Here is a 256,113-nt window from a genome sequence, read left to right as displayed (position 1 = left end):
CTTATTGAGAGGTATAGATCTCAGCCAACATCCCTCTGAGAGTAGGAGAATATGCAGGTCTGCTGTATCCATGGGTTATCCCACATTGCTGTGAAAGTCTTTAAGAGTCTTAATTTCTTCTATGACAAAACCTGATTTTAAAAAACCAAAACCAAAACCAAAACCAAAAACAAAACAACCCAAAAACAAACACAACAAAAAAAGCAAAACCCAACCAACCAACCAACCAAACCCACCAAGAAACAAACAAAAAAATTACAGAATATGCATTCTCCAATCTCCACCAAGTGTGAGTTTCACTGAAGTAATATTTTACTGCAGCCCCTTTCCATCTGAGCAGCAGTTAGCTTAGTGTTTCATCGAGGCTGAATTTACATCATCCATAACTCTAAAATGCAAGCAATGCTGGAAGCTAGCAACTGTTTAAATGAGTGGCGAGTTTATGAAGCAAAAGCATATACCACAGTTTAATTTGAAGTGCTGAACTACTTCACTAGTTCCCATACATGAAGAAAAATGTTGGAATGGTAGCTGGTCATGTGGCACACAGGGAATAAAGAAAAAAAAAAGCTACTAAAAGCTAATTGAACCTCTCAATTTTTAACCCCAGCTAATGTTTTATTTTGAAATTGTCCACAGATAACTGACTTCATAAAGATCCCTGCAGATTTCTCATGTCTGTTTTCATACATGTGGTCACACAGGAAGCCATCAGGCATCTGACAACTCATCCTCATACAGCACTGCTAGGGTTCGTTGCCTGTGTCTCAGTCCCTGCCCACAAAACAGGCAAACACACACACCCATTTTGCAGGTGTGCAATATTGAAATGTATGGGGCAGTGTCGGTACTGTGTTCCAGCAGACACACATTGCCACTCACAAAGCCTTGATTTGTCAAAAGAAAATTGCCTTGTGCACACAGAGCTGTCAGCTTTTCTACCAGCACTCCCAAAGATGCTCCAGGTAAGAGGCTAAGGGAGCAGCAATACAAGAGGCTGACAACAGAGATGGGAAGTGTTCCTAGATTGTTACAACATGTGGTGGAGCCAAGGTGAGATGAATGATCCTCGTCATGTCTTCGTAGGCATGGTTCAGAAGTAAAAAGATTTGGCCCTGGATCCTGATCCTGTGTATTTTCCTCTACTTGAGATGTGTACTGAGATCCACAATCATATGTCAATGAGTGAAAAAAATTTTAAAAAGCTAGAATTTTTTTTTTTTTATGTGAAGATATAGTCATAAAGATCTGTGTTGCTTTTCTGCTGATTTGGAAGACGATGACATTCTTTTAATAAGCTGTTTACCTAGTGATTGCTGTCTCAGCTACGGGGGTGGTCCCTTTCATTGGCTGCTCTCTTAATGGATTCTGTAGCTCCCATGAAAAAAGGTTTCATGAATCACAATGCTTTGAATCACCTGGTCAGAAATTCAGTTCTCATTTGCAAATGTCTGTAGCTCTCCCTACAGCTTTTCAAGTGGGCTCTATCTCCAGCTTCAAAGAAAAGCTATTTCACCCCCAGTTGTGCTCAGCTGGAACTAGAACATTTGCAATTTACTATCATTTGACGTGTAGAGGTTGAAAGCAAAGGAAATATTTGGAAATAGCAAAAATATACATAGAAAGTAGGCAGAAGTACACTTTTCTTCTCTCTCGGTGAATGTCTCAGTGCGTACTGCCCTGCCTGGTGTTTTGGAGTGATTCATTCATCACCCCTGGCTGTACCCACGGCACAGGCCAGGCCGCAGTTTCATGTGTGTATTGCTGGAGCAGAGCGACCCAGCATGGTGGGGAGCTGTGACTCCTGACAGGCTGCCCTACCCTGCCTAAGGAATTACCTTCAAACCTTACCTTTGAGTGTTCCACAATGTTCTATGTATTTTATATACATATGTATAACATTATTTTTAGAAGTTCTTTACTGACAGCAGTAAAATTCTTTTTATAAAACATACCTGGTAACTCTGTTTTCTGCCTGGCTCATCAAAGTACTTAAAAAAAAAAGTGTTAGTCTTTAAATAATTGGAACTATTCTGGGCTTCAAGTTTAAAAGACCCTTAAATTCTTGCTGAGCTAAGGAACAAATGGGGAAATCTTTTAGTACTCCCCTATGTCTTCTTCCTTCTCCACTTTTCTGCTGGCTGTAGCACTCTCCTCCGAAGTTTTCTCAAACTTCTTTGTCAAAGTTTTCTCCTCAGAGTTTTCTCAAAAGCTTTATGCAAATCTCTTCTGTTTCTCTTCTCCTAATGCCATTTCTTCCTCAGCCCAGTTATCTGTCCAGTCCTTAAACTCCTTTGTTTCTCCTTAAGTTCCCCAGCTGTTGGGAGCAGCCACTCAGGATGTTCATCAGCTCCAGACCTTACAGAAGCCTATTGCTCCAGCATCAGACCAGCTTTGAAGGGACACAAGGAAGATCACACCAGCTGCCTGGATTTGTGGACACTCATCTTTGGGCAGATTCTCACCCCAGCCCAAATTCTGCTCTTCATTCTCACACCAAATGAATCCCGCCTCCTCTGCAATGCCTCAGATCCTGTGGCTATGGCCGGGGTTGGGAGGTGACCTGCGTTCCACTCAGCCCTGCCGCCATCTCGCTGCATGGTGCTGCTGAGTTTGACATTAAATGCCTCGCATACTGTGCGTGCCATGGCTGTAATGACTGCCGGCACAAGCCATTATCATTTTCTCTGATTTCTGAACACTGGTTGCTGCAAAAACTGCCTGAAGCACAGAGGGAGGCGTCTTCATTACTGCATTATAGTTCATGTCTTAAAGCCAGATTTCCTCCTGCATTTTCAGCCAGACGAGGTTTCACTAAAAGAACTGGGCCTCTAATTTATCAGGTTGTAATATTGGTATTTTTTCTCTACTTTGTCCTTCTCTAGTCATTCTTTATAATAATACAAGTGATTTCACCAGCTTTTCTGTTGAATGCATTATCCAAACCAGCCTCCCAAGGCTGCTGGCTTTTCATTATCACGGTCCAAATGCAGCCACTAAAGTGCCAGTCAGCTGCATTATTTTATTTTCTCATTCAGCAGCTTCATAGTAGAGGAAATGTATTTCATCCATACATGCAGTAATGTGAGAGGAAACCACTTCCCACATACACAAATTCCTGACTCATTCCTTTCAAATGTGGCTGAAACAACTGCTGAATCCAAACATAAAAAGCTATAATACCCATTCAATAGGCTTTTCCAGGCTTCCCAGTATGAGGAGGAGGATCACAGGGAGATGTCTTGTAACTAGAGCACTGATTGGAAATTTGAACCTCTGGGGTGTATTTTCAGTTCAATTACTCCTTTTACTAGTCTTGGGCATCTGGTCTCTCAGCCCAGGTTCACCCATATGAAACAGTTATAATAATACATCCCTACTCATTTTGTGGGTCTGCCTCCGTGTGTTTAGAGGGAGTGGCTCACACCTCTATAACGTTATGTTGAGATCCACATATCAGAAAGTGTTACACAGTGGTAGAACAATAACTCTGTTGCACTGGTCTCACCTCCTTGATTTTTGGCAACATATTTGTCCATAGCATTCAAAACTGAGCCTTTCTGGGAGAGATTGGATGTTTGCAGCCAACAAGGGCATTTTGTTAACTCCTTCATAGAAAAGCAATACCACATATATAATTGTTGATGTGTTAGGTAGAAGAATGAATGTAGGGCTTATTATGTGTGCCTTCATAGCAAGTCTCACTTGTACACAGGCAGAACTAATCTCAGCAAATTGAGAGGTCACTAACTGAGGCTAAATTTGAACAGTAGTAATTAGAAGGATGAATGAACTGTATTTTTCTCAAAGCAGATGTGATTTAACAAAATCTGCCACAGTTGCAGTGCAGCAAAAAAAAAGAGAAGGTGCTTTGCTGAACTGTAGTAGATTGACTGGGTAACTGAGACCTGAATTTAGATGATCTACCACATGTTTTCTAGGAAAGCTTCAGCTCTCTGGGGAGTTCTGTAACAAATCTCTGACTGATTTAACAAGCCACTAAAAGGCCCTGCTGCATCCAGGGAGTCACCTACAGAATATGCATAAAAGGGTTTTACAGTATTGCTGAAACAATGTGGCATCTACTTGCTCAGCTACTGAATGAAATAAAACTAAGTAAAACTTAAAGGGGTTCTTAGTTTGTTTATTCCTTGAGCATCCTTCAGTAAAGACACATTTTAAAGTTGTGTTGCCCACTTAACTACTTGAATAGTCCACAGGTACACTATAAAGTGTATAGGGAAAGGTAAGAAGAAAAAAGTAAGAAAAGTGACTTTTAAAGATATCTGATTGCATCTCTCTTCTTCTGTCAGCAGGAATACACCTCCATTTAGGCAAAGCTATGACCATCTTGCTGCTGTGAGATGTGATTTTAAGCTGAATAGATGTACCCAAGCCAGATGTAATGATTAGCAGTGAAGATTCAATAGTGCAGGTGCCAGCTGTCAGAGCAATTCAGTGTGATCTCTAGCTGGCTTGGACAGCCCATGCCGAAGCCCAAGCTGTTATATGCTTGCTGCTCTCATTAATTATCAGGCTCTGCTGAAGCTAACTAAGGTATTCACTCATGCTGCAGTCAGAACTCCTAAATAAGTATAAAAAGACTACATCTGTAGTTCATCCGCAGGATTTGAAAAAGCATTTTGCAGCCAGATCATTTTGTAGTCCATGTTGCCATGAAGCTACAAATTGCTCATACCAGCACAGCACCAAGAACAAGTGCTCACTAAGGGGTGTGTGGCACAGCAGCTGCTTGTGCCAGCACCGCCACTTGAAAAATTCACTCATCAAAGCTTGCCTTGATGCACCAGCATTCACCTCAGCTTGGAGCCAGCCCACTGTAAATCCAGCTCTTTGGAGTGCTCTGAGGGGGCAAACAGTTAAAGGCCATACAAAGACTGAAATTGCTCCAAAACCTTGTCATAGCTGGTGCATAAATAGCTTACAGCTCAATGGCTTCTTGGGCTCTCACACAAAGATGCCAAATGGCAGATGAACAAAAACCAGAGGACAGGAAATTTACCCTCTTTCCAGTATTCACAGATGGTAAAGCCTTCCTGACAGTTATTGTTCTGTGTTTTCAGAAGGGATGAGGAATCCACTGCTACCCAGCACTGCAGCATGGAGCAGCCCAAAATCACAGCTCTCTTGCCAAGAAATTTGCCGTACTAATGCTGCTGCTCTAAGCAGCTCAGTCTTTAATATGATTTCTTTGTTTCTTATTTCAGTCAAGCTGCTGTAACAGCAATGTTCAGTAAAGGCTGCTAAGCCTCTTGGCACGTCTGTAAAACTCAGGCGTGTTAGCAATTCTCTTGCTCTTCCTAGTTGGCCAGCATCCTGCCCACTTGCATTTAAGGAGGGCTTTAATGTGTTTGTACTGCTCTGATATTGCACAGATCAGGGTGTAGTTACTGTTTTATTTCCCTAGCTGAGCTAAGTAAATATTGATAAAGATTTATGTGGCCTACTTTCACAAGGAAAGTAAATAATTGTAAGTAAAAATTCAAAGTGAAGCTATAACTTGCTGGTTTTGGAGCCATGTGTTCACTGTGTATTTAATCATATTTCTGTTGTTATTGGATTTACTGGATGCATTTTATAAAGTGCATTAGGAGATCCACAGGGATGTCTACTCAGAGGATGTGACCCAGCAGGATTTTTGGCCAATGATGGAAATAGAAGCAGGATAAAACCAAGCCTGTTAAACATTAGTATTTTAAAAAGCCTTCTCTGAGACTGAGAGATAAATAGTAATCAAAAATCAATAAAAAGAAGTGTAATTGTAATTTATATCTAGTTTTGATTTAAACTGCAATTCTTACACAGAAAGAGGATCAAGAAAACATTTTGTATGCCCAAAAAATTATCCATCTGCTGAAAGTCACCATCATTCCACTGAAAAATATGGGTGGATAAATTGTAAAGTAACTGGCTATTAGCATCAACATAAACCCCACTGCTGAACCGTCCATAAAAATAATCTGCTCAATTTAAACCGTAATAGTTTTTTGACGGATGTCAAATCTACACCAAATTCCACGTCAGTAAATCAGTTCAGACAAAACTGGAGTCAGAGAACACTGGAAATATAGCTGCCTGGGGACAGCCCACAGTCTGACTGCAGAAGTGCTGGTCACTGGGTTAATGACACACTGAAACCCTTTTGTGGTAGGGGAAAAAATCCATTAGAAAAACCTACAGAGACATCTAGCTCTATGACCTGACTGCTGCAGTTGTCTGCCATACAGTGGATTATTATGGAGATAAGCAAGCATGACAAAAATGTTACAATAACCTTTAAAAATGGGAGACTGGAAATACATTGCTGTTTTACTTGCAAAGTGTTTCTCATGCAAGTGTCCCTGGGAGATGTTTCATAATAAAGTTTGAATGAAATACAATAAAAATCAAATCAAAGCCCGTTCACTACCAAACAGAACAGCTCAGGTTTCAGCTTCGGTTTTAAAGCCAGGAAGATAATTTACTTGATGAATTTCTGCTGCTGCTCAGAATTCCAGAAGAAAGAAAAAGACAGTTGCTCAAAATTTAGTTTACAAAGAGTTTGGATTTAAAAGCTGATGTTGTCAAGAGATCAAAATTGAAAGAAACACAGAATTATTCAGCAAGAGCTTCAAATATCCATAAAATAAACAGAAATCAGTTCTATTTCCAGGATCAAAAGCAGAATTTTACATGTACAGCATTTTCTTTTCAAGTATGCACATGATAATTACTGCATGCAGAAATGTCAGTGTATTACATGTTTAATTTGCATGAAAAAGCTATGCAGCTACAGGCTCAGCCTCGCTCTGTGCGCACCCCACCAGTAGAGCTTTGTGTGCAAGAGGGGAATGTAACTCCACAGCCCTGTGTGCATGAGGTTATTCAAATTAAATATCCAAACACTAATTTGAAAAACAACAGCTGGAAGTCCAACGTTCACATTCCTATTTGACTACAGTCAGAACTTTCCTGGACTAGAGGGAGCCAGTGTCAGGTAAGATTTGCTGACTTGAAAACCTAACAGCCTCCTCTGTTGGTATGCTTCCATTCCCAAATACAGGTCCAATGTGTTGCAACATGAAATGTATTTTTGCTAATGCTTCATAAAATTCTAGATGAAATTAGGACTCTGCCAAAAGCTGTCTCTGCAAAGGTGTAAAGGCTCCCAGGTTAAAAGCGGTGATTTCCAGACCTGGCCAGTCTCCACATGGGGAATGTTACAATCAAGCTGACAGTGATTTTTATGTAAATTAGTCCATTATCAGAGCTATATGTATCTGGTTACTAGTCTATAGGCCCTTGAGGGAAATTGGCATCAGTATTCAAAAGACAAGCACTGTATTCCTTAATGTTCCAAACACTGTTGTTTGTTGATGTTTTAAACAGCGGTTCCAGGTCAATAGTTTGATGACTTAAAAAACAGATCATATAAGTAAAAGTTAGTTCTTAATCCCTAGAAATATGAAAACATTTGGTTTAGTTAGCTCTATTATAATTTTTTAAAGAATCTAGTTAGATAAGCCACAGAAAAACAAGTAGGGCATGAAAAATAACCAGTCAGGGCAGGGGCAGGGGGGAGAGTCTAACACAAATAAAACCCCATGCTGAAAACTTCTGAAACCTTAAAGAAGCTGGAAGAGAACACAGGGGAAACAACAACAAGAAGAGCTGGAGGCCATGGTGCAGCAGCAAAGCTATGATGTAGTTGCCATCACAGAAACGTTGTGAGATGACTCACAGTGCTGGAGCGCTGCACTGGATGGCTACGAGCTCTTCAGAAGAGAGAGGAAAGGGAGAAGAGCTGGAGGGGTGGCCCTTTATATTAGGGAAGCTTTTGACATCAGAGGTATTTAAACTAATGATGATGAAGTTGGATGCCTATGGGTAAGAATTAAGGGGAAGGACAAGGCTGACACCCTACTGGGAGTTTGTTATTGTCCACCCAGCCAGGAAGAAGAGGTGGACAACTTATTCTATAAGCAGCTGGGGAGTGTTTCAGGATCATCAGCCCTTGTTCTTGTAGGCAACTTCAACCTGCCAGACATCTGCTGGGAACTTAATACAGCAGAAAAAAGGCAGTCCAGGAAGTTTTAAGAGAGTGTGGAGGATGACTTTTTGTTGCAGCTGGTGGGTGAGCCCACCAGGGGAGGGACTATATTAGATCTGTTGTTTGCAAATAGAGATGGGCTGGTGGGAGATGTGGTGGTTGGAGGCCGCTTGGGGCACAGAGATCATGAAATTATAGAGTTCTCAATATTTGGTGAAATCAGGAGGAATATCAATAAGACTTTTACACTGGACTTCCAGAGGGCAGACTTCGGCTTATTTAGGAGACTTATTCAGAGAGTTCCTTGGGAAGTAGCCCTTAAAGGAGTTCAGGAAAGGTAGGTGTGCTTCAAAACAGACCGTCCATATTGCATGAACTGGTGGTGGCAAGTTTCTGACCTTGTTGGCTGATCTGCATAATTTTACCATAATTTGTCATAATTTTTCCCCTTCATGGCATAGTTTAGCAAACAGAAGGTAGCTTTATTACAGAGCTTTTGCTGAATCAATAGTGCTGCTCTCATTGCAAAACTACACATTACCTTTTGTTTCTACTTGAAATATTGAGGTTTCATGTGAAGATGCAGGATGAAACAGTACTCCTATTGCAGTTTTGTTGTTGTTCTTTGACAACATCAGGGTTTAGCCACTGACTCTTTGTGCTACACAAAGTGTGTGTTATATAGAAGGTCTTTTTTATCAGAGCCAGAAATCAGGATCCTCATTATTGAGAAAGCACTGCTGTAATGCTGCCAGCTGGGAGCATGGCTTGTTAAAGGTACAGTGTACAGTATTCTACCTTAATAAGATACCTTATTAAGCATTGCCATAAATACATGGAAGAAAATTATGTTCTAGGAGCACCTGGGTGAACAAATTTGAGAAACAGGGGTGTGAGTCATAAAGGGAGTTTTAGGACTCAAAACATTTCATGCAAAGCAGTAGCAAGATATTTAGCTAACCTCTCATGTCCTGATAATGATACTGGAAATGCTTTTGTGCATTGCAATTTTGGACTTATGTCTGGTGGAGAAGTTAAGCTTACTTCTTTGGATGTATTCTATTTAATCAGTGGTTTGGATATCTCATTTTAGATATTGAAATTGGATTTTTTTTTTTTTCAAATGGGCACAGGTATGAAACAACCAAGTTCAGGGCCCAGCACTTGACAATCATTGAACCTCATGCAATTGGCCTTGGCCCATCAGTCCAACCTGCCCAGATCCCTCTGTAGTGTCTTCTCTGGCAGATCAACATTCCCACCAAACTTGGTGTCATCTGCAACTTCCTGAGGGTGCCCTCCACCCTCTTGACCAGCTGATATCTTTGATGAAGATATTAAACAGAAGTGGCCCCAGTGTGGTGCCTTGGGGAACACCACTTGTAACTGGCACTGCTTGGGGTTCCTCAGGCAAGCTGGGAGATTGTCTCCTGATTACAGACTACAAGGGATATTCTAGCTCTGTGGAGATCAATGGAGTCTGGCTATTGGCTTAAAGGAGCTAGCAGCTGTCTCTTTTAGGTGAGTAGCAAACTATTTGCTTTAGGAATGTTGTCTACTCGGGGTTTCCTGAAGGTCATCCTTATGTCTGTGCTCAGTTGCCATTCAGATCATGGCCTGCCACTTAGTGACCTTGTTTCACACATGCTAGCACCTCTGGAGCCTATCTACCTGCATAAATAAATCTTTAGGGACGTCTAACAAGCACCTGTCAAACAGCCTGAGAGACAGCATGGGGGAGGCAGGCAAAGGGAATGTCAAGTATGTCACAGTTGTGGTTGGTCCCTGGAACACTCTGTCAGAGCACTGGAGATGCAGCTGCTCCATCTGAGCAGAATCTCATGGAGCTTCCCATGTGATGATCTTTTAAGGGGACTGGCAGTATAGCTGTACTCTGCAGAGAGGTCACAGTGATCTCCTGAGGCACCATGTGGGGCCCAGGAATCTGTCTGCAGGAAGCTCCTTGCAGGACTGTGGACTGTCATATTACACTTTACACAAGGACTTCGGGTCCTGAAAGTGGCCCTTGGGCATTGATGTACTATAACAATTAAATGACGACACTAATCAAACTTGCCTACACAGTTGTGTGCATTTCATGCAAGCTGAGAAGGCACCATAAATAAAGCAGTTCTTCCACCTTGTGGTTACACAGACAACTACTGGCAGAGAACTGAATACGCTGCAGCTAAACAGACCCAGCCCGTGCAGGGCTATTGCTGTCCAGCACCTCTCTTGAAGACTGATCATACAAATATGAGCTAGCCTTGCTTTGCAAGGTGAACATCCATGTGTGTGTGTGCACTCACACACGTGTATACAAACAACAGTTTAGTAATGCCCTCTGGCCATCCCAGCCAACAGCTGCTCTGAGACCAGGATCCCAACAGCTGGAAGGACTCCTTCAACCTCCCTGCTAAGGAGAGGCCTTTAGTGCAACAGGCAATCCTTGACACACTGATAAATATACTGGCGTGGAAACAGGGCGTGAGCAAGTCACAGATGTGAATAACGTGATTTCTTCAATGAGAGGTTGTAGCTGGTTTCTGCAAGCAATGACTACAATAAAAAGGAACCATTTAAAGGCAGACACAAATTCATCTGTGCTGGTTTCCCCATTTCTACTCTCTGCTCCCATTTTCTGCTTTTTACTTCTGGCTATTGAAGCAATCATGTAGTCTTTGCTGTTTGCACCAGGGTACAATTCAGCACAATTAGGTCCAGCATCTGTAGTCAGTTGTGACAGAGCAAAGCTTGATTTGAAAAGCAGTAATTAAATGTCAGCTTTGCACTAATGCAATAGAGGCATATTGAGGTATATATAATTTTGCACTAAAGGCTGAAGATTTGCACTGTGTGAAACAGTGGAACACACTGGCTAACAAACTTCAGTACCAGTAAGTGAATACTAATGTTTTTAATGGTCCTAAATTACACTGAAGCAAGATTAGCTTGGTTATATAGGAGAGACTGATCTGGTTTGAAGAAGAATAGCAAAACATGAAAAGAACAAGCTGTTTTAAATCTATGTCTGCTTCTTAGATGATGCTGTTCTCTAAAGAGCAGTTTATTAATTACATGCTATCCTCCTCCTCTTCATCATCATCATTCCAGTTGTACCAGCTGGCACCACTCCACATTGAGTCCTCTTGCAGTAGTAGGTGCTTCCAAAATAGTGTAAAAATCAGCCCTAGTGTATAAAATTCCATTTTTGTCACGTTGTCTGCAATTGGCTGCCAAAAGAGATAATTATTCTCCAGGATAAACTGTCAAGATCTGGGAGTCATACCAGGCCAAAATTTGACTCAGTGTCTCACATGGCTTTACTGTAATAATTCCCCAGGGAGTGTATCTTCAGTTTCTTTTGCTCTTTACTTCTGCAGAGTGACACCTGATTATACAAAGGAGCTGAACTTGTCTCCTCTCTGTGTATTTTTTTTTCCACAGCTGGCAAAACAGTTTCTTTTTTTCACTGTGAGATCCAAGGGAAGCTTGCTTCCAGCAGCCATTTTTCTACCTAGATCTGAACTTCAACAGTAAATTTCACTTGTAGGACTGTACCCTCTTCACCCAAAATGTGAAGGTGTGCAGGCCCAGGATGGACAAAATAGAGGTAGGCAAAATCTAATGAGTTTTCATCCTCCCTGTCTAAGTAGACGATTCTGTGTAGCTATACATTTTTTTACAGTAGAGAACAAAATTTTCTTATTATCTAGATAAGATAATTATCTTTTTTTCTAAAAGTATTTGAAAAAATAAAAACACAAGAAGTCTGACAGGTGAGCTATGCAAATAACAGCTTCTGAAATATTTTTCTCTATTCTTATGGCCCAAAGTTTACTAGCACAAAAAGCATGTACGACTGTGCCAATTCTGGCATCTCATTGCATGCTTCTACCATCAACCCCCTGATCACTGCTGTGCTTCCCTACCCAGACTTCCACAGAATCACTGCTGGTTCTCCCTTTTCCACTTATCACCTCTGATAAACAAGCACAGTGTCCACGTTACTAAGTCAAAACAATCTTATCAAATCAACTCTGTGAGACAGCATGTCAGTTGGAAAGCAGTTGCTTTTATCTCTAATTAAAAATGGGTGGATTAAAACCAGTTTCAATAAACTGGATGTTTTGAAATGAGCAACCCTGGACAAAAACTAAAACATTCTCACACCCATTGGCAGACATCTTCAATAACTCACAGATGAGATGCATGGTTTCAGAAGCCTGGAGAAGGGCAAATATACAGTCCAACAACAAAAAAAAAAATTAAAAGAAAAAAATTTACACGGTAATTACTGCTGGTCTTTTAAATTAACCTCAGAAAAGTCCAGATGAAATAATCAAACAAAGCATACCTAAGTGCTCAGAAATTATCAGGGAGATTTTGTGGAAGCCATTAAGCATTTTATAGAAGTGTATAAATTTAATTGCTGTAATTGCTTAAAATTAGCACCTCTATTTGCTTTAACCTTTCCCTTGACTTCTGTTTACCTTCCCTTTCAGACTGCTGCTAATTCCCCACGTAGAGGCCTGGAAAACACACAGAACATTGAGTGCTTCTCGGAAAAAAACACCTCAATCAGCCACTGTGATCACGTTTCCCTTGCTGGTGCTGCCAGGTGACACAGTAACGTGTGGATGTCCCGTGACTTCCTTGACGTGCGGCCCAAAGCTTCACATTTTCACCAATGTTTTGTATTTTATTAAAGCCCAGCTGGATCTGGTTGTGTTACACGTGGCCTCGGGCAGGCAGGGACTGTGAGACACCGACACCTGGAGCTGTCTGACATCAGACACCTAAAATACAGGTATCTAGGCTGAAGTTGTCACCTTAGTTTCCTGTAAAATAAATACAGATAAATACCTCTGGAGGATGATTCATCTCATCTGAAAACTTGTGTGAGAAAAGCAGATTTCTCCAGAGACGTAAGGTAAGCAGAATATTTCTCCACTTGTATCTCCATTGACCAGAGTCCAGAGAACTACCTACACACATCACTGTAAATGGCCAAAGGCAGCTGAGGCATTCAGACAAAGCCACTCTTTACACCGTCCGACGCACATATTGTGGCGGGTGCAAGGCCTACAGCGCCCCACCGCAAAAACACACAACCAAGAAACGAATTTTATATGTTTATTTATATCTGTTGAAATCTCTTAAACCAGCGCTACGCTTTCTGACTCAGAACAGAAAAAAAAAAAAAAGCGTCTTAGTCGATTGCTGTGTTTACTGTAGATGTTGGAGAGACCCTTGATTTGCATTAAATTGAATATCGCGGTCCAATGTAACTTTTCAGACATAATCGTTTGAAATTAAGAGAATATCTTTTGTGGGCTGGTCTTAAAGCTTTACTAAGTTGCCGCTGAAGTTGCAGCTTTCCATGAAAAGGTGAAAAGGCACCAGGTTCTTCGACACAGCCTGACACAGGAACCAGTCTCACACCGCGTCAAGATGGCGGGAGGCGCAGGCCTACAACTCCCAGCAGGCTGCGCGCTGCTATGGAGCGCCTCCGCGCCATGGAGGTTCTCCTCCTGTCTGACCGCAGAGCACGATGGGAGTTGTAGGCGGGAGGGGCCGTGTGGCCGAGGCCCCGCGCAGGCGCGGCGGCCGCAGCGGCGCGTGGCAGGAAGCGGAAGGGGGCGGCCGCGCTCGGAGCCTGACGTGTCCCTCCTCCGCGGCCGCCGCTCGGTGCTGCTCGGCCGGCGCCGCCATGGGCAGTGAGTACCGGGGACACCCCCGAACAGCGGCTCCCCACGGGCTCCTGCTTCTCCCCTCTGGCCGGGAGAGCGCCCTTCCTGAGGGTGGCAGCTCATCCCGGGGAAGGAACCGGCGCCGTGTGCCCCGGGGCAGGCTGAGGGCGCCGGGCGCGGTGTCGGGGTGGGGGGGCGGTGTGTCGTCTCGGGCATGACCCTGCCAGGGACACTGTCAGGGGGACTGTGTCTGCATCCCGCAGTGATCCCGTGCCGCGAGAAAAAGCTGCTTGGAAAGCGTCTTAGCCGATTGCTGTGTTACTGTAGATGTTGGAGAGACCCTTGATTTGCGTTAAATGGAATATCGCGGTCCAGTGTAACTTTTCAGACATAATCTTTTGAAATTAAGAGAATATCTTTTGTGGGCTGGTCTTAAAGCTTTACTAAGTTGCCGCTGAAGTTGCGGCCTTCCATGAAAAGGTGGAAAGGCACCAGTAATTTCAGTTCTGCACTGTTGTATACTTCTTAGTTCAAATGCAGCCTTAGATTTGTCCTAGCAGATTTAGAATTAACTCTTCTTCAAATTCAGAGCTCTCTGCTAATGGGAGAACTTGTGACTTTGCAAATCCCCTCTTCATTACATGCTTATTTTAAGACAGGCTTCTGGTCTAAGGACGTGTCTTTTTGGTTAGGAGGGGATCCTGGCATGAGATGTTCTGTAGACTAACTTGAATTGATGCTTCTGAATTGCGTGGGTAGGAACTGTGGCCATAAGCTGTATGGCCCAAAAGTGTGTAGGAATTCTTAAACCGTATGGCTCAAAAGTAATATATTTGCAATCCCCAAGGCACCTTTCTTCTCTAATATCAGGCTGGGGAGAGACCACCATGAAGTAAAAGTTCTGGGGTCTTGATAAACTCAGTAAAGCAATGACAGAGGGGTTTTGGTGCTGTCAACCTACTCGGTAAAATGGGAAAATGCTTGACTTTCTTTAAATCTCTTCCCAGTCCGTACTGTACTTAAAATGTGCTAGCTGAATCTCTGTGTAATTAGAACAGATCAGAATTTAGTAATACAAAACACACTCCCTGCCCCAAACTAAACAACAAAAAATTCCCCAGAACTGGGACTTTTATTATGTAAAGTACATGTCCAAATTCAATTCAGCTTGAGATTTTTCCAGTGTTCATTGTATCTGTGTGTTCACTTTGTCTTTTAACTTATTTCTGTACAGTAAAATTTCTTGAAGTGATCAAGCCCTTCTGTGTTATCTTGCCTGAAATTCAAAAGCCAGAACGGAAGGTAGGTTAATAAAATTTTCTTCCTAGGTTTGTATTTGTGTGATATAAGATGTTCGGAGTTTGCATTTGTGGAATTTGGCGTTTCTACCCTCATGGGAGAGTGGCAGTTTTAGGTGCAGTTGTTTTTAGTGGAGTGCACGTGTGGTGCATCTCATGTGAATGTGGTTGTACAAGAATAAATGCAGCTGGGCAGATTTGTTTATGTCACAGCAGTGCATGGTGAGATGTTGAAGGCAGTACAGATTCAAGTGTAAACTAGAGTAAGTTAAAGCAGCAACTTGAAAATCTTTGCTGTATAAGATTGAATCTAAGATTATTTGCTGACATCAGCTGCTCCCTATTGCTGATTTTTTCTCATCATAAGCTCTTACTCATGAAAATATAAGACTCATTTCTGAGGAAGTACTAGAATTACCTTGCATTGACATAAGCTTGTTTATTTGCATTAAATTTTGAATAAAGCTTTGTAGCTTTCATTGGTCTTATGTGGGATGGAAGGGATGAGCAGTACCTTATTTTCTTTAGGGTGTTGTGTACTTTGTCCCTCCACAAAAAAATCAAGTGTGCTACTGTGAAAGTTTGCTTGATGGACTAAGTCTTGTTATCTTGACAGCTTTATCATCTATTGTTGGTTTTTGGTTTTGTGTTTATTCCCTTTAGATTCAGTTTAAGGAAAAGGTACTATGGACAGCTATCACACTCTTCATCTTCTTAGTATGCTGCCAGGTATGTTTGCTTCCCTTTTCAAGGAAGAGCTGAAATGTTTAAAGCATGCTATGAAGTCTCTAATTTAATCTCTTGGTTGGAAACGCAGATTCCCTTGTTTGGCATTATGTCATCAGACTCTGCAGATCCTTTCTACTGGATGAGAGTGATTTTGGCATCAAATAGAGGTATGGCCAGACTTTCAGGACAGCATTTTTTTTAAACTTGAATCAAAATTATTTTGGACTTGCATTCCATTCCATTGTAATGAATACAAAAACTGAAGTGGAGAGAGAAAAATAATTTTTCTATATTATTTAAAGTTATAAACCCGTGTGGCATTTAGAAAGGCAAATCTTTCTGGACAAAATGAGTTTATGGTTGATTGTGTGCAATCTATTTATTGTATGTACAAAAATTGAGGGTTTTTTTTTGAGGGAAGTGATTAGGGAAGAGACAGTTCCTAATTACCTGCATTGCTGCTGTTGTGATCTTCAAGATTTGTGATTTGTGCTCCAAAATCATATTCCTTGAGTGCTGTGGTTTCCTGGGTGACATCTTTGAGTCTCTCACACAGAAGATTGAAATGCATAATAGTTTATATAAATTTCAGTTTCTTGTAGAGGCTTTCTAATGCAGGTGTGAATTAAGAAGGGTGGCAGTTTCCTGAATTCACTTTATCATTCTACATGATTTGAACTATCAGTTTATCTCATACTTTGCTTTATGCAGGGTAAATCTGTTCTTGACAGCGAAAGTCTTTTTCAGTGAACACAGTATTTTTGAGGTACTGAGAAGTACTACATATCAAACTGACTTTTAACAAACTTTTGTTATCGTTGATAACTTTTACGTTTATGGAGATTTGGAGTTTTAGATCTTTTCCATTGTGATGTAAAGATTGATAAAAACTAACTTTGAACTTCACTGTTCTTCCTGTGTCTGGCAGGAACATTGATGGAACTGGGCATTTCACCCATTGTCACTTCAGGGCTCATCATGCAACTCCTGGCAGGTGCCAAGATAATTGAGGTTGGTGACACCCCAAAGGACAGAGCTCTCTTCAATGGAGCCCAGAAATGTGAGTAAAAACTCATGTTTGGCACTGGTGGTTTAGGGTGTCTCACCCTAACAGTGGAAAGTGTGAATTTACCCTGGGCTGAGTGGTTTGTGGGTTTCTATTGTGCTGTGTGTCTTGTTCTGCTGCAGATACCTGTATTTCATTGGTCTTTTACTGATAGCTTTCTGCCTTTTTTGCTGTTAAGCTTCAGAAAGGTGTGAAAAGGAAAAGTGTCAGTGCAATTGACATTGCTGCTGTAATCTCCCCAGATAAGTAAAGCAATGTAGAGACTGTGGAGACTCAACTTTTGAACTGTAATGGTCAGTGTTAATCTGAGTATTTCATAGTGATTAAGATGTTGGTTGTCGCTGTTTATACCTTACAGCTCCAGGCATGGGTCTTTCTCATCAGTAAGGGGTCTCTGTGGTCCGTTGATAATGACTTCCAGAAAAAAATTGTGGGTTTTGTAGCTCTTTGAAGCTGTACACTATTTATTGATATGTGTACTGGAAAACATAAATTGCTACAGTAATATCTTAACACTCTCAGAGTTTTCAGTATCTAAAAAGCCTTTGCTAACCAAACCCACTTGCTTCTAAGTGCATTTGTTTCTGAACTATCTGTGTGCATTTCTGTTTTCAGTGTCAGATTTTGGACTACAAAGTTAACTTGCTCTTGAATTTAAACATCCTGTGACTTACATATTCCTTCCCAAATGTTGTGGTTTAACCCCATCTGGCAACTAAGTATCACATGGGACACTTGATCGTTCTCTCTGCTGTAGGAAGGAGGGGAGAATCAGAAAAAAAAAATAAAACTGGTGGTTTGAGATAAAAACAGTTCAATAACTGATACAAAGTACAATATAATAACAACAGTAACAACAACTGTAACAAAAAGGAGAGAGAGAAATAAAACCTCAGAGAAAGGAGTGATGCACAATAAAATGCTCACCAACAGCTGACCGATGCCCAGCCAGTTCCTGAGCAGTGATCAGCCCCTCCTGGCCAGTCCCCCCAGCTGGTGTGCTGAGCCTGATGTTCCATGGGATGGACTATCCCTCTGGCCACTTAGGATCGGCTGTCCTTGTCATGCTCCCTCCCAGCTTCGTGTGCACCTGCTGGCTGGCAGAGCAGGGGACGCTGAGAAGTCCTTTACTTGGGGTAAGCACGGCTGAGCAGCAGCTAAAACAACAGCATATCAGCCTGTTATCAGCATTATTCTCATGGAAAATCCAAACCACAGCACTCTACCAGCTACTACAAAGAAAATTAACTCTATCTCAACTGAAACCAAGATTCTCTACAAAGAAGTGATTTCTTTTTCTCTAATTGCCCAGTGACATAAATATCCAGGACAAATGCATACTTTTTCTTCTTATTCTGTAGTGTTTGGAATGATCATTACCATTGGACAGTCTATTGTGTATGTAATGACTGGAATGTACGGAGACCCATCTGAGATGGGTGCTGGTATCTGCTTGCTTATCACAATCCAGGTAATTTCTAGTCTTCTCTAATTACTCTTCCCCTGAAAGGGTAAAAAATCAGCCTTATGGACAGGCTGTCCCGTATGCAGAGAAAAAAGGCCCAAGTGTACCTGCTTCCTCACTTTTAGTACCTCACTTTAGTCTAATCTTTTAGTACCCATTATTTTTCTAACAAAATGAGAAAGACATGGAACTAATGCTATATTTCTTTTTCTGCTGTAGCTTTTTGTTGCTGGTTTGATAGTTCTGCTCTTGGATGAGCTGCTTCAGAAAGGATATGGTCTTGGTTCTGGCATCTCTCTCTTCATTGCTACCAATATCTGTGAGACCATTGTGTGGAAAGCATTCAGCCCCACCACAGTGAACACTGGGCGAGGTAATATGGCACAGTCTGTTTTCTTTACCAATAGTTTGTACAAAAAGGCAACATCTTTTTTATTTCCCCACTGTTAATGCAAAATGGTGTTACTACCATCTTGACTCTGTAGTGAATCCTGCTAATGCAGCAGGTGCTGCTGTGCAAAGTGCAAGCACAAAGACATTTTTTCTCAGTTTGTAGTATCTCACAAGGTATTTACTGATCTTGCATTTCTTACAGTGCCTTCATTAAAAGTCAGCAGTAGTAGACTGCCATTGTGTTATGGTTACTGCCCAACTTACTGACCAAATGTTAGTTGTTTTTTTCTGCTCCTTGCCTTTTTTACACTTTGCCCTAAAGACCTTGTTCTCCAAACTCCATTGGAGATGATCCTGTTTGCTGCTGTATAGTAGCAAACTGAAGTGAGGTTGTGGCATTTGCTGTAATCCAAACAATAACTTGTGTCTCACCACAGCTGACACTAGAAAGCCTGATGCTTCCCTGTAAGCTGACTTTTTTTTGATCAGGAAGAGGAAAGAAAGAACGAACTTGGTGCTTGTCAGTGTTTCTAGAGACCAATGAAGTTAGCCCATTCTGGGTTATGATTTAGTTTCTAGGCCACAACAAGGGGATTTTAAAAAAAAATCTTGTAAATAACATAGCTGATAAGAAGGGTGACAGTATAAAAGCCTATGAATATGCTCAAGATGCAAAAGACTCAGAGAAATCCCATTCTGAATCCTGTAGATCAGAAGTATGGGACAAAATACTGATGCTTGGAGATAGTAACAGCTCACCTTTTTCTTTCCAAGGCATGGAATTTGAGGGAGCCATCATTGCTCTGTTCCACCTTCTGGCTACTCGCACAGACAAAGTCCGAGCTCTTCGTGAGGCCTTTTACCGTCAGAATCTTCCCAACCTCATGAATCTGATCGCCACCATCTTTGTCTTTGCAATTGTCATTTACTTCCAGGTCAGTTGGAATAATGAGGGTTGTAAAATTACATGGAAGTAGGTCTGAAATTTGCTTCCTTCTACAAGAAATTATATATTCACAAGGCTTATTTTTGTACCTGCAGCATGTGGATGTTCATTATACACTGCCTTCTCTTAATCAGTTTCCACACTTACTATAGTCACACAGAAGACTTGAAACCTACTTTGTTCTCTGAAAAAAGAAACAAAAAACCAAATAAAAATGCCCTCGATGCATGTGTGCATGTGATATTGTCTAACTCAAATGCTATTGCTTTTCATTCGGAAATACTTTGAAGTTTTTAGGCCTGTGTGTCTCTTACTGTTTGATGCTGAAGAATATAGGAAGTTTTAATGTTTCTTTTCCTTTGTTCAGTCTTCTTGAAACTTTAGATTTCTTCTGATGTCTAAATCTTTCATACCTTCTTGTGTTTGGGTGTGTGTTTAGACAGCCATGCAGGCTTGCAAACCCTTTGCAGAAGGGGTCTCCTCATGGAGAGGGGACCCCTCTGGGCAGAGTGTTTGTACTCACACAAAATGATTGCAGATTTTTTCTGTTGCTGTCAACACCTTTTCAGGGCTTCAGAGTGGATCTTCCCATCAAATCTGCTCGCTACCGTGGCCAGTACAACACCTACCCTATCAAGCTGTTCTATACTTCCAACATTCCCATTATCCTCCAGTCTGCCCTGGTGTCAAACTTGTATGTCATCTCCCAGATGCTTTCTGCCCGCTTCAGTGGCAACTTGCTGGTCAGCCTGCTGGGCACCTGGTCTGTGAGTATTCCTTCTCATCCTGCATACATCTCTACAAGGGCACCATTGGAATGTGGGGTGGAAGAGATGTTCTCTGAATATTAAGACACACTTTGATAGGTAGTCATGCACACTGAAACTCCTGAACTAATAATTTGTTTGAATCAGTCGGTAGCATATGAGGCTTGCTGTGATGAGTGTAAATGTGTGTGCTGGTGCAGTAGTATGTTATGCAAAGTGACACAGAGGTGATACAAACTTCTAAGATTTGGCTTAATGACTAAGAAATAGTGAGAAGATTGGTGACTGACTGCTTGCTTCCTTCTTCCAGGACACATCATCTGGAGGCCCTGCTCGTGCTTACCCAGTTGGTGGACTCTGTTATTACCTGTCACCTCCAGAGTCCTTTTCTTCAGTGTTGGAAGACCCTGTACATGCAGTTGTTTATATTGTATTTATGTTGGGCTCCTGTGCTTTCTTCTCTAAGACATGGATTGAAGTCTCTGGCTCCTCTGCCAAAGATGTGAGTTTAAAATGACAAATTATTTAAGCTTACATGATGAAAACATGGTCTGTTGTAAGAATAAGACTGACTTTCTTCTGACAAAGCTGTTCTGCTGGTAATCTTGGTAATATTCACTGTTTGTGTAAACAGGGACTGTGTCTTTTTTTTAACTGGGAAAGATTAAGACAGAATGGGGGTCATTTTTTCCTGTTTTCTTTACTGCTTTTTCAAAACAACATCAGAACTTAAATTGCTTTCATTGGAATTAGGAAATTTAGAACATAGAAGCATATGTTCAGTGTGAGAGCAGGAAAAGTAACAGGAGAGGTAGAAACTCTTTCAGTGCCAGGTGACGGGTGCGCTGTGTGCAAGGCAGTTGCCATTTAAAAACTTGCAGGTAAAGCTCAGACGGCCATTCCTGACACAGAGAGTTCTGAGCTTCCTTTGTAGGAAAATTTACTAGAGTTTGTTAGTTTTAACTTGAGAGCACTGACAATGGAGAATACAGTGCAGTGCATTAATGTACCTGAGGTTAGCTTCTCAAACATTCCATTTGCTACAGGATATTTAACATTCAGGAACTATATCATCCTGAAATTGGAATTGGAAAACAAAATGGAAAATAACTGTCATTGTGGTATATTTGTGTTGTGTAGTTTTGGGTAGGAGGTGAAGTTTGACAGCCATGTGGAATAGTTTAACCCATTCTTTAACAAATAAGTAGTTGCACAGTTACAGTGTGAGCACTCTCTTGTTTTGGACTTGCATCTTGCTGCTTCTCAGGCATGCAGGTGGGCAGTCACAGCCATGTACAGTCAAATTTTTATTTCAGAGTAAACCAACAGACTTTTTTAACACTTTAATACTTTCCCTGATACTAAATAAAATTATTTTAAGTTCATGCAAAAAAGGTCAGAAATAAAGTTGGGATATCATTACTTAAGTGTTCACTGTGTAGTGGAAAACTGACAGCAAACTCATCTGAAAGTGTGTTTTCTCAGTGCATGGAGTCAGTGATGAGCACCTTCATGTTCCTCTGCTAGAGTTTGTTTCCCAGAGTTGTTAGTAGAGTGTTTGCAGGGCTCTGCTGTAACCCTGTGCAGCAGCAGAAATCCAGTTTAAGAATAATGTTCCAAGAAGGGATTCTAAGTCTGGTTTCTAGTATGGCTCCGCAAATAAATAGTTGACTCAGCTGAATGCAGAAACTGAAATGGAATGGCCACTTCAAGGAATGGTTTTGCAACATCTGCGAAACCCTCATCAGGAGAAGGGTGGATGGCAAAACATGATTGAATTACGTGTATGAGAGCCTACCAGTATCCAAATTTTCCTTTTCTCAGTAGGACTAGAATTATCCAGAAAGCTTTGTATAATTGACAGGTAGAAAAATGCCTGTGACTGTAATTCATCTGAAGTTAAAATTCTGGATATTTTTAACTCAGATGAAAAATGTAAAACACAATCCAAACCCTAAAACAATACAAAAAGTGCCCAACCCCACCACCATTTACTGCAATGTCTTGCTTCTGTTTTCCCACAGGATTTGCACAGCACATTTCATGGCCTTGGTAAATGACACTAAACTTACTTGTTCCATTCCTTGTTTCAATACAGGTTGCCAAGCAATTGAAAGAACAGCAAATGGTAATGCGAGGCCACAGAGAAACTTCAATGGTACATGAACTCAACAGGTGAGCTACCTATTCACTGGCTGTTCATGCAAAGTGTTATGGGCAAACACATGGCAAAGTTTGCTTTGACTCCCATTTTCTAGATCCTGGAACACAGATATTATTTCAGCTTTGATGTTATGTGCATGAGACTTAGAACATTATCTCACTAGTGGAAGACATGACAGTGCGGCTTTTTTTTGCCTTGCATATATAGAATTTGTCTTAAATTCTGGACCTTTTATTTTCCTGTTTTATTTTTTCACATAGATATTCTTCTCACGGTAGCTAATAATGAGCATTTCAGTTTACTACTTCAAGCTGACCCAGAAGTATTTTCTTACTGTAATTTTTCATGTGTTATTCATCTTGAGTACTGTTTTCATACAGTAGCTTAAGTAACAAGTAGTTACTTAAATCTCCTAGGTGCAGAAGTGGGCAGGGGTCAATGTCTTCAGCTTTTCAGATTTCAGGGTAGGACCTGTGTACCCTGTATTATTGTAACTTTGGATTTCAGTCTTCTACAGATGATTTGAAGAGCCAGTGGCTATGAGTTTAATATTTGTGCATAATTGCATGGTGGACTGTAATACCTTCTCCTCTTAGTGTAGCATTTTTTTCTTCTCCAGTCAGGTTGAGCATTTTATTTCCTTACCCAGTATACTGGCATTATTGCATGTGCCTTACCTTTGATTGCAGACCCACAAGAGAAGGGAGTATTCTGCCATTGACTTTTCTGTTACTATCCTGAGCAAACTCTAATGGCCCCTTTTCTATTTTCATTTTTTGTTTTACAGGTACATCCCTACAGCTGCTGCCTTCGGTGGGCTCTGTATCGGTGCCCTCTCTGTGCTGGCAGACTTCCTTGGGGCAATTGGCTCTGGAACTGGAATTCTGCTCGCTGTCACCATCATTTATCAGTACTTTGAAATTTTTGTAAAGGAACAGAGTGAAGTTGGCAGTATGGGAGCTCTTCTTTTCTAAACCTAGCTTCTCATGGACCCAGGAAAGAGAGGAGGGACATTCTCAAAGTGTAGCCAATGAGGGGAAAAGAAGTATCATAAACTTGATAGTGTCATTCTATAGAAACACATATTTTAATAATGTTTCCAAAGCACATTCCCTTATGTTCAAACTTTTCTAGCATACTGTTTGCATTTTATAAATTGATGAGGAAGATGTGCAAAAAATTTTTTTAAGAAAATTGTTTTTTAATTTTGTGTTAGGAGAGTCAGCTTTCTGACTTGGATTTCGTTCAATGACTCCTCAAAATTTTTTGAGCCCCTTTCACATTTAGTAACCTGAAGCCTTTACAGGTTTTAATTAATGTTTGTTAAATGAATATTTGGAAGGGATTTTTTTTTTCCATTTAACTCGTTTTTGCAGCTCCTTTGCAGTAATGGTGAGAAAAACCTCTCCATCTGATGCTCAAGTTCTGTAATTATGGCAGTAAGCACAAACGGTGTTTCTATGTGTTCAGGGTTTTTTTCAATATGGCAGATTTGAAAGGCAGTTGTTTCTTTTTACTAAATGATATCTTTAATTCCAAATGTTTTGTCTTGTAATTACTACACTAGACCTTGTCAGATGTTGAGTATTGGCTTGAGACTGTTTTCATGTTTCTGTGTCCTTTCCCACCACCTCTCCCCCACAAGCAGAAAACTCAGGTAAATCCAGATTCTGCCAGAACCTGTGCCTAAGAGTTGAGACTTTGAAACTTGGTTAAACTGACTTGGGAAAGCCTTCTAATTAGTCTTTATTGCCATTAGTGGCTGTACTTCTACTTCTGATGCTGGCTGAAAGGAAGGAGTGTTACGGCTGCTTAGATGCAAACCTGCTTGTGCTCTTTGCTAGAGTGAAGTTTCTTTCCTTAATAATGAATTCTGGTCTCGTAGCAATCAGGATGTTATCTGATTACTCATATGTAGTGAATTTTGAGTCTCATTACCATGAAAGAGTGGAAAGAATGGATGTTACTTGTCTGTGTCTGTAGATCTAGATACGAGCCCCTTGTCAGATAACTCCACTAAGGGGCTTATGTAGAAGGCTTTTCCATCCTCTAATCTCATGGATTTGAGTGGTGCATAGGAAAACACTCTTTCAGAAGGTATTGGGATTCCTTTTTTGAAGATCACACCCTCAAACTGGAGAGTTTGCAGTTAAAGCTGTAATGGACCAGAATAAAATGTAATTTTCCATTTTAATTTAGGTTGTCAGTACTAATCTGGTGCCTAGGACCAAATGAAATATTTGTATATGAGTCTTGTAAATACACTTTTCCTCAATCAGTGTTGGACAATATGGAAACCAGAACGAGGAGTTGTAATGCTGGAACTTTTTTTTACACTGCATCAACATGCCTTCTGTGTGTTTTTGCATGTTGGGCAGGCAGTATGTGAGTCACTGTTCCTGCTGGAGTGGTGGGACTCTGTTACACACCCAAGGAACACAGATGACATCCAGAAACCCTTGTTAATACCCTGAGCTCAGATACCAAACACGTGGGAAATCTGCAAATGTGGAATGAGATGCACCTATCAATGAAAGTCAAATGCCTGGGGTGAGGATCATGATTGGAAAAGGAATAAAAGAATTGGGATGAAGTATCCATGAAATGATCACTGTCAGCCATTCACCATGATGTCACACTACATTCAGTCATTTTTCTGTTTTTCATAAAGTACTAGTGCACCACAGCACAACTGTGACGTGAAATGGAGACAGTTAAAAAGCAGCATTAAAGGGAGAGGGAAAAGGTTCTAATACAATTCTGCTTTGGGGATGTTGTTGTTGTTGTTTTTCCAGGAAGCCGAATACAAACTTTGTTTTGATATAAAAGACTCCACTTCTGTGCATGCTGCTCTGGCTGGGCTGGAGCTGTACTTGTATTTTTGGTCATATCTGTTTGGACTGGTTGCAGTTTAGACCATTTGCTCTTCAGTGTCTAAGCAGCAGTTGTTCTGTGCATCTGTATTTTTATGGTCTAGTGGTAAATCTTTGTTATCAAACAGCTGTGTCCTCAAAGCAGGACCTGCTGGCCATACAGTGAATGTTCACAAAAAGAAATAATGCCTAAAAAAATCTGCTTTATAATGAAATAAAGTACATCTTTGGAGCTAGTGCTTGGCTTTTGGTGCTTGGATACTGTTATAATTCTAACATTTGTAGAATAAGGTTACACACCTATGAGACTGAGAAAGTTGCTACCCTCAAAACACTTTATCAGAGTATCAGTATGAAATAAAGATAATTTGTATTTGCTCCAGGTCTCTCAGTAGTGGGTTGCCAAAATAACTGAACCTTGACCATTCCTTTGGCCTTTTCTTTTTTTGAGTTGCAATTTTAAAGGCAATGCACAAGTAATGATGCATCACTTTTAACGAAAACCGTTTCTATGAGAGATACAGTGCCAGTCTTTTTGTAGTGTGATAATTGAGACAACAAAACTCAAAGCTGATGATGATCTCAATATTGTTTTGCCCTTTGAGTTTTTAAACTTAGAGTATGGGAAAATTTTGCCTTCTTTCTGACTGGAAATATCCCAGTACTTGAAAGCAAATTTACTTAAAATACTGTTACTGGATGCAGGAAGTTCAGCCACAAATTTGGTTGTGTTTGAAGTCACTCTAAACAGCAGCCTGATTTCTCCCTTGCTGTTTTATATTTCACCAGGAAATTTGCACTGATGACTGTGGTTGTTGTGGGAATATGCCGCCATCACACATGTGATCACAGAAATAACTGAGGTCACTGTAGATGTGATGACTTGTGTGCAAGAGAGCTGGATGAGAACCAACACCAGGGCAACATTTGAGATTTTTCTGCTGGGGGTGTTTTGTGCAAAATTCTTGACATGTCCTTTTCTTCTGCTCTGGAGGTTTCATGTGATAGCTTCTTTAGCTTATACATGCTGGGTATTTGATTTTTGTCCCTTTTGTCATTCATTATTCATGAAGCCTTTAGAATCGTCTGGTTTATTCTAGTTCACTTGTTCCTAGGGCCTAATTATTTCCATGTAATTTTGAGATGGCAAAGGGACTTTTTTTCTTAATTTCTCAAACGTTTTGTTGTTGGGTTTTTATATATAAAAATTAATTTCTTTTGGCTGCAACTATAAAGGTTGTTGCTTTAGTCTAAATGTTTCATGACTGTGCTCCCTTAATTTTTCCTGGGGATAGCCCTGTCCCATACTGTTACCAGACTGATTTGTGGAACAGGCTTCTCAGCCAGCTTTTGGTAAAAGGAGGAAGCCGTGTGGCCCAGTAACTGCTTTTCCTGTCCTCTCTTGCAAAGAATACCAAGATTTAGGTGGCCCTCAGTTTTCCCGGTGCTGTGGGGAGGTTCCTGTGAGCTGTTTGCTCGCGGGTGTGGTGTGACCCTGCCGGGTCCTCAGCCAGTCCCGCTGCCTGGATCCCAGCCCTGCTCCCCAAGTGTTACCGGGTGCTGCCTGCACCCTCCAGCCCTTCTCACAGCCCGGCTGCCTCCCTTCAGGTCCCTGCAGGCTGCTTACGCCGGTGGAGAAGGGGACTCCGGGCAGGCAGGGACCCTGGTGCCGTCTCTGCCGTACCCGGTGTGCGCTTTGCCTGTCCTTCACCTCCCTTTCCCCGCCGCTCCTCTGCCAGGTTTCTACCGTGACCCCCCGGCCTTCGGGGCGGCCTCCTGCCCCTACAGGTGGGCTCGGGCCGCGGCCGGGGCCGTGCAGGTGCGGGGACACGGCCGGCGGCTCCGGGGCTGCGGCTGCTCCGCTCCGCCGAGCCTCGCACAGCTCCGAGCCCGGCCCGGGCGCCTCTGCCCGCCGGGTGGCAATGTTACCCTGCGAGTCAAGCGCGGCCGTCGGGATCAGGGGAAGGCGGATCGAATCTCTTCCAAATGCGTGTCCTTTCTTTTCCTTCGCCACTATGCCGATGGACGTCCTGCAATCTAAAAAGTTCGGAGCAGAATTTGCCGATATTTATTTGTGCTTCCTGGAGCTGCGGCCAGGATTGAGGTTGTTTCAAGATGAAACGCTGAAAATAATCTTTTAGAGCATTTATAACGTTTATAATATTTTCTAATACATTTCAAGCATGCTGGGTGCCAAGGAGCAGTTGTCATCTTCTGCCACTTAAGCCTAGACTGACACAGTCTTTGGGATTGGAAAGAAGACAAAAAAAAGAGAAGCATTTTAAACCAAAATCAATATTCTAAGCTGGGGACATAATTAGTCAGCTAGACTTTAAGCTGCTGGTTTATAATATGCTCCTGGATGGATCTGCTAAAATTGAAACTCTTCTGTGGGCCAGGTTCTAGCAATTCTCTGGCCCTTGGCAGCGTGGTTCCAGCCAAGCTGGCAGCGCTCAGCAGAAAGGAAATACCCTGACAACTGGCACCTCCTTTGGCAGCTGTACCACAGGGGCTGGAGAACGAAGGAGAACAGGCATGACACACTTTGTCATCGCAGAGGGGGCCGTCAAGGTCAGAGATGGCATGCTGGCTCGGAGATATTTCTTGCTGAAGAACAAGACCACTGGGCCAATTTCTCAGAAATAGGAATAACTGTGAGCTTAAAACAGAGGGAACAAACAGAACAGCAAGGCTAAATATTTTTAAGAAGCTGTTTCAGATATTTTTATATTGCTTTGAAGAAAATCGGGATACATGGCACATATATAAAATCCCAGATTCTCCTTCTTAGATATTAAGGCTAAAGTGGATGGTTCCAAAAATGGTGTGAGCACTGCTGGGGAATATTAGCTATCTGAAATCTCAGATGAGTATTATCCACTTTATTCTTCAGTGTGTCTGAAGCTCTCTGATGTTCTTACAGCTCTAATGTGTTTCTTCTTTATACCTGTGGTATGAAGATTTTTGAAAAAAAAAAAAAATGCAGCTCCAGACGTACAGGAACAGGGAACAGTGAGCAGAACATTCTGCCTGATTAACTTCGCTGTGTAAGTGTGATTTTAATTTTTGGATTACAGAGCTCAGCTGCAGAAGGTAACTGGTGGGTGTGTGGTGAGAGGCCATGAAGGAACTGTGGGAAGAAGCAGTGCAGGAGCCAAGGCAGTGAGGGGATGTACCCTCATGAAGCTGGAATGTGGGGGTATGATGTGCCTATACCTAAAATCTGTGTATCTGAAGAGGCTCTTGAGCTCCAGGATTCTGAAGACTGCTGACAACAAATTATGAGTGCCTTGTGTGGCTGTGGATGGTGATTAAAATGCAGAGGGGCAGCTGCCTGCTGGATCTCCCCTGGCAGACAAGCCCAGAATACCTGCGTGCTATAGAAATCAATGATTTGTTTAACCTTGGTATCCCAAACTGACCTCATGTTTCCTTTGCACTGTCCAAAGTTTTCTTTGTGTTCTGCAGATGTAGAAACTTGTAAGATAGGAAAGTGTGTTTGTTAAAATAATTCCTTTTCTAAGCACTTTTATCTTGGGTGTTTGAGGCTAAAGCTTAAACTGTTGATTTTTAAGTTATTAGAAGAGGAGCATTTTTTTAACCTATCCCCCTTGCTTTGAGTCACTCTTGAAAGGAAGAGAGATTTATTGGGGAGGACATATTAATTTCCTCAAGTGGGTAGAAAAGAGCTGCCTCTTATCTCTGTGCTTCCCATTTCTTAAGTAGTGCAGGCTGGCAGAAACAGGCCAGCATTTGGGATAAGGCTTACCTAATTTAGTGATGGAACACAGTAGCACAAGCCAGGGAGTTTGATGCTATTTTCTGGAACTGAGGTGCATTAAAGTAATTTTTATTTAGGTTTAAACACAGGTATCCACCTTTTTGTAGAGGATAGCTGGGAGCTCGCAGGATCCATTAAACTGGAATGGTGACAGGAATGCATGTGAAAAGAGAAGGGTTATTATTTCACCCTTGCAGAGGTTTTTGCTACTCCAGAGAGTGTTTCCTTTATGCATAAAATATCCATTAAATGATGATCAGAGCTTTAAGTGCCTCCAATTCATCAGGTTTAACACTTTACTCTAAGAGAAGACAAAACCATTTCTCTATGGTTTTGGTTGTTAAACATAATAGCTATAAAATTGACTCAAATCTAGATCTTTTAGCTAAGCAGAGGTGGCAGATTGATGCTATTCGGGTTCTAGGAAGTGTTAGTGGAGACATAATGAAGCTTCCTGCAGGCTGTTACATTCCTTCAGCTCAGGGAGCTCTGCATGGGCCTAATGAAGCTACACCCTCTAATCATCAGGAAAAAAGATCTTTATTTAGCCCAGGCTCCAGCCCACACTTGAAAGACCTGAGCAAAATCCTCCATTTTATTTCTTTGCATTCCACAAGTGGATCTGTGCTGGGAGGTTCTTGGACAAAACAGGTATTTCTCATGTCAGAGCTTCAGTCCTTCTGTGGAAGTGACCCTTAGACTGTCCAAACATCAGATTTCCCATAATAATGTGCTGCTGCAAATATAAACACATTGGGGAGCACTCTGTTCCCCTACCTGAGCAGGAGCCCCCTCAGCAGGTACCTCTGTCATCTGAATAGAGGCTGTTTTGTTCCATTACTGTGCAGAGCCATTACTGCAGCAGTAAAGTGCAGCTTTGCCTTTCTCTTGTAAATTCTCTGGCAGGAGCCAAATCCTTTGGCTCTTGCCAAATACCTTTGTCAGGGGTAGGAAGAGTGAAGGGGTTTGAGAAGCAGGATGAATGCTCTGAGGGGTGGACAGCAGAGGTCAGAGACAGCCTTTCTTCCCTGTGCAGCAGAGCTTTGTGCACACACATCTGTCTACTGGAAGGCCCAAGAGCCTTGTACCGTTGGCTGCCAAATCAGATGGGCACAGGAACTTTGTGGCCTTGTCCAACATGACCTTTGAACGGGTGTGAGATGAGCTTCACACAATTTGGTTTTGTCTTACAACATCAAGAGCACTTGACCACGTAAAATTATTTTGTTACATTCCTGTCTAAAAGATTTAGCAATTCTTGGATGTAATTTTTTTACTTTCTCACTTGCTCCTGTGTGTTCCATTGGTCTTTAAATGCCATTTGATGAGTGCTTTCCTGCTGCCCTAGCACTGGTTGAGTGGAGTTGCCTGCTCTGATTCTGGGAAGGTGACTGGTTTTTCTGAAGACAAGTGATGATATGTGTGGATAGTCCTGGCAAGATCCTGCCTTCTGGATTGGACAAAGCAAATTCATCCTCTGAAAAAATCTATCCGGAGGGACAGGACCCTTTAGGAATATATAGTTATCAGTGTCTGTAATCTTAGGTGCCTATCACCTGTATCCAAGTTGTACAATACAGATGTCCAGAGGAGCTGCAGCCATTCAATAAAGCTGCTGCAATAGTTCTTTACATTAATACTGAGTTTGAACGCATCACTCCTGCGGTCACTGCTCTGGAAAACCACATGCAGCTCTCAGACCTGGAGAGCACTGAGGACAATAAAAGAAAAGACAGGCTGAAGCAGGGCTGAGGATCCTGACAGTGCCCATTTGGGACCCAAAAAAGGTGGTGCTGGGGAATTGGTTTTGGCCTCTGTGGTGGTTTTTTTTGACCTCTGTGGCAGCATTTGGCTTGCTAGTTCTCAGTATTTACCTAAATATATTTTGGATTGTTGCAGCTCCTATTGTTTGTGATAAAGGCTTGGACAAAAGGTCTATTGATCAGGCAGTGCTGGCCATCCATCTCTGTCTGCCTCTTGAGACAGCCGGGCTGTGGTGGCAGTGATGCTGCTGAGCCACTGCTCTGCACCAGACTGGCACAGACTTGTGCTCCCTGGGAGGGAAAAGGTGTGATAGCACCGCAGATCCCTTTGCCTTTCTCCCCACATGCACAGAGAACCACTGTGTGAGTCCAGAGCGATGTGTGACAGGCTCTGAGCCAGGTTCGGAGCTCGTGATGATCTTCCTCCCGTGGTCTGGTTTAGTAAGGAGCAGTCTGCCAGGTTTGAATGTTCATGACATTCAAGCCTCACAGAGCAGTGAGATTATCACAGAAAAATGTTCTGAATTTTATAGTTTGGTGTTTTTTTGGTTTGGTTTGGTTTGTTTTTTTTTTTTAATGAAGTCAACTATTGAGTCGAGAAAATTTTGTGACAGGAGGAAAACCCCTGAGTTTCTTAGGAAAAGTGAAATATTTCCTGTAGTTATTGTTTGAGCTAAACTTTTTCTGCTTGTCTAATGATGAAAAATGGTGTGTGATGCAATTAGATAACACAGAAAAAAAAAGTCATATTTCTGGAATACTTGTTATTTCTTTTACTGTGTCATGGTCAAAATACAGGCCACATTAGAAATTAAATTGCATCTCATGAAAAATTCTTGCACTGACAGAGAAATTAAATATTTTTATTCCTAAAATAGGAGAGAATAAGATATTGAAAATAAAAGGCATCAATATTGCTAATGTGTATACAGAAAAGGTTATATCTTGTGGCTCTGAAGTGGAACTTACATCCAGACATAATAATGCAGATACATAAAAACTTCTGCTTTGAAGAACTAGCTGGGGGAAAAACTATGTGAGATTTCAATATAGATTCTTTTTAATGTAATTAGGAGAGTACAATATTAAGGACTGACAGTAAAGTTGACCAACATTAAATGGGAGTTGTAACTGTTTTAACCTGTTACATGTACAGTACCTGTTACATGTACATAACTACCTGTTAAAACAGTTGCACCTGTTTTAACAGGTAGTTACATGTTTTGACTTAAATTGAAGTATTTATTCATTTTATGGGAGGCTTTCTTTTCAAGCAGGGGAGTACAGAAGTAGCATCATCACTTCAAAAATTAATATATTTTTATACATTCTTCTAATTCCTAACCATGTGTTCCTAATTTTTTGTTTTGTTTTTCTCGGTTGAGTCTTCCCCGTTTCTGACATCTCGTGTTCCCGATCCTGCTGTTGGGCCAGGGGGGGGTAGGTGTCATCTGGCTGGAGCCAGGGACAGTGCAGAAGTTCTGGCTGTGCTGGGTCTCGGAAGGTTTTAGAAGCCCGGGTGCGGGTGGTGCCCGTAGAGCACAGGTAGGCAGGGGCTGGAGCGATGGGGGCAGTGCCAAGGCAGAGCGCCGGGATGAGCGGGGACAGGAGCCCCGGTGTCCACGGGATCTCTGCGGGCTTCGGACGTGTCCGCTTGTCGGACTAGCTGATGAGAAGAGCTGAAGTGTGGAAGTCATTAACTTCACCCGGATGGAGAAATTGTCCCGTGCTTCCACTCCGAAGGCAGCCCGCGGTGCTGGCCCTGCCCGCTGCCGCTCACCGACCTGGGGCTGCTTCCTCCTGTCCCCGCGGTGCCCCCTCCGCCGGTCCCTCCTGTCACCCCTCGTTTGCCGCCGCTCACATCAGCGCGGAGCTTTCCCATCACCGATCTGCGCCCCGGGGAAATCAAGGAGCTCTCGGACAATGGGGACATTGTACCCGGGTTCCTGTGCCCTGGCTGGGGGAGCGGGCCTGTCCCGCACAGCGACAGTCCCGTGTCCCCACACCTGGCAGTTCATGAGCCAGATGCCGTGGAACTGATGCCGCAGACGTGCGGAGAGAAGCTTTGGTGGGAGGGAATTGTGGCAGCTCGTGGCTGGTGAGATTATTGAGGGGAGCCGAGTGTTTTGAGCAGTGTGATTAATGTGATAAAAGGCGCCCAGGATTTGAGGTCCGTCATGCACACAAATGTGGAAAGCATGTGGCCGAGAAGGTGTCTCTAATATGAACTGAATATATGATTTGATTCATAACTTGAAGTAAAACCTGGGGTATTGGTGGATTTGCTTCTCTACTCCACATTTCCCCCCACCCACCTATTTGTTTACTGGCATTAGCTTCCTGGGAAGAAGGTTGCCAGAGCACCTGCTGCATTTCCAGGGGGTTCCTCTTTTCTCTTGATTTCTCCATTTCACCTTTCTGCTCTTCCTCTCTCTTTCCCTGCTCTTGTGATCACAACCTTCTTTCAAACATCTCATCTCACATGGGCTTCTCCTCTTGCTTTCTCTGGGATTGCGTCTGCTATGCAGAGGGTTTATTCCTCCCCTCTGGTTGTGCTTTCTCTTGCCTTTCTTAGCATGTTCCTGCCCTTTTCTTTTTCTTTCCTCATAGTCTAGATTTTTTTTCTTCTTCCTCACACTTTCTTCTCCTGTTTCAGGGAATTTTATTTTCCATTCTCTTCTTGTATCTCTCAGGTTTGCCATCCTCCCTTGCAGTGTCTGCTCCTTGTTTATCAGCCCTTTCCTTCAGTCCGTTCTGTCTTCTGCTGGGTGTCTCAACGGGCAATAAACTGAAGTCCCATGGCCAGGCCAGAGGTTCTGTCCAGTGTGATGGGCAAATAGGATCCTAAAAATGAACAGAGGAGTTTATCTGTGTGAAGTCATTGGAAATTACTCTGCCAGCTTCCCCAGCTTCCCCTCTCACTGGTAGAGGAGAGATGGTGTCTGCTGATCAGCCTGACCTTCCAGTTTGGAAAAAGTGATGTTGAGCCCTGCCCATGCTTGGTGAACACAAAGACATGGGATTATTTTGTTAGGCAATGTGCACCTTGTCCCATGATCCAGTCAAACCTCATCCCTCAAGAAATATTGGAATTATTCATCTCAGATGGGAAACTTACCTCAGATGTAGAGATGTTGCAGTGAATGATTTACCTGATCTTCCAGTTGGATATGGATGATAATCCCATATGGCAGAGAGAGTCCTGTGCTGTAAGAGGTACTCTGGGTCAGTTGAGATCCACCCTCACAGCACTCACACCTTCACACTTCAGGGTGTTGCTGGTCATAGGATTGAGCCTGAAGAATTCCCACTCCTGACCATTCAAGCCCAGTCTTCGTGGTTCAGGAATATTCCATGTTTTCTTTTCCAGGCTGTATATTTTCCCAGTCTTTTCCAGAGTGTATGGCACTACCTTGCTCCATCAGTCAGATCTCACCCTAGAGATGGTTGTCTGTTGATGGCAGATGAAGTGGAGTAATTGAAGCACTACTAGGCTGGGCCACTGTAAAATATTCTGTATCAAAAAAGAGCTTTGCAAAGAGGGCTGTAATTCTTTTGACCCCCTCCCTTTTCTTATTTTTTCCCTGTAGGAGTATTTCAGCTATGTAATTAATTTTTTTAAAATATCTCTCTTTCCAGACTTTTTATTCTAGTCCTACTGCCTGTGATTCCTGTGGGGTGTGAGGAGGAGGGCTGAGTGACAGGCTAATAACCTGCTCTGGCTCTCGCTCCAAGCCCAGTGGCAGGTGTCCCAGAGCCCCTATTGAATGCCACCATCCAAAAAAAAATTATCAACAATCTTCCTTCAACAATGATTTATTATTGCCATAATTTGCCTTGGTACAATGAGCTGCAGAGTGTATTTCTGCACCCGACTGACAGGTATTTGATGGCTCCAGGTTCCTATTTTATTTAGTCTTGAGCCTAATATGATTTGGTTACCCTCGCCCCCTCCTTCCCATCCCTCTTCTCCCTCCCCACCCAACCTTTTCTCATTTTGTTTTGTTTTCTATGAGTGTGTTTCGCATAACCCTGGGCTAGCTGACAGCGCTTGTAAAAACCAGAAGTCGATCTTGCAGTGGCTTTTCACCATTAATCAAGCTGCCTGGAATTGGAAAGTAACACTGACAGGCTTTTATCTTGGAGAGAAGGAGGATGGCAGATGTATTTTATGGTGGATGAGCCTTCATGGCTTCTATTAGACTGGGACTTCAGTGGTACAAGGTGGTGGTTTGGGGGAGGAGGGGAGCGAGGGGGAGGAGAAGCCAGGGAGCAGCCTATAGATAAATAGATCCGTCAGTCAGGCGATGTGGAGGTCTCCAGGCGGCCAGCCATTGTAGGTGACAGAAAAGGCAATCAAAGACAAAACAAATCAAAAGGTACATCTTATCAGCAGCAGGCCAGCTGGACTTCCACCGCACTCGGAGGCCCCGCCGAGGGCAGGAGAAATTAATCCTGCTGTCGAGGCCAGAGAAATTGTCGCTGCTGAAGGTCCAAGTTCAGGCGAGCGGAGGTGGCCAACATTAAAGGAGAGGGAGAGCGGGGGGCGGGAGGAGCGGAGCGGGGAAGCGAGAGCCACTGTCCCGCCACCTCTCTCCCTCCCTCCCTCTCTCCCCCGGCCGCCGCGGGCTCCTGACAAGTGCATTCATCCTGCGATGATAGCTCGGCACCTATGATTGGTACCTTTAATAATATAGCCCTCGCTCAGCTGTCACCCTGAAAGAACAATTTTTCCTCCCGCTTTCCTTGATGCAAAGATACATCTGTAATGAGAAGGGTGACAGAAAGTGGGAGCGCGGGGAGCCAAGGAAAGTTTGGAAGAACATTAATCTAAAAGTGAAGTTGGAGGTGATGCTGGCTGCTTGAGGTGGCTGTGCCTCCAGCGGGGAGCCAGCGGCGGATTTGAAGCTTTTGTCTTGTTTCCTGGCCTTCAGTGCTTCGGGGCCCCCTCTGTGAAGGGAGAGGGATCGGATCATTGGCCCAGCCTTGAGCAGGAGCAACTTTGAAAGCCACCATCCTCCTGCATGGCAGAGCTGGCCGTGGTGGCAAGGACTGGCAAGTAGCCCCACGTGTTGGGAGTCCTTGGCATAAACTGGAATGACTCCATTGTGCGTGGATTTATGCTGGGCAGGGGTCCCTCTTCACCTCTGCAGCCTGGAGGAAGAAATGTGTGGTTATAGGTCCTGTGACTTTCCCTGCAGCAGGGCCCTACTCACATCCCACTCTGGTCCATCCTTTGGTTTCAGGCAGACTCAATCCACAGTGCCATCATGAGCAGCACTGTGCAGAAACTGCCTTATTTCCCCAGGGGAGTTCTGCCTTCCAGGGCAGGATGCCCTTGTCTCCAGGCTGCAGCGTGGCTGCCCCTGGCTCACATGCTCTTGGGGTTCCTTGTGCATTAGCCCAAAGCCTCCCTGAAGCCTGATGATCGACCAGGCTGCAGTGTTGTGCTGCCTGGAGCCACTGCCCACATGTTCTGTGCCCAGGGCCATCGCAGGAGGTGCCCAGGGATCCTGCTGCAGGTGCCCAGCACACCCATCAGCCCCTCCAGGCAATCATGTGGGGGGAAGGCAGCTGGGGAAGTTTGTGGGAGTATATTCCACCCCAGATGTAAAAGAGACGCTGTCAGCCCTGTTCTGGGGGGCTGGGGAGAGCAGCAGGTGCCCAAATCTTCAAGAGGCACCAAGGGAGCTCATTTTGTTGTATTTAGGGAACATGTCTATTTTAATCTCAGGGATAAGCCGCAATGTCCTCAAATGCAGTTATCTCCTGTGGTTTTTAGCAGCTTTCCAGGCTGCCCAGCTCTGCTTTGCAGTTGTCAGTCCCTCCCTGGTATGAAGCCCCTGGGCTTGAATTCTTTAAGCATTAGCATTTGGCAGTGGTTCTCTAAATGTGTGCTCTCCTGTCCCTACAAATGATTTGCTAATCTGCATCTGGTTTTGTTTTCATCCTAATAAAAGTGGGGATTAAATGAAGATCTGTATCAAACAGGTTGTCTGTAAAGTAAGGACTGCTGGTCTCTGTGGTTCACAGTCTCAAATCTCACAGGATCAGCAGGAAAGCAGGGAGGTTTAGGCAGCATCTCCAAGAGAAGTAGTTGTTCTATCTGGTCTCCAAAAATTCAGTGGTGTTTACTCCCTGCCTTCTTCATGGAAGCAGATAACTCCTGCAGACAGTAGTTGGTGGGTGTGTGAACCCCATGGCTGGGATAAATATTGGTAATAATGGGTGGTGAAAACAGTCCTTGAGGAATGTTTCCCTCATGCATACAGAAGAGTTGAACCCAGAATGGATAAGCACAGCTCAGCAGGGAAGCAGAGCTCTGGTCTCCATGCAGATCTTACCAAGGGCTCACAGGAGAGGAAACAGGTCCTGCACAGTTGGTTTGGTCTGTCCATGCAGGAGCTTCAGAGGATGCTTAAAAGGATGAACCCTTCATATAGTCTCTGCAGAGATGATTCAGATATGTTTTACTGGTGCTAAAATGAGTAAATAATTCTTTTGTCTGGTAACATTTTCTCCATTCCATGGACTGAAGCTGTAAGAGCAGGGACATCTAACTCAAGTGCCCAAGACGATTTTGAAAACTGAACAACAGACATCCCATTCAGGGTACGTACAAGGTTACTAGATGGTTTAAAAAAACTTTTCTGCTTTGCTTCATCTTTGTTGCAATGCTCTGGGGCTCAGTTCAGTTACCTGAACACGCCTGGGGGTGAGGTGTGTGTCACAGGACCCCACAGCAGCTCTGGGGGTTCGTAGCTCTGACAGGTGGAGCAGCCTCTGCAGGGGCACAGTGGGTGTACATGAGGGCTCTGTGATTGAGTGTTGGGGTTTTATGTGCAGTTGCTGCTGTCCTTGAGCAATGTCTCCACTTCCAGAAGCGAATCCGGAGTGTTTTGTGGTCTGTGTGATCTGGCAGTGCTGGTCCTGCTGTTCTGGACTGCAGCAGTGGTTTCAGATGGGCTCCCTGGAATCCACAGATTTGTCTGAAAGCAAAATCTGTTTTGTCCCTGGCACAAGTACTTGATCCCTGAAGGTAACTACCACTGCTTTTGAGGGGCAATAATGCCCCAGGGCAGAAAACAGCAAGCCAGGCATCAAGGAGATGAATTTTTGACCCAGAACACATCAAGTGTGCTGAGCACCCTGTAAGGCAGAGCTTGTTGCCAGTGGAGTTCAGTGCACTGGAGGGGTGACAATTGCAGGGACAGTGTCCCAGTTCTAGGGGATCAGGCATGTGCTGGGAATCCTGCTTTTGTCCTTGCTGACACTTGCTTGACACATGTCCTGAACAGGCAAATGATTTTTGCTGAGGGGAGCCCAGTGCCACCCCCTCTCCGTGGTGGCATGGCAGCAGCCTCAGCCAGGAGCTCTGCCCAAGCCTGGTGGTCTTGGCACCACTGTGTTCCCAAAGCCCAGGTGCCCAGAGCTGGCCTTGCTGGCTGTCTCCCGTGCTGCTTGAACTCAGTCTGGATGTTTTCATGGCAGTTGCCTTCAGCAACCCGTGTGGATTCCAGCTTCCCCCAGGAGACATGATTTGCCTGAGGCTGTGGGATCAGGGGCCGTGTTGAGCTGGCAGTAAAATCTCAGGCTGTGCCATTTTCCCACTTTTCATTGCAGACTCAGGAATTCGAACTTTCTTTGAGAAAGAAAGCAAGTTTGTTTGAGTTTTGTGGTTAATGGACTGTTCTGTATCCCCGTTTTCTCTGAGTTAATGGGTTTGTCCCAAAAGTTGTTTTTCACCCCCCTGAGCTGTCAGTTGTATCTACCCCAACCCCTTTTTTCTGAATGTTCTAAGTCAGTCTTTCACTGGACCAATCCCTTTCAACACCTGTTCCCGGGATTCCCCTACCACACGATGCTCCACTGGTCCGTGTAACTCGTTTTCTTTCCACCGGTTTCCTATTAGGTCCTAAAGGATGAAACTCTCCCTTGTTCTCCTCCCACACCCTCTCCTTATTGGTCGAAAGTTGCTACCTGCCCTTCGAATTCCCCTCCGTTTATAAGGGGCTGCGCCCCGTATTCGGGGTCTGCCTGTCACTGGCTGTTCAGGAGAAAAAAACCCTTCTGGATCACATACAGAGAACCTCCCTCTCATTCCCTGTCCCCAGCCTGCGCCGATCCAAGACCGCCGTGCCGCGGAGCAAAGCGCTCGGAGCCGCGTCCCGCTCCCGGCGCCGCGCCGCGCTGGCCGAGCTGGATAAAGGGCTCCGGCACAGCGCCGAGCACCCATCAGCTACACATGTGAGCGTGCTCTTTGCTTCTTCGCTGTCCCTGCACCCCTCCCTGTGCCTGGTTTCCAGTCTGAAACGTGCTCAAATCTCTGCTCTTTCCCCTTTCTTGCCTGGTTTTAAAAGCAGAAACCATCAGGAAACCATCACGAGCTCCCCTGGCTACTGGCAGTCATGGGGCCGTCAGCTAGTGGAGATGGGCAGTAGCAGAACTGGGAGGCTGGTGCCAGGTTTGGAGATCGGGGCTGGGAGCCCAGCGGTGCCGTGCAGGCTGCACAGTTACAAGGTCAAGTGAGTGTTATGTCCTCTTCTGTTTGGAAATCTTAATGCATACCCGAAATAAAAACCTATGTGAAGGTAGTTTACAATGTTTTGTAATGAAAAGAAATTTCCTAATTTTGTTGTTAAAGGGGAAAAAGTCTGCTCTTTTCCTGGCCTGCTCACTTTATCAAAATGTTGCCACTAAATAGATTTTGTGGCTGTAACTCCCAGGATATCGGTGCTGTTGCTTTGCTGGTGTCAATGACTCACTTGGACGTGCACAATTAAAAATGTATGTGGATGCAGAGGCTCCAAAGCTATTAATTGGCAGAATAGATACAAATTGTGAACTGAGAGCCCAAAGTGTGTTTATACCCAGCTTCCAGAGCTGGTGCAGAGCATGGCACTTGTTTGTTCCTTTTAAAGATACCAAAATGTAAGGCAGGAAAAGCTCTTGTTTGCTTCAGGGCATTGTCAGGCTGGATGAGAACAGTGGAGTTTAAAATAAACTCCTGCTGGTAATGACTCTTGAATACCAGGGTATCTTCTGTCAAAAGAAGTAAAAAGCATCATCATCTTCACCTCTCTGAAGTGTTTCCCACCCTGAGGAACACTGATGCATCTCACACCCTAACTGCGTGCGCAGGCATCGGTACAGAGGAAGGGTTTGCCAAACGGGTGTTTTACTGGCCCTGCAGGGTGTAAAACAGGTCTCTGGTGTAACACCAGCACGTCTTCTGGCCATCCTGTAGTCTAAGGTAAGCCTGTACCTGTGTCTTGTGCCTGCTGACCCACAGCAAAACTCTTATCATGGTTTTGAGGTGCTGCATTCACCCTGGTGCTGTTTGTGGGTACCCCAGTTTCAAATGGTAAAAGCCAATGCATGAAGGGAATCAAAGTTCTTTCCACTGAGGGTATCTGGACCAATGTTTGATATGGGAAGTTTACAGAATGTGTAGTCTTGAGTTTTCTTGACAGCGGTGGTTTTCTGGCTGGGTCAGCTTTCAGACTTTCTCCCACTTCCCTTATAAATGTTAGTTGTGTTTTAAATGCTTTTGGCTACACCAAAACCAAAGACATGGCAATTTCTGCCCTTGGTGTGTATAAACAGGAGGAATCAACTTTCAGGTACTACCAGACCATGGCATCTGTATAGGAGGCACGTACACTGGATTTATGTGCATCTATTGTCTCAGAGCAGGATCCAAGTGTGGCATCGCTCCACATAGAAAGGAAATCACAGCTTATAATATTCAACTGGTTACTATAACCCCCACCCACCCCAGGTTTAATATTAGAACTATTTTTCACGTTGAAAACTAAATAGTACAAAATATAGGCTTGCTGTAATTGTTGTTAGATTATGTGTCACCCTGATAAGATGTAACAAATATTTTCCTATACAGCAGGACCCGTTTCCCTGCGAGTAATGGATGGAGAAACTTCTCATAGTGTGTAGGCAATCGGTCGTAAAAACTTCGCTGAGAAGATTAATTCATCAAGTGCAACCTTTGTGGAAAACAGAAAGAAAAGAATTAAAATAATAGTTTGTTCTTTCATGTTTAATATTAATAACCAAACTTATTTGGTGGGAATATTCCTTGCTGTCTGTGCCTTCCCCCTTCAAGGGGCAGCTTTGTGTCAGAAGTATTTCTATTTTTTCTGAAGATCTTTCAGCAGAGCCTATTGTATATGGTGCAGTGATTCTTTCAACAGAACTATTTTTAACAGTAATATGAAAGACCTTTTTTCATGGGCAAAGCTTTGACACTACTAAGTCGGCTGGACGTCGCTTAATAGGCTAGATAAACATTGGCTCACCATTTAGAGTGGAAGGATTTTCCCTTTGTACCACAGCTGTACACCTTCCCATGGCACTAAATGGCCATCAGAGAGGTGGCACCCTGGGGCAGGGTCCTACAGGGCAAGGGCTTGTTTGCTGTACAGACATGAAGGTGCAGAAGGGAAAAGTGGGGCCCTTCTAGGAGCAAAACCTGCAGGGAGCAGCAGCCCCTCCTGAGCACACTCTGCACCAAGTTCTGCCCCTTAGAAGGGTCCTTGCTCCTTTGTGGGGATTCTTTGCGACTGGCCACCGCTCTGCCACAGACTTGGCAGATGTAAGGGTGGTCTTACATGATGATATAATGATTTTATTTTTTTTAAATTGCTCGAAGTTTGGGAAAACCCATTTAGTTTGATTGCTGCTGCTTTCCCGCCGTGTGTATTTTGAGATCTTGTTTTCTTCCCAAAGTACACTTGTACCTGCAGTCAGTCTCAAGTGACAGGTATCTTCAGTCATGAAGTCTGCTGTGAAACCAGGGTTGGATGGAGATGCTTATTTGCAGCGTGTGGCACAGTTCACATCTTCCGAGGTCTTTGCTTTGTATCTGAGGTCCAGCAGGCTACCCAGCTTGAGTTTTACAGAGAATCACTTTGTTTTATGGTTGTGAGAACAGTATTTCTCCCCAGTTTTATAGAGCTTGAATTTTTACGAAGAACATTTTGTAAGCAAAGAAACAACTGGCTTGCTAAAGTAGAAACAAGAGTTTCTGCCCCTTCCTGCTGATGGTATGTAGGAACAGAGGTCTTAAGATTTCAGTATTCCAGGAGGTACCACCCTTCACTGCCCCAGTAGGTCTTCTGCTGCCAAGGGAACAGAGACAAATTTATCACTAAAAAGCCAATGCCATCAAACGTTGATTGGGCCTTTGAACTGCTCTGGCATTCAGCATTATTTAGGGCTTATTCAAACTTTCTAAATTGATCAGTTAGATATTTCAGAAAACTCAAAGAAAAATGGTACTTATATTCTTAAATAACTACATTCATCATTGCCAAGAAGGACTTTCAAACTGCAAAAGGAAAAAAAAAGGTTCAATTTTGATCATGCAGCAGCCTAATTCACTGTGTCTCTTTCTATGCTGCCATAACACTAAAACAGAACATGCCATCCAGCCATAGGAAAAAGAGATTTTAGAAGCACTGTGAAAATTATTCTGATGGTGTAACTGCAATCTTTATTCATTTGGAGTTCGTATAAGAGCAGATTTTTAGGTTTGAAAGCAGGAATGCTCCTTGGCCAAAAATATTCACAGATAAACCAAAAATCATTCATTAAATCTGTCTGCCACTATTGTTTATTTGCAGATGTAGAGAAACGAGTAGATAGGTTATTTAAAGTACAAAAGCTAATTAGGACTAGCTGACAAGAGAACTGAATTTTACTTTGAAGAATAGGGCAGGTTTTTACATGACTGAGATGGTAGAATATAATCAAAACATTATTTAATCCAAACCACCCAGCGTCCTTCCAGCTCGATTTTTTTCTCCCCAGCAGTCTCTGCTGTCCAGTCCACAGTTACTGGAGCTGAAAAATCATTAGCAATTTCCACTAACAACACTTCAGTAGAAGGAAGAGACAAGCCCCTAGAGCTTAAAGGGGTGAGGACAGAGATTTTTAGCAGTTGCACTCCTTCCCCAAGGAGACGATGACTGAGCTCCTGCATGTTTTAGAAGGCAGAATTCCCTGATTTAACAAGGGAGCTTTGTTACATTTGATATGTATCAATTAACCTATGTAAATTATTTTATACAAATGTGCATGCTATGGCTTTGTGATAGTTTTAGCTTCTTTAACTACCACAGTCTCAGAAGAAAACCTCTTAGGAAAGCAAAATGAGTAATAGAGGTAGGTTTCCCCTTTAAGAATAGAACAAAACAAAACAACAAAGACCCCTCAAAAAGGCAATTGCCTGGGTCTGCCTAATTTGCCGTTATTGAGATTCTCCCCACACGAAGAACCACTGAGTTCCTGTGAGGGATTCATGGAAGGCCAAGTATGTCTGGTATTTATGAGGCAGTGTCTCATTCAGGAACACAGATTAAAATATTTGATGAGTTGAAAGTATTACTTGAAAACTCATCCTCTTTACTTTTGCAGATGCTAAAAGGGAGGTTTAAAACTGGCCTCCTTGATAAGTTACTTATTCCCACCCTACGCCAAGAAATGCTTATTTGTGTACATAGTTTTAAATCCCTAAAGGTTCTAATAAAGAATGTGAAGTTAGTCACTTGATAAGGCCTCTACATTTTTTCTCCAATACATCCATTTCTCCAATACATCCATTTCTGGTTACAGAGATTTGTATTTCAGTGTTACAAGAATCGAAATTGTTAATCATTTAACCTCGAAGTGCTGTGAAGTAAGCAGGTATCCATGCTTCACAAAACAAGGAAGCACACTGTGAACATGAGACTAAGGTGAAGTTCATCCAAAGTCTGTGCAGAGTGGGATTTCAGTCTAAGTTTGAAAAATTTTCCTGATTCTGAGTGATCAAGAAAGTAAAGAAAGTGCAAAAAATAGCTAATAATGATGGAAAACAATTTTTTCTGCTTTAGGAAAACTCAAAGAAAATTTAATTTACTCTGGGGGGAAGGCTTTAAATTGGGCTATTATGTATTTCTGCATTCTCCAAGGAAGTCTTCAGAAAATAAACCCCAAACTCTACAAATAAAACACTTTTAGGTCCCAATCTATCTTTGCTGCAATCTATTTTTGTGATGCAAATCCATTTCACTCATACTTGGCTTTGTTAATTCCAATTTATTTTGACTGTTTCTTAGGTTGGAGTGAACACACACACACTTCTAATATTCTTGACATGTTTTATTATAAAGCACTTCAGACAAACTTCAATTCAAAACCAAAAAGTTCTCATCTGTAAAAGGAAACTATTTTAAAACAGGATTCATAAAGAAAATAGACTATTCTTAAGCATCAACTTCAGTTGGAGCTCTTCTGTAATGAAATCTAAAGACAAAAGTGATGGGTCAAGAGCTACCACTTTCACATATACTGATAAAAGGGAGACTAAGATGTTACACACACACACCACAGAGCATCTTATTGTTGATAATGAAATAGGAACACTCGACAGTTAATTCTGGCCTGACAAAGCAGTCCAACATTTAAATATTCTTCAGTCCCAAAAGAGACAAACCATTAACATTTCTCATTCAATAATTAAGCCAGCCCTGGCTAAGGGTTAAAGCTACTTCAAAGCATCTAACATGATAAGCTTTTCATTTCATGTACTTTTCCTGTTGATCAGCCAAGATTTTTGCTGAAGATTTAGCATCATAGAAAAGTTCATTTATTTCTTCAATATGCTCTTTCTCAATGCTGTCTTTCCCATTAATCTTGGCAAGCAGGTTAGCTGGGGTCAGCAACTGCACAGCATACCTGTGATCAAAGAGAGGCAGATGAGTAATTACAATTCAGTGCATCCCAGGGAACTGATGATACACGGAGGTGGGACATTTGCTAGGAAACACAGCTCTACCAGCAGTATGAAAAAGTCAGCAAGCACTCCAGCACATACATTCTTTAAAGAAGAAAAGAGGAGCACTATCATTCTATTTTTAATGACTGTTAACAGACCATGTCATTGTAAAGGAGAGGTTTGTCTCGCTTCCAACAGTGAGTTAGCCTACAGCGAGTGGCTTTAGACCCAGTCATGCTGAATAGAGAACTGTGCCGAACTTACCTTAGGGTTGTCTTGGTACCAATTTCCCCTAAGTGGTTTAGAGCTTCTTCACTGATATTAATCCCTTCTGTCTGAGCACGAAGTTTTGTGATCTGTTGGGAAGAGTAAGCAGTGAGGTATGTGCCCAAACAATTAACATGCTTAATTACGTATTTGTAAATTGTCAGCTTAGAAATGAGACATGCTACAAAACAAGATGGTGTGGAGAGCTACCCTGGTGTAACTCATCACTAAACCAGAATTTGTAGAATTCTAAGTCTTTGAACAGGCAAATATAATATTTAAAAAAAACTATTATCACAAAAGGAAGGTGAAGTAACACATCTAGACTGCTAATCCTTCAGGGTAACTCTGCATGGTTAGCAAAGCCTACCACTAATAAAGAGCAGAATATGAGAACTTATACAAGAAAATAGAAAATATGTTAGAAGTTAGTGGCAGCTGAGGGCTTCTGGATAGCCACAGCAGTTACTGAATTCTCAGTTTATCACTGATGCTGTAGAACAGAGCCCTCCAAAAAGCCCTACAGAAAGTTACACCCTTTCCTTAGCGGCTCACAACACACTTTTTATTCAACTGACAAGAAGATAGTAAAATAAATCAAAAAGTTACTTTCTATGATTCACCTATTCCTTCAAGAAGAAAAAAAAAATCACTAGAAGAATCTAATCTTTCGAGAACAGTCTCAGGCTTGTACCAGTTTGAAGATCTTTACAAAGTTGGAGAGGAAGATACCACCAATAAGCCTGAGCATATAAAGCTGTAACAAAATTGGAACAAGTCCCTCAGTAGTCTGTATTACCAGCTGAGTGATAAGGGGCAGACTGGATAATGATGTTGTGTTGTAGTGCAGAGATAACTCCGGAACTGCAAGCCTCATATAATACAGGTATTTTTCACTTTGGCAGCTTTGTAAACAAGATATCAAGAAGCACTCGTTTAAATTAAAGCCATAAAAATGCGCTCAGGGAGCCAGGGTAGGGAGCAGAGTAAGCGAGAGGCTTGAAATGGCAGAAAGTTGGTGCTAAGACATGTGCACCGAATATTAGCAATGCTGCTGACAATTGCAACTTCAGGCTGAAGATGTTTTACCTGCAGACCACCTAGACATCCCCTTCCCTTCATTCAAACACTGCCACTTTGTTCTTCCTCTGCTACAAACAATGTATCGAATGCCACACCTTTAACAATGTTTTTTAAAATAACTTTTTATCTAGCAACTGAGTAGAACCTTACTGAAGGGCTAAGGCTCAAGCCATTAATCCACCACTTGCTTACATATGCATTTGTAATTTCCTACTATGGAACAGGAAAACAAATGTTTATCAGGTGAAATACATTAGGAACAAAACATCTCAGTTATAACCTCTAATATCCAACAGGAGGCACATATGCAAAAAAGTTTGATTACAACAACCCCTGACTAGAAGAAGCATAAAAGTGAAATTTTTCCCTATTCTGGTTGCACTAAGGTTACTGTGTGTCTTGTCTCAGAGCAGCACTTCACAATGGGATTTCTGTTTTATCAACATGCTCATAAAACAAGGCTTTGAACTTGTTATGAACAAACTTTAAATTGATATATGACCAGATTCTGTGCCGATAAAAGAATCAATTGTGAAGGTGAAGAGTCTCACACGAAAACAATCACCAGCAGAAACTTCTTCCTAACATGAAAGACAAATGAGACCAAAAATAGAGAACTAACTTATGTATGCCTTGTTTTTTCCCCATCACAACTGTACTTAGTTAGAAGCCAAAGTGTAGTTGCTCCTCCTCTTTTCCCATGAGAAGTTGCTATTCAAAAGCCTTAAAACTTAAGGGAAGATGAAATTATCTGACTATGGGAACATGATTTAGGGGGCTGAATGTCTGGACTGTTTTTAGCTGTAGGAAGTGCTACTGTGAACACTTCCTTTCCTTCAGCCCTGGGGATGGTGGAAGTCACAGCACTTACCCAGCTCTTCTGAACATCAGCATTCAGAAAGTGTCTTACCTGCATGGTAATACAGCACTAACTACACAGAATTCACTTTACAGGAAAACCCAGTCAGTCTTTAACACCCCCAGGTTGAGTAAAAGTCACACATGAAAATTTGTTTTGTATAGAGGCTAAACCTCATTGTATTATTAAATCATTGGACTGCTTCTACTTCAATCTACAAAGTGTTGAAAAAGTTCAATGCTTCAAAGTGTCAAAAAAAAAAAAGTCATCCTGAGAACAGCTCAGGACAGCATCACTGAAAAGCTCCTCAGACCAAGTGAAATGAAGCTTTGCCTCTATGTTTACATTCGATAAATGTCTCCACATCACCTTGGCACTTATCCAGCAGCAGGAGACCATTATCTGGTGACAATGGTCTCCTTCATTGACACTATCTCTTAAATAATACAAAGAATTGACATGGTAAACCCTAATGTCTTCTGCATTGTGTCACTTCCCAGCATTGAGACGCTAATGAGGAGCGATCTTTGACACAATGCATCATAATGGCACCAAGCATTATAATCAATACACAATACATTGTGATGGCCCCACAGGAAAACTTCCAGGCATTTGGAAGGATCTCTCTACAACACTTCCCGTGCTTACATTTCCAAACTTGACTAGGAGCATGAAAATTCTCCCGGTTTCAGGAGTCAGCCCCAGTAGGCTACAGTACAGGGCATAAAGGCAAAAATGCAGCACATGAGGTTGTATTCTCCAATCCCTCTCATGTCTCATGTGAGGGAAAAGCCTGAGGTCTGGGACTAAAGATCCCATGATGTGACACTTCATCTTACACCAACTGAAAAAGCACTACCTGCTGAAGTCTGCAAACTATGGGAAGCACATCTGTGCAAGATACTGCTTCAGCTAATACTTTATGCCTTCCTGCAAGTGAGATGCCACTTTCAGCTACCCATGTGCTTAGGAACTCCTCAGTGGCTGGGAGTCAGCGAAGTTGTATGCACAGTTTTAACTAGCTCACTGTATTGACTCCTAGAGAAGCAGGCTTCTAAAACAAGCAGGAAGCTTTCTGGCACAAGCCCTGGTAACCACAGAGACAAACAGCTCTACAGTAACAGAACAGGCAGAAGCTGTGCACAACTTTGGGGACTTGTTACAAGTTCCTTAAAATCCTGTGCATACCTGCTTCATTTCTTGGGGTGTATAGAGCATGGTTCGGATAATCATGACTCGATCAAGCAGGTCCAATGGTATTCCATGAGGAGACACGATATCCTCTGTGCCTCTAGAGGAGAAACCAAACAGAAAGAAATCAGACACTACTATGAGTTCAGTACATTGATTTGGTTAAAATCAGTAGGAAGTGACAACACTAGTTACAACTGTTGTGTGTCCACAGAGGCATATATCCCCTGGGTCAGAGACAGGAAACATTCTGCTCTAAGGTTCATTCTAGACAGCCCCAGGGAAACAAACACTATTGCTGGAGCTTTTAAACTTGCCTCTCAAAAACAGTGAGAGGTGCTCTCCTGCATTGTATCTCCCAATACAGCCTTGTCTAATGTCCCAAGGTATCCTCCAGCAAGGGAACAAATCATTCTTACTAAGTTGTTTAGTAGTGTCAGCAGAAATTATATATACTATCATCCATTTGGAGAAGATCCCCTGTTGCTGAGCAAGCCATTCTCTTCCCAGTCCCTCCAGTGAATACTTCAGTGGTTTATATCCCATGCTTGCAATCCAGCAAATGGAGAAGTTTAGGTCTCTGTATGAAGGACAGGGCAGGACCTAGATCCCCAACCATTTCATTTGTTTGACATACAACACCTAACAGCAAAGCCTGCAGACACATGTACTCCAGGTTTCCCAAGACCACTATAATTTGCTGTGAAGTCAAAAGATACCCAGATTTAATTTATGAGAATTACAGACTTCAGTAAAAACAGTGAAGTGCTGCAAAGAACTACACTTTTAAATTCAGTGCTAGTATTTAGGTACTGCAGCTCTGGCCATGGTTCTCCAATACTAGATGCCACTACTGTAAGGAAAAATTCCTTTCTTAAATCACAGCTTTTTCATAACAAGATCTGCAGTGAACCCATCTCTCCTTCCTTTACTTCTACAAGAGCGCCTCTTTATATCTTTGCAAAGAAAAGTGCAGTAATGTCCATCTTAAACATTTTTGAAGGGCTTATTGTTCTCACTTCTAAGCAATGCAAATAGAGAAAGATTAATACCAAATGAGCCAGTATGAGGGAAAGTAGAAGTTAGTTATACAGTTGAATTAAATCAATTCAAAGAGCAGCAATCATTGCTAATGACAGCTTGTTTAGACATAATTAGACCTAGACCACAAACTAGTAGAACTTACAGAAAACTCTGAACAGGAGAGCACATTTACTGAACGTGTAAAGAATGCATTTTGTGGGTCCAAAATACCAAAGTGAAGGCACAAAGCGAAGTGGAGATGAAAAACAAGTTGGTTGGCAAGACTGAAGAATCACAAAAAGCCAGACCAACAGCAGGAAAAGGGAGAGGGCTGAACTGTGACACTTTACCAGTAAGAACAAGAAGCTGAAATCTGATGGAATTGGGATAGCAAACAGCAAAATAAACCAGAAGCAGGAAACAATAATACTAGAGGTTTGTTGCTCTGGTGCTTTTGATGTCCCTAATGTGCAGGCAACAGATGTACTGAGGCATACAATGAGAATGGTAACTGTCATATACCACCCAGGAAGTGAAACAATTCAGAAACGGTTAGAGCAGGAGAGAGATGTGTTAGGGGAAAGGAGGAACTCTTGTCCTATTGTAAAGCTCATGAGCAGTCCCTGAATACCAGTGCAGCTTGCAACTCATGCAGAGGACTATCACAGGTATCAGTGAAAAAAAAGCCTTTGAAGATTGTAACTCTACTGACACAGGTAATTCCAAGGTTTAGGGACCAATGCAAACAGGAAAATTCAAATTTAGACACCATACCTGATAATGCAGTTTCCTCGGTTGGAAGCAAAGATGACAATGGGGGAAATAGAAGATTCCAGTGCTCGGTGCAGGTACGTGAAACACTCAATATCCAGCATGTGAACCTCATCCACAAAGAGCACACCTGGCACTAGCTCTGCAATGCCTTGATCAATGTATTTGTTCACCACCTTATTTATCTCTCCTCGAAGTTTATCTGAGAACAAAAAGAAACTGCTGGTTGTTCTGCTAGTGAACTATAAGTCAGAGAGTAAAGTTTGAAGCAAGGAAAATTCTCCTTGAACTTTTCCATGGTTAGATATCTTACTGTCACAAGGAAAATATCCGACACACTAAAATTTTGTGACATTTCATACAGTGTTGGGGAGATACCTGTGTAACGAAGTATTTCTAACTGAAATACTCACACATGTGAAAAACTGATTGTTGTAGGTTTGTAGGGTTTGGAAGGGGGTGGAGAAGTCAAGCCAAACCTCACTTTAAACATGAAACTTACTGAAGTTTCCAAGCATGGCTGAAAAGAACATCACTGAAAGAATGAAATCTTGCTACTCTATTTCAGCAAAGAAGTTGTGTTTAACCAAAAAAAAAGGGGGGAAAAAAAGGCTATATAAGTTTCTGTGAACCTACTGCTCTCAAAGACATGCCAGATGTTACATCAACATATCTGATATTAGAATAAGCAAAGCAATCCCTGAGACAGACAAAGTACCTCAAAAGATGACCATTCAGTTAGGTATTGAAACAGATTTGGATTTAAATTTAGATAGCAACTTAGTGAAGTATCATTTCTTACAAAACAAAAAGGAGAGTAGATCTGTCTTTAGACACTGCTTTCTCCAAAGACCTGTAGGCAGGAAGAGCAGCAGTGCATGTGAAACATCAGGTCCTTAGACAGCTGTTACAGAGGTGCCGTTTTTCTTCTCCACCACAATTCAGTATGATTGCTACAACAGTTTTTAGAATTTGTGTATTACTGCTGTTCAGTTGGGCTCCTTGTTGAAAGCCTGAACCTCACATTGTGGCAGGAATGTTGTGGGATGGGCACTGGCATTCTGACCTCTCCCCAGGAAGATGGGTGCAGAGCACTGAATACATTTTACCACTACATGCATGAACCAGTAACTTGTTAAGGTCTCCAGCCATTGCAATTCTAGCAACTGTATCACTGCTTTTTGAAATCTGAGTACTTATGAATATGTATTATGTAGGTGTTCATTTAAATATAGTAACTCTATTTTAAATCCTTTTCTAATTAGAAAACACATGGATTATATCATCTCCAAATACCAGACAGGTTTCGCACCGGTAATTTCAGTTTTCTTAGGTTTCATCAACTGTCCCATCATAGAAAGGATGTCTTGTCCTCCCTAGGAAAAGAAAGTGACAGATCAGCTTTGAGGTCATGTAGTAAGCACACACCTTAGGAATTTTATAGATCAGGAATTGGTTAAAGAACTTGTTTCTTACAGTTAACCTGATACTTTATATCAGCAGTCTTTGATAATCTGTCAAAGTTTAGGTCACCTCACCACAGGAGTATTCTGAACATAATCACCAAGCTATCCCTTCATCCTTGCTCATTTGGAGAGCATAAAAAATCAAAATGAGAGATCCTCCCTTGAAAAAACTGTAACAGAGGAACTCTTAAGGAATGAAATTGTCATGGAACACAGAGACTTGGACTGCCTGCATGCACAGTAGGTGTTCAGCCTGTCAATAAAGGAAGAATTATTCTAAATTTTATGACTTTTAAGTACCATGATTTTTATCAAATAAATGATTTTTTGTAAATAAGGAGCTTTATTTTGAAATTGAGTAAGTTAAAGAGTGGTATTGTTTTACTGTAGGGATTCCAGCCTGTAAACCTGTTAATGACTTCCATTTTTTTGACACAGAAAGAATTCCCTCAAGAGTGGATTTATGTTAAGACACAGCAAGGAGTAATTCTTCTATTTTCTGGGTTTTTTTGCTGTAATACATGCAGAGCTCTACTGAAATTCACAAACAAGTTTAACAAGTGGCTAGGAAACACTTTTGAAATAAGCAAGAACATCAACAGAATCCACAGCAGTCAAAAATACTTAAGACACCTTTTATCACAGTCCTTGCAGTTTCCATTTCATGGTTATGAAACCATAAACATAGATCAGAATATATTAAACTGCACTCAGAACTTCTAGTAAATGAAATGACGCAGGTCTGGCTGCTGCTACCTCACACCTGTAAGCAGCTCTTCTTCTGGAGAGAAAGCAATAATCTCTTTTTCTGGTCAGAGGCAACAGCCTACAATGCTCTTTATCTGCAAGTGATGGGGCACAGTGGTGGAGAGAAGGAGAGCAGGGTCTAGATTATGCATTAACTGTGAAAGCAGTGGATCCCTCTGTGGAAGCTGTTTTACAACTCCCAGACCACTCTCTGTAGTGCTAGGAGTGTTATGCTGACCAGTACTCCAAGACCAGGTGCATGAATCATAAGGAAGCAACTGCCTCTTTAACCTCCATGGCAGGGCCCTGAGGCATAACCAGCTGCAGCATGACCTTCCTGAGGAGAGAGCTAGACTGTCCTTCAAGGTGTAACACCTTCTATTTTTCCTACAGTGTAATCTTTGAGGGTGAGTGAGTTAGCTCAACTTCCTACATCTCAATTATTCCGGTAACATCACATAATTTTTCTGTAAAGATTTCATCTGTGAAGTCAGATACCTGAGGTCGAGCATTGGCCACATCCAAATCATGCAGGGTGACATCTTGAATAATTTCCTTTTTCTTGTGCACATCACCTTTTGGCAAGGGAACATACTCTTCAGCTTCAAGGTCAAATTCTGTAGCATAGATATCACACCTGCCCTGCCTCTGAGGAACAGCAAAGACAAAGCCACGTACATCATTTATTTCAGTGCCAAAACCTTGAATGACATGAATTTGGTAACAGGGTTAGTTCACAATTCCAGTTCTGACAAGCTTCAGGTGACAATTCAGACATGCCACTCCCTGCTTAGCAACAGGTATACCCTATCTACTGATCAAAGCTCAAAAACTCTGTTGAAAAACACCTGATATTTTTCAGTGGCAAGAATATTCCATTCCTCTCCCCTTCTTTTACCATACACAATTCTTGCTAAAGGACAAATCCAGCAGATTAACCAGAGATTGGGAGAACCTACTCTGTAGGTGGGTGATTTATTATATGATAGAAAATATTATGCTCATCCATTAAACAGCAAGTATCACTACACACTACTTTCTAAATCAGATATGAAAAGAATGCTAACTAATGCAGTATTCCCTTCTACATGTATATATCTTGTGGAGAAAATACCAGAGCGATAAAAGGAAGATTAAATACGCTGCACATGTCAGCCTGAAAATGACTAAAGTTGTTTGGTTCTTCCCCTCTTCCCTTAAGAGATGCCTTGATCTTACAGAAAAGAAAACTCATCCAGACAGCATCAGTGATAGCTTCCTTGCCAGATGACCTTAATTGTGAACCAGACCACCACTTTCTTTGGGTGCAAAAGACTTTTCTCTCCAGATAAGGAAAGCACTGGGCTCTTTTTAAAATTTCCATGTAACCATATCATGTCAGTTAAGGTTAATAAATCAGAGAGCCTACTGAAAAAGTCAGAGAAAGGTCTGCAAAAAACATACACTTGCATAAAAGTACAGAACTTTTCTTTTACCTTGACAGCTCCACTGTTTGCTTCAATATAAATAACGTCACCAGTTTCCACTCGCTCCTTCTGCAAGCTTTCAAAAATGCTCGGGTCCAGCTGGAGACAAGCAAACAGCACAGTTGATCTAAACAGCTCCATATTGTTATGGTAATCAAGGTAAAGAAATTCAGTTTGAAGCTGACTCCCATCAGATGAAATTAAACTGCAACTCGCCCTGACAATACCCCTAGGATTTTATAAAGCTGTAATATTTGGAGTAGGGATAGCGAATAAATCTGGATGATGCACAGAACTTACTGTTTTACAAAAAAATCTGCTATCCAAAAGGAAGTGACAGTGCCAGAAACATAATGGTACCACTACAAAACGTACCTCTGAGTGATGTGACGATGTATTTACACCTAAGAAAGGGTAGTTCTCTAGCTTGCTAGGGAAACTTTTATAAAAAAATCTGGCTATAGCATTGAATTATGTTCCTTGATTTCTTGAGTCCTTATCCTCTGTGGAGCTCTGTGTGGGAGAGTGGCTGTGGAATATATTAGATGCCTTTGTTTCTCTTGATACATGTTTATTCACTTTTGCTCTTCATTTCCTTGTTTTCAGAGTGAACAAATGAAAGATGATACTTAACAACAGAGACAGCTTTCAGTTCTCTCAAAGTCTGACAGGGAAATTGAATGGAGACAAGAAAACAAAAGGAAAGTGGGCCTGAGCTGGCAACACACCAGCTCAATTTCCAGTTCTCTATCAAATATTCACTAGTGCATGACACTCCATGTAGAAAAGATGACAGAAAGAACAATTTATATTTAAACAGGCAATATTTCCCAAGCCATCCTCAAAAATTTGGTTCCTGACAATCAAGAAAACAACCAAACAAGGCCTTTCTTGTTTATTACCATGAACACTAATTTATACCCAGGGTCAGAGTGTATCACAGACTGAGACAGAAAAAAGTTCAAAAGCCAAGTCAGCCCATTTTTTGTGGTACCTGTGATCTACAAAACTGCAGCAGGATCTCTTCCTACTAAAACTCACTTTTAACTCATTAAAGACATACAGGTGTGTGCTGCCAAACAGAGAAATAACAGCAGCTGCTAACCAAGTGATGATGGGTTTATCTCCTATTTCAATTAGTAGGACACAAGATCAATATCTAAATATTCTGCATAAAGCAGATTAACAGGATAAAGTTGTCTAGTCAAAGAAAGCAGCCTTCTGGCAGCACCACTTGACAGAGATGGCGATCGAGAGCTTGAAATGGAAGTAAGAAGTGCTGAAAACAGAAGCTGCAAACCCAAAGTATTTTAAGAAATCTCTGAGACTACCACACATACCTTCAACTGTTTGGTTCCCTTTGCAGTTTTGAGTCCTATAATTACGTGGCTGATGGTTTTGCCATATCCCCCCATAGGATTCTCAGTTTCACAGGGAGTTAGTTCTGTGACTTCTCCTTCATAAACTTCCTTGGTCTCTTTAATCCTCAACCCTGAAAGAAATTGTTTAAAATTGTTTCAGTATACACGTAGGAGTCTGCTGCTTTACTGCAGAAATGTAACACATTGTTAGGGTGCGTTACATTTCATGGTAGTGTTTTAAAGGCAGAAAGATGAATTATTGTTCTCTTCTTCAATATTAAGTGAGAATATTCATCCTGTGCATCAGAATGAAAGCTCAGCCCAAGTTCTGACCTGCTAAGAAATTTATTAAAATTTAAAAATTACTTTCTTCTATTCATTATTATTAGTTTTTGAAGTAAATGTTAGGATCCTTTGTCTCTTTTCCCTCCCACAAAGAGGAAATTTGCTTGATTTGTTCCCCTGTGCTAAAGCCAGAAACACAGATCATCTTCTGAAACCGGTGACATTAATATGACAGTGAGTTTTACACAATTTTTGGATCATGAAAAAAGCCCCGTAAAGTTAACAAAAAGATAGGAGGAAAAAAAAGCAACTTAATTAAAAACTCTACACTTCAGCAACTGAGTTTAAAATATAACATAAATTGATTAACAGGTATTGTGCCAGAAACTGATAAAATTACCAAAAGGTTAATGTATAATTTAAAATATTTTTCAAATTAATAGCGAAAGGTGAGCTAGATGAAGTTTAGCAGAAATTGTGACAATGGAAATTTAAAACTATTTCAAAATAGCTGAAAATTACATCTTCAATTTGTTGTTTTTCAGACAGCCAAGCAATCATCAGAATATCTGGCTATCTTCTGTTCTACCCACAACTACTGTAATTAACTAGTTTATTTTAAATCGATAAATAATTTAGAGCTGAAGATATTTACGAGCAGACTGTTTCAAAGCAAACCTACTATCATCACCACCACCACTACAATTATGTACATTCTAACTACACAGAAGTTCAAAGAATCCACATCTGAAGCAACTCCATGAAGTATGTTATGAGACACACATGCCACACCAAAAATAATGAATGGCCTGTAACAAGATATAAGGAAGTCATCCTGCCCAGTCTGAGGGTATTGTGACTTTATAAACCTTTCCTTGTTCTGTAACTTTTCATTTTGCTTTGAAAGAGATCAGATACTTCACCAGTAATTTTGAGCTGCTGATAGGGGCTCTAAAGAACTATATGAGTCTGTCTCCCTCTACTGGGCCCAAATTCAGACCAGGACCTGAAATGCAAGAAACAGCCTAACTGTGGATAACATTACAAACTCTTGGTAAGAAAAGTTTGCTTTCTCTTACTGAAGATGATGTAAGTTGTGTACAAAGTTAATTTCAGTAATTTTTGAAATGTTTTTCAGGTATGCCAAAACACCAGACAGAAATTAATGAACTTCTGAGTTATAAAGCCAGCATCACACTGGCTCATATAAAATGAGTGTGAAGCAATATGGGAATCTGCACATTGAAACTGCTATTGTCACAAACTGGACCAGGTTTGCTTGTTCTCTTTGCTTTGCTTTTAAACTTGAAGCACAAATTCTACTCTGCTATTAAATGTGGCAGCCTGTTTGTGTTTGGGGTATGAGTTGTATGCTGCTGAAGCATGCAATGAATCTTCCAGTTCTGTTTCATCTGGAAAGAATCCAGTTCATGTGCTCATTCTGTTCCACAACAGAAGTCAAAGCCAAGTCAGCAAGGGCAAACCCAGGGATTTGCTTCAGAAGCCTTCTTCTAATCCAGACTAATGTGCTGTTAGAGATGTGTCTGTAGAAAATATTTACAGATGAACATGATCTGAACAAAAGTAATTGATGCTTTGAACTTGCTGCTGATCATCCTTTGATTTCAAATTCATATGTACGTGTAAACTACAAATTTCATTCTCAGAAGGTTCTTAGAGAGATCTACCTCCAAATCAGACACAAATCCAAGGCAGCAAGTGTGGGCTACTTTGGCTCAAGAGCACTCCATGGAGCTAAATAGTGCTTGCTTGACTCATTGGTAGGTACTATTTGGCAACACAAGGAACAGTTACACCACTGAAGTGGCTAATGCAGCAGTTATTTTTACTGCAACTGAGCTCTTAACATTAGCTGCTATTATCACCCTCAACAGCAGCTAATGAGCTCTATACTGGATTTATCTCTCCCAGGTTAAATTTTTTTTAATCCATACAACAATTCCATGTCCTCATTCCCCACTCTGTCCTTTCATGTTTCTTACATATTATAACCTCTCTACTGCATCCGAAACACTACTTGGCCATGAGACTATGTCAAGTCTGTTATTAAAAGACTCACAACAATAAAAGTTCTGTAAACTCAGAGTAACTCCCACTTTCTTATAAAGTAATGGGTCCAAACCAGTCAGGTTCTCTAGTTTCCAAGAAAAAAAACCCCAACCATTAAGTAAAAAATTTGATGTTAACATCTCTGCAAATTTTGAAAAATTCATGTGGCTAAACCCCTTGAAAGCAAAATGCATGATAAAAGCAATGATGATGTTCACAGAACCTGCTACCAAGGAGACATAAAAACAAAATTCAGTAAAACATAAATGAATACTTTAAGTACTGATGAACATGTGAGCTAATGCTTCCCTTGCACCCAGACCCAACTACACTGCACAGGATATATTTTTTTTTTAATGCACCCTTGTAAAATATTTTTTTACCAAGCAGGGAACCTAAAACCTACAGGAGATTAAAACTCAACAGGAAAGTGTTTCACTACAATAAATGATGGTTACCAGTCCTTTAAAGTAATTCAGAGAATTTTTTTTACACCCATAAAAATATTCCATAAAGGCTGTGTTATGAAAATGTGACATAGAATTCAACAGAAACAAATAAAAGAAGCTCCATCCTTCATTAACACTAATATCTGTTCAGAAGTGTCTCTCCATTGACATCCAGGGAATGCAGGAAACTAACAATGTAGCTGGCTGTTAAATCTCTGCTACCTCTAGAACTGACAACATGGATGTTGTTCTCTTGGTTCAGGTTTCTACATCTCTGACAGGGAACTTCATCACCTCAAGGAAATTTTGCAGACTACTGAGGCTTCCCTCCCCCAGGCCCTGCCAGTTTCATGGTAACCAGAAGACCAGAGACTACTGAAAGTTGCTTTCTTAAAAAGTCAATGGAATACTTCTGTTTCACTGAAGAACTGAGAGACTTCTTCACCCTGCTGCTGCCAGATGAAGTCCAAGAGAAACCTGGTACTGACACAGGAAAATTACTATTAACACAGTAAAATCAACTGGGCTCACTTTAGCCAATCCTCATACAAACAAGGGCCACTTCTGTTTGCATTTATCAACTGTCAGCAGCAGTTGTGTAAGAGATTTTATATAATCACAGAGGCCGTGCTGGAAATTAGGCCAATTTATGTCAAACTTGTAAATGCACCAAAGAATTGAGAAAGACAATAACTTAAAATGTTTGTTTAGTTGGCGTGGAGCTTTCTCTCTGCTCGCTGGACAGTAAGTCAGCCTAATGCTGCCATTTGGGAGCCCCTGATTAAGACTATTCAGTAGGGTGAAATCACAAAAACAAAAAACAGGAGGAACATTTTTCTGTCTACAAGTATTTCTGCTAATGTAAGAAACTAAAAATTAATTCTTCTTTCAGCTTTATTCAGTCACAGGCAAAATGGAGAGGTGAATGTGGAGGATGAAAGAACTTGGTGAAGTATAAACCAAAATACAATAATTAAATTACAGTTTGTAAACAGAATATCTGGTTCCACTAAGTATGAAAGAGACTCACTAGACTAGGATCAGCACTGAAGAAAATAAGCACACAAAAATCTGAGAATATCATGACCACTGAAAATTTCCTCCTTTACAGATGCCTGGGAAAAAGCAAAGTAAGTATCATGCAAACACTTAATTCTTCTTTTCCTGAAACTTACCAATCGCACGTCGGAAGTTTTCCATTAGAACTTCTGTTTTCTTGATCTCAGTGGAATACACCTCACTTCCAACCATAGGACAAAAGGGAACTTTGCTGCCCAGTTCCTGAGCAATAGCTAAAGCCAAAGCAGTCTTTAAAAAGGAAACAAAACCAAATACAAAACCCAGACATTAATTTTGAAGAGAATTAAGGAAGGATTCTTTTTGCACAAAGTTAACTTTCCTCATGATATCACCTTCTTTATATCAACTATCAATTTAATGGTAAGACTGTTCTGTCTGACGTGTATTTCTCACATATAACAACCTTCCTCCAACACAGGTGACCTTAGCCAAAGACTTTTAAAAAACCTTTAAGACACTATACTGGGTATTTGAATTTGACAGCTAATACAGATGCAAAAAGCCTGAAATAGCATGGGGGGGGGGGGGGAAGTAAACCAAGGAAAAACTAGTCTAGTTTTTAATACAAAAGTAATTTCTAAAACTTCTTCAGGCCCCTTGTTACCTATGTGTTTAGTAACCTACAAGAGGGGATTTCACATTAAAGATGCTGAACACATCACTCACTGGGTACTGCCAGTGTCGATTACATGGCAAAAATAAAAATATGAAGTAGGAAACTACATCAACACATCGACTGAAAAAAAATTCTGGTATATGAAAACATTTTATAACTACTACCCTAAAACAGTTTTGACAACAAACTAAAATAGATTTGGAAAGGCTTTATTTTGTAAAAAAATAAAAAAATCGTACCTTGCCAGTTCCAGGAGGTCCTGCTAAGAGCACTGCTCTGCCAGCCATTTTTTTGCTTTTGATTAGCTCCACTATAACCCCACATGCCTATAAGTTAAATAGTATTTATAATGTTAACAGAAGTATTGCTATAGCATCTTTTGTTCCAACATCACTCAAAGCGCTAAAAAAACCCAGATTTTACAAAAAGTAAAGATTTCAATTTCATGCACACAAAAAGAATGCCAAGATCAGAAAAACGTACTTTCTATAATCAATCTATCACAGACATTAAAAACCAAAGACAACCAAACTCAGACTGTGAGCTCCGACTCCTTTTCCCTCCCGCAGTCCCACGCACAGAGAAAGGTTTGAAAATGAAGCAAGAAATTAATCTTCGCTGTCTGGGCCGCAGATCCTCTACAGACCTTTCACGGCCAGGCTGGATGGGGCTCCGAACAACCTGCTCCAGGGAAAGGTGTCCCTGCCCACGGCAAGGAGGCTGGAACGACAGACGATCCTTAAGGTCCCTTCCAAACCAGACCAACCTATGATTCTATGATGGTTTTATCCGGCCATCGCATTGAAACAGATGCACTGGACGCTCCAACCCCTATTTGCATCAAATCCGTAGACTTTCGGTGGGTCCCGCTGCCTACAACACCCCAATTTCTACGCCAGACACCCGGGAGACCGTCACCGTCGCAGCGCGAAGCAAGAGCAGAGCAAATACAGCCCCGACCGCCCCCACCGCGTCCCACACCGCAGCAGGGACCCGAAGGGGCCCAGGCCCGACCCTCACTCGCTGCCGGGGACTTTTCAGACGCCCCGGCCCGGCCCCGCGCTCACCTCCCGCGCGTTCTCCTGCCCCACGAGCCCGGCCCCCGCCGGCTTGGCGGCGCCGCTGTCGTCCAGCCCCAGCCCCTTGACATGGCTGTGGGCGGCGATGCGCTGGGTCTTGGAGGTGCTCTTCACCTCCTCGATCTTCATGGCGGGGCAGGGCAGGGGAGGGGAGGCTCCGGCCCGGCCGCCCCGCGCTGCTCGCACGCGGCCCGCGCGTTACCGGGGCTCCCAGCGCGCGCCGACGCGCCCCACCCCCCGCCCCGTCATTGGCCCTCACGACGGGACTCTGGGCGCCCATTGGCTGCGGGGCCTGCCCGTCAGCCGCGGGAGCGCAGCGTTTTAGGGTCCTCCCGCCCGTTTCCGCGTGCGGCGTGCGCGGACGGTCCGGGTGGGCGCGGGCGCTGAGGAGGAGTAGGGCCGGGAAGGAGGGAGGTGGCGGAGTCAGGGTCCTTGGAGGTGCTCAGGGAAACACTGGATGTGGCTCTCGGTGTCAGGGTCTGGTTCAGAAGGTGGTGGCCCGTCATGGGCTGGACTCCGTGATCTCGGAGGTCTTTTCCAACTCCAGTGGTTCTGCGATCACCTGAATCGGCCGGGGCGGTTTGAGGAGAGGCGAGCGGAGCCCTCCTGGGGGGCGAACCAGCTCGTTCTTGCTCGCAGGTTTCTTGCCCCTGCAGCACCACGAGCACTTTCTTTCTTCCTACAACCCGATTTGACGCTGGAGGCAGTGTTTGTCCCCGCTGCTGGGGCTGGGGCAGTCCTGGGTGTCCCTGGCTCGGTGTCTTGTCGCTTGCCCACCCACAGCCGCTGACAGTGCGCCAGGAACCCAGAGCCTTATCAAAACCTCGGCTGGCTTTAGCTCAAAAATAAGCTGAGGCTTTCCAAGGGTGTTATCTAAAACTTTGTCGAAAATTCACAGAATCGTTAAGGTTGGAAGGGACCGCTGGAGACCACCTAGTCCAACTCCCCTGCCAAGGAAAGTAAGGGTAGTCTCTTACGTGCTCGGTGTTGCTCGCTAGTTTTTAGTGTTCAGTGAAAATGCAGAATAATTCCATTCTGCATCTTGAAAGCCTTCCTGTAAGCATTTGAGGCTGTGACATGTGCTGCACCTACAGCACGTATTCCTTATGAACTTTGAGCAATTGAAATGGGTAAAAACACTCAGCTTCTCGGCAGGTCGTTTCATGGCCCCACAGAAACATCCGTGTTTCGTGAGCTCTGTGATGCTGAGCTTCTAGGCTGTTACAGCTCCAAACTGTGCTTTACTGCTAATTCTGCTGCACTTTCTGTGAGGGGTTTAAAGACGTAATATGGAGATCACTCACACTGAAATTTTAGATGGGATCCGGGAACCTGCAGTTCCAGTGAGTTCTCTTTGTAGATACTGTGATCTCTCCCACGAAAGAGACAGGGGACTCTTCCCGTGGATATATAGAGTTTTCTGTGATTATAAAACCATTGCTGTATCTGCAATGTTTAAAGCCAGTGGATTACTGTGGTATGGGGCAGGACTGATGATCTGGTGCCAACTTGGCTTTCCTGTGAACTGCCAGGGGAATTGCAAAAGCAGTCTTGTGACAGCGCTAGCTCGGAGAGCAGTTTTAGGGAGGATGGGAGTTCAGTTTGCAAAAGCCTGGTAAACCACATAGATGCTATTCATTCCTTCTTCGTTCAAGAGCTTCCAGTAGTTTTATTGTAAATGCAATTTGGCAAAGAAAAGACCTTGCTTATTGTTGCTTTCTTTTTCTGTTAATTGCTCTGTCAGCTTATATTTACATACTCTAGTTTAAAATTGTAATTACAATATAATTGCACACATGTGTGGTTCAACGCCTTTCTAAGGGTATCCTGCTAAATAACTGTTCAGCTAAGAATTTTTGACTAACAAATATGAGCTATTCTTTAAATAATTAGGAAAGTATGTATGCCATTAGACTGTGTACATCTTCTCAGGGTCATATTAGTCACAGAATACAAACGCCTAATAACTACTGAGCTGCAGACTTCTTCCTTTGTAAAAGAGCAAATATACAACTTTGATTTCTCCAGTGCATTAAACTGCCGCAAGTGCTGTGGGTAAGTCTGGTCAGAGTTCAAGTTTCTGCCAGTTCTGGAAGAATAATTAGCAAGTCTGGCAAGAGCTCTGAATGATAGCAGTGATGTTGCTATCAAGGGGTTCAGGGTAGGTGTGACCCTCCTTTTCAAAAGGGTGAAATACATAATTTGTTAACTTAGACTTAAACCTGTCCATATGGTCTGTGTTATCTTGTTTGATGTTGCAACAAGACCTGGTTTTGAGATTATGGCATTTCAAAGTCTATTTAGTAATATTTGCTTATTTATTTTTGGTTAAATTCAATATACAGGAATGTAGATGGTGGGAATAGAGAGTTGCTGTTAATCTTCACTGTAACTTGGAGGAAGGATAGAAATGTTCTATGTCTATAAAAATCAGATATGCTACATACGGTTCTTTAACTTTGGAAATACTAATTAGGGATTTTTCCTGCTCAAAGTGGATAAGAAACAGTGTTAAGTGTTTGTCTCTATTCTGAGCAATAAGATGTCTCAAACTCAGAATTTAGAGCCTAAAACTTCTGTCTGCTACTGACCATTGCTGTTCAGTAAATAAAATCTGCTGCCATAAAGAAGGTACAATTTTAATATTGACCTGCAGAAAACATGATTAAAATTGTTTGGGTTTGTGTTTGTAGTAGAAGAGGATACCTCAGTAGAAATAAAAAATAGTTTGCTGGACAGATGTAAGGCTGACTTCTCCCTCCTGTTTGCTCACAGGTATTACTTAACTGTGCCAGGTTTGGCATTGCTTATTGTGTTGATTGTTTTACGCATTCCATATGTTCTTTGAGTGTTGTCCTGAAGTTGCAGTTAAAGAGGGGAAAAAGAGGACATTCAGATGAGGGAAAATAAACAATAATCCTTCAGACCACACAGGATTAATTATTTATTCCCCAGGAAGAGCAGAGTACAAGTGGAACTACTGGGAAGTTTAGAACTGAACTTCCATATTGTATATCATCTTTTATAGCTGGTGTCTTGTCTTGTGATGCATCAGTATGAGGCAATATAAAACCTCAACTTTTACATTATTTTCTGTGACTTTTTGGACTCGTTAACATAATAGAGAGAGAGGATAAAATAATTCAGTTTCAAATCATTACTTCTTTCTCCTTTGTCCAGGCCACCAGATGGAACATAATGGTTGTGTGACCATTCTGCCCAGCTCATTCTATGGATGCTTTGAGTATAATTTAATATTTCACTAGCCAGCTAATCAGAAAAAATAATACCTGTCACTAACAGTCTGAACTGTTATTCCCCAGGTTTAATCAACTCATTTTACCAACATTTCTTTTGCCCCCTGGTTTGAGGTCTTCTATTTGGCACAGATGTCATGCGATACCCGATGTGGGAGCTGGAGACTTGAGAGCTGTTTTCCTAGACTAAATGTTTGAGGTTACAGGACGTAGCCTGGTTTCACATAAGCTTTCAAATTTCAGTGGGACATGCTGAATCCTGAAACTGTCAAATAGTGTATTATTTTTGGAGTGAGAGAGAATATTTGTGTGTGAGTGTGTGAATGACCTTTACATTTTTACCCTATCCCAAAAGTCTGACTTCCTGCCCTTTCTCCCATGAGTCCACAAACTTTAGCAATTAAAGTGAACATGTTTTAAGGAAGAAATTCCATACGGGAGAGAACAACTGGGATGGAGAATGGTTAGTTTAGGGCAAAACAAGGAAAACAGCTACATGCTACAAATTTTGTGAGGGACGTAGAAAAATCTGGAGAAGATGGGATTCTCTCATTTTGCTAGGCTCCCCTCTCAGTAATACCAAGACCTTCGTGCAGGGGTAGGGAGTGGTGGGGCTAGTGGTCATGTCTTGTTTTGTTTCCTGCAAAAGAAGCTGATTATTTTTCTATTCTTCAAAGCAATAGGAGTGACGTGTCCTACTGAATGCCACACCTTAATTTCCAAATTTGTAATTAATTCTAAGAATTTGTAAGCTAACAGAATGGACCTTTCTAAATGCTGAGTAAAAATGCCTGTGTCTATCAGATTTCTTCTTTGATAATGATGATTGAAGTTATTAATTTCACAGATACTATGTGCACTCTAAGATTTCCTCAAGTAATATGTGGCAAAAACAGATCCACAGGCTCTAAAACCCTGGAGACAGAAGTATGATCTCAGTGGTAGCGACAAAGCTGTAGGCATTGAGTTTTTAAATTCCCTCTACAGAGAAGCAACTGCTTCCCTGTCTAGAAAGTTGCAAATCTTTTCTGTGTCTAAAGGGAAAAAACCAAAATTCCATTTCTACCGGATACTCCTTCTTCTTGCAGGTCACTCAGGAGTAAAAGAAGGGCCACTATTGTTACATGAGGAGTGGAATGAAATCCATTTTCCTGCGGATTTTTATCTTCCTTTCTTAGCTATCCTTAACAGAAAGAATTGTATTTTTTTCATCCTCTAAGTTCTATCCAGTATCCCTCTAAATTCTGGCTGAGCAAAATGCATCTCTTTGTTAAGCTGGCAGACCAAAGTGGATCTCACATGAGCCCTGTTGTGGCCTCTTACACTGTGAGTATTGAAACAGGACCTCCTTGACTTCATTGCCAGTTTTCTCAAGAGTTGTACGAGGTTTTAGACCTTTCTACTTTGTCGAGGCTTGTTGAAAAATAGCTGTTATTTTAGATGTTTTGGGAGGACTTCTGGATACCACCTTTGCTGGTTGAGAATCAGACCTTTTTCCACCTCTTCTTTCTGAACTCATTTAAAAAAGCTAAAAGAAAAGAAGTTTAGGGTATATAAGGTTATATGATACAGGGATATCTGTGAGGATTCTGACTTTTTAGGGCCTTATGGGAATTGGTGTAAACTTTCCCTTCCCTTTGCAAGTGCCTATTGATTTAACAGATTCAGCACAAGGAAGTGTATATGGGCCTTATGACTTAACAGGAAACTATTCAAAGCCTGGGAACTTGGTCTGAAAAGTGACATTATGCTTAATTTGGCTCCCATGACAGAGCTTCCATCAGGTTGAACTATTCTGTTCGAGAAGCTGATTAGCTAGGCTAGTTCAGTATTCCTTGTGAGTTCACATCTTTCCTTTAGGGAGACAGGTGTCTCTCAAGTAACACTGAGTGCTAGGAAGAAATGCAATTTTTCCCCCTTTTTCATTTGAGTCATTGATTTTGTCATCTTGACTTCCATATGTTTGGGAAGGAGGAGTAATTTGCATCAGCTTTAAACCAAACTCTTTTATATTGAAAGTGTTGGTATATAAAGCAGATTTCTTTATAAGAAAAAACCCTGGAGTTTGGAGTCAAAGCCTAAAAACCAAATCCATGATTTTGCTGATAGCCTTAGGCAAGTAATTTTACACTTCTGGCTCATTCATTAGTTATTCAGATGTGAATGCTATTACTATGAGCAATATGTATTACTGCAGAGTGAGCAGAAAAGCAACTGCACTGCTCCCAAAGGAAAAAAAAAAAAAAGTAGAATATAGAACAAGTCTAGTCTACTTTGACACTTGTGGGAAGTCCGTGACACAGAGTTGGTTTCCTGGCTTGTAAAGAGTTGTAATCGTTAGAATAGGTACTTTGGGCTCCTTAGTCGCTATTGAAATGCCGAGCACAAGTGTTAAGCTTTATCCAGTAGAGCATTTACCTCCCTGGGTTATCAGTGAAGTGAAGTGACTTCAATCAGTGAGGGAATCATGTCCTCAGCCTCTGAAGCGCCCTCAGGCCTCTCCAATGTTCACCTGCTTGTCGGTTTTGGTGGTGGGAGTGGTGGTTTCCAGGAGAGCTGTTCATCACTGTTAATAATCTTGGATTCTTAATTCATTAAGGATATGATTTTTAAAGCAGCTTCTTACCTAACTTAAATATCCCTTTACAGCAAAATGAATGATGCAAGTCTAGAATTTATTAAGTGTAAGGAGAATAAATGATCCAAACGTGTCCTGTTTTTTCACGTGGGTTTGCAATGCCCATGTGACTTTGATATCAAACCTGGTCACCACAGTTCCAGCAGCACCGGGGTTTGCTTGGGGCGGGGGGTGATGTGACGGTTTAAGCAGCCCTGCAGCGTGTGATTAGCGTCGGCGAGATGCGAGCCAAGGTGCGGATGCTCAGGTGCCCCTTACCCCGGGCTGCTGGCTCCCAGCCCTGCCTCAGGCCGGGCACACAGCTGCTGGGTATGTGCCCATTAAAGCAATCCACTGAAATCGCCTCTCCCTGCAGGGGGTGCCTGGCAGGGCAGCGCAGGGCAGAGAGGTGAGCTGGGGCGGTTCTCACGCCGCCCGCGGAGCTGCCGGCAGCCCGCCGCCGGCTCTGCCCGGCCCCGGCCCCGCGCACGGGCCCCCGGCGGGCGGAACGGCGGCGGCGGGGCCCGCGTTGCCGCAGGGGCGCTGTGGGGACGGACCGGGCGGGCGCAGCGCCGCCATGGCCGCCCGCGTCCTGAACGTGAACGTGGGAGTGCTGGGCCACATCGACAGCGGCAAGACGGCGCTGGCGCGGGCGCTCAGCACCACCGGCTCCACCGCCGCCTTCGACCGGGCGCCGCAGAGCCGCGCGCGGGGCATCACGCTGGACCTGGGCTTCTCCTGCCTGCGCACCGCGCTGCCGCCGCAGCTGGGCCCGGGGCCCGGCGAGCTCCAGTTCACGCTGGTCGATTGCCCGGGGCACGCCTCCCTCATCCGCACCATCATCGGCGGTAAGGGGGGCGCAGGGGGCCCGCCCCGGGGCTGCCGTGCCTCCCGGGGGGCTCCAGCCTTCCTCGGGGTCCGTGCCCGGGGTGGGAGCGGGGCCGCGGGCAGTCGGGGGCTCCGGCTGTGCCCAAACCGAGAGCACGGGGGCTGTCAGGTTTGTCACGGACCTGTGACTTTGCTACGCTTGCTCTTCAAATAAAAATCAGCGCTCATAGAAAAGGACTTTTTACAGTGTGAGTTCTTGGGGTGCTATTTGGACGGTCGGGTGTGCTCAGGTTTCTTGCACTTATCGGGAAAAAAAGTTCTGTTTGTTGTGCACGGAGGCCTTACAAATGGCACAGAAGAGCTTTATAAATTTCTGTTTTCTTGCCTGTTAAAGTCGTCAGAGTTTGATGTTGCCTGTAAGCTGAGAGCTGTGATATAGTTGCTGGACATGCCCATGTTGTCTGGGAGGACTAGGGAGTTGTAGCATGATAATTTTAGGCTTAGAAATAATTTCGTGGATTTTGGTAACTCTTTTAGTCTTCGTGGGTGTTATCAGAAGGTTAATTTGGTTTCCATTAGGGCTCATTTAAAATCAGTTCACTTTGTGCTGTCTCCCCCTTCCATCTCTTCTAAAGAGCGTAAAAGGTGGTCGGTGCTTGGCTGAGGATATGATGGAGTCACAGCTGCAGGAGTTTAAAGTAGTCACAGGTTGATGCAACTGCGGGGACCAGCCTGCAAGTTCAGTTCCTCTGCCAGGGTCTCTTGAGTGACAACTTGGTCATAGTTTCGTAAGACAACGTTTCTTGGCTAGACTGAGGTTCAGCTGAGTCACTTGTCATGATGCAGGAATTTAACCCCCTTTTGAACAGTTATTTGTAAGTTGCGGTTCTTGTGGGTAGGATAATAAACATTTACCTATTTGTCGGTTTCATCAGCAGTAAAATGCTTTGTATCATCAATGTGTGCCCCACAGCTGCAAGGGAGGAGTGGGTGTGTGCTTAATTCCAGAAATCTGCGGTCTTGTAATCATCTCTTGTACTTGACAATCTCTTATCATCCTTTAGTAATTGTAACCACCTGATTATCTTCTGAAGAGCAGAGTTGACTTTGGCAGCTCTTTCTTGAACGTACTGAAGGGTCAGTTGTAGTCAGACATTCCTTTCTGCCAGAGGCAACGAATCTGAATGGTGTAAACTTTCTCATGAAGTGGACATGGGAAAACCTAGAAATCAGCTTTAACCAGTTTTGTTTTTCTATAACACTTATTTGGGGTGGTTGTTTGATACACAGACTTCTCATTGCTTTCTGTTGTTTTTATGAAGATCTTCAAACTATTTAGTCACAGTTGTCAGCTGAATAAGTTACTCAGATTTGTTTATTGAGAGGCCTTGCAGGGCGAAGGGAGGCATGAATGGGATGAGATGATGATAGAGTTTTCTTCCCAGCAAAAATAATTCTTTACAGATGGTAATTCAGACACAGAATCATTAGGTAGGAAGAGACTTCCAAGATCATCAAGTCTAACCCAACCCTAACCTCAACTAAACCATGCCACCAAGTGCCACATCTAGTCTTTCCTTAAACACATCCAGAGATGGTGAATCCACCACCTCCCCCGGTGGATATTCCAGTACTTTATTACCCTTTCTGTAAAAGACTTTTTCCTAATATCCAGCCTACATAAGCACATCAAACTCACTTAGTTCCAGTTATAGCAGGTTATGTATCTTAGTGAAGTAAGACAGTTGATTAGTGTGACTTACCGCAATTCTGTGTGTTAAGAAAGGGTTGTAGAGAAAATGCAGTATTGTGTTAATAGTTTAAAGGATTAGGAACTTCAGTTTTTTGCTTGATAACATCGATGTATCTTGATAGTGGATGGGTTTTTTACTACCAAGTTTGAAAGGTGAAACCTTGATGATAAAACCTGATCTGTGTCTGTGGGACTGTTGAGGTGCTTACAGGTTTGGTGAAACTCAAACTGAAGTGTAGCATGTCTTGTGTAACAGGGTACATTCTTTGGTGTTCATGGGCATTTCAATAATGCCAACTTTTTCACCACTTCAGGAATGGAAAGTGAGTCCTCCCAGATAATGCTACTTGAAAAATTTAGGTTATTTTCATCTACTTCCTCATCACTAAGCATTAAGGGTTCACTTTTCCAAACATTTTCTCTGCAACCAGGAATGCCACTACCCTTTTCTTTTTGATAGAATCTGTGATTTCCCTGTTGCTACACGTTTTCTCTATATATGGTTTTTCAATAAGATTTAAGTGCAAAGTACTTTATCTTCCTGTGTTTATTCTGTATCTCAGATTTTCCATACCTTTTTAAAGTACCAGTGTTCTGAATTCAAATCCTGGGGTAGCTATAGGTGGGAGTTGATCTGCAGAAAAACTAGAAGTAGGATGCCTGTGGGCAAGGGAGCCGAGTGTGAGGATTTGGAAGGTGGACTGACAGCAGAGATGAGAGGGCTGCTTCAGAACTCTGTTTGTCATGTGCATGCAGGGTTTGCAGGAGAAGCTACTGCTGTGAAAATGTTATTGTATCTTGTTGTTTGCAGTTCTCTTTTTTCACTGAAGGCAGGATAAACTAGTTGGCTTCCCCTTGAGTGATCCCAGCTCATGGAAACACCATCTGCTGTGGCTGGGTAGCACCAGCATTTTTCACTCAGGTCTCCCATGAGATGAGGAGCTCAAGGATTTCCTTCTGAGGAGTCACTCTCTGGCTCTTCTCTTCCAAAGTGCCATTTTCACCAGTGGTGTCCCAGGTTATCTCTCTCTTGTAGCTGTCATCTTTTCTGTGCTCCTGGTGTGCTTCTAAGGGTTAATTCCTTTGCTGTACAAAGCTGATAAATCTGCTCACAGATTAAATGTTACTGTTTACCACTCTTTAACATATTTCTGTGTGTAGCTAATTCCTGAAGTGGATTTTTTCATGTCAGGATCTAGTGTTGCATTTTTGTCATGCTGTGCCAGGTAGTGCTTGACCTTGTGAATACTTTTCACAGTCACTCACAAGATGCTTGTTCAGACACAATACCTTAGGATTAAATGAATGCAGAATATTTGAGCAGTAACCAAATGGAATGAAAAATAGAAATCATATTTCATTCTGTGTGGCTACACTTTTCTTGCAACGCTCGTCCTTGAAAACAAAACATATCAAATGTTAAATCAAAAGTGTTTTGTTTTGGGTGTTTTTTGTTGTGGTTTTTTTTTTTTTTTTTTTTTTTTTTTTTAACCTGCATGCTGGGAATTGGAAATGTTGCAGGCAGTTTCACCCAAGATGTTTTGTTTAAGTTTTAGCTGGAAGGTGATAGTCAAGGTTGGAATGGAATAAGTAATAGTCACTTGGTGTATAGTTCATCATGCCTCTCACTTGTATTCGAACCATATGGGTTTGTATTCTTCTGAGGCTCTTGTGTGTCTCTGGCAGGAAGGCATTAAGTTATTGTGGGTAGCTGTGTGGCTTGGACTGTGCTATGTATTTCTGTCTTACTCTTTCAAACAATAAGAACAGAACTCTTTATTTTAAAACACAGTTTCAGACTTTTCCTGTGCTTTAGCAGGATCTTGTCTCAAGCAAGGCAGCAAAACCAATATTTACAGCCATTTGTGTCTTACTTTCTAAGGAGAGCAAACAAACCTGAGTGACTAAACCTCAAGAGCCAATTCTTATCTTGTCCCAAGCAGTAAGGAGCACCCACGTCAGCCTTACACTTGGTTTGTACACTGAAGGAATGACTGCAAGATGCAGGACTGATATTTTTGTCATTCTTCTGTTGCTGTAGAGATTTAGGGTGGTATTTTTGATAAAATTCCACACTGAGATGGGGTAGTTTCTGTCACAGCACTGTGGGGTCTTTTAAACTTCAGTTCTTTTGTTAATGTCGTGCTCCTGATCGTCCACAAAGCTGATGTTAATGTCATTGAAATAAAATAAGAGTTGCTTTTACATTTGTTCGTCACAGACCTGTGCACCAATAGGGTCTGGAATAGTTTCTCAAATGAGTTCAGCAGGAAGGGGTGCCTGCAGAGAGGTTAGACAAGTTAATCTGCCAGACGAAATTCAATCCCCATATTTCATTTTAAGACCACTTTGCGTAGCAAAGTAGTTTAAGCAGTAGCAGATTTTTTCCTTGCTGATGGTTAATTTCATGCCCTACAAAGGGTCAGCACACTAATACAGGAGAACATGATTACCTCATCCCCACTTCCCCCACACAGGCAGCCAAGGGATACCATGTGTTTGCTTTAGGTGAGCTGTTGTCAGATGCCCTTTATCTCTTTGATTTCAAGATGAGTCCTCAAAAGAACTTTTAAATCAGAAAATTATCTCTTTTTTTTTCTTTTTTTTTTTCCCTATGAAGTTCAAAGGACAGAGTATCCATTTATAGGGTTTTAATTGGAAAGCTATTGCTTGACCCTAGTTGTTTAAACCTGGGCTGGGGGGAGCTCTGACAAACTTGTAGTTTTATAATCCTTATGCCTCTATGAACCTTTGACCTTTTTACTTTATAACTAGAACTTCATTGTCACTGTTTGTCCCTGCAGTTCCTTTCAAAGAAGACTGCCTTGCAAGTGTCTGTTTCCACTTTGCTTCTGTGTTCGGCTAAGGAAGGGTATTAATTCATACCTGATACATTGGAGGGGCCAAGACTTTTGAACTTTCACTAGAGCTTGGAGAGGGGGAAATGAGCATAGCAAAAGTGAGTCTTGCTGATGCAAATGAGTACAATGAAAACAGGCTTGTGAGATCAAGGGAAACGTGGTCTTGCTACCAGCATTCAAATTCAGTCAGATGCAGATTATTTGTAAGATTAACATATCACACCCCCCCTACACACCTTTTATCACAGATTAGTTGTTTTGCTGAGTTTGTTATAAGCTTTTAAGAGGATTTGTAAACTTAGAGTTATCTTTGCATTCCTGCAATGAAAACACACTTCTGTTGATGTGAGCTTTTGTTTGTTGAGATCTTTGTGAAGATGTGACAGTTCTTGTTTTGTTTTTTTTTTTCTATTCTAGGTGAGTGAGCAAGTAGAGTTTTATAGTTGTAGATGTATATGTGGATGACTTGCTGTTGAGTAGAGATGTTGAATGGAGGGAAAGGGTGCCTTGTATTTAGTGGATGTCATTCTAGTCAGAGAGAAGTCACTACAGGGTCTTGAGATCTTTGGCTGCCAGCTTGAAGTGAGAGTAACATAATGAACCCTGTTCTGGTGGAAAAAAAAATAACATACAACTCTTGAGTAATTCCTATCCACAAACCTTGATGTAGTGGCTGATGTTATGGAAGTACTCCTGGGTTAAGGGACTTCAGCTAGCATTAGTGGGAATGTTTTCTAAAACCTGTTAGACTCTTTGGGTTCATGGTACTTGAGAATTGCTGACACTGCTTTATATTAAAATTTCAAATAAACTTTATTTCCATAAATGAAATTGAAACAGTGTCTTTTTTTTAGTCATTGTAATTTGGCTGGTGCCAGATACTTGTCTGACAACACAAACGAGTATTTTTATTGACCTTTTAAAAAGAAAGCCACTTTTTAAAAAAAAAAAAATTGAGGAGCTGTGCATGAAGAAAGGCAACCAGGATAAAAATTTTGTTGCGTGGTCTCCACAACCCCCGAAGTGGAACTTTGTCTCCTGGACGTTGCAGTGCACAAGAGGGCAGTGTTTGCTTACAATATAGGATCTTAGGGATAAGTACTCGGGGTAACAGGTCAGCATGGGGGGAGTGACCTCACTCTGAATCGAAACAGAATTAAGTAGACGATTTGGAATAAAAGTCTGGGTTAATTTTTCTCGTTCTTAAAGAAAACATCCTCTGTGTTTTAAGGAAGGTTAGTCTTATTTCATCTATAATTTGGGTTGTGCTTTTTGTACCTTAAGCAGCAAAGACGTATGGGATGTTGTCTTACACATGTCATGAGACACAGGTAACAGGTGAGAAAAAACAACTGGTTTGATGTGGGAACCATGGAATTTAGTGGCAGAAGTCTTTCACTTCCTTCCCCATCTCCCCATGTCTTTTAATAACTGGGTAGAAGGAAGCTAGTTGTACTAAATCTGCTTTGAACCACTGCTGTGTGAAATAGGATTTGTTGTGTGATATTGGGTAGAATGAAACTTGAGGTTGTGTATCAGGGTACTTTAAAGTATGGGTCTTGTGAAGTTTTTCCTGTCTATATTATAACTTTAATGGCTGTAACTTTCTATGTATTGCATTCCTTCTTGTTTCTGTGGGTTTTGTGAGTGTTGCAGCAGTGGGACTGCTGCTATTATTTCTGTTCTATGCCCTTTTCTGCAATTTTGACTTGAAGCTGATTTCCCTGTTTAAGTTACACATTCTACAACTTTCTAAACTTAAACAGCAACTCTTAGGCAATATTAGAGACCGAAGCAGGAGGAGTCTTCTGTTCATTTTCTGGGTCAAGTAGTTTACAAGGAGCAAGAGACCCTCCTTGATACCTCCTGATATCAAAAGTTATAGTGAATAATCGCATTCTCTTCTGCTGCTTCTTAGAATCTTGTCAGAAATGTACTGGTTTCTGTGTGGGGTGTAAAAAATAAAAATAATAGTGCATTTCTTGTTTGGAAGATGTGATTTATAATGGAATTCTCAATCTTAAGTGTAGATTATAACCAGGAGTGGTTTTATTGAAACTTGTTTGAATGTGAAATTGTCCCTTGCTAACATATGACAATTTTTCTACAAAGCTTCTGAGTGGTTGTGGTTTTTTGCTTGCATACAACAAAACTGTGCTATTTGACACAAAACCATGACAGCTTCTCAGGAAAGCTTAATAACCAAGCTCTGTAGTGGTGCTGTTCAAGTCTGTTTGATCATTTTTCCTATTGGTTTAAAAACAGAATTTCTTTGTTCCAGCATAATGTGTACAAACATTCATCAAGTAACCACTTTTCACTTTGTCTTCATGTTTATTCTTGTTTTAAATTAATTTGTAAGCTGTTTGGAAGAGCGGGGAAGCTTTGTTAATCAATTTTAGATGCTTTAGAATATCAACTAATGTAGTGAAGTATTATAAATAACTGCATAAAATGCAGAACAACTTACTGTAAAATATGAAGCGTATTTATAATTAAAATCACCCTTATAAAGTAAATTTAAAGCACATTTTTCAAAGTAGCATTTTTACTCATGATGGATATGCCCACTTGCTAAATAGTACAATTTGACAACTCGGTGGTCTGCTAATTGACAAACCAACCTTACAAGGTTCTACTGTATTTGTTCTGCATCTTGATTTAGAAATTGTCTGCAATTAGTAGATTCTGGATATAAGCAGAATGATATGTTGCTTATGTATAAACTAATTTTAATAGCTAGTTAGCTTGATGGAGCCATGAACTGAATTTCCTTAATATATTTGTTTTAGGTTTTTTGTACTTAAAATATAACCTGTTTTTGTATGGCTGTTGTAAAGTACTATTTATGAAAACCCCTAGAAGAACAAAATGCAGATGGAAAAACTGAGCTTATAGTTGTAAAGCAGACATGCAACAGATCTCACTAAGTGAGCAACCCAAACCTGCACGCTGTCATTGCTGAACTGTTAAGTGTAATAAAAAGTTGTTTTTCCTTGTGGCAGTGAGTTGTTTTCTGTCTTGGAACCCTAAGGTTGGCCTGGAAAGCTGAAGAGCAAGGACAGATGTTCTGCAGTGGTGATTTCCAGCTGGATTCTTGAACATGTTGTGTTCTGTGGGTCACAGCTCATAATGGGGTAAAACTGAGTGCAGGCTTCAGCAGGGAGACTTGAACAGCTTGTTCCATAGCTGGGACTGCAGAGATAGTGTGCATCCTGTGGGAAAATATTACTTGTGCTCTGTGTGAAATTTAGATTAGGTAGCTGTTCTGTAGTGCTTCCTTTAAACTATTTGCTTCCAGAAAGTGTTGCAGGCTAAGTAAATACCAATAATTTTTATTTCCCATCTCATCAATTATTTTACCAAAGTACTCTCATGCAGTCTATCGACTCTCTTCAAGTGAATATCAAATACTTAGTGTTGGCTTCCAAATTGAATTACAATCTCAGTTTCAAATTTAGGTTGATTAATCCTATGTTAGATTGTAATTATCAGCATTACCAGTACTAGGACAAACAAATATATATTTATGTTTAATGTAACAGCAGAAGGAGAGGAAATGGAATAGACAGTGTAGCTTAAATAAAAATGAAGAAATTGTGTTCAGGAGCATCATGGAGGTAAAGAATGATAAGGGGGAATAAAAATTGAGGTTTGAATTTTGAGATTTATAGAAGTTGATCTGGGTAAGAATCCAGGCTGCCTCACCTCAGGCTCTAAAGAAGGTAAGATTCATTTGGGCTTTATGGTATTGTTGAAAATCTCCTTTTTTAGTTCATGTTATAGGAGGGGTGATGATGATGACTCTTGTCCACGGCAGATCGGTTTTTTACTGCACTACTGCAAAAATGATTTTAATTCCGTTACCTGTAGCACTTTCTTGTCTTTTGTGCTTACGTTTTCCTTTGTTTTCTGTCTTATTTGGGATGCAACGTATGATTGACATATGAGAGTAAGCTGGTATTCTTGGATCTCAAGAGCTCTTTTTAGTTGTTAAACTTTGCCCTAATTTTTTTTTTTGGTCAAGTTTTACCTGTCTTGCTTCCATTAAATGCATTGTAGAGCAGGTGAATGTACTTTAGGTATGATTCTCCTCTATATGTAAAATTTGAAATGGTCATGAAAAACCTGTTGGGTAAAAAAAAGCTATAGAAGTGTTTGAGAGTTAATATCCTATGATATTAATAAGAATAGGCATAGGAACTTTTTTTTTTTGGTCACAGATGTTTATTCATGCTTAAATCTACTTCTCTTATATTAAAAACTAGTGTTTCAGCAGTATTGCTTTGGGGAAGAAAGCCTTCCAAAGTATGCTAAAACTGCGTTTCAGAGGGAAAAACAAAATTGTAGTTTTCTTTTTTAGGATCAAGGAGAGGGGGAGGGAAAATGGTTTCCTTGTATTTGACTGTGCTGTTGGATGGAAGACAAAGCTCCGTCTCTCTTGCTGACTAATGTCATCATCAAGGCATTTTTTTTCTCCCACAGAGCAATTTTGTCTCCATTGAGACCCCCACAGCCATTGGCAAGACCATGGCCTGAGATTAAATCTCACGCTTGGGTGAAATTCTAATGACAGTAATTGTTTCCTCTTTTTAAGTCTGTGGTCCCCTCATCAAAGAGTGGTGCGGAAATTATGCATTTATGTTGTAAAAAGAGAGGTCATGATTACCTGGAGCTGTGGTTGACTTGGGGGTATTCTGTGTCATGTTCTGGCAGTGGTTATCCACGCTGACATTCCAGTGTGAGGTGATTTAAAGAGGGGCTTAGAGTGCACATGCAAAGTACCCGTGTGGCACAGCTTGGTCCTCTCTGGCTCTGTGCTGTCACTGTCAGGTGAGCACAGCAGCAGCTCTTGTGTGTTCATCACCTGCTGAACAGGAGAGAAGCAGCAGTAAATGTGGGCTGAGGGAGGTTTCTGTGAATGATCCCGTGCAAAGGGCTTAGGACTCATCAGCAATTATTAACCTATTGTTAATCCTCAGTGCTTATTGGAGGTGTTCAGCATCTTGAAAGATGGCACCAGTGTGATGGTGCTGGTTGTGGAGGAACCCAGCATAAGTGTGAGTGTGGTTATGCAAAGAATTAGATGAATTTGTAGAAGGAGATTGCCCCATCGTGCAAAATTGTAATGCCCATGTGCAGCAGTGTTGCTGTGTGATGGAAAGATTCAGATAAGTATTTTGTGTTATTTGGCTTCAGTGTGCAGTTCTGTGTGTACACAACTTCGGGATTGTACTGTCCCCTAACTCTGAAGATTTATGAAAAGAATGATGAACTGTGCATTAAGTAGAAAACATTTTGAGTTTGTACTCTAGTTTAGGAAGTATCCTTTAAAGACATCAAAAGAACTGACCAAGGCACATTTTGTCAGAGAATAAGGAAAACGGTTCAAATAGTAAATAATTTTAGGTGTCTAGATTGCATTTAGAGACTAAAGAAATCCCGTAACATCATCATTTGTAAAAGCTTTCAGCACTAGAATCTTTCCCTGATCTCTGAAATGATGAGTATTCAGTTTAGAGTATTAAAAAGTTTATCAGCAAAAAGCCACCAAGTGTCAACAGTGCTCTTCACCTAAGGGACTAGCTTTGAGCATTTGATGGTGAAGCTGGTCTCTGTCTGGCTATATTATAGCTTCAAATCATATGATAATATGCCTAATTTAAAAAATTCCTTAAAGCCTGAAAAGCCAGTTTTTACACTGAAATGACATCTGTTTGTTTATATATGTATAAATAAAGCAAATAATAAAAGCATTGAAATAAATATTTATTCTTGTGTGTGTCTAAAGTTTTAAAAGTCACAGGTCAGGCACCTCCAATAACTTTTTTTTTTAAAGGAAGTAATTTTGTCCTTTGGATTTGCTTGCTGTTTGATACGTTTTCACCCTGTGGGATGGACCATCATGAGTATTTTTTTTTTTCTGAGTGGATATTTCACCTGACTAACAACTGAGATTCTCCCATTATTGCAAGTGCTGTGATTAAAAAAAAAAAAAAGTTGTGGTGCTGGTGGTGTTGGTCCATGTGTTTGTAGTTGAGCTCTCTGTTTACTCTCTCGTGTGTATTGCCAAATACAGCAATGGTGGCTTTTTCTGTCTAAAACTGGTGTTGAACTGGAGTCTCTTGTGGGAAGAGATTCACCTGTCTGTGGTGCTGAATAGTGCTTTTAGGGGAAATTAAAAAAAAAAAACGAACGAACGTGTATTTGGTTAAACTGAACTGTACCAAACTTGTGTAGAGAAAATACTTTTCTGGTTAAGGGAACGAAGGAGTTTTGAACTGAAGCTAAATTCTATTTTAAAAAACCCCAAAAAACCATAACAAGTGACTGAAAAATTCAGTCTTTACAGAAAGTTTGTCTCAGAGGTGTTTTCATGACTGAACTGTGTTCACTAACAAATTATGTGGAGGCAGGTGTTTGGGAGTTCTTTCATTGTATGTCCCTAAATGTGCTTTCTTTTTTTCTTTTTTTTTTTTTTAAACTTTATTTACGTTATAAAATAGTTCATTATTCTAGTAACAACTAACACTGCTTTTGTGGGGTTTAATGTTTTCTTTATTGTGATTTAAAGCCAAACAAATCAAAGTGAAGATAAATTTTGCTGTACCGTTACTTGCCTTGCATGAAGAAACGAGTGAGTCCTAAACTTACTGTGTAAAAGAACGCTGGGTTTTTTTAAGACTTACAGTCAAATTGATGCAGTGGATGAAAGCTATTTTGGTCACTGTACTTGTTTCTTTCGCCTTTGCATTGTAAAGATATTTATTTTTGTCCCATTAAGAAAGTGGTGGAGTGGAGCTAGGAAGAGAGTAGATCACATAGAAAGTGATGTTAGGTTTATGGAATGTCTTTTTCTGTTCTTGCATATAATTGAGTCAATCCTAGGTAAAACCAGAAATTACTAATGTGAAATTTAAATTAGTTGACGTATCCTTTCAAGGCTTGTGTGCTGTTTTAAATTTTTTTGCAGTAACTTATGAGCTCTTTTAAGAACAGTTGGAACAAAATGGTTACAAGAATGTTGGAGGTGAAACTGTCTAATATTTATTTTAGTAGCATATGATAGTTTCTCTTTCTGTTGGAGAGCTAACAATTTTGTAGCATCTCAAGTGCACCTGTATTAACTGTTGTTACTGGATGCTGAAAATTTTCAGGATGACATGATGAAATCATCAATATGCACTCATTTTGGGGATGATGTTATTCTATTTGGAAGTTTTATATAAAAGTGTAGTGCTTTTTGTCCCAGTTCCTCTTTATGCACTGTTTAGAAGTAGAATAAATAAGTTCTGTGAATGAAAAATATGTTTCTGCTAAGAGGATGCTAAAGTGGAGTCTGATGTTCTCTAGCAATAACAAATTAATTTCTGGGTCAGAAGCATTGTACAGTATAGATGCAGTAAAAGCAGCCAAGGTGAACTCAACTGCAAGAAGCCATTTATAAGAACCTACCATAAGAATAGAGTTGTGTAGTTAAGTCATGATGGAAATATGGGATACTTGGACATAGTCTATTGGTGGCAAGTGTGATTTTGTAATAGGTCAGCAAAATATCAAGCCAGTTTTTCAAAATTAAATACATTTTGGAAAATATGTTTTCCCACTAAGTGGTAATGATCATTGTAAAATACTTTAAATGCATGAGTTGTAATCTCTCTTTCTGTTTCTTTTAGCTCTGAGCGCCCCAAAAAATTGAGCTTTAATCACCAGGGCTGTATTCTTTCTTGGTGGTTACAGCATTTCATTAAGGAGTGATTAGTACTCTTCAATTAAGCATTCATTTACCTTAGTGATGCATTTACAGTTAGATAGTGTTGATTTATTGAATTTGGCTGATGCCGAGCAATTTCAGCAGATTTTTCTCCTTGCTGTATAAGAACACAAAAGAAAGCAGCAGAGAGGCGTTTATAGCCTTGGCATAATTTTAAATGAAAATCTTATCTGATTTTTATGGGGAAAAAAAGGAAAAAATGAGTCTTGTTTGTGCTCTTTTTGTTGTTGGTTGATTTTGCTGTTGTTGTTTTCTTTCCCACCGCTTTGGACTTTTAGAATTCCTTTCTGAAGTCCATCTCCACAGGCTTTGTCTGCAGAACATCAGTGGCTCATGGTCTGCCTCTTTCAGCTACAGGGAAATAAGTTCTGCAGCAGGCTACTGTGGAAGCTTGTCCTTAGAACAGATTTTTCTCCATGTTCATAACCTGGCAGTTCCAGAAATGTGTTAAAAGATCTTATTTACCTAAAGGGATGTCAAGGAAGAAAGAAAAGAAGAGGGACAATGTAGTGTGAAATGGGATTGAAAACCAATTTGTGGATGTTTTTATGGTGTCCTTGCCTGTGTGAATAAGAAGGAGAAGAAAAGGATCTTGATACTTCTAAAAACTGCCCTTGTTGCTTTTGTATCATAACTGGGGTTAAATTTAAGTGGTCACTGTTGGACTGAGAGTTACAGTGGTTTGTGGCAGGAGGAGTTGGTTTGCTGATAACCCACGTTGCTTCACTTCTGTTTGTTTCATGTTTTCTGTTTACGTGTGTTTAAGTTATCTGATCGGTTTGCTTCCAGATTTAACAGTATCCAAGCCTGAGTTCCAGTGTATTAACACAGCTGCAGTGAAATAGGCTTCTCTGCCTGCTCAGTGCTGCTGCAGGGGAAAGAGATTGATGCTGCTCTCTTGGGACTGAGAACTTCAAAGCTTTCGTTTTGCTGGTAAAGCCCTTCCTAAAACTTGTGTACTTTGAGATGTTGTGATTCAATTTTTCATAGACCAACAGAATCTAGGTCCTGGAGAGAGGCAAATCTCATTGTACACTGAATTCTTGTTTTTCTGAGTAACAGAGAACTTTAGGTATGTTTAAAACATGGTGACTACAGATGAAAAAACTGTTTTAAAAACTTTTTTCCCCTCTTGTGGTGTCTCAGGTCTCTCTCCAGCCCCAATGAGTACCTTGCTTTTAACAGGACACTAGAGGTAAAAAGCATCAACAGAGATCCTATTATTACTTTATTAAGGGAGGAAAAAATTAAATATCTATTTCTGTGATTATTTGATTTTTTTCCTTCTGTGTACACCAGTCATTAGATGATTTCATTTTATGTACATACCTTTTCTCATCTTTATATGCTTTATTTCAATGTTATATTTTTACAAAATGGCAAGATAATTTTTTCCTCAAAAGCAAATTAACTATGGCATTTTAAACATAATTAATAAAAAAAATTTATTGGAAGTACTTTAAGGAAATCTTCTAACAAAATTTAAGTCTACAGTATATTGTCAGTAAGAATACACTTAATAAAGTTCCATTGTATTTCTCTTCCATTATTATTATTATATGATTCCTCAACAGCAGTTGTCTCCATCGTTTGAGGCAAAGGCCAAAGGGGTTAGATAACAAATTAAGTATATTTACTTAAGTTCATTTGAAATTAAATTCTCATTCTGAGTTTTCCATCCCTTGTTCTGTAATTCTAGTTCTTGCTGTCAGGAAGTTCAATTTAGAATCCATTGTGCTGTCTCAGTCTACAAGATATGAATGGGAAGGAAGACCTAAAAAAAAGTGAAAAGCAATAATTAAAAATATAAAAAACGCTTGTACAAGGCAAGAGCATCCAAGAAAGGGTTTTGTGAAAGAGTGAAGTGTGTAATCTTTAAATATTCTTTGTATTCTTGATATGTTTTTGATAATGTTTTGTATTCATAATTAGGAATTTCTTCTCTTAGCCACAGAGTTTGGACTAGCAAGGGCAGATGACTTTACTGGACTTCTGGGCACTTCTTTTCCAGAACCCCATCCAAGCTGTAGAGTGATGGCTCAGTGCCTGCACTTGCTGCTCTGAATTTTTGCTGGGACTGGTGTTCTCTTGCAATGTGCAGTTAAATGCAAATATACTGTTACGGCTTTGGAGTTGCAGCATTAGTGCCTTGCACTCCATGTTATTTTCTTGTTTATTCAGGATTTTTGTTTGTTGTTTATTTCGAGTGAATAAGTTGAGCAGTGCGAGCATTCCTGAGAGCTGGTCACATGAGCCTGGCAGAGCAATGTGTATTCTGAGCAGACTTTGTTTTCTGTAGGCGTTCTTCCCACTTCCCTAGGGAGGCTGTCAGCCTTTGTTTTAACTTGAAAATTAAGATTTCAATTTGTGAGAAAAAAACCCTGGTTTTTAATGATTAAATGAAACAGTAGGGTGGGTGGGAGATGCAAAACTGGGAGACCTGCTTTACTTTGCTTATGATGATCCTTCTTTGTCACAGTTCTGTTCTTGTGGAAGGTTTTGATCTTGAGTGATGTTTTGCTTAACTGACAGGTGTTACTGCGCACAAACTGAGCACACACAAACTGCCACTACTGCTTGTAAAATGCTTGTTCCTTTGTGTCAACACTTGTATATTATGCAGTTGTTCGCTCATCTTAGAGAAGATGCTGGAAGGACTTGCTGTGAATTATACTATGAAGTATCTATGATTAAATAATCGTGTTCTGGTTTATATGGCATTTGAGCTATCTTACAAAATTTCTGTGTTGAGTTGTGTTGAACAACTTCACTTTTAGAAATTCTTCAAAATACATAATTGAAAACTTTTTTTCCCTATATTTATGAGGGCTTTTAGAGATAAAGGGCCTGGTTTTGTATGTAGATGGTTTCTATATGCTCACCTCACAAAGATCTATGCTTTTCTAAGTATAAAACTTGAAACAACAAAATCATGTGGTTGTGTCAGAGATTAAAATACTTTAATGATTTTAGGGAGCAAGGGGTCTAAATTTAGTCTGTGAGCTTTGTAAACCTAGGGCCTTGTTTTATATTTATCTGTGAGGTGCCATGCACATTTGCAGCTTTGTAGAAGTATGAATTCAGTGCCCAGCTGGGTGTTCTGGATCCATGAAGCCTTGTAGGAATGAACTCAGTAAGGGAGACTGCAGGATTAAGGTCCAAACCAGTGTGAGGTCAGACTAGGTCTGTATTTTGCTCCTTGGCTGTAAAAGTTCATTCAGATGAGTATCTGATTTTAAGTAATAAACTATATCATTCAAAGCATTTAAAGTATTTATTTTTAAACTAATATTCTACCAGTGAAATTTGGAATAACTTTATGGCACTCAGTCTGCTGTAAAATTTTTTTAAAGAAGTCATCTGGCTATAAATCATGATAACTTAGATTTTTCACCTTGCCTCCTATTCGTACTATGGAAAACATTTACTCAGGCATTGCTACTGTCTCTTATCTCAGTGTGGTTATAGATCATTAAATTTGAGCCCCCCTTAACACAGTATAAATTCTAATCTTGACAAGTATTGTTCCTAGTTTTATTTAGTAATTAAACTTTGCACAGCTTTCCTCCTTTACAGTAAGCATCACCTTTTGTATTTTAGTAGACTTTTATTAATTATATGGAGAATGTAGTGATGTGAAACACAAATGCCATACACCCTGCAATTTCTGGAGTGCTTTGTGCTGTTGGCAGTTTAGATAGCATTTCCACATTATATAGTTTGTTTTGTCCTGAAGTACTGGGATGTGAGATTTACATGACTGTTGACCCCTTGGGTCTGTTCTGAAATGAGGTGTGTATCTTGTGCAATCCTAGTCAGCAAAAATTTGAATAAAAATAAATACACTGTCAGAAGCCCTTGTGCTGGCCTGGCAGGAGGTACGAAATAGTACCAAATGCTTGATAATGGCCTCCTCAGAGGAGGGTCTCTAGCACAATGTGATGTGGCTTAGTGGAATGACAAACCATGTAAGATGCTTGCTGTTGTCACAATTAGGTAGTGAATTGTTGGGCAGGGCCTGATGTCTGCCATAGGCTGAAGGCCAGAGAACTAAATACAAAATAAATCTTCAATGAAATTTGAGTGGTGAATCCAATTTATCTTTTAAGACAAACAGAAGTTAAAGCCTTTGTGTACAAACATTGAAAACTCTGTTAAAATGAACTGAGAATAAACTAATAGATCACTGCTTTGACTGTGGTTTTCAAGTGATAAGTTGGTGGTGATTTTTCCATATAAAAACTTCCCTTGGTAGTGTAAAGTCTTAAAACCTTAACCAGAACAATTTAATGGCAACATTAACTCTTCAGCTACTCGTCTGCTGAAATTTGCAAGTTAGTAAAGCCCCTAATATTTAGCATGGCAGCAAGTCGAGGTAACTGACTGCTGCCTAGAATGTGTCCAGAAATGTTTTCCAATGTATTGCTTGTTTACTTTGGCTCTACTGCAGAGAATGAAAGTATTCTGTTTCTCAGAACTGGCATCTTTAATGTGTTTGGGACTGATTTGTTTGAGATTTCTTTCTGCATGCTGCACTGCTCTAGCTGCGTAGTAATGTGGGTGCTTGAAATAAAGTTTAACATAAAAACTGAGGTTGTTTGCAGGGTGTCTTTCTTGAGAACAGCCTTACTTTTTTTGACATGGATCTATTTTTCATCCTTGATCCAACTATTGTTCTTGTAAAGATTATAATTCTTGTTGGTGTTTGGAGATGATGGAGGTTTGAGATTTAGAGTGGTAGTTTTATAGAAGTCTAACAGAATTTTTTATCATGACATTGAATTAATTTCCCAGTTTGCATGTGTGTGGAGTTGTATGTTGAAATATAAGACACAAGAAGTAACCTAATTGTTCTTTGTATTTCCATTTGATTATGTTCTGCAGTGGAACCCCAACACAACAGTTTTCTTTATTACTGTCACAGAAATCCAGAAACTTGCACCAAAATTGAGGTTCACCATGCTCCCATGTACAGAAGACTCTGAGGCAAAATGTAACATAGTCCTGCTGACTTGAGGAGTTGTCTTCTAACTTCCTCCTAGGTGTTAGTAACTCTTCTACTCATTCTACACTGACCTGCTTAAGAGAAGCAAAGCTGTAATTGAGTGTATGAAAGTGTTATATGTAAGAGATTTTAACTGATATAGGCACGTTTATTGCCGTTAGTTTTAGGGGTGGTGTTCTTTGTTCCTTGTTATCCCCCTCCATTTGATTCTCAGTTGTAGTGAGATTTGGCCTTGCTTGATTGACAAATTTTCCAACTCTCTCCATAGCATCCTGTCGATGCAGGCGATGGCTTGGCTTTGCAGCCTTGGTGTCAGTGTGGAGCTGTGCACCACGTTTGTGTTTTGGGCAAGCTGTCCTGACTCCTGGTCAAAGCTGGGGCTCTCTTTGAGAGGAGCTTCTTGACCCTTTGTACTTTGTACAGTGTTGGCCTCGCAGGCAGACTCTGGAGCCATTGTCTGGAATGCGTGTCTAATGCATTCCACTCGGACCTCAGTTCCATTCCATAATGTTAGCTTTAATTGGCTGGTTTTAAACTTTCATGTACAATTTGGTTGTATACGGTAAATTACCACCCTCTTCGCCTTTTCCTATGAGCACGAAAGTGGAATCAAGACTCTGCTTTCCCATGCTGCCTTTTGATATTGCCCATGTGCTCTTTGAGGACAGCACTGGTGGGTAGTGTTTCTGTGAGAGGGCAGACTTTCTTTCTAGTGGGTTTTTTTAACCTCTGACCTTCCAAAGACTGTACCTTTTAAACATTGTGTTGTATTTTTGAACTGAATTCTGCATTTAGAAGTTTAAAAATAATTAATACTTCTTGCCCAAAGATGTATCTCCAGTTTAATAACTGTTGCCTAATTCTTAGTGTGACTAGATAGCCAGTGTCTCGTCCAAATGATTTTTCTTTTCTTTTAAATATTCCTATATTTTAATTTTAGTTACTTTGTTTGACTGCATGAGGACTTTAGGGCAGCATGAATGATATAACCAAGGCTGGTCTTTACCATGTAAGAATGCCTTTGTAGGTGCTTCTGTAGTGTCAGAATGTGTAGTGTGGGCAGAATGAGAGTCTGTTACTATACAGGTCTCATCTAGGCTTAAATTCTTGATTGGAGCATCATCAGAGCTATTTTTGAGAAAGAGGGGTAGTTGAGTTACATGAGGGAAAAAATTGGCAGTGCTGCATATAAAACAAATTCTGCAGTTCAAGCTCAAAACAGTGATGAGTCTGTTGTTTGTACTTAGTATGAACGAGGTAAAACAAAGCCTGCCTTTATTCTCCACATCAGGGTAATGAGCTCATGTTTTGGCTTTTCCTTTCCCCTCCCCTTCTGACATGGGCTCTTGTCTTTTTCTTCCTTTCTAAACAGACAGTAACTCTCCACAATATTTTTAATCTCAACAAGATGTCCAGTGGCTGATGATGCAAAAGTGTTGCATCGACAAAGAGGGGGTGATAGCTGGAGCATTCCAGGTCTGACATTTTTGGCTGAGGGGCCGTGTATTGTGGCCACTGATTCCTCCCAGCACAGCATGCTTGCTTTGGGCAGGAGACTACTTTTCATTGACTCCTGTTGTGTGGCTCCCTGCTCCTTATTTTAGGCTTTCCCAAGAAGTTATGACTGGGAGTTTCATATTTTTAGATGAAAGAGCTGTTGTCTTACTGAATTATCTCCTTTCTGTCTATATTTAAAGCAAAGTTGGCAGGTAAAAAAAAAAAAAATACAGTAAAACAAAAGCTCTCTTATGGTAATATCTGAGTCTGGATTAGAATAAAAGTGAAAGAATGATTTAATATTTTTTTTATTTACCCATGTTTGTTGAGGCTGCTTGATTGCCTGTAGTCCATTGGCACTGAGCAGTGGAACTGACCTTGTTACATTCACCTTAAGATGGGTTCCTGGGCCCTAGTGGGATCTAACCTGCAAAAGCTTTCACTGAATTGGATCATGAGAAGTGTTAGATTATTTGGAATAGAAAAAGTAATTCTATGCAATTTAAAAATAATACACATTTGTAATAATGGATATTGAGTAGCCATGTAGTGTGCAAGTGCATGTACTCTTTAATTTTCGAGAGAAAAATTACTTTAAAGCCTAAAAGAAACATTTTCAAATTTTTAATGCTGTCGTGCAGTATTTTAAGGTAATGGCATTTTTTGCTGACTGAAGTGAGCTCAACTCATGAAACTTTTCATTCACTATAACTGATGATTTTAAAAAGTAAATATTTAAGAACTTCCTCATGACAGCTAAACTTCTCAAAACCATATAAAAATCTGCTTATACTATAGTTCAGCCTTGCAGCACTGGTTTTACTGTGTGAAGAACCTATCAGAAATTGATCTGTAAGCTTGTTGTTCCTTAGACATGCCTGTTCATTATGTACGACTGTTCTTGTTTGTAGCCTGTGTTCCTTCACAACATAAAACCTTCAGCCATCTCTGCAGCCATGTCTTACACTCTTTCCCTCAGGTAATACTTCCAGTCATGAAGCTTTCCCCAGTTTAATAAAGAGAAGGTGGGATAATTTGTTGATTGCTACCTAAAAGCGGTTTAGGTCATTAACCATTGCAAGAGGGGAAATTAGGGCATGGGTTTGGTGTCTTTTTTTTTTTTTTTTTTTTTTTGCAAATCTTATTTTTGATGCAAAGGCAGTTCTGTCGCCAGCCAGTCCAGCATGCGGAGACTCTCCCCCCCACCATAAAACAATGAGCACATTCAGGCACAACTAGTGTTTTCAGTTATTAAAAAACGGAGCCGTCTGTCTCTGCCTGTGACTTTAATCTTAAAGCCTTTATTCCCTGTACCCCACCCCCTCTTTCTTTCCCCAATCTTTTGTTTGTGAAGTGCAGAGCTACAGGATATGTGGGACTGGAGTTTCTGAATGTATTGTACATTCCCCTGGCAATTACAGATGTTTATAACCCTGACTGATGTTATTTCAGTATTGTGGAGGGTGAACAGAAAATTAAAGAATACAATTTTCATTGCCCTTAGCAATCTTCAATTTTATTTATTTTGAGGACAGGGGAGAAGAAAAAAAAAGAAAAAGCAAAATGTAAACTCTTAATTTTTTTTTTTAAATCTTGTTTTGCATTCTTAGATGAAGCACATCTGAGAGCTGTGCAGGAATATCTTCCCATACTCTACCATAACTATTTTGGTAGGACAATTTGTTGCATGCAGTGTTGTAAAAACGTAATAGGACTGAATTTTAATACAAAAGAAGCTCCTTAATGCAGGGTGCAAGTCCTTTGCTTACTTGTATTTCAAAGACGGGGCAAGGTAGCTTAGGGCTTGTAATGATTTAAGAGCAGAATCATATACCTTTTTTTCAGCTTTGTACAAAACACTGGGGTTTTTTTATATAAGAATGATTTAGAATCTGATGAGTTGGAGTTTTACTTTTGGGCTTGGTGACTTCATGACAGAATTGTTTAGGAAAATTTATTTTTGGTAGTCTTGTAGAAATATGCTCTTGATCTGTCCAAGGTTTTAAATAAATTTCTTACTGGCGGTGGTTGAGCTATCTAAAGCTGCAGGTGCACTATAAGATTAGTGTCCTTGAATTGGCAGAGGGGTGGAAAGAAGAGAATCCTGTAGCAAATCTCTGTGATCAGAGTGATAATTTGTGTATTTCTTGGGGATTCCAGTGCATTCCATGATTTTCAGAGTAGTTGGCCTAAAACATTGAATTTAAGTAGAGAAAAGTTAATTGGAGTCAAGAATTTCAAGATGGTTCAGCAGTATCTCTCAGGTACAACTTCCATATCTATACCTGTTTTTGACTGCATGCAAACTGCAGTTGATAGGTTTTGGAAGTTTGGAGTTGCATATCTAAATGTATATTCAGGTCTGTCTACCTGTGTGATGGTCCTTATCTCCAAGGACTGCTGCTTGGAACTTTTCTTTAGACCGATCTTTCAAAGAAATGGCAGAAGAGTGAACAAGAATTTACAGTGAGATATCCCCTGGCTAGGCAGGACTTGAAGAAGTTAACACAAAAGATAGCAGAAAAGTCAAATTGTCATCTAATATTAAACTGATAAAAATATGCCTAAAGAAATTCTAACATGTTCCAAGATGTTTATAATTCAGTAATTCTCCAAAGCACCACGAGGGAGGCAATAGATGCACTGTAGTAACAGTTCCAGTCCTCTGGTAAGGAAAAGAACAACTAGTTGGTCATCAAACATAGCACATTCTTTTTATCCTGAGATTCAAGTACTAAAGTTATGTATTGCTTGTGTAAGGATTTCTGAGATGTGCTGGTTCTTTTTGCCTTACAACATGGGGGCATGGGTGTGATCAAATCCTAGATAGGCTAATGGAAAGATACCATCTTGTACAAAAGTTAAAGGAACTTGAAAAGTTGAAGAGCTGAGTGTTAAGTAATGCTGACAGAGAACAGAATTTATAGAAACTTTGTAGTTACTGTTCATGAGTCTGGTTTTGCCCCCTCTCTGAGCCCAGTACTGGATTTGTATGTAATAGTAGATTCAAATATGGACAGAAGTATGAACACATTAGTTAGAAAACATTTCAGTTGGTGTGTTCTTGGAAATCAGAGTGTAAAATTGTCTGAAAAGCTAATACAGGAGGTAACTTACTGAAATAGCTCACTGCTTTGAGGGAAAATGTATGCACTGGTGGCTGTTTATGTGCTTCTCTCCCTGAAACAGTCTTGGAAAATAGATAAAGTTATTCCAGTAATTTTTGTACCACTTTTCTCTTTCCAGTATAAATCTGGTTTTGCATGACTTACCATTCGGGGTGAAAGGCACACTGGCATAGGCTGCTGTCAACTCTGGCCTGAGCATCCTGTAGTGTCAGGGAGGTAGCAGGAATTTCCATGGTTGTAGGTACCACAGAGGCTTTCACTCAGGGTTTGTCTCCACGCTCCAGGTAGTGGAGAAAGCTCAGGTGTAACATTCTTGAAGGTGGCAATAGTCTGTTTCTCTGTGGTGTGACCTGAGTCCTTAGAGATGGAGCAGAAGACTCCAGATGTGTGGAAGTGAGTCAGAACTGGAGATGGGCTCATGTCCTCATTGCTGCAGGTTCAGTGCCTTTGCAGTTCTTCCAGATGTTTGATCCTTTTTATACTGCTAAGCCACTATATTCTCTTTCAGGTCTTGGAAATAGCTTCAAAGATGATCTCTGTCTGTAATCTTTGAAAGATGCAAAGGACAGAAAGGTCATATTTGTAGTTATATTTTTTGCAAGATATTTAACATTATCACATGCAAATATAATTATTTCTATTTTCTTGAAACTTGGCGGGAGATCTTGTAGGGAGCAAATGTAAAGTTGATATGGGTCAAGACTATAAAAAGAGTATTTTTTTTCTTCTTGGTCCTCTGACCTGTTTGCTTTTCAATGTTTACAGTAAAGACTTTATGGACCATCAGGGACCATTTATGGTCACTATGCAAGGCCCAAGTGTAAAGTTACCTTGCATTTCACTCTTCAGAGCAGTGCAAAAACACATGTGGCCTTGATACCAAAACAAAATACCTCTGAATAACAAGTCTGAAACTTGAACTAATCACTCATTAGGCACTGGGAACGCTTGCTAGAGCCCTGAGCACACAATATCATCCGAGGAGGTCAAAGCAGGGTTTTACAAGTATCCATTTTCCTTTTTTTTACTTTTTTCCTGAAGCATGAACATAAAGTACTGATTTCTTACACAACTTACTGTCACATTGTTTCAGAAGCCTTATTTTATGAACTAAAATCTCCAGGCAAAAGGAACAGGACACTTCATTGCCAGTCTCTAAGTTTGGGTTTGATATGAATTGGTGGAATTACAGGTGACTCTTTTTTATGACATTTGGGATCTTAGAAATATCGAAATAGCCTGAAATATTTTATAGCCTGAATCCTAAAATATGAAACTGAACTTTTTTCTGCTAGGTGTAATATGGGCAGGTAGTGCAAAAAACCAGACAAACAATCCCACCCAAAACCCCCAGACAAACCAGGTTTACTACTTGGATACTAATAGCCCAGTTGATTTCTTCTAGGCTTTCTTTTGCTTTCAAGTTTGTGAAATATTAGTTTTTCTTACTATATGCCACAGATTGTACTCCATGGCTGATGAGCTGTATAATGACATTCAGTCCAAAATGCTAAGTGACTTCACTGTAGTTTTGTGCAGTATCCTAAATATTTAACCTCTCAGCTTTTGCTGGTGTCTGTATTTGCATATACATATATGTGAATGACACTTTAAAAAGTTAATGTTTGCTAACTAATTCACAATTTATGCACTTTTGACTTCAAGCCAAGGAAGAAATTAATGCAGCTGAAATACCACGGTGTTGAGCAATTTAGCAAATGCTACCTTTTTTTTGTAGCAGTCATCTGTGTCTACTCAGAATGATTGTTGCTCTTCCAAGATATGTAGGCTTTCTTAAACTGTACCATAGTTTGTTTTCAGCATTACAATAAGTAGAGATCTGTTTTGGACTCTGTCCAGTTTGTGTCCTGTTAATATAGAAATTGAGATGTAGTAATAGGTAATATTACTGAAAAGGACTTCCGTACATTTGGAGGAAGGATGACGTCTTCTCTCATATGGTGCTCTACCTCCATTTTTACACATGCTATGTATTACATGGCATTTCATGTTACAAGGCAAGGATTGTTTGCTTTGCTCTCCCCTCATTGTCTATAGGATTTTCATTTGGGGTGATCTTCTGTTTTTTGACAGAAATATTTATCTAAAGAACAGGAATTTAAATGCCAGACCCTAGTAGTCATTCATCTGGTTTCCGGCATTTTCTTTGGACCCAGCAGACGTGAGTGTTTTTGAGGAACAAACCAAGAAAGTCAGTGATGGAATAAAGTATCCCTTTCTTTAAGTTTCATCATAATACCTCTTACGCAGAATAAAATCATAAATGTTTTATTAAAAAGGAAGCTTCATCTAGCTGGATGTAGTTTTAAAATCTTAATGGTGTTAATATCAGAGCTGTATTTTTATTTGTCTAAAGACGAATGGTATTTAGCAGCACTGAATTTGAATTGTTGTGATGCTTTAAATTATATAATTGTTTGTGCTCTTTTATTAGAGGTGTTTTATTTCCCTTCTTTCGCTCAGCATCATTTGCTTTTGTCAATGTGTGCTGTTAACATGGACTTCTTTTTGTGAAGGACCTAGCTGCATTTGTCTTGTTTCCTTTTTTGAAGCTACTTTATCTTTAAGATTCCTTTTCCAGAAAGTGACCAGATCAAACTGCAGTATTTTATTTCAATATTCCTTTGTATATAGACAAAGTCTAATACTTTACCGTTCTTTACTGCTTCTAAACTTAAAACAATTTTGCATTGAACAGCATATAATGACTGTATCTTTTCAGAATTTTCTGAAATAATTGCACTAGTTTTGTGTATATACACATGTACTTAAGTTTCTTTCAGTTCTTCCTAACAATATGTGGACTGTTTATTCAGCTTTAAGTTTCTCTGTAATACCTCAGGCTGCAGTTCGGTGAACCCCTTGGCCTGCAGCAGCATCTTGTCCCTAGAAATGGGAGGTTTGCTCTGCTCTTTCCCTTTTTCCCTTTGCAGCTCTTGGCTGTTTGGTTCTCCCTTGTGCCAGCTCTGGCTCTCCCAGGGGCGCTGCAGGAGCTGGGTCACCTCGCCAGTCTCAGGGAGAGCTCTTTGGTTTGGCTGGGTTGGACTGACTGCTGTGAGCTTCTACTTTGCCCTTCATCAGACAGACCCTCCATAAGCTGTGGGAGGCCGAAATGAACACAGGGGTGGGGAAGCGTAACTGCAAGCAGGAACTTCCCAGCTCATGGAACTGCCTCCTCCGTGACCAGGTGCCAGAGCCGTTTCACTGCTGTATTTCACTGACCTTCTAGATCGCTGCCTATGTAAAGGTAGTGATGTAGCCCGGCACAATAATGAGTAAAATGTGGGATTGCCCTGGCTTGAATCCGCACGGGTAAAATTGCCTTTTTCCTTTGCATGTTTTGTCTTTACAATGGAAGTGAATGATATAAGTCGTGGCCTTTCCTTGGCTGGAGAAGGATGTGTCCTTAGCAGTGCCCATTACTTGAGCTGCTCTAGCTAATGCTCAGGCTGGGAGGAGGTGAGGTGTACTTAGGTTCTGTTTCTGTTGGGGAGAGGGGAGGACAAGTATAGGAAACTAATTTGTTACCTAAATTAAAAAGGTTCATAGCAATCTCTTTTTAGTAGTGAATTTCTATTTGGAAGTCTTTGGAGGAAGGTTTCTCTATAATTTTACAGGTTTTTTTACAAAACTGTGTGTAATTTTAATGTGTGTTTAACCAGTGAATTTAGTCTGATTGCAATAAGGGCATCCTGTATTTGCCTTGTTTAAGAATAGTGTCTATTCTGTAAGTAGTGGAAACTGTCAAACTGTTCAGACATTACTCAGGCTTGTGCTTTTGGCCTTCCTCTGAAGAGGCTGAAGACAACATGGGACTCCTTACATTCAGTAAATCCTTGCAAAGGATCTCTTGATAACCTTCTTTTTACCTGTGTTGTTCTGCATTTTTTGAGAGCATTTTCAGTTTAAGGTTTGTTTGTGACTTTTTTTCTCAATGACTCAATCCATTTCATGTAAGCTTTAATCCCATGTACAATATTGCAATAGCTAGACCAGCATATAATGAATTATTGGAAGATACTCCTCAGTCTTTCTTAGCATGACCTTCATAGAGGCTTTATCAGCTTTGTTCCTACTGCTCCAGCATGGCTGATCAAACTTATTGACACACTCTAATCATTACAGGCATTTCCTCCCTTTGAAGAACACAGACTTGTTTCTGACATGTGGTTAGAACTTACTCAAACAGGATAGATCCTTGGATGACTTGACAAAGGAGATGGTAGAGGCATTCATGCCTTTCTCCTCTTCAGAACAGTATGGCACACTCTTTCTTCTGGCCGATGAAGTATAAAGTATATTCAAGGGAATTCTTGTGTGGCATCTTTTGCAAAGAACCCCTTTATTTCTTATAAGGAGTTACCACCTACTACTTGGAGTTGAACTCACGTTTGCAAATAAGTAACTCATGGATGGGTTATTTGACATATGAGAAATGGATGTCTTCCAATTATCCCCATATGGGCACACTGCTTTCCCTTTCTAGCTCTCAATTACAGACCAACCATGGTGGCTGGTTTTCATCTGAAGGGAATTCATGCAATGACATAATGCTTCTAATTTTCAGCTTTACTGTGCACTCGGAAATGTTGTGGGTTGCCAGTCTGATGCTTTCTATCTGATGTTGCGGAGTTTGAAGCTGCACAGCTCCTTGTTTGTGCTCTGAGCTGCTGATGGCCTGCTTTGGAAATGATGCTGGGATGCTTGAACTCCATGAGTTCCTTTTCAAAGTGTTTCCTGACAGGAGTTGTATCAGTTTTGATCCATGATTTGCATTGTTTTACAGAAGGTTTCTTCATGTGTAATTCATGTTCCGCTGTGAGTGCGTGCCTCTCCCTGCCTTACATCTCCTGTTTCTGTTTGAATTTTGGGGGATTCCATATCCTGTAAAACATCTTCCTTATTCATCACAGTGCTTCCCTTAAGGTAACTAGAAAAATCCTGTGTGACTTGTAACATCTCCCAGGGTGCAGCTGTATATGAGAACAGGGAATAATTTAGTTGTTTCTGAATAAAATTTCTTAGCAAAAAAAAAAAAAAAAGTGGGGGGAGGGGGCTGTCAAAGGGGAAGTTGGATACTCACTGCATGATATAGACAATATTTCCTGAGACAGGAGATACTAACCTCAAAGAATTTAAAATAAAACATTGATTTAATTTTTTCTTTTTTTTTTTTTTTGAAAGTGGAATAGCGGAGGTAAAAATGGTAGAATAGTTGGTCTTTTTATCCTGTGTGCAGATGAAATTGATTAAGCCTTAAAAACTCGCCTCAGTCCACCCGGTTTATTAATTGAAGAATTTCCTCTTCCCCAGAATGGGAAGTGCACATTAAAACAGAGCTTTGCCCTTGAGTAGCAATGATACTTGAGAACATTTTCTACAATCCTATTTTCTCTTCTACACTAGAGGAAATCCTAACATGGTAAAAAGCATATTTAAAAAAAAAAGAACTATGTTTAAGGAAGTCCTCTTTCATTTCCTTGTAGAGCATGAAATCAAATTATAGCCCACGGCCCACAATTATTTTATTTTTACCTTTCAAATTCCATTTTCTGCTTCCTTTTGCTGCCTGTGAACAAGAGTTGTACTGTTTGTGCAAAGTCAGCTAAAAAGATTACCACAAACAGGACAGGACACAGTAGCTTAAAGAAGCCACCACTCAGAATCTGTGCCTGTGTTCCGTGTTTGTGTGACATGCAAAACCTCCCCTTTGCTCACACAGGGACTTGATCCCCTCTTTTTCCCTCCACTCACCAGGTTTTACCTTTTGAAGCCATGTCAGCTTTATATTGATGTGTTATTGGGAATCTAATGCAATACTTCAGTTATGCTTGCTAAAATAATACAACTTAAAAAATGCTCTAATATTCTTGTTCTGCATTTGGTCAAGACAAACCAGTTGAGATTCTGCTTATTTATTGAAAATACCTTTTGGGTGAGCTTTTCAGTAAGGAATTACTAGCTAATTTAGTGCTTGGAGATTATAACTGGATGGTTCTGAAAGTGGGCTCAGTCTGTGTATAATAAAATAGTAATACATTTTTGGAACTGGTAAACTAATACATGAGGCTGAAGTGTTTGTTTGTTTGTCTTCCTAGATCTAATAGTGTCATCTTTTTCTAAATAATGTTAATATTAAATTTTGCTGTAGGGACACAGCTCAGTCTGGGAGTTCAGGTATAACATTTACAAGCGTGCAACAGGCTGCACAAATGGAAGGTGTTTTGAGTTCACGTACATGCAGAACTGCAACAGCCTCTGTGGCTGAGGTTGAAGGAGGTTTGTTATTTAAGATGCAATATCCTGTTCCAGAATAAAGCATGGTAATTATAGTGCTTTACTGTTTTTGAAAATGCATCTGATGTCTTGGGTACTCCCATGGTGTTTCCTTGTGAACACGGGCATAAAAGCTGGTTTTTACTGATTGTGTGTGACACTAAACACATTTATGAGGAGTGAATTTGATGGAGGGGATGAAGGTCTGCAGCCTTCTTGCCTACGACTCTGGGTAGGCTTCTTTTCCTATTTCAGCAAAGATTTGAAGATATATTATACTAAATAATGCAAATATAGAGAATGCAGTGAATTTTCTCCTAAAGATTAGAAGTTCATTAATACATACTTTTAAAATGCATGCTGTTCTTTTTCAGTGTACTCAGGCAGCAGCTGGTGAATTCTTTCAGGATCTAAGAGTGAGAGCTAGCTGGGAATGATGTTGCAAGTAGTGTCATTTTGTTCTTCCCGTGAAAAAATTGAGCTGATGGCCACTTTAGGGAAGCTTGAGTTGCTGCCTTCTGCTCTTTGGAAACTTGTCATAATCTCTGACATCTGTAATTCAACTAATCTCCTGAGTAAAGAGTAATAAATTACTTCCTTGATGAAGTTTTACAATCAGATACTCCTCAAAATTTAAGAGCTAGCATAGGTTGTGTGTTCTAAGCAGTAGCTGGACCTTTTCTTTATCTTGTCTGTGAAGGTATTTTTCTTATTTTCTGAGTTTTGTGTTCCCTGTCACTTTTCGGATACAAATAAGTGCTGCTGCCTCCAGGTTTAGCTGGCACTTGCAGTCTTTGTGATGCTGTGCTGCTGGTCTTCTGTTTTTTCTGTATTTGGCTGTCATCCAGAATCTCTCAGTTCATGTTTTATCTTTCTTCTTTGTTTTTCTTCACTCAGACTATCTACTTTATTTCTGCTGTGGTTTAGCTGCTTATCTTTGAAGTATAATTCCCATCTTTCTCCACCCCCTTGTGTTTTCTGATGACAACTTGTTTATTTCATTCGCTTTTTACAGGGTTTCATCTGAGCTGTGTGTCATCACACAAAGGGTACTCCAATAATTGATCTTTCATTTTCAAGCAAAGTGAGAAATCACATGTCAGGATTTATCTTTCTCAATGTTCTTGAACATGTCTTTGATAGATGAAGTGGCAAATAAAAGGTTATACCCCTGTTTTCTCTGTAGAAGAAATAATTTGAGTATCTTAGTTTAACTTTTTCATTGATTCTGTGTGACCTGCTTCAGTGCAGATAAAATATTTTTGATTGCTGTGCTTCCTTGTATGCAGACCTGGCCTTTGCGTGTGTCTCTGCTGTGTTCAAAGTAATTTCAAGCCTTTTTCTTGCTCTGAAGGCTCGAGGAGTATTCAAATTGTCCATAATCTCTTCCCTGTTACTATTCTTAACTACGTAGGCCCATATTCTGTCTCCCTTTCTGATGAATTCAGTTCTCTGTTCTTTGAGTTCTTCTGTTCCATTTTGCACAAGACCCCACTGCTGATATTTTGTTGTCAGATAGTGCAGGTGTGAGTGATATTTTCATTTTTTAAATTCTTGTTACTTTTTTTGAGTCTCTACATAGTATATCTGCAACATTATGTCCCAATTGAAAAATCTTTCCAAGTGACATTGTATTCATGAGAATACTGATACAATCCAGCCTTGCTTCACTGTTCCCTTGTTAAGTCTTACTCTGCTGCAGAAGATTATTCGGAAATACTGTTCCTTTTGTTGACTGAACTCTGATATGATAGTGAGCTGATTGTTTACTAGAGATTATTTAAGTAATGAATATGAAGTTAAACATATTCTAAGTCTGCTATTACCATTTATATGTTATGAGGAGAAAATGTACCGAACGAGGTGTTCCATGGTAGGTGGGAAAGGGTTACATCTTTGTCATCCTGCCAACCTTCCTCATTTGAAATGTGATGTTGGTGAATCCTTGTACACTTCTCTACGTTATTTTGTTTTAGTATTTAATGAACTTCATGCATGGCTGATGGGCAATGAAGGAAATGGGTTCTAGAATAAACCAAGATGTAAAACTGTGTAGAAGATGGGGGATTGGGAAGCAGCTGAGTTGTCGAAGATGGTTTATTAAACAGCTCAAAAAGGAAGATTGAGGAACTGAGTTCTAGCATTATTTTTTCACCTTATTACTCAAGGGTCCTATAAAATTGAGCACTCCTGCCTTGATATGCACGAGTAGACACATACAAACCATCACAGAACATCCTCATGCCTCAGTGAGAACGTAGTTCAAGTATTTCTGTCAATGCTGTCGTGGTCTCTGCCTTGGCTCCACGAATCCTTTGAAGGGCAGCAGCTTCCCACTGTGCTGGTGTGCCAGCTCTGCCTGCCATGCCTTTTGTCCCGTTTGTGCCATCTCTTAGGAGCTGTGGCCAGTCAGTACATTGGGGCTTTAGAGGAGGCACAATAACTGTGCTGACAGTGTTTGTGAACTTGTGTACTGCTGCTTTCTTGACTTGAAGTGTTTTTATCTGGACTGTCATGGTATGTCTTCTGGTGTTTCTGGAGTTTTTCCATGGAATTTTTCTGTGTTCATCTTCCCGTTGCTGTGCAATGCCCCAAGGCAGACATTCTTGACCTTCTAGCAACTGGATTGATGATTTTTATGGCTCTTCTAAAGTGTTGCTGATAGATTGATAAATACAGCAATTGCAAGCACTTGCTTTATAACAGATGAATTTGAAGCAGTTGATTTAGAGTTTCAAGGTAAAGTGACCCCTTATACCTGAACTACATACTACAGTTCAGTGCAGATTTTGTGTTCTTTTGGTGGGAAAGATACCACACTGTATGTAATGCATCTTACCAGCTGCCCTTTTCGAGGCCAGGTTTGGGTCTGATTGGTTTGCCTTACTTCTGGAGCATGAGGATCACTGTGCTTTAGTGGTCACAGTAATGTTCAGTAAGGCTCAAGCTGCAGCATTGTTGTGTTACCATTGTTGTGTTGTGTGAATGTCCTTTTTATAGTATTAATAAAGAATTGGACTTAGTGGTTTGGTTTTCATTATTTATTCCCATTCCTTTTGAGGATGTCAGCTGTGTAGAATAGTGTAATACACAATATGTGCATTAAGTTTAAAACAGTCCTGTTGTATGTATTCACAAAAATGGACCCATTCTGACTGCTAAGTGCTTTGTCCCACTCAAACTATTTTCATGCCTTTTGTTTTCCTTGGTTTTTGACCTTTAGGTCTGCACTTGGGTGGTGTATATAAAGTTTGAGCCTTTTGTACAGCCTTGATGATGTTTGTGTTGAAATTTAAGCAAGCTCTAAATCAATACAATTCTCTAAACAATAAAAAAGCAAACTACTTTTGAAGATACAAAGCCCATCTTTGGTTTGTCAGGGAGAGGTATTTGAAATGATTGGTGAAAATTCTGCAGGAGCCCTGGAAATATCATAATTATCCTGCTAGTGCTCTGAAGGGCTTAACATTCATTATTACAAGATGAAAGCTCTGGTAGGTTGAAATAGTCATTTGTAGCCATAATTTTTTTTCTTGTAGTTCCCACCCGCTCATTCACCCATGCACTTCAACCTCGGAATGATTTCCTATCCTAAGTTCATGGGAATTAGGAACAAGGGTAGCTGTTGTTGTAGCCATTGTAAAAGCCTTAAAAACAAAAAAAAAAGGCAAGGGGAAGGCTGGAGAGAGCGGAGAAACAAGGAACAGTTGTATTGATTTCTTCTGATCTTAAGGCCGGTATCAAAAGTGCTTGAGCTAGAGAGCTGGAATTTTACATGATTTCTAGCTTTTATCATCTTTCAAAATGTGCTTTTTTTGGCATACGACTTTCTAGTACTTCAACTTTAATTTTTTTAAAACTTTTTTTATGTTTAAACTTTTTCAGCACTTGACTCTGTTGCACTTTTCTATTTTGGTATTCAGAGTATTTCAGTTACCTCAAATGACACAAGAAAATTCTGAATGTAATTAGTGAAATGCCCAATGTTCATCAAAAGCTTCCTTGAAAACTAATTTAAATCCATGAAATTCAGCTTGCTTCAATCAAAAGATTGAGAGTTCATGAAAACAATACTTTGAAAAATAAAAATAATGCATAAGTGTGATAGGTAATGTCAGCCTAAAATTTAAGAGCCTTTCCACAAAAAGTTCTAGGGATCAGATCTCTGTTCCTGTGTTTGAAATTACTTGTTCAAGTTACATGGATTTGAATTAGGAGTGAATGGCGATACATTGCAGCTTTTAAATTGCCTCTTCCTAGCACTGAGGGATTCAAGAATTTCTCTAGACTTGGGATAAACCTGTCTCTGGTGGTGAATCACAGTTTTCACTTTTATGAAATTTTGGACTTGGAAAGAAAAATGGTGGGAAGCAGGTAGGGACTGAGGGTTGTGGATGTTATGGTGTACCTGGTTGGTTCTTGTTGGGATTGCTCTGAGTGTGCAGCTCCCTGCAATGTTTCTCTGCTGTGTGTTTCTTTGGCTGTATTAGATTCCTTCTTGGCTGCTTATATTATAATTTTTAATTGAGGAAAATGTCATGCCTGTGTTGCTACAAGCTTTATTTACTTGGTATTTTTTTAAAGACAGTGATACCAGCCTTAGACTTGAACTATCATGTTCTTCCCTGGTTCTTATGACTTGATGATAGCCTATAATAGCTTAAATTCCCAAGGTCTTAATTTCAAAAGAGTTGTGACATTCAGTGCTTACTTTGATTTGTGTTTTGTTTGTCTTTCTGGGCATTTGTACATATGCCGACAATTTTCAATGGAAACTGTTTGAGAAAATGATCTTTAATCTTTTTATGCTGTGGCAATACTGACTGTGAGTTCTCCTCCAGGTGCCCAGATTATTGATTTAATGATGCTTGTGATAGATGTGACAAAAGGGATGCAGACACAGTCAGCAGAGTGCTTGGTAATTGGGCAAATTGCCTGCCAGAAGATGGTGGTAGTTCTGAATAAAATAGATCTCCTTCCAGAGGGGAAGAGACAGAGTGCCATTGAGAAGATGACTAAGAAAATGCAGAAGACCTTGGAAAATACCAAGTAAGTGAATAGTAATACTAACAGGTAACTTGTCACAAAATTTAGTTTGGCAAAAATACCAACATTTCTCTTCCAACATGCTTCTAAACATACTGGCACATCTAGCAAAAATGGTGAGCCAAGAGTGAAAAGATTTACAGAAACTCAAGTGCAATTCCAGATTCACATCTGCAAGTGTCATGTGTAGAGAAATATTTTCCTGTAATTAAGCTTCTCAATTTAAAGTGCTGCTTGAAGTTTGGATAGGGTAATACAAAGCCAGAATATCCAGGTGAAGAACTGTTGGATGTGGTTACAGAAACTGCAGCACATCTTTGCTTTGCTCAGGGATATAAGGGGACATAACTATCGGGTCACATTTTGAGTTGAAGAATCTAAGGAACAGGATTCAGAGTACAGAGGAGAGAGAACCAAAATTTAATTTTCACATGTGCAGTCTGTGCTTGATGGTGCTTTGAAAGCACTGCTGATCCGGTTGTGACTGCAAAGTGCTTATCCTGTTGTATCTCGGGCATGTGGAGTTTCTCAACAGCCTTTTTCCCACTTGACATTGAATCTCCAAATGTGTGGTTTTAAAAATGCTTTTCTATTCCTAAACTACTCTTATTAGCGGAATATATGCCGATACCATTTGACAATTGCCTCTAATGGCAATTGTGGTCTTTTTTTCTTTCAAATAGTTTACTTGTTGAAATATTTTCACTACACACGGAGGTGGAATTCCATAGCAGTAAGCAGAGCTGAAGGCTGTTGCAGTTGTAGAGTAGATGTTGCCACCAATGCTGGGGAAATTATTATAGTGCTGTTAGGAAATTGTATGGAAGGCAAAAAAAACCCCCCAAAACAACAAAGGTAGAGGAAAATAACTGTTGTATATTTGAATAGTTTGATACTTGTGAATTTACCTAATCAAAACTTGGTTTTCAGTGAATTGATACCAAAACTAAAAGCAAACTGTCTCTGTGAATGGAATTTCAATTTTTAAAAGATTTCTTTTGCACATCAACTTCTCTCTTTGTCCAGCAGGATCTAAATTCTTCTGAGAGAAATTTGGTGTGGTGGAGTAAGAGTTTCAGTAGGACTGGATCATGTTTAGAAGTGCCTCCAAATGCATCATACACTTACTCCAGTTTGTTCTGGTGTGTGGGAAGAGGAGTAAAGCATCTGGTTCAGCATATATTTCTGTTTATTGGAATATAGTGCTCAGAAATACTTGTACAAAAATAAATTTCCAAAAGTTTTATGGTTAATCACAGGAATTTTCAGTGCATATTTTTACTACCCTTTGTCCTTAGATGCCTTAGGCTTATGGCATATAAACAAAGGAAATACCTCATGTGCCTGATTACAGCTGGGTCACTGAGTGAGCTCCCTTTTTAGAACTTAACATTTTTTCTTTAGCAAGGCACTATGTCTTCCATCAGTTTGCTCCCTTTTGAGAGAAAATCAGTGGGGGTGGGTGTGAAGAGGATGGCGAAATAATTAATTTTGATCTCAATCTATTCCATAAGAATTAAGTACCTATGAGAAGCAGTCACTTTATGGTGTAATTACTGATTATTATTCCATCACTTTAATATATATTTTGTGTGGTTAATTCTGATTTTTGAAAAAATCAAGTAAAAACCACTAGGTTGTATTTTAGGGACCAAAAGTTAAGTCTGCTGACTGAATTTGTAAAAAAAAAAAAAAAAATCTAAGTTAAGGACTTGAAGACTAAAACTGATTGTAGGATAAAAGGTAAACTGAGGTCAGCTGGTTGTACTGCTCCTCTCTGAACCCTTTGCATGTTTGAGATTTGTGAGTTTTGCAGCCTTTGATTTCAGTAGGTTTAGATCTTTGTGTTGTCTACAGATCTTGCAGACTCCGGTTGGCATCATGAGGCATTTTGCATTTGGCTCCCATTTTGAAGGTTATGACTTTGCACTTAGAATTTTAATTGTTTAATGAAAGTTAAAAATGTGCTGATCTCCAGGTAAAATGATTTTGGATGCAAACCACAGACCTTTGCTTCTGAAATAAACTGAATCTTGCATTTGACTGTTATAGCATTGAATCAGTAGCTAATGTGAAGCAGAACTGAAGCTTTCATAGTGAAGTCCAGTAGTGCTGATTGGCTGGCAATTCAGGAAGAAATTGTCAAGTCACACTGGGGGAAGAGCAGATAAGTTGGAATTTTGGGGAGTTTCCTGGCCTTCAGATGAGCCTGGAAGGTCTTTTTATTGACATGTGTCAGAGATCTGTGGTCTAACGGTGAAAGTTTTTCTCTCTTTCAGATTCTCTGGGTGTCCCATTGTTGCTGTTGCAGCAAAGCCTGGTGGACCAGAAGCCCCAGAGTCTGAGAATCCACTGGGTGTTTCTGAATTAATTGAGGTACTTGCTGAAGAACATTATAGTAACATGAAAGCATCCATTCTTAGATATTCAGACCACTTAGTTACACCACATGATGTTTATACTGTGAAGGGCAGGACACCCAAAATAACGGAGAGCAGTTTGTAGCTTGCAATAGATTTGTCACTCTTTCTGAAATTAACTTAGAGAAAGGAATATCTTTGCCCTGGAGGGATGACACTGTAACTTCAGACAGCACAAAGGAGTCCCAAAACAAAAGCATCATTCTTTGAAGACTTGTCAAATTCTGACTTGGATGCTGCCAGGTTTAAAGTACTCGTAAATTGCTGAAGTTAAGGTGCAGCATTAGTCATCAAAAAATCTAGGGATGCCTGGCTCTGGGCTGCCAGGCTTGTATAAAGGCAGGATATTCCATAGGGCTGCTGAGCACTGAATGCTGTATCACCTCCCAGGCTCGTGTGAGACAGGATGGGCATAGGGATGGGATGTAGTATGGCCTTCGACTAGACTTAGCCAGCACCAATCTGCGCCCAGCAGTTTCTAGAGATCCGGAGATATGCAAGTGCTTACTTCTGCCTTTATCTGGTTCCTGTTAGATTTACTGGGATGTTCTCCAGGGTTAAAACCTTTAAAGGAAACACTCATTGCAGCTGTTCTGTCAACTGAAACCTAATATTAGACAAGCTGGCAAATGCTGTGTGAGTCCTGCCATTGGACATGGAGCTATTATCCCTTCTGTCCTTCCTAAGAGACTCTCCATTGTTCTGCCATTACAGCCTGGGCTTGGGCTGCAGTTTTTGACCTTAAAAACAGATGTTAAAGGCAATACCAAGTGTGTATGCAGATGTTATAATAGAGAGAGATCAAAAGTGATTTGACACAGGAGTGAATGAGTTCCTTTGAAGCACTGTTGAGTACATGACTTCCTTTCTATAATGATAATCTTTTGTCTGATGATATATTTTAAGAAACGTAGTATTTGTCAACAAAAGAAAAATGCTAAATTCAGAGAATTTCTCTAGAAAATGGTACTTAGGTAATTTTTCTTAATGGATTGATCCTTCAAGAAGCACTAACAAAAAACTGAATTTGAAAACTTAACCCAGTATTACAGTTTTCCTGAGAGGAAGTCAGAGATGGGCTTTATAGGGCACTGATATCTGTACATAAGTTCATTTTCACAAAATCGAAAAAAAGCTGAAATAGCAAAATGCACTGTAAAATTCTACTTTTGAGAGAGGGAGGAAAAAGGGAGAGATGACACAAGTACAGTTTTTTTTCCCCCTCTTTGCTTTGCTGCAGTGTTTATATTGAGTTTGGCAGCAACTTTATCGCCAGTGAGGTTTTGCTAACCAAGCTAAATGTGCAGCACCAAATCTAAGGCAGAAAATCGAACTGTTCCCGGTGCTAAGTGTGCAGCTCCTCTATGGCACACACAGTTAATTTGACATTGGTGAGTTCTAAGCTCACTGGGAGATGCCTGAAAGCAGTAAAATTGCAAGCTTGTTCAATCAATCATCCGCTTGCCTGCCTTCTGCTGTGTTGCTGTCATGACTTTTCACCCAGGCATGGTGCTGCTTTTATCTTCTTTTTCAGGTCTTGAAGTCTCAGGCTTACCTGCCATCAAGAGACCCCTCAGGACACTTCCTTATGGCAGTCGACCACTGTTTCTCTATCAAGGGTCAAGGCACAGTGATGACAGGGACTATTCTTTCTGGCTCTGTTAGCCTTGGTGACAATGTGGAGATTCCTGCCCTGAAGGTGAGTCTCTCATTTTCATTCCCCCTGGTTTTCCTGGTAGAAAGAGACACTCAACAAAGAAGAGAGTGTTCTCATCCAATCTGGAATGGTTCATTTATTTTAATTTTTTATTTTTGTACTCTATTATAACCCACCTTATAACAGTAAGAGGCATAGTGATTTATAAAAAAGGCAGTCAGTAAAGTTACCCTCTCAATAATTTAGTTGGATGAAGAGAAGACTGATCTAGATCAGCATGTTAGGCTTTCAAATTCAGAGAAGCAAAGTGGGCATGTTTCCAAGATGGGCTACGCCCAAGGACTGAACGAGGTTTGACGGAGGTTACTTTCATTTGAGATATGGTGCAGTGAGAAGGTTTGCAAAAGAATCCATGTAGGTAGGCTTCCAGAAATGTCTAAAAGCAAAGGAAATGACAAGAAGAGGGCACTGAAATGCTTGATGCACGTTCTCTTTGTTTACTGAGGCTTTAATTTGTATCAGCATGTTCTGAGAGAACTGCTGGGATGTAGTAGGTGGCTCTTCAGAGAGCATGTAGAAAGTCAGAGACCTTCCAATGGCCTCAGAACTGCTCAACTGTTGTTACCATTTAATTTCCTTAAAATATATTCATCCTTTAAAAGAAAACAAATGACTTTATGCTTGGAACATGGGACATCTATTTCACAGGTGCTGATTATGACAGCTTTGATTTTCTCTTGGTATTGATTGCCCAAATGAATTAAAATTTGAGGAGTATTTTGCAGCCAACATTTAAAAGTGGACCCAGCTGATTACACTGTGTGGGCAGGCAAGTTTTGGCCTAACATGCTTGGATGGGACTCTTTTCATGCTGTCAGTAGTATCTTAAGTCATTTTACTGTAAGGACCTTAGTATTTCATTGAGTGAATGTGCTGTTTTCTCATTTTTGACTGTACTGTTTGGACAAGTGAAGGGCTATGTGAGGCATTCTGATTTCACCTGAAGTATTTGGCTGATAGCAGACAATTTCTGGCCAGTCTCTTCAGTGATACCTGTGGCCATCTAGTTTATATCCTATTGTCCTTCGCATAGAAGTGATTTTTGTGATACGTGCTCTGACATTTCTTCTTCCCCAGTCGAGTTCCTCACTGCCCATATTCTTATTTACAGCATGCAGCCTATTTTGGGAGCCATGCTTTCAATTCCTGCGTGGAATATGCTTGCTGGGATTGAAGGTCTAGCTTCAACCTCTCCTGGTTTCCCCTTAGCAGTGTTCTTTCCTTTGCTGTTGTGACCTGTTCTCTGTCCTGGGTCTGCCTCTGCCTGGGGTCCAAAGAGAGGCAAGTAGTTAGGAGTACAAGGAGTGGGAGAAGTCTCCTACCCAAGCAGGGCCTTGCATAGCGAATTCACTGCTTTCTTTTTGGCATACCATTTGCCAAACTTCCTGTCATTTTGTGCTCCAGGAGATGGGGGAGACAGGGCAGAGTAATTATTTCTTGCAAAGAAAGAATGCATCACTAGATTATATCTGGAAATGACTATTCTGCTTTTCATCTGTAGTCCAAGAATGTTTTGAAGAAATATGTTCAGGAATAAGTCTACTTTTTGAGAATACATATAAAGGAGGAAATGACAAAAATAAATAACTTGTAAATTGATGTTTAAAAGAACAGTGGAAAAGCCTTTAAGTGTGACTTTTGTAGTGGGCTTTCTTCCCAGGTGACTGGGAGAGTAGTCACTGAAGTGACAGACAACTTAGCAGATAAACAGGCCATTTGCAAAGAAAAGCCAGATCACTTGGCTCTTACGGCATTAACAACTTCCCTCAGTTTTAGTTATTTTTCCAGTTGCTGTTAAGAATTAAACCTTCCACTGCTGTGTGTGGAATAGAAGATGTGTCCATGCCTCTGAATGGTAATAGCAGTGGGCAGAGTTTTGTTTTGGCACTAGCAAAACAAATGTGGACATTCACCTTTGTGTTGCACAGGTACAGAAACCAAGGCACAGTAAAAGGAAGCAATGTTTGTAGGTTTGAGCTGTGTGTTCTACTTACCCCTGCCAGTATCATGCAGAGCAGGGTTAGGATACCTATAAAAGGTCAAACCTTTCTCAGGCCTACAAGGTAACAGAGGAAGCACATTTCACAACACATTGTGGTTTATGATTCTGTCTGACCTTTTTTTGCCCTGACTCAATGGTAACTGAGATTGACAGCTGGTACATTTAGGGACGTTGCAAACTAGCTGTTTTTGTAAAATTTGAAGAACCCTCTCACCAAAGGAAGTGGCATCACCTTCCAGTTCTACTAATGGACTTCGACATCTTTGACCGCTTGAACCTGCACAAAGGAGGGACACAGCAATTAAAAATAAACAGTGACATTCTCAAATGCCCATGCTTGCTCTGATTGAGGCTGAGAGCACCAGCAGTGCATGGATTCCTTTATGCTTTGCCTATGTAAATTGCCATCTGGGGTTGATTATCCATATAGCTAAAAGAAAAATTATATGTATGTGTTTGGCAAAAAGCTTTGACACAGCAAACAGTTCACTATCCAATTGAGTTAGTACTATTTGCTCCTTAGCACTTGAAATCCACCTTCAAGAGCATGAACCTAGGATTTCTGCAGCAAAAACATAGTGTTGGCAGAATTCTGAATGTCATTTAAGATTATTTCAATGGTCTTTCAATCTCTGTAGTCTTTGTGTTTATAAACTGCAACAACTTGTGACACTTGTATTTCTGCTTAAGTTACTGGAGTTTGAAAATAAAGGATTTTTTGCAATTCAGTTTCATTTTGTTTTACTGATAGGTTTTTATTTTACTGATATCTAAAGTATATGTTGTTTAGAGATTTTAGTTTAAATGAGGATGAATATCAAAGTCCAGTGCTGCTGGGTCTTCTTTTAGCACACTAACTGAAAAAGGAAAGTTTTCAGTGGGGGGAAGGTATCTTTTGCCTTCCTTATCCAGGTGAGAAAGATCAAGGAAAAGGTCAAGTCTGAATTGGGTGAGGAAGCAGAGAGAGATATACACAGGTCATGGATCTGGTTACCCTGAAAGTGTCCACTCGGCATTGCTGTCCCTGTGATCGGGGCTCTGGGTGTGCAAGACCCAGAGCACGGATGTGGCAGCCAAGTATGAAGACCACTGCTGGGGCCCTTTTCTCTTTTTCTTATAGTCAGGGTTCTGTCTGTCCTGTTTTAATGAATTGCTGACAAATGCTGGAGCAGATCGATGCCAGCTGAGTGGCTGGTGGAGGTTAATAACTGGCTTGGAGCCTCTGTAAAGTCCAGTGCTGCCATTTGTACTGTGTTCGAGTCGGAAGTTGTGAGTGTCTTGAATGCTGAGTAGCTGTGTTCCTGCTGACTGATTACATTCATGTTTTTCTCTAGGTGATCATGTGGGGGGGCGTTTCTCACTCTCTGCTGAGTCTGAATTAACATATCTGGTGTTGTATGGTAAAAAATTGTTTCTTGTGTAATAAATGTCATTAAAAGGAAGGAGAAATATTCTTACCAGCTCCAGCCTTGTCCGTCCTGGAGGCTGGTAGCAGTCAATTGCCATTATTTGTGTGGAGCATCTCAGTCTCAAAAGTAGCAAACGTATTTATGAAATGCTCCCCTCATTTGGGGAGTATTGGAGAGTAGTCATATGAATTGTTTCAGTACTCAGGTGAACTTTCAAGAGGTCATGTGAGACTTAGATATGATAAATGTAAGGAACTTGCTTCTGTTTTTCTGGTCAAGTCTCCTAGTAAATGAGTGTTAGTTTAAACCAGTAGTGATTCTGTCTTGGCGAGACTGTCAAATTATACTGACTTTATGAACTTTAAAGAAGCATCGTTTTGCATGATACGGAGAAGCTTCATGGCTTCATATACTTTGACTGTATGAAAAAAGATGTTTTCTTCCAAGCTTTTTTTTTTTCTATAACCTTGGTCTGTGTTTTGGCAAACGTTCTGTAGCTTTTATGGCTAGCACGACAAAAAATTCTCCACTGTCTGATAGAATAACTCAAGTAGTATTTGCAAGACTCTTTTCTTCAAGCTGTTGTAGCTTTAAAATCGTAATAGAGAGATCTACTTCTGTCCATGTAAGTACTTCAGTCTATCTAATGTCCCCAGACCTCTGATTAGTGGGCTTTAGTATGTATATACATGTAGAAAGAACTAATTTTAGTTTATTTAAGGACTTTTGCACAATCAGAGTTGCACAGTTAAGCCTTGTTGGAGGGCATTTAAATCTCAGAAAACAAGCTTGGATGAAACCCAAATAAACTGGATCACAAAGACATTGGATATGTGGACTTTCATGGTGCAATCCTAAATAAGTTTTTGCTTTTACCATTTTGAGTATTTTGAGCCTCCTAATATGCCCCTTCCAAACTGCAGCCAATGTTGACTGCTTTAAGCACTGTGAATAGAGAGAACCCTTGCTGTATATTCTGAGAGTGTGTCTGAACACTGTTTCTACATCTGTTTCTCTTCCTATGCTGCTTGGGTTTTTCTTGCCCCGTACTGATACAAACAGCCTTTCAAATGCAACAGGTCCTCTGCTTGGAAGGGAGTTTTGCTTGCCTTCAACATTTTCTTTTCGTTGGAATGCTGTGAAGAAGGGCAGTTCAGAGAATTGGGTTGAAGGAGAACCACCTAAATGTAGCTGGTAAAATTGTGGAAAGGCAGTTTAGGGTGCATCTTAAAAGACATGTGTACCAAAATGCAAGAATATTAAATCCTGAAGCAATAAATTAAATGTATAAAGATAATTTTATACATGCTGTTTAATTCAGTACTAGAATTAAACTTATTTGTCTGCTGCTTCTAAAGCATGGGTTATGGTTTTTTGAAGATTTTCTTTCTTCCTAGAAGACATTAGTGTGAATCCTACTGGTTTTGCATCTGCTATGGCATTACTTAAAAGCAAAATATGCAGGATTTGGCTTATACTGGAAAGTACTCTGCTTTGAGCATTTAGGATATTATCAGTTGTTTTGGAAGAACTAAATTGTTCTGCACAGTTCTTTGTGGTTAAGTAAAGGATGAAAGATCTGATCCTGTGCCTGTGGAATGAAATGTAGATCTGGCAATAAAAACTTCTCAAATCTTTTTGGCTCGATCTCTTGAGAATAAGAGTAGCAGATGCTGAGCTCTTTCTGAAGAGCAGTTCCTTCATTTTCAAGTATGGTTTTGTAGCTTTTTACTGCCTGGTTTTTGGGGGTTGTTTTGTTTTGTTTTGTTTTTTTTTTTATTTTCTGTTTTCGTTCACATTTTAAAAAACCCAAACCAACACCAACCCAAAAAAAAAAAAAAAAAAAAAAAAAAAAAAAGACTGCAAAGCACAAAATCCATTTTAAGTTTGTATTAAGAAACCATACAAAATTGTCGTGCACTTTAAACTTACAAAAAACCCCTCAGGAACAAAAATGTTCAGCAAGAGATTTGTATGTTGCTATTCATTCACTACCTGTTACCGAAGTACAATGTTTAGTTCAAATCACTTCCAATTTTTTATTGAGTATCATGTAGGTACAGTAAAATGAGGGAGCAAGATAAAACACTTTGTGCATTAAGGTTTGTTTTATTCAGAACTAGGGATAATACATAATAGAAATGGGTCTTGATATATGTCATAGGGCTTTTTTTTCTACTTGGTCTGAGCAGAAGGGAAGGAAGCCAGAGCAGAGCAGCCAACCTGAGTAGTGCTAATCTAAACCATACATTGTATTTTTAGAGCTTGTGTGTCTAATGTGATCTCTGTAGGCAGAAAAGTGGCCTAGTCAGTGCTAGCCAATTAACTCTTCAAATACTGAAATTCATCTGCTGCTTTTCTTGGAGGTCTAGGTATACCCTGTGCTCCCTGTCAGATAGAGACAGTTGGGGTGCAGGATTGGGTTATTTTTCTCATTCATTAGAAGGCAAAGCCTATGAGTTTCTTCCTACAGTGAATCTGAAAAGGAAGGGATTTGTAACTTATGTGTTGCTTCTGTCTATTTAAATCATCTTGAAATGACTGTTGGGATCAAGGTTCCACCTGGACATGCAGCATTGCTGGAAACAATATTGCTCTACAAGGTAGACTTAGCTTCTGCAGCATTTCCGTGGCACTGCTTGCTTGTGCAGAGTTATCTGTGTAGTGCTGACTGGTAGTGGTTAGTGCATGAGATGAATTTGGAGTGTGTATTTTGTGCCATTGCCATGCAGATAATTTTGCCTTAATAGTTAGCTAGTGCAGAGAGCTGTTACTGCCTAGGGACTGGTACACTCCTCCGTGGGGTTTAAAGTGAAGAAATAATGCAAGATGATCTTGATTCTAAGTAGAAGAAAATACTGTGTGATATGAATATCATACTTTTATTTGATATGATGACCGATTTTCTTAGATAAGTCAAGATACATTTTTTTCTGTCAAGATTTCAGTAAACATTTTGTCCCATGAGAATTGTAAGGAAAGCTAAAGGAAGTTGTGACAAATACAGGGTGGGAAAGAAACTGAGCTGGAGGAGCCATTGTGCAGACAGCAAAATGATATAGGCAGAGTTGTTCTGAGGTTGGTCTTGGCACTGAAGTGTGATAGTTCCACTAGTGACTGCACGTGCTGCCCCATGTATGTAGGTGTTCTCCACACTAATTTGCCACATTAGTGTCTTCTTCGAACTCTTGGAGACTGCTGGCAGGTGCGATGTCCATGTGTAGACTCTTGTGCTCAGTATTCTATAGCTCTTTTGGAATTACCAGCATACTGGATTGCAGGATCTAATGGTAAAGCCTCCAAATCCCAGTGCCCAAGCATGCCAAAAATGAAGAAATAGATTATGTTCTTCAGCGCTACATGAGTGAGCAATGTGGCTCTAGTTTTACAACACATGAGGATAAACAAATATGCAGGTTTGTTACTCCAAAATGAGGTTGAAAAGAAAACTAGACATCTAATGAGCTGTTAAGATTACTCCTGACATCTAGATTTTTCTATATTGTCTCAGCTTCCTTTATCTGCTCACTCTACTTTTTTTCCTGCCTGTCCTTTTTTGTCCATTTCTAGCTTCCTGTCCAGTCTCAGAGTTTGCTCTTCAAAGTGATTGATCTTTCCTACTTATACCATAGATTGAAGAAACTTTTTTCTTGCATGTTCTCATCTGCTGTTGCAATTTTGAGCTGAACAAAAAGGCACATGTAAACCTGGGACTTAGTAGGTAACATCTTTCCTTTTGAACCATTGCAGCTCCAGGGATAAAGTGTTGTGTTCTTGGTTTTGTGTATCGTGGGGTTCAAGATCGGTTTGAAACTAAGTTAATGGACATTGTCGTAGTAATCACAAGTTACATCCAAATGCTTTTTTGTTTAACTTCATGGTAACTCCTTAAAGCAAAGGATGGCTGGATTGTATTTGCATAACTTGTTTGCTTAAGCATTGCTGCTGCCAGGTCATTAACTTTATTTTTATTTCTTTTAATTTATCAGGTAGAATTGTTCTCAATGCAGTTTAATTGAAAGCAGATCCACATGCACATACACAAACCGTTTGAGCAGGAATCTTAGTGGGATGCTTGAATAGTAATTGTGAAGGTAACCTCCTGTATGGTACACACACAGCCTTCACATGGCATTGCTGCTGGGAATGTAACGGTATTAGAAGGCTTAGTTAGGGCAGAGAGGAGCTCTCATGTTTTAAATATTCAAATTCAAGTGCTGGAGGCTTTGGCAGAATTTCAGTAACCAGAATAAAGAAAGGGAATGTCATTCTTCTTCCTTGGTCATCCATACACTGTACAATTCCTCATTTGATGAGGCTTTTAGAAGCAGAACAGCTCAGCGAGTGCCATATTAACTAAGCTGTGGTCTGTACATTATAAAGTTTTGCTCAATTCTGGCCACTGGCAAAGAAAGGATCTGAATATTGAAAACATTGCTTAACCAGTGCTGCTGAAAATAAATATGACCCAGAGACAGAAGAAAATGGATTAGTGCATAAGTGTCCAGAAATCTGTATATACTCTAGCACCAGAGTACTTTCTTGAAGTATTGCTGTAACACCATAGGAAGTCCTCTGGATTCCATGCCTTGTACTGTGTGTTTCTGAGAGGGCTTCACTTAGAGAACTCTCTACATTTTATTCTTTGATACTGCCATAAAAATTACATGAGAATTTGCTTTGCTCTTTAAATGTTTATTCAGCTCGTCACCTGAATCTCGTTGTATGCCTGTGACAATAACATGTATTGTTGAAACTAAATATGAGATGCATCTTTTCACTAAGATATTCCCATCACTTCATGTTATAATAGCTGGTGCAGCTTGAATTGGAAAAGTTAATACTAGAGAGAGCCAATATTTACAGTATCAGCTGGAATGATATAATTAGTTTAGCTGCCCAGATAGTACTGTGATGAACATGATATGAATGCCTAGATACAGATTTTCATTTGCAGCTCTCTGAAATGAAAGCTACAAACTCCCAGGCTCTTCATGGGAGTAAAGATTAGCTTTCAAATCATATGACATAAAATTGGCTTCTCTTGCTTGCTCCTCTAATGAATAAATAATCAAGAATAAACATTTCACACTTTAGAAATAACAAGGAAAGGTCAAATAGCATTTTAAAGAGTCTCTGTAGCTAATAATACATTTTAAATACTAAAATTGTAGACTTTAAAACTGTCAGGTCTTTGTAAAAGATTTAGTAGTTGAGCTGTTTCTCTCTAGGTAACCTGTACTTAAGATATATTCTCTCAATATATGTGTATAGGGTATGTAAGAGGTTCTGCAGAAGAATAGCAGAGGTGGCCTTAATCGTTGTGCAGTTTAGGTGGCTGAAATCACCCATGAGAACAGATTAACTCATGGAAATAAATAACCCCAGTGTATATATACAGCTGTCAAGGTTTTTTCTTCAACAGGAAGGGGATAGAGGTATGGAAAACAAGTCAGAAATTTGTTTGTTGTGTAAGTTTTGTGTGGGGCTTCAGAATGTCTAGAAGTTTTTCTGCTCTTTCTTGATATTCCTTTGGCTTATTTGTTTTTGTTTTCTTAATTTCAATTACTGTGTTGTAGTTGCTTTTTCTTAATATTAATGATATAATGAATTTCAATAGACTGTTAGGCTAAGTGTCCCTAGAGGAGATTTTTGTCTGATGTGCAGTACCTACTACATAGGACTGCAAGAAGTTGACTGGTGGCTTAAGGAAAAACATGTACTGTTATGAATCAGTTCATTTTTGAAATATGGGTATTATTAATGAAGTATTTTCTTGCCTAGTTGAAGACACTGATTCTGCTTGTGGAGATTAGCTGACAACAATTTAAAGTCTTGAGGGAGAGAGTAATATGCAGGTATACCGCAAACACTCAAAATGAAACCACAGAAAAAACAGAAGCTTGCAAGTATGTATATTCACTAAAGGATTGGAGTAAATGCTCAATACAACTAAAATAAATGTCCAGTTTGGACTTGAGTCAGCACACAGCAACACCAGTTTGTTTTGTCTAAATGCAAATCTTTGTAAAATAAAATAAAATACAACAGTAGATCCCTCTGTGAACTATTTTGCATTTGGTTTTAAGAGAGAGTTGGAGTCAAGTGGTGATCGAATAAGAGTAATGTTTTGTACAGCATGTGTTTCTATTTCAAATGTTCCTTTTCTGTTGTTGACATGATATTCTTGTTTGGGGAAAAGTAGTAGTGTGTACAAAGTGTATTAAGGTGGCAAGGACCCTCATATTAATGCTTCTTTCCAGTCTTGTCAAGGGCTGCTCTATTGTTTGGGCTCTAGAGGAGGTTTTTAGGTATCTTCACCCCCCAGGGTAGGTCTTTAATCTCTTATGGGTGGAGGTGGAGAAAGTTCTCCAACACAGGAATACAGAGCGAGGCCCCAGCTTCTTCTGAGCCGTCTGGTGAGTCTGAGATGTTACGTAAGATTGAACATAATTTTTATGTAAGATTCCTAATATAATAATGTAAGATTGAACATAATTTATTCTGGTGTGTTAAAATTTTTGGGCATGTATTTCCCTAAATAGTAGGAAAACGGTGGAAAATTCCTGGTTTGGTAGAAATCTCAGTGTCTGCTTTTCTTCCTTGCAGAAATCACTAACAGATTAATCAAAATTTCTTAAATACAACTGTGGTCAAACACTCTTGTAGTTCAAAATCTTTTTTCCAGGTCTTTTATTTTACTTGTCTTTGGTTTGTTTTCATCTTCACTTTTCCTGCCTACTCATGTTTTCTGTGGAGGTAGTTGAACTTCCATTTTTAAATCCTCTTTGCAGATGTGTGATCTGTGCAGTAGCACATCCCTGGTTGTCAGAGCTGATATCACAGACTTTTGGAGAGGTACTTGGGGATTTTGAAGTCTTTGTGGCAGGGGGGAATTTTTTCACGACTTAAGAGTTACTGTTGGGAATAGAGAGAATGGAGTTAATAAGAGTAAGGAGAACATGTTTAGGGGAGGCAGTTGTGGCTTCAGTAGCCTCTGCCCTCTGTGAAACATATATATGCTGAAATGGTTTGGGGGATTACTAGAAACACTGAGGTGCTTTTTCTTAATTTTTCAAGGGATGTTTTTGGCAGGAAATCAGGCAGTATCTTTGAAGAATGACAGTAATTGTCCAGTAGAAACACACAAGTAAGAAAGTGAAGGTACGGGTTCTATTCATTTGGTTTGTGGGGTTTTGTGGTGTTTGGTTTTTTGGGGTTTTTTGGTGGATTTTTTTTTTTTTAAATTTTCAGGAGGATAGGGATTTGGGGGGTTTTTGTTTGTTTTGTTTATTTAAATAAGGGTGGTTCTAATTCTTGTCTGAGGGTTTCATGTGTTCAGTATTGGCGAGACGCTTTGAAGGTGCATATATGGGGAGAGGGATCTCAAAGAAGTTTTTACGTCAGGTTTAAACAGAGTAGGGAGGAAAGAAAAGTTAATGCTCAGGCATAGTTTTGTGGTTATCGTGTGACTCACAAGAAAGACTTAGTCCATCTGACACATACATTACAAACAGTTGTAAAAACATGCCATTAGATATCCAGAATGAGGAGTGGGCTGAGTTAATGTTATTTTGAATCTGTAACGTTCATGTTTTCTGGCACAGTGAGTGTAACGCCGCAAATCAAACGTCGTATTACTGCTTTTTCTTTTACATTACTTTGTTGTCCCTGATGGACAAAGTCTCTTCTGATCAGCTCAGAAATGAAGTTTTAATCCTGCCTTTCATTTTTTCCATGTCATCTAGTGATGCTGGCACCAGGGCTTTTTATTTGAGTCAGGATTTAGATACACTTCAACAGAAAACTCGTTGATGTGATTTAAAATTTTATAGTTATGTGAAGTGCTTTAAAGTACATGCTGATTTTCTTGCTGTTTTCCTACGTATGAACAATCAAATTTTCAGGTTAGATTTATATTTGAATGTGATTATATTTTAAGTTTTCATTAATGTCTCCCTCAATCTCAGTTTTGTGGTGATAATTTCCCCAGTATTTGCATAAATATAGTTTTAAACCTATTGGAGCCATACCTATATTTGAGCATGGCCATGTAGAAATGAGTTTTGTATCTTCCTAATGTTTTGTAGGCCGTTAACATTAATTGATACTCTTTGCTGGGAATTTGGATTCCTGTGTTTCAGGTTTTTGAAAGTAGTGGATTTCTTAGGTTCAGTTTTGGATCTGAAGGAGACATTATAAACATTAATAGTTTTAAAAAACTTTTTAGAAGCTACAGTATCTGCGGTATATGCTGTATCTAAGAGGACTTTTTATACTTTCATTTCAGAAGAGTTGTTTTTTTTCTAGAAAGCTATGAAATGAGCCTTTTTTGTAGTAAAAATTGAGCTTTAGGATTTGTTTCAGATTCTGTTTAATCTTAGCTTTAACAAACTTAAGATTTCATTCCACGTTTAAATTCCCTTGCCAACATAATTTATTCCATCTATTGTTTTTTACCTGTGTTTGTAAGTCAGCTACTCCAACAGGTTGATACAGAAACTAAAGAACAGCATGGGGGGGGGGGAATCTTCTTATGTAGCAATTGAAGAAGTGGGATTGGGTTTGAGAGGCTGAATTTATCTCTTACAGTGATAGTAACAGGAAGGTTTCAGAGTGCATAGAGATATCACAGCAAGTCTTGAAAGTTGAGTGTGCTGGGGGTTTTTGGTTTTTTTTGTGGGGGCAGGTTGTGAGAGTGTGGTTGTTAGATTTTTCTAATACAGATACTAAAAGTTTAAGTTACAAGGAAAACAAATTCCCAGAGATGCTGATTGTCCCAGTTACCACTCAAATAATTTGCTCAGTGTTACTATAAAGCAGACTGCTGTGATTTAATGATGGATTTAGTTGCTTAATTGTAAAAAAGGCCAGTGAAGTATCATAAATGTGTTTTGAGACTAAGACTTCCCCCTTGTTACATTTAAAGAGCATATTAAGTGCGTTTCTTATATGCAATTTTTTCTTATGGCGGTTCTACCTAGATTGAGTTTGTAGAGCTCTGATAATGATCAGAATTATGCAATAACGAAAAATAAATCAGAGTCAGAATGGGCAAATACGTGTGCTTTTGAACCTGCAGCGTTATTTTTTATCTTTTTTTATTTGTTCATAAATAAAACAAGCTTTAGATTCTTTGAAGCAGACATCTCTCTGCAAATGGGAGAAGCTGAAACCAGCACTGGCAGGTGTTGAGCAAATGTCTCCAATGAGGTCTCACAAGGGTTACAGATTTTGGATTATTTTTATTAGTCTGCTCAGAATCTCACTTCTCAGGTTTGTACTTAATTGCTGGGTGATTCTGTGCCATAAACATCCAGATGTCTACCTGTTGTTTAAATCTGTTTCCAGCCAGTCTCCCAAGCAAGATTTGTTTACCTGTTGTACATCCAAGGCTCACTCAGGTACATTCTCCTCAGAGCTGGAATGTTGTTGCTTCAAGGTAGTTTAACTGAAAATTTTGCAAGACCATACACTTGGGGTATTTAGTTGTACCTTTTGAACCACACTTACAAAAATGTAGGTGATTTACATGTTCCAAAAACATGAAGGTTTTCAATCTCGTCAATTATTTTTAATATTAAAAGTCAGCAGATGGAGCCAAAGGCTTGTATAAAAATGACTTGTGCTGAATGTATACTAAACCACAGAGCCCACTAAGTTTAACTAATAATGTTTCTACTTAAATTTATAACAGCAAAGCTGTTTATTTGCTGCCAAACCTCACATTAGTATCCCTTTTTCATTCCCTTGTGTCTGTGCAGAGTGAGAGCTCATCCTTTCATGTACCAGGGGCCTACCAAGACTAAAAAGAGTGAAGTTTTGAGTGGGAACCTGATTTTCTTAGTAAGTTTACATCTGTGCAATGTTTTCTGCAGCAGCATTCACTACTTAATCTGATGAAATGGTGTTATATTTTGTTAATATTTTTCCTTCTCCTGTGAACATGGTAATTGGAATCCAGTGTTGAGGGTTAGACTGGAATTCATTGCAATCTTGTTTCTGTTGTTGCATGGTTGGTAAGGTACTGGGGTTTCATGTTTTTCTTCTGAAACAGCTGCAGTAAGTCTTTACCTCAGATAACTAGTCAGACTTGGCATCCCAATAGGCTTAACCCTATGCTTTTTGTTAAATATTAGCATCCTTTTGGAATTTTAAATAGTATTTTCATAAAAATTAGAGGATGGGATGTTTTCTAAACAGTGAGTGCAATTTATTCCATTTTTATAAAATAAAAATAAACCCCAAAGGCAATGTGGTACCTACCTTTTGTAGGAAAAGGGTGAAAAGACTATCATAGTTTTAAAATATGATATCCAGAGAGGATGCAAAAAAATGTGATGGCTGAACAGAGAGTATTTCAGTGATACAGTGATGTTTTGCCTTTTAAGAAAGACAGAAAAATGAAATTATTAAGTGACTAATTGCTGCTGTTTTGTTGAACTGCATGTAAAAACTTTTCTCCTCTAAATCTAATTTTCTGAAGAAATTTGAAATGTACACGTGTTACACATAGAATCTAGAGTGGGATATAAATGTATGCTTAAATATTACATGTATTTTTTGTTCTCATTTTTGTTTTACTGAAGCTTGGTCTCTTCAGTTTGAAGCAAGGATCTCCTTAGAGAGACTTGAGAAACTTGGCTTACTGGCCGAGTTAAAAGCTTTTCTTGTTTTTGTGTTTATCTTTGGCCTCATCTCTGTTTAAATTATCTTTCCTGCACTCCTGCTGTTGAAAGACAGTGATAAAACTTCCACCAGTTGTACCAACTTGCTGACTTAATTTCCTCTAATGAACATTGGCTCTAGTAGCAAGAGCTTCTAACACTGATGTTTTTCTTTCGAATGATATGGTCGGTTTTTAGTTTCAGATTCACTCTGGACTTAGTCATAGGCTTTTCTAGTAGACATTTTACTTCCAAAGTGTGCTCAGTCACTTCAAATGAAATTCTATTTTCTTTTCAAGCCCCTTGCATTGTGCTAGAAAAGTCATACAGGACTGAGACAGTGCATCCCACATTATATCTTTATGCAGTCTCCAAGTAACTGAACGTTGCAGTCTCACTGTGGTGTGAGTATCTTCCATGTTTATATTTACTGTAGATGAACATTAATGCAACTTTCAACACAGAGAAAATAAACTGATAACATAGGAAGGCACAGTGCTTTTTGCTATATTGGAGCTATGAGAGCTAGTGACTATGATGAAAAAAATCTGCAGATAAGGAAGCCTGATCATGAAGAAGTACTTTCAAAAAATCTGATGAAGCTTTTAAAAATACATTGCCGCCCCCCAACCACCAAAGGAAAAAAATCCAGACACCCAAGCCTAACTATCTAGTTTCTAATAATAAAAAATATTTGCATTGCTGGATAGGCTAGATAAGCTTCTTTGGACTGGATTCAGTCATCTCATAGAATTTTTTGTGGCCTGCACACTTTGGATTACATGTAATTTCAACTTTAAATTAAAAAGAAAAGGTTCTAGCTTTCAGGATTTGGGAGGGAGTGACAGTTGTAGTTTTCCAGTCTTGTTAGCAGGCAGAGCAGTCGTATGTGAAATCTTCTCAGAGTCCTGGAATGGTAATTTTGAAGCCTAATTGTGGTACTTTGAAATGTCACTGGCCATTTTAGTGAAGGTTGTCTCAGGAGGTGTGATTGGGCAGCTACAGTCCTGAGACCCAAAGGACAGGAAGTGAGAGATTCCATGAGGAAAGAAATTGAGCAGAAGAGAGATACATAGAAAAAAACAAAAGGGAATGAAAAGCTGGTATTTGATGTGCTGCAATACCACATACAGAACTGTTCTTTACCCTGTGAAACACCTTTATGTGCCAACAGGCTACTGTCCTTTCATAGGTTTCAAGTTGCCTGTTACTTTTACCAGCTTCTGTCCTTGGTGATTTGCTGTCATGTGTTCTTGCTGATGGCTCTGAAGCTGCCTCCTCTGTTAAACATGCATGTTGCAACTCCAGTGAGCGTATTTTTGAGGTTCCCTCATGGGCCACATCTAGCTTCCTTTTAAAAGACCCATAATAAATTAAAATTATTTATAAATTGACAGCTGTTTACCATCTCTTTCTCCTGACTGATGACTGTTTCGTTATCATTGATATGATATGCCCAGAACTGATATTTCTCAGAAAATATTCTGATAGTGTGTTCTAAAAAAATCAATAAACAAAACCACCAACAAAAGCAAAACAGCCTTTTGTTCGTAGTTTATTGTGAATATTTTCATAAACATCGTAACGGCCAAGGGAATCACCTTGGGCATTCACTGTACCTCAGTGGTACTTGCACATCTCTGAATGATGGGCTTGTTCCCTTCCCTGAGTTGCAGTGGATTTCCTGTGTTTGTTACATGTGTCTGTGATACTTGATACTGGAAAATGAGTCTGCTTATTTTAAATAAGAAATGGATTTGCATAGGTACTCAGAAATATTAAAATATGCTGATTATAGTTGTAATTTCTTTGCATCTTGATGAAGGTTGTAAAAATCATGTCAGTAGGACTGCCAGTAAAGAAGTGCCTGTATGCAAAATGTAGAAATGTTTATTCGCCTGATGACAGCTGAAAGGTTTAGACAACTAGAAAGATAATAAAAGATTAGAAGTGTTTAGAAGATAATAGTTTGTACTTCTGTCATTTGAATACAGTTCTTGTCTGTCACTGTCAGAATATACTAGGTGTGCTTGCAGTATGTATCAGGAATTACTTCTTTTATAGTCAAACCTAGGGTTTTTCAAATTGCGCAGTTCTTCCATAGCAAGTGAACAAATACTCGAGAGGCAGAAAAGTCACAACTCTTTGTCTACTGTAAATGCTTGTTGTATCAGAGGTGAGGGCCCTTTTCATGAGATAATCAAAAAGACCTATGCAAACAAGCAAGAGGATTTTTTCTTTGGTAAGTCACTACAGTTACAGAGCCTGACATTTTTAGTTATCCGTCGTGATCTCATAGGCTGCTGCCAACTCTTGTGCACCAGAACCCTCTTAATAAAAACGTGAGGCACTGGATACACAAATTCATAGCAGCTGTCACAGCTGGGCTGTGGTGAAGTTTGGTCAGGACCCTTTGAACTTTTTATTTCACACTAATCCCATTTAGTGTGATCAATATACAGACCTCCAGCTCCTAGGTCTGTTAATTGGGTGTCAAGTGTTGGGTTGGCCTGTGTCAGGCTGTAAAATACAAACACAGAAGAGAGTGTCAGTAGGGAAGTCAAGTGTTTATTGTCTGAATGTGTACGAGTGAAAAGTTGCTTTCCTACCCTGAGATGTCCTTAGGGATCTTTAGGGTCTTTTGTTTCTCTCAGTAAGGTAACTGTATAGTTAAATATGCATTTTACCAAAAATAGTAGTGCAGTTGGGGACTGCAGAATAATGTAAAAGATCTACTGCTAATAATTTGATGCTGGAATATCTCTTTGTCTACCTACCCTGCTGCCTTTTTCCCTGATAGTAAATACACTTAATTGCTCTTGTTACTATTTGTGTTGGGTTGCTTTAAGATGGGAGTCCTTCCTTGTTTTGCATGTGTATGTCTAAAATGAAGTTTCTTCTAGGACTTACCAATATTTATTTTAACTTGTGCTTTGTAGCATTCAGGGAATAGACGGGATAACCTAGATCTTCATTTCCCCATCTCAGAGAATCTCGGGAGGATTTTTAACTCCCCCATCGTTAGTTCTCTATCATTCAGGAAAGGGTAAATATGTAGAATGATATTTCAACTTCCATACATTTTTGTGTTCTTTTATTTCAGTCTTTCAGTGACAGAAAGGACTGGGGAGTTGTGAGTAGTTTGTTTCATCTCCTTTGAAGAAAACCTAAAATTTATAATCCCAGATCAGACCTTTCCTATAACTCACACAACTCATCTGTTAACTGTTTTAATATATGGCACTGCTATTTCATTAAACAACATCCAGGAATAATTAGTTCAGCAATGATGCCTTGGAACAAAAGCCCTTGATTTCGTTTAACTTTATAAGTTGGTCTCTTTTGATCTGCAAGAACACATCTGGGGCCTTTAAGAAAGCAGAAAGAAAAATATTAAATGTTTAGTAAGGCTGTTGGTGAAGGTTTCAAAGCACAGTAACCCTTTGGTACCATGACGTAGCTCAGAGGCAAAAAAAAGTGTGAATTTCTTGTTTCCTAAGCTATCACATGGCACCTCTGTATAGTAAATGCAGCTTTTGTTGCCTGATGACAACTACATTTTACCTTTATTTCCAGTTTCAGAACAGAGAGTATCTTCATTCTTTTCCCAATTTTTTTCATTCATTTTTTTCTGACCTTTTACCTCCATTCTCCCTTGGCTCTATTTGAACGAAGTAATCAGAATCATTACTGTAAACCTGACTCTTTTTTTTACCAGGTATCTTTGCATCAGAATTTTTTTTTTGCTGCATGAAACTTTTCACCATAGTGCTTTGTTCCTTGAATAGTTTACTATAATTTGCCAAGGTAGTAGTGATAAATCCACTTGTTCTTTCCTCTAGACTTAGCTGCTTTGATTTTGCAAGTATCCTTAGGACTTGCAGAAGTGCAGAGGATATAAATTTACTTGTCTAATCTTAATCACTGTTACTGACTTGTAGTAGAAAATTGCTTACCAATTGAACTCTTTAAAATTTGCCACTAAAAAAATCCTTCCTCGAGGGAAAACTATAAAGATTTTGTATGCCAATTGTTTTTTATTTCGTAAACTAAAAAGTACTGCAAAAAATACTCATCTGATCGTAATGAATTCCTTTTACTTTTCTTTTGCAAGCAGAGGTAGCCTTTGTTTTGGTTGTAATTAGTAGAAAGAATTCACCAGGAATAGCAGCGTATCATTTGATTTGTACTGTTGTGCGTGTTGTGTTTGCTTGTTTAATGTATTGCAGTGGGGTGCTGCTGTATTTATATTCCAAGCGCTTCCTAGAAAATGTACAAATCATCACAATTAATGTTAACGTTTGCCACAGCTAATGAAGCCTATCAGATCTCTCAGTAATTATTCATCACCTTTGTTTCATTTTGTATAAACCATGACTTCTATTAACAAGCTTATTTTAGAGAAAGGACGGGAGAACTTTGTAATGAGAAAGAAAGGAGCAAAACAACTTTTTTCTTATTTCTCCCCTTGGCCATTCAAAATAGAAGGAAAAGAGTTGAAAATATTATTTTTCATTACAGGTTTTATTTTTAAATGCAGCTTTATATTCACTCTCTGTTTGTTTTCCTTAGTGAGCCTTTAACTCTAAGGTTGTGACCCAATAATGACCTCCTTTTCCACTCTCAATTGCTTTTGAACTACTCCAATAAGTAAAAAGAAATAACCCAACAGAAGGGTAACCAGATCACTGCTACCACACCAAGGAAACAGGCAGGCTTTGGGATGCTCTTCTTTAATCTCTCTATCCACAGAGCCTTCATTTTAATTTGCAAAATTGAACCCAGATCGAGAGCAGTAAAGCCTGAATACAGTAAATATTCATGCCTCAGTGATCTAGAGTGGCTCCATTACATTTCAGAGATTGGGAGAATTACCTTTTGGATTATGTATATTCATGGGCTGATTTTTATTTGAGATATAATATTACTCACATTGGGCTACATGTCACATATTCTGTCAAAACTAGCCTTCTCACAAAGCTCCAAATGTTCCTTACACATAAAAGTTTTACTTCTTTTCCCTATAGTTTCCTCCCTTTTATGCTTTTCAAAGACTGGTAGTAAACAAATTTCTTTTAAAGAGGAAGGAAAAAAAAAGCCAGTAGAAATTCTATAAAACCTTCAACCCTGTGTTTACTGTGATATATTTTTTTGCATGTGACTTTGAAGTCTTCAGATAAAAGTATTATTATTGTTCTAAACCTAAATCTATTTGGAAAAAATAATTCAGTTTGTTCTGTTGGAAGAAGAAAATTCCAGACAGCCTTTCTTTAACCTATAATTCTGCATTGGTTTTGACTTTTTTTTTTCCTTTGAAAAATTTTATTGAAATATTTTTAATAAGTTGCAGAAATTTTAATTGGAATGTAAATGTTAAGCTGCTTCTGTGTCATGGTTTTACTATGGGTCTGACAGTCTCTGCATATATGCTTGCTACTTCAACTCACTAGCATTATACTATGCTTTTAAAATGCATACTTTGTCATCTGTAGTGATTGGTGGCACGAGCAGTACCACTTAATTTAGGATACTTGATATCTTAATATTCCTTTCTTGTTACAAAAAAAAGCCCCAAAACCCTGAGATATTTTAGTCATTCTGAGATGAAAGGATTATGGTAGGTATCTGCCTTCTGCATCCTTCCACACTTCCAGGGAATGTAGGGATCTGCTCCAGACACTTGATGTGTATGGCTGTTAGGCTCTTTTGGCCAGAGGACTAAAATGGGAGGTGGTCCTCTCCTGTGTGAAAAGATTGACCCAAATCTAGAATAGGCAAAGCAGAGAGAAAATAAAAGTGCAGTGGGGCTTGGCAGAGGTGAGGGGTAGGAGCCAATGAGTGTGTTAACAACTTGTGTTACTGGGAAATGCTGCAAGGTGCTTGAGCAGCCTGATTGTACTCTGGGGAAAGACCCAGAGACAGGAGGAGTCATGACCTGAGTGAGGTTTGGGCAACATCTCTCACAACGTTCTCGTGTGGCACCTGGGGAGGGACGGGATGGATTCGGGAGGGTTGGTGGGAGTTAAAAGTTGCCTGAAATGGTTAAATCTATTGTAAGCTTTGCTGTGGATGAGGAAAATTGCTATGAAGCCTTTTCCTCTTAAGAAGTGGACATTGTTTAAGTTTGGGGTTTTTTTTCCCTTAAGAATTTGGATTGTGACAAATGATGCAGTTGAGTTTATCTGCAGTGAGGCGTAATGCCATGTTATATCACAAGGGTGACAAGATTACTGGAGTTTACCAAATAAATACTCCAGTAAGATAGCCTACATGTAATGCAGTGGGAATTTGATGGTTTACTGGAAAAAATGAATTCTGGGCAGTTCCGTCATGAGAAGAAAATAAATAGAGGACAGGTTTTTTTTATTCAGTCAGATTTGTCCAGCCTGTACATGGGAGAGATTAGGTTCTGTTGAAAAACATTGGGGTTTATATATTTAAAGGTTAGAGGAAACTGCTTAAACATAGAAGGTCACTTAAGTTTACCTGCAAAATCTTAATCTTTTGATTTATGACTGTCTGCATGAATACAGCATACATGTAATATAAATTAAAATTATGGTATTGAAGCAGAGTAGCATGAGAGTAAGGTCATTGACCTGCTTCTTTATTTACTGGGTGCATAGTCATACTTTAGATGCTGGGAAAGGAAATAACCCAAATGGGTTTTAGTATCCCCTTTTATGTTGCCTTATTCCAGTGTTGCAGTGCAGGCTCTCCAGGCTCTGGTGTTATTTTATCCAGAAGGAGGAATATATTAAATAAAATCTGATAGCATGTGTGCGGTGTTACATAAGCACCACAGTGGTCATACGGTGAGTGCCCTTATAAAACTCACTTTAAAAAAATAAAGTTAAAAGAATCGTTCAGTGTGAAATGATTTTTTCTCAAGATGCTATATTCCTTTCCCACATGGAGGTGAGGCCATGTAGAAATAACAGATTCTAAAAACATTCAAGATCTTTCAGCAAATTGCTACTAAACCACATGATCTTGCTGGAACCCACAAACTTGGAATTATTTCTGACTCTTTGAGGTTTCTACACTTTGTAGCTGGTCCTAGCTGTTCTTGTGATGTTGACTCAGAAGAGAAAGCACTCCACCACCTGAGCAGTGGGCAGAGTTTGCATTGTGTGATTTGCTGTTCAGTGATGCATTATTGACAGCTCTTGTATTATTGACACCTTCTGTTTTATCTCCATTTTATGCTGTTTTGAAATCTTGGTTAAAATTTTGGAACTGACTAGTTACTACGTGAACCACAAAGGCATCTCAGAGAATCTAGAAAATACTTGGTGCATTATTTCTTAAAATGAAAGGTGGTTTTTTTTTTACATTTCGATGGAGGATGTGACTTTTTATTTCTGATGGCTCATTGTTGCTCTCTTGTGCCTTCACAGCCTGTATGTCCTTTTAATGCTTTTGAACAGGAGTGGTTTGCTAGCTTTATTAAATACATGGCTGCTTGCTCACCTATGGGATTTGCCTTTGCCGTCCCTCGTAAAGCAAAGAGTGCAAGATTCTTCATGTTTAGAAGAGAATTCATAAAAAGATCTGCTTACACAAAGGGAGCAGTTTTATGTCTGAATTGGAGCTTTGCTTCATTTCAGTTGAAGTGCTTAAACACAGGCTGACTGAAAACTAAAAATTTTCAGCCTTTTTGGTAGCCTTTCAGACAAGAGGCCAGTGTAGTTTGGTATCTTCTGACCACCAAGAGAGGATACTGGAAGAGAGAAGACGAGATACCTTATTCTTTGTTTGAATTTGTAGTAGATCAATAGGGAGGAAGGAAGTTGTCGCTTTCAAAAGCAGCAGGTATGGGATGCATTTTGGTCATGCAGTTGGGAGTTTGCTGCTTCCCTTCTGCTTATAAGGATGTACTTCTGGGTGATACTGAGGTGATGTTTCATGTATTTGGCATTTTACTACTATGTATGGCCAGTTTATACTTCTTTCCTTGGGTACTGATTCAGGCAGGCTTGCACATGGTGTATTTTTAAACCTCAGGGCTGAAATGATGCTTTCTTTATTTCAGTTCCTTCTTCGATGTAAGTTTAAAGATGCAGCTCTTAGTGACTGGGCTCTGAAGTGTGATTTTTATTTTTAAACTTGTTGGAGTCCTCACTATTTGAAGTGGGGTCATTTTCTATAATGCATATGGAATACTCCTTTTATAAGTACTGCACTCATAATGAGTATTTTCTCTATCATATTATTGAGACTAATTATTTTAACTTTGTAGTTTCTCATCAGCATTACAGGGAAGCATGGTTGCTGTATCTCGTATCAGAAAGATGCACTCAGCATTGAGAAGCAGTAGGATGGCTAGGTTTTTATCTAAAGAAGTTATGAGCAATGACGTGGCTGATAACTTAATGGAAGCTGGATAAATAAAGGGAAAAAAGGTCTGACATATCAGTGCCAAAAGTCATTAGTGGACTTTTTCTGTATCCTGTTTTCTCTTAGTCTGTAGTAAACTGCTTTGAAAATCTTAGTGGGCTTTTCCTTTGGTCTTAAAGTAAGGGGTTCTCATATATTGGATACATTTGTTTATCTCAAGGGCTGAACTGTTTGGGTGCTTTATATTTCTGTTTTGTGTTTTTCAATCTGCATTTGAATATAAACTTTCTCACCCTTTTTATGGCTTTTTGCATAATGCTTTAGGAACATTAATGTGATGATACAAACTAAAATTTAAAACAGGAAGCAAATCTCTGCAAATGATGTAAGATTTCAACATGTGGCTCTTGATTTATATGTTGACATATAATTAATTCCCCTGTGCCACAAGAAAATGTGTGTGAATTTCTTAGCAAAGTTTGTGGCAAGTTTTGTAATGGTATTCCAAGTTCTCCATGTTTTACCTACACGTTTCACATGCAGTAAAGCCTGTCACTTTGAAGTTGCACTTCATATTGTTCCCTTTCTATGTCTGAAGACCTAATTTTCCCACTTTGAGTGGACTGCTAAAATGGGCCTTATGTAATTTTCATGGACAATAGAAGATAGAAGTTGTTTTCCAGACAGAATTTTGAGAACTAAAACGGCGTGCTTGAAATAAATTCAAAGACATGCCAAAGATACTTGTCATAGCTGGTCTCAGTTACAAATTCCTGTTTTTCAGGACAGTGCTGTTAAGTATTTTACCTAATTCTGGTCTCAGTTACAAATTCCTGTTCTTCAGGACAGTGCTGTGAAGTATTTTACCTCATTCTGGTTGTAGAGGTGTGGACTGAGTGATCCAGCCCCAACTGCCTACTTGAAAAATCCATTGTTGTAAAGCTAAAGAAAATACATGAAAACTTAGAATTCTCTTACAGCTTGTAGGGATCCCTTACATAGGGAAACTAGATATGCATAAGAAAAACAAATCTAATACTGGAGGTCAGTTGCACCCTTTTCAGTGCTTCTGGGTTTGTATTTTAAAGACCAGACAAAATACAGATGAATTTTACTTATGTGCTTGAGTGTCTTGAAGAAAAACCCTACATTTGGAGTATTTTAAACCATGGGCAAATGTCTCTGTCAGTCAGAATCAGAGTGAAATGGAATGAAATACTGTACTGATGTTCATGGTCTGCTCAGAAAACAGAAAATCAGTGATTTAAAGCTACTCTGGCTCTAGTTATTTGATACAGTGGGTGCAGACCAACTCCCTCATTCCCTTCTGCTGGTTCCATGTCTGGCCTTTTGAAGGAGATGCAACTCCAGTTCACTTTGGGTGATCTAATCCACCCCCCAATCACACTCTGGCATTGTTCTGGTCAGATTCTAATTCCTACAAACATGCTCTTGTAACAGAGGTTATGGTCAGTTAAGATACTGTCTTGTGTGCTCCTTTGACAGTTCTGGCACTGAGAACAGGAGGGGAAAAAAGGAATGGGATTGAATGTGTTCTTTCTCTGATAGGTTTATGGAAACTTCAGATACAATAATAGACACTAATTAGAGCCAATATAGACGGACTGATTAAATAATCTGCAGGGTACTGGATGGATCAGCATGAAGTGGTGATTCTCAGTAGGTTGGGTGATGCAATGTCATTTCCGACTTGTGTTTGATGACAAGCAGACCTGTCTGAAAGCCAGACCCAGCTAAAAGGAAATCAGGTAGTTCCTGGTGCTCTGAGTGAGCGCAGCCATGATGTGCAGGGCTTCCCTCCTGGGAGAGAGCTGGGGGCAGCACAGATAACCTGCTTTGGTGTGGGGTGGGTGGATCTTTACATGATTCTGCTCATTTTCAATGTGTTTTCAATTAGGATAATGTTTTCTGAAAGAGAATTTTGTTCTTGAACTGGCATTTGAAATTGTGAAGACCATGAGCAAATGTATTAGCAGGAGCCTCATTCAACCCTGGAAAATACTTTTGTGTCCATACTCCACTGCAAGGTTTATCTTACATGTAGACATCACAGCAGACTTTTTGTCACAGGAAGTGATGCTTTTCAATTGTGTATTGCTTAATGTAGTTGAACACTGAGGATTGTGGCAGAACCCAGCTTATATTCTGATACAAGGCAGCTCTGTGTGCTGTGGTTGAGAAGTGTAAATCACAATGAAGAAAGGTTAATCGTGAAGTGAATATTTCAAAAGTACTGGTTCATTCTCCTTCTGATCACTGTTTATGGGCTGCATGTCAGATGCGCCCAGTTGTTTGAGTTAATTTAAGAGGAGAGAGTAGGTGTAACACTGAGGAAAGTTTCATGGATGCCTAATTAAAAGCCAGTATGTGTTCTGAGTATATGCACACAATTTTGTTTTCTAATCACATTTTTTATTCTTAAATATTATCTAAATTCTGTTAAAGATATTTCAGATTAATATATGTAGACTGTTTCTGTAATACTTTCATTCGTCTGTTTAGGTGGGTAATTTCTAAAAAATAATATAAACTGGAATACTAATAATAAAGTCTTTGTGACTTCATTTAAAATAGAAAATTAGATCTCTTGTGCATCTTCTGGTTCCAGTTTTGTTTTGAGGAGTGACAATGCTGGAACTAAGATTCCTTAGTTCTTGCCAATTTATTGACCCGATCCATGGTTGTAGAAGAGGAAAGATTTACTGCCAGTATTATCATATGTGAAAACACAGAAGTCTTTCAAAATGATTTGGGCTGGTACTTTCCATATGGCAGTTTCATTCTTGTAGTGCTTGTAATGTCTTTGAAACACTTGTGTTTGGAAAACCTTGGGTTTTTATGTTTTATTTTTCTTTTTGAAGTCATTAAACATTTTTTGTATCACCATTGTTGCAACCGTAAGAATGACTGAAACTGGAGAGGGGAGTGTAGTGGATGAACGAAGGAAGAGTTTGGGAAAGGTTTGATTCAAACCTCTCTACTTCTAGCCTTTAAAAAGACAATCTCAGAATTAAATAGCAAGCTGGAGGTAAATGCTGAATTGTTAGTCTCCAATTTATCTCTATGGTTAGTATTGTTGAGGAGCTTTAGCTAAAGGGTAATGAACGTATGTTTGAGTACAAAAATGCTTGAAACTGAAACTACCAAGTACTTACAACGGCCTTCTAAGTCTGTTTTGACATTAGTTAATATCTTGACAAACTACTTTGGTTCAGGCATTCTTAGTGAGGATTTTTCTCTTACATGGCCATACCTCTTGATCTCCTTTCTTATAATATTTTGTGGATTCTTCAAGAATTCACAGGCATTGATGTGGCATTTGATTTGAAGAATGTTGTAATAATAACATTGTAATCTGTAACAGGGTGTTTCTTTTGGTTTTGGTTAGCAGCCAGAGGCTCAGGGAACCCAAACAATATTTGTAGTGGTGAAGCTCTCGGGTATTGTTGTTTGTATAATTATGATTTCCAAAAGGAATACAAGATTTTTGCTGTTTTCCAGAAGACATGTAGCTGCTAGATTTTCTCTCTCTCTCTCTTTTTTTTTTTTTTTTTTTTTTTTAACAGCTGTCTGTATATTTCCTGTGGTCATGTTTTGCTGACTTATTTGGAGACCTCTTTATATTTCAGTTACTGAAGGTTTTAGTTCAGCCAATAGACTTTTCATCGGCTCTTCTATTTTGATCTAAGTTTCTGCGATTTGTTCCCCTCTGAGTCAGGTGATGCTGGGAATAGGTGTAGACGGATTATCTGTAGCCAAGTGAGATGTCCTCCACACAGGGCAGCAGGCTTTGTGGAAAAGGAGAACATGAAAAACATTGTTTTGTTTCCACTTATGCATTGCAGCCAAGATGCAGAAAAAACCTGATATTTTCAGTACTTTGAATTACTGAGTAAATAAGTCTGTGATTAAAATAATTAAGTTCCCTAGACTGTTCTGAATTGTCCAGCCTAAATGCTGTGCTCTGAAGCTGTGTGGCATCTGAGGATGAAGCCCAGCTCTGCCGAGTCCAGTCCTTTGGTTTGGAATTCTCTTCATCAGTGCTTGCATATTTTGGTTTTTTTTTTATTTTCAGGAGTTAGATGATAAATGGGTGGGCTGGGATTAGAAGATGGGCTACTAAGGGACATGTAGTGGTTGGACATTGATTTGAGAATAGTTTCAGCTGAGTAAGAAAGTTAAGGCTTGAATGCTGAGAGTTGCACAGCAGCATTTGGCATGAACCTTTTTGATAGCTGTAGAATTGATGCTAAGTAAGGGGAGACGGAAGAAGAAATTATGCTGAGAGCTGAGATCTGTCCTATCAACCTTGTTGTTACATCACAGTATTATCTATTGTATATAGATAAAAGCATACTAAAAACATTATCTCTGGAGTTAAGCATTTCCATGGAGAGTTCAGTTCTTGGATCTGAATGTTGAGGTTTCAGCCCTTCAAAAATGCTGTGTATAACTTTTCTGTACTGAGGTCTCTTGTTTGAGTACATAATATTTATTTAGGAGATTTTTTTTAATGCCAAAGATACGATTTCAGTATTTAAAGCTATCTGATGTAAGGACTTGAAGCAGAGTGGTTACCTACCCAAGCATCTAGCAGTAGTACAAATGCAACAGGTGGCACCATGAACACATTACCAGAAAAAACTTTGAGTTACATGCAGCTTGAGGGGATGGGGGTGCTTATTAAGGGTGATGGTTTGCTGAACTGAAAAAGAAAAAAGCCAAAAAATAATCCTTGTTAAGCTAAACCAGTTTAGTCTGATCAAGCTGAGTCTAGACTGATCTCTAAAATCCTTATTATTCTTCTTCTTTCCTTGAAATAAGTAATGCAATAGCAAGCTCATTAAGGCCAAAATTGGATAGCATCTGGGAAATTTTAGTATAAGTAGTGATTGGTGTTTCACTTTTCCTACAGTATTCCTGGGATATGGAGCCCCACATTATAGTGACAGCAATGCTAGCTGTATGTTTATGGACATTCAAACCCTCCTAAGAAAGCTTTGAGGATTTTCTTTGTTAGTATATGGAATGCTGTAGATGAGGGAAGGGCAGCTTTTGTTTTACTGATTATTTTGTCGTGATGGTTCATGAGAGTTCATTGTGCTTGGTGCTGTGCAAATCCAAGGTATTTTTCTCTGCATATTTTACAGTTTATTTAACCACGTCAAAGAAGTGTGTGAAAGGATTTTCATGGAAGGGGTGGGAAAGCAGGCACCTAGGTGTGTGAATGGGTATTGTAGTGCTATACTTTTGATGTGGTAGATGCTTAAGGGAGTGTATTTAGGCTATTCCACGGTGGGGGTATATCTGATTATTTGCAGATACTATTGTGGGTACTGCAGCACAGATGATGTAAATATCAACATAACTGAGGTCATGATAATCTTCAGTCTCATGAACAGAAGAAGAATAAGCTAGGGGACTCAAATAGGTGGAAATTTTAAGTGATGGAGTTCTCAGACTATTGGCGTTCTACTTTTTGAGTTGTGGACTCTTTTAGAAGATCAGTTGTCTTACAAGACGGCAGGGTTTCACGTGCGGTGAATGTATCACAATATAAGCGCATATCATGTGACATAAGCATATATGAGTGCTTATGATGCAGTCACATGCAATTAATTGTGTCATTCTTTTTGTCCCCCTTTCATCCATAGGTGACAAAGAAGGTCAAGTCCATGCAGATGTTCCATAATCCTGTGACTTACGCAATGCAGGGTGACAGAGTAGGTGTCTGTGTGACCCAGTTTGATCCCAAACTGCTGGAACGAGGCCTAATTTGCACCCCAGATTCACTTCACACCATCCATGCTGCCATAATTTCCTTGAAGAAAATTCAGTATTTTCGAGGAGCTCTTCAGACTAAGGCTAAGTTCCACATCACAGTTGGTCATGAAACAGTTATGGGAAGAGTGATGTTTTTCAGTCCAGCCCCTGCGAACTTCAATGAAGAAATTCAGGAAAATGTTTTTGATTTTGAAAAAGATTATCTTTATCAAGAGGAATATTTATCCAAGGACTCAGTTTCTTCAGAGGAGAACAAAGAAAATGACCAGACAGGAGAAGTCCAGCTCCCAAAACAACAGTGGGCTTTGCTGGAGTTTGAAAAACCAGTCACTTGTCCTAAACTGTGCCTTGTGATCGGCTCTAAGCTGGATACAGATATTCATGCCAATACCTGCAGGCTGGCATTCCACGGGGTACTGCTCCAAGGCATGGAAGACAAGAACTACACAGAGACTTTCCTTCCAAAGCTGAAAGTGTACAAACAGAAGCACAAAGAAGGACAAGTGGAAAGGGTAAGCTGTGTCTCTATGCTATATATGGGAACTGGAAATACTTTTCCTGTACATATGTTGGTGGGATGTAGAATTGTCACTGCTATATTCCAGGGCCATTACATGGGTTTGTCTAATGTGTGTATTACACCTGGTCTGCTTGCAAACAGATCATTGTTTAAAGTGACTGGTTTATTCAGTGCAGTCCAGTGTTAAGTAATTTGGTGCTGTTTTTTTCACTGATCCGCTTGGAGTCTGATCAGTGTGTTCGTCCCAGGGACTGGTTTTGTGCACCTTCCTAAGTGACAAAAAGTCCAGCTTTCCACTGATGTATTTTACAGTCTGCAGTACATTAAAAATGTAAAGACAATGGACAACAAAGTAGGATTTGGTTAAATAACACAAGTAATTATTTTTTTTGTATCTTTACATTTTAATAAATAAGAGCATTTATTTTAGTAGGCATAAAGAAATTTCTTACAGGATGCGTTACAAGTGATAGCATGTTGAAGTTGGAATCAGCTTCATGACATGGAAAGCTTAAGCCATGCCTAATGCGTGTTGTTGCTGTGTCACACAGGTAATCATCATCATCATCATCTGCTGTGGTGCTTGTATTTGACCCATCTCAGTGTAGCAGAAAACAGAGATGCTTTCTGGAGGAGTTAGCAGCTACAGTGAAGATTAAAGGGGATTTGTTTGTACTCTGCCATCAGAACTGGGAGAGATGCACTGTCTGCAGTGGTTGGTGTTACACTGCTGGCATCGGTTTGGCCTTGGTGGTGGTCACCTTTCAGTCAGCAGTGGAGATTCACTTGTTTATACGTTGCATAGTGGAATTTTTCGTGATGAATGGTTTAGGTGGAGATGTACCATGTATAAATAACTTAATTGTTTACCGCTTAGTGAAGACAGTTGATGCAAACTTCAGCATTTGTTTGCCTGATGTATTAGTATGACAGGTCATCTATTAAATACTGGGTAAAGAACTCCTTTAATTTTGATTTTCCTAACTCACAACTTCATTGTTTGAACAAAATGTTCAGCGTTCTTTTTTTCAAAATTCCATAAAGCTGAGGATTGCATAATATCTCTCCTCAGTTTGCTATAGGAGACTAAACACTTGGCATATGATACCATGTTTGCTATGTATAATGCAGACTCCTTGAATATTGTTGGTTTGCTTTACTAATTTAATAGTAGGAAGATCCCTGCTAGGGCATGATTAGTGAGGTTCTTCAAAATGCCTTGCTAAATTAATTGATCAATTCATATTCAGCTAATGCATATTTCTTCCTTTTTTTCCTGAGGTTTTTGTTGAATTTTTAGCTCTTGAAAAAAAAAGAAAATATGAGTTTCTCCTTTGAATTTTCACTACTGATTTTGAAGGCTTTTTATTTCAAAGGAATGACAGACCTATGGCATTGTGTTGGTGTTTTGAATGCCAGTTTTGTCATTAGAAAGAGAGGTAGTTAGGAGGGTAATGTCTGTAGCTTTCTGAATTTTTATCTTTGTTTATATGAGTTACCAGAAACACCCAAAATCTGCAGTCACTCTTCACAATTTTGGTAGCAGGTATATTGGCAACAGAAGTTTGTGTGAGCCGTGGAGACAGATGCTTTTCTCTAACTGAGGTGAACTGGTCTCACATTCTTTATTTTTGTTCCCAATACATGGCACTAACCTATGGCACTTAAAAACTTGCAGAGTACCAACTGTGTGAGTTGTCTGGTGGGGTTAACAGTTTGCTGTTAGCCCTGGTCATACAATCTTATCTGGCTTTATTTCGTGGTTTTTTCAAACTGTTTGCCAGTTTTTATATTCTGCTCTTGATTTTACTGTGTAAATAATGGAATAACATTAATCAATTACACATACTTTATTTTCTGGCACAAACAATAACCAATGAACATTTGATGAACAGAATAATTTATTAGGCTATGTTAGTGAACTGTTTTATGTTCCTGTGCCCTTTAAAATTATTTTTATCTTGCCTTTGTACCACAGTGTGCCCTACATATGTGCCTTGATCACTGTGTGTATGGATACTAATTGGTCCTGTAAAGGGACAGTTGCCATTGAGTAGTTTCTGCAGCTTTGTTTGTACCCAGATTCTGCTTCCTGTGGTACTGCAGATACTTGGAGCTGGCATTTTCCCTCATGCATTCTGAAGGGATGATGGAGCAAATATTGTAGGAAAGGCTCATGGTGTAAAGTCCCAGGAGCACTCAGGGACTTGGAAGAGTTGGTTGGTAGAGGATTGTGCCAGGTATAAGGGGGCTGCTGGGGAAATACTTACAGCTGAGGTAGCTGCTGGTTAAGTCTGTGCTTTGCAGAGCACAGCAGCAGGAACAATTGGGTGGTACAGAGACTTATTTTAGCACACAAAGTCACCAGCTAATAGAAAATTTGAATCAGCTAGTCCCACCCTGCTGCTGATGGATGGCTGGAGATTAGGATCACTGAATTTAGGGTGTCTATTCTTGGCACTGATACAGGAAAATTTCTCTCTCTGTTGAGCAAGGAAGCTCCCCCCACCTCACCTTCCCTGGGGAGGCATAAAATAATAATAATTAAAAAATACATGTTACCTTCACAAGAAGTGAACTTCTCCTTCAGAGAATTCTGCTGGGGAAAATTTAGCTTCACAGCTTCCTGAAAGGCTGGGAGAGAGGGAGGCAGGAGCCTGTGACGTCCGCCTTCCCGGGTTGGCAGTAGGAACATGCTTCCATGACTGGCATGCAGTGGAATTCAATAGTGCCGTTTGTAAAACATTGCTGCTAATCTGATGTGGGGTCTCCTAAGCCCCCCTGCTTGCTGCTGGAATTAAAATAAATTCCCTGCAGTTTAACTACCAGTTTACCCAAGAGAAATCAGGCATTTATGGTTTGGCTTTTTGTTCCTATTCTGATTACTTTCCAAGCACTGATGGAATAGTAAGAACTGTAAATTCATTAAGTTTCAGCATCACAGTAATTTTTCTTGTGTGCCCCTTGTGCATGGCACCCTTCTGGACTGTAAGGTTAAATTTTTTTTTTTTAATAAAACAAGAATATTTATTCTCCAACATTTTTTGTCTCTCTGCAAGAAAGTGACATTTTTCCTGTTTCACGTAGAAATCAAATCCATGGAAAATATGGCATTTACCACACAATATTTGTAAAAAATCATACTTAAGCTAGAAAACCGTCTTCAAGTAGTCCATTTTACTGAAATGTTATGCCTAAGCTTCCTGTTTTTTCTCATCTGCTGAAGTGATGGAAAATGTTCTACAAAAATTCAAGTACCCTGTCATTGCATTTTTTACTGCCCACTTTTCCCTTTTGGTATCTTTCTTCTCTAATGCCAAGATTGAATGGAGCAGTGGGAGAGAAAGAATCAAATTTGACTACTGTTGCTCATCAGAATCTTTGCATTTACCTGTCTGCACTTCATCCTTGTTAATTCATCTACTGATTCTTTTGGAGGGAAGGAGAGTAGAGGGGAATACGTGTTTCTGTGATCTCTGACACGTTAGTGTAAGAGAAGTCAGTGTTGTCTGAGGTGCAGCTTAGTCCATGAAATTGAGGTGCTGGGATTGCATCTTGATTATTAAAAAGTTGCATGATTCTACTGCAGTGATGGTTTTTACCTGGTATTCAACCATTTGCTATTTTTGAGCTGTTACGAAAATGTGTGAATGCTCTGTTTTGTTTTAGACCATGGGAGTTTTTTATGCTGAAGTATGGTAAGTTTTAAGGAAAATCAAAATATGCTATTTCATCAGAACTAAGAGGACAATGGCAGAGGGTTTGTATTTGCTTAACTTGGTGGTTTCAAAAACAGTGTGAAATACTAGTCCAGCTTTCTCTTGCAGAGAGGACTTGAGAGAGGGGAGAACTTCAGCGGGAGGAAATTTTTGTCAAGAGCATCTTTCTGGTGTGGTTATGTGGAGGCAGAGACTGTCGCCCTCTGGACGTTTCATTTTTGCAAACCCTTGGCTGCCTGACAAATGTGCTTTCAATAGGAAAAAGCTAGGCTGGCAACAAGTGGCTTGTACTGATAAAAAGGTAAAAGAGAGTGCTATTGTGAACACCACTGCAGTTCTAAGGAACGTGATGTGGGAATCTTGGTGAGAAAAGGGCAAATGTGTGTGAAGGAAGTTTTGACCCTCTGATTTGACATTCAGTGCTGGCAGTGGATGTGGGCTTGCTGAACTGCAGCAGGTCAGTAGCTCCTGGAGCTGGAGACAGATTATAAAGATAAGCAGCAACTGTTGTCCTTGGTCTTGTGCTTCTGGAGGCTGGCTGCTCGGCGTTCAGCTCTTCAGAGTTCTGTGGGCAAAGAGACTTGTGTTAATCCTAACATCATCATCTCTGAAATGCCTTATTTGAACCTCTTTGCAGCCTTGCAGGTTAATTCCTGTCTGACTCATGAAGCAGTTACTCAGTTCCTGGAATAAATCCTTTATATTTGTAACATTATTTGCTCTTTGGCTTCCATGAACATACAGGTTTGAGTGCAGAGTTTCAACTGAAAGGTGAACCACAGGAGTGCATCATGCTTTCCTGCATGACTCAGATATTCTGCCTGTTTTGAAAATGTTTGCACGAGCCGGATTTATCTTAGGATGGTTGCTGCAGGGTCCTGTTGTCAAGGGTACTCGTAAATCCATAGCTCTGTGGCAGAAACAAAAGGAGAAGGAAAACTCTGCCTTGCACAGTGTGAGCTGCACCTTCTGCACTTTCAGGCTTTTGCAGTGAAAAATATACACGTGTTGGCTAGAACAGTTTCCCATTTAAGCAGAATGCTTTCCTATCATAATGGGCTTGTCCTTTATGATACTTTATCTGTGTTTCTCTGTCAGTTCAATGAATTAATTCTCTCTATTTCAAATTTTTTAATGTATCTTTCACATTATTTGCCTTGTTCTTTAGGCTTTACTTGATGGTAATCACGGTGCAATGACGTCCTGGTTTTGTTCATAGCCACTTTGTTCACAGGTGTTGTGGGTTGCTGGATAGTGAGTTTTCTTGTACTCATTCTCCTGGAGGCTGAGGCCACCATGTAGCCCAGCATGCTTCGTTTTTAGGGTTGCATATTGCTTATTAACAACCTGTTACTAGTTGTTTGATTATTGGTGTGATCTAAGTGTCCCCAAGAAGAAACACGTCGTTGCAAGAGCACGAGTGAAAGCAGGGTAAGTTACCAGGATCTTTATCAGTGCATCTCTTCTGAGACTTGAATGGAAGAGAGAAAGCTTATCTTTCAGCATCTTTTAAAAGTGTTGGGCTCTTTCCTCTTCTTCCAGCAGGATAGGAAGAGCTTTGTCAGAGCAAGTACATTACTTGAGTGGTCAAAGGAAGGTCCTTGTCACCATCGCTTCACAGATCTCTCTGGCCTTTCAGAAGAAGGGTAGGGTATTGTGGAGATGAGTGAGTGCCAGTAAGCAACTACAGGAACTGTGAGAAAATGATATTAAATTTGTTGATGACCAGCAATGATCCAGACTGTCCCTTAAGGAACTAGACATTTTCAAAAGCAGCAGTTTTGAAAATGGTGGGGTTTTAAAAACTATGAGCACTATTTGAGTGGAAACAGCACATTTAGTTACTGAGCACATGCCAAGTTTGTAGTAGCTCAGCCACACACTTCAGCAGGCTGCTAAAGCAGTGTGCAAAGGAGGAAAAAGGGATTTGCTCATGAGTGAATAGGAACATCTGATGTGATTCATTTAAGGGATGAGACCAGTTCTGTGATGGTTACCCTGTTGTTTGGGGAGGCAGTAGGTTAGGAGTACCAGAGTATTCCTGTCTGGAAAGATTCCTGGCTAGTGGATCATTTATAAACAACACTGCTACTTTTTTCACTTAATCCTTTCCAGATATCTGTAATACCAGAATTTGTTTCAGAGTTGTGCCTGTAGACTGTTTTCAAAGTATGTGTGACAGAAATACTGTTCCTTAAATTTTCTCTTGCATGGTTGCATGGTGCTGCTATGAATGAAGATAATTAAATTTTACCACCTTGGATAGTTAGACTCTTCCGTCTAACTTACTTCTAGGTACAGGATGTTTCGCTGTCTTACTAGAGCTAATGTTGCATCTGCTGTTTTCTTACAGTGCCAGTGCAGTGCCAGGGGCATAGCAAGTGAAACCCTGCATCAGCCAGGTGCTTTCTGGGTGACTGAGATGGGGTGTGCAGACTGATGGGGCATAATGTGAATAACAAGGCCCAACTGCAAAATCTGATTGAGTGCTGCCTGCATGCACAAGCAGTGACCTGGGCTGTCTGCAGAACCCTGTGTGACTCTAGCTGGGAGAAGTGGTGGATGTCACTCCCATCATCTACTGTAAACATGCAGACGCCACAATTACTGTTTTTCCTGCTTTGAAGTCTGAACATGAGTTTGTTTGGTTCTGCTTGGCTGCTGATGGTATGCTAAATACAGTAATAATACAGAGATGAAGGCAATCAGGTGAACAAAAGTGCACAGCACATTCACTAGTTAAAATGCACTGTTAAATAGGAATATAAAAGATGCATTTATTTATTGGCTCGTTTAGTTTTTGAGTAAAAGAGTTTGAGAAGCTTTGTGGGGGAAGGGAGTAGGGAGGGCTTACTGCCCATTAAACATAAATACCATTTCTGCTAAACAGTGCTGAGAAAAGGATGGTGATATTTCCCAACATTTCCTAACTCAGCATATGGATTAACACAGTACAATAAATTTGTCATAAAAGTGTTCCAGGTAAGTTGCAGAATCTGCCTTCTTACCCACAGGGAAAAAAAAAAAAAGTTTTTGTTCACTTACCAGCAAAAGAATGGCTTACTCCACATGAATGGTTAGTAGAATTTTGCAAGGTTTGAGTAACACCTATGGTTATTATTTATATTATTAAATTTAAAACGCAGACATGCTTTTGAGTCTTGCAAGTGTGTGGACAGCTGGTCTTGATTTTTCTGAGGTTGTGTAACAGTCACCTGTGGGGGAATCAGTTTGTCAGCAAGGCAACCAATACACCATTTTATTTATTGGATACAAAAATAAATTAAGAATGTTGCTTAGGTTGCAAGATCAAGAACTTGAAAGCTAGGAAATACCAGATTTACAGTTACTTATGCAACATTAATTCTGTTCCCCTGTGCACTTAATAAGGCAAGGTTCCTCTGAAATTTTTTTGGATGTGGTCATGTTAAGACTATATCATGGGGCATATCAAAGAGGAACAGGGAGAAGGTTGTATGGACATCTGGCATTTCTTAACTTCTTAAGTGCCCAATTCTGCAACTTACATTTATATAAAACTGAAGTTATTTAATTTCCTAGGTATTTTTAAAGTTGAAAGATAAAGTCAAACTAAACCTCCATATTGCTGAAGCATAGCTATCCCTTTACCGTACACCTTCACTGGAGCTGCAGTTACAAACATCCAACAGTGTAGCACAGGCTTCTGTTTCTTAATAGCACAACCTTTGTTAGCCAAATGGCAGAAGGAAGCTGTTACCCAGTAGAGGAGGTGGCTTTGGGCAGCAGATCCACACACTGGAGGTAGAGATCCTCAGGGGAGGGGACAGACTCGGGGTGCTTGTATCTCTGTGCTTTGTCTTAAGAGGAGAATGCAAGTCTGTCAGTCAGCTCTCTCTTCTTCTTCAGCATCATTTGCTTCAGGCAGCCCTTTCCAGGCTTGTCCTGTCCTTGTTGCCTCCTTCCAGTGAGGATTTTTTAAGCCTCTGCTCTTTGTTTCCCCCTGCCCTCCTCAAGCTATTTGTGGGCAGTTTCCTTTAGAAAGAAATTTAACTTACTGTCACTATAGCTGACCTCCTGCTATGTGCCAGGTCTGTGTAATGCTCCAAATGAAACTTACCATGTCCCACTGATGTCTCCTTTTGGATGTTTAGGATTTGAGAACCTGAGATCACCACAGTTAAAATACTTGAAAATAGTTAAGATATTGCCTGTGGGTTTTTAAGTCATGGAGGTGCCAGCAGCGTCCTTCCTGGCTGCTCAGAACCTTCTCCAGGAAGAGGAGCCCTCTTCAGCTTAGCAGTCCTCTCTGTGTCATATCTACAAAGCCAGGTCAAGACCTGCACATACCATCTTGTCTACAGCAGCCTTGTCTTTTTTGTTTGTTTGTTTGTTTGTTTGTTTGTTTGTTTGTTTGTTTTTCTTGGATAGTAAGGATCACAGGGTTTTTAACCTGTGTAGCAAGCCAGGGCTGGCTGGTCTGGGGATGGATGATGTAGGATGTAGTAACAGTCTTGAGCCTCCTCTTTCCCATATCTGTTGATGTTGCTTTTCCCACATAATGGGAATGTAGCATAGATCAGTAGAAAATGGAAATCATGACATAAACCAGTTTCTTCTGATGTGGTAAAGCTAATGTTTTCATTCAGACCATGTCAGGAATTCAGTGCCTGTGTTTGTTTTGGGATTCAACCCTTCTAGGCTTTAAACAGAGATGAAGGAAACTTGCATTATAAAGATGCACACGAATGAATTGTGCCCTGTTGGAACCCTGTATGTTCCTGGAGAATGCTGTGGGGAGGCGTAGAGCTTGTAGAACCTGAAGCAGTCTGGTTGTGCACCTCTCACTCATTGTCCTGACTTAGTAGTCAGCACTCCTGCTTTTTTTTTGCTGCCATGCAAGGTTTTACCAGGCTCTAGTGGTGGCACAATGCTCAGCAAAGAGAAGGACATTTTATGGCTGCTTGTTAAATATTCCCAAACTCAATTGTCCCTTTACTCAGAAAGGCAGAGAAAGGAAAATGTTTTTTGGATATAAGAAACATAGGCTGGTGAGAGATGGGATGAACATCTGAAAACCAAGTTAATGATATGTGGAGATGTTAATGTGATGGCTTCCATTAAAACAGTGGTAATGAGACGTGAAGCTTAAGGCTTCTAGTGCTGGAGGTAGTTGCAGAAAGAAAAGTCTTTATGCTGCTGTAAGTAAGCTCTTGAGGAAAAGTTGTGACTGACCAAATCATTCTTTCTTTGTACCAAGTTGTTCAGCTAGTTCTCAGTAACCAGCTAGAAGCCAGAAGTCTTTGTAGAGTCAAAAAAGCTGTAAACCTGATCATTGGTGCAATTGTCTCAGTTCCTTTTTCCTTCACCCTTTTTGTGGCCTCATGTACCATCATTTTCTCAATGCATGAAACTTGGTTTTAAAAAAAGAACAGGAATTTGCAGCCTCAAAAATATTCCCATTTCTGACACAGAAATGGAAAGTGCTGGAAACTGTTTTCTAGAAATAAATGGGCTGTCACTGATCATGATGAAGATGTCTCAAGTGTACTTTTTCTGAAGTACAAAAAAGTAATAAAAATGCTTTGTATTTTCAGTGTTAGTCACAGGTTCTTTTTGTTCTTTTTCCTCTCCTGTTGTTTTTTTTTGCTTTAGTTTCAATGAACTTTTTATCAGTTTACTGAGAGTAATACTTAGGCCATTAAAAATGTTCTTTTTAAACTCATGTAATTTTTCATTAAATCAGGAAAGGTTATTCCTTCTCTTTCTCTGTATCTTTTCCAGTATTTACTATTCAATGCTTTTACTTTCTCTGCCTTAAACCTTTCCTTGTTTCCTCTCATACTGGTACCACTTTGTTTCCTCTTGTGTGTTTCTGTTCTGATCTACTTTTGGTTTTCTACAGATACCTTAAAAGATGTATTTGCTCTCAAAATGTGTGTGATGGATTGTTTGAGAGGGTGTTCAGATGACAGTAATTTCTAAATTATCCTAAAAAGGAGGGTTGTTTAACAGGCTGGAAAGTGTACCCTAACTTGCTCCCCTGCTCAAAGGGGCATCCTGGAGTTGTTTTTCTTTGGAATTAATAGTATGGTTTGCACTGAAGTCCAACACATAATGTGAACTGTGGTTTTGCAAACAGTCTAAGGCAGGGTAAGTACTGAAGAGATGAGGAGTGTGAGTTGGTTATTTTTTAATGCAAACTTCTTGGTTTTAGCACAAGGGTTATGTGCCAGAGATGCACATACTTCACCTACGGTTATAAAGCACTGTTTACTTTTTTTGTGCAAACACAAAAGCCAAGTGGGAAGGGATATTTCATAAACTCAGTGCTATTGTGTCCTCCGGTCTAAGCCATAAAACAAGAGTAACAGAGACTTTCCCTTTGAACTTGAAATCCTTTTCTAAGCTGCTGATCTAACCTAAGTGAGAGGGGGAGACTATACCAGCCAGAAAATTTCTCTTCTGGATATTTTTCCCATCCTGCCCCTTTTCTTTTTTAAATGTCTTTAAGTGAGTTTGATGCTGCACCTCTGCCCATAAATTTAAAAAAATATTATCGTAATGTAGGTCAGTGAACTGAAACGCCACTGTACACCATGGGGGATTAAAGTCAGAGAGGCAGCCCTCTCCCACTCCTAGTAGGTCATATGAAAATATAAACAAGAAATGCAAGGAGCCTTCAGCTTTTTCTTGCCCTAATCCTTTGTTTATGCAGCACTTAAACTGACTTTTGGGGTCGTCTCTGTCTGGCATTAAAGCCCTAAAGCTTTTTGAAGTTTCCCTGAAGTTAATAAAATTAGTCTGCCCTCACTGCTAGGCCCCTTGCTGCTGCTTCAGAGCCAACTCCATATGCGTTACTATCTTTGTGGCGTTTGGCTTTGTAAGTTCATAATATTTTATACCAAAAAAAGAGTCTTTGAGAGAATAGCAGAAAGAGCTCTTCCGAAAGCCTGTTCAGCTAATAGGCAAAGTGATTGCCATTGTAGATGTTCCGAGAACTCAAAGTGGATTAACTTAAAATTCCATGATTGGAGGTAGATTGCTGGTAAAGTAATTAGAAGTGTTGAGTTTCAGTTAGAGAGAACTACATGCATTTCTCTGCTGTTTTACAAAGCAAACCTAAACCAAAAATATAATTTTTCCTTTTATTTTTTTAATAAAATCTTAAAGTTGAGAAAATGAACTTTCCTTCATAGCAATTCTCTGCTACACTCATTTATTTTAATGCGAAGACTGATCCAGTTATCTTAGTTCCTGTTAGGACAGGCGTTTTCTAGTTATTTTGTCATTGTCAGGGATAAATTGATGATAGGCTCACTGGATGGCACAGGATGGGGTGTGTAGTATTCAGTGAGCGAGACAGAGACTTCAGGTCACAGAGGTTTTATTCCAAACAGGCAGTCAGGCAAGTCACTGATCACTTATTATCTCAGCACCACCAAAGTGGTTTTGTTTCTAATGGCCTGTAGAGATGCCCAAGGAATCGTGGTGATACCTACAGAACATATGGATTGGTTAAAGGAGGGATTTTTTTTTTTTTTTTTTAACCAAGTTGGGTTAAGAACTGGCTGCAGGGCTGGCCTAGAGATTTGTGGTGAACAGTGCTGCATCCAGCTGGTGGCCAGTCACTGGTGGTGTCCCTCAGGGGTCTGTGCTGGGGCCAGTTCTGTTTAATATCTTTATTGATGACATGGATAAGGATATTGAGTCTATCATTAGTAAATTTGCAGATGACACTAACCTGCGAAGGTAGCAGGGCCCTGCAGAGAGACCTGGAACAGTTGGATGGATGGACAGAGTCCAGTAAGATGAAGTTTATTCAGTCCAAGTGCCACGTCCTGCATTTTGGCCACAATAACCCCCTGCAGTGCTCTAGGCTGGGGACAGTATGGCTGGACAGTGCCCAGGCAGAAAAGGACATAGGGGTGCTGATGGCAGCAGCTGAACATGAGCCAGCAGTGTGCCCTGGTGGCCAAGAAGGCCAACAGCATCCTGGCCTAAAGATGCCAAAGGATCAGGAATAGTGTGACCAGCAGGAGCAGGGAGGTCATTCTTGCCCTGTAGTTGGCACTACTGAGGCTGCACCTCGAGTGCTGTGTCCAGTTCTGGGGGCCTTAGTTTAGGAAGGACGTTGAGACGCTTGAGCGCATCCAGAGGAGGCAACAAGGCTGGTGAGGGGCTTGGAACACAAACCCTATGAGGAACAACTGAGGGAGCCGAGGTTGTTCACCTGGAGAAAAGGAGACTCGGGGGTGACCTTATCACTCTCTACAACTTCCCAAAGGGTGGATGTAGTTGGGTGGGGATTGGTCTTTTTCTCCAGGCAGCAACTGACCAGACGAGAGGACACAGTCTTAAGCTGTGCCAAGGGAAATTTCAATTGGATGTTAGGAAAAAGTTTTTTATGGAAAGGGTGATAAAGTACTGGAATCGTCTTCCCCAGGGAGGTGTTGGAGTCACCATCTCTGGATGTGTTTAAAAAAGACCAGATGTAGCACTCGGTGCCATGGTTTAGTTGAGGTGGTGTTAGGGCATGGGTTGGACTTGATCTTAGAGGTCTCTTCCAACCTAGTGATTCTGTGACCATTAGAGTGAAAAGAACAGTGCAGCTGGAGTCCTTGCTTACTCTCCTACCCTTGAATGTACAGGAGCATGACCCTAAAAAGCACCTTTCTTTATAAAAGACAAGGGTTTTTTTAAATTCCAAGGTTTTAAGTGAGTGTGGCGTAACTAAGTGCTAATATATTTTGTTTCTGTTCTAATACTTAATTATAGGTTATCATTGCTGGTTTACTCTAAGGTACTTGATGCCTGTAACACTTGTTCACAGAAATCACTGGAGTTTCTTCTGACAGCCTTGCTGAGGAGACTCTAAACTGAACCATGCTAGCCTAGTGTGATTGCTCATCCTGTAATTCCATTTTTAATTAAGTTAAAGATAACTTTGAAGTGCTCTTGAAAAAATAAAAGATGTTTCCAAAGATGCTGGCCTTTAAAGTTGGCTTCCTGTGCCATTTGAGGTATAATTGCAAAAATAATAGATACATTAGAGATCCTCCCTGGAGCATATTGTACCGTCTGTATTTCAAACACAGGGGGAAGAAACACCGGCCAGCAGTGGACAAGAGAGATGAACACTTTTGAAATTCTTGTTTCAGGAATAAAAGATTTATAGGATGAAGTAACATTTTGATTTCTCCAGCTACTGCAACTGGAAAAAAACCAGGTTTTGAGAATGTGCTTTTTCAGGTTGGAATTAACAGATTCTTTTTTTTCTAGTCTTCTGTTTCAAACCCAAAGAAAGGCAAATGTTCCTAAAAGCTTATCTCCCCACTCTACCTCCACCCATTATCAAGGGCTCTAGGAAAAGACATTATTCAGTTTTATATTTAAGCCAGAATGTTGCCAAGCCGTGATCCTGCCATCAGTGGTTCACAAGCTATTTTGAAGCAGTGGGAGAGGACAGACACAACAAAAAGCATGTGTCCTTTTGTGTTGTGGTGTCCACCCGGGCTCCCTGACACCGCAGGCATGTGGGGGACGCTCCTCCGGATCTTCAGAACCAGAGGGGCGGTTGGGGGAACCTTCCCTTGTCATGGGAGAGGCCTGCGACAAGGGCAGAGGAAGGAGTCTGACTCAGTTGGAGGGCAAAGCCCAAGACTTTAATTCAGTCCCACATGGGGCTGTTAATCTCAGGGGAGAGCGGCTCCAGCTGAGCAGTGTGACAAAGGAGACAGCAATTTATAAACAGGGAAGGTACAGAAGGTGGGGTCAAACCATCAACCGATAGGGAACAAAGTAGGAGTGGATTAGGGTTAGCGGGACTGCCAGGGGATCCAATAAGAACAACAAAGGAGGAACTTCCTCTGTTCCTATCCTATCGCTTGACGCCCTTCCACGAACTTTCTAGAAGCAAGGGGGAGCAATCGAATGACAGACAGGACTCAGGGGAGGAGGCTGGGAAGGATACAAGAGGATTGGTAGCAAAGAGGGGCAGGGACATAACTGGGGACATAACATTCTTTGAGAAACAAAGGGGAGAAAGGAGCAAACCATTATTACAAACCAGAACACAATACAACACTTTTGGGGAAAGATGAGGAGTTCAGGCATTGAATGTTGTTGAGGCATCTGAATGTTTCTGCCTACAGCCTTGGCTGCACCCAGCCCAGAGCTGTCATTTCCATGTGACAGAAGCAAGAAGGGCTATAGGTGTTTCTCATCCTGCATCTGGATGGAGGATAGGGAGGGGTCCTATCCGTGCCCTCTAATACTGCACAACCCTTTCAAGGCTGTTTATAGCTGAGCAAGTAAGCTCTGTTTAAAATAAAAGAAAAATGAAATTTCTGATGCTAGATTTACTACCATACTGAGATTGGCATTAAAATGAGGCAAATATATGTAACAAAATAATAACAATCCTAGGGATTTGAGTCTGTATATGCATTATAGTTTATGGAGGGGGCTTCAGGGAAGGACAGTTGCTTAATAAATTGGCAATATTTTGAGTTCATTTAAACTGAGTAAAGGGGAGTGTTCAGAATTGATTGCAGCTCTTTATTGTTCTAGGTCACTTTGATCTTTGCAATCCTTAGCTGTACCTAAAAGTGGCTCCTGAGATGTGATGAAGAGCTTCAACTTTTACCACAAAATGATCTTGGAAAGATTTAAGTAATATCCTCATATTTATTCTGATAAATAAATGTTCCTTCCACAGCTACAAGGTAGAGTAACTGCAGGCGTTGGGTGTACAAGGATATTCACACCTACAGGATTAGGCTCACTTGACTGCACCTTATACTTTGTAATGCCTAAGGGAGGGTTGTTTATCTTGCCTTACCCACCAACCTCACCGTCTCTTGTTCCTGATAGCTTAATTAAGAATTCAACTTGGAATGGTTCTTCCCACTGGGCTGCAAACCTTAAAATTAAAATTGCATACAGTGGTCATAAGGCTCTTGGTTTAACAAATCAATATGTATGTAAAGGTGAGTATTTAAAAGGCTCTATTTAGAAACTCTGTCATTTCTTTGGAAGTGTAGCTGTTAGAGTGCAGGTTTGGAGCTAAAAGAAATAATGTTTATGTAGGTGATAATGTACTTAGCTATAGAATAAATAATGGAATAAACTTTATGTCAGCAATGGTGCTTCAGTGACGTTCATGGAAAGGTTTCAAAGCAGAAAAAGTATTTTAATTAGGTGATCTTTACATCGTGTTCTGTAGGTTTTATTCTTCCTGTATTTTGATAAGGGAGGTAGAAGCAGAAATGTGTTAGTTCATAAAGTCTTCTACGGTCTTAGACACCAATTGCCTTAAACTCACCCAGAGTTTTGCTCATTTGAGGGTAAGTTGTTTGTCAAAGGTGGAGTGGTAGAGGTTGCCAAACTTAGCATGTAACATAGATAATTTCTTGTCATTTTAGCTTGTAGAGTTATGAATTCCTTTTTTTTTTTCTGCAGGTGATGGATGATTACAGTGTGATTGGTCGGTCGTTGTTTAAAAAGGAAACAAACATCCAGATTTTTGTGGGTCTCAAAGTGAAACTGTCTACAGGAGAAGATGGAATAATAGATGGTGGTTTTGGACAAAGTGGTAAATTTAAAATCCGAATTCCAGGTAGGTTCTTAGCAGTTAGCAAATACTAATCTGTGTCAATTGTAGAGGATCTTCCCATATTGCAAGGTGAAGTGATACCAGTAATCTCCTGAAGTTTTGAAATCAGCTCATACCCAGTTGGAGCAGTGATCTTGTGGGGATTGTACCTCTTCTAATTACATGATGGTGACTGTGACATACGGTGTGAGACCAAATGGCCTGAAGCCACATCCCCTGTGTCAACAAACTCAGGTCTCAAAATTACTTCTTTCTAAGTGGCAGTAACACAGAAATCATGCTGTGTCCAGAGAGGTTTGTGATAATCTCTCCTCTCTTAATGTATGTATGATTTGCACCAGAGCCCTTCTGAACAAATAAAAGAAAGCAAACCTGCAATCATTTTTACCTGTAGCTACTTATTAAATATAGTATATTGGATGCAAGTTCCTTAAATTGGCTCGGTTCTGCATGTTATTACCTAACTTGCCTTCAAGCAAAAACTGCTTGATAAATGGGGTTTTGGACGTCTTGAGAGTTTTTTTATTGCTTGTGTCTCCTGGTTTTATAAGATTATATATGACTGTATTTTTCATCCATGATGAATTACACAAGGATTTATGCCTCCTTAGGTTAGAGCATGGGAAATGAGGGGTGCTAGAGTTTATAAGTGTCATTTACTGGGGGTTTTTTCCCTCCTTTTTTAAGGCAGGAGATTAGTTCTGAGAGCCTTTTCAAAAGGCAGTAATAGGTGTTGCATTTAACTCAGATTGCAGGATAAGATTTTAAGGATACCAGGCAGTACTTTCTATTTCTGTTTTGTCTTCGGCCCATTTGTCACTAGCTAATCCCCCGCCCTCTTAGGCAGATGAGCAAGATTACTTCTATTGAACAAGTGAGAAAAGAAATTATAATATTCTATAGCAGCAAACATAGCAATTGGTCTTCAGAGAAAGGTGAAGTTTCCTGATTCCTTGCAGAAGATGGACCATGTTTCCATTTAATTTAGAGTATGATGCAACTGCTCTAATTTTGACCCTCTGCGAGTTTCTTTCTTCTTCCTGTTACAGGATAAGAATTTCTGACTATATAAAATATCTCATGTGTTCTATCCTAGCCGTACTTGCAGTTTTGTCACCAAATGCTAGATTTTGCAAATAGGTCTGAGAGCCTAATTAGCAACCACACTTCACATTTAAAGAAAAAGGTTGCACCAGATTTGTGTTTGCTTTTAGTTTTCTGGTATAGAAAAGATTGTAGGGATTCACTGAGGTACCTTTAGGTAGAAGATGAAATGATGCATAGATGATCTTAGAGCTGAAAAGCTGAAGATCCAGATGGTGCCTTGCTTAAAAATGTAATTATGTAATGTTCTTAGTAACTTTTCTCTCCTGGAGGCAAAAACCTGATGAACAAAAAGGACAGGAGGATGGCATTTACATTGCTATTTCTACATTTTTGGATGGAGCAAGTGGTTCTTCCTGGGACAGAGAGAAGCCTTATAAGGAGTCTCTGGCACCCTTGTGGATTTAAGCAGGAGCTGTAATTGTGAACCAGCAGTTACATTAGGAAAATTTTAAGTAGATTTAGATAATGGCATTTTTCTCTATCTGTTGAGTTAGTGGGAAGAAATGATACCTTTCACCAAGGTGTTCATTATCTAATCTTGGTTACGCTCATCAGATGTTTAACAGCAGACCTTGGAACAGAGGCTCCTTTATTGTTTGTTTTTTCAATGAGAGGTTTATGTAGCAGAATACTAGAATTTAATACTTCTCTAAGGTAGGCAGAATAATACAACTTAGTTTGCTTTGCTTTAGTCTGGGTCAAACTTGGATGCTCTTGTTGTCTGGAAAGAAAATGCAGTAAGTTAAATTAAGTTGGGTTGAGGGAATCAAGGAATGGTAAAGAAGCACAGAATTTGTAAGAGCCTAAAAACCTGTCTCTTTAAGAGTTTCAGAGATTTGTGTGTAGGGGGAGGGCCATTGCTGTGATACTGCTTGAGTCAACTGCAGTTCACATTCCTTTGTTAGATCAGTGTTGCTTTTTTAATGTGTCTGCATCCTGTTTGTGGGTTGGGGTTTTTTTAAATTTAACTGGTCAGACTTCTCTCGCCCTTACCCTCACCCCATTCTTCATCCTTGCCTCCTCTCATACAGTCTCTTACATATTTTTTTGGGTAGACCTTTTTTTAAGTTTTTCTGAAGTTATTTTTTTCCGTGATTCCTTCAGAAATGTATCACGGAGTGGGAGGGAAGGGAAGAAAATGTCCAGGTTGAAAACTGCCTTGTACTGCCTCAGTCTGGCAGTTCATCGGTCCTCTCATATTTAAAACCAGTCAACCTGTAGAACTGAGTTAACCTGTCCAGCTAGTTGGCCTGATGATAGCTGGTGTCTGGTTTTAGAAACAAACCTCTCCATGGCAGTAAAATTCAAGGAGATGTGTCAGAGATTTGTGTCTTGACTACTAAAGGTGATAACAGGCCATGGCAGATCTTTCAGTGTTTCATGGTCCCACTGCTACCAACACCACCTGCTGATATGAGCAAGTGTTGGACTCCCCAAGTGTTCTATTATATTCACTTGGAAATGGCTTGTGTTTGCTATAGAGCAGCCTGGGAACATTGTCTAATGTCATCTGTGGGCTGAAACTTGGCAGACCACGACTGGGAATGGCAGAGTGCGCATCTGTTTCTTACTCTCTTCCACTGCTTGTGTGCAGCAGTAAGTCAGATACTTCTCTCTGGTCTTCTGCTTTGTGAAGTGGGGTTAATTACTATCCATTCTAGTAAAAAAAACCCCAAAATAATGAAATTCCTGATTTAGCTTTATTCCAGGCTTAGAGCATTAATATTTCTTGAAAAGATGTAATTATCTTTCTTTAGAGTACAAAAAGCACATCTAGAGTACAGCATGTAATTGGAAGTTCCTCAGTTGGTGAAAGATGTCAGTAGTTTGGAAGAAATTCAGGGAAGTAGGCAGCAAGAATGCTGGAGAGGCTGAAGGGATTGATTTATGAGGGAAAGAAGATGAAAAGAAAGGCATGAAACTTGGCTAAATGATGTCTGAGTGGAAGATATCATTATCCACAATTATTTGAAGAACATAACGGAGAAGAATCACTTGGGGTGGTCCAAGGAGGTGGAAGCTAAGCTTAGTAATATGGAATAAAGCTAAGTGTAAGTTGACTATTGATGGATGTTATTTAGCAGAGATGTCTTGCACTGCCATATTATCTTTGCAGAGGAAGATGATGTATTCCAGTTTGACTGCTCATGTGTAGTTTGCCTGGATGTTTGCTAGTGCAGGGTAGGACAGGCAGGCAGTAGGATGGTGGGTGGATGTACAATTAATTTTTCATCTTGCTTCTGGTTTTGTGTCCAGGCATGCTTTTATTGCTTGAATGACAAGGTGTAACCTACTTTCTAGAGTATTTGCAGCAGCATCTAAAAGGAAAAAAAAGTATTTGCTGGCAGATCTACTGTTTTGTAAGACTCAGTTGTGGAGCTGTTTGTGCTTTAACTGAAGGCAAAGTTTCGAGGCCTGTTAGTTGACAGGATGACGCTTCCTTTCTAGACTGGTTGCATGATCAAATGCACATAAAAAGGAGGACATAATCTCTATGTCTCTCTCACAAGAGAATTTTGCGTATTTTAACAAGCTGCTTTAAAAGAATGGGATTTGAAAGACAACTTAAACTACACTGCTTTTAAAGTTATGCTTTGTGTGGATGAGGGAGTGAGCTACTGATGGGGCGCTGCTTGCTGAGGTGGGTGAAATGTGGCAGCTGTTTTAGTTGTAAATGGAGCACAGTATAGGGTAAATGAGTGAAAAGTATTGTTCAAGAACAAGTTTGGAGAGGCAGGAACTGTATGTTTAAGTGTCTTATTCTAAAGAAGATAAAAACTAACAAAGACAGTCTTTGGAAAATGCATATTTCAATGTACCTTGCACCAAGGAATGTTGTGCCAATTGATAAGACATTTAGAGGAAAGTTCAGCAAGTCATTATAATAACCTAGTGGATTTTATTTAACTGTCTCTTACCCAAGAACTGACCCTGTAAAACTATGCTTGATTTGCAAAATCATGATCTGTTGCTGTGTGTCTTAACATCTTGAAAAGTTTGACTTTGGATATGCCCATTTCTTTGGTTTTGGCTCATTGCATTTGTATTGTGCTTGATTTTTTGTACAATGTAGCAACTTTTTAAAATCTAATTGGAGCATGTGTGATATCTTGGGCATGGTTCACTTTCCTTTCTGTCTTTCTGTCTAATTTCTAGTGAAGTGTTCATCCTTTCTGAGGCACTGCAATGTGACTGCTATTCTCTTTTTGACTAAAAATTGCTGTGCATGACTTAGTTAAGAGTTACCTTATTTCTTAATGCAAAAGAAGCAGTGCATATCTAACACTCATAAGAGCTGAACACATTTCTGAATTGAGTAAATTTAAGTGTAATAAAAGACACTTTTCATAAGAAGAGATAAAAAGGAGAATATTGGAGTATAAGCTTTGTGGCTTCTCTGTTCTTTTTAGCCATACAGGATAACAGGAGTTTTAAGTTTCTTAAAACAGGTGAAAACAAACTGGTTTATGACTTTATCTTTTGTTGCCAGTAACTTTTTGCCTTGTGTTTGAGAGAACAAGTCCATTTCACTGTTTCCACTGCTTGTCATGGTAAGAGGGATTGAACATGCCATAAAAGTCTGCTCTGAAGCAACAGCACAGATCTCCTCCCTAACCAGGACACAGTACCTCTGGGATCCTGCAGATAAAATGGTCAGACTTAGCAAAGTGTCTTATTCTTGAGAATTCCTTGTATTCTTACATGTGAAATTAAGGGTAGAAATGCAGAATACGTTCCCCCCCTTAGCATATTGTGGATTTGGTGCATCTTTAGTGTTTTTATATTTTGCCACTTTTTTCATTGGATGAGATCCCACACTGGCTTGCAAAGTACTTAATGACATAGTGAGAGAGCTGTGATGGAAGAGCTGTACATGTACAGCGCTACTCTGCACAATTTCAATTCCAGTTAAAAACTAAGGGTTTAAAAGTGGAATTCAATTTTTTTCAGTATTGTTTAGCATTCCACTTAAAGAAGTTGACTAGAGGTTAAATAGCATAGAGGGAAATAAAAGTTATGTGAAGACTGGAAAAATACAACAGTAAAATAATGTGTGTATCACATTGTCATCTGTAGCCGCCTCCTTAAGAGCTATCTTAATTGTATTCTTTTTGATACTTGACTTTTTTTTTTTTCCCATTACTATTCAAGGCATATGTCACTTTGTTCAGGTAGGTCTCAACACACCAATGAAACTGTCATTTGTGGAATATTGCTTTCAGGGAGTTGGATTTTTCGTAACTGTAGGAGACAAGCTTTGAATGGTTGACTGTAGATAAATGTCATTCCTAACTCTGTGATTTGGAGGGCACTCCTTACTGACATCAGTAGGAATGGGGTAGCCTAAACCTTTTCATTGCCCTGAGAATAATTAAACATCCTGTCACTAAGCAGTATACTTTTTTTATGGGAGATCTTGACATTTGGAATTCTTTGCTTGTGTTGCATTAGAATAGGATAATCTTCTCTTAGGCAAAATGGAATTTAGGCACATTTAACGTCCTTGTTTTCCCAGCCTGGCTTCTGTTTTAATAACCGAAAATAAAAAATTGTTGGCTGCAAGGGTCTGGTGGGTTGCCATCCCTGTCAGTGTCAGGTGAGGCTGGGCAGGATTTCAGTCAAGAGGAAAAACAAAAGCCCAAGGCCAAAGAAATCTGTGTAGCTGTGTTTTATTTAAAAGCTAGAGATTAGCTCTGCTTGTTCTTTCACAGTCTCTTTTCCCCTACCCTCTAAACCAAACAAAACCTAAAATCCTTAAGGGATACTTCAGCCATAAATCTCCTTCTCTGCTTTTTATGAAAGTTGGCTGGTGTAGTATGGACAGAGGCTGGGAGAGGATTGTTGGCAGGGAGGCATCGCTTCCTTGTATGATCCCCTCTTGAGCAGATTAAACTGTAGTGATGTGGAAGTCCTAGTGACCACATAGGAACTAGGAATTTGTACTGCATTTGCACAAAAAGGTTGGCCTGGAGGAATCAAACCTACCTTTTGAGTGGTGACATCATGCGAAACACATATTGACCTTTGAAGCCAAATAACCAGATTTATTGACCGTAGAGTGTTCTTGTGGAATCAAAGTCAAAATTTGTGTACATTCCTTCTGAATGAAAACAGAAGTCAAGGAAATGTTGACTTACAACTGCCTGTCTGCCTCATTCATGATAGGATTGGGAGATCCTGGTCTTGTCTGCAATGACAGAATTGCAAGATGGAATCTCTGTACTGAGAGCTCTGAACGGGGAATGTATTGATAGTAAGATTGGTTTCACAGGCAGCAGGTCATTGCACACTAGATAAGGTGGTGAAGTTAAGCATTTAGAACTTAGGATATAAAAAAGAATATCTTAATTAGTTCTCCATTGTGAGATGCATTATGATACCAGGTCTAACTGAGTGATTACATTCCCCACACTGACACACACACAAGGAAAACTTTGCTAGTTTTGATGATGCTTTGTAATTGACCTGTTGTCCTGTACTGAGGGATTTTTTTCTCCTCAGTGAGTAATCAGCTTCTTTATTTTTTGCATTTCACTGGAGTCCTGCTGTAAATATGAAATTAATTAATTAATTGTGCTATTTATGGGGGAAAAAATCCTATTAATAATAAAAAAAAGTTCCAGCAAATGGGATTTGTTTGACCATAGGGTGTCTTAACTTGTACAGATTCTACCACTTGGGAAATTAAAAAAAAAAAACAAACCACAACCACAACCAAAAGAAACCCCACTTAGTAATCACTTGCATGCATTTTCTTTTCTTTATGTGTTTCCAATCTCAGTGGAGCCTCTCTTCACTTTGACTAAGTTTTTGCTAATGCTTTCACTTTTCTGCTCTTTGCTGCTGTTTTTTATTCATCTGCTACTGCATCCCCTGCCCATCTTTCTTGGTCCCTGAAGTTGGATGCCAGTAACAGCTTGGTTTGCCTTCAAATATTTCTACCAGCATTTTCCGGCTGCAGTAGGGCTGTGCAAGGTAGAGGTGATTTTTCTGACCTGGGGATGTTCTAGTGCTGCAATACTGTGAGCTCTTGAAAGGAAGGGCCAAAGGGAAAATCCAGTCTAGCTCTGTGCCTGAAATTGCCCTCTGCAGATGGAGGCCGTTGGGAATTGAGCTGCCAAAATAGTCTGCTTTAGGTAAATTCCCATTAAGTTTCCTTTTTTGCCTCTGAGAACAGCAATTGCTCTATTAGTTATCCTGAAGTTAAGTTTCAAATCCCTGTTGCAAAATTGAAAGATGCTCTAATAGAATTTATCTTAATTTGAGGATAAAATCAGGATCTGATAGTGTGGGAAGAGCTTGGGAGACAACTGTGGGTTTTTACAAGTATTTTTAAAACAGAACAGTTATTGTTTCAGTTGGCAGCGACATTGGTAGTCAGCTGTCCAAAGTACTCATGATAGTAAGTCCTCAAAGAATGATTTTCCTTTTATTAAAACAAAACAAAAAAAATCTGTAAAGATTGTTTCTTTTCTTAGATAAACTCAGGTCATATATAAGATTCTCTTAAGCCACAAGAGCTAGATACATAAATTAAACAAACTGAGATTAGCACTCAGTTGCATGTTTTTAGGATCTGGGATTTCAAAAGAGGTGCACTTATCTTGAGATTTGTGGTAAAACTGAGTACTGGAAATGCTGCTGAGTATAATAACCTTACTTCTGCATAGAGTCTCTTGTGGTTCTAAGTCTTTCCAGTTAATCCAGGCTTTGTTATTTTGGGGGAATGTAGTTATTGTGGAAAGTTGCATTCCCTGGGAGAAAATCAGCATTTAGGGCTGCTACTTTGCTGAATTTTGAATAATTATAACAGCAGCTGTAAACTCCTGGACCCTGTTGCCCAGTCCAGCTCTCTGGCAGGTCGTGTCTGCAGTGGATGTGGCCAAACAGATTGCTCCATTTGCCTGTATTTGTTCTGTGCTTGTATTTGCCATCACATCACCATTAATTTACTTGGACACCATTTCCAAATTATCTAATACATTTTGGCTCCATGCTGCTGTTACGTAAACTGCCCATTGGGTTGTCGTGACTCTTGCTTCATGTGCTTAGGAAATCCTTTGTTCAAGGCTCCTTTACTGAAGGTTACCTTTTTGCGGAAAAAAGGAGGAAAAAAATCCAACATGTAGGTAGTAGGCAAAATTAAGTATTCAAAACGAGGAGCTGAACAAGTTTATTTCCCCTATAAAAGCAATTCTACCCTGTTTTCCATATGTGATAGTTCCATAAGCACACAGCTGCAGAATATTCAGGGTTTAAAATTTCTGCTGCATATTTAATTTTGATATTTTTTGTTCTAAGTGGAGATGCCTTGCATAGTCACTACAACCCAAATATCCTGTTCCATACAGACCAAATTCTTAATTTAATTTTGGCTTCAGTGGGATTATGCTGCTGAAGTTGCAAACAATTTGGATTAGAACATGGCATGGAACAACACAATTAAATTCTCCAAAAAATAGTGCAGGGGATATACACAATTTAAAATTACTTCTTTTGACGTTTAAGGTGGAATTTTACTTTGAAGGGTTGTATTTTTTGGTGAGAGATGTCTGAAATACTCTGTAGACAGGTGGACCAAAGGTTTCAGGATGAGCTGGTCAGGAGGAATTTGCTCTGTCCTATTTGTAGTGGGCAGCTTTCTCCAAGAGCCCTCTTGCTTATGTAGAGAAAGGAAGTGGAAGCCATGAGTCCAAATTTTGTGTTCTCAGGTCTGTAGTTTACTTATATAATACCAAAGAAGGAATTATTTCCTTCATCTTTATTTCTGCTTTCTTGTGTGCAAAACGGGATGCTAGTTTTTGGATGTTACAGTTCTCATTCATGGCTTTGCAGTATTAGGGTGGAAAATACTTAGGTTACAAGCCTTTACATAACTTTGATCTTCTTAAGTCTCCACAAGGTTTACTCGTGCATTCAGATTGCCCCCTTGCCATGAAATTTCTCTCCCTTTCTGTAAACTGTTTGTGCTCTTTTACTTGATTTTGATCGTTCTTCCCCTGGGACTTTCACCTTCCCTTTTCACCAGTGTTTGTTCTGGTAGCTTTTTGAAGTCTGAGTGAAAAAATACACCACAGGGGCTTCCTGGAGGCATAGAGCTTTGTGGTTTGCAAATTGTAGAGTATTTGAAGTGTTGACTCGCAACAGTGGCCAGTGTGCAGTGTATGAGAACTGTTGTGTGACAAAGATGTTAACCTTGAGAGCCATGTTTTGAGTTTGGGGACAAAAAAAATAGTTGTTCTTAATAGTGTGCATTGATTTCAAGGAAGTCTCTGTAAAGAGGTCTTGGCTTGTGTTTTCACAAAGGGATTTGAGTGTTTAATAAAGAATAGGAAATAACTGGAGCTTCAATAGACCTGTTTTCATAGGGGAGGCTCTGCTGTAACATGATTTTGTATAATGTTATACATAAACAGCAAAAGCATTTCCTGCCTGTAGCTACAGTATTACTGAATAAAAAAGAAAAAAATCTGAAAACATACTTTAAAAAGTACTTAATACATGGAATGAAAGTTATAGGAAAGGTAGAGAATACCATTATCCTGCTTAGAAGTGTTTTTCATGTAAAATCTGAAGTTGGAACTTCTATCCCAAGGTCTCCGTATTACATGCTTTTGTGCTATGGGTTTTATGACAATGTTTTTTAAATCTCTGAGCCCTCAATTCCCCTCACCACCTTCCCCTCATTCCTGTCAGCTATTCCAGATTAGCAACTATTCCAGATCACCAGTTAGGTGATTCAGAGAACTTACTCTTTCCTGTTACAAATTATGAGTTACCCCATTTGATTTTTTGATGTTCTACCCCAAACCATTTCTGTTTTCCCCTCCCCTCCCCACTCAATTCCCTCTCAGTTTGGCCATTTGCCTTTTCTTACTTCTGCAACCCTTTCCCCTGATTTTTCCGCACAACCCAGAGCAGCCTCTGCTGCTTTTTAGGCTTTTTTTTTAAAAAGGGAAATATATGTATATATGTGTGTGTGTATATTTATGTGTGTGTCTGTTATATGTATGCAAAACCGTGAACCAAGACGATGGACCTGTGCCATCCCTTTGCTTACTTTGTTGTTCCATCCTAAACTATGTCATTGTATGTAAATGAAGACCATTGTTTGTGTGGTGTAGGCTTTTGCTGTGCACCTGAGGTTTTTTTAATTCAGTACAAGTTTGCTGCCAGGTATGTATTTACTCCTCTGCATTTGTTTACCTTCTCAGTTTTCTCTATGTGGAAGAGCAACATTCTCTCTCCCTAAAATAGCTGGTTGATGTATGGATGCGTTAGGCAAAGGACTGTTTGCCTGCTGAATTATCAGCTCATCAGGATTGGTATTACAACATGAATGCAGCCTGAAGAATATGCATTTTTTTTTAAATTTATGATTGCAATGAATTATCTTTTCAGGCTCCTGCAATGGTAACATAGGCTGTACCAAGCAGCACGTGCCAGGCATAAGAGAGAGATGTTTTTTGAGGACTGAAAATGTGCTAAAGAATGCAAGTTCCTGCTGACAGGAGAGCAGGCTGTATATCATGAACTGGGGATTTTCTTTTCATGGCTCATTACAATCGATTGTTCTCACAAGTACCTCCTCAGAAGATGTTCAAAGATGATAGTCCCTTTGGAGTTCGTGTGGAAATTGTTGCCTGCTTCCCCAATCCCAGACTTTTTTCCCCTAGTCTTTCTTCATGTTTTCCTTGTTACGCTCTGAAGCTAGTAATTTGAGGACATAATGTAATTGGATTTAGTTGTGTATTTTATTTTTCTGTCTTGAAATTGTGCATGTTCAGAACACGATTGACTTTTTCAGTAAATTATCAGTGGTTTTATTTTTTACTTGAAGTGAAATTAAGATTGGGTTTATTGATCCAGGCTCTCTGTTGAACTACTCTTCCTTTTAAGAGAAGCTGAATATTTTTAAGAATATTTTTCCATTGACCAAGGCCAAATAGAAAGGATTTTTTTTTAAAATACTAAAATTTAATGTTTGACAATTTATTCTTGTAAAAAATCAAATTAATTTCTCACATCTGTGAAAATACTACAACTTGGCTATTTCTGTTCAGTTGATCATTGTGCAATTCGCTAGTATTTAATCTTAAATATGTGATTAGATTTCACAGTAAATATATGCTGGAGCAAAAGCAAGAGTGAGTCTCTTTTAGAACTTATTTCTTATGAGCACAGGAAAAAAAGTTTTATTTGGCATTTGGAAAAAAAAAAGGTAGATTAACAACAGATTTTAAATGTAATTGCTCTGTAAGAATTTGAGCTTTAATAAATACTGATTCTTGTAAGAAGACTATGCTGTAGAGTTTTGTAAATCAGTTTGGTTGAATAACCTTATTTTCTCTAATCTTCATAAAGAAAGGATGGATTTGTAGTATACACAAATGCTTTCTTTTCAGGTGGCTGAGAAATGAGAGAAATCTTGTAAATATGGGGAAGGGTCTGTGTTTTTCAGTCTCTGAGGTTTCCTGGATTTGCTTGCTGATGATTGGGAATCTTCTATTAAAGACCTGTTTATTGCCTCTGTATTTAAAGCTTTTACTCTCATATTAGATACTAGGTCTTGATTTCAGGACACACATACATATGGATTGCACATAGAATAAGTGTAAGCATGTTATGGATTCCCCCGCTACTTTCATTGAAGCAGGTAGAATTGGCTCGGGGAGGAAAAGACCATCTGTAGGCAAATCGATGCACGGTATTTCAGTCCACCCCTGCCTATTATTTCTAATTGAAGCTGTCTGAGCCAGTCTTAATACAATTTGGATATCGCCAGCCAGAAGGATTTTATTTATGGAGTAGGGCCTGTTCAAACTTCCTCCGACCCTGGAGAAGCTGTGAATGGGAGAGAGCTGATCAAGCAGGCATGCCTGGCTAGCGTATGCATTTCTTTAATAAGGCAGGGATTGATGTCTTTTGCAGTTCAGGGGTTAGATAAACAGCAGTCCCTTGGTTCAAGGCTCTCCATGTTCAGTTGTTTGTTTATACGGATCTCAGAAGGTTAGCTTAGCCTTCTTGACATCCCAAGGGAGCTTTCCTGACCATGCTGTAACCTCGTCTGCTCCAAAGCTGCTCAGGAGGTGTCACATCACCTTCTAGGAAAAGTACTGCCTGAATGGAGTGTGCAGCTCCGACCTGGTCTCAAAGAAAGGTGGAACTAATCAGAGTGGCTGGAACATTGGGTCTGTCTTCAGGAACTCATAAATAATTTGCATGTGTAGAATATGTAACTATGGTGCTTTCATTCTGAGACTTGATGTTTGCGCACAAAGATGCCTGCAACATGCAGCTCGGTTTCTTACTGATTGCAGTTCTGAGAAATCAGTGACATACATGCCTAAGTTCACCAGAACTTTGAGATTGTTTTACTAATTTCTGCTTCTGTTGACTTGGCAGTGGTAGTCCATTAAATTGAATGGGATAAGCATCAAATAAATAAGTGGTTATGTTAATAATTTTTTATTAAAGAAATTAGCAATGGTTTCATGTTGAGCCATACAGAGAGTTAAAGCATGCATCTCATTATGCTGATTTCCATAGCTCTTCTGTCCCATTTTTCATCCTTCACAGAGGGTGATGGTCACATGAGAAATGAGAAAGGAGTGGTGCAAATTCATCTGCATCTTATTGCAGTGTGGTTCTGATGAGTAGAGTTGTTCTGGAATTTGAGGATGACTTTGCTCAGGGTTAGAAGTGTGCTTTATCACATGTGGGATTGGCTGATTTTAAAATATTACATGTTACAAAGTTGGCTTAAATCCCAGAATTTATTGAATTAGTTTTTGCTGATTTGATGTCTGGTTATTTTTACTTTATTTTTCTGCAGCACCTTCAGTCTGTAGACCCAAATAGACATTAATAAATGTCTGGCTACACACTTAGAGCACAGCTTGTGAAATATCCTCTCATACAGATGGGTAAACTGAGGCACAAACATGGGCTGTTAATGGCCACTTGATATTTTTGAGTGAGCAGAGATCTATACGGTCCCTTCCTGTCTTGCAACCCCCAGTGTTGTGCTGCTTGACCTTCAATGTCTTCAATTCCTTGAGATCAGTTTGTGCACTCCTAGAGTTTCTCAGGAAACCTGAACTTTGTCTGGTGTTCTCAGTTAGGACAATGCTCTTAAAAGTATCCTGTCCTGCACAAATCCATATGGATGGCATCCCAGCTGAAAGGTGTTCAGAGTGGGGGGGAGAGGTCGCTTCCATGCTGGCTGAGGTTTCAAAGTGCCAAAATATGAACATCTTGTCACTTTTAAATAATGTGTGGGGTCTGACTTCAATGTTGGGTTTCGTATTTAATCAGTATTAATATGATAATAGGAATGTGGCAACTGAAGCGAACACAAAGAGATTATCTTCTTAGCCAAATGCATCCATTAGCTAGGAAATATAGGTTTCTATTAAATGAAGCAGACAGATGGAGTATTGGAGGTGACTGAGAACAGGAGGGGGAGGGAGCTAAGAGGTGAAAGTTGAGGTTTAGAAAATCTCTATAAAAATAAAAACAAACCATCCATCTTGATGGCTGGCGTTTTACCCTCCTGTTGCACTTTAAGGATGGTGCTCCGATTCCTATCAAGAACATTATGCTGAAATTTAATCTAACAGAGCACTTAGTCCTGCCAAACTCTGGCTCAGCAACTGCTCCGCGCCCCCAGAAAGAAGTGGCCAACAAAGCTGCAAATACAAGACAGTGTTGTGCCATCTTCAGGAAAGCTGCAGCTTTAAGATCCCAGGGGAAGACAGATTGGATCTTGTCCCTCTAGTTTGTTGTGGGTTTTTTTTGTTGTTTTTTTTTTTTAAATTTTTGCTAGAGAAGCATGTTGGGGAAACAAAGTCATGTTCCTGCATTTCAGAGCAGTTAGAAAGTAAATTATTTGTCTCTCTGTGTATGTATAGGAAGCCTGATCTCATAACTGTTGTAACAATGTTTATAACCAGTGTTTGAAACCAAGGTTATAATAGTATAAATAATTTTAGATAATGCAGATAACAAGAAGAAAATAATATAATTAGAATTTTACAAGGTGGACAATTCACTAAGATGGAGTAACACAATACATTAAAAAAAATAAATCTGTAACTGCACAAACATGACACTGCTGACAGGAAACATCTGCATTGCCAGCCATCCCTGGGCTGGCCACAGCCTCACATCTGCACCACCAGCCTGGGAGCTGTGTGTGCTCCATTTTTCAGTGCACATCAGACCCTCTGTTCTGCCACAGAGGTTTGGGTTATTTTCTTTGGGCATTTTGTGTTGTTGTTAAGTCTCTAAGCATTTTACTTGAAAGTGAAGAAACCATGTAGGATGGTGCTGCTTAGGAAGAGTGGACTAAGTGTGAACAAACCATAGTTTGTTTTTTTGAAAGCTGTTTTAAATTGGACCTAATTACTGTCATGGCAAATTCTGTGTGTGAGCAGTGAGAGTCTGGTTGGCTGCAAACAATTTTTCATTGCTCATTCTTGTCTGTCATCCCGTTTTGATTTTGCCTGCCACTGGTTATTCCTCCCCTGGATTTCGAGGAATGTGCCAAGCTCTGGCTAAGCTTTGTGTGGAGTTTTAGATTTGGTGATGGTGGCGAATAGGAGAGGAAAAAATATGTGGCAGGAGTGAGAAGCAGCATCACTCTTCTGTCTGGTGTTTCAGGGCTTCACACAGTTTTGTAAATTAATGTTATGTTCTTTTACTTAAATTCACTCTTTTTGTCTGCATTACTTCTGCTTGATTTTTCTCTAAAGTTTTTAGGTGTTAATAAAAATGGGACACATGGGAAGTCCAGAGGGGAGTTTTCTTGATCCTCTACACTTGGCCCACTGTCCGTATCAAAGCCAGTGACCGATTCATTTGGGCAGCACAAGCAGAATGTTATTACCATCTCTGGATCCGATATGATTTCAGAAATGAAATTTTAAAACCAGATTGGGTTTGTATTTTCCCATCGTCCTTGGTATTCCTTGTTCATAAATACTGATTTTTTTCCCCCCTTCTCCAACATGCAGTGAGTAAGAGGAAGGAGGAAAGATCTCGGAGGAGGTGTGTAGGGCTGGGTGATGGTGTAGAGATGCACGTGCTTGCAGTAGCGGAGGGAAGGCTGTGGCAGGGCCCTGTTCCCAGCAGGGAGGTGTGTGCTTTGCTGGCTTCATGAGAGGATGCAGGAGGTGCAGAGCCATTTTTCAGACTGTCCTGTCATTCCTGCTTGGGAACCTTGACACATGGGCCTAACTTTCTTGCTTGTGTTGTTTTTTAGGAGGGAGGGAGGTGACTGAGCGGCTAGCCCCTTGAAAGGGCAGTTTTAAAACATTCATAAAACTTTTATTGGGCTGCCACCCCTACAGATAAATATTTTCTAAGTTTATGGGCTTATTTTAAGGATTGAAGCTTAATAGCAGCTTTGTAGCCCTATCTATCCCCAAAATAGCCTTTTGGCAAGCCCCATCTCTGGAGGCTGCTATGCTTTTCTAGGTCTTTGGAGTTTCTTCATCACTAAATTATTACCCTTTTGCCTCCTTCCAGCTTTGTCTCACTAAGTGTGACCAACTGTTAAGTCTTTCCCCTTCCCCCCAGCCTTGCTGAAAGCTGATGCTGTGCACCCATATTTGGTCATCATGAAAGGAGAAAGATTGCAGTAGTTATAAATTAATTACTTTTATTAAACTGGGTTTGTTGGACCTGTTTTAATATGGGTCTTACTTATCAGTCTTTTCTTAATGTTGCATGTGATTTTAAGATGGTACAGGCTGGTGGCATTTCAGACATGTCCTGGCACTTTTCGGACACTTTCTCAATGTGCTTCCACAAATATAAAAGCTTTACAGCTCATCTAAGCATTAAATGGGGAAACCAGTGGGCTTGCAGCCAAGGCTATACAAAGGAACACTGTATTAGTGCTTGGAGGAAGATGGAGCTGCAGTTTGAGCATCCATGCCATTTGATTTCACTGTGTTGTGTCCACAGAGGTTTCATGGATTTCAGAATGGGCTTTTGCTAAGTGCTGACTCAAGACAGTGTTTGCATTTTGGCTGTCCCTAAGAGAGCCACATATGATCCCCATGTGTTCCAGCTCATGAAAAGTGAATGTTTTTAGCACCTGGAGCAGTACTACATGTTACGATTTCTTTGTCTCCCAGTACGGTGGCTGATCTCCCTTCTTTTCTCACCAAAGACAGTTGTAATACCTAGAATGAAGGTGTGGGACTTCTTTTTTCGTTTGCTCAGCTGTGTTTTATGACACTACTTTCAAAGACTGGTTTCCTGAATAGCAAACGGCTGGCACATGGTATTTTTTCATGGCATTTTTTTGTCTCATCCCAGATTTTTGGGGGGGGTGTGAGTCTTTTTTCTGTTGGACCCCTGTCAGCTGTGCTGACAAGCTTTGATCCTCAAGAAAACACTACAATTGACCTGGGGCCATGCAATAGGCTTCCAAAATTGAGTGATAGCACTGGGATTATGGGTATGTAGTTTGGATGGAAGTGTGTAATATCACAGGGTGGAAAACAGATTTTAAGGTTTTAGTATATAGTAATATATGTAAAGCAACATGCAAGGTTTAGGGCGTAAGCTAATTCTTCTTTTTCACCTTCTTCTTCATGGTTTTGGGTGGTTTCTTGTAATTGGCTAAAAAAGTCCACATTAGTCCACAAAGGACCACAGGTAGTTGGTTATTGGGTTAAAAGTAAAAATAATTTAGGTGTCCTTTCATAATTAGACAATTTGTTCTTAAAAGACCTTGGAAAGAGATAGAGACAGAGCCATTTTCTACCTTGTTAGCTAGAACTCACAACTTCTGAGACTGTACTATAGCTGAGAATTAATGAACATCTGAGTCTGAACACAAAAACTGCATCTCTCGAGCATTTAATCCCGGCTCTAACAGAAAAAAAGATTAAAAACCCCACCTTTTTCTGCGCAGGAAGTCCTTTTCCAGCAGATGTGATTGTTGGTCCCTCAAACATACTCAGAAAAGTGCCACAAGTAGGAAACAACTTAAAGGTTGGGTTCAGGGATACTTGTGAAAGACTAGTCTATAGAACTGACAAAGATAAAATAAGAGCTTCAAGACAACTGAAGAGATTAAAATAGACTTTACCTCCCTTAAGAGGATCACTTGGTCCCAACAGATGTAAAAAAAACCCACAACCCTAAAAAACCCACTTGCTTTATTTTGGGTGAAGTTGACAATTTGTATAGTCAGGGAACTCCCTTTTCCAGACCAGTCACAGTTCAGCAATACATTTGCTGGTTAGGGTTTTTTTTTCCTTCTAAAAATAGGAATATCTATTTTTGTACAAAACAATGCCCTGAAACGTTTGTTTCTGTATTTCCATGACTTCTGTTTTTTATGTCAGCATATCTTGGGGCTTGTCCTAAAAATGGAGCTGATGTACTATTAATGGTTTTCATCGTAGCTGCCTGCTTTGTTGCTTAGAATATGTAACTGTTTACTTTTGCAGGACTCTTTTTCTGCAAGTTTGACACGGATGAAGAAAAAAACCTGTAGGAGTCAAGAAAGTTATATTCAGTGTAAAAATGAATTCAAACAGCTTATATGCTCAAATAACTCAGCACAATGTGCCTACCTCAGTACAAGCAAAGAGGTTAAGGCTACCTTGGTTTTTTTGGTTGTTTTTTTTGTTTGTTTGTTTGTTTGTTTGTTTTTTTCTTTTTTTTTTTTTTTTCAGAAGACTGTTGAGTTCTGGCAATGTGCATATTATCTGCAGAGTTCTTGTCCAGCAAAATTCTGGGCAAAGCTGGACAGTCTGAATTTTTGTATATTCACATGGGAATTTTATTGCTATATCCATAATGTAAATATGAGTGTAATGGATTGTAACTGTTTCAAGTCCTTTCATTGACATTTGAGAGTGGTAGCCCCCAGCTAGTGCCTGTCTCAGATCAGATGGAGTTCATTCTTTTTTTCCTCTAGAAAGCCACGGAGCAGAGATTTAGAGATACTAGATAAGTTGCCGGCAAATTTATGGCAGTACAGTGAAGAAGACTGGATTTTTGGTTCAGCACCAATTTAAGTCCATCTTCTGGAGCTTTTGCAGTGTGCTGTCTTTCATGTGGGTTATTGGGTCAGCCAGACCCAGACCCAGACCCATTGCCAACAGTCTGTTGGCATTGACTGTTGGTAATTTTTTTTTTTTTAATTGCTTGTTGTAATAGCGTGTTTTGATCCACTGCATTCATTCTCTGTTGGGGATTAATCTTCAGAAGAAAACTGGATGTTGTCAAATTCATAAGAGTTGTAAATGCATCTGGAAAGGTAATCAAAGTTGTACTTTCAGGAAATACCGTATCTTTAATTGAGATGTTCTCTGGATGATTTAATAATTTTCCCTAATTACATATACATCTTTAGTTGTAAAGACCCAAATAGATCAAGTTTTTAGCAAATACAACTAACTAGTTTTGGTTTTTTTCATTCTTTCTTTCTGGTAACTTTTGATTTTGTTGTGAGAGGATAGTAGGCTTTTGGTTTGTTGGTTTGGGTTTTTTGCCAGCAGCATTGCAAGACCCACAGCTAGGCAAGCTCAGAGAGACTCCTGATTCTTATTTGACTTTTGAACTGTGTGTATGTTTTCTTTTGTTGTGGTTTAAATCACTCAGAAGTTAATGCTTTGTAAGGATGTAATTTACCTTCAACATGATTCTTTTTGCTGGTGTATGGATGTGGTTCTGATGGGAAAGTATGAACTGCAGGCAAGAGTTCCTGCTGTGGAAACAGGAATAGTGAAACAAGGAACAAATATGGCTTCGAGGTAAAAAATACACTTCTCAAGTTTTGTTGTAAAATAATTAGCCTTCTGTGGAGGTGCAGAGACCATAGAAAAAGCACAGGAGCTGCTCAGTTACCTTGATTTGACTAAAGTTTATTACCTTGAGTAATGTGCCTGCTCAACCACACTTAACAAAAGCATATTTGATGAAATGTTAAACTCATGAATTACATCTCCATGGAAAGCCTTTCTTAAAATTTGTGAAGTCAGAAATAAATCAACATCTTCAGACTTCAGCAGAGTTGTTTAAATATGGAATTGAATGGAACAGTCTGTTTCATCAACAATGACACTTTATAAACTTACACAGAATGTGTAGCTTTTCTTCAGGTTGAAAAAGGACTCTGTATTCCAAGGTATTATATAAAGAACTGTGGCATTAGGAACCCTGTTTTCTAAGTGGGGAAGCTGAGACAGGACTGAAATGACGTTGTGAATTGATGGAAGCTAAAGAAGCAAAATTGCCTAGGCCTGGGTTTCTTAATTTCCAATCTAAATGTCTTCCTATTAGGGCTGCAAAAACTTGAGAGCAAGTTGTGTGACAATTTGGAGGCTTCTGTAAGGCAGTATCTGTCCCTCTGTTTTCCTTGTTGTGAGCAACAGTTACTGGTTCAGTTGTCCTCTCATTTCAGCCATCAAATGCGTAGAGTCACTCCCAGTTTTTACTTATAAAACAGATTTTACTTATGAGAGAATAAATGTGCTGATCCTCTGACACAGCATTTAGGGTTGGTATCCCTTCCATACACCTGTCAGCCCAAAGCCTTGCATGGCACTGGAAGCCTCTTTTTCTCTCTTTTATTGCTCCGGGAGTGTTATTTATCTGCTTTAATGGAATATATTGGAACTGTTATAATTTATTTCCTTTGTTTGGGGATTTTTTTGGTAGTTGAGTACTACTGTGTTGAAACACAAATAGGAAGTGTTTTCTTTGACTAGATGTTAGGATTACTGTATAACAATGAAAATATAGTTTTTGTTTTCTTGGAGACCTTTAACCTTTGTTTTTCATGTGTTAGGCGTCACATCTGATGCTAAAGCATCCATTGTTTTGAAAACTGGAAGTTTCCCCTGTAAAGCTGGATAGATTTTTTTGTTTGTTTTGTTGTGGTTTTTTTAGGTCACAAGAAAGTTTGAAATGCACAATAGCTCTGAGCATTAACTTTTCATTTTGTCCCTTGAAGTTTTGAAGAGAGATTTGCATTTTTTGGCCTTGGTCATATAGTCTCATCTTGGTAGACTTGCTCTCTGTAGTGTCTTTGTAGTAAGTGTTCCCCCTGGGGCTCCATCTTGAGTTTTAATTCCCAGTTTGTTGCTGATGTATGGGCTCTTCTCTTGAATAACTTTTGTTTTCCTCCTATGCTATTATGCCTACATACTTTACTTGATTTTTGTGGCATACAGAGTGTTTTCCCCTTGTTGTGTTTGGAACTGGTTTGTAATAGGGTTATTGTTATGTAATTCTGACTGAAAGTTACAAGTTCATCAACAAATACGAAGTGCTTGTTCTGTTTAAAAATTTGTGTCTTACACTCATCATGAGCTATTTATCCATTATGTGCTAGTTTTTATCGCTTAAATAAAAGAAACCACTATTTCATACATGCTGCAATTTAGGAAGTATTAAAGATTCACTGGTATGTAGAGCACTTATTGCTGTGAACACAAGTGAAGAGCTTCTGTAAACAATTGATTCAAGATTTCAAAATAACACAAGTGCTGAGAAAACTGCTGCACTCAACTACAGTGTTATTTCCATGGATTAATGAGTTACTGTGTGTTATCTCAGTGATAGTTACTGTCTGAGTGGTCAAACCTCATCACAAATGTGCTATAAATTCATAACCTCAGATCTCTCTTTAAATCCCAGTGAAGATGTTCTGTAACGAATATGATGTGCTGAGGAGCATTTCGCAGTTACTGAAGCTCAGCTGACCTGCTTCTGTCTCTGAACTCCAAAATGACATGATTGAAAAATATACCCTTTGTGCCAAGATCAGAGATTTCTGCCTGCAATTGGAGAGTGCTTTTGAGCAGTTCAAGAAGATAGTCAGATGTTGGCTGGAGAATACATTCATTCTTCCAAATTGTGAATATTCCACTGGTCTGTGACTCTACTTTTGTCACTGTTACTCATGAGCTTACTGTGTTCAGTGATTCCCAGCCTCCTCATGCTTTCTAATCTTCGTGCCCATCTTACTGAACCCCCAGCTTCATTTACACTTTTATCCTGCAGTGTCTGTGATGAAAAGCACTGTAAGTAGGAGGAGAAGTCCTGGTCTGTTAAATCCATTACTTGGGTGTACCTATGGTGGGCCTGTTAGTATGTAGATCTAGTCAGGCTTGCAAAACTGGTCAGCGGACTTTATCTGGAGCATGTTCTCAATCTATTTATCTAAGTAGGTAATATTGCAATTAATTTTTTTTTCAGTAGTTTGTCCTTTTGAAATTATGCTTAAAAAATTCAGAAGCTTTTTGAAATGCAGACTGGCTATGTTTGGCTTGGGATGGCTGAATGCTGCATCCAGTGCACATCACTCCAGTGTATACTGGATGATGTTTTGGTATTTAGGAAGATGCAGCTTGTTATGTGTGCAAACCTTGACACATAAACACTCACATACCGTGTGTATTGTGGCTGCACATCATCAGCTTGTGTGGTATGATGTACACACTCGTGCACACCCACACACTAAACCTTTGCAGGTCAAAAAGGGAGGATAAACTTTTGAACCCAGCTGCTTCCAAATTAACTACATGTGCAGGGACCACCAAAGCTGGGGTTACCGTATTCCAGAAAAGCGCTGGACACTGACTCCCACATCTTGTACTGCAGGAGACTTCTTGTTCTTCCCTTAGAGCCTGAAGGATGATGCCTTGGAAACATGCTGTCCTCTTTGCCCTTTCCTTGTCATCAGAAAGGACAGGCAGCAGTTTGGTGACTTCTCCCTTCGTTATGGAAATGGGACTGATACAGTAATCAGGATGCTACATATGGAGCTTTTTAAATTACTGCTCTTCAGTCTTTTGTTAGCCTTCATTATTCCTGAAGATTTTTTTCCAAGTCATAAAAATGACATTTTTAATATGCTGAATTTTTTTAAAAAAAGGCAATATGAAGAATACATTTTTTGTCAATAAGCTTTTACCTTTTAAACCAGTTATCTTAGTTTCTGCTCTAGGTATTTTAATTGAAGATTAACTACTGTTAAAGAGTATACAAATTTAGGTAGTATATGTTTGAAGTAGTAAAATAGGACTGAATAAAAGCTGGGAATAAAGTGGCCTGTCCATTATAATTTCAGATTGCAGAGCACAAACTAACCTTCGTTTGAAGTCAGCTGACTGAGAGGCTCTTCTAATGTTAAGGCTGTTTTATTAATTTTTTTTGTTGTTGTTCTGATGAAGTTCACTAGAAGTATATTTTGGAGTTGCAGGTTGAGCAGGTCTTACCTGGAATGTATGTTTTATTCCTGCTGCCTTTTTTAATAAGAAGTTGTTGGGTCAAAGCTGATGCATGCGAACATCAAACAAAGTGCTAAAAATAATTGTTTTATGCGTCTTTTGACTTCTGCTAAAATGACCTTGGTTAGCTTCTTTTTACCTACTACAGGAAATAAGACCAATTCATTTCTGTCTGCAGACTGGTAATTTCTCTTGCATCTTGAGCAGCCTTGGGTACCACACAGGTTGTCTGAAATATGAGCATTCAAGACATAGAGGCTGCTTTTGTTTCAGAGGGAGGGAGTTGAAGAGGCTGCCACATTCTAACCACCTGCCTTGACTCTTGGGCAAAGTACCTGGTTACCTTCCACAGAGAGAGGCTTGTGTCTTCCTCACAGTATCCCATATTTCTTCCAAGGATTCAGGGATACCTGTCCTTGGAAGAATCTTTTTAAGACTTATTGTTTTAAACCTATTTGGAAGGGAGTGGGTCTGGTAGGTTTTGTAAACACTCAGATTTTTCTTTCTCCTTAGAGTTTTTACTAGAGCTTGAATTTTAGCAGCATAAGTACTAATGTAAACTTCCTGTACATCCATAGCCTTGATGAACTGCATGTAAAACACTTTTATGAACACTTTGATGAATTCCCTCATTGGCCTGCAGGATGAGGGAATGCTGTTGCTTCCATTTTGATCCCTGAAAGCTGCAGTAGGCTAATAAAGCCAGAGCTGGTGCTCGTGCTGGCACATTAACCTGCCTGGAGATGTGATTCCCAGCTGGACCGTTCCCTTGTGCAGTCCCTGAGGTAGCCCTGCACTCTGCCTCAGTCTGCAGGGCACGGAGAGCTTCAGGAGAACAAGGCTCAGTATTGTGGTGTGCTGCAGACGTCCCCCTTTGCTTGCCTGTCTTTAAGGAAGGAACCTAGATAAGATAGGACCTTGGGCTTGACTTAACATGGTATAATAGTCTCTATATTCCTAGCTTTGCACAAGCAAAGCTGTTATTAGCCAGGGCTGTGCCCTTTATTCATGACACTTTCCTAGTCCTTCCCTTTTCTTGTGGTTTTTTTTTTTGTTTGTTTGTTTGTTTTGTTTTGTTTTGTTTTTTTGCTTGTTCTTGTTGTTTTCCCCCTTCTCATAAGGAGGACGGGTTTCAACTACAGATTTGCCATAATTCTGCTGCAAAATCAGTAACAGCTGTTACTTGTTAATTGTAAATGGCTTCTTGGTTGCCATTGTAGAACCCTGCAGTTGATCAACTCTGCTCTGAGCAATAACTGGAGACATCAGGGCCCTAAACAGAGAACACAAATGGGTATGGGAAGGGACAGAGTTTCTTTTTACTGGATGACTTTTCAGATGCTATAAAGTGCAGAGTTGACTGGAACAGTGTCACAATGGGAGCTATAAGGAAGATGTAGAGGTGCTACCAGAGAAAATGTAATTTGAATATGAATATTTCTTAAATTACCCCCTTTGAAAAATTCAGTATTCTAGAACTCAGTGGGCAGAAGATAATCCATGCTTTTGTTGGGTCACTCTACAAGTTATTTATAATGATAGGCTAAATATGTTCCTGTGTTGTCTTTGAGTAATTTAAGATATCATAAACATTGATATGTTAATACATAGCAAACGTTTAACAATTATTTGTCAAGAAAAATAACTCTTCAGATCTGACAGCCTCTGCTCCTGAAATGGACTGTATTAGAACCTGAAGTTAATGAAATCAATAGTCATCGCACAAGATGCTGCCTTTCTGGTTTTGGTAATGGGGCTGAATTATTCTTGTTTGTGTGTTTTGGCTGGTCATATTACATCTTCTGTAATTTAATTTTCCTCTGCTTCAATGCTGCCTTTTATTGCACTCCCTAGAAATACCATATTTATTTGTGATGGTTAGAATTTTTTGCAGTGCAAGTCAGAGTGAGTTGGTGTGTTGGGAATGTGCCGTGGCTCTTGCTGCTCCAGGTTGTCGCTCCACAGAGCTGGGATGGCTGTTATAACACCTTGCAATATAAGTTGTGAACCTTTTCCCTTTTACAGCTGAATTTGGACCCGGACATGCAAACAGCTTTGCATAGGTAGGGGGAACCTTGTCCGTTACCTTGCTGTAATTTGTTCTGTTCCAGCCAGACACCTGTATCAGGTGTTAATAATTTAATTGTTAATAATTTCTGCATCAGAGCCCTGTGAATTGCCGACATCTTACTTCTAAACAGTGTGATCAGCACCTGGAAATTTCAGAAAGATGAAGAGAGTCTTTTGGGGTGATGGTTCAGGAAAGCTAATCTCCTTCAGCCTAAATATGATCTGCTTACTTGGACAGAGGCTGTACCTGTTTTCTGATATTTTATTTGACTGGGTTTTAGAACAGTCTGTGCCCCAGGAAGAGTGTAATGAGGAAGGAAACCCAGCCCTTGGGTGCTTGCCTAGAAAAATGGAAGTATTGCTGTGGCATGGATAGAGGTATGAAGTTATTAATGTGCTAGGTCTGTGTCACTGTATCACTGCAGCTTGTGCTATCTCATATAAAGTCTGACTTACTGTGCCTGTCCCTTTATAAACATATCACTGCTTATGTTCAATTTAGTTGGCAGTGCTGTTTATTTGGAGCCTGAGTACTATAAAGTAATTATTAGAAAACATTAACTTTTATATTCAAAGTTTTATTTCTGGTCTTTGTATTTACTGAGAAAAAGCATGAAAAGATTGAACTAAGTCTTGATACTTAGGAAGGAAATATAAATAAATTATTACCTTTAGAATAATGCTTATATCAATTTTAAGCATTTTTATTTGTAGAGTGGACTGATGACTTTGCATTTTTTAAATTAACGATATTGAAACAGCTTAAAGAGTCCCAGTCAGCAATCTTCCCCCCGCCCCCCTCCCTGATAATCATTGGCTAATTTATTTGTATAAGAACATTTAGAAATACTGTAGTTGAATAATACAAAGGGAATCAAGTTAAGGCTCAGTAGTGTTCAACCAGCATGTGAAAAGCATAGTGTCTTAATTAAAAGAAATGCAGGAAACTTAGTTATTGGAAAGTATTTTTTACTGCTAGAGGATTTGTGGGTGACTAAGAAATTTATAGACTTGAGTTTCTTATTTTTTAAATAAAAGCCAGATACATGTCTTCATCATTTGGCTTGTTGACTCAATTTACTTGGATGGAATTTTTCAACATTTAAAACAAATTAAAATTCATGAATCATTTGTGCTTAAAGGCACAAGCTTTTATAGATACAGCAGTTAAGACTTAACTGGTTACATACATAAATACTGTTTGGGATATGTAGATTTTGTACTTACTCCCTTAAAAATGGAGATGAAAGTTTGAATAGTTGGGATACAGCTGCGGTTACCTGTTACGCAATAATTATTGTGCTTGAATAACTGTTTATATTAGTGTTGTATCGTCTCTTTCTCTTGTTTCCTGCAAAAGCAGTGACTGCTTTGCAGGACAGCTGTGAGGAAAACATTCCACCATAGCAAAAAGCACCAATGTGGTTTCTGGTAAAGCTGTTTCGTGCTGCTTTAGTTGCAGTCTGCAATTTCTTGGTACTCAGGTTTTTCAGTTTTGATCTGTTGATCCATATTTACTCTTGAACTCGGGTTTTGCTGCTCTGTGCTGGTGTGGTGTGACTTGTTCCAGGGCGGAAGGTGTCATTTCAACCAGGGTACCAACAGTGTTAGATTAGTATCAGCACTGTTTTATTCTGTGGTAAATGCAGCATGTGAATTTTTTATTTGTTTTAATTGTTGTGGCCAGTTGATTGCTGGTACAGCTAAGTGAGCTTTTCCACAAACATTTTGTAAGTGTGGCAGGCTTTATTGTGAGGTTTTAAACTCTGCTTTCCTGGAATTTGCCTAAAAACATGACTCTAGGAATGTTTGTGAGCAGTCTATGGATGTCACTTACATCCACTGAAGGAAATGACAATTGTTCCAGATCAAAATGTCTGTTTTCTTTCAATTATCCATCTGTTATTTCAAGAATATTTTGAGGATTTTATGTAGTTCAGTATCCACTTAGGAAGCTCATTTTTCTGCTGCTGTAGTACCCAGATACCCAGTCACTGTAGCACACCTCTGGGCACTGTGTTGGTGTTCAGAGAAGTACCAGCCACGGCTTGTGTTTTTTTCTCTGGACTTCTTCTGCAGAGGACAAGGGGGAGCAAAGTGAGGGGTTTGTGGCTATACATGTGCAGATGCATATATACTGCTGAAAACTTAAAGCAGTTGAATTAGAATGTACAATTTTCAAGTAAAAAGAAAGGTAAAATAGTAGCCAAATTGAAAAGCAAAGACAATGTACACCCTTTTGGATGTTCCCTTGCTAAGGCTGCTTTGTATGTAAAGCATACAAAGCATACATTTGTATGTGTGTAGATAATTTGTATGTAGAAGTCCATAATGGGCTTTCACTGAAAGCTGAGTTCATTTTCTGCAGAAAGGATTTCTTAAAGAACATTGGAATTGTTGAGAATGAGTTTTGATACATGAGCCAGGTAATTAGTGTTTAAGCATCCACTATAACTGGAAAACACAGCGCCTGTGACAGCAAACCTGTCCAGTCTTGTCCCTCAAGTGGTCTCTACTTTTTGAGTGACCCTTGCTTTTATCATGCAGCGTTCCCTCCTGTTTGACTGAGAGGTCCAGCTGTGGATGGGGTTTGACTCTGGGAACCTCACCCAGGAGCGCGTGTGTGCCTCATGGAGCTGCTGCATCTGAGGGTGTTTGAGTACCCTTTTATGATTGTCGCCAGTTTCAGTGCTGGCTGTTGGTCTTGGCAGACTGTGAAAGACACTGGGAGGGGAACACACTGTGGAACTCTGAAGAGTCATCTTAGAGAAGAAGTATATGAATAGTAAAGGAGAAAGAACTGGCAAGCATTTGATTTTGTCTTGGTAAAACAAAACTATAAAAATTTTTAGTGGTTTTTTTTAGGGGGGGTTGGTTTTTGGGTGTTTGTTTGTTTTGTGGTTTTGGGGGGTTTTGTTGTTGTTGTTTTGGATTTTGTCTTTTTTTGTGGGTTTTTTTGTGATTTTTTTTGGTTTCGGGGGGTTTTTTTGGTAGAAAGCCATAGAAAAGAAATTTATAGTTTATTAAAAGACTGAAAACTTCATAGTAACCTAAAATTCTCATGCTATTTATTCTCCTCCACCTTCTACAACATTTTATTTCCCTTGTAATAATTAGTTTGAACTTTCCTCTATTTCTCTGGATCAAGTAATTTTCATACAACTTTGGGATTTTTTTTCTTATGCTTTAAATCTTTCTTCTAAATAATGTTTTTTATAATAAAAAAAAGCCATGAATACATTATAATTTCAATTTTCATGGTGTGTGAAAGATTTCTGCACTAGGTCTTTATTGTTTTTGAAGAATTCATCACCCTAGTTAAGAAGCTTAATGTAAATTAAAGAAGGTATTAAGGAACATTAAGACATCAAAATGTTGAGCGTTCTTTTCCTTTCGATTGCTCCAAATGCAAACAAGTTGAATAAAATGCAATCAAAGGGCCTGTTTGGAGAACATTGAGTGGCTTTACAGCTGTGCTGCAGAGAACCTCTGGTAAGAGCATAATTCAAATAAAAAGGCCTTTCTTTCCTCCTCCTAATTCTCTTTGTTGTGGTGACAACAGAGTACAAGCCCGACAAAAATTTAATCACCTTATCTTTTTAAAGCAAATTGCATATTTGTTTACACACAATATACATAACATGAAAAAGCAAAAGCTGCTATCCAATCCTCCTCCCCTTCTAATCGCCTTAAAGGCCCTTGCCTAGAAGTTTTAAAAAAAATATTTAAATGTTTTAGTTCTTTATTCACAAGTCCCATTGTTCAGGATTGCTTATAAAGGCAGCCTGGGGGAAGATGAATATCACCAAACTTAAACTCTAGACCAGTGCTGAGCAGCAGATACCTGGGATATGTCAGAGGAGTTGGTCCAGCTTAACTGGCTACTGTGGTGCCTCCTCCACATCAAGAGTTGCAGGCAAGGTGGGAGGATTACAGACAGGCCTGTGGGTTGAGCACTTTGATTTGGAGCTGCTTTGTAATGAATTGCCTTTGATTCTGTGTCAGGTCTGCTAACCTGAACTTCTGCATTGTGTGCATTTCTGAGAGGCTGCTGTAGGCAATATTGGGCACTGGGGCAGGTTTTGTTGTTCTTCCCTTTTCACTAGGATGATGAAATTTTAGTCCCTTGTGTTGAATGCAAAACCTGTTTTTAGTTGTTTCTGCTCACCTTGGTGCACACAACGTGAGCATTGTTGGTTTTGTTTAGTTACTGTTTAATAGGTACTGGAGTGCTGACAAAAACACAATCAAAAGTGCCTTCTGGCCCACTGCTGAGTGGCTTTTGTCTGGTAGACTCCCTCACTGGGTAGAAATTTAGTGCCAGAGAGATACTCTATGGTTTTTAAAATTATGAAAGCTCCTGTGCTTAGTGGTTCCTTGATCTATTTTTGCATACCTAACTATACTCTCAGGGGACATGTTTGTGGTATTGTTCCTCTCTGATCTGAGAATTTAATCAGCAAGGACTACCTGCACAATAAAACTTGTGAGAATCTGTCCTGTACAACAGTTATTATTGACTCTCCCAAATTCTACTCTGTTTATATCCGGATGTTTCTTAGTACTCTGCCAGGAGAGAGAGAACTTAGGAGATCCAGCAATAGTAATTGTGTTTTCAAGAGACCGTTCTGACTTTGAGTGTTTTGAATGGTCTTCGGTATTTCACGATGACCTGCCTGTAATTTTTCTACTGTTGAATTGTAAGAAGAGCCTGCCCATAATCCCAAGCTTCCAACATTGCATTTGTATGTATTAATAATTTGATTCCTTATTAGTTCCATTAATTTTTCATAGTTGCTCCAGTTATGCATTGGGCATTTTCCATGCATTCAGTTTTTGCTTCAGGGAACATGAAGAATGTGTGGACTGAAATCACAGCACCAGCGTGAGTGGTGCCTCTCCCTGCAAGTGTACTGGGAGAGCGAGTACAGCACTTACACATGATCTCAATGGCTTTGTGGACCCTGAATGGCCATCAGATGAAAATAGAGTTTTAATAATTGTTGGTATGATACATTAGCTGGCATAATTGTAACCTTGTTACTCTACTGAAAGCCCATGGAGAAATTAATTTGAAAATTTCCTCTAGGCTAGTGGAACAGTGTTGGATTTAAGGCCAGAAATATGATCACAGTGGTTGTCTTTTAGCTCTGACAGTTGATCCATTGTATTGTGTGTACACTTAATTTGTGTAGCCTGGACCTAGTGCATGGTGCACTGGAGTCTCCCTATAACCTCTATTAAGGTTGGTAAAGTTTTATAGAGCATACAATTCATAGTTGTATTCCAAGAGTGCAAGGTAGAAAGTCCTCCACTCTTGGGGAAGTTGCTCCAGGAAGACTTGGCCAACGACTGGTTGTGGTGCGCTGTGCAACAGCAGCTCTGTTGGCCTGTAAAATGGTGTCAGGTTTGGTACTTTCAACTGATTTCTGCTGAAGGATGGCCAGCTGGCCAAGAAATGAAGACTTTATGTCACTTCATCTCCATGTTGTCATTTAGGGCTGAAGGGTATGTTGGATTAAGGTGTGTTTTGGAAAACCCACTGTGAGAACTACAAATGTCCTTCTAAAGTGTGTGTGGGCTTGTGTAGATTTACTTAAGTAATGAGGTGGTTGCAGAGCAGTGGTGTGATACATGATGGGGACTTGTAAAGTTCAGAAATCTGTCCTGCTGTGTGGCTTCAGATAACAGTGGTCCGTTTGTACATGGTGTTTAATAGTTGCATTTTATTTTTGAAAAACAAGGTTAAAAATGTGATCATATTATGTAAGTTTGGGAAATCAGATAATATATCCTGATCACCTTGCTGGAAATTGAGAAATGGAAAGCTGAATGAATGGCATATTCAATGCACTGAGTTATGTTGGGTCTCCACAGTGTGGATGACAGGCTTAGGATGAAGAGGAGAGGGAAGGGGTAGGCAAGGCAAGCACAGAGAAGTGCACCACTGATACCCACTCAGCAGCCAGCAGCTATGGTGTGGTGCTGGAGTCTGTGCTCCATTTAGCAATATGAAAAATATCAGACTGAAAATCAAGACACTGACTTCATGTAGAAGGTATGGCAGACTAATTAAAGAAAAAAATGTGTACCAATTGAGCCTATAAAACTCTTCCTGACCTTGAAAAAACTCCCAGAGAGCTGTGGGAAACTCTGATCTGTCCCCTCTGAACTTCTTTGTGTTGTTGCTTAAATATAGTAACTGCTTTTTTAATTAAAAAGAAAAATTAGATGGCATTTCAAATTGTGTCCATGGTGCCTTGGGGACCTATTACAGTACCAATTACCCTCTACTATTTAGTGAGGTCTTGTTTACTATTGTGTGAAGCAAGGGTTACCAGTGTAAGGATGTAGGACAAGAAGGGCCCTTCTTTGAAAGTCTGGCTCTGCACATGAAAGTGACGCCCACAATTGGAAGCAATTTGTGGAATTGTTTGATTATATTAATTATGGCACCAGCAAACAGTGCTTGGGAAACAGTTTTGTTTTCTTGCATTCTTTCTTGATTGCTTGCAGCAAAAGCCAAGATACAAAATGTGCCTTTAAGGACTGCCGGAGAGCTCAGTTCAAGCCATTGTGTGGAATTGGCACTGAGCTTGAAAGGGTTGTGTCCAGCTTGATGGGAGAGTTTTCCAAACACAGCTTTGGCCTGAACTTCACCCAAGTCAGCTTCTTAAATTAAAACAGCTTCTGTCTTCCTCATCAAGGAAGATTGGCTCTTTCCCTGTGAAGTAGGAGCTCATAAAGAAATCCATGTTATTTCCAGTAGTACCACTTCTTATAATGTCTTTCAGTCCAAAAGCCTGTATAAACTTAAACTGATACACAAGACTCAGTCCTGCTCACCACTTAGCTGCAGCCCTCTCTGATGTGGTACAGGGCAGCTGTTCCCCAGTTTATGGGTAGATGTTTTATTTAAGGATTTCCAAGCACTCTGCCATGCTGAGACTGTAGGAATAGCACTGCTGGATGCAGGCTGGCTGTCACAACAGTGTTTGTTTGGGACATGGACTTCTGCTCAAATTAGCTGTAAGGTTTTTTCTTTTTCTTGTCTCTGTCATCAAACAAACAATGAATTATGGATGTTTTGTGTAGATCCCAAATACCATGCTGAGGATTTAGTACCTTTGGAAGGAAGGAGTCTCCTTTCTTGTCTTCTTGGAGGCTGGTTGCTCCCTCCTTGCTGTAGCCCTATTACTATTCACAAGCCAGGTAAGGTGATAATAACTGATCTTGTACTGCCCAGAAAAGAAAAATTACTCTTCTTTGGAGTTTGAAACTCTAACAGAATATTTGAGAGAGCTGACAAGAAATGTAGGAAAGGTGGCGTGAATTCAAAATAGAATTACTGGAGAATTGTGAAGGGATTTGCATAAGTAAAATTCATTGCCTGGTCTGTGAAAGTAATTGAAGCTCAAATCCTGAGCTCCTGATGGTAGCAAGGGAAGGAGTATCCCTTGTTTCTTGAGTGAATCTCTGGTCAACTACTACATTGAAATTGTCTCAGTAATCATATTATATTTTATTATCGCGCTGATGAACATCTAGGAACAGAGTAGATTGGCTCCTGTAAGAGAACTTAAATCTTCTGCCTAGAAAAGTTTTATAGGTGTTGACCCTGATGTCAGGTAGAGAATTCCTGCCTGATCCTGGGCTCCAGTTAGCTCAGGACACAGTTTCACTCTTGCTCTTTCTAAAGCACAGTATATTCATGATAGGCAGATGTAATGCCAAGCTAGATAGGATCAGCAGTCTCTAGATGACCCAGCATCCAGTCCACTAGAAGCGGTGTGCTGCATTTGAGGTCCGTATTACAGTGTTTATGGGTACAGTAACATAGTGCTTTTGTCCTTGGACGGCTCACAAAGATCTTGTTTTTTTGGTTTGGGTTTTTGTTTTGTTGGTGTTTTGGGGGTTTTTTTCGTGGGTTTTTTTTGTGGGTTTGTTTGTTGTTTTGTTTGTTTGTTTTTGTTGGTTTTTTGTGTTGTTGTTGGTTGTTTGTTTGGTTAAGGTTTTTGGGGGCTTTTTTGTGGGGTTTTTTGTTTGTTTTTTGGTGTTTTTTTGTTTGTTTTTTTGGTGGTGTTGTTGTTTGGTTTTGTTTTATTTGTTTTGTTTTTCCTGGGATATTGCAGGTGTGAAATTGCATTAGTAAAGTCAAAAGGTAAGATTTGAGGTATCTTTAGCAGAGGAGAAGAAAAGCAGAGTTGCCAACTGATGTAAGGAGTTGAAGCAGAAGGATGTTTTATTTTGTTTTTCTTGTCCTTTCTGCCTGACTGCAGAGATAACTGTAACAGGAGAGGCTGGGCAAACAGATTCTCTCATTTTGGAATGCTTCTGCCTTTTCTTTAAATCAAAACTCTGGAGTGTTACTTTAGGGATATTGCATGAGTTTTTCAAGTTTTTAGGGTGCATAGAAACAGTTCTGTAGAACTGATATGTTTTGGGACTAGTAGAAAAACAAGTGTGTGCTTTCTAGTGTATTGTGGGACTCTGAGAATCAGTTCTTATAACACTATGAACTTCGCTGGAAACCAGTGATAAATTTATTATTCTTATTTTAAAGTTCATCAAAATGTGAAACAAATGGGAGTACTGCTCTGTTTGAACCTTGTACCCTTTTTTGGACATAAGTATCTGTATTTTTTTTAAAGGATGGATGTTTGTTAAGGATGGATAAATGTGTATAGTTTTTAATCATGTTATGCTGAAATACAGGATTTTTGAGTCCTGCAGTACTGGCAAAAAGTTTCTTTTTCCTTTCAGTAGTCCATCATTGGAGTAAGCTGAGGGAGAGGCTGGGTTTTGTACACTCTCCGGTGAAGCCCTCTGCATCAGACTGTGGCATGGATGTCTCCATCTGGGCCTCTAATTATTTCTGATTTTCAGGTCAACCAGCTTTTGTACTCTCTGTTAGCAAGAGTTGATGCACACACTCTCTAACTGTGTAATTAGGGTTCAGGTTCTGAGAGTTCAATTTAAGGAAATCCTGAAATTGTGCAAACCAGCTGTTACGAATAATCCATTGTGAGTGAGGATTATCCCCAACACTTTGCCTCTTTCAAGTTTTGCTCTTTTTTTCCTTCCCTCGGGAGGAGAGAAAAATGTCTGCCTGTCATATTAAAAGGTTACGTTTGCCTCAGATAAAAATTATTTCCAACTTTAATATGCTGCCTTGACTTGTTCTCTGATGTTCAGTCAATTTTTAACGCTTGAATCTTGACAGGAAACAAGAAGTTGCATATAGCTGAGTCTTCTACCTGCAGCATTTGAAGGAAGTGAATAGGATATTTTGTTTACAGAAGGGAGAAGCAAGTTCAGTTTCTCACTGAAACTCTGCTCACAGATTCCTGAATGAAATGGGAGGTTTGGCAATAGTATCGGCAAGTCAAGAACAGTCTAGTAATTCCTTAATATATAATGCAGAAAGGAATATTTTCTATTCCTAGGGTACCTGCTGATATAGTCTCAATGTGCTTTTTCTTAACGGCATGGTGAGGATCCTGAGCCAGTGCTTTTCCAGCAAACAGTGGCAAGTACCAGTGCAGGGTAGATGGACTTTTAATTTTGGTCTGAAAGCAAAGTTCTCATTAATTGGGAGCATTGAAATCCTTTAACGTGATTTTTTTCCCCCATTACAATTCTTATGCTGTAAGAAAACTGTTTAATCATCCATGCAAATACTTCCATGTTCACCAGCATAGCTAACAGTAGATTTTTTTTACAACAGTAGGCTTTTTTTTTTGCACAAGAGAAGGGAGTTGTTGAAGTTCAGCAAAGTAAATTATTCTCCCTGGCTGTGCAGGAAAGCATGCCCTGCACCTATATTATTACACCTGTTTTCAATGATGGGTTTATCAGTTGATTAAAAATTGCTCCTGTCTCTGGCTGGGCTACAGGGAGATACTGTATTATCTTGCTTCTCATCTAAAGTGCGTCTGGCATTCAGTCTTTAAAATCTTACATTCAAACACAATGTTTCATTAGCTTTGAAGGAGACAGGACTATTCCTAAATATTGAAGAGACCTGTGAAAATAGGAAATGGAAATACAGAGATGGCAAATCTAAAAAATTAAGCTGGAAAAGGGGGAGAGAGATATAAAACTCCTGAAGGACTGAATAGCAAGTGCAATTGTGAGTCAAGAGAGAAGGAGCTGGACTTCAGAAAGAAAGAATGGAGACCACCCTTGGAGACCTCTTGAAGGAGCAGGGAAGCAGAAGGCTAATAAGGAAAAAAGTCAACAAATCTGATGTTGATAAGGAATGACAGTATTAAGTGAAGGAGGATGTGTAGTGGAGAAGTTAAAAGTGTAAAAGGCAAAGTAGAGTCCAAGGTTACAGGTAATAGATGAAATAAATATTTATATGGGGCAAAAGCACAGAGGTGCTCCTTCACCCTGATGTTGGGTGAGCAGGAGAAATTAGAGAGCAGATACTGTGTCAGCTTTCATCCTCCGTCCAGCTGAAGCAGTAGTAAAAACAAAGCGAAAGTAAACCTGCTGATGGTGCTGTGTGTGGGTGTTGTGATTTGTGTCCAGGCTGGTATTCCAGGCTGGCTGATGTGGAGCCTGTCCCGGGCCCACCATAGGATCTGCGGGAGGGTGTTCCTCACCTGGCTCTGCCGCGTCTTGCTTAACCTGAGCACAAAACTTGTGTCCGTGGGAGGGAGGGGAGCTGAATTGATTGTGTATAGATAAAATTGGATTTCAACCTATAAACAAGAAGGGATCCAGAGTTCTAGTGTGGAATTTCCATATGAAGTGGTTCAAGTCTGTGTGCTTCTATGCAAATTTCTTGTGTGAGCAGCTGTAAAACTCGATGCTGCCGTTCATTTAACTGTGTAAGATAATGCAAATCACTAAGCTGCTAGCTTTTTATTTGTGGAAATTGTATAAAATACTGTGGTTTTCCTTTCATGAGAAATTGTTTTTAGACTTGGAAAATTTTTTTCCTGATGTGGTATTGCTTTTCATTTGAATTTGAACATGCATTTTTTTATTAATATAATTTATAAATGGATCAGTTTGGACTAAATCCTTCAGGCCATTCTGAGACAAAGGGTATTAAAGAGTCTGTATTTTTATTTGTTAATTATTAACAGTAGTTGAAAAGAATTAATTAGATTACACTGTTTTACAACTAGATTTTCATATCTAACCTGAGTTAGTGGATGCTAAAAGTACGTTTTGCCTAAGACCTTGTCAGGGCACTTCTTCTTACAGACGTGGTTTTGATGGGTAGGAATGAATTTGCTAAGCTTTCACATATCTTATGTGCCTTTGAGGATGGCCCGTTAATAATATTAATACATAGGTGTTTTCCATTGTTGTATGCAAGGCATTTTTTAGAACTTTGAAGCTGAAGTATTTTTTTTTTAATACACAGACCTTTTCAATTTAATCCATTAGCAACTTGCCAAAATAAAGTAATTGTCCAACAGAGGAAGAAAAAAAAAATCTATTAACGTTTGCTACGAATCCGAGTAGTACAGGCAGCACTTAATTAATGGAACAGATTTCTCACTATGTGTTCAAGCTAACACAGCTATTGTTCAGCAGAGATTAGACCCTTAATGTAAGTAAGTTAAACTAGACCTCCATCTAAAAATATCCGTCATTTCAGCTATTAAAGCTCTGATGTCTTCTTCGGTGACAGATATATTTCCCTTCATTTCCTTGGTTTTGTGAAATGTAAAGTATGCATTGTGTGTAATGTGAGAAATCCACGGAGGTAGATGAAACCCCGATTGTGCCTGTCTCTCTCTGCCTGCTCCTTTGTGCTGCTCCCTGTCTCAGAGCCTCCTCAGCCCTGAGACCTGCTGGCACCAGAGCAGAAAAACAGCAAATGCCATTTGTCGGGCTATGATGCCAGCCACCTAATCTGTTTGCAGAATGAGGGCCATGGGATCTGATTAGGTAATTTAGATACCATGTGAGTTTAATAATACCTGAGCTGCCTTTGGCTGTCAGCCTGTCACTTCACCGGCAGGAACGACCATGTTCTGCTATTTTTTCTGTAAATTTTTTACCTGGAATACCTGCTTTAGCCCAAATAGGTGTTAAGTGCTGCAGTTGAGGTATACCTTTACTTCCTCTATGTGTAAGTTAGTGAAAGGGTGGACGAGGTGAAACGGCTCAGTTTTGAATGCGTTTTCCCCAGCAGAGTTCCACATGCAGCATGTCTTCCTTTCTTGAAAACAAAATTTTTCAAATTTTGAGATGCTTTCTTTGAACACCACAGATGCTCTGCCAGGTTTCAGTTGTATTGGGCCATCCAAACTGACGCCACTGGTGGGTTTGGAGCTCAGTTTATCCACAGTGGTTATTTTACCCTCGTGGCTGAGACTTCCCTGCCTTGCTGCTGCAGTTGAGGGTCTCTGTGGGCTGAGAGGGCAAGCGCTGCCGTGTCCCTGTGGGCGAGGGCTTGCCGAGGCAGCCTGGGTTCTTCAGATACCCATAAGGGAAAAGTTTGGCTGCAATTTTAATGCCACATCTCCTCCCTTCCTCTCCCCTTTCCGCCAATTAGCATTTTTTGGAAATTAGAGTCTCGCAAAGCCTGCTAACATAAATAAAAGTGTTTTAGGATTTGTTTGCTTTAATTAAAATGTGTCTTTCTGAAAGGATTTAGTTAAACATCTTTCTTAAACGGTGCTGTGCCAGTAACAGCAGCATTTGTAATAGTGATAAGACCCAGAAAGGGAAACCAACTGGAAACCAAAATGAAATGTTTCTTTGTCCAGAAAATAAATGGTCATCTCAGGAAAGCGGAGGAAACCCTGTGCAGGGATAGTTACAATTAGCTTGATCAAAACAGTAGAAAACATTAAGTATTAAGTAAATTCTGCAAAGGTAGCTAGTGGGGCTGCATGAGGTCACTTCTTTGCTGGTTTTGTATTCCCCTTTTTTGACTGTTACTATTTTTTTTCTAGCAGCACCCGCAATGCTCTTAGAGCTTTCCTAATAGGAAATAAGTTGCTTTTCATGTAGTGATAAATTATTTTTTGTAGTGAAGATGGAGTGATTGTAAGGGTAATGATATTAATGGGATTTATATGAAAGCATCCAATTAAAAAATCAAAACAGCTGCATCAAACATGACTCTACAATGTAATAAAATCATATAATAAATATGTGGTCCTGCCACACCATATTACCTAGTTCGATTAATTGAACCTTACATGTGCAAAGATAGTCATTATCAGACTTCTCAGCCATCAAGGAAGAACAGTCTCAATTATTTTCACAATGAAATAATCATTGCTTTTTTTGTGTCCTGCCATCTAGAAAGAGAAAACAGCAGCTGCCATGACTGCAAAATGCATGATCTTGCAGAACTGTACGAAGTTGATTCTGCTTGATGCTGGACTCCTGCAGCCTTAGTGTGGGCTGTAATTTAGTTATATACAAAACATATTGCCTTTCTCCTCTTTTGGACCTTTGCACTTTTTTCCCTTTTTTTTTTTCTTTTTTTTTTTTTTGGTGTTGGTCGGTGGTTTTTTCTGGTTGTTTTGGGTTGGGGATTTTTTGGTGTTTGTTTGTTTTGTTTTGGGGTTTTTTTGTGTTTTGGTGGTTTGGTTTTTTGTTTTGTTTTGTCTTTTGATTTTTCCCCCCCCCAAAAAAGACCTCTCTCTCTGTCAAAGTATCCCCAATGCAGGGCCTTAGGGATCGTTTACAGCCTCTGGTTGTGAAATGGCAAATGGGCAGTTTCCTGGTTTTGCTTCAACACTTCCTCATTTCCTCCCTTCCCTTGGCCGTGCGGTGGGAATGCTGCTGCAACAATTCTCTTCCTGACACAGCAAGATGAGGAGGTGGGCTCTGGGGCTGGGTCCCCTTGCCATCAGCTGTGAGTGCCTCTGGGTGTGTCTGAGCTGGAGCAGTTCATCTCCGCCCATAGACCTCCTGTCTCCAGTAAATCATAAGCATCTCAATCTTTTTGTCAGGCCATGATATGAGAATCCGCATCCGAATTTCAGTGTTAAGAGAGAGAGGCTGATTGAGCGTTTGTGATACGGTTATGTGACACCACAGGTTAAAAATACCTGAACTGATTTTGGCCCAGTGCCTGAAAGCCACAGTGCAGCGTATTCTGGTGACGCTGAAAAAGCTTCCAAGGAGTTTGTTGCCTTCTGCTTTGTGCAAGTGCTTCTTCAGGAGTGCTCTTTTAGGAGCTGCATCTCTCTTGTTTTATAGAATTTCTTTGCACTTTGCTGTCTTGCATTTCTTATCTAAAATGTTGCCTGTGTGTTGAGTTTTAAGAAAAAATAAAGGTGTAATAAACCCTGGCCGTTTAGGAAGACAAGAATGAATATTTTTGTTTGGCACAAATGTCTGGAGAAACAGATCCCCAAAATATCTTGCAACTTACTTCTAGTGCCCCTAGCCATAAGCAGTGCAAGTTGAAACCCCTACACATACTTTGTCTTAACAAAATAAAAACAAAACAAAAACCCAACAAACACAAAACCTGTATAATTCACAATGTGCAAGTTACAAAAAAACCCCAGTCTGCTTCTGGTAAATCCAGAAAATAGACTTAAAGAAATTCAAGAATCTTCTTAGTCTTTTGACTTTCTATAATTTTATAGAAGTTTTATTAAGTTGTTTTTTATTCATGACTTATATTTTTATAAATATTCTTAGTGATAACAAGAAACTTTGGGTATGTGTTTAAGTAATAGGAAAGGCCTGCCAAGTAAAAGACTTAGACCAGACAAGCTGGTCTGGCTTGCTTAAATTCTTGCCTGTGTTTAATACTTTAAAAGCTGTAGATGGACACTGAAGGATTCAGGATACTGCACTGGATTTGTAGAATGACTGTTGTGAACTTTATGTTTAAAGATTTCTCTTATTTTCTATGTAGATTACCATATTGCAGGAGTCTTATGCAGAAATGTGACTTCCTTAATGTATCTGATATATTTTCTTACTTAGTTTGGTTGATTTCAAATGAAAACATGCCTGCTCATTTTTTCTAGTTCTCTGAAATGTGATTTTGAGTGTGTTAGTCATGTGTGTGTTCTCGTTCTTTTACAGATGGGCTGAAGCCAGATACCAAGATGATGCTAACTGCTTCCTCCAAGAAGAAATCTAAGGGAGGGAAGGGGGATATGACCAAAGAGGATGAAAGCAGCAAGAATGATTCAGCCCTACCTGTTACTATCTCTCTTATCTTTAAAAGATATGTTTTTGACACACAGAAGAAAATGATTCAATCCTGAGGAAGCAAGAGAGGCCTCTGATTACACCTCGAAGTCCAGACACTGAAAAGCATTGAGGTGGAATGTGTTTCTTGTCCAAACACATTAGACCTGTTCCTTCCTCACAAACAGAGCCTGGAAGCTCATGCTGACTGTGCCCCCTTTCAAAATCTCTGCAATCTTATATTATTCTGTTCAAATTTGATTATTTTGTCATCTCTATGATGTGCATCTTTATGGCATCTCGGAGAATCTCACCTGCCAGATGAGCACACTGGGGTGTACATTCTAATTGCACTGTTTTCTTGGATAATTGTGTTGAAGTTTCTCTTGATTTAGAAGTTTGCCACCAGTATTAATCTAAATCAAGTCAATATGTGAATTTCATGTGACCCACAAAGTGAAGCTGATTATTCTAGACTTGCTTCCTTGAGCAGAGTGGGAGACAGAAGACCCACTATTTAATAAGTGAAACCTAAAATGGATGTTTCAGATTCCTTCAGTTGAAACTATGTAAGATGCTGTCTGAGAGATGATATGCATTTTTTTATATATATGATTTATATCTAGAAACTTTTTTCATATTAAACATAATGATCTGTGTAGCTGAGAGTCTTAATTGTTCTGTTTGCTGTTCCAAAGGTTCAGAATTGATCTTCAGTGACATTTTACGTAGCTTTTCTGATTTTCCTGCCTGTTCTGCAAACTGTTGTCTTTTTCTTTTTCTTTTTCTTTTTTTTTTTTTTTTTTTTTTTTGTAACTAAAATGCCTTTGGTGTGTGAAAGAAAAAGTTGCCTCTGGAAATAGCCAAGGGCTTTCTTTCATTAAAATAATGATAGAAGATTGCTGCATAAGCCTTGTAAAATGAGTGTCTCCAAGATGCTTTAGAAACCATTAGTTTTTAATAGGGATTTCATGGCTACTTTAGCTCTTTCTCTCAATTTCATGTCCTAGGCTCATAAAAAGGACAGCACTGGTAATATCCCTTCCTTGTTGCATACAAAGTATAGGACACCTTAACATGAAAACTAACAGCAATTCCACAGGTATGAAAGCTGCAGTGTGGAACAGAAATTGGACTCGGGCTTGGCAGCATGCCAAATGTTAGTTCCTGCCTTTTGAACAAAAAGAGTACCTGCTTGTTGATGCTGAATAGCAGCCTGTGACCTGTTTGCTGAGGTCAGCTACAGATGGTGACTGTATGTATAATGTAAGAGCATTAGTTGCACATGGAGGTAAATAATTGCTACATTCATTCTTATTAATCATATTATTATATCCCTTGATGGGCATGAGTCCATCATGTTAACATGATCCTGATTTTTTTCCAGTCTTTTCCTTTTAATTTCTAGGTAGCCAAAGTGGCTACAAATGGCAAAGCTGTCAGCTATGGAGAGGATATTTACAGCTGGACAGTTGTGAGACAGAACAAGCCTGGTGTCTAAACTAGGCTGATGGTCCCCCTTTAAATCAGAGCAGAATTAGTGCTTTGTGTAATCCCAAACAGTTTCTGCTGAGTGAGTCCAAGCAAAGCTTTAGCACATCCCTTAAGATTATGGGGTATGCTTTCAGTGTGATCCCAGAGGAATTAGACAGGCAACTTCAGCTATTGGCTTAACGTAACTTGTGCTGCCAGCCTTGCTGGAAAATGTATCCTTCTGTAATGGAAAAAATGTATTTCACACCCCTGTCACCTCTCCTTCCTCATTTCTCTCTTCTTCCCAAACACCCCCAAAAGCAGTCTTTGGAAAGAATATTCATAATGTTATCTTTCTTTTAAGCCGTTATCAAATCCTGTTTTGTACTCTGCACTGTTACCTCTGTCTAAGATACTGCAGTGATGGAACACAGAGAAACAGATCACACTGAAGGAACAGTGTTACTGTCATCTCAGGTTAGTCTAAGAATTATGGGTATAAAAAAAACCTAATTAAATACTCCTAGTTATTAAGGAACTTATATTTGTATCTGTATAGTTCTAGTGTCCTTGCCAAATTTTAAATGGGTTGCTAATTTGGAGTATTGGAAAGAAAAGGGGAGTGATCAGGAAAGTTTCCAGAGTTATCCTTGCACTTGCAGGGTTTTGTCTTTCTCATTTCTCAGACAGTTTTGAGTAGTTCTGGAGAGGAGGTTGTCAGTGTAAATGGGGATATGTAATTTTACAAAAGCCTATCTGATGAATGTTTTCCCCCCCACACACCATGGATTGCCCTTAACAGGATCAGTGAGTCTATTGTTATGGAACCTGATCCCTTTGAAAACTCATTAATCCTGAACACTTAGATTTGCAGCCCTCTGCTTGGCTGAAAGGACTCCTAGTGCAGGGAGTCCAATGGTTTATTTGCTTGGGGTACTTCAAGGGAGTGAGCAGCAGTAATTCCAGAGTGGGACCCATATCCCTTTCTCATCCAGTCTCTTCTAAACATATTTTTTAAATCTTGCAATCTTCCATTTAATTTCCAGACTAGCATACCAACTTGGCATTTTTCTTCCATTTTCACAGTCCACGACCTGATCTCCTCCTCAGTGCTCCCATTTCATTCTGTGCTCATTGCTTCTGCTTGCTCTGGCTCTGCTCTTGCCCTGGGGATCCGTGGCAGGGCTCCCATGATGGTTGCTGGGAGCCCAGTGAGGTGGGAAAGGCTCTTGACCTGCAGCTCATCCCAGCTCCTGTGTGCACTGAGGAGCTGCCTCTGTTGAGGCTTTGACCCTGAGTAGCTCTGATGGACCCACAGGAGCAGGCTGTGCCTTCACCTGCCACGCTACCCTGTCCTTGTGCCTTGGAATCCTGTGGAAAGCCCCTGTCACAAAGCCTCATCCTCTCATTTTGCTCGTGTTCCAGGGGTTTGTGGAGGATACACAGCTGGGGAGTGATCTGTTAAAGACTGGGGTTTGGTTTTTCCTTTCTCCCAATGTAGAATTCCAAAGAGAGAACCTAAGTGTGCCCCAGAACTTTGATTATAATGTGCTATTACTGCAAATCTCTGGCTGCTGTCCTGAGGCTGTTGGATATACATTCAAAAAAGGGTGAAATGGTGGAACAAAATGATTATGGGAAAATCAAAGCTTTTAAAGATATTTGTAGGATGAACAGATGTTCAAACATTCTTTTATTTGGTTTCCAGACAGACGCAGAGACTTTCCTTTCATCCTCATAATCAGTGCATTATGCTGTAATTTGTAAAAATGGCATTAAAAAAATATTAACAGGGTCAAATTGTGATCTACTGACTCTGTCATTAAGCCGTGAAGTTAACAACGGCAACTGGGAACGTGGGTTAAATGTTGCAGAATGTACTGAACTAGCATATTTTGTCAGACTGTATTATAATGAATCCAAAATGGAATTAAAATGTAAGTTTTTTTAATATTGTTAAGGTTGTCAGTGTTGCAAAACTAGAAATTATTATGCCTGTTCAGATGCTTGGTGAGTAATACATCTTCAGGTTGTGGGGAGAGTAGCTGGGAGAAAAGCTCTGTTTTTGCAAACCTGTTTTCTACTTTTCCTTGGAATTTACTTTGGGACTGCAGTCTGGCTTGTGATCATGCCAGAGGTCTGGAGCCAGGAGGGTCAAAGCTGTGCTCATGGTAGGAAGGATTCAGTAGGTGGCATCCTTTGCTTGAAATCAAAGCTGAGTCTGCCCACCTAAAAAGCAGGTTTTCACTGGAACTGAGACAGATGGGTTTGCATCAGGCTTGCAACCCAGCTCTTAAAGAACAGCTTCTATTAAAAACTGCAATGCATTTAATGTCTGGGACAGAGCCATCAACTCCAATTTGTTGACCAAAGCCTGAGGCACCAGTGTCCTTTCTGTGTATGTTTCTGGCTCAGCTGAAAACAGCTCTGTCTCTTCAGTGCTGTATTAGTTGATTGCAAGTAACTGACTGTGGAAAAGTGAGCCATCTGCACCAAGGGAGTTCTTTATGTGTACAAGGCATCTCTTTCTGGGCCGTAGCACTTTCCTTGCCTGTTGGACTCTGCAGCTGTACAGCCACGGGGTGGTAAAGCAAAGTGAGAGCCCATCACAGCTCATGGGAAGTTGGAGTGGTGAAGCCACAGTCCACCCCAGCACTGTTTGCCCCTCTGCTGGGAGAGCAGCTCTGTGTTTACATCTGCAAAGTGCTCCGGGATCTTGTGAAATGAAGGATGAAAGGCAGCAGAGGAACGCTACCTTATTAGCAGTTTCAAAACCCCTTCATGATTCCCTTTTAGTTTAATATCCACAGTGAGCTGGAAAGCTCTTCATTTACAAACACATGAATTTTAAACAAACTTGTTGAGGATATAAATAGAATTATTTTAAGATAGAGCCTAGCACTGGGAGCTAACCTGCCAAGCCTGGTAGAAGGGGAAGGACTGTAGGACTGCAATCTGTGGTAAGGCCAGTTTTTCTAGATGATGGGCACCCAGAAGAAATCCAGGGGCTTGGGGAGGCTGAGTTAAAGCAAGATACTGGCAGTCTTCTGGGATTCCCCCCAAATTCTCCTGCTGTTTTGTGCAAAAGCAGGTTAAAAACATCAGTTTACGCTGTTGACAGTATATGAGAAAAAAGAGTACAGTGGCTCTGCTTATTTCCCATTGCCAACACCAGAATATGGAGTTTTTCTCACATCTCCTGCTGTGCATGCTGTGCTAGTTGAAGTTCCAGTTGTTGGGTTTCCATTTCTCAGTGTTACAGTTCTTTATTTTCATTTGTGTGTCTGATACCGGTGCTTTTCCAATATGGTGTAGTCAGTCTGCAAGACTCAGATCATCCACCTCCCCCTCAAGGTGACTGTTGCTTGTCAAAGTTGAGTCCTCCTAGGGGCATCTAAGCCATACATTTCTGATACATTATACATTTCTGATACATTATACAAAATATACATTTGTATACTTTTTCTAGTAAAGGACAGGAGAGAGAATCTGTCAAATTCTTTCCATATTTCACAATCAGCTGTGAAAGGATCTTATTGAACAGAATCAGAAAATACTGCAAGATCTTTGGTAAATCTCAACCCTGCACTGCTTTACAAGGCACGTTCTTAAAAACAAGACTGTCTTTTTGACTTTTGAGTCCTTGCCAGTCCTGCCTGTTCTAGTTCATATTTCTTAACCAAAAGGTAATTTGAGGTCTGGATCAAGTACTACTAAACTGACAACCCCAGCAGTGAATGAGGTGCCTGCTAACACCCTTGCACTGGCATTTGGCACTAAAACTGATCTGATTATTTTTGATCCTTTGAGAAAGCTAGGCTGTTCATTAGCTCTAGCATGTTCTGTTTAGATCAATTTCTTCTCCTTTGAGTGGAAGCCATGCAGTCTTCTTGTGTTTTGGTTGATCATTCTGAGATTTCTCAAGGGCCTCATTCATGTCAATCAGAGAGACTCCATCCTTTTTGGACCACGAAATTGCTTTTATTAGGCTGTACGTGGCCCCCATTCAGATGTGTAGCAGCCAGTTCTTTTATATTATTTTCTATGAAAACTGATATTTTAGTGCCTATAACTTCAGTCTGACAGTTAGGAGTGATCCATGCCCTCATGGTGAATTAATTCTCAAAACAGCATTCCATAAGGACAAGCTGAAACTTAGACCCCACACAGAGGCGTTGCCTAAATTTCTTAGTTTTTGCTAAAGTAAGCGATCCATCGTCTAGTTTTCTTTCTTAAGCCTCACTTCAACCAAAGCTGACTTGAACTCTGCACTCTCTGAGAACATAGTTTTGTTACCTGAAAAGATCAAGATCTTTCAGAAGCTCTTCTAGACACTTAAGTTACTGAAATATTATCTACATTGGTACCCACCTCTGTTAAATGGATATGGGATTTTTTTTTTCTGCAGAGTGGTGGTCATGCTGTCTGTGAGGACAGTAGAAATGCAGATGGACTACTTAGTTACTTATTGTGCAGGAATAACTAAAATTATTCCCCCCAAAAAATCGGGCATCTAAGAAGTGAGTTTTCTCATGTGGATCTTAATTTGTTTTGTCTTTAGATGAACTAAAGGTAGGTTTCAATGGCTGATGAATGTGGAAGGTAAAAGGAAGAGATGGTGGTGTGTCATCTTGCTTTTTAAAAATATTGTTGGGGAGCTCTGGCAAGAGAAGCATTTTGTTTGGGGAGAAATGCAAATCACTTTATACCTCAGTGTTGGGGGGAGGGAGGTTGTGTTGTTTTTAACTGTGAAAATTGATCTGTGCTTAGAACCCCACTGGGTGAGTGGACAGTTTGGTCTCCATCCAGTTCTAAATTGAGCTGTAAATCTCATTTGCCATCTGGCAAAGCATGGCACAACTGGGCAGTTTCAGACAGAGGTCTGAATTTAGAACAGTGGAAGAACACAGAGGTTTGCCAGATTGGGATGAAAATAGAACTGTCAGAAACACAAAACTCAATGAGAGGCATGGGTTCAGGCCGAAATATATTTGTAAAGACCTTGAACTGCTGTAATAATGGTATCTGAGTACATTTAGTAATTCTGTTGTTACAACAGATATATTAATGTTTAAGCATCACAGTTTAACATACGCAATTTCTTTTAAAGCTGAAGTTGCTGTGAGATCAGTATTGAGAAAAGCTCTTACAAAGTATTTTGATTTCTCAGTACAAAGTGCTGACACTATTTGACAATTTTTGCCTTTGATATATAATGTATTTCAAAACCACATCATTATCTTCAACTTGCCCTCACTTAGGTATTTGTGCAGTGAATCGATGCCCAACTGATGGGTACAAAAGTGGGAGAATGAATTTGGTCAGTTGTCCACTGCCTCATGTGGGATGTCACAGGGGTGGACCTGAGTCTTCAGACTCTGGCTCCTGCTGCTTCTCTTCCCACATTTCCCTTGCTGCCATGTGAAGGGCACTGATGAGTCTGCTGTTGCCAGCCTTGAGGGTAGTTAGTCTGGACTCCTCAGAACCCTTCTTTCCTGCAACAAAAGTAAGAGGAAATCTGTCATAACTTTATCTTTCACTGAGGCAATGCAGACAGCTTGTCTGTATGGTCCATATTTAGTTTCATCCATCTTCGAAAGGGAGGTGCTTAAATGGATTGTCTGTGGATTGCCACACCCTAACATGGAAGGCTCATGTAGGAATTGGTACTTGTGTCCCAGTACTAAAGTTGGCAGAAATGAACTTGTGGTGGCTTTGTCCACAATTACTTGCTTCAAATACTAACATTAAAGTCATCTATGAAAGAGCAGCAAAGACCACCTTCAATTTGTACATAAGGCTTGCTAATTTGCAACATTAGTTTTGCTGGTTAGTGTGGGGTGGTTTTTTTCCCCCTTAATTAGAAATTTTAATTAGAGCATGCTGTGTATTAAGATGTTAAAGCTTTGACTGGCAGTTCGGAACTGCAGAAGGATCAGCTCTCTCTGTAGGGTTGCAGCACAACAGGGATTAGCTCCCACCTCCTGCCTGCAGGTGTATTTTGCTTCCTGAGTCGGATCATCAGGAAATGTTCCTCAAGGTAGGAAGCATTCATCTTCCTGATCAGACCTGTCTGTTCCAAGGAGCCCGAGCTTAGGGAAGAGCTGCAGATTCACAGATCATACACAAGGTGTAAGGACGAAGCCTCAAACTTGAATGACAATTAGGTCAGTTGTTGGAGTGTTTCACCGAAGCACCTTTGTCCGCTTAACTCCAGTTGTGCTGCTGCCAGTGCAGGAAGATTCCTTCTCTTTGGAGATCAGTTGCTGTGCTGGCCCTTCTGCAGCTCCAATTTTCAGTCCTGTAATGTAGAAGAGCTGCCTGAAAAGATTTCCCCATCCCTGATCTGCTGATCTGGCCTGTCTGTAACACACCATTCGTAGTGAGTTGCTGGGTGTGAGGGAGCCTTGTGGGCTGATGTGTTTGGAGTTGCTCAAGCTCCCTTACCTCATTTTTCTTCTCTCTTGTTTTAAAGCAGATTCAAGGGGAGATAGGATAGATTTTTAAACATTAGCATTTAATGTTTCCAGCATCACACTCCTGGAAAGTACAAAAACTGCCATGGATAATTTTGGAATAACCTATATGAGGGACCTGTTTTCCGAGTCTCCTCACAGCTGGTGGATATCTTGTGTCCTCTGAGCCTGAAAATCCATAATTTTGTTCTGTCTAGAGTAAGTGTGGGTTTTTCTGTTAGCCAGACAAATACACAATCATTTAAAAAACTGCTGAAATGCATTTTCCAAGATATCTTGTGGCACTCTAACCCACAAGCTAATTATGGTACTGCAATTATAATTTGCTATTTTGAGTTGATTTCATGTTCTGCTGGAACCAAAGTCGTGATTTCCCTTATTTCTTGCTGTTAGTTTGTTTATTAGATGTCATATGTCTTCAGAAGTGCAAATCTTTGCAACCTCTGTTGGAACAGAAAACTATCCATGCTTCTAATGGCTTTAGTCAATCAATATGCTCTTCCAAATGAAGATTGATAGGTAGCATTTTAATAATTTCAGTATTATCTGTCCCTTTTAAACATCATCCCACAGAGTCCTGCTGTGCAGGGTCCCTTTTCTATTGAGTGTTCATTTCTATCAAGCATTCACATTGATGCCAAAATCTTTCATCTTGGATTCTTCTGTTAATTTATCCACATAGTTCAATTTTTGTGTTATTGATGGTTAACTTTCACTTCTCAGTACTCAATTTCAGCCTAGCTTTGGGTGGTACTTAAGTTCTTCCTCCTCTTCCTGTCAGCTAAATTAACCTTCTGCTTTTTGCAAATCTTGTCCAGTTATAGTTCTTCCCTTTCTGGAGGGTCACTAGTAAGGCAATACTGAGTTGGTGTGGACTTTTTTAGCACTTGTTTGATCTTTCATTTAATTAAAGCCAGATTCTTACTTCTGTCCTTTTCTTTCTTTGCTTTTCTTGCAGGAAGTCTTTGGTAACCAAATGGTTTATGAACGTGTGCGTATAATTCCAGTATAGTAGAGGTATCCAGTTTTCCTTGGCTTTTTTTGGTGTTTAGTGAATGACATTGATCAGGATGATTGGCCAGCCTGGTTTTGATTGATGCCTCATGCTTTTAGCTGGCCCTGAAGTAAGCTGACGCTGGTCTGTACTTCCTTGTAAGTTCTGTTTTAAAGAAAGTGGTAACTCTGGTAATTTACTGTAGTTAAGACATATATGTCTGTTAGTGTGTAAACCATTTAAAAATGCTGTCAATAATCAGTGAAGCATTTTTTCAGTCATTTTCTGCTGACTGTGCACTCACGTAGTGAACTTGCTATTTTTAAACCTATCAATAGAAGTGACTAAGTTGATAATGCATGTTATTGAGCATCTCTACTTTTTGCTGAGCAGTTCTAGATCACAAACACAAATTCTAGAGTTTGTCACCTGATAGTGAAAGCTGATTCTGTTTTAAGTTTTAAAGATGAAATTTTTATTTTAATCTGAACTTTAAGCTAGCACTGTCAGCACCATGTAATGAGTTTTTTGCTGGAAGGACTTTTGCAGATATTGTGGATGTTGAGGTGGGCAATGCTTGAGGAGTGGGTAAGCAAGTCCGGTGTCACTGTTCAGCACTTGGCTGCTCCTGGCTCCTGCCTGTTGCAGTAACTTTGAGTCCAACTTTTCAGTGTCTTAAAAAGGGAACATCAGGAGAGGCTTTGCAACAAGTTGAAAATGAGCAGTGATGTATAAAACATGCCATGATTGAAAAAAGGCTGATGTAATTAAATGTTTATAGCTGAGACATTCTGGTGTAAACAGCCTGTGGCTCCTGGCTTGCAAATTAGGTGTCTTTCGGTTTGTGGCTAATCTCGCTTTTTTGTGCTTGTGGTACTGAAGTTTCTGTCACTTCAGCTCAAAATATCAAATCCAGGTGAGTGACTTGCACATTTTAGAATAAGAGAATCCCTTCACTTAAGCACAGGTGTGCAGCCTTTCTTGGAGGGGTGGTCAGCAATAGCACAGTGAGTTACAGAGCAGCAGTGCCACATCCATTCCGGCTTGTGGCACTTGTTTGTGAAGAGGAGGAGCTCTGTTACAGGTATGAGTTGGATGTCAATACAATAGTGTCTGTCTAAGACAGCACCAAATCCCACTTGAGGTACTGTGTACTGAGCTTCCACTATGTTTCTGACATCTCCATTTTTGTCTTGGAATCCTGTGGCTTGCTTTGTTATCAAAATAAAAATGTTAAGAGAGCAAACATTTTTTTTCTGTTCCATTAGCAAGATCTCTTCAGAATCTGTGATTGACAAGCATCTCTCTGCATCTTTTTAGTGAGGAACTGTCATCTGTTAGATGTACATAGAATGGCAGGAACTATTACGTTTTGAAGGAAATCCTAAAGTCATCTTGTCCCTCTCCCTACCCAAAGGAAGGATCATTTGTATATATGGTTTTTTTCTGGTGTGCAGCTAGCTGGGCTTTAGAGATTTTTGTAACTAGCTGTCACAGGACTTCAGTATCATAAGGGTTGTTCAGGAGAGCAAGGGAACAGATTTTTTCTCCTGGTATCTTCCTTGTTGCAGTGTAAGCCTATATATATATATATATATATATATATCTCCACTGTGATAATGCAGAGAACAGTTTATTCTTTTTCACTTTGCAGCATTCTTTATATACTTGAAGACTGAGCATGGGTGTGATCAATCTTTCCTCTGGACTAAATGTTCTTTGTTGGTACAGTCTCTCCTCTTGGGGGCTGTGTTTCCTGGACCTGGGCTTGTTTCTGTCTTCCTGAGTTTCTCCAAACGATCTGTGTCTTTTCTTAAGTACGTTTCTTTCAGCCAGGCAGTTCTCTAGCTAAGACCTCACGAGTGTTGACTAATTCAAGCAGGATTTCAATTTCTGGGGTGTCTCAGGATATCTTCCTGTTTAGGCTTCCCTGTCTGTAGCTTTTGCACGATTAGTTTATTACCTTGAGTTTAATGTGTGAGCTCAGATCACGATGCCTCTCTGTAGGTTTGTTAATATAGGCTTTCATTTCTCATTCTGTACGTACACATTTCAACATCGCCTCTTAAATAGCTTATTTTTTCAGACTACTGTCCCAGTTTGCTGGGTTCAAATTCTAGTCCATTCCTCCAGCATATTTATTCCCAACTGATCTATTGAGTCATTGAGATCATTAATGAAATTATTGAAGAGAATTAGTTCAAGGACAGGCTTCTGTGAACCATGTTTAATACACCCTCCCAAACATCGTACCATTGATAGCTGTTCTCTTAATGTTCTCCAAACAGTCTCATGCTCAGCCTATAATGAGTTTCTCTAGGTGATTTTTCCCTACCTTGCTTAGGCAAATATCTTGTGGAAAACTGTCAGAAGATTTTCCTAAATCAAGCTACCTACACCTATGTTCTAGGTGATATTTTCAGTTATTCACTCTGGTTTTATTTGGCTTCAGCTGCAAAACTGGACCTATGTGGAGCCTGCTGCCCCAAGGCATGTGTTTTATTTTGGATTTTACTAGAATCCATTTTTCTTAGAAAAATTTAAATTTTTAGTATGTAAGAGGATGCTTAGGAATGTGGACTGCTTTGGTGCAAAATACACTGCACACAGGTGATACGCAAGTTATCTTTGTTCTGTAGGTGCATTTTAATCTTGACCTGCAAGACTGTGTTCGCAGCGTGGTTTAAGTATTCTGCACTTGCAGCCCGAAACCAGAGCTGTCATCAAACACTCAGGTGCCAAGCATCCAAACACAGCCTGGACCCAGTTTAAGCCCTGCAGCTTTTCTCTCTTATGGCTCCTGTCTAAGTCACAGCCTGTAAGGCTTTCAAGGCTAAGAAGCAGCAAATTTTGCAGTTGAATTAAACAGCAGTTTGGTGACAAGGGTGAATCCTAACAGGAGTCTGAGGAGACATTCAGGGTCATTTTCACTATGGAATAAGTGGGGATTTGAATTACGGGTTAGCATTGTGGTCCATTTCAGCATCATGGTGCTTTCAGGTGTGATTAAAGTGTTTTCGTTAACATTTAAAAATCAAATAAGACATTTGCTGATAATTCCTTCTCCTTTCTTGACCTTGTAATAAGCATATAATAAATTCAACAGCTGACATCGTGAGGAGCTATTGTATTTCAGCCCATCTGAACATGGAGATATTAGGATGCATTCTGCACCTTTGTGTATAATGAATGGGTCTTAGTTATTATAAAGTGCTGCACCACTTCCCCTCTGCACAGGGTGTTCAGCAAACAATCCCCAGCAGAAAATGCGTGCTGTTTCCTAAGCCATGGGAAATGCTCTCTTCCTCCATTAGCCCCGCTGCACTTGCTTGGGTTTTCCCCCTACTTGCTCCAAAGAGGAGAGAAACATATCTTTCCAACCACACTAGCAAGAATTAGCCCAACTGTATTTTACAGGTAAACTAACAAATAGGAGGAGAATTTGAGCAGCCCCCAAGGACTGAATTTGTTTGCTGCTGGGCTGTTCTATCTGCAGCTGGCATCAATGGAAACCTGAGTGCTCCATTAAAAGTCGACAATCTCTGTTGGCTGGGGCATGGGGCAAACAGAGCCAGCCTGTTCTGCAGACAGACTGATGGCCTTTATCTCTCCCCACCCAGCTCAGGATGGGAAATGATGAGACTCTGAAACAAAAAGCTTGAAACTGGGACTTGGAGTTCTTACCCTGCAGCTGTGGTTCCAAGGAGGAGCAGAGACACAAGGTTGCCTTCAGGGGCATGTGGGAAATTCACTGAGTGCAATGCGTTAAGTGAGCATTGGGGCTCATCTCTGGGAATGGGAAATAATGCATGGTGCTGGTGTGGGCCCCAGGTAGTGACATGGGGGTGTGCATCTGGAAATCTTCATTCCGAAACCTTGGGGATGGTGTGGGTAAGCTGCCACTCTAATTTGGCGAGGACAATAATCTGTTATAGGGTCTACCCTTTTAATCATGCCCATGGATTAGTGCCTTAAGTAACAGCATACTGTCCTCTCACCCACCTCAAGGAGGCTCAGGCCTATGCTCTCCTGTAGCATTTTCTTCCAGTAAATGTGGCTGCTCAAATGATGCCTTGATGTCCTGATTGCTCACAAAACAAAAAGTAGGGGTTATATGTACTTTTCTCCCCATGGTGCAGCAGAATTAGATTGCATCTCAAACACTTGGGGTTAGGGATGTTTCATGGGAAATACCCAGCATTTGATGTTATCATCTTTTCAAAAGACAGTCCTTCAGCCACAGGACAGTGTGCCACACAGGAAGTACACTGGGCTTTCATGGTATCACAGCCTGAAGGGAAATGCATGATAGTACCTCAAATGCAAGGGAAGTGGTCTTTCCACTCTGAGTTTGCAGATATTTGAGTGGTGAATTTATTGGTTCTTCCATGCTGAACTTGTTACCTTTACCCCATCCTTGCTGCTTCTCTCTCCCTTTGTTTCACCAACAATTTTTATCAGTAAACTCTTTGGTACGGCTATCAAGTTGTTATTTGTCACAGGCTTAAGGCCTCATTTTGTCACTAAATGCTGTTATTTTGTTACTTGCTCTTTTCTTTTGCAGTCTGCGTCTATCAGCTACCCAACGGTAACGCTGGAGTTTTGGGGCTGTTGAGGGATTGCACATGGTCTTGCTATCCTCTTACTTGTTAATTCTATCAGCCAATGTTATAAAATGTGTAAAGGGAGAGTTCCCCATATCATCTGCCTTTTGTTCGGCTTAATCTTTAGTCAGTGTAAGTGACCTTTAGATAACAGCCAAGATAGTATTTGTGCTCTAAAAGCTTGAACATAGAAATGAGTGCGTCAAATATCCCTTTTGCTCTTAGCTGTCTGCCCTGTATTGGGTACATAAGTTGAATCATTATTCTCATTACCTTTTGAAGGTAAAGGTGGTATCCCATGAATGGGATTTTCAGAAGCAGTAACCCTAAACCTACTCTTAAAACAGTCAGAGTGAGTTTCATGGCTAACTTCAGGGGTAGGAGTGTGCCTACAGCATGCAGCTGACAGCCCAAACCAAACTGCTCTACCTGATTTGTTATTGCTGAAGGAGTGACCAACAGAGTTAGGGCATTTTCCCCTGAATTACCGGGATTTAACCTCTTATTTTATAGAGTATACTCTGTTCAGTAGTCTCTAAACCTCTCCTCACATACACAGTAAACTCTGGCATTCCTGCAGAGGAAGGGAAAAATTAAGGGAAAACATCTAAGGAAGGTAGAACATGAGCACAGACCACTGAATACATTTGGATATTGTCTTTTGGTGTGTGTGAAACCTTGGGATGATCCACTGCAAAAACAGGGCAAGGGTGTCTCTACCACAAAATACTGGCTTAGAGTTTGTGCCCATGTCTTTTGTCAATTTGACCATGGTGTTGCACTGTATCAAAGAATAATACAGTTTGTCATTTTACTTTAAGCCCTTCTCCCTGCACCATGCATAGATCCAAGCCTACTGCTTGACTTTGTGGGTTCTGGAACTTCACAAGTGTTGATGTGAGGAAGAAATCCAGTGATGCAAATGTCAGCAAGGATTTGGCCATCCTGCAGTCCCCTTAGCAAGTCTCTCTGGTGTGCATGTGGAATATTTTCAGCCAGGTAAGCGTCTTTTTGGTCTTAGGGTCAGCTACTTTGTGTCTGTTGCCCTCAGACACCTGGGAAATTGCCCTGGGTGTCCCATGGTCTTAAGAATACCCGTCTCTAAACATTTTGGTGTAGATGTCTTTGATTTGCACTGTTCTCTGCCTCCTGGTTTGTGACCAATGCCTTTTCTCCCTTCCCTGTTTTTTCTGACATGCTTCTGGTCAAGGGGTTTTGTTTCTTGTAGCACCAGGAGCAGAGTTAGAGGCGGAAGCAATGCAAAACTCTGATATGTCCACATCTCTCTTCAATCTGTTTATCTTCCACAGAGACCTGATAGTGAATGACATTCATATAAACAGTGGGTGTAAGACCTGATGTGCACAGTTCAAACATCCTGTCATGGTCTAGGCACATGTACCTTATTGGAAAATAAACACCTAACATGCATAAATATCTGATCTGTTTTCCTGGTTAAAATCTCGTGTCCCTGTGCAGTGTTTTTGGAAGACCTACAGCTCATTCTTCTGTTTTCCCAGAATCCGTAAGATGTAACCTGATTTTAATTCTGCCTTGAGCTGCTGGCCGTGACTTGGTTGACGCTGTAGACAAGTTTATCTGAATACAAGTTTATGTGATACAACAAACAGTACTTCAGAGAAACACATAGATGCTTTTCTGTCTCCAGCGGTGACCTGTTAAAATATTTCGCACAATTTAACCTTGTCTCTCCCCCTCAGTACACTTGATGGAAAGGACAGTGCTCCAGTTTGGAAAGCCATGTATGTTGGATCAGGCTGTCATTTCAAATTCTGGAATCTCTATTCTTGCAAATTTTTCAAGACCCACCTGGATAAAGTCACCAGGTTTAAAATAACTTCTCTTTCAGCAGAGGTTGGTGCTAGATGGTTTCCCAATATCTGAGTGATTCTATGACTCTGTGTTAGACCATGTGCAGCCACAGTTAAAATCAGGTTTGTTCACCCTGAAATTCCTGTAGCTTGAAAGAACATCATCCTTAGATAATGTTTTCATTGCTGCTTCTTTGCATCAGCCTCCTATAGTGGGAGTTTTGACCTGAAGATCAGATGTTTCCTGGAACTGAGGGGATACAACAGATAAATTGCTGAAAAAAGGTGTGAACAGAAGGTGCAATAAAACTCTTCTAGAGGCATCATTTGTTGCGATTGTAGTCTGGTTCCAGTTTCCAGCTGTGCACAGGGTGGGACAGTCCTGAACATCTGTGGTGCTGCTCTGGCTGTGGTGAATTCGCTCTGCTGGGCCTGTGAAGATAAAACTGATCTGACATAAATGGCCGGGAAGCTACTGACCATGTGCAGTGGTTTCACTGCACTCATCTGACTGCAGGGACATGAGCGAGAGTCCCAGAGCCATGTTTGCAGAAGAGTATTCCTTTTCATGGCTGAAGGAAATGTGCTCTCCCGTATTGCTCAGGTGACAGACCTCAGGCAAAGACATTCAAAGTTTGAGCTTTCTCCAACATCTGGAGAAATAGGATGGCAAACCCAGTCCAAGGGCTGCTGATGTTAAGAGGGGATCAGGCCTTGAGTCTGAAAGTTCTCAGTGATGACTATTTTGGCCTGTAACAAGGCTTGGTAAGATCTCTGGTAGAAACTTACTTGTGCAGTTGAGATTTGCATATGAGAAGTTTGTTTTTATTATGAGCTGCACTGTGCGTGCTGTTCATCCCTAGCTGTCTCTTTGCCCTCCTGCTATCCTCAGCTCTTTTCAGAAACCTTGGATTTATCACTCTTGGATTGTCTGTCTTGTTCTGGCTTTTAAAAATAAAAGCTTTTCAAAGGGCCTTTGGAACAGGCTGTGTTATTTTTGGCTCAGTCTCTTAGTGACACTCATTGCAGAATTAAAACTTCTAATTAGAAAGGAAAAAAATTGCAAGGGAAGGAAAACACATTGCTGCAAAGTTAAGGTGGATATTTTAATTGCCCCAGAGGCATGGAATTGCAGTCCACTGCAGAGTTTGCTGTGCCCCAGAAGATCACTGTAGAAAATTATTACTGTTTTCCCTAAGTAATCTACAACCTTTTAATTTTAAAAGCTCAAACAAACATCTCTGCCTAGATACTTGGATGATGCCTGAGTTTGAAGCAAATATCCTAATAAGAATCATTTAAAATGATGTTGGGAAGACGATGCAGAGGGAAAAAGTAGTGAATTAAGGATGGCAAGGGAAAAAGATTGTTGTAATAAAACAAGAGTTACAATGGAGTTAGAAGTGCATATGACCTCTGTGACCTTGGATTTTTCAAGTAATTAATTTCTCCTGAAAAACTTCTTGAAAACTGCTTTGAGATCATCTGCCATGAGGCTCTGCATGAAGGGACCTGTCTGTAGAAATTCATGCTCAGCTCAGCTCCTTCCTGGTTTGGGTGGGTGCTGCCTGATGCTGCTCTCTTTCCTTTTCCATGTGTGCATGCCTGACCCTGGTCAAACCATCAGTGTTTTCCACGTTACTTTTCGCTGGAGCAGAGGTGGGTTGGGCTTGTTGGTGCCTGTGTGTGTTTGTGTCTGCCAGAACCCTCGTGAGGTCCCAGTTGTGCTCTGCAAAGCTGTTTTGAGGGGAGACAGAAAAGAAACAGAGAAAAGGAGATGATTGACAGCAGCTCTTTAGATTTCTGTTGTTAATGCACCAGTAATAAGATAAGGCTTATCTTTAAATGTTCATGGAATCGAGACTTTGATGGAAACAGGCTTTTGGGTTAATATATTTTTGATAGCTAAAGCAGAATGAAATGAATAGACCAGGGGAACATAGAGTATTTAGTGAAAGACATATTTTTTGTTTAAATCTCTCTCCTGGTATGCTGTCTGGGAGCATGCGGCACTCACATATAAATGGTGTGTTTGTAAACACGCGCTCAGTGCGAGTGTTTTAGAGGGATACAGGGGCCTAAAAAGGGTGTTACAGGGCTAAGAGGCTGCTGAGTGAGATGAAATCTGCTGGTTGAGATGAAAAATCTCACCTTCTGTCCCTTCACTTCCGTTCAAGTCCAGCTCTTGCTGGGTGGGTAAATGTGAACAGATAAGCGTTTGCAGTGTAGAGATTTTGCCTCCCCCACACTCTGACATGAAAAAGGAGTTGTGTGCTAGTCCCTTTGAAGAGTTTGGGCAGCAAGGTTCTGTTGTTTGAGCTGCACAGGGGGAGTTTGGGATGTCGTAGTCATTAATGCATTTCAGCTCAAGCCCTTTGGACGGTCTGTTTTGCATATTTGCACATTTGGATGAAATTATCTTGCAACCATGCATAGTACAGTGTCTGGGAAAGCCATGCCAAGGGGACAGAACCTCCTCACAGCAAAGAGCTGCAGCATCTGGGACTTGGATCCCAGACCGCTTAGTTGCTGCTTTTCCATTGTGTGTTTACATCACAGTTGTTGAATTTCATCTGCCTGAATTTCATCTTCATCCCTCTTTTTTATACCTCTTCAGTGAGGAGTCATCTGTCCTTCCTTGTCTCTCCCTGCCCGTGAACCTCTGCACTGCAGCCCCAGACATCTGAGCCATGCAAGTTCATTTTCTCTATAACCTGCCTGGACTCAAAATAATCTCTCCCTCTGCTGACATAACCCCAGCATTTTACCAAATCTTAAAAATTAACACTATAAATGGCTGCTAGGGCATCACATGGAATTGCTGGTAAATATTGCCTGGCGAGTGGCACTGGTAAATATTGCCTGGCAAGTGGGAGAAGAAGGTCCCAGAGTCTTTGAAGACAGACAAAGGGGTCTATAAAACCTGTAATTCAGATCAACCTGGAGGAGCAAGAGACACAGATTTTCATTTGATTACATGAAATCTTTGGTGTGGTAATGCCAAACTGGGACTTTGATTTCTCTTGTTTTAATACAACTTCGTGGTCCAGGGTTTTGCTTGGTTTTAGGGGTTATAAAGTGAGGTCTGGAAACACAGGGTAAAAGCTTTGGTTCTTTACAAAACTGGTGACAGAAGTCTGACTTAATGTCGTTAGGATTGGCATCAAATCCAGGCAAACAATTTTTCCAGGAGTAATTTTGCATAAAACAGACTAGAAGTGTAGTAGAGTCCAAATTCCTCATTCATTTATCATTTCTTGCTTTTTCAGCCTTTCACTGAGCGGTGGGCTCTGGGCTCTGAGTTTCTGGGCTTGCTTATCCCTTTCTGCGGTGTCCTGTTTTCAGCTGGATGAGTGTATCTGTGCTTGTGGGCACCTGTCACAGGTGCCAGTCTTTGCACCATGCTGAAATTTGCTTCCTTTGAACAATTTTAATGGGGTTTGGTTCATTAGGAACCAAATGCATTTTAGAAACATGCATGTATGTTGGTGAGAATGTATTTGTGTAGCTCACAGACCTCTATATTTAATTAACATAAAACAACTGTCTTGAATCTAAGAAGCTATCTCGTTGCAATTAGTTCTTGTTTGCTAATTAATTACCAATGGATGATTAAAGACTTGTTTACTGAGGTTTAGCAGCTATCAAGACACACATCTAGTACTCAGGGGATTTACTATGCAGTAACTGGATTGTTGAATTAAATTCTTACTGGAGACCTTTAAACTGTGACTGAAGAAAGCTGCTCTGCGGATGGAGTTTCCTTTTACAGCTCTCCTCCAGATCCTGTTGCTGTGGGGAACGTTGCTCTTAATGGGAAGGGTGGTTAGGCTGATACACCTGACTCGCTGGGGTTAGCAACTTGTTTCCTTCTGCAAATTACAGGCAAGGAAAACCAGGATCTCAGGTCTTGTCTGTGTTGGTTAAGCAGTGCTGCTCACACACGCTTGCAAATACAGTCTGTCATGTCTGGCGGTCATGGTTTACCTTTGTCTCTTCATGGGTGCTCATCACATCTTAGTCCAAACAGACAGCCGTGAATTGAGTCTTGTTCTGTTGGGATTTGATTGCAGTCTGGCTTTTGCTCCTGCATGTAGGCTTTTGGTTTTGCTTCTTTTGACAATTTGCTGGGTAGTTTTGTTGAATTTTTTTTTAAGTCTGTGGGTTTGTTTCAGATTCAGTCCCTGTGTTTATGGACTGTTCAGTCACCAAAACCCCAAGTTTCTGCTCACCACGTGATGAATAGGATCAAGATTTATGGTGGCAATTAGTGGCTTTTTTGGGTAACCAGCTGGAAAAGGTTTGAGAAGGTGGTATGTTCACTGCCTTCTCAAAGCCAAGCTCTTGAGGTGCCTGGAGATGTGCAACCATCATTGCTTACTGCTTTTGAGAGCCCTGCCCTGTGTGTCATGGATAAAACAACAGAAGGGAAATTAAAACACTGGTACTCACACACAGAAGCTCTTGGGTTTGTCACAGAGAGTTGCTTCCTGCAGATTCACGTGAACAAAAGCTGTCCATGCAGGTGTTGGTGAATAATAAGGGACAGCAGTGTGCTTTATGAGAGCAGCAGTTTGGAGTTTGAAGGGTTGGCTTTAAAAGCTGTCTGCAGGATCTTTAGCCTCAGCCAAGTACTGCTCTTGCATTTTGGTTTTTACCTAGTAGGTCATGAAAGGAGGTAGGAGACCAGCAAGGGTGCTGGGAGTTTCTACATGGAGACAAGTTGGTAGAATTTCATAGAACAATTTTATCCATTCTTTCATTTTCTCTTGTGCTTTCCTTATTTATAAGCCAGAGGTTTGGATTGCTTTTCTCCAGACTCTCTCACTAAGCAGAGCTGGCAGGGGAAAAAAAAAAAATCAGAGAGAATAAGCAACTGTGGCAGAAAACTGATTAAAAAGAATAATTAGCATTTGCCCCTGATAAATGAGCAAAGCCATTAATTAGACTGATTTACTCCTGGCTTTTTTTTTTTTTCCCTTCTCCCTTTCCTCTGTCTTTCTTTTTTTTTCTTTCTTTTTTTTTTTCCCCTCTTTATCAAATGGCAGCGCCATGACTGCCCCTTTGGTACGTTTTCATCAGCTTTTCACCAGTTGTCAGAGCTAACACCCTCCCGGAGCCCAAGCTGCCTCTTGTAGCTAATGGATATGGAATGCAGCCAGAGCTGATAGCTGCTAGATCTCCACTGGCTTACAGGTGTTTCCATCATTACTGGCATATTACCTGCCACAGGGTCTCATTTTCTTTTTTTTCTCTGTTTTCACCCTTCTTTGCAGTGTTCTAGAAGTAATTACAGTTAAAAAAAAAAAAACTGGCAAATTTTTAAGAATTTTATTTTATGCAACACGATGTCCCAGTGATCAAATCAATTTCTTTTTTTGGCATGGTGACAAACAGCGATGCTGCCGCTGTCGCCTGTTTGAATGTAATTACCAGGATGAAAGGGAGAATTTTAATTAAGACAATTTCCCCCCACACCTTCTTCCCTCCTCCTTATTCAAATAATGAGCTGGGGGCTGTGTTTTTTTAGTGCTGGGTTTTTTAATATGTGCTTTTTTATTAAGAAATATTACTGATCATCGGACTATTGCATATTATATCATGACTGCGCCCCCCCACCATGATGAGAGCTGGCTGAAGGTTTGGTCCATGCAGAAAACGATACATTCGCAGTCTCAGATGGGAGCTTGGCACTGTGCAAGCCAATATGAGCATAAAAGTCCTTGTTTCAGATCTTAAATGGTGCAAATGGGATTGCAGGCATATATGTTGTGCTTGGAGCCTTTTGTGATTAATTATTGTATGCATTCCTGTAATGTCCAGAGGTCAGATTCTTCATGCAGTTTAGGGCCCTGGAAGCAGAAATCAGCCCAAGTGGCTGCCTGGGATCCAAATGCCACAGAAACATCACAACATGTAGATTTGACCTTCATTCTTTAGACCCAGCTCTAATTTAGGGAAGCGTTTGAATTGTGTGCTGGGCAATGGGTATGAGTAAGATGCTTCTGCGGTAGAAGGAGGGAGAAAGTTGCTGGCAAAGGGCAGATGTGGAGTGAAATGGAAGAAGAATATGCTGGGATTTGTTGGAAGGAGCTGGTAGAAAGCTGAGGAGAAGTAAATTATAACTGGAGCTGGGAAATAAGGGAATGAGAGTTTATCTGGAATGGAATTTATTTTAAAGCTCAAGCAGGTACAAATGGCTAATTCTTATGAGCCTCTGGCATGGGAGGTGCATTGGCAATGGGTTTGCAAATCAAGACCATCAGTTAGAGTTATGCCTTTGTGAGGAGCAAGTGAGGTGCTGGACTAAGATTTTGGGGAGTAGTCAACCAAATTCACTAATCATTCCATGAGTCTTATCTCAGGGGGGTGCATGCTGGGGATGATTTTAACTGGCTATTGCCTTGGAGGGACATGTTACCCTGCAGTACTGTCACCTCTGTGCCCCTGAGTCTCAGCACCATTCGCAGAAGTTATCGACAGGTAAGTTGTCTGGGACTTGTACCCTGATGCACAGGCAGGAGCATGGAGAAGAATTTTTCTTTCTTTTGTTGTTATTGTTGGGGGTTTTTTGGTTGTTGTTTTTTGGTTTGGGTTTGGTTTGGTTTTGGTTTTGGTTTTTTTTGGGGGGGGTGTTTTTTTGTTTGGTTTTTGTTTAGTGTTTTGTAGGGAGGGCAAGGACACCTTCCTTGTCCTCTGAGATTTGCCCCAGTCTGGGTTCACCCCATACCAGGCATCACAAACCCACTGTGCTCTCTCAGACACAGGCAGGGCGTCCTCTGCAGCCTGGCCACACAGGTCTGTTAGCAATCCAGAGTGACTAGTTCAGGGTAATTCAGACTGCCTCCTTCCCCCAGAGCAAGACACACTCTGCCTCCAAAATATGCTTTTTAACCTGCAGCCTTGGGACCAGGGCAGTGCCATGACTTAGGACTGAAATTAGGTCTTCAAAGGGTTGGTGTTGGAAGGGGCTACGAAAAAAGAAATTCATTTCCCAGATGTGTTTTTGAAGCATGTCTCATGTCAGTGGAAGGTAATTTAGATCAATCTAGGTGCTTGGTTTCCCAGAACAACTGAAAGTTTATGTGCAAGTTCCTTGGCTGTGCAGTCTGTGGCAGGTACCCTGAGCAGGGCTGGTCCCCAGGCTTCACCTTGCCTTCCTGGGGATCACTTCAGGCATGACGTGAAGATTGCTGGACAAATAGGAAAACCTGCAGAGCAAGGTAGGTGCCTGCCAAAAAATGAAGGCAGCAAGCTCTGTTTGGGTCTCTTCACTTGTTCAGTGATATTCAGAGGGGTCACAGCTCTGCCTCCCACCTTGCCTGGCTCACTAGCTGCCATGGAGCAGTGGAGCTCAGGTATTTGGGCAGAGCTGGTTGAAAAAGCTGAAAAGGAAACTGGTAGAACTTGAACCTTGGCTGAATGGCTGCTCTTGTCCTCTGGAAAGAAACCATTCCTCCTTATGAAATCCATGTGCATGCACCTGGTTTTCAAGTCCAAAGGGAGAATTTTTCTCCTTTATTCATTGCTAAGGGAGCTGGGAGATAGGTAAGCTGTGGTTTGGGTGTGAGGACCAAGGTTACTGGATAGGGGGGTCAGGGGTTTTAGGTGAGCAACAACACCAGAACCAGGATGATAACAAAGTAGAGTGGATATATCAGTGTTCTTTTGAAGGCCTTGGGCTCAGCTGGATTTGTCCTAAAGCTGACATCCATTCATGGGCTGGCATTCACCACCACAATGGCCAGCTGTCCTGGAAGAGATGCCCCCTTTAGGATGGCAGCCCTCAAGGGTTTGGCACGGCTTGGACGCACTGGGTTAATGAGCAAGGAGTGGTATGCAGGCTCCTACCACACACAAACAGATGCAGTAATCTGAATTATTTGTGTGCAACCCAGGTCCCTGGCTTGCTCAATCCCAGGGTGGAAATTGCGCCTGAGGTTAATGCACTGCAAAGAATGTAGGGGAAATGTTTTGCATTTTAAACAAATAAAAATCAGTGCGTATTTTTTTAACGCTTGCTGACCAGTTCTTCACATCCTGTTAAGCTAAATATTTGCATGGTGGTGGTGCAGAGAAGGCTGAGCAAGGAGCCCCTGTGTTTCGTTTGGGTGGCTCTATATTGTGATCAGCTGCTCTTTCCTCTTCTGTCTGTTTTTCTTAGCAGGGTCAGGACGAGTTTCACAGTCCAAATGGTTCACTGCAATTCTCTACAGGATATCCTCATTTTACTTTAATGGGGAGGAAATTAATGAAACATACAGGCCCTGGGGCTTCAAATACTATACATTAATATTATCCCAATGTATTGTGGTATGTGCACTCTTAGACTAAACTTTACACTGGACAGAGGAAGTTGTGATCAGATTCAGGTGCCTGTGAAATTTAAGTGGTGGGGGGGAGAAGGGGAAAAAAAATAAAGGAAAAGAGAAGCTTGAAGCCATTTCCTTCCATTTCAGTCCCTGATCAGTGTGAGAACGGGGTTGTTCAAATGGGACCAGGTCAATACAAACCAAATAAACTCTCCCAACTCTTAGGACAGGAGTATTTAGCTGTATTTGTGTATCTGAGAGACTCATTCTTTTGATTTGTTGGTTACCTCCTTTGGAGACCAAATTCTTCCCATCTGTCACTAGGCCAGTAGTGATCTAAGACAGTGGTGATCTTTGCAGAAGATGTGCTGCTAAAGGATTCCAAATCTTCCCAACTCTCTTTCCTCCAAGTGAATAACACCACAGAATGGGAGAGCGTCACAGGAATAAAAGAAAATCAAGTACAGCTTCAGTTTTCTATGGTGGTTAGAGGGAAAAATGAGAAGACATGTCTGAGCACTCAGCTGTTACCCCTTGTGCCAACCACCTCCCAAGCCAGCAATTTCCATGCAGCGATGCATTCTGGCTGCAGCACAGCTCAGGACCTTCAGCTGGGGGTCCTTGCCCAGACAGTGGATCTATATGTTATTAAGCCTCCCAAGACAACCAAGAAGCTTTGGCCATGTATTGAAAACAGCCTAGACCCAGGGTTCTCAGCTGCCCATCCCACTGTTGCTCTGAGCTGCTTAAATGCAGCCCCTCTCGTGTAGCTGCTCTTGCACTGGAAGGGAGTCACTAACACTGGTCTGTATTGGGCCTGTTCCTCAAAGCTGCTGACAGTGAATTCTGTTTTTCCTTCTGAGATTTTTGTTTTGTTTTCTTTCTCCTTGTACTGCAATTTCCTCATGTTACAGAAACGAGCACTGCCTTTGCATCAAAAGGAAGAGTCCTTTACAATTTTGGTGGAAGAATGTAGAGGAGGGGATCTAGTTTAGAGAATCTGGCTCCATCAAGGAAAAATAAGAATTTAAATGGTCATCATAGTCTTGGGGGATACAGCTTCTTTTTTTTTTTTTTTTTTTTTTTTTTAAAGAAATGCACTAAAATATCTTGAATTTTATATGGGCTGAAGTAGAAAGCAAACCCCCTCCCATTCCCAAACTCCACATTCCTAATTCTGTCCATTTGATTTTAAATGTTGCTGAACCGCTTGCCTGGTGGAGAAAACCCACAACTTGAATATTACCCCATTTTGCAAACAGAAGGCTCTGCCTTGGGATATGGGGACAATTTATTAGTGGAAATATCTTTAATTAATTTGTGCACAAGTTCGTGTTTTTCTTTAATTCTTCTCCCCAGGCACTTGACCCATAGTAATGAAATCCGAGAGTCCTTTCAGAAAATTACTTTCTCAGCATTTTTCTTCCTTTTAAAGTTAAGTGTATCGCATAATGACCATGAAATGTTATCCTCTATTAGGAACACACTTTTCACTGAGAGTCTTCAAATAGAGTTTATTACCAGGAACTCTGTGGTAAGCTGCCATCCGCTGCCTCACGGTCACACAGGCCTGGCTTTGAACTCTGCATGGGAGTGTCTTGGAGGACAAGTGCTCTGTTCGGGCAGCTCAGTTGGAACTGGTTTTCACTGGAGGAAGGTAGGTCCAAGGTTTGGTTCCAGCCTCAAAGGCCAGGCTCAGGAGAGAACAGAGCTCTGACATCGGTGGCCAAAAGCTGGACAATGGGCTCCTGCAAGCCGTCCGTGTTTGGGAGCCTCATGTGTGACCTGGTCCCTGGGCAGTTCTCCAACATTGCAGTTGGAAACACAGACATTTTTGTTAGGTCTGAGCAGGGACAATGGCCAGAATGGCTCTTGCTGGCCATGTCCCTACCACTGTCATATTGTGGTGGCAGTGTCTCAATGGTTTCTTCTTGTCCAGGCTGCCCCTAGGGAATCATTCCAAGCTCAAGAAAATAGGGCATGCCTTGAGAGGTTCTTCGGTATCTTAGATACACTTTGCCTCTCACTGCAAACAGTCCATAAGGACAGAACGATTTCCTTTTGCACAGGGATGGGCCAACAGTTGCCTGTGGTTTGGCATGTGGGGATGATGGCACTGGCACAACAGACACTGGTGAATGAGGGGTTGTTTGGGTGTAATGCTACCAAGGCACAATGGGATATTTCACTTTTTTGCAATGTAGAAAAAATGGGAGGGGGGATGCTGAACAGCATCAGGCGATGAATGGTTCTGATTTATAACCCATCTGAAATATGTTATCTCCCCACCCCACCTTCTGCCCCTCAACTGCCACTGTCTAAGCCTGGCACCTTCTGATGCAATATTTAGGTGCTGATTCAGACCAGACTTGGAGGATATGGTGTTGTTGGGGAGGAGTCCAGATGCATGTTTCTTAAAAAGTCTCATTCAAGTACTGACTGGGCATTTAACCCCCCTGGACATATGCCAGGGAATTCACTATGCTGTAACATTACTGTGTTGTCCTGGAATGGACAGTCTTGGCCAGAGCTACAGAACTCCTTGCACCCCTCTGACTCCAAGTCTGAATCCTTTTTTGGGGCAGTAACATAGGGCACTCACTGCACTCTTTGGTCTCTGATGCTGAGTCCAAGTAGAATCAAATCCCAGGGGTCAGAGTTGGTTCCCTGGAACCAATTCACATCATGTCCTAGTGATTAATCTTATCATAAAGATATTAGTGTTTAGAAACCCCCTACCATCAGCAGAAAGGGCTGTTTCACAAAGGACCTGTCCTCATTGTGTTGAGGTCATCCATCTTCCTGTCCTGATCCCATTTTCACTCTAATTTGTTTAGACCACAGAATGGGTGCCTGAATAACTTGTTTTGTTTTTGACGGGCGACCACAAGAACATTGGCTGCATGTGCTTTTTGTTTGGTTGCAGTTTAACAGCTGTTCCCTTTGAAATAACCCCATTTCTGCTGGCTTTATTTCTCAGTTGCTCTTACCCAACTTTTCTGTCCAGTGAGGCTTCTCCCCCCTCCCCACACACCTGGCCCTGTTCCCTGCTCTCCCCACCACTACCCCAGGAACCCTTTTGGTTATTTCAACCTCTGTGATTAAACTGGCCCCCAATTGTTATCAAGAACATTCAGGAAGGAGGATGAAAAAATGAAACATAATCTTATCTGAGTATAGAAAATATGATAAGGGCCCCCTATCTGGAGGCTGCAGTGTCCCTCGTGGTGGGGCTGCAGCAGTTCCTTTGAAAGTAATCACTGACACCATCTCTGCTAAATCACCTTTCACACAGCTCAGGCCTTTGATACGAAGGCCCCTAGCAAAATTAGAGCAGGATTGTGTAGACCCCAGAGCAAACGCATTAAATGCTCAAGAGATCAGAATTAGGGGGCACACAGATATAATTGCTTAGGAGGAACTTGTGCTCCTGGGCTGTGACAGTGTGTGGGTGGATGTCTATGCACGTTTGTGGCTCTGTCTGGTAGCTACCAGATGATGACTGCAAGTTTTAAGGCATGACATGAGGTGCTAATTAAATGGCCTTTGTACATTTTAATCATCCACCTAGGAGAGGAGTTAATGCTAGACTATATGCAATGTATGATGATTGAGTGCTCAGTTCTCTCAGTTCTCAGAAAGTCTTGGATAATATGTGAGCAGTCTTGTACTGGTTACATGTCAATAGCAAAACCAAGAAAGTAATTTTTGCTGTTTGGTTTTGGGGGTTTTCTTGTGTATTTGTCACCCCCCCCCACCCCCCATTTTGATGTTGAAGCCTCAGAGATGAGCTTTTCTTATTTTATTTCAGCTCAAGTGAATTTCATTGTTTTTTATGTAATAGATCCTATTAGGCACATTGCAAAAAACCCTCCATGTGTTGCTCCCAGGAACCTGACAGACCTTTTCATGAATATACCTGGCCTGAAACAGCCCTGGTGCAGTGTGGGGAAGCTGCTGGAGCTGGGAAAGCAAAATACCTGCAGGGGCAGGATGGAGGTGCATTGAGGAGAACCATAGGAAATACAAATATAGGGGCCATAAGTGCTACTTACTTCCAAAAAGAAAATAAAATCTCCTCCATATTTGTTTTAAGATTCTAAAAAATGCACAGTGATTTTGGGTACTCACTCAGTTTTTGGGTTCTTGGAGTGGGATGCCTTTAAGCGATTGGCAAAAAATAACTCTTTTTAAGCAACTAGGTTATTTTAAAATGTTTGAAATTAGTAACCTAAAAATTGAGGTCTCCCAAATCCAAGTTCACTTGAGAAAATCCTATATTGCTAATTGACTCCATACATTTCTGATCATCGTGGCTTATGTCTTTTAGAAAATGATTTGACTTGAACTGGAAAACTCTGAGCCGCCACCCTGCCTCTCAGGTGTTCGCCAGTCAACCCCATTTCCTAGGTACTTCAAGGCAAGGCTTAAAAATATGTTTAAAAACCAAACCAAAAACCTGTGAAAACCTTCAACAGCCAAGCAAACTCCACTCCTCCGTGAATATCAGGTTAGGAGGTCTCACTTGGGGTATAGGAAGTGCTGAAATTGTCAAATCCTGTGAAATTATTTAACTAAAGAGTCCAGGCCGAATTTGGCAAAGCTCAAACTGTAATAAAGTTCCTCTGCAACATAATAATCTAGAATTAAATGCCTTTTTCTCATAAGAGGGAAAAATACTTTTTTCTCGTATATTTGTGGTGGGACCCTGCAGCACATGGAAAGGGCATTATAGTGTTGCCACCTGGTATCTCGAAGTGTTAACTTCAACACTGAATTGTTATCCTAAGGTAGAAACTTTGTAAAGTAACCCAATTTTAAGTAGTGGCCAGCAAGCAAATTGCAGTGGTGGGAAATTGGCACGAGAGGTAAGAGAGAAGCTCAAAAACCCTTGCCTTTCTACTGATCTGGCTTTCAGGAACTGGCATTTGTGAGTGCAGCTCAGTGAATATGAGTGCTGTAGTTTTCTGGTCTGTAACAGAGACGTGGTCCATGTGGAATAAGATTGTGAATGACTGGCAGAACCTTCTGTCCATTTTTTTCCAGATACACAAAATATGCCCTTTAGGTCTTTTCCTCCTATTCTTCCCCTTGGCAGCGCAAATTATGGATGGAGGTGCCAGCCTGAACACTAAATTTCCTGTTGCATGTTGATTTGTGGGTTATTTGTGCAAGTGAAAAACATGCTGATTTGTGGAGCAGTCACAGAGGGCTAAACAGTGAATTTGGACATAAATCTATTTTATCTTTCATAGGTGGGCGGAATCCTTTGTCACTTCTGTAGCTGGATATGCAGTGCGTCTAAACCAAATCCTCAAATTTCCTTGATCCTTGTGGGAAGCTTCAATTTGAGATGTCCCAGAAGAGACATCTAAAAGAAAAACCTGGGTTCACCAAAATGACTGTGTTTTACTATTAGATATAATTGCTGATCCAGAGACACTGCACTCTGATTCACTTGCAGAAGTATGAAGTGAGGCATGAGGCAGCCACAGCAAGCTCTGCTTTCATCTGCAGAACTCACGGGCATCATGGTCTGGGGCATTCCCAGCCTGCAGCAGCCATCCCTGTCATGGTGACCATGTGGTTTTATAAGGCAGTGCAGTGAAATATCTTAGGGGACTGATCCAACTGCAGAAGAAAAAGAAAAAAGAAAGCTGCTTTTGTGTGTCCTGTGTCATGGACCACTGCTGCAGCACTCAGAGGGGATCACACATTGCAAGGTAGAGGCACTCAGTAAGGAATCCTCAAACTTGGAATTCCCACCGAATTTCTAGCATGAAACTGTAGCCCCAGCAAAGCAGGAGAGAAAAGTTCTATGAGCAGTTTAAAGAAAAAAGAAAAACCCAGCCAACACGGAAAACTGTTTTGCTGAAGAAAGTACTGGCAGGGGGGAGCAAACCAAAAAACCCTCCAAACAAACCCCAACCCAAGTCCTTTTACATAAGAAGGAGTTGAAGATTAGTCTTCTTCAGCCTGATTTAGCAGTGTGGAGTGGGCCGTTTTGGGAAGCTTTGCAAGGCAGGAGGGGGAGAGGATGAGGAAAACAAGCAACACCAATGAGTGCCCAGAGAGAACTGGGCACAGTACTCAAAAGCCCTCCCTCATTCGGGTTCCAGCAGCAGAACGTGCTGTTCATGACTATGAAGGGAAGGGAGTTCTCCCAGAGCGTCTGACGCTGGCATCCTTGTGTGCAGCACCTGTTCTCGGGCCCTCTTTCTGTTTGCACCTTTTAAAGAGGGGTTCCCAGGCATTGCTCAATCTGTAACCTTCGTGTGCTTCCTGTGGAGCACATTCTTAAATTATTTTTTATCAAAAGGCCCAGAAATGTGATAGGGGAGATGAGAAGTCGGGTGTGATCAGGGCGGATAATAATGAAGAACTGTCACTTCCCTGGCTGTAGCTTTGTTGGCTCTCCTGCTTTCTGAGATAAAGACACAGCAGCTGGTCTGGATTCTATATTAAAAGGCCATTTTGGCTGCTTGTTTATATATGAAATATAGATTTAAAGCTTAACTTATGTTACCAAAAGCAAATCAATTGCAGGGTAAAGCCTGACACATTTGTTATGATCACTAAAAAGCTTTTCTTGGCTTATTGGTGCCCACAGTGGCTTTAAAAAACTGTTTGGACCCAGTTTAGTGAAATGTTACCTGTTCAGAATCTATTTATATATTTAGTAATAACAGCTCAGGATGGGAATATTTTCCTCTCTCCTATCCTTCTTCACCTGGGTTCCAGGAACCTCTACAAAGAAGGAGTTAAAACATCCTTTTAGCAGGTAGAAAGGGAAAGACAGGTAGAAAAAATTCTAGAGCCAGTGTCCAAAAGGACTGTGATCCAGCCAAAGTATTTTATTTCTTCTGGAGATGACCTTGCTCAGCTCCTTGGTTAAATGCTTTGCTGGACCAGTTGCTTTAAGCTTTGTTCCTGGAAAGCTGAGTGTACCGTAGCAAGAGAAATGCTGCTCAAGCATCACTAAATGGTTGTGGTACCCATGCAAGCTCTCATAGATCAGCCTGGAGCATCTCTGTGGGTGCTGAATGAAGAAAACACCTTTCAGAGGCTATGGCTCTTTGCCATGGTCACCTCCCTGGCAGCCTGACAAGTGCACAGCCAGAAGGTCAGTGCAGCACCAGGAGTTTGCCAGGAAGCGAGGGCTGCAGTCATCCTGCCTTGGCTGACAGGCCTCTGGGGCTTGTTTGCTCACAAATGACACACACATGCAGGCACAAATAAAACCCTGGCAATCGCTGTCTGCAAGAGCCTTGCTGCTTCCAAGGGGAAAGAGTGCAGAGTAATTTGATGCCTTCATTATCTCCGTAACATGAACCAGTTTGTCAGCAAACTACTGTGCAGCCTGATTCCTGATTGCAGGGAAAACCGGGCTGGGAGAGAGTACTATTATTTGCAATCAGTTTGAGCACTGTTCTTTTTCAGAGGAATATAAATACACTGTGTAGAGCTGGCTCATTAGACACTTATCCGTTTGTATTTATGGTTTAATTAAATAACTGTACGGGAGGACTTTGGTTTCTAATTGCAGTCACAAAACAGTTTTGCCCTCTTTGTGACAGTCTCTTTCTGAGAAAGGTATCATAGGCAAGAGCACATTCAATCTGCCAGCTCCCATTCCTTGATGGAAAGAAGAAAGTAAAATACTTTAAGCCCCAGTGTATGGGTGGGGCAACTGATGAATAAAGAGTTTCAGTGACCAGGCTCAGGTGATGCTGTTTACTGACTTCTTGTGAGAAAGCATTGAGTTTTTTGCTGAAAAGCAGGGCTAGGAAGTGACTTGCTGATTGCTCTTTGCTTCCAAAGAGCTGATCCCCCACACAATTTTGCAAGCACCACTTTTGCCTGCCGCCTTCTTTTGTTATAAATTCCAAGCTTAGCCCATCTTTCCAACTACCCTGAATCCGGTTTTGTCTTGCAGATTTGCTTGTAGTGGTTCTGATTTTAACCTGAAGCAGCAAGAATGCAACATACTGGGTATGACTCGTCTGAATGAGCCCCTGCACAGAGTCCTGTGCTACTTCACCGTCCCAGGAGCTGGATTCCATGCAGGATGTGGCAGGAACTATCTGCTAGGTTGGACATACAGAGATGTGAGGTGAGTTACAAACCAGCAGAAAAGCTGCAGACAAGTTAGGTGACCCTCTGCCTGTCTCTGAAATGGCCCATACTCTGGTGTTGCTTCTATTTTGGTATTGTCTTCTGGTACCAAATCCAGTGGGTTTTTTGCCACACCATATTTCCTACAAAAACCATTCTATAGAAGATTGGCTTTGAGATTTTGCTGACGCAGAGTCTGTCATGGCTCTGGAGTGGAGGCCAGGTAAATATAAAGGTAAGCTTTCTGTGTCTGCCCATCCCCTCACTTCTTGCATCAACTCACATCTCTGGTCTCAGCCTGGGACAGAGGACAGCAGGGTTATGAGATCTCCTGATCAGGCATGCAGCTTTCAGCAGTGCTTTGACTTTGAGTGTAAATTTTCTCTCTGAAAAGTCAGGGGAAATCTAAAGGAGCTGCCTGTTGCTTAGAGAATAGAGAGGAGGAGTGCTTTGACATTATATTTTCTTATTCCTAGTCCCTGAGGTAGCTGATGTTTTCATTTAATATTTTTTACTCCCTTCCATGTTTAATGTGCTCCCTTAAATTGCTTAAGCTTCTTTTTCTTCTCTTTAACTCAGTTAAATCAGATTCCCCTGTACCCTGAAATATAAAATACATGTAGGTTTTCTCTAAAGCATAGTTTATGCTAATAATTCCCTCTCTGCATTCCTGTACTAGAGTCAGGCACTGCATATCTGATTGGGCTCTTAATGACTTTTGGGAATCATTTAAGTATCTAGCTGACTAGCCCAGTTAATAATCAAAGCTGCAGCTCCTTGAAGCAGGAGTGACTCATGGAAGAAGAAAACTTCTGGTTATTTCTAAGCCTCTCTCCTGCCCCTTCACTGCTGTGCAGGCTCTGAAGGGCACGGCCTTATCAGATGTTCCCAGGCAATGTGCATCCTTTCTGTCTTGCTCCAGTCACACGTTCAGGTGTGCAAAGTGCCAGCTTGTTTTCTGAACATCTGTTGCCTGTGCACCCATTGCAGGGAGATCACTGGAGCTTGCAGATTAAACAGTTCAGGGGCAAATTTAGTTTTTGAATTGTAGATTTTTTGGGGGGCACGGGGGGAGGAACCTGCAGTGGGGATAGTTCTTGGGAGACAACTGGCTTTACTCCTGTGTGCTTAAGTGTGCCCTGATGCTGCTGTTGCTATCTGTGGATGAATCAGAAAAAAGCGGACATTGGGATTTGCCTTAGGGATTGCTTGTTTAATTGTGTCCTTTCCCAAATGAGTGCTACCATATTCTGATGTTTGTTTTCATTCTTAAGGTAGTTTCTGACCATCTCACCTCATAGCTCCTGAACTTTCATTTAATTTCTAGAATGAGCTCTTTTTTTACTTTTTTTTGTTCTAGAGTGCCATGGATCATTGTCATGTGCTGTTACTGCTGTCTGTGCTGCAGACAGACAAAAAATCTACTCTGGTAATGAAAAAAAAAATAATAATTGCTGTGTTTCCCCTCCTCTTGCTCCCCAGATTACTCTCCCGAGCACCAGCATGATGTTAAGACTACCTCTGGCACCTCAGTGTTTCCTTTTGTGTCCCGAATGGCAGTGCTCACTGAGATCACTGCTCCTCTGATTTATGAATTGAGATATGTTCCACCAAAGAGAATGAGTGCCCGGGGGAGGAGAGAAGGGCTTTGATCTCACTGTGCTTTTGAAATATGACTGTAAAATCAGAATTAGATGACAATCTCCTTGGGGCAGGGACATCTCTGTTTGCCCTGCACAGTGCCTGGCTTGCTTTGGGTACCATGTTACCAACAACAGAGGTTGAGTAATGGGTGATGCTCTCAAATCGTGTCTGTTGACCCTGAAGAGCTGAGGAGCTGTTCTCTCCTCATGCTATTGTTAATATTGCTTTTGTTTTCTTCCCCCTGCTCCATAGTAACTGGACCTTGCTGAGCCCTCTGGCCATAGATGTGGTGGGATGGAGCCACTGCTGAGCCATTGCCTGGTGCTTGTGCTGTGACAGGAGCTGTGCCCTCTCCAGGGCACAGTCTCATGTCCTGCTGTACAAACCGTGTTTTTTCTGTGGTATTCACTCTCCACAGTTGGCCTGAAGCACCTACTATGGCTTCAGGAAGCCTTAATATAATGAAAGTAGCAAGGAAAAGCACAGGGATATTTGCAGCTGCTGGGACCAGTCACAGATTTTTCCCTTTGCCAATGTGAGTGCAGACATGCTATCTTGTTCTTTCTATTGACTTGAAGTTTTGGAGAAGATGTACAAAGAGTGTGAGGAATTTAATCACTGGGCTGAGTTGTTCTAAATCCACAAAATGATCCTTTGAAATTTCTTTTCCTTAACTGTCTCTTTCCTTTTTTTCCTTCAAACCTACTTTTCTCTCACTTCCAGATGTGAAATGTCAATTTTTGATCAACCTAAATCAAAGTTTTTCAGTGGGGGAGGTACAGCTGGAGATGTCCTCTCTGCTTCCAGAACTGCTGTTTCCTTAGCTCTAAAGGCAACACCACACTTAATGGTTTCACCAAGTTTTTGCTGTGACTGCTATTAAACAGCCTGACTTAATTCACAGTCATTTCATTTGAGTGGAAAACTTGTCTTATCATTATAGGGCCAGAGGAAGGAAATGATACTCAGGGTGTGATTGCCATGATTCCTAAATGAGTCATGGAGTTTGATGTGGAAAGAGCTGACCTTGTCCTCCTTGACTGCATATGTGGCTTTGCTTTTTGAGGTGAAAGATGGGATTGCTGTCTATTCTGCACCTGGTGGTTCAGATTTGAGGATAGTAGTTTCCATAGCCTTTGCAGTTAGAGCTGGGGATTTGGGATAGAGGACTGCACCTCTCCAGGGTGCCCTGCTGCAGTGGGGATTCTTTTCACCCGACAGCAACCATTTCTGAAGAGGGGGAACAGGATGGGTGCTCAGATTATTTGAACTGATTTGGCTCTGAAATACAGTCCATGTGGAAACTCTTTCAAAGAGGACTGTTAGGCTTTGTCATGATGATCCTGCTTTCCTGAGAGTAAGGAAAATTTATTGGACTTTGGAGAGAGGCAGAAAAAAAAGGCACCTTTTTTAAGACCCACCAAGCTATGGGGTAAGGCTGAGATGCACTCAGGTGATGTCTTCAACTCAGTTGCCTATGGTGCTCTGCTCTAAAATGGGACGTGTGACATCTCATGTGGGCTACTGACCTGTGTCCTAAAACTCTCATCTAATTGTCTTGGTTCTCCAGCTGCAAAGATTCATTAGAGGAGATGGAAATTTCTTGCCTCCCCAGCCAGGAATGTAAAGGCAAAGGGATGGATGAAAGGGAGTGGGGAGAGCTCACAAGGAGACTTTGCTGGCAGATGTCTGCAGTGAATCTTACAGCCCCATTCAGCATATCTGTCTCTCCAAAGGAGCTGATGGCACATGTGAAATGCAGTGAGTCCTTGGGCTATTGTGTAACTTGGGGGATGCCTGCAGCCACTGTTCATAATTAGTCATTTAAGCAACAGTAAAATCAAGTGACTTTACTGACAGTATCCAAACTGCTGACCTCAATGCATTTTAAAAGTTCGTTGGATACTGAACCTCGAATGACCCATGGATGGATCTGGAATAATAATTTTCATAATCCTCAAGTCATTATCTTAAGAGGGAACGTATTGTTCTCCTAATTAAGTCTGTCCACACGCTGTGCAGCTTCCCATGCAAATGCACTGTGCATAAACTAATTAAAAGAAATATACAGCCACAAGGACTTAAATGGTCTTTTATGCAATCTCTTTAAATTATAGTCTCCCTCCTCCCCCCTCACACACACAAACTAACAAGGGATTCGGCATCGTATTCAGCAGGGAAAACCACTGAGCAGTTTTGGATCCCAATCTGGAATCCCCCAGAATTTATTAGAAAGCTTTTGTTTTATGACATTTTTGTGAGGGCCCTGGATGTGTAGAAGACCCTAATTGAGAGTTACGATTGTTTAATAGGAGACAGTCCCTGCCCTGAAGAGCTTACAGTCTAAACAGACAAGACAGCCAAAAGCTGAAAAAGTCTTGTTTTGCAATTGAATGGCTCAGCCATTGAAAAGTTGAATGACTTTTTCAAGGTCATATATACAGAGATGGGAACTGGAGGCAGATCTACTCCAGCACTGTAAGTACCTGAGTCTTCTACCTTTAGTAATAGACCCAAAAGACATAATATATAGACGCCTATTGTGTGCAGCAGCACCAAAGGGCAATTTCACACCGATTCTTGCTGGTATTTTGTTGCCTGGGAAATGGCTGTGAGACTGCTTGGCTGTTTTCAGTAGCTCTTTCATGTTCTCTGGTGTGGTGGAGGTTGTGCCCCTGGAAAGCAGTATGTTGGAGGCATGTGACCATCATGTCAGGTCTCCCCACTTAAACCTCAGCAACACTGTGCAGGTACCGAAGAAACCCCCAGTGAAGATGACCACCAGCGTTCATGCTGTCTGTGTGCCTTGCTTTGGATCGTAAGTTTGATGAACCCTGGACTGGCCTCTGTTTGTGTTTGGTTGTGAACACAAGTGGAGCAAGATGAAAGAGATCATCAGGGTTATTTTTGCTGTTGTTTCCCTTGGGACTGTTGCTGACATTGCCTTTGGCTTCTACTTTGCAGAAGAGGAGTGGAAGCTCTGGGTATAAGATGTCCCGCTTGCTGTTCTCCCTCTTCTTCCAGGTACTAACACGGATTTGGTGTTTGCATGTTTGCCAGACAGCCAGCAAAGGAATACTTCGAGTGGTCTGATCTGAGCAGAGTACCCAAACAAAGAAGCTGAATTTGCACTGAGATGAACCAAAACAATGCAGCCATGCCCATCCATGGGAGAGGATGCAAGCAATTGTTGTGCAGCTCAGCTGCTCTGAACCAGGTGGGATGATATCAGCTGCTAGATGAAGATGAGCTGTGTAGCTCACAGCACCACAGAAACCTTAAATTCTGCCAAATAGACATTAGTTGGTGTCTGCAGCTTCTGAACAATTATTGAGGCAGTCGAGCTGCAAGCTTCAGGAACAGCCCATCCGTGTGTGAATGCTATCCACAGTGGGACTGGTTCAGGGGGAAGTGGCAGCCAAGCCCTCAACAGCCCAGGCATGGCTGGATAAGAATTTGCACATAAATTTTGGGAGAGAACAGGGATTTGCTTGCTCTCTTTTGTATATGGGTGTTTATGAGTGTGAAGTGGAAGATGAAATTTCCTTAGGCTGGTCTCAATTACTGTCTCATTCTTTGCATGTGGCAGGTTTCCTGACAGCATCCCTCCCAGTGCAGCAGCCATTGAGAACAGCAGCTGGAAAAGGAGGGTGAGGAAGAGCCTGGCCTGGCAGCTGGGAGGCCCCTCAGCACAGGATCAGAACCGCAGTGAACAAGCAGTTCTCCTCTTATCTGATGTAGCCTGGAAAGCAGACAGATAGGACTGCAGCAATCAGTATGATGGGAATGTGGTGGGTGAACTCTATCAAGAGAAAAGAAACCCTCCCCTCTATGGATGAACCTTCATCTCTCTGTTTCCCCCCTCTCCAGTCCTCATTCTGGTAAGAGGGAGGATCTTCTCCGCATCCAGCCATGAGATGAAAGCGTGCCCCACATTTGACACTTCATGAGTTGGCTGAACCCTACAAAGTGATCTTCATAAAATCCTGATTCCAAAGCATCAAAGCATTTTCCTGACTGGTAAAAACCCTAAAAATTCCTGGAAGAACTGCCAAAGGGCAATGGGGCTGGTTCTGTCAACTGCCTTTGGTTAGAGCCGGGTTTGGTTATTTATGGGGGCAGGGGGAGGCAAGTATTCTCCAGATGGGCGGCTAAACCAAATAAAACAATGATAAAAATCAATGAAGCTATGTTCAGGGAAAAGAATGTCTGTGCATGAAGCACACACTTCTCTGTGCTGAAACATCACTCAGCACGGTGCTGCTCTGGGCACTCCACCGCCTGCTGTCTCACCCCCCTGTGTCTGCCCAAATGTGCCCTTTGCTGGGGGAATTCTAGCTTGATTTAATTGTTCTTTCCTAATGAGACTTCACACTGATTGAGGTGCAAATCCTACTAGAAACATGTCCAGGTGAGTAATCACCCAAATGCAACAAGAAGTCATCCCACTGCAGTGGGATTATCGCAGGACTGGTCTGTCAACCCTTGCAAGAAGCTAGCAGTGGATAAGTAGTGTGACTTTCATCTCCCTGGAAAGGTGGCAGTGTTCTGATGTACAGGTCATGCTGGGACTCCAAGAAGCAGGTGTGTGTGTCTCGTCAAACTGTGCCTCAGAGTTGATGCATGAGGGATGGAGGTTGGGACACAGGGTTGCACAGAAGCCTTTGGATGAGAAGCAAGGTGTAAGGTGAAGATTTCCTGTCAGAAAAGGTTGAAGAAATTTGCTGTTGCAATGTGATGGTGTAAAGAAATTGATGGAGCAGGAGGACAATCTTCAAAATCATCTGGGTACTTAAGGCATCCTGAAGTGTTAATTCTGAGTCCTGTTGGGGTGTGTGTCACTACAAAGCTGTAAGTCGGAGTGAAAAACTCTCCCTTCTCCAAAGAATTGAAGTCTAAGCACACAAGGGAAGAGAAAGCATGAGAAAGCAGGATGTATGGGATTGGGGCTGGCTGTTAGATCTCTCATGAATCCAGGATTAGAGGAAGGGGATTCAGTAATTCCTTCAAGAGGGTCTAAGATTGCTTGCAATCTCCTTTGGAAGAAAGCATGCTGAGCATCTTAGCAAATGGGAAGATGAATAGGAGTCGGGACTGAGTGGAGTGTCGAAATATCTGAAGAGAGAGGTGGATGAAATTTGGTGGAGAGGGTTGGACTTGGTGACTGCAAACTGCTTTTGCCTGAGTGCACCCCTGGTTTTCCTATGTTAGTGAAATTTTGGATGTTTGCATGGGTTATTACACAGCCATACCATTAGCCAGTACAATATTCTCATCTTCTTAGTGCTGGTCTTTATTTTTTGAGGTATGCTTTGGTGGAAAATCTCTAGTACTCTCATGGAAATTTGTCCTTTGAGTAATTCCTTTTTTTCCACTGAGTCCTTTTGGACTTCAGGGATTCATAGAATGGTTTGGGTTGAAAGGGAGTTTAAAGGTCAGTTAGTCCCAAGCCCCTGTCATGGGCAGGGACATTTGCACTAGACTGGGTTACTCAGAGCCCCACCCAACCTGGCCTTGAACACTTTCAGTCTGGTAATTGCCCTCCTTGGTCTCATCTGTTCACCTGTATTTGTTTATGCTGTTAAAAAGGTGGCGAGGATCAGCCTACTGAGGTTGCTGTTCATCACTGTGCTGTGAACTCCAGCTCAGTAGGTAAGTGTAATTAAATTTTTTCTGTCTTATCCATCATTCAGAGCCTTACTGAGTTCTTTATTTAGATCAGGTTCTACGCCTGTGTGTGTGGTCCCATGACTGGGTTGCCTTTGCCCAGTGTGTTGTCTTGAGGGAGCCCAGCCCCTGCCACAGTCATCGCCAGCTGAGACACTTGTTCCTCTCTGCTTCGTACCCACAGATGAAGCCTGCCTGCAGTACTTCAGCAGGAGAGAGACAGGATGAGGTGAATGATTTGTTTGCTAGTCAGATGGCAGGACCCTTGTTTCTTGTTAAGGGCCTGTGAGATAAGAGATGCCATTGACGTTTCAAGGTGTTCTTATCATAGGCCTTGGTCTGAAACAACACTACTCATCCACACTTTCTCTCCACCTTGTTGACAAAAATGGAGAATTTTCTTCTGCTGTTTCCAGTCTCTGGAATGCCCCTAGACAAAAGAATTTTTCAGACACTTCTTTTCCTTTTGTGAATCAAACTCCAGCCCCTTAATGTTCAGCAAATAATGTGTTCCAAAGAGACTGTGTTGTATGTGATCGTAATTACATTTGGGTTTTAATAATCATAAACACTCCTGTTTTCTAAGAACCAGCAAAACTGGTTTCCAAATAATTTAATTTGAATGGCATGTTTTGTGTTTGTGTAGCATCTTCTCCCCCACTTCTAAAGAAAAACAAACAATGTGTTAAAAAAAACCCCAAGTGTGGGGTAAAAAAAACCTTGCAAAACTTTAAAAGACTCTAAACCTGAAAAGGGAGGGTAGGATCAGCTAATTTGTCCCTCTTTTGTATGGTTTATTAAGCCTTTTGTTCTGGAACGCATGGGTTCAGTGGGAAAGCGGTTTTTGATATATAATGTATTTACTTTTGCTAATTAATTAAAGCAGTATTCATATGAAAATGCCGACTGATAATGGCTTTCACAGCAACAACTGTGTTTTTTAAAGCAGCAACTTTTAATTACAAATTGACTGGCAGAATTATATAAACCCAAATATTGTTCCACTGATTTCCTTTTAACTGTGTTACTCTTGCTTGATTTATCGGATTAGGGCTTTTCACACGTAGTGGGTACAAGATATTGTTTTTAATGAGAAATTAAAAGATTACCAACAATACCCATAAACCATTAAAAACACAAACTCTAGATGAATGGTAATTAGACGGAATGATTTGAGGCTGATAAATTGAAAACAATTAATGTATTTGTTAGGGATTCTGAAGATAGCTCTGGGTGTTCCAGAAAGCACTGAAGGGTTTGGATTTGGTGTGGAATTGCATGTGGAGATACCTTTCACTGCCTCAAGTGTCCAGGGTACCAGTGGAGAAGATGCTGGCAAGGCTCCACTGGGTTCTGGCAAGGGGGAGAGGTGAGGAGTTAAGGAGTTTTTGTGGGGAGGGCCAAAGGGTTGTATCAGGGTAGGTTTTCCCTGGATCAAGCCTTTTCTGTGTTTCACTGTTATCTGTGACATGAGGGAAAACTGGGCAGGCAAGGCAGGGGGAAGTGCTGAGGAGAAGTAAGGTTTTCTCGTTTCTGCTGTGGTTTATCAGGAATGCATTTTCTGCTCAACTCAAGCAACCCTGAGTCGGTAAAGCTGCACAAGATGCTCTCTTCTGGGATATGAGGAGGCTGCATTTGTTAATGGTGGCTTGTAACCCCAGACAGAGCATCCTGTTTCTATTCTTTCTCTTATTCTTGGCAAAGCAAATGTTTTGGGATTCAGTTTCAGCAAAAGGAAGTACTCTCAGGTGGTGATGCCTTTTGATATTTTTCCTTGTACTTGGGTCTAGAACAGAGCTCACCATGATTTTCCATCTCAGGAGAATTTTTTTCAGGACAAGAAAAATAGTCAAAAACAAGTAATATCTTACATCAGGATAGTGATTTCTCTACTTAAAAATCTTAAAACAAAATAGCCCTCCCCACCATTAAACCGAAAGGCTCGGGTAACATATGATCTGAACAACTGAAACATCTAATTTTAGTTTTTGCTATTTTTATTTCAAGTCTTCTCCAAGTGTAAATCAGGACATTCAAATTAAGAGTCATGGCAAACAAAAGCCAGAAACCTTTCCCGCAATTTCCCCCAAGTCAGGAATATAATCAGTCCTTTCTTACACACATTTTCTTTGTGATAACTTGAAATTTCTGATGAGGGGTGGGGTGTCTTTCCAGGAAAAAAAATCTTGATGTGGAATTCTGCAAGTAGAACTCCTTCTCCACCATTGGCTTATCTCTGTTCTATTGCCTCCTTCAGATGTGTTCCTTCCACAAGGCTTTTCAGTTCTTATCCACTCTAGAAAGAAATGCATTATTTAACAAGGCAGGAGTACAGTGAACCCTGATGGCAGAACCCTTCGTGTTCTACCATCAGCTGCTGGTATGTTGTTCAGGAAACCAGGTTTTCAAAGGAGCTGGAGTTCTTGAATCCACTTAGCACTTGATGCTGGTGGGTGCTGAGTTCCTTTGTAAACCTGGTGATTGCATTCTGAATGAAAGTTGTTGGACTGAACCGGGATTTTGTTTTTTCTCAATCTTTGCCAGAAAAGTGGTAATTTTAATTTTAATTTAATTTAATTTAAAATTTCTCTATGGAAATGGTGGGGCTTTTTGCATTTTCTTACTTGCTGTCTGTCTCCAAGGTACACTTCAGTCTTCCAGGTGTTTTGAAGCTTATATTTGCAGGAGCAAGAGTTCTGTTGTTTCTCCATGTAGCTCCATCCCTGTGCAGCACATTGTGGCTCTTGTAGGGTGATTTGTTGCAGCTATTTTCCATCCTACTGGAGTCAAATCGGTTGCAGAAAAAAATCAGGTGTTTTATCAAGGAGTGTCTTGCTTCAAAGGATGAACTGGACAAGGAACTGCTTCACCCAGCGGCCTTACTCTGGGGAGCATTTCCTGGGTTGTTGCCACTGCTGTGAAGTGGCATCTTGGGCATTGCATTTCAGTAGTTTTCATTCCTCATGCACTGGTTCAGCCATCAAATTAACAAATAAGGCTCTTGGAGGAGCCACCTGGGGCCTATTGCACAAGCTGGAAGCCAGTAAAATCCAGTCGTGTGTAGCAAAAGGGAAAAGACCAATAAGGAAACAATAACAGAAAAGCTCTGTTAAAAAAGCATATGGGTACAATGCTGCTGGCCCAGTTAAGGAACCTGTTATATTCAGTAGTACAATAAAATCCCAAGTAATTGCAAATGAAACTTAATGCCTTGTAAAAGAGCTCAGCTCCTTTCTCCCGTAGCTGCAGCTTTTAGAATGGGTCCAGCAGGAGGTGTATTTGTGCTGCACAGCCTTGGGAGGATTTGGGGAAACAGCTGGTCAGCTGTGGGCAGTATGAGGGTTGTTTGAAATGCTCCAGCTTTTTTGGCCAACCTGGCCTTCTGCAGGAGGATACGGAACAGGGCAGTACATGGGGAATTTTACTCTGACCCTGTGCATGTGGGATCCAGAGTGTTCCAGTCTTCCCAGCAGATGTGGGAATCACTTCAGACTGGTCCAGCCAGGATGCTGCTGACGTGATAGTTACTTTTTCCTCAAATCCCTGTGTTCCATCATCATCCTGACTAGGCCAGTGGGCTCAAATCCATGCCAAAGCAAGGCAAAGAAGCCCTCCTAACATTACTTGTGTGCGTATTCCTTCTGGGCTTTTATCCACGCTTTTTCCTGAATCTTTACAGCACAGGATTCTTGCCTCCTTCAAGCAAACATCATTTATTTGGGGAAAAGAGACTTGTGGTTCTATAGAGATCCAATCTCTTTTACAGATTTTGGATCATAATAGTTTCTTTAAGTCATTCTTCCTTTATGTGAATAAGAAATATGTAGGAGGAGGGGATTTGCAGCATAAGGCTTTCCAGTAAGGATAGGGATATTTTTTATTGTTTAGTGTCTGGTCTTTGGGAATTAAATAATTGCTTGAGAATTTTAACTTCACTTCAAAGGCATGTTTCTAGCCCTTATGTTTGTGTAAACTTCACCCCGCCATACACCTCCCCATGTAATTTGAAAGTGTGATTTGGTTATGCTTGAAAGACTCAGGATCCAGAAGGTGGAGAAAAACAACCCAAAGCCGATTGTTATTAAAAACAAACACCACCATCCCCTCCCCAAACTAATGGTGTTTTAATTCCTGGGTCTGCATTGCTGGTTTTTGGTCATAGGAACTAAAGGCAGGTAGAAGCCTGACTTGCATTAGAACACAGAAGCAAGAACCTGGTGGTTTGCCTGTAAATGGCCTGAGCCTGTTAAGCCTGGTGTGCACTGGTGTGCAAGTGCCTGATGGTGTGAGCAAGGACCAAGTGAGTGCCATGGAAGGAAACACCAGCCCTTAGAAAAAATCCTCCCTGCTTCCACACACTTCCCTCATTTTTCAGTCCTGCAAAGTATGATATCCCCTCCTTCTCCTTTATTAATCAGGTTTTCATTTAAATTGCAATGCTTTGTTTCCCCACGATTAACTGCATTTGGTAAATAAAGTATTGAATGGCCCTTTTAAGTGCAAATGATGGTTCTAGCTGCCCACACTTCAGCTGAAAATGTGCAGTGTCCTTCTTTCCTGGCATGACCTAGCAGAAGTCATGGGGTGCACTCTGAGAAATAGCCCGTGCTTTCTTTATTGTTGTTTTTTCCTCCCTCTGATGGCATGAGTCAGGGGCACTGTCAGTCTCTGAACCAACGGTGTCTCCTTTTCAGCAATTAATCTGCCCGTTTCATTGTTTGATTGGGCTGTGGCATACTCTAGGGTTTGTCTTAATCCTCTGTAGTTGACAATAAAGAGGCAAATTTCTGAAATTCTAGGAGGATTTCTAGAGAAACTTCCTTCCCTCTTCCCCCTGCCTTGAAATGAAGCAACCTCCTGCAAACTCATCAGCCCATTTCTCTCTTTACAGGGTTAGGGCTGGCATCCTTTGTTAACTTCCTGCATAACTATGGGTTTGACTTGGCTTCTCTAAATGTTCTGCTGAAATTGGTCCAACACTTCATCCTCACATCCACCCACACATGTAAATTTCTCAGTGTCATAAGTTGGTTAGGTTCCATGTAAGTCATGGCATCTCTTCGTCTTTGCCCCTTCATCCACCCCTGTGAAAAATGTGTGGTGTTTAAAACGGAGCCAAATGCAAATAGATACGAGGTGTGGATATGGAACTAAGAGAGGAGGGCCGTGAAGACAGAGTCTGTGGAGTTATTAAGCTGTTTCAATAATGAAGTGCAAAAGTGTCCCTTAAAGCTGGATGTGAAAACTGCTGAGCCAATAGAGAGGTTTGAATTGATTTCAGTGAACTCTTGATCAGTCCCTTCAAAAGCAGCAAGGAATATGGTCCTAACCAGATGATGCCCCTGTGGCAAAAGATAAGGCTTAGCATCTATACAGGATCCTAAATAAGACCTCAGGTCTTGCAGAAGTGTTCCTCAGGAAAGGGCAGATCCTATACTCAGGGAGGATTGTAGTAATCTGAGACCAGTGCTTTGGAAACTCTCTTCTCTTGGCTAAATGAGAATACCTTGCGTTTTCAAATCTGGTTCCAGTTGTAGGTGTTGAGTGAGTGAAAGTCTCTTTCTGAACAAATTTTAAAAGACTGCCTCCTCTTCGACATCAAAACTGAATTTTGTAAGGTGGTGTGTTCCTTCAGCTTTTAGGGCTACACATACACGCAATCAAGGACTTAGGAGGATCACTGATGGGAAATTAAAAAGAAAAACTCAGATTAAAACAGTGTGGATATTTAGATCAAGGATATGGACGTTTGAGATCATTTTAGAAATGGCAGGCCAGCCAGCAGTTTCACCACCATATCTTGGTTTGAACTCTGAAACACCAGCAAAGTTGGGGTATGTGATCCCAAGACTGGGGTTGTCTAAACACAGAAATCACTCAGAACTCAAGTCAGCAGAAATGTATGTAAAGGCACTGAATAAATGCAGCAGTCCTGGGGAGCTAACCTCTCCACCCAGAGCTCTAGAGTTTTCAGTATGCAACCATTATCATCTAAAATATTACCTGTCCTGTTGCAGCCTGGATTTGGTCTCCATGCCTGTGGATTAGACATAAGGAATATAAAACAAAATACAAGCACAAAACCCTTGTGTTTCCTTTGCAAAATCAGGCTGTGCACATAGCTAATTCTTTTCATGTTAATCTACACTTACAACCCGATAACAAGCTAGAGCTTTCTTCAAACCAGGCTTGATTAAATTTGGAAGATTTCTTCCCAACAGGAGAACCCTTTCTGCTTTCATGCAGTAAACATGATTTTGTGCTTTCTGTATTTCCCTTTTTTATTTTTATTTCAGGAATTCTTTTTTCCCCCCCTTATTATTATTATTATGAATAAGCTAGTTTTAAATCAATTTCAACAGCTGGAATTAATTTTCCTGTTACTGACTCTTCACTTGGGCCTGTCACGGGGGGGGGGGGGGGGAGGCTTTCTATTAGCATAAACATAACTGAAAGCTCTGGAATTTGCATTAATGTACTTTTAACAAGTTGACAGTCTTTTGGCACACGCTCCTGAGATCTGAGAAGCAAGGGAAAAAAAGACTGTATTATACCTTACACTGGCCGGATTGTAAGAAGCTGTCAGGTAAAACCTCTGATTTCTTTTTCTACTACAAAAATATAGGACAAAATATCCACTCGTAAGCAGGTGCACATATCTGACAATTTTTCAAAGTCCTTACTACTTCCCTCCTAGTCTCTGGAAAAGCCTGCTCCCAGCTTGGGAACAAGCTGTTCCATTGTTATTGAAGGGATGTGGAACTCGCACAAGGGGTGGAGGTGCTGAGCAAGATATTTTACAAATCTTTTAAAGAGTCTCAGGAAATGTATATTTTGGTGACAGGAGCATGGACCCTTTGAAAAGTGATCCAAACTCTGCTAAATAAATTGGTAGGTGTGCCAAATAAAAAGCTAGTCCTGCAAGCTCCTTATTACTATGGGGTAGGAATTGAAGAGGACTCAGCATGGCAGTTTGGCCAGCAGATGACAAAATCATAAGGGATGACCTGAAGACTGAGATGGTGGTTTTCTGCATCTCTGTTTAAACCACATAATTAAAGTGAGGGTCTTTCCATTTGATTTCAGCTCCTGCATGGCAAGTGAATTGTGGTTGAACTTGGCCTTCATTAACCAGAGGAACCAGAAACTGCTGTTCTTGCCAAGTCACAGAATCATTTAAGTTGGAAACAACCTCTAATATCTTTGAGTCCAACCTTTGGCTGATCATCACCTTGTCAAACAGACCCTGGCACTACGTGCCAAATGACATGACAGTACCAGTAGGGCCTGAAAGGAGGATGATTATTAGGATTAATAATCCTAATAATCATTAGGATGATTATTAGGAAACATGGGGTTGATGACATTTGGCTAAATCTGCTGGCTCTGCAGTCAGCGTGCAGAAGTAACAGGACTACTGCTGAGCTGGTGTGGGCATCCAAGGGGCTGGTCTGTGCACCCCTGGCTGCCCAGATGGACTCTGTCACGTCCTGAAGGAAACAGTTAACTGAGTCCCTGCACTGCAGCTTCAGATGTATGGATAGGAAGCCTTTGAGCAGTTCTGGGTCTCTCAGTTACGTAGATGTTCTACTTGTCCATCAGTGCAGCTGATATGTATTTTTAAAAAATGCAGTGTGCTTCCACCAATTACTTAGAATAAATGTGTTTGCAGTATTTGCAAAAACTGTACAAGCCAACATTAAATTTGTATGTGTTTCCAGTTACACTAGAAAAGGAGGCAGGAGAAAATATTTGGGCTGCAGATCAGACTCATATCAGTTGCCATGGGAATAAAAGAAATACTGAGAATTGACGGAATCCTTTAAACTACAGGATTTTTCAAACTGAGGTCTTTTTTGACTGTTTATTTAGGCCCTACATTAAGATAAAAATGTGCGTTTAGCCAGCTCCTCCTGCTGGACCCAGAGCAACTATTAGGGCCTTATTTCCATAAAAATATTGCTGATCCCGGCCCCAGAACAGAGCAGAGGGAGGCCTGGGAGAGCCGCTGTGTATAGTGGCACTGGGCTCACTCTACAGCCAGGGGCTTGAGCAGCCCCCTTGCAGCAAATAGAGACCAGCTTTATGTTTACATGGTAAAGCTGCTGCCAGTGGTTTGGCAAGGCTGCAGTATTTGTCTGCTCCAGGCTTTCTTCCTAAGTTTGAGTTTGGAGAGACCAAAATGGTACCCCTTTGGTCTGGAAACTATGACTTGATCTGGCTGGCACGGGAGCAATATGACTCAGCTTACAGTATGGGAACTGTCTCATTGCTGGAAAAATTCACTGAAAGGTCTGCTAGTTAATTAGCAGGGGGGTTGTAAATAGCTAAAACCTGACTGAATTCCTCTGTCAGCTCAGGACAGGATCCTCCTGCCACTCCTCTTCCCACTTCTTCGCTCTTTGACCACGATTGGTTATTCTGGAGATAATTTTTCCTCTCATGGTTTTTGCTCCAGTCAATACTATGGCTCACAGCGGCTGTTATTTGTTCCCTCTGGGAAAAGAAGAAACTCAGTGCTGGGGAAGAGCAATATTCTCTCAGTCTCCTTCACACCCTTTGTAGTTTTTCCCTTTCCCAGGGAAAGGCTGAGGGCAGAGGCAGCCTGTCCAGTGCTGCTTGACTTGGATGCTGCTGTACTCTCCTGCTTCAGCTGATGGAAAGCACTTGCAGCAGATCTGCCTTGGCTGTGGCTGAATCACGTAACTTTTCTGAGCTAACCTGCCTGTGTACTTGTGACTTCACAGAGCCTGGTGCAGGTTCCTCATCCAGCCAAGAACCACAGCCCATGGCAGACCGGATGGCTTAGAGATACCTTGGTGGTGTCTTCAGCCACCATCATTGACCAGTGCACAGGGCCAGATCACTGGAATAGGGAATAGGACACTTCTTCACTCAAGCTTCCAGACCCTAAGGTCATGAAGTCAACAAACCTTCTAGAAAGTTTATTTCCTTCTTCTTAAGACACTTCCAAGAGCCACTGGAGGAAACCTGTGTTGGTACAGGTGGTGCACCCTGGCTGAAAATGCATCAGAACATCACCTAACAACTGTGTGTCTTCCTTTGATAACAAGAAGACATTTCTCATCTTTCACATAAAGATATTTTCCCTACATGACAACCCAATCCCTTCCAATTGCATGAGCTCAGAAATTGTCCCAAATGCAGTCTAAAAGTAAGTTGGAAGCAGGTGTCAGCAGCCATGGGGAGAGGGAAGCTATCCCAAGCCAAGGGCCCAGTGCCTGCACCTGCATTGACTTCATTGGCCTCAACAGAGGGGCTTGTGTGAGGCAGCACTGACAGCACCAGACCCTTGGTATGGTGAGAGGACTTTGTAATGATGGGAAGAAGAGTGTGGGAGGGGAAAGGGAAGAGTAGTTTGGTTTAGAGATACTGTCCACAGTGCTGATTCACTCAGCTAATCGGATCCCGGTGGCACTTTTCCTCTCGTATCTGCTCTGTGCGTCTGTCACTGTTTTTGAGAATTTATCTTTCTCATCAGAGCTTGGGGTTTTTGTTGGGTTTTTTCCTCTCTTCGTCCAATGCCTGTTAGAGGAAAATCTTTGAAAACAAGATGTGTTTTTCTTCAGAGCTCTGTTTAGTAGGTCTGAGCTGTGATAAAGTCCTTTCTCTTGTTGAGTTCCAAGAAACATGTCTGCCCCATGGGCAGTGGCCAGCCAGTGGTCCCTACAGTCTCTGCTGAATCCTATTTTTTTTAAAAAAAGATCTCAGTTATCCAATCTCTAAAGCTTCTTTCAGGGCTATGCAGCAAAGGCTGCTGGATGGCCATTTCATGTTGGACCATGCCCTGTCACATAGACCCTGTGGGAAAGGTTCTAGTCTCATTCCTTGAGTGACTGTTTGTTAAACAAATAGTTTTTTCCAATTTTCTCTGAGGAAGTTCTTTCCCGGACCAGTTGGGAGAGGGGCCGTTTGGGTTTGCTGGCAAATGTGAGAAGTGGCAGACTGAGATTGAAACGGGCAGCCCTAATGGGTTTGGAGATGAGAGGAGCACTGTTTTGCTTGGTCCATATCCTTCTAGAGAAAAAGCTTAATGACAAACAGCTGAGAAGTTTCTCTTATAGCTCACGTTCTGGTACAGCTGCTGGAGAGGTTCGAGCAACTCTTGCAGAGCTCCACAGTGTCCTGTATGGATTGATGTGAAGCCATGAGCTAAGTTGAGCTCGTGATGACCAGTGTGCCAAACCTTTGCAATCTGCAGATTTGGAAAAAAGGACTCAAGTGTTGGTTATTATCTGCCAGCTGAAAATTCCCCTCCAACCCCTGTTGTATCTGTTCAGCTGAGCACAGCATGAGAGGGGGTCTGCGGAGGGAGTGCCTGATAAAAGAACTTTAGCTGCGCAAAGCTTCTTCAGTGAGACTTCTCCATAAACATCATCTGTTATGAATTCAGCCTTGCATGATTACAGGCAGACATCTGTGTTGATTATGTGGGTTTTCTGGAGGAAAGATTTTAAAATATGGAAATGAATGGAGGTATTTGCACAACCAGTTAGCATCCGTTTAATGTTATTATTGAATATATATCTCAGAGAAGTGCTTAGAGACCTTAGGTCAGAGTAGGGCTTCACTGAACAAGGTACAGAATATGCCTGAGGAGATATACCTTGTTACTATTAGCTTGAGACAGTCCCAGCCAGGGCAGACAGCCGGGTAGAGGGAGGGTGAGGGGTAAGGTGACCTGCTCAGGGCTGCGTGCAAATACGTAGGAACAAAACTGGGCCAGACTGCAGCTCTTGTGACTCTGCCCAGTCCTCAAACATGGCTGCGTAGAGTCACTGAAATTTCTGCTAGTTAATTAGCAGACCTGGGGCAATGACACTTGCCCACATAGGCCTGTCATTGTCCCAGGGCCATGGGGGCAAATGACAAATAAGAATAGTCCTGTAATTTAGTGGTAATATTGCTATATCTCTCTCTGTGGTGTTGTCACCATCCGTTTCATGATGTCTGCCTTACACCTTGCATTTTGAGGAGAGAGATGCTGGTGGTCTTAAGGATAAAGCATGATGCTAGTTTTATACCTTTACTGCCTTCAGAACGAAGGGTCAATAAGAAAAATGTGCACATTTAAGAAATATCAAAACTCAGAGTCGTCTCAGGAGTGTATATTAGGTCTAAATAAATCAACACATTTGCTTGTAGAAATTTGAGAACTTGGGATGAGGCAGAGAAAGGAGATAAAATTTTAGGTGTAGATGTAGGCTGTTCTGACCTGGTTTAGCACAATTTGGTTAAGATTTGGGTGTGAGTGAAAATCAGAATCCTCCTTCTCTACACCTGATATTTTCTGCATTTCAATTTGTACCATCTTGGACATTGCAAATGTAGGAGATCAGTTGAGGCTTATGACCATCATAACAGTATTACCCATGGGGCTGATATGGGACAAACCCCAAACTGTTTCTTGCAGGCAGGTTCTGACATAAGGAGTTGAGCTATTAGGTCCAGGCACAAAGAATGCCAGTTGGCACATGTGTCCCACTATCGTGGAGTGACCCTTGTGATGGCTCCATAACACCATAACCCAAAAGGCTTATATAGAGCTGGGAGTAAGACACAACCAGGAGCCTTCTCTTATCTCAGGGTGATCACTTCTCCTCCAGATCGCTGGCACACTGGCAGCAGGACCCTGAATTGAGCTCTGAGGGCAGGGGTAGGCTGTCAGAAGGACCCCAGATTAATGTGGCTTCAAGAAAACCTGTCCTCAGCTTCTGTTTATCTGTCATCACGCAAACCTTCAGAACCCTTCTGTGCTACCAGGATGGCCGTTTGTTATGGTTATCACACTGGTAAAATTGTCACGGGTAAAAACATCCCACCGTCCAGAAATACAAGAAAAAACAGCATGGCAAAGGGGCCCATCCTCCACACCCCACTTCCCCTCATGACTCCTCCACACTCAGGAAGTGGCAAGGCTGTCCTATGTGACCAAAAACAAGGCAAAAGAACCCTAGTGAAAAAGGGAGTGAGGGCTGATTGGTAAGCCAGGCATGGGCACTGAACATCTCTTGAGAGATAAGACTCTGATGCTTGATTCTTTTCAGTCCTTTTGGAGACCGTGATAAGGAGGTGGCAGTTGCTTTGTCAGGGTTACTCATGCTCTTTGTGCAGCATGTTCAGTCACTGAATTTGTTCAGATAAGACAAACATCTAAACTCCATTTCCGGAGACACACACCAGTCTTTGCACTCAGGCAATGGTTATACCAGGGTGGGCTGCTAGAGACAGGGCTGATGAAGAACGCTCGTGAGCAAGATGCTCCATTGTAGCTGGTGGTTCTGTGTCTCCTTTGCTTCCCCAGAGCTCCAAAACTGGAGTCCCAAATGGTCCAATAACTGGGGCATTTGGCAAAGGTGGCCATAAGCATCCCTGCAGTGGAAGGGGAAGTACTTCTGGAAAACTCACCAAAATTCTATGTGCTTTGAGCTGAATAAAGCTGGACACTCCCAAAGTCTGGTCACATCCAGACTCATGTGTGTCACCTTTGCAGGGTTTGTGAGTTATCAGCCATCAGAAGAAAACTTGTAGTTAGTGAGTGCTTCAGTTGCTGCTGAAAGGCAGCCACAGGGGAATAGAAACATGATTGATTCAAGAGAACAATATCTAGACACAGTTGTTTAGGACAGACAATGCAAGAAAATGATGTAGGCAACTGGAAATCTGCAGGGAATTTTGTAAAGTGTCAGGATGTGATAAATGCCCAAGGTAGAAATCAGTCCAGGTGTTACTCAGCACCCTTGCTGCAAGAAGTACTGGGGCAGCTCCGGTCACTGCAGTTGGCTGGAGTTCTTTTCCAAACTCTCATGCAAAGCAAGGGGTTTGTTTGGGAAGCAGTCCTGACTAGAAGGAAGAAGCACTCCCCATTCAGTTACCTTAATTTTTTCAGCTTCTATGCTTTCTCTAGAGTGCTTCCAAATAACTGCTCATCTTGATTTTTCCTGAGAGCTCAGAGGAGCCTTTCCCTGGACGGATGAGCAGAAGTACATCAAATGGCTGGAGCTGTCCCTGCAGGAGCAGCAGACTCAGAGCAGTCCTGCTGCCTGGGCAGTGAGGATTACAGGAAGCTCTGTCTGTGGGTGTTATTTCTTTATTTTGAGACTTAACATGAAAAGGTTGAGATAAAGTTTGTGTAGACTTCTGGGTGAATGACAGCACCATTTGATTTTTGTCCTCTTTTTTGAGGAGATGCCTCATGAAACTGCTCTCTTACACAGGATCAATTTATAAGCCGAGATGTGAGTAGCAGACAGGTGTTGATTTGTCCTAAACTGGGCTCCTAGCTCTGCTGTTGTTCTGCACTAAAAATAAATCTACTTTACATGCCTCCTGGAAGTCCTGGAGGGAGAGGGGCTGCCAAAACTTTGAGAACTTGTTTCATTATTCTGTCCAAATCTCCCCTAAGATCTCTATGTGAACAGATTTCACACATAGGGAAAGGATCTTCACAAAAAAGCCTTCTCTCCCCTCCTTAAGCAGACTTCTTCTGAAGGCCAGCAAGAGAGCTGGGGCTCTTTGGCACTCAGAGGATCTGGTCCACATTGAAAGCACTGTCACCACTGTGTCCCTGGGGGATGTTTCTCCTGGTGACCCTGCACAGTGCTCAGCAGTTGCATCACTCAGGCATCTAATCGTGTTTGTAACCCAAGATGCCAGGTATAACATGCCAATAAATGTAAAAAACCCTGCAATGGAAAGGTTATACTATATGTTACCAGGCCATTGAGGATGCAGTTCTGTCAGCACAGGGTTATTCAATTAACTGGAATCCAAGCAATTAGTATGACAGAGTTTTATTGTTTAGTTTGTGTGGGGTTTTTGTTTGTTTGTGCTTTTGTTGTTGTTGGGTTTTTTGGTTTGGTTTGGTTTTTTTCCTTCTACCAGGGCAATGACTTAGTGTTCCTGAATTTCAGTGACATTTTTGTTCACTGCCAGTTGCCCTAAGTAAAATATTAGGCCTATGGCATATGCTGGTGTTGGCCTGTTGTGAACAGCAACAGAAAATCCTGTCCTGAGAGTTGCTTGTTCTTGGAGGAATGGATGCAAACAGCCCTGCTCTCTTTTCTTGTGTGGGATTGGATTCTCCTTTACAGGTCACCCAGCAGTACTGCGTGATTTTTGTGGATTTCCCAACTTTTCCCAGGGTGTTTTCTCCAGGGGCTGGGAGCAGTTTTGGCAAGCAGTGACCTAGTCATGGTCCATGACCAAGTGAATTCATGATCTCATGGTTCCCAGTTTTCCGCTGTGTTCTGCTGATGTGCTGTGCAGACTAGAATAACAATGTCTGTGTGCAGACAAACCCACAGAATCCTGCTGTCCTACAGCAGCATTTCCAGGGTGGAAGTACTTCTCTTGCTTTATCTGAATGTACCTGTCCATGTCTGAGCTGGGATGCACCTGCTGTGTACCTATTCCATTCAGGCTTCAGTGTCCTTCTCTTTCCTCAACCTTTAATTCCACCTTTGCTCTCCCCATCCCCAGACCAGCTGCCTGCCTTGATGGAAGGACTGCCCTTCTTGTGGAAGGCAGCTGCCTGCATCAGGGAACTCCAAAAGCTGTCCATGTCCTGAGCAGTGAAACTTTGTCGTTTCAAAGTCACTTTGACCTGAGTGCTGCAGCAAACGTGTACAGCATCTGCTGCCGCTGTTTCGCATGAGGGAGCTGCAGTCAAATATTAAAAAGGCAGCAAGAGCATTAAATTATTCGGCAATGGAACATTGTCATTCCTCCATAAAACTACTTTGACCTGTAGTTTTCTATGGAGTCCGTTGCTCTTAAATGTGCAGTGAGAAAGGAAATTAAAAATTAATCTTTATTTCCATCTCAGAAGAAAACCTTAATTCTCTGCATTGAAATTATACTCATAATCCAGGGTAATAAATTATAGTTTTTAATTGCAGCTAGTCACAGTCAATCAAATGAGAGCCCCTCTCTCTCTCTCTCTCTCACTTGCTTTAACTTTGCTATGCAGAAGAACTCATGGAGTGCTGGAGAAAGTTCACATACATTTACCTAGGCTCTAACATTGTGAGGAATAAGCCCAGGATGTATTAAAACAGCCAGGTTCTGTTCTTGCCTGGCACCCTTGAGCCAGTGACCTGAAAGTACCTCGTGGGCACTGGTTGCACCAGGCACACAAGCACAGGGAAATGGATAAATTGTACATTTCCATGTGGGGAATGTGTGGCGTAGGATCTTGTTCAAGGTTACAGAGTGAGTCAGTGTTGAATGAGGAACAAAATCTTGATCCTGGTTCACTTGCTTTTGACTATGAGACAAAGCACCTTTCCAAGCAGAAGACAGGAGCCAGGATGCCCTGCTCTGGCCCACTGACCAATGTTGCTGACCTTCAGACATCTCAGCTGTGACATCAGACCTCTTCTGATAAAAAGGACAGCTGGTTAGAGCAGATGCTTCTTTGTGCTGGGTGTCTGTTGCAAGTAACCTCTGTCTTCTTTCATACTACAGCGTGTTGCAGACAGGTGGAGCGTTTCTTGGGATTTTACATTGTGGTATTGCACATGATGAAAGCTACCTTGCAAATGGGCTTACTGAGGTATGGCAACCTTTAGCAGAGCCAAGGAGCTGTGTCTGTTCCCAAAGCCTTGTGTAGTGGCACTTAGCCTGGGGTTGTTGCCTCTAGGAGCAGCCATAAGGTGTATAAATACCTGTGTAGTGCAGGTACTGAAATGTTTGCATAGCACGATTCTCCCGGCAACTCAGCCTTGCTGGTCAGTGATTTTATTTTTTTTTCCACTCTATTATAATGTGATGGACCTGTTCTAACAAGGAGGATTTTAAGAGTGGCTTAGCACTGCTAAGCTCATCTAGGGAAAGGGAGAGCCAACAGGAATGCAATCCTTGGCTGGAGGGAGAAGTAGTGGTAGTGGGAGACTTCTATTCTGATAATCACTCCTATTTCTTTCTGTTTTTCTTTTCCTCAATTATAGAAATATGTGGAAGAATGGACAAGTGAAAGAAAGGATGGAGAAGTGGCTAAAATACCAGACACAGCTGTGAGAATGAAATGAGGTCCACCTGACAAAAGAAGACTTAAATGGTTATTACCAATATAATCACAGCAAAGGTGTTTGTTACTAATCAGGATTAACCTGGTATGTCTCTAGTCATTGATTTGGAAAAGACTGTAAAATCTCTGCAGTGAGGATCTTCACTCTGTGACCATACCTTCTCAGGGGCTCAGTACTGTTAGCTGCTGTGAGAACAGCGGGGGCAAATCCTTACCCAAGGATGCATGAAAAAGTACAGACAACAAAATCTTACAACATTTTTGTGCAAAAGCAGATTTCTTGATTAATAGTGATGTTCTTGATTAATAGTCCCTAGATTCCAGACAGGAGATTTTATGGGGTCTTATTCTACACTTTGTAACATTGGCTGTTCCTAGTGATTTTCAGGTGGACAAAAAGAAGCATTAGCATGGGCAAAATATGCTTTTGCCATTTTAAGAGATTACCATGTTCAGAAATTCTGCTGCCCACCTTCCCTCACTGGCAGTGAGCTACTGTCTGTGGAGGATCTCTGTGTGCCCTTCAAAGGGCCCCAGTGCAAACCCAAATGATGCAAGCCCTTCTCTAGGTGACTGGCTTTCTTGGTTGGATCATCAGCAGCTCCACAGTAGCAGGACAGGCGTGTGCTGCAGCAGTTGTGCAAAAAGGCTGATTTACCCACATGAAATTTCAAGAGGGGACACAAGTGGTGTGTGGGAATTACTGCCCTGAGCACCTTGGGCAGAGCTCCTTCTTGTGCTCAGCTGCCTCAGCCCTAGAGCAAGCTTGAAAGAGAATTAGACAGTTACAAGGAAATAAACTTTGACATCCTCGAGTTCTTCTGCCATCTTGACTAGCTCTCATATAAAAGTGTGTATTGGGAAGGGCTGCTTCTGTCTGAAGTTGTGGAGATGTTGATGACTGGTTTGCATGGAGCTGTCCTGTCCTGCTTCTGCTGTTATCAGTGTGCAAGTTTTAGCTCAAGGTAGCTGATGTGTGTTCGTGTATGGTGAGCACACCTCCAGATTCTTTTCTCTGAGCTGCTTTTAAATGTGAAATCTCTCTCTAAGCAGGATTAACCACGGCATAATGAATCAAACTGCTTGGAGGCTTTCTCTGGTGATCTAGTTGAATTTGGCAGTTAACTTCCTTCCTGCTCTTCTAGTTATACCAACTGGATTTATCTCTCAGTTATTCTCCTTTCTTGGAGCATTTAAACAGGAGTCAAAGCTGCATAGCTTTTCCACTCTTTCCTTGTTTTCCCTCCTAAACCAATCCCTCACAATTCTTGGTCACTTTTAATGTTCTATCTTTATTTCCTACTTTCCCTCCTAGTTTCATACAAACACCCCCCCCCCCCCCCCAAATTGTTAAGCCTCTTCTCCTAGGCTGTGAAACTGTAGAACAGCATACTTGGATTGCTGTTGAGGTAAATAACACAGTTTCTTATGGTTCATGAAAGTGATTCTTAAATTTTGTATGAGACAGCTTTGTGATGCAGAAAGCTGAGACTGCCAGCTACTCAGCCAAAGCCTCTGCTTCCCAACAGGGAGCAGTCAGGGAGAAAGGAGAATACCCAGTAGACCATGTGTATACAGACAAGGCTCCTTCTGGAAATTAAATGTTTTATCTAAAGTTATCAGACTGCTGACTGCTCTTTTAAAGAGGTAATTCAGAGCTGGGGAAAGAACTGCAGTTCTATTTGTCAGATCCAAAGGAAGAATGATCCTGGAATTTATTATCCCATATGTAATTTCTGTATTTAGCAAAATACTGAAACCAGGATTTATGAAATAAACAAACCTGTTTCCGGAAGATGATGGCAGCTCTATGCCTTTAGCAGTAGTGGCAGCACAGTAAATGTATCTCACCAGAAAATCTTTTATTTTATAGGACAATAAAATTAGTGAATGAAAGGAAAAAGAGGTATAATGGACCTGGGTTTTAACAAGCAAATGAATCGGTATCTCATGAGATCTTACCTGAAAAAAAATATAATTGTATTTTGCTGGGGAAAGACATACAGGGAATAAAAGGAAAAGAATAAGAGAGAGAATCTTGTGACCATGGTTGGAGATTTGACTAAGAGGGGGTGACCTGGTGCTCAGGGCCTCAGCCAGTGGGTTTAAGTCCTTGCTCAGCCATGGATTTTACAAGGGAACATCACTTCCCTTCTGTGTTTTTTTCACATCACTTCTTTTCTTGGTTTGCCATCATTAAATGAAAAATGGTACTATTGTCCTTCCTGTTTGTGAGAATGATGGCATTAAACGTTGAGAGGTTCCATGAACCGTGGGAGTGCAGACCATGCAACAATATCGGATTTTTCCACTGCCATATGAGCAATCATAACAAGTTATCCATTTTTCATCATTTCATGCTTCATGCACAGGGTGAGCAGACTCTTGATTTGCCTAGGATTGTGTGGGAAGACAAAATGATTTAACTGGTGTTTGGAAATTTCCTATAATGACAGCAAGAGAGAAAAAAAGGTCTTTTGCTTTTCCTTCATCCTGGAAATGGGTAAGAGGAGCTCTTTTCTGAGGCTATGCAGCGACAGTTCAGACTCGTGGCCATGTCATTTAGTGTTTGCTTGGCTTACTGGTGATTTAGAATGAAGGGGATTGGCTTCTCTGTCCCTCTGCAGCCTGGAGATGTTGCGGTTCCTGGGCCATTTGCTGTGCCCACTTCTCTGAATATGTGTGCTAGCCAGAGAGATTGCCTCTAACGTAGGCTGGGCAGCTCTTTCTCACACGCTCTTCTGTATCAAACACTTCCCACCTTGAAAACTTCCTTGGTTAACTGCTAATTTCAAAATCATTATTAATGTATTTGCATAGGGATTTTGGAATTTAATTAGCCTCTTTTGAACTGTTCTTAGAGTGTTTGTCTAGAGAAACAGAAAATCCCTCCATGGCTTGTTTGCTTTCTCCATTCATTGGTTTTCACTGGAAGGGAAAGATACTGGCTGGCTTTGCAGGGCTGCATCCTCCTCGTGCCACTGATGCTGCAGCTGAGAATAAGCCACAGGCTCTGCAGAGGGAGCAGCTACTTTTGGGGTGCATCAAGGCCACAGGTGGGTTCATGTTGGCACAGGCTGGGCTGCTGAGCACAGCAGGACTCAGCCAGCTGGTGACAAGGGGCTGTGCAGGGTCCCAGCACACAGCTTGCTCTTACTCCTGACCCAGGTGTATTTGCACTCAGACAGCCACGCTGGCTGAACTGGGCTCTCCCATTTCTCTCTTCATTAGTTTCCTTTGGGAAATTCAAATCCCTAACTGAGATTTGAATGGGTCTCACTTCCAGAGGCCAACTGGCATGGTGTAACTTTCATCTCACTTTTTGAAAACACCATGTTCAGGGCAGCAGTTCTGCTACACCCTATCCAGAACATGTTGCAGGCTGTGCATGTTCATGTGTGCAAATTTGCAGCCTCTCAGTTTTCATTTGAAGGCTGGTTTAAGTTGGATTTTCTTTCTTTTGCCTGACCCTACTTTGAGAAGCCAGGCTGAGCAGAGTAGGATGGGGTTTCTGGTGTTCCCTGCTGCTGCAGGAGCACATGCACTCTCCTTCTCTCTGGCAAACCACAGTGGTTATGACCACTGCCTCTGGTAGTGTTGTATTGGTCCCAAATTGAGGAAGGATGACTAACTTAATCACTCAATAGTTTTGATTTCTAAAATTAAACAGCCTGCCACATGTGCAACCCTGTTACTATATTTATGCCAGCAGTTAGGAGAGAGCACCAGCCAAGCTAGAGGGGCTTTGCAGCTGCAGCTTGTGCCTGTACTGCTGCTGCTGTGAGCACACAGATGTTTCTTTGCCCTTTCCCTAAATGCAGCCCTGTAGACATTTCTCCTGCGGAAACAAAAGCACTTGCACTTATAGAGCTTTCTGGACACTCTTCAGCCATTGCTTTTTAAACGTGTCCTGATGCTCCCTGGTGAACCTCAGCTCCCAAGAATGGGTGGAAGGATTCTGGGATTGGATCAAACCCAGGAGAGAGTGCAGCAAGACAAAACTGAAGGCTCCAGCCCTAGTGCTGAAGAGGGACAGTGAGTGAGCTGAAGGGGCTTCCTTGAGGATATGGGGGGTGTTCCCCCAAAGAAGTCACCTCGAGGGCCATGCATGGCCCCAGGGGACACGTGGCAGCTCGTTTTCCTGGGTTGCCTGAGCTGTTCAGTGAATTAGGGGGTTGAGATGTCTTTTTTCCACCTCACAGGAACTCAGCACCATGCACATTTATTTGGACTCTAGGAGAGAGGAAATTAGATGAATAAGCAGTGGATAGAAGCCAAGGTGAAATGTCCTGAAGTGGAAGGAGTGGACCCTTGTTTTTTGGAGGAGAGCAGACTGAGGGATGAGATGTTGGTTATTATTTTGGTCCAGGCAACATTCCTCTGTGATCTGAGACATGTTGTTTGACTTTGTTTGCTAGCAGGAAATCTGGCTTGCCTAGCAGAAGGATTAAGAGATGGAATGAATATTTAGCACTAACTAACCAAGAGTGTTTGGGTGAAACTGAAATATTTTGACATATTAGATCTGATTTTACCAACTGACTTGGTGACTTATAGGTGCTTTTGTTTGGTGTTGAGCAAGTGTTACTGCAAAGCATTAACAGCAGTGTTTGGGTAGAGCTGTATGTGCTCGTTGAGTAGGTGGCAGGAGAGGGTTTGTTTTTTTCATTTGCTTGGATTTTTTATTTAAAACAATTGGAATCTTTGGGGATTTCTTTCCTGTGGAACGGAGCTATATGGATCTGGCATCTGTATGTAATAAAAGTAAAGAATATCTCTGACCCTTAAGGCAATGTCAGATTGAGAACCCTATATCAATCAGATCAGAAAAAAACCCAAACTTTAGTTAGGTTTCTGTGCCTGTTGCACACTCTCCTCTAAGAATGGATGAATGATTTTGGATTATAGGGACACCTCAGGGCACCTGGGGTGACTTATGTACATCAAAACACTGTCTACTAACCTGTCTCTTTTGGAGAGAAGCACTGGTTTTGTACTAATCCTGCAACTTCTGAAGATCATCTTCCATACCTGATCATCATTTCAGTGTCCATAGACTGTCTAGAGCTACTTCTTGTTTAACTATTACAGCTGCATGAGTCTTGCATGCATAGAAGAGTTTTCATTCTGGAATTACCCCACAATATGTAAACTCTTACAAATTTCGTTGTACAGACCAAAATGAAATACTGACAGGCCATTTCTTCAAAATCTTCCCTCCACTATTTTTTTTTTGGGGGGGGGGGCATGGTTTTTTTCAATCTACTTCCTTCTGAACCTTGTTTATAGGGAGCCGAGGAGGAGGCTTGTTGGACTGATTGCTGTTGCTTATAAAGCTTCCTTCCTTTAGGAAGATTTTCAAGCCACTGTGGCCAACACAGGGAAATGCCTTCCTATGCTCCACCTCTGCTCAGAGGGCAGGAGTCTGGCATAAGAAAACAAACAAGAAAACCTTGGGAATAATCCTTTCTTGAAAAGAAATGGACCAGACTCACAGCATTTGAAGTTTCTGGAACCAGGGATCATAATTTCTGTGTATTCACAGAACCTTAATATTTTGTACCTTAAAACAGTGTTTGCCCTTGCAGGCAAAAGGAGCCTTTATGTTTATTGTTTTGCTCGTGAATAGTTCCAGAAAAATTACTTAAAATTCTCAGGTGCCTGGATAGCATGGAGTATTAGGAAAGGAGAAGAGATTCTTCTGTGCCATAGGCAGCATGGGCAGCAGGCAAATGAGCTGGCTCATCTCTTTGGCTTGTTGCCTTGGGTGGGTCAGACTTCCTGCTCAGTTTCTGCATCCCAACAGTACTGTTTGCCAGCGTTATTTTAGTGATACATTACAAATTATTAACCTTTGGAAAAGGCTTGGATTTATTTGCAGAGACCTGTACTGGGCAAAAGAAGGATGAATAGGTTTTTTTTGTTTGTGTTGGGGTTTTTAATTAGTTTTGGTTTGGTATTTTGTTGTGGTTTGGTTTTTTTTAATTCCCCCTTTTTTATTTTTAATTTTTTAAAAATTTAGTCTGCTAAGTTTGAGTCCGTACTTTGACTTCTATTTTAAACAGCAGCATCAAGAAAAAACACTATTTCTGCCAGCAGGGCATTTGGCCCTCTCCTCTTTGCTGTGCTCTCTGCCTCCCTTCTGAAAGGTAATGTGGGATGTATTGATCCCAGCTTTTAGGACTTGTTCTGTTTCTGAACCCAGATTGCAGTATAAAGTACAAATTCCATTTTAAAAGGGAAGATCTATATTAGAATGACAAAGAGAATAAATTAAAGCACTGTCCTGTCTCTAATGATCTGCAGGCAGTCGTTAAGGAGGGAATGCCCAGTGCTGTCTACCTGAATGATGCTTCAGAGTCTCCAGTATCAGGGGACTTCCGTGAGCACAGTATTGATTTTTGTTCCTACATTAAGCTTTTAGCTTTGCAAATGGTTTTCTTTGAAATCATTAACACTGCAACGTGCAGCATGAGGGTGAAATAGCTCTGCTGCTGTGCAGGTATCACCTCTGGTCACTTCCTTCTTCCATTCCTCTGTTGAACCATCATCCAGCTGATGCACCTGCAGGAGAGTGAGGAGAAAAGGAAGTGAAGTTGCAAGCCAGGACAGCCTTGGAACTGGGTGAGGAAGACCAATTTTTCAAGAAATTGGCAATTTTTTAAGCCGTCTTAGTGGCTGTGAGCCTAGGGTGGGAGAACTGAAACACGGTCAAGGGCTGTGTCTGAATCCTCTGGGTGGTGCCTGGCTGTGGGTGTGGGGAGGCTGTAACAGCTCAGTGGGGGCTGAGAGCTGCCATCAGCATGTTTATTCCTGCTTGAACAAAGAATCTTAGGTAAATTCAGCTATCAGGTAAGCTCAGATTTTCCCATCTCAAGACTGAAGACAGTTAAGTGGTGACAGGGAAACAGTGGGGGTCTGTTACTACCATTGGACTGAGGTTTGCACCAGGCCCCAGGTTTGTTTGTTAGAGGATTAACACGGTTGAATCAGTAAATCAAAATGGTTATGGTTGTTCCAGATTTATCCAGATGCTTGTTTGATGGGATCTGCTTGCAAACAGGAGCATGCCACTGCAGACACAGCTATGCTGCTTGAAGAAGCTCACTCCCTCTGTTACTCTTCCCTCTCCATGCCCGGCTTTAAGGGCTGACCCTCACCCCAGGGGAGTGGGAAGGCTGCTGCAGTATCGGTGGATGCTGTGAAACTGTCATCCCCTGGGAAAGATTGCAGAGACACCCACTGGTATGCCCAGGCAGGGCGGGGATTATCCGCAGGGGGAAGGCTCTCTCAGTTGTATTGAGGGGGAAGGATGTTTATGTCTTTTGCTTTTCTCTGTGTGCATGAGCCCAGCGTCCCGAGTCCTTCAAGTCTAATGGTGTTGTTTAACTTCAGGACAGGACAAGGAGCTTTTTGCCCTTAACACTCCTGACTTTGCTGTCACAGTGAATTCCTGGGAGATACGGATGTCTGTCTCTCCTGTTACAGAAAGGAGGGGGATGTGATGTAGTCACAGAAGTGACAAGTCCCCAAGTGGCTTCTGTGTCACCATGGTTATTTTACTGTCAATTCTTCAAGGGAAGGAGGGCTGGAAGGGACATGGAGATCTTGTCTAGTGCTTTCTGCTGCCCCAAGATGGAGTCAACTTGCCCAAAGGTTTGTTTTGGTGCAGTATTGCACAGGATGGGCTCTGCTGCTCTGACCAGCACTGCCTGTCCTACTCCAGACCCTGTTGGACCCCTCCTCTGCAGGGTGGGTCATTGCTGCTCGGGTAGGAAACTGCAGCTCCCTCCTCTCTCTGCACTGCACAGCCCTTTTGGGGAATACTGCAATGCCAGTGCCCGGTTTATTTGCAGTAGCAGGTAAAGACAACCCCTCCCAGTGCTCTGGAGTCATTCTGTTTGGCCTTCTGCATCTTCTCCTTCATCTAAACCAGTAACTCACACACACAAATAGTGCATGTAGAGCTGGAGCATTTGTAACAACTTGATTTGTGCTTTGATTTAGTTTTTGATATTTTGTTCTGCATCATGTCTCCATCAAGACAGCTCAAATAAGAGGCAATTGTTTTCATGGCTAGAAAGTTTCCCAGGCTTGCTGTTAGTGAGTGTGCTTCAGGAAGAGACCAGCCTCCCACCTTAGCAAGCAGCACAGAAAAATTTTCTCTTCTGTGGTCTCCTCCCTCCCCCAGTTCACTAGTGTGTCAAAACGTTGAGTTCTGTGTAAAGTTGTTAAATAAGCTTCCAGGCAAAATAAAAGATCAAAAGGGGTCTAATTAGCTGCAGTCTTCTTAGGAATTGTGGTTGTTTACCTAGTTTTATAAATTGACACTTTTAACATTAGAACTCAAAAGCAATAGCATTGTAATTATTTCCTTATTTGAAGCTTAGGTTTAATGTCTTTATTGAAAATTGGGTATTTCTGTGGCATCTCAAGATGCTTTATTCTATCAAATCTGGAGCAAGTAATTTTTCATTTTGGATTGTAATGTGGTATAAATGATAAGGGCCTGATTCAGAAAGTGCTTTTTTTGTCATCATCCCTTCCCCCCCCCCCCCCCCCCCGCCCCAGCAGCCTGATGAGAAAGCTTTGCAGTCACCTCACAATAACCCTGAAGATAATCTAGGGTTTGAGTCTTTGTGAAGCTTCTTGCTCTCATACAAGGGAAAGAGTGAGATTTCTGAGCTCTTAGTTAGGGTGCCCAAAGCCAGCTTGCCATCACAGGATTTTTAGTTCTTTTCATATCTCTTAGCAGTTGTAGGATGCCAAGGCAAAAATGTGTTTCTCCTAAAACCTTTCTGTGCTGTGATCATGCCTCTGGGAGTACTATGTGTCTAATTTAAATCTCAAAGAGGGTAGCAGGTAGTTGAATGGAGAACATCTGGTGATTAAAGAAAAGGAGAGATGAGAGAGAGATGAGTTCTGTTACATATTTTTCAGTTTTGCTCTGATATGACCTTATCATGTGTCTTGTTTCCCAGTCTCTGATCATTTAGACATACCATGCATGAGTCAATTTCACATTCCAACCTCACTAAAATTCACCTCAGTAACTTAGAGCAGCATGTATAGAGAAGGGGAGGGTCCTCATGAAGTCATGTTAGGGCTTGGATAGGTTATGAATTTTATTTATACTGTGGCAGGACTCCCAGGCTCCATTTAGAACCAGAGGTTGATGGTGCTGGTATTTTACTAATGCAGAGGAAGTCGTGGTGCCTGCCCTAAGACCTTACCACCCATCAAGACAAACAGCAAATACAGGATTTGTGTGACGGTGATTGCAGGAAAGAGTCAGTCCCTCAGTGAACCTTCAACTTATTTTTTGGTGTTTATCTAAAAGTTCGTGCAAATTGAGGTGGGTTTCTTTGATCTGAGAACTGTCTTTTGTAATTTCAACTGCTCCCTGGCTTGTGTCAGAAATATTGTGAGTGGGGTTTCCCTGGGGTTTTTGCACAGCCCAGATTTTAGCTGGGCTGGGAGGGACGTGAGGCAAGATTTATACATCAGAACAGGACTTGCTGTAAAGAAATTTTTATTGGCATATTTTACATTGTCCTAATTCAAAAGTTTCAGTTCTTGATGATCATTCTGGGCATAGGTTCAAGGTTTCATTTGCACTTGGCTCAGCTCAGATGCTGGAAGAAACTTTCATGATGGGAGACAGGTCCTTTTCCTTCAAAACCAGAATTTCTCAGTAGATGGTAGGATTGGATAAGAGCTTCCTTTGAGAAACCAGAGGGGATTTGCTTGAATTTTTCCAACTGTGCTTCTCTGATGCAGTGTGGTGATTAGAGGAGAGCTTTTCAAGTGTCCCTCTGAGAGTCTAAGCACGGTCTGGCTACTTGCATCTGTGGGGTGTTCAGTAATTAGAACTCACCAAATGAAAAGTTTGGTACATCCATATATTCTATAAAGGTTTCCCTGAGAGGATGGGTATTTATTCTTTGGTAACTCTCAATCTTTTTATTGGCTAATTAGTAAAGAGACATTGGTTTCTAAGCCTGAGACAGATGCTTTGTGGAAAAGGTTCAGTTGTTCTATATGCACGTTCTATATGGACTGTGTTGCCATACAGCATAAGCATAGTCCAAGGCCTCTTCCCATTTGCTCCTTACAAGATGCCCAGTGGCGTCAGTAGGAAGAGACAGGGCCCAAGAGCAACTCTGTGAGCCACTGCAGAGAGCCATGCATACAGTTTAGTGGATAATGTAACATAAGGCTTCTATGAAGGGGAGTTTGGCCCCTCTGTCCCATCCAGAGCAAGAGGAGATGGATGTTGTCCCTGGCTGCGTGTTGGGTGAAGAACTCAAACGTTGTGGAGCTGCTCTGTGCTGTCAGACTCGTTGCTAGGAGCATTTGTGTCATGCAGAGCATCACCCCTGGGAACCTGAATTTGGACGGCACAGAGCGGCTTGCATCTGGCTGTCACACTGCCATAGTGGTCATTAAATAACACTTCAGTGTTTTAGAGCTCAGTGGTTTTGTTTAAGTATCAAATAAAGTTGCTTTGTTTTTTTTAAAATTGAATTCAGCTTAATCATCTAGTTGTGTGGCTGACTTGAGTAGGAGCACTGAAAGTCTGCAGAATTCTCAAAATACGCCAGAGTGAAAACCCTTACGATTTCATAAACTATACAAATCAAGTAACTGGACTAATAGGTTTGTGATCTGCCACTGAGGGACATGCATGTGTGCATATGTTAGAGGCAGGAAACCAACACTTCCACCAGAACATGCAGCTGCTTCTTGGGTGAGGTGAATGCAATCTACGCTTTTTGTTTCATCTTCCCCGGGTAGCCCTCACCAACATGCCTACTCTAAAAGTTTCATTTAGACATATGTGATTTTTCCTTTTTTTCTTACTCCTCAGGAACATCCAAGTCTTGTAAATTCTTATTATTGTTTAACCCTTTAGAAAGTCACCCAAACTGGCCAATACACTGTACAGCTGTCCCTTGAATCCACTGGATTGCCTCTAGATAATGGCTGGTGCTTCAGTGTTAATCTGGGAATTTCCAGGTTGTAGATCGGCAGGCAAGTAATAAAGAGAGAAATTCTTATCTGAACATGGGGTTACAACTGCACATTATGGAGCTGGATTAAGCATGTTGTTATATGTATTATTGCCATGTTTTGACTACCTACAAATTAGAGCATTAATCATGTAATTATATAACTTATGATTACCTAAAAATGCTCCCTCTTCAAATGGCTGTTGCAAATTTGTCATCTGCTTATTATGATTCATTAAATATGTTGCAACTGGGTTATAATCTTCATTAGTTTCACAGAGTAAATCCAAAACCAAGGATAACCCTTTTTGTTTTCACTGAAACAAGCAGTCATGGGTGTTGATGCATGTCTCCTTCACCAAGAGAAGTCTTGGTCCTAAACTCACTTCCAGTGTTTTTGATTCTTGAGGGTTCCCTAGGTTTCAAGAATAAGCCTCGAGCAACATTAGCAGCATACAGAAAGCAGGGATTTGTAAAATAATATTAACTTCTATAATTTATAAACTTGATTTCAGATTCCTTTCTTTTGACCATTTTGTTTTCAGAAGCATTCATCAGAGCACTGGGTTTTAATTTCCTTTTAACTGACAAAGTTTGGAATCAGACAAGATTCATTTCTCTGATTACTGCTGGACAAGGCTTGTAGGTAGTGATAGTGTCTTTCATTAGATGGAGCAGCATGGTTGGAGAGCTCAGGCAAACTTTGAGGCACATGAGCCCTCCAAATCCGAACCAGAAGCTGTCAGTGCTAAGCAGATGCTGAATAAGCAGCTGCTTGGGGTTAGATATGTGTGAATTAGATGATCTCAGTGAGGGGAAGGTGCTGAGAGTAGGTATCTCTTGGTCATAACAGTGACTGGGAAATGTTGCCAGATTATTTGTAAGCATGGTCTGGTACACAGGTGAAGGGTGGCAGAATTGTACAAGGAAGAGTCCTGTTGTGCCTTAAGTATAGGAAAGAAGTGTTTCTCTTGAGTGATCTAGAAACAACACAAACACAAAAGTTCCTATTTCATGCTTAGGAGTGTGTGTCCTTCTGAGATTGCTGAAATGTGCTTCAAATTTTCTTCCCTATAAATCTCTGTGGGCTTTTGCAGAAAGCTGGAGAAAAGGCTTCTACATTTACAACTCCTTTTGCTCTGACACAGGCAGAGTAATCTTCAACATGGAAGCTCAGACCCTGTCCCTGGGGTTTCAAGCTCATGGAGAAGGTCATATATGACTGACAGTGGGGAGCTAGTGAGATCTGCTGTTCTGTGTTTGTCAATTATTAGCCTGGTCTGACAAAGGTACTGCCATGAGCATTGTGGTAACTTCTTAAAGTTGATTGGGAGCTATTAAAGAGTGATAAAAATCAGATATTTCTGACCATGGTGATCAAAGGAGGAATTCAGTGATAGTACAATAGGTGCTTGGAATTCTCTGGGCATTGCCATCGGTATTGTTTAATGACCCAATGCTATGGCTATGTTGGGTAAATAGCAGCTTTGGCAGGTATATATAAAAGAAGTTCTTA

The 256,113-nt window shown here is 40.8% G+C and overlaps 3 protein-coding genes and 1 long non-coding RNA gene across 7 annotated transcripts; 3 read left to right on the top strand and 1 right to left on the bottom strand.

Moving 5' to 3' along the window:
- The first annotated feature begins 13,709 nt into the window (after nt 1-13,709).
- On the top strand, nt 13,710-25,680 carry SEC61A1 (SEC61 translocon subunit alpha 1). The gene is made up of 12 exons (XM_066195303.1): nt 13,710-13,770; nt 14,978-15,045; nt 15,705-15,770; nt 15,859-15,937; nt 16,699-16,830; nt 18,198-18,307; nt 18,521-18,674; nt 19,469-19,629; nt 20,210-20,407; nt 20,718-20,909; nt 22,506-22,582; nt 23,359-25,680. The coding sequence occupies exons 1-12, from the start codon at nt 13,764-13,766 to the stop codon at nt 23,543-23,545; spliced, it is 1,431 nt and encodes a 476-aa protein (XP_066051400.1). The 5' UTR covers nt 13,710-13,763; the 3' UTR covers nt 23,546-25,680.
- Nucleotides 25,681-39,032: 13,352 nt separating this feature from the next.
- Nucleotides 39,033-40,242, top strand: LOC136296436 (uncharacterized). Of its 2 annotated transcripts, none has more exons than XR_010722921.1 (3): nt 39,033-39,235; nt 39,349-39,508; nt 40,182-40,242. It is a non-coding gene; the product is annotated as an uncharacterized lncRNA (long non-coding RNA). The 2 variants fall into 2 exon arrangements; XR_010722922.1 differs by having other exon boundaries at nt 39,349-39,513; nt 40,182-40,231.
- A 3,892-nt stretch (nt 40,243-44,134) lies between these two features.
- On the bottom strand, nt 44,135-60,801 carry RUVBL1 (RuvB like AAA ATPase 1). The gene is made up of 11 exons (XM_066195502.1): nt 60,567-60,801; nt 59,739-59,825; nt 58,979-59,111; nt 54,979-55,130; nt 53,648-53,737; nt 52,671-52,820; nt 51,272-51,335; nt 49,963-50,161; nt 48,163-48,265; nt 45,030-45,121; nt 44,135-44,725 (listed from the first exon to the last, which is right to left on the bottom strand). Exons 1-11 carry the CDS (start codon nt 60,705-60,707, stop codon nt 44,566-44,568), a joined length of 1,371 nt encoding a protein of 456 aa, XP_066051599.1. The 5' UTR covers nt 60,708-60,801; the 3' UTR covers nt 44,135-44,565.
- A 1,638-nt stretch (nt 60,802-62,439) lies between these two features.
- Nucleotides 62,440-191,850, top strand: EEFSEC (eukaryotic elongation factor, selenocysteine-tRNA specific). 3 transcript variants are annotated; one of them, XM_066195234.1, is made up of 7 exons: nt 62,440-62,633; nt 100,437-100,644; nt 102,921-103,017; nt 104,596-104,760; nt 132,872-133,513; nt 148,683-148,839; nt 188,310-191,850. In XM_066195234.1, the coding sequence occupies exons 2-7, from the start codon at nt 100,457-100,459 to the stop codon at nt 188,492-188,494; spliced, it is 1,434 nt and encodes a 477-aa protein (XP_066051331.1). In that variant the 5' UTR covers nt 62,440-62,633; nt 100,437-100,456; the 3' UTR covers nt 188,495-191,850. The 3 variants fall into 3 exon arrangements, with proteins under 3 accessions (XP_066051331.1, XP_066051330.1, XP_066051332.1); XM_066195233.1 differs by lacking the exon at nt 62,440-62,633 and adding an exon at nt 67,005-67,300; XM_066195235.1 differs by lacking the exons at nt 62,440-62,633; nt 148,683-148,839; nt 188,310-191,850 and adding exons at nt 67,005-67,300; nt 134,073-136,619.
- Nucleotides 191,851-256,113: the final 64,263 nt, after the last annotated feature.

Source organism: Chamaea fasciata, unplaced genomic scaffold (genome assembly GCF_029207755.1).
Source record: "Chamaea fasciata isolate MVZ Bird 193981 ecotype frontalis unplaced genomic scaffold, bChaFas1.0.hap1 SCAF_13, whole genome shotgun sequence".
NCBI lineage: Eukaryota > Metazoa > Chordata > Aves > Passeriformes > Sylviidae > Chamaea > Chamaea fasciata.
This window is presented reverse-complemented; position numbering and strand designations above follow the sequence as displayed.

Bases quoted from the DNA above. Each gene is read 5' to 3' on its own strand.
- SEC61A1 (XM_066195303.1), top strand. The intron at 15,771-15,858 runs GTATGTTTGCTT...TTGGAAACGCAG, and splicing joins TCTTCTTAGTATGCTGCCAG to ATTCCCTTGTTTGGCATTAT. The intron at 18,675-19,468 runs GTAATATGGCAC...TTTCTTTCCAAG, and splicing joins CACAGTGAACACTGGGCGAG to GCATGGAATTTGAGGGAGCC.
- RUVBL1 (XM_066195502.1), bottom strand. From the start codon at position 60,707: ATGAAGATCGAGGAGGTGAAGAGCACCTCCAAGACCCAGCGCATCGCC. The intron at 59,826-60,566 runs GTGAGCGCGGGG...TTTAACTTATAG, and splicing joins GGCAGGAGAACGCGCGGGAG to GCATGTGGGGTTATAGTGGA. The intron at 53,738-54,978 runs GTATGTGTGGTA...GCTTGTCTCCAG, and splicing joins AGGGAACCAAACAGTTGAAG to CTGGACCCGAGCATTTTTGA.
- EEFSEC (XM_066195233.1), top strand. From the start codon at position 67,030: ATGGCCGCCCGCGTCCTGAACGTGAACGTGGGAGTGCTGGGCCACATC. The intron at 103,018-104,595 runs GTACTTGCTGAA...CTTCTTTTTCAG, and splicing joins GTGTTTCTGAATTAATTGAG to GTCTTGAAGTCTCAGGCTTA. The intron at 133,514-148,682 runs GTAAGCTGTGTC...TTTTTTCTGCAG, and splicing joins AAGAAGGACAAGTGGAAAGG to GTGATGGATGATTACAGTGT.